The 288,358-nt window shown below is 43.5% G+C and overlaps 8 protein-coding genes across 12 annotated transcripts; 4 read left to right on the top strand and 4 right to left on the bottom strand.

Moving 5' to 3' along the window:
• Positions 1-64,606: 64,606 nt before the first annotated feature.
• TFAP2A (transcription factor AP-2 alpha) lies at positions 64,607-83,229 on the bottom strand (the record flags this gene model as incomplete). Of its 3 annotated transcripts, XM_082277654.1 has the most annotated exons (8): positions 64,607-64,895; positions 66,461-66,602; positions 68,910-69,028; positions 69,883-70,114; positions 71,769-71,820; positions 74,733-75,167; positions 76,452-76,478; positions 79,985-80,038. In XM_082277654.1, the coding sequence occupies 8 exons, from the start codon at positions 80,033-80,035 to the stop codon at positions 64,607-64,609; spliced, it is 1,347 nt and encodes a 448-aa protein (XP_082133780.1). The 3 variants fall into 3 exon arrangements, with proteins under 3 accessions (XP_082133780.1, XP_082133779.1, XP_082133778.1); XM_082277653.1 differs by lacking the exons at positions 76,452-76,478; positions 79,985-80,038 and adding an exon at positions 83,197-83,229; XM_082277652.1 differs by lacking the exon at positions 76,452-76,478 and having other exon boundaries at positions 79,985-80,035.
• Positions 83,230-101,827: 18,598 nt separating this feature from the next.
• GCNT2 (glucosaminyl (N-acetyl) transferase 2 (I blood group)) lies at positions 101,828-128,384 on the top strand (the record flags this gene model as incomplete). Its single annotated transcript, XM_082279884.1, is given in 12 exon segments — positions 101,828-101,921; positions 107,399-107,506; positions 107,509-107,578; positions 107,580-107,706; positions 107,710-107,761; positions 107,764-107,846; positions 107,850-107,897; positions 107,899-108,072; positions 108,075-108,293; positions 110,608-110,677; positions 119,363-119,461; positions 128,161-128,384. Coding segments are annotated over 12 exon segments (1,368 nt in total).
• Positions 128,385-129,091: 707 nt separating this feature from the next.
• On the top strand, positions 129,092-132,767 carry LOC309581000 (transmembrane protein 14C-like). 2 transcript variants are annotated; one of them, XM_082295363.1, is made up of 4 exons: positions 129,092-129,255; positions 129,647-129,748; positions 131,645-131,729; positions 131,958-132,767. In XM_082295363.1, exons 1-4 carry the CDS (start codon positions 129,180-129,182, stop codon positions 132,013-132,015), a joined length of 321 nt encoding a protein of 106 aa, XP_082151489.1. In that variant the 5' UTR covers positions 129,092-129,179; the 3' UTR covers positions 132,016-132,767. The 2 variants fall into 2 exon arrangements, with proteins under 2 accessions (XP_082151489.1, XP_082151488.1); XM_082295362.1 differs by having other exon boundaries at positions 131,939-132,767.
• Positions 132,768-132,906: 139 nt separating this feature from the next.
• Positions 132,907-164,636, bottom strand: MAK (male germ cell associated kinase). Of its 2 annotated transcripts, XM_082295338.1 has the most exons (14): positions 164,515-164,636; positions 159,026-159,363; positions 157,277-157,331; positions 156,224-156,345; positions 155,115-155,194; positions 153,176-153,308; positions 152,913-153,084; positions 148,507-148,674; positions 146,424-146,738; positions 145,201-145,391; positions 144,535-144,668; positions 142,463-142,594; positions 138,855-138,983; positions 132,907-136,647 (listed from the first exon to the last, which is right to left on the bottom strand). In XM_082295338.1, the coding sequence occupies exons 2-14, from the start codon at positions 159,124-159,126 to the stop codon at positions 136,493-136,495; spliced, it is 1,887 nt and encodes a 628-aa protein (XP_082151464.1). In that variant the 5' UTR covers positions 159,127-159,363; positions 164,515-164,636; the 3' UTR covers positions 132,907-136,492. The 2 variants fall into 2 exon arrangements, with proteins under 2 accessions (XP_082151464.1, XP_082151465.1); XM_082295339.1 differs by lacking the exon at positions 157,277-157,331.
• A 7,532-nt stretch (positions 164,637-172,168) lies between these two features.
• SYCP2L (synaptonemal complex protein 2 like) lies at positions 172,169-206,129 on the top strand. Its single transcript, XM_082298737.1, has 36 exons — positions 172,169-172,293; positions 178,922-178,987; positions 179,471-179,608; positions 179,696-179,819; positions 180,947-181,047; positions 182,322-182,346; positions 183,359-183,444; positions 183,576-183,664; positions 183,764-183,798; positions 184,518-184,660; positions 185,162-185,214; positions 185,575-185,620; positions 186,395-186,487; positions 186,577-186,637; positions 187,041-187,189; positions 188,027-188,087; positions 190,407-190,507; positions 190,910-190,982; positions 191,141-191,186; positions 191,803-191,848; positions 192,780-192,868; positions 194,381-194,429; positions 195,542-195,597; positions 196,212-196,266; positions 196,804-196,960; positions 198,045-198,094; positions 198,735-198,831; positions 199,265-199,356; positions 199,521-199,584; positions 201,126-201,257; positions 201,960-202,084; positions 202,573-202,667; positions 203,989-204,088; positions 204,169-204,227; positions 204,698-204,767; positions 205,936-206,129. Exons 2-36 carry the CDS (start codon positions 178,964-178,966, stop codon positions 205,993-205,995), a joined length of 2,844 nt encoding a protein of 947 aa, XP_082154863.1. The 5' UTR covers positions 172,169-172,293; positions 178,922-178,963; the 3' UTR covers positions 205,996-206,129.
• On the bottom strand, positions 172,516-177,287 carry GCM2 (glial cells missing transcription factor 2; the record flags this gene model as incomplete). Its single annotated transcript, XM_082290705.1, has 5 exons — positions 172,516-173,397; positions 173,638-173,763; positions 175,231-175,343; positions 175,733-175,985; positions 177,246-177,287. 5 exons carry the CDS (start codon positions 177,285-177,287, stop codon positions 172,516-172,518), a joined length of 1,416 nt encoding a protein of 471 aa, XP_082146831.1.
• Positions 206,130-213,236: 7,107 nt separating the features above from the next.
• On the bottom strand, positions 213,237-250,368 carry ELOVL2 (ELOVL fatty acid elongase 2; the record flags this gene model as incomplete). The annotated part of the gene is made up of 8 exons (XM_082279759.1): positions 213,237-213,365; positions 214,050-214,184; positions 215,697-215,821; positions 217,600-217,771; positions 218,945-219,022; positions 229,789-229,976; positions 235,204-235,267; positions 250,279-250,368. 8 exons carry the CDS (start codon positions 250,366-250,368, stop codon positions 213,237-213,239), a joined length of 981 nt encoding a protein of 326 aa, XP_082135885.1.
• A 17,916-nt stretch (positions 250,369-268,284) lies between these two features.
• On the top strand, positions 268,285-280,771 carry SMIM13 (small integral membrane protein 13). Its single transcript, XM_082297107.1, has 2 exons — positions 268,285-268,443; positions 277,344-280,771. Exons 1-2 carry the CDS (start codon positions 268,368-268,370, stop codon positions 277,535-277,537), a joined length of 270 nt encoding a protein of 89 aa, XP_082153233.1. The 5' UTR covers positions 268,285-268,367; the 3' UTR covers positions 277,538-280,771.
• Positions 280,772-288,358: the final 7,587 nt, after the last annotated feature.

The following is a 288,358-nucleotide window of genomic DNA, read 5'->3' as shown; positions in this document are numbered from 1 at the left end:
TCCCAAGTGAATCCTGCAACAAGCTGACACCTCATTTTCTGTTTTATTCAATCCACCAGCACAGTTAACATCCCAACACCGACCACATCTCACCTCTCTTTGCCCACCACATATTCGCAGCTTGAAAGTGTGCTTAGCACAGAATCTGAAGTGGGGTTGCATGTTGAAGTAAAAGGAAGCTGTATCAGCAATTCAAACTTTAGATCTAAGCGTCATGTCAGCTGTGCCTACCATCAGAAAAAGAAAAGAAACAACCTGTAGAACTGGCAAGAAGAGCAAAATGAAGTACTGAAATCAAGGATATGCACCTTAGCTTTGATATGAATATTTCTCCATCCCTCACACCCTTTTCATACTTTATAACTCAGATGATGACTTTGCAGCAGAGAAAGCTTTAAAGTTTTCATTACTGCATTTTTCTTTTCCCTCATTCCTCTGCCAGTCTGGATTGTGGTTAAAATCACTGAAAAATATTAGGATAAAAGCCTTTATCTGTTACATTTGGTATGGTTGCAGAAAGACACAGAGAAAGCCTTACAGGAAACATTCTTCTTATAGGAATTCTAGACCAGGAAATTAGGTCCTTTTTGGAGACCATGCCCAAATAAACCCTTTTTGCACAGTTAGTTCCCACAGGCAGTTATGCTGGAAGGGCCTCATTGTCAGCTGGTGTAAACTGGCTCATGCCCATGAATTTTTAAGGAGCTAATCCAGTTCTCCTCGGCTCAGGATCCGTCCCTTGGATGCTCACCCCACATACCTGAGCTGCTCTGTGTGAACAGTGAGGCTCTACACACCACTTTGCCCAGTGAAACCATACAGGAGGCAGAGGCTGGGAAGAGCATCCTTCCCCACCTACAGCAGAGTGGCAGATCCACAGGTATCTGTCACTGGGGTCTGCACATCAATTTGCCTCTTGCAAAAGGATGTGTGCTGCCGTGGCTGACGCGTGCCACGGTTTCTGGAGCGACACAGCAGATTTCGAGCAAGGCTTTGCCGAGTTCCCATTTCCACGTCCCAGTAACCACATGCTGGGGACTGTGGGAGAACCACAGGTGACTGACCCCAAAGAGTGCAGCAGAAACTCGCCCCCAAAGACTGGCAGCTGAGCGAGGCCCGAGCCCAGCTGGAGCAAGCAGACGAAGGAGGGAGGACGGGCTGCAGCAGCCTCGGGAAGCACGCCACAGCCAGCAGCCTGCCAGACATGTTGCTCCCAATAAAAGTGCTTCACCACTGGATTGAGGTGGCGGATGAATTAATTGTGCCATTTCCATGACATTCTACTGGAGCTTAAATGTATTAGTAACTGTTCATCCCCGAAACAGCTTTTTCCTCCCACACAAGGGGGAAAAATATCCATCTGAATTTTTTAGATGATGTGACAGGCTTGCAAACTGTTGTTAACTTTATCATTTGGGATATGGATTAGACTGCAGCACATTAATTTATCGGGAAGTAAGAGCTGCCTGTTCATCTTTTTTCTGTTATGACATCTGCAGTCAAAGTACGATAGGGGCCAGACAGACAGTGAGTAATAGACTAGAATATGAAGTTTGGAGGAGGGGAATGACAAGGTTTGCTGCAGATAGAATTGAACCCATCAAGTAAAAAATAAAAAAAACAGTCATTGGTCCTTCAGCAGATATTGCTCTTAATGAAATTGCAGATAATGAAACCTGCCAGTTAAAAGTGATATCAATTCACATCTTTTAAGTCTGGCACAGAAAAGTCAAGCAAAAACTAATCCTGCAGTTGAAGACATTTTGCTGGAGTCCCCAGGACTATACAGACATCATCCACTTGCTGCTCACCTCTTCAGCCCCCCACATGGAGGGGACACATGCACATTCATACACACTTTGTCACTGCAGAAACAGGGCCCCGGGACATGCAGGGTCCTCTCCCATGCTTTGCCTTCACTTCTGCATGACAGACCTGCTGCAGGGCCACGTGGCCAACATGATGGGAAAGGTGAAGGCCTGTGATTTGTGGGCCAAAAGATTGCATGAAACATTAAAGAGAGCCTTACCAGCATTCTAAATTGTTAATGTAAACTCTCCAGCTCTGCAGAAAAACGTATTCCTGTTGTCATTTTCACTCCCCCTTGGCCTCTTAGTCCTCTAATTATGTGAACAGCAACATGTGAACAATTACATGGCACAAAAAGTGTGAAGCTTAGGTACTTAAGTTTGGCCCCTTGATGACAGTGGGCAAATCTATTTACGTTTTCTATATTTAATATGTGAGGGTCAGTGTTCATGAACTTCTAGACTGAACTTACCTAGTCATGACAGTGCAGTGAGGATATCACCTCACAGCAATTTATATAAGTCCAATTTTTATTTTAACACTTAGTGCTAAAACCAAATCACTTACAGGCACAAAGCTATCTGCCTTATGTGGGTACCAAACCTCAGTCTTATTTCCCAGCTCCCCAGGGACCAGACCTGCTGACCCAAATCCTTCAGGATTTCACTTCTCACCAGTGTATGCTTGTGTGTGGCTGGACGCAGTAAAATTCAGCACATGCAGCTAAAATCGGTTCACAAATATTTAGTCAAAATAAATTCAGCTAATTCATGCTGAAGATGTTCCCAGGCACTTTTAATTCATATTATGTAAACAATACCAGCAGAGATTTTTTCCTTTGTTCCTATTAATTCACCAGGAGTGTGCATGTGCAAGAAGCAAGGATTTATGTCAGGAGTATTCGTGTCATCTCCTTGTAAGCTCTTTGGTTTCCCTCTTTCTATTTTAAGAGGTATCCCTGGCCTAGCCTGGATGCAGACCAATGCTGCATGGGAACAAAGGAATGGCCAGGTGCTGGATCAGGCCATTGTTCTGCCACTCTCTGTGCCCATCTCTGCCAGCAACCCAGACCAGCTGCCTCACAGGAGAGTGCAATAAACCCCCTGTGAGCCATCATGGGATGATCTGTCCACAGGAGAAGTATTTTCTTATTCCTCACCAGTTAGCTGTTTCCCAATGCCATGAAGCATGAGAGTTTGCATCCCTTATAGATTTTTAATCTTGTTTCATGTAATTCTTCTTATCCATACAAATGCCTACCTAGCCTGTTTTGGATCCAGTTAATCTTTTGGACTGGTGTTTTGTGGCAATGAGCTCCCAGGGTTAATTGTTATCTAAAAATATTTATTTAACAGTTTCAAATCTTCTTTTTTCCTCTTCTGTTTCCTTATTGAGTGGCTCTTAGTCATGAAATTTAAAAAGTTGGCTGAGATCACCTTTTCTAGCCTTTCCAATATTTCTCACTGTCCACCCAGTTTCTCTCCTTTTACTTATATCATCTGTGAACAGAAGCAGGAGGTGCCTCTTGGCCTCTTGTGAGGAGAACTTTTCAGGACTAGATCACATCCCTTTTATACGTATAATACTAACAAGCATCCAGTCCATTCATGCAGCCCGAACCCAAGAGCCTCAGAAAGTTTACATTGCCATGAAAAATAGACCAGACAGTCTCCAAAGGGAAACAGAGTTGAGCAACTCAAAAGCAATACACCAGTCTGGACAACATCCACCAAAAGATAGTTCGTCATTCATTTGGGCTCGATTAGCTCAAACCCATCAGAATCAACAAGTTTGCAGGGAACTTGCAAAACCAGCAGCCAGAAAGGTAAACCCGTTTATGCCCATCAACAAATCCAATGGGCTGGTTCACCCAGCCTGCCTTTGGTCACGCAGCCTCACTGGGCCGTGTAATTGCTGCCTTATTGGAGAGATGCGAGCCTGCCCGTTGAACAGATGCAAGTTTCCCCTGCTCTCATTCAGCTGGGAACCCGCTCAGCAAAGCAGAAATAAATCACGGGGAACTTGCTGTCATTTCTCCACCTTCCCGCACACCCTCCACCGCTGCCGCCTGACTGGCTCGAGCTGGCATAGTTTTTAAATGAAATCTGTGAGATTGGCACCAACAGCCTTGCCTAATTTTTAGCTAATACCTTGGTGGGTTCTGCACTCGCATCTGGCCGGCGCCGTCACGCTGAGCCTGATGATAACAGGCTGCTGCTCTTCCCGAGCAGGAACCCAGGGTACTGCCACCAACAGCCTAAATAGGGGCTCATTCCAAGCACAACAGCACATCACAGCCAGTGAAGGGTCTGCGGCACAGGACTTCTCCCAAGGCATAAAAAAAAGGGAGGGGAGAGGAAGAGAGAGAGGGAGAGAGAGAGAAATGTGTTAACTATGCTAACAGTGCCAAGTAATATGCTTCGTTAAAAATTTAATCACCTGCAAGTGCAAAACAAGTGCAAAGCAATCATGTTGTAATTAGCACAGCAATTAACACCTCCCTTTTCGATAGCACATGCATCCTAGGAAGTGCATGATTGCAAGTGTTTATGCTGCTGACAGACTAAGTTCCTATAGAGAGGAAAAATTTGCTCAAATAGATTTTTTTTCCCCTCTTGTCTTTTTGGCATTTGGGCTGTTATGTGTCCATGAAACCCCAGCACCAGCTGCCATGTTGGTTTTGTGTGAGTGCTGCTCCCTTGCATAGCGTAACTAACAACTCCAGCTTGAACTGGAGCCTCCTGAAAGATGGCTGCAAGCCACAAGAGCCCCACTCTGAAACAAAGATGTAAGTACGAAAATTACAAGATGATTTTTTGCAGACTAACACTTGCCAAAAGGGAAGAACCAGGCCTGAACTGAGATTGTAGGTTTTGGAATGCGACAGCAAAGGGGACAGGACAAACCAGAGCTGTGGCTTCGGGATGGGTCTGCAGCTAAAACACGTCAAGCTCCGTGGTACTGAGGTCTCTCTTTGACATGTTCCCCCATTCAAACAGCCAATTCTCCCCAAAGGCTGTGCTGGAAGCAATGTGATGCAGTTTGATAAACTGGCAGATGCAGACTTGGCCTGGGAAAACTCCCTGCTGCCAGCTGTGTTCACGCGACTGCTGCTCTTTTACCCACGCACTGGGCTGCCCATGCTTGTCCATGATCTCCTTTTCCTTGTCACCCCTAAAAACCCTGTGAGGTACACTGTCCCACTGACTGTCCCTCTCCTAGGTGTTGTTGCCAGCTCCTTGTGAGACCACATGAGGAAGGAAAGCCGGCTCTCAGCATTAGCCTAGAGAAGTTATATAGACTTAAATACACACGCCCCATGAAATACTCTTATTTAGAGGCCATTCAGCCTTAATAAATGGACTGTGTTTGTACTGGGACAACACAGTCTGGTTGTTGCTCAGTAACTGACAAAGAGCTGGTCTGGGAACTTGGTGTCCAAAAGATGAGCACCAAAAGGTAAAAGTCATCTTTGGAAATATAAATCATGAGGTCAGTCTTGGAGTTCCTTCCCTGCCAGACACTGAGATGTTGAAAGGTATTTTAATCCCATAATTCAGTATTGGGATTCCTACTTGCTAAGTTAAAAGCCACAAACAACATTACTATCAGGCCCAGGCCAAACAAACAACTCTGCAATAACAGCAGCTCATGAAAAAGTTACTTTCTTGCTGCATATCCTCAGAAATTCACATTTTACACACCATTAATTCCATGAATTAAGAAAAAAATGGAGCACAAATTCAGCAATTACTATAGAGACAAGTAGAAGGCAAGTGAAAACAAATCTGGGAAAGAGCCATGGTATCTCTGCTATCCCAATGTATTTTGCTATTTCTCAAACTGCTTCTGAACTGAGGCAGAGGCCAAATCTGACGTGATCGCGGTTTAACTACAATTTCAGCACAATTTCTGACAACACTGGGGCCCTACATTAATTCCGCTCCCTCCAGCCAATTGACCTGAGTTTCATTACAGACATATGGGTTTCCCATTTTTGTTTTATTTGAGGTTTTGTTCCCAGCTTCCACTGGCCTGCTTGCACCATTTTCTGCCTCCAGTGAACACTCCACTGGAGCCATAGGCCTTGGAGATGGTTTCATCCCCACCTCTGTTAGGAGGTGAACCATATTTGTGGTTTTTTGGCACAGTCCCCACATTGCCTTCCTGTTGTTCAGACTAAACACGAACCTGCCCAATCCTCCTAAAAACAGCTCAAGCATCCAGGTTTTGATGCTTTCTATTGGCAGTGATGAGCACTTACCTCAAGCACACAACACATTTTACACTATTTTTATAGGTGTTTGGTATGGTGTGGGTTGTAGAATCCTGAAGTGCATCCTCTAGTCCTGCCTGAGGCTGTGCTGGAGAGGAGTGAGAAGCTCTTGGGATCTGCTTTAAAAGGTCTGCTGCCAGGTTGGTGAGAGGTCTGGGGTGACTTCCCTGCCTCTGCTGGAGTTCACCTTCTCAAAGGCATACTGCTAAATCATCCCTGCCAGAGATGACTTACCCCCAAGGCTCATAAAAGTACTCCCAAAGAGCAGTCATGTTTGTACTTGAAACGCACTGAAATAAGCCATGTGTGAGGGTTGGGGGCAGGGGTCCTAAGGAGAAGTCCCCTTGGGACACTGACCCAGGGTCCTCATCTCCGATGACAGCACATTTTCAGTGACACAAACACAACACCATGTGTAATCATATTTACACACAGCATGTTTTGCAAGAGGAAGATCTCATACAACGAGCAGTCCACACCTACACTAATTAGGCCTGGTTGGATTCTGTGGTGTCAAGTCCCCTTGTGAACACTAAAATGGGGTCTATCACGTTGAGGGAAAAAAGTTTGTGCAAGTTGCTTGTTAAAGTGTTTGGAGCACATCAGAAAATTTAAATAATGGGGGCCCCTGTTCTCTTCAAACCACGAAAAGCTGATAGTTATCACCAATAAAAGTTAGGAAAACCGCTGGGAGTGAGGAGAACCTTGCATTCATAGGAAACCACAAGTTTGTGTAACTGTACAAAAGCTCATGGTTCAACATATATGCAAAATACATCAGAAATTTCTCATCCTGGGAACAAGAAAAACAGTCTGTGCCCATGGGAGGCAAACACAGGGGGAAATCCTCTCATGGACAAGGGCCACAGTAGAGAGTGACAGACTGGGACCTATGATCTGCCTAAGGACGTGGTTATCAGGAAATTGCCTGGTCCAGGTGTTGCTACAAGGAGAAAGGAGTGTGGAATCACTCAATGGCTTTGTTTAAGTCTAAAAAAAAAAAGAAAAAGAAAGAAGAAAAAAGAAAAGAAAAGAAAAGAAAAGAAAAGAAAAGAAAAGAAAAGAAAAGAAAAGAAAAGAAAAGAAAAGAAAAGAAAAGAAAAGAAAAGAAAAGAAAAGAAAAGAAAAGAAAAGAAAAGAAAAGAAAAGAAAAGAAAAGAAAAGAAAAGAAAAGAAAAGAAAAGAAAAGAAAAGAAAAGAAAAGAAAAGAAAAGAAAAGAAAAGAAAAGAAGAAAAGAAAAAAGAAAAGAAAAGAAAAGAAAAGAAAAGAAAAGAAAAGAAAAGAAAAGAAAAGAAAAGAAAAGAAAAGAAAAGAAAAGAAAAGAAAAGAAAAGAAAAGAAAAGAAAAAAGAAAAGGAGGCTTTATCAAGTAGGAACGGCACAGCCTACAGCCCTGGACCAACCTCTTGTGAGTGCATCCTCATAAGATTGGTTTTATACGGCTGAAAGAGTCCCCAAACAACTCTTTACAAATGGACAAGCACCATGGCCAAGCTTCACCAGCAGGATTCAGCTGTTTCCAGTGCCCTTGAAGTGTCCAGCCAAGACAAGAGCACCACTATGTCCCTCAAAGAACACTGGGTCATAGTTCTTGGTGTCACACTATAGATGTTGTGCTCATGGCTTTCAGAGAGGTGAATGTGAGCAGTGAAAACTCACAGGGAGTCGTACAGCTTTTTCAATTCGCAAGGTACACGCCTTAAAAATAACAGATGACATGGAGAGGAAAGTACCAAGGCAGTGAAAGGAGATAGGAAACCCAAGTGTACTTGAACTGCACGTACAAAAGGCTTGGGAGGTATTTAGGAAGGCTAAAAACCTGCTTCACTGACCTATAGAGAAAATTTTAGTGGGTTTTTTTTTTGCTATGACCATGAATAAGACTTCAAAGTCTGTGGCTTGTCTCCCTCTTAGTAGGAGTTTGGAGGGAGTAAGAATCCCACCCCTCACTAATAACCCACCTAAACTTGACAGGCAATTCTCTCCCACGACTGAGGAAGATAACCTTTCTCACTGATATTTCTGAGTCTGGAATAAAAGAGAGTGAAAAACATAGAGAAAGAAAAAAAAATCTGAATTCCCACTCATTTTGCATATCCAGGTTCCCAGGCACCCATCCCTTTTTTTACTAAAGCGGGGGGAGAAATATATTTAATAAAGATCTGGCAGGAGTATGATGAAATAATGAGTAGGATGAGACCATGTTACATAAATTGGCAAAGCTCCAGCTTGTAAATGATTAAAACAAAAGAAAAAGGGAGTTTCCATGAAGACTAACGTAAAAAGCATTTTATAATCAAAAGGCCTGAAACTATGGGGGCTGATGGGAATGTCTAGCAAAACAAGCCTGTTCTGAAGCTTCCAGATGATACATGGAAACTTAATCAGCTCATCTCAGTCAACCTTAAATCAAAGAAAAGACTGATTGGAGGTTCAAAGGGAAAAGTAGGTTTGTGGCTTAAGAACAAGAGCAGGACACTTTCCTGATTCTGCCACAGATTTCCTTTGAGATCTTGGGTAAGTCACTTAGTTGAGTGGCATTAAATTTCATAGTTATTGGCCACAGTAGTTTTCCTGACATGCATATTAAAATTTGTCTCTGGAAGTGGACTATTGCATTTATATGCCTGGCTCTTTACACCTGCCCGTACCATCCACACAGCACAGCTGCTAACAAGCAGACCTTCAAATTTCTTTCAATAATTTTTTCCTCTCTAAAATGTGGAGAAGCCCCATATACCTTTATAGCAGTGCTGTCATGTTGAATTAATGGATAATATTTCTAAGGATCTTTGAGTAGAAAACATTATGGAAGTGAACAAATTCTCTGTAATTTACTGCTATGAGATTAACAGTAAGTGCTTTTCTCTCAGGTAGACACCAAAAAACAAGAAAGAAAAAAAAAGGAAGCTTAAGTGGTTTCAATCTCTCTGCTGCTAAGAAAAGCATCCCTTTGCAACTCTTGCTACTTCTTTAACCAAAGCCAAAATTCAATGACATTAAAACTGAAGATTATAACATCAAGAGAGGCACAGATCTAATTTATGTTGGAAAAGAAAATTTATTACTCAAAATCAAATGCTAATTGGCTGCAGCCCTTTAAACTACACAAGCTAGGAGGCTGTGGAGAATATACAGGTCTTCAAGGGGAGTTTGCTAACCAGATGCAGTTAGAGCCCAGCCTTAATGTCTTTTTATCTTCCAGGTTCACAAGCGTATGTGTACGTGTGTGCACATTTCTGAAAGTCTGCTCTTCTGTACACTGAAAATTCAGATGAAAGCCAAGAAGAGGAAAGTTAGATCAGGGGATGAAGACTTCTTTATACTGCTTCCAAGCTCTGCCCTGATGCATTGTGTAACCTTGGGCAAGTCATTTAACTTGTCTTGCTCATCCATCAGATAGAAAGATGATGCTTATCTGTTGCATGAAAATGAGTTAATTGCTGTTTGCCAACTGCTTTCATCTCTTTGGATGAATCAGATTGAGACCATATATGTGAGTGTATATAATTTTGCATGTGTATTTTTATTTGGAGCTTGCTTATGTCTTGGAGCATAGCTTCTTCAGGTCAACACTGGTTATCTGCTTGGCAGGGAGCCCCTATTATATATTTCTGATGCAATGCAAATCATAGCAATGAGAAACACATAAGTGAAAGGTATTACACTTATCATCATCATTAGCTGTTGTTGTTGTTATTGCTATTGTTGTTATTATTATTATTATAGTCTCACATTTGGATGCAGAGATAGGACCACTTTAAAAAAATATGGCCCCGAGAAAGAAGTCTTCTGTTCTTGGGAATAAGTCTCTAAAAATAAAAGGAATGGGAGAGGCCTGGGCCTGGAGCTGCCTTTACACAAATGTGTTGATGTAAAGTTTCCCAGGGGCATCACCAAACCTCTAAATTCATTTATTTATAGGCTTTACCACTCAGGAACTGACCTATGCCTGTGCTTGGCCAGTGGGTGGTTCTCACCAAAACAATAAATCTCCTCCCTCGGGGCGGAGTCATAGCACTCACAAATTGTTTGATTTTGGGAAACAGAAGGAAATTGGTGTGAGAGACTCAGAGGGAAATAATGAGGAGAAATTCTCTAAACCGTAGATACAGTTCATGAAAGAAGTTCAAGGGCGGTACAACCCTTGGGAGCAAAGTCTGTTCCTCAACCATCATTGGAGGCATTGGTACTATGGACTGTACCTTGTCTGTGACACATGGAGCTGACTGCTGCTGAAGGATGTGGAGTTGCCTGTAGAGGCCGAAGGGGTCACCATTGCTTTGGGAAGCAGGGCTGGAGCAAGCAGCAAGACAACAGCAATCTGGTGTGCTTGAAAGGTATGATATTTAAATATATGTAAGTGTTAACTATAAAATCTTGACATTCTTTCATTCAAGGCACTCCATCATCAGAATTTCTTCAAACGAGGCCAGATTCCCCAGTCCCTCACTATCTGTGCTGCTACCTTTGTTGTGTGGTAGCAGACACCTTTGCCTCTCTGGAGTGGTAGCACCAAAACCATTACCTTTGCAGCTCTAGAAAAAGCTCTAGCCTTGTGGCAATTCTCATCAGAAAGAGACACAAGGAGTGAAAGGAACAAAATTAGGATTTGCTAGTGTCTCATTCTCTGCCCCAAGTACCAGGTTTTCCTTTCTCTGGGGTGCAATCTCCCAGTTTACATCTGAGTTTGAAAGCACCTTTCCCATGGGCAGGCTGCAAAGCTTTGGAACTTCTGCTCTTTCAGTCTCATGGTCTGCAACAACACCACAGCATCCGCCATGTCAAGGTGTTGGCACGTTGTGTCTGGACTCATTCCTAGGCCCCATGGCTGGAGAAACACACATTTTCTACCCAGTGGCTCTTCCAGTTCCTCCTTCCATAAGACTGAAAGGATGGGGAAGATTTTATCCAGGCTTTCCCTGCGTGGTTGAATTTTGCCCGTAAGGACTTGTTTTTACTCATCCACACTTTCGTCACTCCAAGTATGAAAGATCTAATAGACTGGGATGCAAATGTTGTTAAAGTGTTAACTTGTGTGATTTTTTGTTCTAGATTGCAGAGCTTGTCATTATTCAAGTTAGATTGGTTATCTCGTTTTGTTGTTTCACTCTGCTTGCTTTACTTGCTGTTTATTGGTTGACTTTTATAATGACTATGATTAAATTAATAGAGTTTAGAATGTAAATTAGTTTCCAGTCATGTTTATTAGATACATCTACAGATAGGGTTTAAATAAAAACACAGCCTGAAATCAGAGTTGCAGTGCATTCTAATCTTAATGGGTGGCATGGACCTAGCGTGCTCTTTGTTAGGTTTGGAATCAACTGGAACAACTCTCTTTAGTCCACCTCTGAAAACCACTAGGGCAGATGTTGGCACAAATTAATCTTTTTTCCTCTTTTTTACAGGAGCCCAACTTTGTTCAGATACAGACACCACAGTGAAGTGATCAGTTCTTGCAGGCTAAGGAGGACTTATTCACTGTTGTAAAGGCTCCATAGGAATGCTAATCAAAGACAAATTTTCAGCACAAGTCAGAAAGTCCAAAGGATAGCAGCAGAAATTTCCCATGCTTCCTATGCCTCCAAATGCCTTTGCACTTGCTAGTGCATTTTGCTCCTACTTCTTTTTTGTAAAAGGTCATTATTAACTGACTCTGTCACACACACATTTCAGTCTAAACTATTTTTGGCTGCAAACAAGTCAGTAATATTAAAACTGTAACAGGTAGAGGGCACCTGTATGTCTCCACATTTGCATGTAGTTACCCATGATTACGGGTGGTGATTCTTGACTCCATGGAGCTGTTGAGAGTCATCTGGCTCTTTGTGCTGGAAGGCATCAGGGAAATGCAGTCCTTCCAAAGCATCTTGCAATTATTCTCAGTTATTGGTATGATACCAGGTCTGCTGGGATTTCAAGAAGGTTCATCCTGGCTTGCCATACAGGACCCTGTCCTCCGCAGAATCAGCTCACCGTGCAACTACTGACATTGAAATCAGAACCATGAAGTCTCTCCTGTGCTGCCCTGCTCATGGGGAAGCAAGTCCTTGCTCTCGACTTTTCCTGCCCCTGCCACCCTTGCCTTTTGCTCAGCCACATGTGCCCAGATGGTTTTTGCTTCACAGCTCCTTCTGCTCCTTTAAAAGCAATTACACAGGGAATGTTAGTGATGCAAACTTGTTTAAACCTGAGCACACAGTTAAGTCAGCTTTGTAATTAATTGCCTCATCACTGCAGTCATCCTTCAGAAATGCTGTGCTGCTGGTTCAGGAGTAAGAAAGGGCCAGATCCCCAGCAGAGATCCCCCAAAATGAATGAAATCATGAAGCTGCACAGGAGGCCAGGTCTGACCCCCAGAAATGATGAAGAGGGAGTGCCATCATCATGGGCCCACCAACAACCCAGTATGCAGAGGTGGGCATGGGAGTGCCATGAGAGCCCCCAGTGCACCGCTGGTTTTGTCCTGGGGAAAGGATTTGTTTCCCCAAGGCATGGCCTTTGCAGTCATCCCCCCCGGGTGCTTCATCATGGCAAGACTGCTTTTCACCTGCCTCAGAGCCCTCTGGAGCTCACACCAGAAGGGGAGAGGGTAAGCAAGGAACCCATTACCAGCATGTGAGAGCTAATGGAAACAGCATGGGACTGAAAAACATATCACTGGGGGCCTGTCTAGAGACACGTATGGATGATATGGAGGTATGGCGGCAGCACCTTCTCCCTCATGTATCTGTGGTGAGAACTAACAAAGGCAAACCAGCTGAAGCCATAAAGCTCCAACTACTATTATCTTCTTTCTACTCACATCTAAATCTGCCAAGGGTGAGTATGTTCAGAAGGTGGTTTTACTGACACAACTTCTCATTGATGTGGGACTCTCTGTACATATAAGTGAGGAGAAGGAAGAAAAAGGAGAACCAACTTCTCAAAGAGTGACAAGTAAGTGAAGAGAGGGGAAAAAAAAGAAGAAAGCCAGTAAGTGAGAAAACAGGATGGAGGGAGCTGTGCCTAAAAGAAGAGAGCAGAGAGTGATGATGACAAGGGGTACCAAACTGAGAAGCAATCTGGACAACTTCTGGATCACCTCGTGGCCATCTCTTTAGTCCCTGGACCTCTTAGAAGGCCGCTGTCCATTATGGATGAAAAAAGGGCTGAAAGATAGATAGCTATTTCAGATAAGAACTATTCTTAATATTTGTGGCAACTTCTTAATTGCTACTTACATTACAATTAAATAACTACATAGAGGAAAAGACCAGGGTCTGAATTAGAGGCGAGGTGAATGATGTGGGTAGCAGAAACTTTAGCACAAGTCCAGCTCAGAGAGTAGCCCAGGACACACAACAGCCCTCATCCCTACGTCTGCCAGTGACCAGTGCAGCCCCAAGAATTGACACCTCTTGTGAAAAGAAGACAGCTTTACCTGGATTTCTGGCAGACTTTGCACTGCTGGGGGCAAAGGGTGTGTTTTGCCAGTTCTCCTACAAAGCTGTCAGCTAGTGCAGAGACACAGGTTCACAGTCTCTCTCCCACACCATCAAGCAGCTCTTTTGCAGGGTTCTGGGGGAATTCTAACACAAGGAAATGGAAAGGGCAATCAATGCCTATGATAAGATGCACTCCAGCAAACTCTTTATAATTTTTCTCACTGGGCTGCTGATGACCTAATAGGCTCTTTTCCCATCTCTAACTTCTATGAATCTGCAATCCTATTATTTATATTGACTATTGAGGGTTTCTTCCAGAGTAAATGATGTAATTATACCCTCCACCATAACATTTCAGGTTCTGGTGTAATAGAACTAAATATGCAATTATGTGGTTAGTAAATGTAACAGTACAAAACTCAAAATCTGTATCCATGTACTGCAGCTTCATAAGAAGAATTTTTTTCCTGTTCTGTACACAGCAGATGTAGTGTAATTATTGCTAACTCAGAAGTATCACCAGACATTCATATGATACCAGCAAAAAATGCCCCTCCAGCCAATTCTTCATTCAAACATATGAAAATGAGAGAAATCCCACAATTCTATCTTATCAGTGAAGTCTAGACACATTTGATACTCTGCAAAATCAATACTTTCCAGGGTTTTAGAGACATCAAACCCACAAAGAATATACATTCATACACAAAGGGAAGGATCAGATTCACTCCTGATGTTAGTCCAGCCACTTCAGCTGGATTACAAGACAGCAGACAACAGTCCATTATACAACCTGTGTGGATTATGGTTGGAAGAAATAAAACTGGTCTCCAACATTTGTGCAACATTGTGTGACAAAAAGAAAACAACATGAAAGGAACCACAGCCCTGTGGCTAAGGAACTAATCCTGGACTTGGGAGATATGGTTTCTACTCAGAGGTTTGCCACAAGTTTCACAAAAGAGAAAAAGAAAAAGAAAAAGAAAAAGAAAAAGAAAAAGAAAAAGAAAAAAGAAAAAAGAAGGAGAAGGATTAGGAGAAGAAGAGGGAGACCTTTATTGTGGGCCGTGCCTGCAGGAGGACACCTTACCAGTAAAAAGTGTAATTTTGCACAGGCTACAAATGCCCTTTAATTTCCACTTAAATCCAAGAGTGAAATGGGGATAGCTGTACCAGGGGAAAGTGCTGTTGGGGTCCCTTCCCCCTGCCGTGTAGCCCTGGCAGAGGGGCCCTGAGGGCACAGACACGGGGTTTCCCTGCCCCTGCTCAGCCCCGTTCCCATGGGTTGGTTTGTGTTCCCTGCGCGGGCAGAAGGACCCTCGGTCCTGTGACTGGAACAGTTCCTGGGCAGAGCCCCGGCCATGCGGCTGGAGAAATAAACATCTCTGAAACATCTACCAAGAATCCGTCCATAGATATTTCTTTCCAGGGGCCTCCTGGTTTGGTGCATTGTGTTACAGTATCCCTGCTGTAACAAATGGTGGGGAATTGCCGGCAAGACACCGATCCCTAAGGACAGAAAACTCATGAGTAAAAGCCACTCTAGATCTCTCTCTTCTTACCTTGGTTTGGATATTCTCTCTGGACTATGGAAGAATCGTGGGAAATGTGGCTCTCTGAGCCACAGAAAGAAATGTATCTGGAAGTTAAAGGAATCCTTGAACAGCAAAACAAGAAAGTATTTGTTCCGGGAGATCTAGAACATTTTTTTTAACTGGCTTTTCAAAAATTTCTTCTATATTTCTTGAGACTTACTTTTTGATATTGAACCTCCTGGAACTAGTCATGGGTGGTTTTGGCATGAGATCTGGGATAAGGTAAGGGATCAAACAGAACATGGACTAGAGACAGAAGCTCTCCGTGCATCCCTTGTAATCAGGGAAGCTCTTGAGGAGCATTTTTATGGTTCCATTACCCCTAAAGCAGAGGATCATACTAATCCCTTGGCCGAGGCCGCACGGCCACCATCCCGGGAGCACATGACTGCAGCCGTGCCGGCGGAGGTGCCTGCGCTGGATGCGCCCGGCCCCCTCGGGAGCGCGCTCCTTATCACAGACCCCATCCCTGTCTCGGGGTCCCCGGCCACGCGGCCGCGAGTGAGGGAGCGATGCCGCAGGCGCCGCGGGTGCCGTGGGCCACGAGCAGCCAGGAACCGGCATCGGCGTGGCAGCCCGCTCTGAGCACACGGCTCGGAGAGCCCTGCGGAGGGAGAAGCGGCGGTTTCCACAGCGACACGAGAAGCCGCGCAGCGCCGAGCCGGAACGGGGCCGCACCCAAAGCAGCGTGGAGTTTGCGGAGCGGAACCGCTCACAGGGCACGGAGCCGGCGGCGATGGCAACGCGGGGCCGCGCAGAGCCCAGACACGCCGGAGCAGCGCCGCTCGGAGAGCGCGGAGCAGCCGCAACGCGGGGGCCCGGCAGAGACGTCGGAGTCGGCGAGGCGGCGGCCACACGGGACCAGCAGCCACGACGAACACGCAAGCACGTGATAGGAGGAGTTGTAGCCATGAAAGTCACAGGAACTGTGAAATGGTACAATGTCAAAAACAACTATGGATTTATAACACGAGATGATACAGGGGAAGATTTATTCATCCATAGAACTGCCATTAAAAGGAATAACCCTAAAAATTACCTGCAAAGTGTAGGAGATGGGGAAGTTGTACAATTTGATATAGTACAAGGAAAGAAGGGTTTACAAGCAGCGAATGTTACTAGGCCTGGAGGTATTCCAGTCAAAGGCAGCCGTTATGCACAAAATTATAAACACTATCCATCCCAGCAATTTCCCTACTCACAGCCTACTTCCCCCTTTTACCCTATACCCAATATGAACCCTTTCCTAAGTTTACCCCATCCTCAGCTTATTCCTAATCCGTTTTTCACCCCAAGGCTTCCCTATACAATTCCCTTTCCCTACAATCCCTCTCCGATGCCGAGGGAGGGATGAAAAGGGGGAGGGAAGAAATTAAACCCTCTCCTGCCTCAGTTTCCCCACAAAGCATGCCCGGAGAGTTCTGTCTCCCTTCTGTCAGCCTTAAGATGTTCCACAGAATCTGTTTGGACATTTAAAGGCTCAGGAGGGTGGCTTGTATTATTTTAAAACTGTTCTTGTTATGTTTATCCAGTTGTTTTCATTATCCTTTTATTAAAATAAAACGGGTGAAATGTCGGGGTCCCTCCCCTGCCGTGTAGCCCTGGCAGAGGGGCCCTGAGGGCACAGACACGGGGTTTCCCTGCCCTGCTCAGCCTCGTTCCCATGGGTTGGTTTGTGTTCCCTGCGCGGGCAGAAGGACCCTCGGGTCCCGTGACTGGAACAGTTCCTTGGCACAGCCCCGGCCATGCGGCTGGAGAAATAAACATCTCTGAAACATGTACCACGAATCTGTCCATAGATATTTCCTTTCCACGGGCCTCCTGGTTTGGTGCATTGTGTTACAGTATCCCCGCTGTAACAAAGTGCCTTCACTAAATAATAATAATAATAATAATAATAGTTTTTAAAAATTATTTGAAGAGTTGGGACAGCTCTCGCTTTAGAAATCTTGGGATTCCCATATGCTTGAGTAAGACAACTACCTGCTGGTTGAATGGGTATGGTGGGAACCCTCTAGATAAGGCCTTCAGCTGCAAAATCAGGCAGTGAAGTGGGAGTCAGCACTGGGCCACGTGTCCCCTTGCAGCAACTCCATTGCCTCTTAGTCGAGGTGTGATATCTCACCAGGTTTGTCAGGCACAATATGACAGAACCTAAACAAGCGCAAATGTTGTTTTCCTGTACAAAATGCACTTCAATTATCCCAGTGTAAAAAACCCATGATGCTTGGAAAGAGTGTTTTACTGCTAGGCAAACACCCACCAGGTTTTCTGCGTTGCATGATACTTTGCTCCTCAGAAGAAATCTGCACCATCCACCAAAGGTGCTCAGCCACTATATTCCCTAAGCTTGAATGCCATAATGGAGCTCTTGAGCTCTGCTGTGTTCTACTTTCATCTACACTTCTTTGCCAACTTCCCATTTGCTACAGGAGAATAAATATCACACCATTCCCACTGCTGACAGCTCCGTGCCTGGATGCCTTACAGAACTGTACACTTATTTTTTGCCTTCTCTACAATCAATCATGGATTCTGCATCATATGACTGAACCACTAAGATAAAAATTAACACGATGCTCTGTAATGATGTGTAGTTGCTTTCCTTTGAGATGAAATAGTTGATCATATTCTCCCACCCCATATTTATGTCATGCTATTGGCACTGGAAGCATTAGCTTTGTAGTCACAATTATATGAGAACTAAGTAAACTGCAGAAATTTGTAAACTGTTGCATTACTAAATTAAATGCTGTTTTAACTAACAGTTAATAGTGTTTACTGCTGTGTAATAGTAATTTTCATTTTTTACTGTATCTAATGACTTTCTGATGACTCAAATTCTCTGTAGGGATACCAAATCATTACATTAAGGATGAGTGATTTTAGTATGCAATGACTGATCAGTACAATAATATGTAGACTCATGCTTCAGCTAGTAAATTAAATCATTTACACCAGAGTGTTTGTCAACCAGAAGAGTTCTATTACATTGCTGCATTATAATGTAGAGTCTGCTCAAAATAAAACACATGCTATATTAAATCTGTGCCACTTTACAAACAAAAGCCTTAAGGACCAACAATTTAGCATATAGTAGGGCCATGGAGAAGGACTGTTTTTCACATAGGGTGGATAAATCCAGAAATTTTGTCATTCATTTGGGAAAGTAGCATGGCAACATAGAGTTATGAGTCTACTAGTTGCATCAAGCATCCCAAATATCACTTGAATGCTTCACTTGGTACCAAAGGGACCTGTGGAAGGGAAAATGGCCACAGCCAGATTCTGAATCTTTCAGATAAATATACAGCTGAGCCAGCCTCTGGACTTGATGGGATCACCACATCATCCTGAGCCATGAAGAATAAAAGGGCAGTTTACTTTGGGATGCAAACTCTCAACAGATCTGCTGCTGAAATTGGGTGGTAGAATGTCACAGTGGTGAATAGTTCATCATGCTTGTATTTCAAGAAACTAGATCAATTCTTTGTTTGAATAGGACTTAAAATGCAACCTCTCACAGCATTTAGGGATTTCCTAGTGTAGGCTTTGGTTTGGGTCCAACAATTATTTTGATGTCAAAATGTTCAGAAGAACAGAAGATGCTATAGTGCTTCAATGTTTTAGGAACTTTTTGTTTCAGTGTTTTGTTTGAGATACCAAGGGGCCTCATTTCCAGTAACACAAAAGCATCAGAGTTTCCGTTTACCACAATTAGAACAGAAGGTTCTTTACTATTTGGAAAAAATCAGACCCCAGAGTCTCAAGGTTATGTCCCAAAGGCCATGCACCAATGTTAAACCATTGACTCCACTGACTTTGACCCAGTCATGCTCATGTAAATACATGTAATTATTCAGAACCCCAATTTCCACCATCACATAATTATGCCATCCAGAACATATTTGTAGGGATATAATGTTACCTTGGATGAATTTTCCCTGTTGTTTTGAGACACATCCTGAGACACATTCAGCATAAAGCCTTGAAGGACAGTAGGAGATGCTTCATCGTGTTTGCTAAGTTCATCGCCCAGAAGTGGCAGCTTTACTGTCAGAGAAGGACTCTGAACTTCTCATAATGGGAAAGAGTTGTGACAAGGGAAAGGCTTGTTTTGTGAACTACTTAAACCCACATGAATTTATTGCTTTTCAGGAACTTAATGACTCATTCAATTTTTTACCCTTGGGATATCGAGAGTCACAAAAACAGTGGTATTTTGACTTGTGAAATCTTCATCGTAAAAATGTTTTCTGTGCTACTGTGTGGGAATTAGGTTTCTCTGGCAAGAGCTAAAAAGTCAGGTTTACCGTGACTAGTTTATTTCTTGGCATGCTGCACTGAAAGGCACTTAATGGATGAGATTGGTAGCAAGTCAACAATGTTCAGTGGTGCCTTAACGCCTGATTCAAGGGGGCATCTCCTGTGAAGAGCAGGAGCCCACAACTGTAACTTCACATGACACATCTAAGTATAGCATCCACTTTTGCCTCAGCAAAACATCCCATACGAGCCAACTCAATCAAGATCAGCCCCTTGAATTTTTTGTTGCTGTTCACTTAAGCAGCCCTAAAAGAAAGAAAGAAAGAAAGAAAGAAAGAAAGAAAGAAAGAAAGAAAGAAAGAAAGAAAGAAAGAAAGAAAGAAAGAAAGAAAGAAAGAAAGAAAGAAGAAAAGGCACAGCAAAGGCTTTTGATCTTTTTAAGATATACGAGTGTTAAAATGTACTAATAATCTGGAGGCTTACCAGCTTGTAGGCAGACACTAAGTGAGGTTTAATTTTTGCACAGAAATCAAATATTAGCAAGGGGAACGTGAACACATACAAAAAGACTGCTCATCTGGCCAACATCTGGTTTGATGGGCCCATTATTTCAACAAGTACTTATAGGCAGGTTTTTTGTTGTTGTTGCTTCCTCCCAGAGCAGCAACAAACTAGTAGAAGAGATTAAAATTTCCATATCATTCCCACACACAGAGTCATGCTGTATAAGTTGCCCAGAATACCTAATTCTTCCCTTTCCCTTTTTTCATTTAGATTAAAAAAACACTATTATATTTAAATACATGGGAGGGAAAAGTGAGAGTAGCAGCTAAAATTGTTACTTTCCAGTACATTCTTGCATGGCAAGTTGTGACAGCGTTTACTACACATGTTTAATGGAAGAGCTAGAATGCAAACCTGAAAGCAGGTTTGGATTGGGAGGTGAAATCAGTCATCTTGAGACTCGGTGGCTCGCAGTTCCACAAATGCACATGTCTTTGTAAGCTCATGGTGTCTCACTGCTCATGCTGAGCCTATTGATCTCCATTCAGAAAGGTGTGTCCTTTTTCACTCCACCAGGCATTCTTCTTGAAATCATTAAAGATCATAGGCAGACTTAATTGCACATACAGCACTTATTGCTATACGTGCAGATGGACTTGGGCTTGTTTCCAGAGCCCCTCTTCTCTCTCAGGACAGTAGTGTGTACCTTTCAAGGTAAGCTGGGAGTCACCACCAGTCCTGTGGTTTAACGACAGCCCCACGTGCTCTGCTGGATGCTATCTACCAGGCCTCCCGGTGCTGCGAAATTCCAACAACTTCAAACAACAGCCATGCGCTTGAAGCCAGTCTGCTGTGGGGAAGCACTGCTCCACATAAAGAAAAAACATAGAACCCAAAAATAAATCTGCATTATAGATTGTAAACGAGTGACAGAAAGGCAGCCAATGCTGGAGCACATCCATATGCAAAAATGGAAATGAGAGATTCATCTCCACCGCTGCCTTACTTAATCTGCTTTTCACAGTAATGACATTTCTTCTGCTTGTACAACCACCTGTCTTTATGTCTCTTTTCCTCTCTGGCATGGCTGTGACCATTTCTGAGGTTTCCTGAAAGCACAAGCCAAAGTTATGGTTAGACTGCCCCAGAAGCAGTTGCATGGTATTTACTGCAATCAAGCCAGTCTACACATCTTATGGACATGAAGGGTGATGAAGGCTGGTCTGCCTTGCACGAAAGATCAGGAGTCTAGTTAAGACTTGAAATGAACCTCTCACTTTCTCTCTCGAACTCTCATGTCACCCAGAGCAAACCCCTCCGAATGTGTCTCACTCCCTGCACGTGGTGCAGTCTGGCCATCAGACCTCTGAGGGCCTTCACACCCCTGGGCATAATTCTGCTGGCTGCCTGCAAATGGCTTTCTCCAAAGCAGGAGTGATTAAGGTTCCAGCATGGTTTTTGGGTGGGGAGAAAGGAGACAGAATGAAACTGCACAGCTATCCTTGTCTGTTGGTCTGAGACCATACATAGGCTTTCCTTCTGAAGGTGTTGCTACATCTCCTAGAGGTAATAGTCTCAGGTTTGGCAGGTGCATGTTTATATGGAGAGGTTTGGGAAGGAGACAATATGCTGCTGCCAAAGAACATGAGCTAAGAGTGCCTTCTTCCCCCTCCAACCAGGGCCGTCATGGAGTCAGCCAGGGGCACAAAACCAAATCAGTACGTGGCAGGTCACTTCAGCAGCAGGAAGGGGATAGTGCTGAAGCACAGATGAAGTCTAGAAATTAACTTAGTGGTTGTCTGTGCAGGCCTGGGTAGGGATCTCTTCTGCAGGGAAGTCTTCTTTCAGCCTTTTCTTGCATAAACAAACTGCTGACACAAGTGGTCCAGAGCACACCTGGAGATCAAATTTTCTTCAACTGCCCTCACACAACTTACTACCCTTCACTCCCTCTCTGTGCTTTCAGCAGGCTGCCTCGGTGCTTACAGCAGATGTGGCGGCTCCGTCAATGGCCAGCTCTGTTCTCTGCACATGCCAGGCAATAATTAGTTGGTTATTTCTTGTCTCTGATTGACATAGCTCCTACTCCAGCACAACACAGAACTTGTTTTCATCACTTTGCAACTTTCTCAAGATGCCATTATAGTGGGCAAGGTGACACGATGTGAGGCAAATCACACAGCAACACCGTAAACACAAGGGCGGGGCCAGATTCACAGCTCTGTCCTTGCAGTTTCACTCTACAGGAGCTCTGTTGAAATGCATCTGTCACACATAAGACCAGAGTTGCATATTCAGCCTACAGTGTGGTCATGAGACAGTGCAAAGGAAGAGCACTCATCTCTATTTCTAGAGAGCACTTGTGCCATACGGTTGTTTTATGTTTTGTGAACAAGTAAAGATAAGGCAGAAATAAACAAACAAAGAGGAACAAAGATGGGGTTTCTATGGAAACACAGAATTTCCTGACTTGTATAATTAAAATTAACCATATCCCTCATTAATGGAGTTGTGGGGACAAAGAAATGTTGATTTTTTTTGTTTGTTTTGCCTTATTATATGTGAACACTTTCAGTTCTTTCTCTTTTCACTTCATCTCTCTGACACATACATGTTCATGCACAGCTTTTTACTTTTATATATGTTTATATACGATGTGCACTCTGTAGCTTTCCTAACTCCCAGTAATATTAACAGGAGTTACTCATGTAAATCTCCCATTCATTGTTGGGACAATAAACCTCAAAGAGTGTGAAAGCATTGCATTAAACTAATTTTTCTCAGTACTGATATGAATGTAGGATGCTAACATCCAGATGAAGTGGCACACATAAACCTGAGGATCCACTGTTGCTGGATATCATGCATCATGTACTTATCTCTCTGTCTTGTGCAATACTGAGGGAGAATGTTCTCAACAAAACACATCTGTATTTCCCACAGCAACACCTCTTGCCTGGACAATGGAAGGAGCACCAGTACTTTAAAATTTTCCACAGTGAAACACAGGATGTCTGCCTGTAGCTTACAACCTTTAGTTCAGATTGTGCCATATATCACATGTTAAGCAGGAGTGGGACTGATCAGAGCTTGGATAGAGGACCTCCAAGGAAAGGTTTAATCTAGCAGAACATGGGATCAGTGATTCTCTACATGGTGAATATCCCTAAGACTTAAAATTGAACCAGCACTCCAGCTGCAATCCACTGGTACTGATGGAGGTGCTAGTTTTTAAAAGGAAAATTTAGTCACAGCTCCAACTCTTTTTGAGGAGAAATAGTAATATACTGCCTTCATTTTTGCACAGTTTGGCCTCAATTTCCCTCTCATGTGAAAGTCACAGAATCAGTCCACAAAAAGTCTCTTCATTAGTAGCTGCAAAGTACTGTGAGATAAGAAGTGAACTTAGGGACACCATGGTTTCCACCCACAAATAACTGACAGGTATAATAATAAAAATTAAGAATTGGGAAGATTTTGATGCCTTGGAGATGGAATGGACAAAATTCTTCCCGGTAGAGTTACAGACATGATCCTATTATCATAATAAGGCAGGATGATAGCCTTATTTCAACCTCAAATGGTTTATTTCAGCAACGGGTATAAAGCAAGCCCTTGTCGTACCATCTGCCAAGTACCTTTGGGATCTGACAGCACGGAAAGATCATTAAAAATGTAAGAAGTTGCTGTTTGCATTAATAAAAACACAGGTTCAAGAATTAGGTTGAAAAAGCAACAACATTGTAAACATGCCTTTAAAATGAAAGCAATTTCCTCTTTGTAGTGAAAGCCATGCTTTATTTTCATTTGCTACTTAGGATGTGACTATGCCCAGTCTGGTTTCCGTGTCCTCACTGTTCCACTCTCTAATGCAGTTTGCACTCACAGAAATTAAATGTGCACTGTACGTGGGACTGCCCCTGCTCTTTCACCTGGACAGAAATAAGTGCATTTCAACCCTACACCATTACTTCCAGAATTCTTATAATGAGGGTTGCATAAAATTGAAGCCTATAATAATAGTATACAGTTTCTTTTTTAAAGGCTGACCTGCAGTTCTGGTTTTCAAACCAAATGACTGTAGTCAGGCATATTAGTGCTTTAACCTTTTTATTACGTTACATACATGAAAACAATTAAGGCTGGGATTCTTTCCAATGTATTATCATTTTCAGTTCCCTCTGGCCTTTTTCCATCCATTTCAAAGAATGTACATAGCATCAACTGAACATTCTCTCATGTTTTATTTTTTTGTTTCTTTTCTGCTTAACAACTGTCATGCTTTCAAGATCAGCCAACTACAGAGTATCATGCAACAGCAGCAGCCAACAGCAGCAGCAACAAAAACAACAACAAAAAGTTTGGGAGTTTAAAACTCCTCATAAAATTAAATCTGAGATTTAAATTCTCCCTCATATTTTATTGTCTTTTCTTTTCTTTTTCCTGTGGTAAATGGTAATTAGAGTCAATAATCTTTTGCTGAGAGAGCACCTTGTCCTCACAGTGTTTATATCATCATCATCAAAGATCTGCCTTAAGGCCCTGGCGTGTTAATAATTTAAGGTGTGCACAGCCTAGTTATAGCAGGAAGCCTAGTTATTGAGTTTGTAAACCAGCTGATGATTTATGGGAACACCTTGCATGAGTCATGCTCATTAAATAAAATACTTCAGTTTAATAAGGAACATGGGGTAAACAGTTCTTCCCGTTACAGGGTGACCGTGCAGTTGGAAATTGCTGAGTTTTGTCACCGGCTTTGCCACTGCTATTTTGTCTTAATTGTAATGTCAGGGTAAGCTTGTCTGTGTGTGTGTGCAGGCACGTGCATGTGCACACACACATCCCCTTGAAGTACGGATAGAAACTCTTTCACCTATGCTTCTTTCTTTCCCCCCATCCTCTCTGTCTCTCCCTCTCTCTCCATACAGATGTTTCATAAGTTACCCTCTGATAATGAAGATGTTAAATCTCTCCCTAAAAGGCTACTAATTAAGAAAACAGAAATGTTCACAGAAATAAAATTACGCAGAAAAAAAATCAATATATGGTTGTTAAATGTAGCTTGCATTTGAGAGCCATAACCATATTTTACTTTTAAACACTAGAGTTAACTCTGACTCATTAGAAATTCCTTGGGAAATTAAGGCAGTAAAAGCCCTATGCATTGGCCTCTTCTGTTTAACCAGAAGCAACCATGCTTTGCCCGCTGCTTTAGAAATCCACTGTATCTCCAAGAAATTTCAGTGGGATAAGGTAGTGACAGCATCTACCTTCAGATGGGAAACATGCCGACAATAACCTCCTCTGTATTAACTATATTGTTGGTATTTTTCAGCCTTTTAGGAACCAGGGCATGGCTCCTAAGGGTCACTGAAATCCCCCCTCATTCCCACCAAAACCAGTAGCACTTGAGCACCAGGAGTGGAAGGAGCCGATGGAGCTGTAGCTGGAGTCTTCACTAGGCTGGAGACTACTCCAGGGCAAAATTACCCTTGTCTTCCCTGGAAGGAAGATGAGACTCATGGAGTTACAACATTTCTATGGAATAAAAGGAGAAACAATTTGAGTAATAACAGAAAAATTGCCATATACTTTTCTTGATTGATTTCAGTCTTATCATCCCAAACCAAAGGCATCTCAACTGGGTTTAGTTACACTCTTAAACAAACAATAAGAAATTAGTTTTCAAAAGAGAAAAGCCAAGTTTTTTCTGCAACTGAATATTAGCAAACATGCCATTATCCCTGCAATATTGATTTTTGTGTTCTTTATGTTTCCTTTTAGATGTACTTTTCTGTGTTCTTTTCACAGGGGTGATACAGCTGTAAGTTTAATTTTCTGACTAATAACTGAACATCCCCAGACATAGACAGCCTGTCAGGCAGCATTAATAAATTTGTTCAAGAACATTGAGCCAGGCCCATTTGTGGGGTAACTTTTGGATTTAACAGCACCAAACAAATGAGTGATCTGTCTGCCAATTTGTAAACAATGGCCTGAGTCCTCCCTTTTTTTCCAGGAAAAATAAGGCATGACACAACAGGGTGTACATACTACGTGGGCCATCTCTTTGAGGCATCTCATATTTGTGTTTTGCAACCTTTTGATTGACACTTGTGCCAGTGTAAGTCCTAACGTGATCTTGTTTTGCAGAGAGAGAAGGCAACATGGACTGCTTCTGGTGAGACCCACAAATGACATAAGGCAACCTAATTGTCCCTTCTTTCTTTTTTTGTTTGTTTGTTTTTTGGGTTTGGAGGTTTTTTGTTCTTCTTATTGCACAGGCCCCTGGCTTACTCCAGGGGCTGCTCTGAGCCCTGTTCTCATGCAGAACACTACCTTGCATGCACTGAGGTGTCCAGCCTGCAGCAGCTGTACCCAAACACGTCCTTGGGTGCTTTCAGATTTCAGTTGCCTCCAGGCAGCTCAGTGAGGTATTTGAGAGTGCACATTTTACAAGAAAAGGGAGTTAGGTATGTCTTCCTCACCAAAAATGTCCAAGTCATTGAGTCAGAGGCACATGAGGATCCTGGGACAGAGCAGAGTGAAAAAAAATCAGTTTCTTCAAGGCCCAGAATTAGTGCCCTAATTCATAAATTTGTCTTCTAAATGGGAGAAATCTTTGCAATGTCTCAACTACGATACCCCTTACTCCTGGAGGCTATAGCAAAGGTGATGTGGGAAGGAAGGACACCAGGCTGGGCAAGTGGTATCCTTTTTACAATTCAGTCATTGTAGAGGACTGCTTTAGGCTTTTTTTGTTGTTGTTCTTCAGCTTCATATAGTTTGCAGTTCATACAGGTTTCATATAGGTTGTGGTTGCCTCTTCATAATCACACAGAAGGCAGAAAACAAAATACATTTCCTTCTTATCTGTTGCTCTGCTTAGTGAATGCAAGAATTGCATCAACTTCTCCTCTGCTGGAGTGAACACCTCCCTCCAGAAAGTTCTCAGTTGATTGCACTTAATTGCCTTTTGTGCTGTGAAGGTCCTGGCAAAACACATTCCTGATGCTACCTTCGAGTCCTATGGAAACTACCACCAAATTCAGAAAAGTAATTTTATGGAGCTATTCCTGCCAGTGCACTGATCCAAGGGCATAATAGGACATGGGAGTTCACTCAGACAAGGGACTAGGAAATGCTCCCAAAACCTGGTAACACTAACCTAGACAGAAATATGATGCTCTTGACTCCATAATGACTCCTAGAGCACCCCCAGTCTCCTCACTGGGGTGGTGTGAGGAGCAGAAGAGGCCTTGACACTGTGCAAGCCCTGCTCAGCAGTAATGAAAACATCCCTGAGTTACCAACCCTGTGTTCAGCACAAATCCAAAACACAGTCCCAACCTAGCTAACGTGAAGAAAGTTAACTCTATCCCAGGAAAAAACAGCATTTTCATTGCAAAGTTTGGGGTTGCACTTCCCTCTTTTTAGCTGTGGAGTCAATGGCAATAATTTTGGATGATCTAATTACCAATGTCAGCCAGAAAGAATGGTCATATATGAACTAGTTGTTTCCCTCTAAAACTCTGGTCCCTGCTGCTGTGGGTTCTTCACCCATGGCGTGGTCCTGCCCCATACCAGGAGAGTGGAGGCATGGTTAGTTCCTGGTCTCTCTACAGATTGACACCTATTCTGGTCTTGTACCCAAAATAAGCTAATTTTGGAGGAAAATGGGCCAAATTAAACCATTTGCATCCATCTATGTAGAACTGGTAAAGCAGCAGAGAGGATCCCATGCCCAGGCTGCACTAAAGAGGAAAGCTTCCACTTCTGGAGGCCAGCAGATGTCTTTAGCCAATCTGATGTGCCACAGGAAAAACACACCATTGCTTCTACCCTTTATGGTAGGTATGGTAGGTGGGCAAGTGACTTCCTTTTGGAGATGGGCAAAGTGGCAATTATGATTATTTGCATTGGAATAATACCCAGAGACTAGATCCTTATTGTTCTAAACTATATAGCAAACTATCTATTCGGACAAGGGAAAGGATTTTCAGACTAAGTATAGAAACATGAAGTTTCAGGTCTTGGAGGTTTCAGATGAGCTGACACAATTTTGGACAATCCTTTGAATTGAGGTCAAAAATAGTCACAAAGTGTAGAAAAAGGAACAAGCATGAATGTGGAATTGAAAACATAAGGAGAGGAAAAGCTAAATTAGGCCATTAACTTATAAAAGAGGTATTAAGTGTAAAAGGAATTTGGCTGGCAGGATTTTAGACTATATAATGGAAAGATACCAAAACAAGGCAGTCTCCTATACATTCTCAGGCAGGTTAACATACCTAAGCAAATTCATCCTGTAATTGGCTTCAGTTAAGTGCTCTATTCAGAGCGTCTTTGGGATAATTCAGAGTGCCACTAGGATGCCTGGCAAGTGAAAAGCTTCTAGGAATTAAGCAAAAGAGTCTCAGAAACACCACTAATGAAACAACTGGAGAGTAACAAAGAATGTGATGTTACCTCACCTGGTTTTTGTGAAGGTTGTTTGTCAACAAGGCACAATGGGACTCCAATCCAACTGAAAATTGAAAAAAGAAAAAGAATAAAAAGAGTTTGCTGATGAAACTCTTTCATTCATGGATATGGGTAGGAATAAATCATGGTGAAAATGAGTGAGTCCATATAGCTCTAGAAATCAGAAATCATATTAAGGATGCCATTTACCATATTCTGGCCAAACTGCACAAATCTGTCCAGAAAATTGCACAATGAGCTCATGCTCAATATAAAGGGAGCAAGGAATTTCAAAAGACTAATATGAAGCAAATGTTAGCCCTGCATTTCCTCATGTCCTATTTGAACCAAAGTCAACTTGCATCTGTGTTGAGGCAAACTCAGAACCTGACCCAGCCTGACTGGATTTTGAAAGCGTGGCTCTAGATGAGCAGCCAACACATGGGGTCTAGATACCTCCAGATAAGCATCTTTCCTTGGATAACAGAAGATAAAGACACTGAATAGCATATAATCCTAAAACAGTCAGAAATCTTAGTCATAGCCTTCAGTGTTCAGCTGAGGCACAAGAACAGAGCTGGAAACGTTCCTTTGTAGATAGAAGTTCGCCAACCGGAGATGAGATAAGATAACCAAGTGATTCTGCAATACATAGCAGGAGAAATGTCCAGCATAATTGGAGAAACGAGGTATTCCTGAAAGTTTTTGGTACCTGACAGACTGGTACCTATGTGATTTAAACCAGAAATGCCTCCAGGTAAGCTGCCTCTTATTTGCTATCTTCTTCTGGTTCAGTTTTGGGTCTTTTGATAAGGTGTTGCACAGCACATGCCATCGGATTAACCAATTATAAATCCTAGTTTTCTTTACATGCATTTTAATTTAAGTTAGAAACAGCCACCATAGCTTATAAGCAGTTCATCTGACCAAATTATCTTTGAAATTCAGTCAGGAACACCATGCCCAGCCTACACCATGAAATGTCAAACAGCCTGGCAGATGGCAAATGATAAAGGACTTGATAACAAAAAGTCTTGGTTGAGTGAAAAGGTTGATATTTGTCATTGTTACAATATCATAACACACCTCACAACATTTTATTAGGCTCACCAGTTTGGGGCAAGTAGGCAGAAGGCAAATCACAGTCCTGCCAACTTCTTGAGCAAATACAATTAATTCTGAGGTATAGTTATGGAAGAAGGTTATGCCAGGACAAGAGCAACATCCAAAGTTGCCAAATAGCTCCTATCTAAATAAAAGAGATTTCAGCAAGTAAGTATTTGGGAACCTGACATGGTTACGAATACTGCGTCCGTGCCAAAGTCAAATATGAGGAGCCTGCATTACAGGAAGGCCTGCAGGAGGACCTGGAGCTGCCGGCTGTACCTTGAGGACATCCAAACGCAGTTGGCAGGGTTCTTATGCTGGCACAAAGCAGCACATGCTCACCCCGCTACTGACTACAGAAAAACAAAATGTGAAAGTGACACAGATGCCAGGTGCTGCTGAACAGATGCTGGAGACGAGGAACAGAGAACACAACAGGAAAGTCCCAAGAGGATATGCTCAGGATATGGTTGCTGACCCAAGCCCTGTGCAGCTCAATAGCCTCTTGGCATCAAGGGGTTTCTGGTCTTCTCCTCCTCCCCATCCCCACGTGCACAATATGTACATTAATTTGAGTACATTTTTGAGGGGCAGTAGGAAGTAGGTTGCTGCTATTTTGTCATGTTTGCTTTCAATTCTTTTTTCGTCTTTTAGGGGTATGGTTAATAGCAGCCACTGAAATTAAGACACTGACCTCTGCCCTGTGGAAAGGACATAGTCGTCCCCTCCCTGGCCCAGTGCAGGAGCTCAGGGCACAAGCTTAGCAAAGCTCCTCTCTATCAAGGCTGTAAAGAGTGGCATCCTCCAAAGCCTGGTGAAAAATGTCAGCTCAGGTGGCAGAAGTGGCAGTGTAATATTTCAAAGCCTGAAAAAGTTCTTGCATCATTTCCTGATAAAAGGGACAGCAATAGTCATCAGCAACCAGAAAATGTAGCTTCCAACTACTATTATTTTAAAGGACACCCTTGTAAAGTGGCATATGATGTAATGAAAAGCAAAATATATCGGTTTTTTTAGAAAAAGGACTCTAAAAAGGAAACATAATGGCATGCAATTGGATCTGGCTCACTGCTGGGCAAGCACGTCCCAGGCAGTGACAGCGGACAGTGTCTTCATATCGGCCATGTCATGGACACGAGACACACAGATTGAAGTGAGTCTGCACAGCTGCACCCAGAGAAACACCAACTGTGTTGTAAATCATTTTGACTTATCTGCCTGGAGATTTCTGAAGAATTGAGTTGTTCCGGGAAGGATGAGCAGACAGGGACACAACTAGCCCAGAGTCCTACAGGAAGAGCAGTCACAGAGCATTGCAGGGGGGGAAGCTTTCAGAGGGATGCAGACAGGGTAGCACACCAAAAACGTGACACATAGACTGCGTGGGGGCTGCCCATGCTGTGATCAGAATACAAAAAGCAGAGAGAAGTGAGAACCCCAGTAGTGCAGAGCATGTGGCTGGGAGGTTGATACCCCCACTGCTACTGTGCCTTAGCAGTTAGGGACACTCCAGCTCACTAGATTAAAAACTAACACACAGTACTTTCGTTGAGGTCAGACTCCTCATTGCAATGCAGATAGACTCAGACTGGGGAAATAATTGACATGGGAACAATAATGAGAAAATCAATTGCTAAGTCAGATATCATTGACTGCAATGAAAATTTTGTGCATGGAGGATTTGCAGGATAAAGACCCAGTTTTTCTTTTAGGCTAGATGAGTTGGTAGAGCTGCAAGAAAAGGTAATGTGGTTAATAGTGCTGTCCTTGTTACCCTACTCTTCCAGACGGAATTCAAAAGGAGTCTGATGGCAGGGTGATTCTTCAGCCAAAGTTTCAGGCTATGCTTCTGTAAACGTTCAAACATGTGCATGATTAAGACCTTGAGAGGCTAGAGCATTTCACTAATGGTGTGGGACACTGCACAGTTTCATTAAATTTAACATTACAGCTAAAAATATAGCCCAGTGTCACCCCTCATATCTCTGCATGTGGGATACTCCACTAGGTAAGGCCCACAGTGCTTGTACTATTATTTGCAGCAGTTTGCAGCTGTACTCAAAGCTTTTAATCAGTGTTCCACTAATGCAGGCAGCATCCAAAGTGTAAAAAAATCCACAATACTATCTGAGAATACTTAATACCATCATGAGCTATTCGCCAGTTTGGTATGGTGTTATCTCCACCTTCTGTCAACAGTATCTGCTAAAAAATCGATAGCAATCGTAAAGTAATGTTTATTATCACTTTGTCCCTCACACCTGCCCCACCGAATCGTCTCTCTTTGTCTCAGAGGCTGTAAAAGTGCAGCAAACTAAAGCAGAGGCATGCCTTCACCTTACAGTGATGTCTATTTTTGTTGCAGGATTACAGTGCTAATTAAAGACCATCATCATCACTACCATTACTTCTTTAGTTGGAAGAGTGGAGCACTTTTCCTCCAGGAGCCCTCTCCAGAAATACATTCATAGGTACTTCCACACCATTCGTGCTTTTAGCCTGGAAGTATGAAATACTTGGATTAAAATCTTCCCTGTGAAACCAAACGTCCAAGAAATTCAGGTGTGAAGGTGGCAAACGGGGCGGTGTGCAGGTACTCTGGACCGCGTTAGCAACTTGCCCGTGTGGATGCTCCCTTCCTTCCCCCATTTCTCCCTTCAGAGAGGGGTCTGGACGCGTTTGGCAGGTCGCTCCCTGCGCGGAGGCCCCCCCGTGCCGGCGGGTGGCTGTGCCGAGGGCGGTGGTCCCCGGGCGGCTCCCGGCCCGGCGGCGGGGAGCCAGGAGCACGTCGCGACAGGGACCGCTCCCCCCGAGGGCGGGCGGCGGCGCTGGCGGCCCCCGTCGGCGGCACCGGAGAACAAAGCGGGGCCGGGCGGGGAGGGCGGTGGGCGCAGGCACCGGCCCCGGGAAGCACCGGGAATCGCCCCTCGGGGAACAAACCCCTGCCCGGGCTCGGGAGAGTGATGAGCTCCTCCCTTGGCGGCGGGGGTGGATGGGGGTAGGGAGGTGGAGGGAGGGGCGGGTTGCTGTTTAACCTGCTGTCGCGATTTCGTGATTGTCACTACGTGTGACGGGACGGCAACCTGCTCATCGATCTACAGGCAGGGAGGAATTTGTTCTCGCAGGGCCGAAGGGGAGCAGCGGGCAGGGCGCCCCAAATCAGAGGCAGCGCTGTCCCTCCTGTCAGCAGTGCGGGGCGAGCCGCGCCCCCGACATCGGCGGCAAATTCTGCCGCTGACGTCATCTGATCGCCGATATATTTTTTTAATTAGATGGCAGCTAAATGAAGAGTGATGTAGAGCATTGTGAATGTAATTATCCATTGTGCTTCAGAGAGACGCCTATAGATCTTTTTTCTTACCCCCCTCCCCTCTGAAAACTATCAAAAACCTGGGGAATTCAAATAATCTTCCGATCCCTGTGCATGGATGGAGCCTGTCAGACCCTGTGCGTGGGCTACTGACAAACACAAAGGAGCAACAATAAGTGCACACCACTTACAGCACTGCTAGACTTATTCATTCATTGTAACATAATAATTTTAGATGGTCATTGAAGAGAAGCATATGTTCCGGGCAGACATCAAAAGAACAACCAGACATTTAGATAAGACAACTAAAACTCAGTTTTAAAGTTTCAGATCTAATCCTGGGTAAAGACCGAACAAAGAGTCAGAGAGCAGAAATTACGTTATTTAAACTGACACCACCTAAATCGGAGCCTTTCTTCTGTGATCTCACATAAACACAGTGTGTTCATCACATCCAGCCGGCTTCATTACTATTTATATTACCGTACGCTGGCTGTGTGCAGTCAATTCATAATTGTCCAGTTTTTCTAATTAATCACAAAAGATTTTTGTTTTGCCTACAGCTAGTTCTGGGGTGACTCACAATGGCAAGCCAAAGCTCATACATCAAACGCAGCCCTCCTTTACTCCAGCCTTCTGCCGGAGGAGCTGCCGGGCTGCCCTCGCCTCGGCGCTGCTCAGGGGGCATGCGCGGCCCCGGGCGAGAGCGGAGCGCTGCGCTCTGTCCTCTGCCGTGTGACTTGTTATTTTTATCTGATGCTCGCGTTCTCAGCCCAAGCTCGACCCAGAGATTTTTTGGCGAGATTTCTCAAATCAGAGCGTTTGATTTCCCTGTCTCGCTCTCTCGTGCGTGCATGCGCATGCTCCCCTCTCCTGCTCCAGCAATCTGAGAGCTGTGCGGCTTCAAAGGAAGCGAGCTGCATCAAACGCTGCTCAAACTTCTGCCTGATCAATATTTTCTTAATGAGCTCAACGTAACCCAGCAGAGGCTGAGGCAGCTGCTGGATCTCTCCAACTCCAAAGCAACGAGGCTTGTTGGCGACATTTGCAGTAGGCCAGGTTGCTCATGCTTCCTCTGCCCACACCATGAAGAGGAGCTACTCACAGAAGTAAAATTTCTTGGCTGCAAGACAGCTGCTTGTGAAAGTCACAGCTTGCCAACCTGAGTCAGAGGACAATGATCTGACCTCTATTTCTTGTGCTGCCAGAGGTGTAAGCACACAGGAGCTATTCCATGAACAAAGAAATGGGGCAATTTGGCTGACAGCGGTGTGACAGTGTGTTCTTTCTCCACACGTTAAAAAAAAACCAAACAGAAAAGCCCAACCAAACACACCCCCACGCACACAATCCTTACTAAAAAAAAAAAAAAAAAAAAAGACACCGCTGTTTTTTTTAGTCACTGGTGGCATTGTACTACTGAAAGTCAGCCCAGTTAGGATCAGTTGAATTCACGTGAAGAGCAGAAAGCAATAGACACACGCTGCCTATAAAGTGCACTCCAACTTAAGGCTGCAAATGTTGTTAATTATGTGGAAGCTTTCTGGTAAGAAGCATATATCAATGCATCTTACTTGATCACATTCTGCCCACTGCTGGGTTTGCAAGGAGTCAGCACAGTGGTGGGAGAAGGACGTTTTGTTAATAAACCCTGCACAGAAGCCTGCACTCACCCTGGGCATTTTGGAGTGAAAATGGTAGAGAAGCCAAAGCTGGTTTCTGTATGAGGAAGCACAGGCAAGCAAATAGTTACCGAGAGCAAAATAGATAGGTTTTTAGCAGCATGGAAGAGAAAAATGTGTTTTTCTATCTGATTGCATAGAGGAAAGGGTATCTGATTTATTGCAGGAGATTTCAGGCAGAGTTGTTTGGGGGAAAAATTATGTTTAGAAAGGCTGAAAAAATATGAATTAGCAAAAAATAATGTTTTCATAAAGTTCTGTCATGTCGATTATTTAGCTGGCAGCTGACCCCTTTCTCTGTAGACCAAGGAATCCAGAAAAAAGGTGAGTGGGGTGAAGGCTGCTTTTCTCAGGTCATCTAGGGGACAAATTGCAATGTACCATTTCTGAACGTACAGCTGTACCTCCCAGTGTGTTCCCGTTGAAGACACGCTGGTGTCCTTGCTTGGGAACTTAGAACTTCCCCAGTGCTCTAAGGGGATGTCACTTTTTAAGTAATCTGTGAGAAACACACTCCACAGAAACTTCTGCAGGACCAGAGTAAAGTTTACATCTCTGCAGATAAGATAACGTGTAAAAGAGCAGATTCAAAGGATAGTCCATGAGAAATATTTTGTAGGATCAAGCCATACTTTCCCAGTGCCCAGCCCTAGTTTTCCACCTCAGTGTTTGCTGCTTCACGTGAACATACACAGGCCCTGCATGTGACAGGAGCACACACATCAGCTCATCATAGTAACTCTCAGATCCCCTGCTCTGGTGCCAGGGTTGGCCTTTCAGGAGCCACCACCAGCCTTGACAGCACATTTTGCCTTCCCTTTTCCTATCCTCCATTGCATAAATTAACAATCCCCTGTCCTTGCTGTCAGCTGCCTGCTGGGACTCACCTTTGCAGAGGCATGTTGGCCACAATCACAGGTGACACCAGCAACCTTGTCTGAGGCTGCTGAAACCTTGGTCATAGCAAGGCTGTAGATCCTGTGCTTCCTTCTGGCTCTTTTCACTTGCAGGGAGCCAGATTCAAAGCTCAGAGAGCCCAGGGGAGTATTTTTCAACTGGCTTTGTCAGGCAGGTGATGCTCCCCTGGTCTATTGCCACCTTGCCATAAAGACCATAATTTCGCTGGGACAAACTGCTTATTACCCAGTTGCAACCTTAATAATAACCGAGGGCTGTGATTCCTCCTAAGGAACTGAGGACCTGAATTAAGTGTTATTAATACCAACAATATTGTGCTAACACCGGAAAAATAGCAGAATTAATAATAATGTTATCTTAATGACAGTGTAAATATAAGGTAAATAGTGTACCTGGCTTCTGAGGAGTGTGAAGCCAAATGATGATTTCCTCTCAGGGCAGTGATAAACAACTCAGTCATACTGAGTTTACAGTTTTAGTAATAATTGGCTTGGAGGGGGAAAAATTATATAAAGCACAGTCACAGGTTAACTACATTATAATTACATGGTATAATTTCAGCCCCTGCTCCCAGAGTGGAAGGCACAGTTGTTATCTGATCAGCCTTTGTGTGTAATTCCCTACTAGGTTTGGGGCTAAGCATTGCTGTGCTGGTTTTTAAAATGACTAAGCGGATATGCAGAGACTGCAATGCGCCCCAGGTCACAGCAAGCCTGGCAATGGGCTCAGGAGTGCAACCTCCAGCCATGGGCATGTGGGGCTGGAGCAAGAAGTGGTGGCAGCAGCTGCGTGGCCGTCAGTGTGTGCAGCTCCCCATGCCACCGAGGCGGGGTTTTGGAGCTAAGCCTGGTGGTGCTGCCCAGGTTCACTCTGAGAGTGCCCAGGCTCTGTGGGTATGGTGGCCTCGAGCAGCAGAAATGACTGCTCCTGTCACCATGCTGGAGCTGGGACATGGTGTCTCCCAACAGCTTAGCAAATCCTGATGCCTGTCTGCCAGACTTCTCCCTAAACCAAATAATACCTGCTCATGGCACATGACTGGAAAAGGGACCTCCAAAAAAAGACTTTCTTATGAGTAGCTGCCACAGGCAAAATTGGAAGCCAAGAGCAGTATCAGGTACAAGTAGTGACTTGAGTGATATCTTCTGGAGAAAAGGTAGAAACCCATTATCTGTTGTTGTTGGTTCTTGAATTTTCACACCCTTTTCTCTTTTCACTGGAAGGCTGACTGTGAAGCCAAGCTCCAGAGGTGAGGGGAAGAAGGGATGCTATTTGTGTTTTTCATCTCCCCAGCCCCACCCCGACAGAAATCTGTTCAGTTTCCACAAGGGTAGGCCTAAAGCAGGGGGAGAGGTTGGCTCTTGTCTGTTCTTTTCTCAACTGTGTCAATCCACACACTTCACTTAGGACAGGTAGAACAAGTCAGGTCTCTTTTAATGTGTGATCAGGTGCAGGGACAACCAGAATCATCAGGTGGTTTTCTTACAGTCCTCTATACAAAGCCTCAGCTAATTTTCCCAGGCTCTCATGGCCTGCTGTAGGTGACAGTAGATTCTGAGCCCTAGACACTGGAACATCTGATTATGCTCTACTTTCATGAGGTTGTCCCATGAGCTAACTCAAGGCACTGAGCAAGAAAGCTGAACATTTTCTGCATGCACAAATAATGCTTCTTCTGGGGGAAAACAGAAATGTCACACACCTGTGAGGTACTGCTCCTCTCCCATCCAACCTGAGACCTTTGTGCAAGCAAAGCCCCCTTGTCCCTCACCACTGGTGCCTCACACAGACTGCAAGGCAAGCTGGAATGACTCTCAGCTTTGCTTTCAAAGAGGCTGAAAGGCACAACCCACTCCCTGATGAGTGAAAATGTGGGTCCCGTGTTGCTCACTATGCAATACAAGAAACATGAGAAAGGTTGAGGGGGAAAGGGGAGCCCAGAAAGGCAGAGCTGTCTGTTGGCCCTGTGGTGCAGGGTTATCATTATTAAAGTGAAAGCAACATCTCTATCCTTAAATTCACTTCACTGCAGATGGAAAGCTTACTTGGGAACCAGTGTAATTGCTTCCCAGTGGCATTGTAACAGCTGCAACGTTAACCTGTTCTCTTCCAGCCTCCATGACTTGGCTCAGCACCTTTCTCTGGGATGCCCTGGCTCCCTTCTTGCTTGGCCAAGGCATGTCCAGACACAGAGGAGCTATTCTGGCAGTGTCAAAAGGTCCTGCTTGCTGCATGCTTTGAGATTGCTGTATCGGGTTTGCATGGCAAGGTTTCAGGGAGGGACCCCACGCTGAAGCAGGGGAAGAGTCTGAGAAGTTCTGCCGCTGAGGAGGAAGGAGTGGCAGAGACCACAGTGTGATGAACTGACTGCAACCCCCATTTCAACTGTGCTGCTGTGGGGAGGAGGTAGAGAAAATCAGGAGTGAAGTTAAGGCTGGAAAAAGGGAGGGGTGGGGTGTAGGTGCTTTAAGATTTAAATTTTCTCATTATGCTATTCTGATTTGATTGGTAAAAAATTAAATTAAATTAATTTTCCCCAAGTCGAGTCTGTTTTGCTAGTGACAGTAATTGGTGAGTGATCTCTCCCCACCCTTATCTCAACCCAGAAGCCTTTCACTGTATTTTCTTTCCCCTGCACAGATGAGAAGGGGAGTGATAGAGAAGCTTGATGGGCTCCTGCAGCCAGCCAGGGTCAACCCACCACATATGCAATGAAGGAAAAAGTTCCTTCAGGAAAGCCATAAAAGCAACTCTTGACATGCAGGCTAGCTCTGGTGAGGACCAACCCACTGGGAGTGGGAGCAGGAACTGAAGTGGAGCACAAGCAGCAACAGGAGAGATCCCCACAGCTGAGCAGAGCTGTCCTCCAGCCAGGGAGGAAGAAAGACCAGAGCTTGCAGAAGGGCCTTTGTGTCATTTGGGAATTTCTACCACAGAGTCATGTGAAGTCCATTTCTATATTTTCTTGACTAAAGCATTCACCACTTGTGCCTTTTAATAGGGAGCAGCTCAAAATATTGTGCAAGCTGATAATAAGCATACTTGGTGTCTAACATCTGTGCCTGTAAAGTTTTTTACTCCGTCTTGTTCATGGGTATGTCTCCAAGCATTTCCTTACCTCCTCTTTTCTTTAAATCATTTCTCTCTCAATCTTTATTTCTGCTACAGAGAATCTCCATGAAAAGGATATCTTTGCCCTGTTTATCATTACCCCTGTTAGCCTGTTTAGTAAAAGGGCTTCAAAGAATGGCATAAGGACAGCATGATTTTGTACAAGCCAAGGCTGGCTGAGAACACGGAAGCCAACCCAAAATGTTGGTATCTACCCTCTTGCAAAAAGCACTCAGGCAGCAGTGGGGCTCAGCTCTGCGATAACACTGCCAGAACTGAGGGTTTCCTCATATTTCTGTGAAAATCTTTCACAGGAACCCAGGTAGCACAAGCAGCAGGGGAGGTCGCTGGAAGTGACTTTCTGTCATTGGTGTACTAATGGAGTAGTAAGAGAAATGTAACATCTTGACATGTCGAATGTTTTTGCCTGCTGGTGCTAAGCTGGCTGCTCCTCAATGGGGCTCGACTTGTGCAGGGATTCCTGCTGTGCTGTGTTTCTGCCCCCATGCCCTCCACCCTGCCCTAGATAGTCCTCCAGCCCCTCTAACTGATTCTTTAAAATCCAGCATTTTAGTAAGACCTTTGGTCACACCTGGAGCATATTTGCATTGCCAAACATAAATAATTTCAAATAGGTGGGCTGACTCAGGAAAAAGCCAGGAAGGACTTCAGATGGACTCCAGAATATCAGTTCGGAGCTGTGGGGCAGGAAAGCCCCTTTCCTCAGGATGTTCAGGACCATACCAAGACTGATGCAGTGCCCATAGAGAGCTGATTTCCGCCCTGGCTGCACCCCATCGGTGCTGGAGCATAATTCTCGCTGACACCACTTGCAGTGCACACGGGAGGCTCCTTGCTGCATTCAGTGTCCTTCCTTGGAGAGTAGGCCCTCTGCTGTGGATTTCTGTTGATTTTTTTTTTTTTATCAGGCTAAAGAGGATATATTTTATCATAATGGTTTCAAATCCAATGTGTACAGGCCAACGCAAATAGGGTATTACAAGTTGAAGAACTGTACCTCAGGCACCATTTTATTAGAACTAGTGTTTACATCAAACAATACATCCTAAGTACTTCATATTAAGCTTGGACAAATCATTTGCCTGAGGATTAGGGTGTTGTGCCACTGAAATGTAATCCTTCTGTTGATTTTTTTTTTTTTCAAGCTGCCAAACCAAACATGGTAAAATCAGTAACTGTTAAAAAATCAGAAGGGTGAAAACCTTAGCCTCAATTTGACATGTTAAATGAAACAAAGGAAAAATTATCAAGGTGGGTTTGCAGAAAAATATCTGAACAGCAGGTCAGATTTTCACCTGCACAGATCAGCAAAACTCTGCAGGGTTACAAAAAAATGTAATGGTGGGGTTCCCCACCCATGGGGACTGAGGAGGGAAGAGAGGGCAGGTCTGGCTGCCTCCCATAAGGTGTAGACAAGCCTGGCACATGGAACTGAGTGGAAAATTTGAGAAGCTGAGCAAGGAACAGTGGCCAGAGCAGGCTGTTTCCCACAAGGCAATGCCCTGTGCCCTGGTACAGCCCAGGCAGCATGCCCTGCCCCAGGAAAAGGGCAGGATGGCATGAGAGAGAGCCTCACTCTTCTGGCCTCTGCTCCCAAAAATGGAAGAGCAGGTGTTGAGATACAACATGCAGGTGTGTAACACCAGCTGTGGGGTGTGGTGGGTGGCAAGGGCCCAGCCAAAATTTGTAGTGTTGCATGCATTGGAACCAGGCCAATCCCCACTGGCTTCACAAAACGTGTGCTCCACAAAAACACCTCACGCCTTTCCAGTGCCCAGGAAAGCACATTTCTCCCCGTGTCTTACACAACCATGGCATTTGCTTTCCCGTGCATGTGCTGCTTGGGCCCCTTTTAACAAAAACACACACAAAGGATGAGTACTCAGGCACACAGGACACCCCGATGGGAGCTGCCATCGTGTACTGAAAGGACAAGGTTGGCATCAAGGTGAACAAGAAACACCTCCTGTCTCCTCAGAGGGATTTAAGTTCAAGTCAGAGACAATAGGAGTATTACAGAGATGCCATCGCTGAACCAAACACCACAGTAATGCCCTGGAGACTGTTTTCAATAGAAGCCCCATAGCAATGGCCGAGGGGTATACATTTCCACTCTAAGTAAGAAAATACCTAGATAAAGCTGTTTGGTTCTATTGAGAGAGAGGAGTGGGACTCCAGCTCCAAACAAGGAAAAGAGAAAACTTTCCTGGACTTTTGCAAGACTGGCATTTCACCTGTGTGCAATTTTGCTTCACTACTAAAGGCACCTGCACTGCAGAGCAGTCAAAAACAATGAAGTGGATAGCAATCCACGGAATATGCCTTGGAAGACACTGATACTTGGCATTTAAGCATATCTGGGTTTCTGTAAGACTTTACAGCCAGAATTCCCCAACAAAGTGTACTAGTATGCTTTGGTTTTATATGCGTGTATCTGTGCCTATTAATTTATCTACATCTGCATAACACTGCATCTTTGGGAATGACACACAACAGATCTGTGTCTTGAGAGAGATGTAGATACAGATATAGACATAAGAGACCTCTGTGAAGAGGTTGCCCAGCACAGTGACAAGTGATGGTATGCAAGCACATGCAGAATCCATGGGTCTGACCCCACAGGCAAACAGATAACTCCCAAGTTTAAAACTAAGGACAATATTAAGTGTTCCTGAATAAAGAATTAGGCCATCACTGAAGCAATAACCTCCATCCCTTTGGAAAGAAATGTCAATGAAATGACGTAAAAAAACCCACAAAGACTTGTACTCTTGCATAATTGGGAAGAAAAACAGGGATTGTATCTAAGAAACCAGATAGTAATTTGCTAATATGCTCCCATACTTGTGTGCATACACACTAAACTTACTGCTTGTTTTAACACAGTTTATTAAAAAAAAAAAATATCTAAAACTAATTGATATTCTTTTACCAGCCATGAGTTACTTGCTAAGTAAACTGAGCAGCAGCTCTTTGCCTTTTGTGGCTGCTGAGATGTATCGCAGACTTGTGAGGGAGCTCAGCAGCTCAAGTCAGGTGTGAGAGCCAGAGACTTGGATCTCACCCTGCAATCCATCAACCCTCTCACCAGCCTCATGGGCAGCTCCTGCCTTGCCAAAGGTGGGCAGAACACCCAAAGTTGTGTCTGTAACCGAGTGCCCATGATCAAGTACTGCACTCCCGTGCTTCTGTCTAAGACTTCTGGAATCATGAGATTTGTGCAGGAGCACAAAGCGGCAAGTTTCATTCAAAGTCCAAAAGGTTCTGCTCAGGCAACACTCTCCTAGGGCATCTACATGCCCAAGCATCTAAAAGTCTTGTGAAGATCATGGTTGCGGGGTCTTGATCAATGTGTCTGGTTTGAGGGGTATCCACAAGATGTGGCATAGATAATGCCTAGTCCCTGCCCATAAACAAAAATTCATTGATGAGTATCAGGGCATAAAAGAACTTCAGCAGTGCCAAGTACCTTGGTTTTATTGCAAACACCACAGTTAATACTTTTGAAAACAAATCTCAGGCTCAAAATTACAGTCTCAGACTCCAAGCATTCTTCTGTCGAGTTGGAACTGCTGTTCATTCTGTTAAACCGAGGACATACTGAGAGGTGTCTTGATATTTCCTCTCCTTATGGGCCCATTCTAGAAAGCCACGGCTCCCAAATCAGCAGAGGAGAACGGGAGTGCTGACTCGCTGAAGCAGTCATACTAATTGAATCTCCCCACAGGTCCCATCCTGTCTGCAGTCTCAGTGTAGCACCCCTGAACAAGGCACTGCTTTAAGAGTTCTGCTTTGCCAAGGCTCCGAGTAGCACTGGTGAATGCTGCTGCCTTGGCTTCAAGAAGAAATTTCACAGAGATCACACAGGTGTGAGCAGGTTAAAAAAAATACAAAACAAAACAAAAAGAAACCAACCCACAAGAGGTAGAACCTGAAAAATTAGGAAATTATAAGCAAAAGGGAACACAGGCAGGAGTATTGCACACAAAGGGCAATAAACACATGGAATAAATTAGGGGAGTAGGCAATGGAAGCAAAACATGTAAATGAGTTCCACAGACACCTAGGTTTGTTGCTACAAAAGCAGGGGATGGGGGAGAAGGATGGAAAAGCAGAAAAGTGGAATTAAAAGGGCCTTCTCCTGATCCCACGGTCTTTTCTTATGGTTCCTAAATTCTCTGTTTACCTAGGTATTGCTGAGACCCCAGATTAATAAGCACATGGTATTTGTAGGTACCACGTGTACAAGCACACCTGGACATAGTTCCTCTTGATTTACATCAAACACCCAGCCTGCCTTCAAAGTATAGTATGAGGGTCTCTATTGCAAATTGAAATACAAGTGTCTTGATTTCCCTGAAACTTTGAACTCTTATTTTTACTGTCCTTCTAAGAGGACAGGGGAGAGGATTGAGATACATATTTAAAAAAAAAAAAAAAAAAAAGAAGAGAAAGGAATTCACGAAAGCATGTTCTGACTTGAAAGAGCAAAATACAGTATGCCTATACATGGGAGAGGAGCAACAGATTTTATAATTTTAAAAGTAGCTTGGTCACAAGCTGGAGCTGCCAAACTTAATCTTATTGCACTGGTTTTACTGGCATTTTAATGTGTTACACAGGACTTAACACTGTATTATTCACTAAGAGGTTTGTTCCCACCACAGGATATAGAAACATCGCTGCTATTAGCACAAAAAGGGAGCCACATAGACACAGCAAATAGCCCCTTGTGCACATATACTTTTTATGATAATGCTGTGGGGTAACTCCCACGGGTTTTTTCCCCTTGTTTCCCCCTGTACTCACTTGTGGTGATGGGATTGTAGCTGCAGCCAGGTTTGGTGCCCAGCCCTGGGCTGTTGTGCTGGGACCAAGGGGATATCGCCCCATCAGCAGGGCAGAGCAGAGGCAAGACAGAGCTGCCTGCTGCAACAGAGGAGATGCTAAATACAGGCTTTCTCCTGGGTTGTGCAGGCTTTTTAATTTATCCTGGTGCTAATAAAGCATCTACTGTAGCTCAGGAGGAAAACAGGCCTGGGGAATGGCAGTGGTGGCTGCTGCAGGCGGGAAGAGTCGGCCTAGGCGGCATAAATTGAGGGTTTCACATGCTCTGCAAAGAGTCTGTTTGAGAGATGTAAAGAGGTAGGAGACCATCAGACAATCTGATCCACAGCTGGCACAGGGAAGCTGAGGTTGTCGAATGCCATGCCAGCCTTTCCCAAAGGGAGCAACACTTAGTCAGTGTGCAGGAGGCTCCTCACCTGCAGCCCTTGCAAGGGCAGTTCTGACACTGACCACGAGGGTGGACCCCTGCCTTCAGCAGCACCAACCACCAGTGTTTCAACACTTCAGTTAACAAAAGCCTCACAGGTGGTATCCCTTTCCATGCATATTCTTAGCTTCTTTTGCTACTCGATGAATTTTGGGATAAAACACAGGGTTTTTTACAGTCTCATTTGAAATGGACCTTTAAAAGGCAAACAGGAAAAAAGAAAAACCCACCACCACCGTTAAGGCACTTCAAATTCACACATCAAGCAGGAAATAAAAGTTGAATGGGAAACATCTATTCTCACCTTCTGCATTTGCAGTATCCTTATATTTAAGTTCTGCATGTCTTGAGCAGTGACTTTATGACTGTAGTCTACCTCCTGATATCAGTAATACAAGCACACAAGACTGGCATGTTAGTGGGATTTAGTTAAAGCAAATTTTATTCATGTTTCCATCCATGGATACAGGACAGATCCTTCTTTGCACCCAATAATCTAAAAAACCATTTACAAGGCACTTGTAGTTTGTTTCCTGAAAAGTCACACCCTAGTGCAAAATGTTTCATATCTCCCTTTTATTCTGTATGTCTATACCGTGCTTATTTCCTCCAGTACACTGGAAACCCTACACCACTCTATAGCAGGGAGTAGAGATAAATTATTTACACAAGAGTTTAAAGGAAAGAGGCTTGCATTTCTTTCCAGTACTGTGTGGGGTGGGATGTTTGGCCTTGAACAATGTTATTTAACAACTTGGTGCTTCTATTCCCCTCTCACTAAAGAACTAACATCACACTGTCCTTCAAGTCCTCAGTGGAGGTGTTGTGTACTGTAAATGCCCAGCACTCACATGGCTTTTGCTCCTACTGAAACTGCTCTACTTGACAAGTGAAACAGCAAAAGTTCCTGCTTCCTCCATTCAAGGCTGCTCTTTGTCCCACAACCCAGACAGCCTCATCCGACGGCCTTTTCCTGCTAACAAGAACTGCCCAAATAGAGGCTAGTTTAGGGTGCATCATCTGAGTGGGGCCTGTGGGCCATGCATTTCCCAGGAAAACTGCTTCTGTCTTTGTAAGCCCCAGCACAGGTGAAGTTTATCAGTTCTCCTGTCTAAGATGCATTATTCCAATGGCAGAAGGATGATGAGTGGCATGCTGAGCCATAGCTGGGGTTAATCAATTATCATGGTGGACATTTAACCACTTAAAACCTTTGCCCAATCACTATGCAAAATGCCTAGCTGGAGGATTTTTTTTTTTTATAGGAGAGAATAGGATACGTGTGTCTGCTGCTGAATCAAATGCAAATAATCATGGAAAACGTTATCCTGTTTTCCCTGACAGGTTATCATAAAATATCCTGGCCTGTGCTTAACAGACAATAAAATAAAACCCAGTATTAACAGGATTCCTGTTGAAATATTAATTGATTGACTGAAACACCAAAAAACAATGGAAAGGAAAATTCTTTTTTTTTAGAATGGCCACTTCATGGTAGCTGGCAGAGGAATTACTTCTGGATTTTGTCATCCTGTTACTAGCACATTGCTGTATCTCCAGATACCAGCACTGTTTTAGAAGGTACAGCTAGATACAACAGCAGTTCTACTTTTACAGTCAAGGGACCCATAAAACTCACTAAATTCAGAACCTGCCTATCTCCAAGCCCCAAGATGTCAAAAGTCCTAGGGCCAGGAACACTGGACTATAATACTAAACCAACGCAGAGAGATCTAGATAGCCGCATCTAAAAGAGAACTCATTCTTCAATCAGTTTTAGGTAAACCCAAAAAGTAGCAAAGTCTCCTGGTAGCAAGACCCCCCTGACATCAGTGGGGCCATCTAGCTAATTTCCTGGGGGACACGCTGGAAAGGAAACAGGGGTGATTACAGAGTTTGACCACCTTATGCTCCGCAAGCTATGATCTCAGACGCTGGGGTGGTGGTGATGCCTCCCTGCATCCCAGCAGCACAGAAGGTCCTTGGGTGCATGGCTCCAGAACCGATTTTCCCTCTCCAAGCACAGCTGTGAGGGGCACATGAACACTGCAAGCTATTGCTGTCCCCTGACTTGCAGAGCCTCTCCTTGCCTAGATGACTTATCTGACTCACTCAGAACAAAATTTGGAGAAGAAGGACTGATCATGCCCTCACTTGCCTGGGAGGCATTGCTGAACCATCATCAGAAATGGCCTGATTGCTATGAACAAGGGGAAGCACATTTTGAAGAGGCCTAGGCAGGGATGCCAAGACATATCACGCTGCTCAGCTGTGTTGCGAGTCCTTTTGTGGAAGTTCACAGGAGGCGCTTAGGGACAGGACGAAGGGCAGCAGTTGGGAAGCCACAGGTCTGTCTGTCATTCAGAGGACCCTACGGAAAAGGCCGCCAGGTTGCGTTCTGCCAGCAAGGTTCATGTCGAATAGCAGAGACTGGGTCTGGGGGAGGCCATCGAGTTTAGGGACAAACAACCCCTTTGAGGAGCAGCCAGAGAAATGTGACACAGCCACGGAAGAAACACAGCAGTGGATGCATGCAACTGTTCCCACCCTGGACACTGCCAGGGCAACAGCGAGGAGGGAATCCAAAGTGACAGTACTACTTTCTCGTTCAACAGGGTGAATCCAGGACACAGGCACAGATTAAAATGTGACTTTCCCATCACTTTGGGTTCAAACCTGGGTGTTATTTATAAGCAGGGTTGTGGGATTTGCTTCCTTTCCTTGAGAATTTTTCCTTCTCATTAATTTTATCCGTAAAAACAAAAGAGAAGGCTCTATCAGTAATGGTATGAGGGATGACATGATGCCATGGCATCTCAACCCCTTTGTCCAGATCTCCAAACACCAAGGCCTGGGAGCAGCTTTCCTAAAGTGACAAGGCTCCCTGAACTCAATGGGTGCAGACTGTCCCATGAAGATGTCCCAAATGCAGGATCCAGTTTTCCATATGGCTGTATTAGATGCTATCCTGACAAATGTAAACCTGAAAGTCATAGACCTAGAGTACCCTTTTTGTCTTTATTTTCTAACTTATTCTTAGAAACAGGCCAGAAAGTATTTTTAGTAAAATTTTCACCTGCTTCCAAGTCACTAAGGCTGATCTTAAGATGAGGACATAGACACAAAGCACACAGGGATCAGATTTTTAAAACACTGAAGTACCTGAAAGTGCAGAGAGACACCTAGCTGTTTCCCATTGCTCTCAGTGCAGAAGAACTGGCACGGGCTAGTGACTGTAATCCCAGTACCTCTATAGTGTAAAAAATGTGAAGAACAAAGAGTAGGTTATAGAAGGGAGACAGTGCCTTTCATTACTCTCCAGTGTCAGCATTTTGCAAGTCATATTTTGCAGCTTAATCCACAGCAGACAGCCATGTGTGTTGGGGATAAACCTAGTACAGGAGCCTGTGCTAATCAGTTACAATCAATTATATTGCTCAAACAGACAACAAAAGCACAGTCTTGTAGACTGTGTTACAATCCCACCTCCTCCTACCTATTCCCTATGACAGAAGTAATAGAAAAGAATGCAATTCCCCCCAGGCCCCAATCTGGTTCCCAGTCTCCCCATCACCATTGCCTACATCCCCATCCCAGCCCACCATCAAGAGATGAATGATCAGCCCCATTAAAAATGTGCCCATGCAGAACATGCTGTGCGTGCTCACACTAATAAAAGTGAAATGTTGACAAGTTTGGAAGTGTTTATTCTCATGGCTTAGCTAATTACTGTGTATAATCTTGGTTAAGAAACTTAGACTTCCCAGTGAGTAATGTACAAACCAAACCTCACATGAGGCCAAATTTTTGCAAAAAACAATAATATGCTTCAATATTATACTGGCAATGGAACTGCAACCAGCATGACAATTAGACACACTGTTAATCAGATATGAGCAATATGAACAAGATTATTTTATTAGCCTGGGAAAGATGGTCCAGCTTCTTCCAGCTTTAATTTACCATTTCCTTTAAGGTGATGATGATGATGATTTTATTGTTAGAATAAAATTTTTCCTGTTGTTTTCATCTCGAGAATCCAACTGACTTTACAACAGGGTAGTTACTTAAGTCCATCTCTCAAGGAATTGCTGCTCTCTCTTCTGCTGCTGTTGTACTGTATTGCTTTTATATTCAAACCCATCTCTTTGTTGCTATTTTTAATGTCCTTGTCCTGATGAGAACTACACTCACACCACCACATCGAGCCTCCCACAAAGGGCACTCACCTTTCCTTCCTCACTGTAAGGAAATACACCTCAGCTTCTCCAAAATCAATGGTTTAGGCTGTGAGCTTCACTTAAGTCCAGTCTTCAGAAGAGAGGCAGAGCACTGTGGGTATGCTCATAGCTTCCTACACAGCTCCTAAATCTCTTGGGCACCACACCACAAAGAAAACTACCACAGTATCACGGCTGCCTCCAGCACACTGATGCTGGAAGCCCTGTCTGAAGTAGGACTTCTTCCCTTGTCAGACCTAATAGGATATCTTCAATAAGCTCTGTGCAGGAATCGTCACATCCCAGAAGGGTGCAGAGCAGTGCCCATTCCAGGGAGTGTAAGGGGAGCACCCCAGCAATACCAAATGTGATTCAGCTCCCATGGGTGCACTAGCCAAAGACCACTATGGGATTAAGTAGCATAAACTTACACCTGCAGGTGTGAAAATGAGCTACGATATCCCTCCCTGTCCTGTCCTGTCCTGTCAGTATTCCTTGCAAGGGCAGTGGGATCGTTCTCCAGGTGTCCACTGAAAACAGCACATAAATGTTTCAAACACCACAGGTGTCGCTCCAAAGCCATAAAGAAAACAGAAGGTGGAAAGCCTCAGCATAAGCCCTTAAATAACAAATATTCTTCTCCCCTCTGTAGGATTTTACAGGCTGAGGAATGATGTTAACTGAAACCTTCATTCTACAGCTTCTTCTCAGCATACAACCAGCCTCAGAAGTGTTAGTGATGTTGCCTGGAGAAGACCTCTTGGATTTACAGGCAGTAGTTAATTTTCAGCTCCAGCAAGGCAGCTGTGCTGCAGGGTGAGTAGGAGTCATCATGTTGGTAAATGATGATGGCATCACACACACAGCCCTGAGTGATCACCCTGCAATTATGGGGAGAGGTTTCCTGGGCTGCTTGCAAAGGCCCTCAGGTTAGGAAGGTCTTGCCAGGCAAACTGGAAAACCCTTCTTCTCTGTGCAAGACAGGCTTTAAGGCAGGGTGGCCTGGGCAGATGAAGCCTCTGAGGACAAGGCATAGACAGGACCTGAGACAGAAGGATCCATAAGGTCACCCATGTCTGGCAGCAAGAGTCAGGGCTGCTCTCTGCTGTGTCTTTATACACTGAATTCAATACCTTGAGTCACTCTGAATTGGTCCATTTGACCAGCTGACAAGGGATAAATGGAACATATGAGCTCAGGGGTGTGTTTTGCCCCCTGTGGCTGCCATGCAATGAGAGCAGCACTGCTCTCCTCTCTGTTTTGATTTCCTCCACAATTATGTCCCTTCCCTGGAGTGAGAGTACCAGTGAGATCTCAACTGTTTTGGCTGAAGGAACCCCTGTCCATCACTTGCCATGCTGGTGGATGGGAATACCTTGAGTGCAGCCCAAGATGACTGCAGGCACCAAGGAAGTCTCAGACAGAGGGAGAGTGGCAACACTGTTGACTCTTCACTGAAGACCCATCTTCCTGACACCTAGCCAAACCTGACTCCTCTGGAAACAAAATGAGCAAGCACTGAAAGAGGTTAGCTTTCATAGAAGCCAGTGAAAAGACAGTTTGTCTACTGTTACGTGTTAGTAACACCAGCCAAACACCAATACCCAAAAATAGCACAGTGGATATTTGTAAGGGGCCAGATCTCAAAGTCTTGAAGTCATTTATTAGTCATAACTTCAAGGACTTCATTAGACCTCTCTTATACAGTAGCCTATGTCCTGTATTGAGCCCAGTCACTTGGATTAGACTCAGTCACATCACCTGTATGGACATTCACACCTCTGCCAAAATATAGGGGGGAATAGGACCAGTGCTGACCTCAGCAGCTTATTCAAGTGGTGAATCACCTGCCTATGCCTTATCTTGCATTTGAATTTGGCTCCGGTTTCTGGCCTTCTGTTTTGGAGAAGATCCCTTCTCTGCAAGGTATTTTCTCCCCAGGAAGGTATTGTCATGCAGGGCACTTGTTGCTCACCACAGGATTCCCCTCCCAGTTGGCGGCACTAGCCCCAAAGGCAGAAGCCAGTCATACAATCTGACACTAAGTAAACACCCCAGCTCCATTTGAATGGAAGGGCTGTCCAAGTGGCCTCAAAAAAAGAAAAAAATCCACAAAAACCCCTTGCGGGGCTCTGCTGTATTTGTTTTAGTCCCCCTTTGCTGTCTAGGGGAAGGGGAAAGGAGAGGATAAGTGTCCCTCAGCCCTCTTCTCCAAGCCCTTTCAGCCCTGGTCGGGTGCATATGTCCCCCTCACCCCTGTACTGGCTTTCGGCTCCCCTGGAGCTGAAGAGTGAATAAGACCCCTAGGACATTGTCTCTAAGCTGATAATTACAGCACAATTATCACTGGCACAAGGCGTCTCTCATGCCATTTTGACCCAAACTATGTCTTTTTTCTGTATATTTTTAATTAGACTCAAGAATGCAGAAAACCAGCGTGAGATCCTTTCATTCCCCTTTGTTTAATATCTGTTATTATGACATTAAGTGTAGGATTTTGTTGTGGTGGAGAGTTCAAAATCCCCCTCGGTTCTGCTGCTGTAGCCATGGGTTCGTGTACATTAAAGTGGTCATTTTCGGATTAGCTCTTGCCTTCTCTTTGATGCATGTGAAACGCTGAGCCAGTTAGTTGGAAAAGGCATTTTACCTCTTTTGTTGCCCTTCCTCACCACCAACGGCAGGGAGAGGACGAAAGCCCCCTGGCTCTCTTAAACCAGAAAGGAATTTCCAAAGCGTTTAAAGCTTTAGTTGCCACTTCTGTCTGGGGTTGCCTGACAAAAAATAGAGCGGTTTTTCTTCCAAATAGAGCAGGCGGCGAGGAGCCTCGTATTTGCTGCTGTTGTCATCATCGCCTGTTCACTGGGAATTTGGGAGTCCTGAGGGCAGTACCAAGACTGAACAACGGCATAACTCAAAACTTTTCTCTGGGATAAACCTTTTAGTGATGAGAATCAGAATTTTGCGGCAATCAAAGTTGGTTTTATTTCCTCTTCTCTCTTCCTTTTTTATTTTTCCTCCCCCCCCCCCGCCCTTCTTTTGATTTGGCAGTTAATGGGAAGCAGAACAAAGGTTTGATTGAACAAATGCTAGATTTCACATACACTTCACATTACACAGGCAGCCCTGTGGTTTCTATCCATTTACATAAGACCTACACTCTGCACGGCTATTTCTGTGGGATGTCTGATATTTTCTTCCGAGGAGGGAGCATTCTTGAGCCTTCAGCTCTTCCCACTTTAACCGTTCATATCACTATAACTAATCCTAAGGGCTCTTGATTAAAATAAAACTGAGTCAATTGGAAAAAAAATTTGAAAAAATTGTTAATTACAAAAAAAAAAAAAATACACACACAACTTTTCTGCTGCTTTAGACATCATCCCAAATATTCGTGTGAAAGTCCAGCAAACGGGGGGAGAGGGAGTAGAAGGTCGGGGTGGGGGGGAAGAAGTATTTATGTCAACACGGCTCAGTGATGGAATAATGCGTTCCAACGTGAAGTCAGAGCCTCGGGGCATGTGAAGTCACAACTTCTCCAGGTGACAGGTGCTGCAGCAGTTCAGATGCGAGGCAGCCGCTCCTGCTCCCCTCCCGCCCCGGGCATCGGGAACCGGGGTGCAGGGGCTGCCCCTCCAAACGCAGCTCCTCCGCTTGACATACGGATGGGAAAAAGGGCTCATGAAATATTCCTGATCCACCAGAATAATTTTTGCCTTGAGAAACCTGCTTCCTTGTTTTGGGGGGTTTTTTTAGACCCTAATACGTGCCTAATCAGCGAGATATGTTTTAATTTAAAAGCCAGTAGACTGCAGCTGAACTGCGCTACCGAAATCCGATGTAAGGATAATTTGGAGTATTCAAAACCGCTGAGTCAGCGGCGGAGCCCATCTCCATGGCTAGAATATTGTTTTTAACTCCCGCTGCTGTGTTTCACTTACTGTTATACCGATTGTATCGTGTAATTATTGTTTGTTTTCCAAAAATGTAATTACTTTTTTTCTTTGTTTCCTTTGCAACGTTAAATCTGCCGAATGCCTGACTGAGACAGCCCAGGAAATAAAAAAAAAAAAAAAAAATTAAAAGCTACTGAAGGACGAAGGGGTCTTTTTCTCTCTCTGTAGCCGAACATTTTGCCTCTCGGGGACCTTCTTCCATCGACTATTTAATAAAGATACCCGCACGTGTAGAACCCCAGCCCGGTTTGAGGAAAACATCGGCTCCGGGGCGGTCCCACGGGTTTCTCGGGTGGTTTTCCCTCCTGGCCGCGGGCGCGGGATGCGGCCGCTCTGCACGGAGCGATCTGCCAGGGGGCTAATAGCAATAATACCAATAATAACGATAATAACATAAAGCTGTGGAGCTGATTCCAGCCTGGTGCTGGGGCCAAGCTGCACGACGGGACCAGGAGGCCCGGAGCCAGGGGGTGGCCTGGGGGAGCCGGTGGAGTCCCTGTGTGCCCGCCTACCCTCTCCGCGGGCAGACGGAGGGGCTCGGAGGTCTGCCTGCCGGCGGCCTTCGTCCCCCGGCGGGAGGCAGCGGGGACGCTGCCCCGCAGCCGGGAAAGCGGGTCCCCGCCCCGGCACCGGCCGCTCGGTGGCAAGTTTGGCCCTGGGGCCGAAAAGAAGAGAGGATGGAGGATGCTGAAATCCCGCTGAAAACTCGCGTTGCTCTTCTTGGGGCAACTTTAAGGGCTCGACCCGGAGCGGGGGGGGAGCAGCCCGGGCGGAGTGGGCTGGCGTGCCAAAATGCGGGACGCGCTTCAGCTCTCACAGTGCCGGATGTGTCCAGGCCAGAGCCGGAGGAGTCAAACGCCCAGACCAGTGTTCAGCACCGCGCCAGGAGAGGTTGCTCGACCTTCCCTCCTCTTTAATGTAGGATTCGGGAAAGAGTGACACCATATAAGATCGGCTCCCCCGATATATTATACCTGCTTTAGTCAAAACGGTGCAGAAGGATCAGATTCCCCACACACCAGAAAACCTCCCCCCGGGTTCCTTGGCACGTGTCCCCGAGCAAAAGCTTGCGGGCAGCACCGGGGAGAGACCGGGCAGCTGAAGACACTTCTCACCGCACCAGCGTCAGACATTGCTGACGGGCTGATTCTGGAAAGAGGATGGATGGGAAGGGTGGGAAACCTCGCCCTCTCCTTGCATGTGTAGGAGGATCAGCCGCCTAACTCCTGTCCTCAGGAGCGGGGTGTCTGGGGTTTCTCAATACGGAGAAACAGATAGTCCCTGAAACCACAGATTTTTTATTTCTGGCAAAAAATGCTCCCCCAGCCAGCGTTTGTGTGCGAGACAAGTAATTGTGCTCCCTTGCTTAAATAAATCATTGATGGGTGAAATTACACATGCTCACTTAAAATGTAATGTGATTAAGAGATTATGGGATCGCAGTTAATATGTTGCCTCACAGCTTCTGGACCCAATTCCTGACACCAGAAATCCATCAGCCACAACTGTCCCTCCTTGCGGGGAGGCAGCTCCTCCTGCCACCGGCAGCCGTGAGGGTTGGCCGGGAGGGGGGACCGGGGGTCTCCCGCCTGTGCTCCCCGCAGGGGGTCGGAGAAGGTGAGAGGGAGCGTCAGGTTTGCGTTCAAATAAATAATAACTTCTTGCTGTTGTTGTCTGGGGGGAGGAGGAAAAAAAAGTTAAATGGAAAGGCAGGAGACGGGGTGGGGGGAGGAAGCGAAGGGCTGGGGCTGCGCCTGCAAGCTGATTACCTCTCATCTGAAAGCTGCTCCATTTCCTCACACATCGGGTAAGTCCTTTATCATGAGGTGGCACAAGCCCTGCCGGGGGCTATTGGTCGCCCCGAGGAAGGAGCCGGGATGGCAAGCGGGATCCTATCATCAGGCTGCATAATAACCCCGGGCTCGCCACAGCTGCGCTGTGACCCTTTGTGATGGAGCTGATAGCGCTCCCGTGAAATAATGTCCTCCTTTTGGGTGTGAAATCACCATGTTTATTAATTGAGCTAGACATGAGGGTTACCTTTTTCTTTCCAAGCCATGAAAATTTGTGATTCAGGGCAAATGGTTCCCCCTTCCCACTCAAGTTGTGTTGCCAAGGGGTTGAGAGAGAAGGACCAGCTGGGGAGAAGAGCTATTTCGGAAGGTCGAGAGGGACTGAGCTCTACGGCAAGTTCAGAGTAGATTCATGCGCAGACACCCCACACCTCGCTCAACCGCAAAAGCAGTCCCCAGGCAAGCACCGCGGGGAAATACCAAACTCATTCCCAAAGGATGGAAGCCGGGGTGGGGAGGGATGCGCCCCTCGTAGCCTGCCCTGGCCGTCCCGCGTGGGGATGCGCGGCGCCCCACGCCGCGGTTACCGCGCAGCCCCACGCACGCACTTTAGGAGGTGGGCCGTGCCGAAAGAGTACGGCGACTGTCTCCACACGCACTTTTCTTTCTTTTTTGGTTTGTTTTTTTTTGGTTTGTTTTTTTTTTTTTTTTTTTTGCTTTGCAATTAGGCTTGTAACGAGCTTATTGCAGTATGTTCTTCTGGGCCAATAATACTTGTATTTAACCTAATTAAAGCCGACCTTTTAAAATATCTGAAATATAAACACGCCTTTTTTTTTTTTTTTTTCTTTTTTTTTTTTTTTTCTTTTCCCTCTCCCCCCTCCTTTCCTACTCTGGTTTAACAATTTAACGTTTGACTCTCCGGGCTGGAACATGCAACCTTTCACCAGAGCACGGTGAGAGAGAGGGAGGCGGAAAGTAGCAAAAACCTGCGAATGAGGCGGAGGGACTGGCTTATCCCAAGCGTCCGCGACACGCTTCCAGGTAGGCAGCTACCCCCACCCTTCCCCGCCTCCCGGGGCCAGATTTCTTCTTCCCTCATTCCTCTACTTCCTCATCCTCCTCCGGTGGGCAGGGGGCGGCAGGCAGGGAGCGAGCTGGGTGCCGCCCAGGAGCCGGGGTGACAACGCTGGGCGTCGGGACCCACGCGGGGACAACCAGCTCCCGGGGAGGGGTGCGGAGGAAAGGGAAGCGCTTCTCCGTGCGCGCCGAGCAGCCGCGCGATTTTCGGCCGAGCGCTGCCTGCCGGGGGGCGGGCGCGCTGCGTGGGGCCGGACACGAGGCTCCCACGGGAGGCAGCGGCACTCCCGCCTGCCTGCCGCTTCCCGGCCGAGGTGGGCTGCGAGGCTGAGGCAAAGCCACCAGAATAACTTGGTAACGAGTGTGTGCATTAATGCCCTCTACGCCCGTCACGCAGGAACTGAACGAGTCTGTTTCCCGTGAAAGCCCACCCTCGCACAATCTCAGCGAGTTTTTTCCGATCAATGGGAAATTTAGACCTTTTTTTTTTCCCCCCCCAGGGCAAACCCGAATATGCTAATTTTAATATTTTTTATTTTACTTTTTTTTAAACTGTGTAATCAGAATTATCCTGGGATTATTTTTTTTCCGTTGAATGACATTACAAAGAATTTTGTTAAAGAAAGCCAGACTAATTGCTGCCAGAAGAGTCTTTTCATAGAAAAGTCTGGTTTTCATAAAGCAGTTTCTGTGGATGTTGCGGTTAAATCCAAATGCAGTGGAATAGTGGAAAGGGGATTTTTAATTTTTTTTTTCTTAAGATAGATAGATAGATAGATAGGTAGATAGATAGATAGATAAAGGCGATTTTTCTCAGCAGCAGGAAAGACCACGCTTTAGTAAAATAACTATTCAGAGATTCACGGGGCACACATTGAGAGGAGCAAACGCCGGCACACACCCGAGTGGCCGCATGTTTGCCGGGCGGCTCTGCCCCCGCGGCAGCCCTCCGGTGCTCTCGCCCCCGGCCCGGGCCGGCCCGTGTGTCCCGGCAAAGCCCCTCGCAGCTCCCGGGGCAGTTTCTCCCGGGTCGGGGCTCTGCGGGCTCCCTCGGAGCGCAGGGTGTGAAGTGCGGCCGTCCCATCGGTGGCCCGACACCCCGTTCTCTTGTGAAAGTCTCGGTCCTCACCTGCGGCGAACCCAACAGCGCTGATGGGGGAGGCAGGACCCCCACCCGGAGCCCCCCTGTCCCCGCCTCCCAGCAGCAGCAAGGCGGACAGGACACCAGGCAGCCTTAGGGAGCGCAGCGGCCTTCCCGGGAAAGGTGGGCCCGGGGTCGGCCGCAGTGCTAGCCCGGGGAGGTGGGGGGGGTGGGGGGGCCTGCCACCCATCAGCCGTCCCAGGCAGCTACGCAAAAACGAGAAGCAAGAAAGATCTGAACAGTCCCGCAAGGATTTAAAGATCGCTCACATTTTTCTCTTCTTTTTTTCCATTTTCTTTCCTCTTTAATTTTAAATCTCCCTCGGTTAACCATCCTGCTTTCCTCTCCTTTTACTCCCTCAGCTAGGGGGTCTTAGGTAGAATTTTTAACCCACTTCGCAACATCAGAAACAGAACAGGACCCCCTCGTCTGAAGGAAAAGAGAGTCAAAACAAATAAGTAAAAGACGGAGTCTTTCCGTGCCGCGGGGCAGAGCCTGCCCCACCGTGCCCCTTCGGGGTCCCGAGCCGGTCGGAGAGGGCAGGAGCATCCCTGCTCCTCTTCCGTGCCCAGCCGCTCTGTCCCGCCGGGTTGGGGCTGGCTGCGCCGTGTGAAAGGGGAAAATCGGGATGGAGGCAGATTTCTGAGAAAATCTCCCATTCCGTTGGCCACAGAGAGTCGCGGGACTTTTCCAGCCGCTAGTTTCCAGCCCTTCCCCTATCACCAGCAGCACAGCCACCGAGAGGTGGGGGTTCCACACACCTCTTCATAACCTAATGCCCGCTTGGACTCCTGGAGCTCTTCACCGTGGCAGGGAACAGAGAGCTCAACCACCCCGCGGGCTGGCTTTCTTCTTTTTTTTTTTTTTCCCCCAACAACAACAACAACAACAACATCATACTCTAACGCCTTTGCAGACAGAGCAACCCCAGCCCGGTGCTGCTCGGCGGCCCTTTTGTTCCCGGTGGGGAGACCCGGTCTGGCTCGGCTCGGCCCGCCGGGGCTGCGGGGAGCCCGGTCCTCCCCTCCCTCCTCTCGCCGGAGCGGGGACGTGATAAAAGGAGACAGGGCTCTGAAAGGATTTGATTGAAATGGCGTGTGCCAAGCTGATGGGAGCCAGCGAGGGACAAAGCGCCGAGGAGCCATGGACACTCGAGCAATTATTCCTCCACGCTGAAGGTGGATTAGTGCAATGGAAAGAAGCATATGTTCGGCCTGGGGCGACACTCCCCCTGGCTGGGTTTAGAGAATGAGAGCGGAGAAAGAGGCTGAACCTGGAATATCAACTATCCGGGAGACAGCCCACCCCACCCCCTCTTATCCCAGCCTCTCCAAAAGTCTCAGGGATGGAGACATAAATATACACGCCCATAAAGATGAATAGATAGATACAAACAAACACACAAACACCCAAAAATACAGATGCACACGCACCTCTAGGTACAGCCACACACGCGCACACGGCGCTGCACACCGGCTCTGCACAGATAGGTGGGAGCAAGAAGCGCCCTAGGTGGAAAACCTCCCCGGGTATGACAATGCGAACAAATAAACAGTTGGCCTCCAAGAAGGTCATAGCAGCAGCCAGTTCTGCTGGAGGCTCCAGTTTCCCCAGACCTTTCCCAGGAAACTTTCCAAAAGCAGCTGCAGCAAGGAATGGGGTGATCTCCATAACCCCCTACCGGGACCATGTCCAGGCCCTCCTGGAAACACAAAGCAAAACCTCAATTGCCCCTTTTCCACCTGATTTTCTTCTAAGCCACAGCCACCTCCTGTTCTCTTTCCCTAGCTCCCTGCAAAACCCCATCCTTTCCAGCAGGATACCTGCAAGTTCTCTCAAGGGCATTAGGATGGGAAGAAGCCCCAGCAGCCAGCCTGCCAGCCCCCATCCCAAACACCAGCATGCCAGGAACAGCCTGCATCAAGGCTCCGTGGCAATGGGACACACATCAACTGCTGTCCTGGATCGTCTACACCCATACACAGGCTCCAAAACTCAGGCAGGCACAGCAGGAGCACATTTTTAGCACTAATACAGTGTAGCTTGTTAGGCCTAATGAGGAAAAAGAGCACTGAGGCCAGGCACAGCCCCTGCTTTTCTCCCAGCACTGCCCCACTGGCCTCCCCCTGCCTGGGCGCACCAGCACGTGATGTAGTGTGGGGTGTCTCCCCAGCTGTTGTCCAAGCCATCCCACTTGCAGGGCAGAGAGATAAACTCCACCACAAGAGAGGAGGAGCCGGGACAAGCCCAGGGAGCAGCATCAGAGGGCAAGGAGGACAAGCTGGTGGGAAGGGCGCCTCCAGCAAACTTTAAAAGGAGGGAGGGAGATAGAAGGAAGAGAAGGTAATACAGCTCTTTCCTTCTCCTGGGAGCCCTGAAAAATGCTCTGCTCTACAACCAGAAACATGCCCCAAATATTTCACATCTCCACTTCTTTATCCTTAGCTTTGGGGATCAGGATGGACCATACACAGAGAAAAGGGGGCCAGCTCTGACCAAAGCAGTGCTGAGGCAGGAAGTTCTGCAGGATGAACAAGCAGGTAGGAACATAACCAAAAACGCTGTATAGAAGCAATATACATCCCTCAACCTGCGAGTGTAACTGCACAGCTCACACTCCCGCTAGAAAGCAACTCTCTATTCAGAGCCCCTGCATCTGCTTTCAATCAAGTATTACAAAGGGAATTAACTATACCACAGGCAGCAACAGCAGTGGGGCTTGAGAGCATCTCTGGACAGAAGAGGTCCTCATGTAGAGGCTGCAGATCTCCTACAGAAAATAGGATGTGTGTGTGTGTGCACAACATGCTCAAGGAACAACGTGGTGAAATGGCTTGCACTTCACACCCAACAGTCCTCCACCCTCCTGCTGAGCACAAGACAATTTCTTCCTCACCTAGGCTTTCCCAGTTTCCCCTCCTTGCCCTGGTTTGAAGATCCTCTGTGCAAATGAGCTCTGTGACTACAAACAGGACAATAACCATGGAGCTTAGAGTAACCTCAGGGCCCTAGTTTTGAGAGGGAGGGACTCATGGGGAAACCACAGGCTTTGGGTGCCAGCATGTGCCTTGCAAAATCAGAGCCTGAAAGAAAAGTGCCACAGGGAAACAGCGGGTCCCTCCTACACTACCAGAAAGCTCTCGATAGTCTTATCCTGATTTCCACACTACATTCACTCAGTGAAGATGCTCTAATCACTCTATTGGTATGATAAAAATTTTGGGCCACCAAAGTTGAACTCAGCATCAGAGAGACATGACTACAGTGGTTGTAAGGGGGAATAAAAGACAGATTTGTCACCTTCATATCTACATCACCAGAAAGGAGTAACAGTTCAAGAATACAAATATTCTACAAATAGCCACCATAAGCTATATGTCTGCTTACCCTGGCTGAAATATCAGCTGTTTCATCCACCCAAGAAAGCCTAGGAACATTAACTAGAAGAAGAAAAACAAGGCTATTTTTGCTATTCTGAAGCCAGTAAAGCTCTGCTAGTAATGGGTCATAAAAGACTTTCACTTTTCCTCTGTTTCCAAATGCTTGCTTTAAACTACTTCTTTTCGGGACTCTGGGGTTACTAAACTGAATACTGCAAGTGGAGAGGTTGCAGCCTATGCAGAATAAATGATTTAAGAACTGGGCTTGGCTGATTTATTTTTTCCTCCGTATTGGAGATAAAAAGAAGGAACACATTCTAGTAATCCCTACTCATTTTCACAGCCATTCTTGCACCTGTAACTCAAATAATGAAGCCATTTGTTATTTATATTGCACTTTCCCCTCCATTCTAGATTTCTAACGATCTGACCCTGTTTTATGGCCCTGACAAAGCCTGAAACCGGTGTGGACTTCCAATAATTGAACAATATAAGGAAAAATCTTTAACTGGAATGAAGCAGATGTTAGCTTCATGCAGTCCCCTAACTTGATTATTCTTTGGACAGGTTAGACAAGCATTAGTGATTGATAATGATGCTAATTAACCCCTTTCCTTTCCAAAACAGTAAACCAATGCCAGCAGGATTCTGCAAACAGCACACACGAAGTGTGTACCAGTATCTGTTCAAAGTGGATCAGGGACACAACTTCATTGCCCAGTGCTCAACAAAAACTTTATCCTACTGACACCAAGCTGGCTCCAAATCTTCTCTAGGAGTTAACAGTTCCAGCTGCTTGCAGGGCAGAGAACAGAGACATGGCTCTTTCATGCAGAAAAGGTGCACGGGACAAAATCGAAGGCACCGTAATTTTTTTTTTATACTCCCAACCTTTCACGTTTGATTATGGAGTCAGTTTAAATCCCTCTGCCCTCACTAGCTGGGATGGACTTCACACTGCTCCCCATCGGAAGGGTGCTAGTTATTTCAGCTACACTTTCCTAACATGAGAGCTGAGGCTCTGGGAATCTGGTCTGGGCTGAGACATGCACGGAACAAGGAGGGAAAAGGAAGTGCACATTCTGGAATTTAAATGGGAGGTAGAAGATGAGTAAACAAACAAGGAGCTGATCTGATTATGCAGTCGAATTTATCATGGACAATAAAGAAATTGCCTTTAAATGTAAGGGTTTGGATAAATGAATACTCCTAGCAAGTGAATAAAATGTATTCAATTAACTAAAAACCTTGTGCACTTCTGAACTGAAGTGGAATCGACTGTAATTGATTTATTTGAAACCAGAGGTTAAGGACTGAATTAGCTAAGTACAACTGGGTATTTCAAGCCACTGACTTCTCAAATGTCAAATCCCTTCTATTTTAAATATTATTTCAGCTGCGGGGCATTGCTGTCCTGATGGCTGTTCCACCAGTTAAATCTCAAATTATATTAATATTTGATTTTTGGAGGGTGGGATAAAATACGGTACAAAGAGGAGGGCTCTCCTTGTTCACGGTGAAAGAGCACCAAGCTGTATTTTGGTTTGCATGTAGGAATTAGCTTAGCGTGGCAGCAATGGTCTAACATTCAGCCACCATTCGCCCTCGTTTCAACTGATATGGGGGAAAAAAATAACAACAGATTTTTGTTTAGTGTATAAAAGCATGACCTCGAATTTCACTGCTGCACCTCGATCACAATGTTAAAAATGCATCCAAAGAATGCTGAAGTAATTAGCACGTTTTAGTAACTGCACATCGGTCACAGCAGAAGAGGCTGAACCGAACCTAGTCTGATTTCCATTATCGCCTGTAAAATCCTTCCTTAGAAATAATAGTAATAAAGAAATCTATGCAAGGTCATTTCATTTCTGGTTTTTGGTGGCTTGATAATGCAGCAGCAGGATACTTAAAATGCGCTCTCCTAGCATGAAGTAGCTAATTATATCTTTAAAACATTATTTATTATGACCTTATAACGTTCTAGCATAAGACTGCTTTATACATTGACCAGTGTAAAACGATTATATTGGGTACAGGCTTCAAAAAGTAACAAGCATCTGTAAATCCAGATATGAATGAATGGTATTTAATAAGATTGTTTTCGTTTAAAAATGAGTATTTATGTGTTGCTGTAGAAAGAGCAGCAATGTATTGCTGTTTATGAATGCTATTGTGCCTGAGGTTAGGATCCCCCACACAATCTGAGATGCAGCCAAGAAAAACAGCCCTGATAGACAATGCTTCACTTCACCTGCTACAATACTGTGCATTTCATTTATGTCAAGAATATGTACAGTTAGGGTTCATTCACCTCATTATTTTGTTACATCTACTTTACGGTTAACCAGTCTCTCTTGGAAATAATAAATAACTGTTTTTTAAACAATTGCAGCTTTGCATTCAAAGGATCCACTTTCAATTTATAGAAAAAAATATTCACCATTTTTATAAACTAGCTGGCTCTCGAAAATAGAATTTAGACTCCACCAACTCTCTTTCTGCTTGGCAAGATTGATTTTACACTGCCTTCCATAAGTAGATTACCAAAGCAAAATGAAACATCTTGGGCTTTATCTAATGCTTTGCTTCACCAGCTCTACCAAACGTCAAAATATATGAGTAAATGTTAATTCTTTGTGCAGCTTTATTGTAAACACCTTCCTCTTAACCTCCTCAATTTCTGCCTGAGCAAAAAGGGGAAAAAAGGGAGAGAGAGAGAAAGAGTCACGGAGGGAAGAAAAGAGAGAGAAAAATCAGCCTCCACTACCAAAATATCATCAGCACTTAAAGGAGACCCTCTCTTTAAAATGCCTTTACATTCTAAACTGCATTAAGTCTCCCTTCCTATGATATAACATAATCCAGCCTGATCCTGACTTCACCTACCCCCCAGGCCAAAGAAAATAGATTCAAAATCTGAATTCTCACATGTTTTTATAGCCCATCTTCAAGACGTACACTCAATTTTTTTAAAGCAAACTTCCCTGTTTCACAACTGGTTTCCACAAGAAGAAACTCAAGATAAAAATTTCAGTCCCTTACAAACTGACACAGCCATCTCAAAATGTCAGTCTGTGCATTCCACTAAAACACGAACCATCAATCAGAAATAATCTGTCTCCTGCAAGATTTCACTAAAGTTCACAACCGTGAGATGATTTTGCTGGCATAGACTACGGAGCTTTTCTTTTTCTTGAGGGGGAGGGAGCACCCAGCTCTGATTTATCAGTATATAATTTTTTTCATAGCATTCATTTTCAGCATTTTCTCAGTCATGATTCTTTTTTAAATGTCCTTCTTGAGATGTGTGTTTTAATCTCTGCTCTCCGTTAGGACAATTACATGTACAAAATTTTATAGGCTTATAATTCTGTATGCAGTATATAAACATAAATAAAAACCTAGAGGTCAACATAAATAAAATAAAACTTTTATTTTTTAAATAAAATTATGTTTTGGTTAAAGAAAAGATAGTGTGTCATTTTTGTTAGTAGTACAGACAATTTTTTATCCAAAAGAATACATTGTGCTTTATTGTGTCATTTGTCTGAATATAGACTCAGTGGAATATCTAAATGATACCCTGCTCTGAACTCCAAGTTGAAAGTAAGTTTTTATTATACTTGAGGGAAACAATGGGTTCAGCTGCTTATTGCAAGGAGCAATTGTCAAGGGAGAGTTAAACTCAATTACTGTAACCATACTGAATAAAAAATACTGCCAAGAACAAAAATACGCCTGGGTAAAGACAGCTACTGAATAAAAAAATCGACATAAAGCGTATCAAATATTTATTTATCTGGGCAACAAAGGACTATGATACATTGATAGGCATGGAAACTACTGCCGGCACAACTCAATACAATACAACTATAACTGCTTCCAATATGGCCAGTGGAAATACAGGATACCAGGTGGTCCCAAATGTTTGAAGTTCTTTGGGAAAAAAAAAAAAAAAAGGAGTAAAATAAAAACAAAAGAAAGGGAGAAAGAAAAAAAAAAGAGGGGGAAAAAGGGAAAGTAAAGCTAAATCTTGTTTTAAAAGACAATATTAATTTATTGCTCTGTTGGTGCTTTCGGGAGAAGGACAGTGGATGAAAATAACTTTTTTCATTTTCCACAACACATAAGGGTTGTAAAACCACTAACATGTTTAAAAACCTTGCCAGGGTCCAACATCACTTTATTTTATCTTCAATGAGAAACTAAATGTCATACTAATTATATATAAAAATTATGGTTTTTTATTTGTTCAGCTGCTTCATTGTCGCTTTTAACATGCTACAACAGGGCTAAAAAGGATGAATCCCAGAGAAAAACCCCCAAAAAACCTCTGATATCTAAATAAGTACCATGAACCACATGATGAACTAAGAGGGGAAGATTTAAAACCCACTAAACAAGAGGTAAACGAGATCACCAGATAAATAAAAAAAGGCTTAAAACAGACTCACCATATTTACAATTCCCATTAAATTACACATAAATAAATATATACATACATGAACACTGATTCCCTTATATAATAACCGTGAATCGTGTTGCAATAGAAAGTTCAAGTTGGTCGCTTTACCTTGGACAGGAAAAAGTTCTACAACTGAAGATATGACATGGAACCGCTTGTGTTTTGTGTTCAAGTTTATTCACAATACTGATAAAATGTCATCAGTCCTTTTTGCCTTTTGTATGTCTGCTGTTGCTGTTGTACTTTTTCACTTGTTTTATTTTCATTTTTAGTATGGCTACAATCTTAACTGAAGTTTATGTAAGGGAAGGTGGTGATTCAGTCCGGTGAAGCTCATAGAATTTTTAAGTATTATTTATTTCTTTTTGTTTGTTTTTTTTTTAAATTTTTAATATATTTTTAGAAAAAAAAGTCCTTTTCTTTTTTATTTTATTTTTTTGTTGGGTTTTTTTTCTCCTTTTGTTTTATTTAAAAAAAAGTTCACAAACTCAAGACAGAACTTTTTTTCTTTGCTGGCTCCGTCCCCCTGTTCTGTTCTCTTAGGCTCCAAACTGGGGTAAAACGATGGTGGCAGTGGGAAGAGGGGGGAAATTTAAGCAGGAGCAAATGGAAATGTGGATGCTGGGAAGGGGTGTGGAGAGAGGACAGAGCAGTCCTGCAGAGTCAGAGAACAGGACTGGCAGAAGGACGCTCATTCTGTTGCTGTAGCCTGGGGTGCTGGGTGCCGGGGAGAGGGAGGAGGGAGATGAATAGATCGATGCGCTATGAGGGGGAAGGGAGAGGAGTGTGTGGGAGGGGGGATCCTCACTTTCGGTGCTTCTCCTCTTTGTCGCCGCTTTTGGTGCTGTTGTCTGTGTGGCTGTTGGGGTTGTTGCTGAGGTACATTTTGTCCATGGCCTTGAGCGCCTCAGTGAGATAGTTCTGCAGGGCAGTGACGGCAGCACACACCGCCGGGCTCCCAAAGCCGTGCGAGATGAGGTTGAAGTGGGTCAGGCAGCTCTGGATGCCCGGCTCCAAAATGGGGTTGGGCCGCGAGTTCCCCAGGGGAGATCGGTCCTGAGCCAGCAGGTCGGTGAACTCTTTACAGATCTGTCTGTAGCACAAATGGAGCAGAGAGACAGAGGGAGGGAGGGAGGGAGGGAAGGAGGGAAGGGAAGAGAGAGGGAGAGAAATGAACCATCACTGGCAGCAGCAAAGCCCGTGCATTCTCCCTGCTAGACTGCACAAGACCCTGGATCAAGGGGGCTCCTGCTCCAGAGTGCACACACTCTCTTGCTTCTCCCCCTCCTCTCTATGCATCCTTCCCCCTAATTTTCACACTTCCCCAGCACGCACAAACCTCTTCCCTTCACCTTGCATGCACACACAACAGCACACCATAAATCACACCCTGGCCCCATCCAACACACAGGCAGACAACAGGAACAGGGAGACACATGCCTCTTGCCCCACCGCTCTCCATACCTCAGCCCTCAACACTCTCCACAAACACACATCCCTGCCCAGCCGGGATTTGGGGCACAAACACAGTTTAAAGTTCCTGAGCAGGCTTAACAGATGGGCTGTGATATCCAAAGGTAGGTTAAGGGATTTATTCACATCTTGGAAGATCCCTTTCTTTGGGGGGAACCAGAGAGAGATGTGGGCCTCTTCCTTCACAAGGCTAAAACACACACCTGTGTGTCAGGAAGAGTGAGTGAGGGCAGAGCAGGCAATTGAGGATTTAAATTAGGGTATTCTAAAACATTTATATATGTAAATCTCTATCTCCAAATCCAAAGGGACCTTTCCACAGAGGGGAAGGCTGACGCTAACCAGCGCCTGGAAATTTCCTTCCAGGGAGGTGAGAAGGGAGGATACGAGGGCATGGTGCAGAAGATAGGTTATATCACCCACTCACTGCACAAATGGTTGGAGAAATAACGCACCTTAGCGCAAGAGAGCTCAGGTTGAAACAGTTTGTATTCTAAAACCCTCATTAATGTCTTCCAGCCATAAAGCAGCTCCCATCTCCTGCTTGTGTCCTCTGGCACTGTGCCCTTTGATGACACCTCCATTGGTAATTAAGGGCTACCAAACAACCCTTTTAATTTCCAGCAAACATACCAAAACAATCATTTTCTTTTCACGCACCACCTGGAAGTCTAGGCAGCCCCATCAACGATAAACTCTGCTAGCATTTTAACTGCGTACAGATTGTCATTTAAAATATATTTTTAATATCCCTGTATTTGCTAAGTAACAGAGCTGCTTAGGCAGGAAGAACCATTGCCGATTTTAATGAACTGAAATCAGTTTAATGTGCCAGTTTTATTTTACTGTCAATGGGAAGCCTCCCCCTTCTACTTCAGTTGATAAGCTAAGTGAACAGGCGCAGAAAATGTTTTGCTTTGAAGAATTACTGCTTTTCTGTAACTAAACATCCACCCTCAATTTTCACAACTCACATTCAAGGTAATCTGTGCAAACTGATTTGATGGAAACCAAGCTGGGTTGCAGAGTTCTATACAGGAAGGCCAACACACACCCTCACAACTTGCAAAGCCATCAACCACTGGTTCTGCAGCAAACAAATATATTCACTAATAAAAGCCCCAAACCTGAGTTTGCCCCCCTCCCTCATTTCTAAGCAACATGCCAAAAAGTTAAATGTCTTACTTTGTAGCTAGAAGCATGTTTTTTCTTGTGACTTGCTCGTTTGGATCGGAATGTTGTCGGTTGAGAAATTCAGCTACTGCTTTGGCAGGAAATTCTGTCTCACAAACATACCCAAAATCTCTAGCTAGATGCACTGCTTCTCCTGAATAGGGAGGCACGGGTGGGGATGGAAAGAAACACATGGCTCATCAGTACACATCCCACAGAGGCAAAAATCCATTTGAAAAAAACTCCAAAAAACCACTACATTCTACTTGGGCTCTTCTCAAAGGCTTGGACATTTTCTCTTTGAAAAAGTTAGGGAAAGAAATGCTAATTACATCTTATCTTGCAGTTTTCTTTGCTTCAGTTGAAGGCAATGCAAATCTGTATTTTCATGACAATTGTTAGAAGTGAAATCTCGCATAAGAATTTTTAAAAGTTCACATTGATTAACAGATACTTTTAGACAGACAGGCTCCATCCACCTAGAATGTGCGCTTCGATTTACATCTCCATACCTATGGAGAGCCATTTATGTACATTTTATTCACAGCTATTTACCCTGAAAATGTGTTTGCCTCAGCCACATCTCTATATTCTTTTGCATTGCATCAATGATTAATATTGATCATAATTACTCCTAGAGCTCTTCTAAATAAAATGCATTAAACAGCTAAGTGTTTAAAATTTAACTTGATCGCATATAATTATATGTTCACCCCCAAACAATTAACCATGAGAATTTTAGGGTCATTCCACTGAGTCTGTCTGTTTTGTTGATTTTCAAATCTTTGGTTTTAATTTCCTGAACCAGTTGGTTTTTACTGCAGGGCTTCCTGCCATTAGCTCTAGCTCCGGAAGAACGCATGCGCCAATTAGAGCTTCAAAGCCTCAGTCCAGTGAGCTTGTTTCCATAAAATGGAGCGGATCATAAACAATAACAGTACTCTAGAAACTGCCTCATCGCTACAGGACTCAGAGCCCCAGCAATGTTTATACTATCATCTCCCCAAAATTAGCCACCATCACCAAGTTATCTGAAGATTGGGCCTCTGGTTTTGTTTTTTTTAAAAATCATTCTTTTCAAAGCCATTGTATGTGAAAGCCAAACAGAACAATAGATTACCATAAAACCTTCTCCATATTCATTAACATCACAAATAATGTTAAGCATCTACCAAATCTAGACTTTTTACAAGTTTTCCCCTCATGATTTTTTTACCACAGCGTGTCAATGCAATTGCAAAGCCTTTTCAGAAACATGAAGACGCGGTAATTTTCACGCAGTATAAATATAGTTTGTTCACTAATCCTGATGTTTAAAAAAATGATGTCTGGCATCATCGCACAGTGCTCTTTTCCCCATCTCTTTGCACATGAAACATTTTTCTCAGAATGCGAAGCAACAACAAAACAAATTCCCCCCTACACAACCAAACTTAAGCTGAACCTGGACAGCTCGGGCTGAGCTTAAAAGCACTTTACAAACTGAACCGGTCTAAAACGCAGTTGAACCCATACATAAGGGGAAAGGAGAAGGATCTATTTGCAGGCCTCAAACATACTTTGTGTCAGCCAGCGTGACAGAGCCACTGCTTCAAAACTAAATGACTGCAAACTCCTGAGCTCCCTACCTCCCAGTATGGACAGCATAGGACATCCCAAGGCATTAAAAGGAAGCTGCACCTTTTCTGGCCAAAGCAAAGCAGAGGAGAATGATAGCCAAGGGAACATGTGTTCTGAAAATGAGAACCAAAAGGGAGTGGGGGCTGGTGGTGGTGCAACTTTGAGGCTTTCAGGACACCATTAATTCATGGCTGAGGTCAAGGATTCCCAAATTAATTCAGGAAGTAATGGTCACGCATTTCTTAAACGCAGATGTCAGAAAAGTTAAATGATTTACTGTTATGTGGCTGCAGGCTGAGAGGGAGAACAAGCTTAAAGTAGCTGCAGTTTCTGACATTTAAAATCGCTTGGTTGTCCACCTGTGGCAGAAGAACAACACTGAAGTACGAGAGGCTCTGCTGCCCGTAACTTCCAACCTGATGCTCAGGGGTCTCTTATGGGGCTAAGCCCACAATCCCCCTTCACAGTGATCCTTCCCTTGCTGCTCCCAATGAGATCTGCTTACTCCGTAGAGGGATTACTCATTTGAATGAGTGAGCAAGATGGGGCCCTGAAAACAGCTAGCTCGGAAACTTAAAAGCAAAGAAATGGTAGAACGCTTTGCTGAGTCTGCAGGACCCGCACAAACCCGTTTCAGTTAAACAAAAAGCAAAGACACACAATTAACCAGATCTTTTTATAAGACACAGAAAATAACACCCTTCCAAATGGCAACAAGCAGCACTGACTCTGGGAAAGCAGAAAAAAACCCCAAACGACTCAACACCAAGTCTTCTCCCATTTGGCAAAAGCAACAGGCACATTTTCAAAACAAGCCCTCCCAGCTCTTTGAGTCACTTACCCTCCACGAGTGATGTGAGCAAGGTAACGTTAGCAGCTTTACGCCTCCCGGCTGGCAGGTTTAGTCCTATTTTGTCCAGTTTCTCCCTCAGAGATCTCCCTCCATTTTTAGACTTTGCCCTGCTCCACACAGAAAGGCATTGAGAAATGGGGCCTGGGGGAGCACCTGCTCCTACTTTGGCTCCCACCCACACATGCCCCAACACATCGCCTTCCCATGGAGGGAATAAAGGCACAAGGGACGGGATACATGGCTGTGGGTCGCCAAAGACCAACTGTTGCTGAAAGCTGAATCCCAGCTATAGGGATGGTGCTTTGGATGTTTCCACATCTAGAGAACAGGGGCCCTCACTAAGGTCTGGATCAGCCCCAGGGCTGATGGGGAGCTCTGAGGTGGCTGCCTGAGCTCCCAAGGTGCCATGGACACAGGGGCAGCTTCTCCCCAGGTGTGATGGGAGGAGGCCGATTTGTATGGCCGGCAGCCCCAGACCATCACCACCCTCACACCAAACTCTACATGGCCCATCTGTGGCTTCTCAGCAGAGCTGGGCTAAGCGGGGCTGCAGAGATGGGAGCTGCCTCAATTAATCCTGAATGTTATTCCCTGCCCAGGCAGTGCCTAATTGCCTGGGTGAGACCACAGGGTGCCCACCACTAAGCCGGTCATGGGGGTGCGTGCCCGTGGGGGTGTTCATGGCCACGACGGGGGCAGGGACACGCAGGGGCCCTCACGGCGGGGCTCGGGGACCGCACGAGACCGCGCGTTGCCATGGCGACAGCGCCCGGGGCCCCTCCCGCCGCCCGGCCGCGCTGCCCCGCCAGCCGCGCGCGCCCCGCCCCCTAGCGGCGGCCGCCGCACTCCCCCCGCGCCACCGCCCCGCGTGGGCGCTCGTCCTCCTCTTTCCCTGCCTCCATCCCTCCCTCCCGCACGGCACAGCCCGGCATCCCGCCTCCCGCGTCCCCCCGCCCCTCACCTCCGGAGCACTCCGCCCAGCAGGGAGGCGTTGAGGCACTCGGGCGGCGACAGGCGTCTCTGCACTTCCGCCACCGTGACCTTGTACTTGGAGGTGGAGCTGAGCAGCGAGAGGCGGCCCGGCACCGAGCAGAAGACCTCGTTGGGGTTCACCACCCCGCCGAAGAGCGCGTCCTTGTTGATGGGGATGGAGGAGACGGCGTTGTTGTTAGACTTGGAGAGGGACACGGGGCCTGCAGGGAGGGAGGAGCAGGGAGGTGAGGGTGAGGAGCGGGCGGGGAGCCGGGGAGGGAGGAGGAAGCACCCGAGCCGCTCACTGCGGCCAGCCCCGGCCCCGCACCGCCTGCGGGGCAGCGGGGACGCAGCGGGGGCACCCCTCCCCTCTCTCGTCGGGAGGCGCAAGGAGGGAGCCGGACAACCCTCGACCCGCAGCGGGGAAATTGAAAAGAGCCCGCAGCGGCCCCCCGCAGCCCCTGTCGGGCGCCGAAGCCGCCGGGTGCCGCACGTCCGTACCGCCCGTGTCGGACGGGCAGTGCCCGGGCAGCGGCGCAGCCGGCAGGATGTGGCAACCCCGGGGCCCCGCCAGCGCACAAATTTAGACGTGGAAAACCCGTAACGCGGAGGAGAACCGGCACCCCAAAATGTATCTTGGTCCCTGTCCGGCGGCGGCTGGCGGGGAGGTGCCCTGCCGCCGTTCGGTGCCTCGGGTCCCGGCCGCCTTCCCTTTCTGCTCTGCCTTAGCCCGCTCTGCTTGGCGGGCGCAGTCCAACCAAGCGGGGGGCTCTCTCCGTTTTGGATAGATCACTTGTGACATTAATAGCTCTGGGAAGGCTAATAGATACAACAGGAGTTAAACGAACTCTTGAGATTACTAATAAAAGAGCCAATTATCATGTCGACTTGGAAAGAGCATCTCTTAAGATTTATCCCTTGCACATCTAATTTGACGTGACAAAGGCTTTACAGGCGGGGGGTGGGGGGGTATGAAACTTCAGGTTCGCTGGCTGTACAGCGATTAGGGTTAGAGAGGAGAGTGCCTCTACTCAGCACCTCTTTCCAGTGGTGGCCTGGGGACCCAAATTCCAGGCGGCCACGCAGCCATGGCACCCCTCAGAGCAGGCAGGAGCTAGCTACACCTTCCAGCCTTCCAGTTTTACTCCAACAGCATCTCACTATACAGCATCCAAACACAAAACCCATCACTTTCCACCGTTCAAGAACCTGCTTTGCAAAATGCCTTGTGCCACCTTTCCCAATCCTTCAGTTGTGGAAGAACGACGGGAAATGAAAATGGAGTGAAAAATGAAATAAATATTTTACACGATTTGGGTACCAGCTTCCAAGTAATCTAATTCCAAGTGAAGCAAGCGCACAAAGCCAACGAAAACCAAACCACCCTAACAACCGACAGACACCAGTTTCCAGAAACTCGCCCCTTGTTCTCCACCAGTCCACCTCATCACCGGCGTGATTTAAATAAGAAAACCCGGAGGAGGGAGAACAACGATTTCACTTTCACAGCCCCGTTTACCAACAACGATTCAAATCCTCCTCTCAGCCAAATGCATGGGGCAAACCATGAAACCCAATTGTTCTCTAATGCACTAAAAGACCGGCTCGGATTTTCTAGATCATCTGCTAACATTTTCCCTCGTTAACGACAATAATAATTAAAATGCACGGCAAACGTGGCCATTTAAGAGGGCAGATTTTACCGCACATCGCCCGTTTTTCTTTGCTTCCAACCTTTTGGCCAACACTACATGCCAGAGGAAGGAGCGCGGGGCCTGGGGGCTGGAGGGGAGAGGGGGAGGCCGGGTAAGTCCTCCCTGCGAGCAGTCCCCAGCCTGTGACGACATGTTTGGTATGCGCAAGGAAGCGGCTTACCTTTCTTAATTACAGTTTGATCTGGGATGTTAATACCGGGGTCTTCTACGTGCTGCAACAAAAGGAACAGGCAGGGATGTCAATGTACAACCACAACAAAAGGCAGGGAGGGCCGAGGTGGGATGGGGTGCGGGAGAAGTTGTGTGTCGTCTCCCCCCCCCGCCCGCCCCCATTGCCGGGCACGGTGTAGGGAGGGAAACAACAGATCCTGCATGGAGGGAGGGGGGGAAGGGAAGAAGGAGATTTGGGGGGGGGGGATTTCCTTTATCGAGAGGAATCCTGCATCCCTCCCAGCTCTTTCCCCGATCCCCTAGAAAAATATAATAAATCACTCACACACCCCCGGGGCCCGAGTGGCCTTAAGCTTCTGAGGGCTCCCTCCTCCCGTCCCTTCTCCCCTCCCCGGGAAGCAGCCCCGGCCCGGCCCAGCCCTTCCCCGCCGCTGCGCCCGCTCCCGCGCCCGCGGGAGGGAAAGCACAAAGGAGCGCGGACGGGCGCGGGGCCGGGGGGGTCCATGCACCCCGCGCAGCCCCGGGCTCCCCCACTATTGTCCCCTCGCAGGTTCCGCGGTCGCGGCTACAGCTGGGGTTCGCGCGGCGGAGTCACGACGTGATTAGAAAGTCAAATGAAATCATGTTTTCTAATTCCAAAAACTGACAGGCAATATAATGTCTGGCTGTGTTTACAAATTAACACCAGTGCTGCTGAGATAGAAGATTTCGCAATCGTTACAAAACCCAGGCATTACCATTTAAAAAACTATTACTTCCTTCTCTAGTCTTTGTCCAACAATAATACTGATTCTAACATTTTCCATTCTGTCTTGGATTTATGCTCCTGTTAATTGTGCCTGATCTCAATGATTCCGGGTGGATGGTACTAAGTTGCTTTATTACAGGTTTTATTATACTCAATGCTCTCATTTGTAACTTGCCTAAAGTGCTTCTGGATTTAAGTATAATTAAATTGAGAAATGTTCAGAAATGACTACTGCTGCAGTTCTTGTGTTTTAACTATATGGGGAAATATGATCCCTTTATGCATGCACCCTAAACCCATAAAGTAAATGTAGTGTGGCATAATACTTTTATTTGTGTTATTTCTACACATATTCCATACAGGGAGGACTGTTAAGTTTAAAATCCCACAGAGATATTTATGATTAAATAATTTTCACCGTCTACTTGACTTTCTTAAATATTTAGCAGTTGTTTTTATTAAAGGTTAACTGTTGCAGCAACAGAAAAATTCAAAAATTAAGCTCCCGATTCAGATTTCTGTAAAAGATTTTTTTTTAACTAGATAAAATACTCCTAAAAGATACATCCTCTTATTTTGTACTCTCTTTCATGAAGCCTGCTGATTCAGTCTTACAGAGAAAAAAAAATGGTTAGGCTGGCTCAAGGATTTAAACCAGATGGCATTTGGTTTTCACGAAGTATAGCAATGCTATTAATTCATAGATCTGCAGAGGAGGCTTCCCGAATCAGCCCACTGCCATAGAGCACAACTGAGGAGAGGGAGAATTCAAGAGAACATTTTAGGTCATGTTCTTCCTACAGCAATCAGGGGCTTGCAGTCAACAAATTAGTTTATTCTTGCGATTGCCTCCATGTTATTTTATATCAAGTTTAAAGAATTGACCTGCTTTTAACGGATCCAAATTGCTTACTAAATCCTCCACTTTGGAAAACGTATGCGTTTATTGCAAAACTGCTAAACACAACCAGCAATTTTCTGTGGCTAATTTAGCCAGATGAGGGCTGTAATAAATTCACTATTTTCCCCGAGTATAATTTACAAAAGATTTCAAAATGACCCCCAAAAATAGGTAAGTTCATCTGAACATTATCCTTGCAACACGAAACTGTACTCATTAAACTGTCAGCAAATATATTGTTGCAATATTTGATCCTGTAATTTGGGATGGCATTTCGGCAAAAATCACATCCAGATACCGCAGTTCCCTCCTCCTCTTTCCTCCTGCAAGTCAAGCAGCTTCAGTCCCTCAGCATGAGCTCTGTGGGCTTTAATAAATTTATTGCCATGTTCTAATTCCATTTTTGGGGAGAAACCCAGAAAGATGAACTTTGATCATAACCTATCATGTTGCATAAGACCACTTTCCTAACTGAACAATAGCCCTGGCTTGCTTTGTAAGTAGCCTGTGCACTAATGTCATGCTTAATTAGAAATCATTTTTAAAGTGTGTACTCATCGATAACAGAATTAGGTCCCCCAAATAATACATCCTCCAATAGGCTCCCAACATTTAATTTAATATAGGGTGTAGCAGGTCTGACTCGAATTCGATAACCTATAGGTAATGATTTATGAGGTCATCCCTTTGCACCGCTACTAAAAGAAGGAGGCAGCATTTTACTATACCTCTTCCCTGATTTGTCAATTAATTCCTTTAGAGAAGAGGATCTGCCCATACCCTCTTATAACTTTGGATGTGGTTATCCCATATGCCAATCCTGTAATCATGGGAAACCAATTTTTCCTTCTTAGGCCACTTTACCCCACTTTCCCCCCATCCCCCCTTTACATTCGTGAGATCTTGTTAAATGTCCTCACAGGCATTTCAGACTCATGTCTTTCCCAAGGCAGTAAGAAATCCCCAAATCCACGGCCCTGTGGTGATATTATATATTCTTCCAATCGTAACAGCTTATTGTCATTGAGAAGGAAAGATATTGTTAACGATGACAGTAATTTGATTTATTTATATTTTAGTGGGCAAGTTAGCAGGGAGGCGTCGCACAGGGACGAGCTGTGAGAACCTTTTGTTCTAGGTGGGGGTTTCACTTTTCCCTGGGGGGGGGGGAGTTCTCTTCTTCCCTCCCTCTCTTTTTTTTTTTTTGGGGGGGGGGGGTTGGTTCCCCTCCCTCCCTCTACCCCCGACGTTGAGCTCCGGCGTTAAGAGGGAGGAGTGGGCCCTGGGGCGGCCCCTTGGCTTACCGGCACGTCCTCGATGGCGTGGGGGATGGAGTGGAGGGGCAGGTCGGCCAGCCCCGAGCCCAGCCCGTGCGGGGCGTGCAGCAGGTCGTCGTGCCGCCGGTAGTCCCTGCGTGGGTCGAGCCCCGAGAGCTGGTGGGGCAAACCCCGGTGCGTGTGGAGCAGCCCCGTCTCCTGGCTCTGCCTCTGTCCCGGCCATCCTGGATGCTGGGGCTGTGGCTGGGCATGGAGGGGGTTGAGGCTGTACGGGTCGTTCACGTGGGAGTAGGGGTCCTGAGACTGGGGGTAGATGGGCTGGTAAGGGGGGGGGAAGTAAGGGGGCTGGAAGTCGGCGTTGGGGGTGTGGGAGAGCGGTGGGGCGCTGGTGTAGGGAGACTGACCCACGGTCCCCAACTGGGGTAGCCGGGCTGTCCCGTTGCTGGTACTGTCGTGGCGCTCCTGAGGTGGGGAGCGGGAGCGGGGGGGCGTTGGAGGGTGGAGGGGGGTAGAGGAGGGGGAGGAGGGGGAGGGGAAAGGAGAAAAGAAAAACAAAGATAATATCAAACTGATTCTCCTCAAAATCGGCTTGAAAATTTCATCTATAGGGCAATGATGGGCAAATCATCGTCTCCGAGGCAGAGAAAAGCAGATCTGGAGATCTCTCTGCCTCTGATTTCCCTTCCCAAATAATTAAGGGGCAGTCTCGCTTTTTAAAAAACAATAATAACGGCAATAATGATAACAGCAATAATAGCAATAATTACAACAGGACTGCTTATAATAATTAATAAAACATTGCGGCGGTACAGGGTGGATTCACAACAGATCGCGCCCCTGCATTTCAGGAGCAGGTATTTCCCACAAATAAAAAGAATAATTCACAAGCGGGCGTTATTTAAATAATTATTCTGCCACAACCCAAAATCCTTCCTCTGGCCCTTAATAGAACCGAGATAAATACTGTCGCTGAGATTACCGATCGCGTCCCAAGAAAACCCTGCAAAATCCAAGCCCACTGCCATTTTGTTACCAGAAGACGCCGAAATATGCTCCAAACAAACCGGTCGTTCCCCCCAAGAGTTTTAGAAATGTTTCGGAGCGAAAGCACTGCCGTGGTCCCCCACCTACGGGGAGAGCCGTCCCGATGCCCGACCGAACCCCGGGCTCGCCAGCGTGCGATTTCGGAGCGCAGCGGGCAGCGGCGGCCCGGCCGCCGGGGAAGCGGAGGAATGCGGCAGGCAGCCGGGGGAAGCGCCGCCGCCCCGACGGGCGAGCGGCACCGGAATGAGCCCGGGCGTTTCGGCACGGCTCCTCCGGCTCTCGAGGCCGGGCAGATGAGCCCACATGAACGTCTGGGGAAAAAGGAATGGCCTCCACGGAGGAGGATTCGAAGGAAAGAACCACGATCCCGAAAAAGGGAAACGAGAAAGCGAAAATACTACGTTTTGCAGGTGGCAAGGTGAAGGAATCGAAGCGGTAGGGTCCAAGCAAAGCCTTTTGCCGTTCGCTCCAAGCAGACCAAAAAAAAAAAAAAAAAAAAGAAAAGGGGGGGAGGGGGAGGGAAGAAAAGAAAAATAAAGAGAGAAGGGGGGAAATGTAAACCACCGAATTTATAAAAATGAAGGAAAGGAAAAAAGCCCTCTCCAGAAAGCTGGGTGCGAAACCCCCACTGCCACCACCGACAACAATAGCAACACCCAGCGCGCACCGAACCCCCTCCGAGAGAAACGTGAAGCAACTCACCATAGCCGAAAAACTGTGCACTAACATCTGCGAAGAGTCGGGGGTTACAAGTCAAGGTAGAAAAAAATAACGAAAAGGCAGAGGAAAGGGACCGGCGAAGCGCGCAGCCCCCGGCGGAGCCCCGCGGGTGCGGGCGCGGCGCGGGCGCGGAGGGAGCGCGGCCGGAGCCCGGCGCTAGGCGCGGGCGGCAGGACCGGGGCGCCGGGGCTGCTCCTGCACCGCGGGCGCGCCACGATAATCCATCAGAACTTGCACCGATCTCTGCTGCCCTTCATCGAGTGTTCCCAAGGCGAGCTCTCTATCCTGGCGCGGTGTGAGGAGTCAAAGTTGGTTTCTTTTTTCTTTTTTTTTTTTTTGTTTTGGTTTTTTGTTTGTCTGTTTTGCGCTTTTTTTTTCCTTTTTTTTTTTTTTTTAGCGTGTGTGTGTTTGTTTCTTAATCCTTTTTTTTCCTCTGACTCTTTTCTTTCTTTTTCTCCTTTGACTTAGCTGCTGCTTCACTTGAGCTCCTAATAACAGATCTGCTGCCTTCCTGGAGACTCCTAATAGCAGATATTCATGACTATTAATATTACACGAACACTTAATAAGGGAAGAATGGCTGGAAATCGAGCGTGAAGCGAGAAGGCAACTCAAGGCAGAGCCTGTTCTAAATGACGTCCATTGAATGAAGAATCAGTGTATCTAATCAGAGATGGGGGAGAGGGAGAGGGAGAGAGAGACAAAAAGGGAGAGAGAGGGAGCGGGAGAGAGAGAGGGGGCACATGCTGCTGCGTCTGACGAATCACAGGAAAGGGGCAACATTTTAAAAGGTTGCAGGGCATGCAAAAGTGAAAGAGAAAGAGATCCGGAGAGAGGGAGAGGGTGGGAGCCAGGAGGGGGGTGCAGAAGGGGGGTGTGGGGGGGGAGTGGGAGAGACGGGCAGGAGAGAGGGGAGGGGGCGCGGGATCTCCCCCCTTCCTTCCTCACCTTCGCTTCGCTTCCCTTCCCCCCGGCTACCGCCTCCCCATGTCCCCAGCCCCGCAGTCCTTCGCGGGCGCACCTCGGGCTGCGGCTGCTGCGCGTAGCCGGCCTCAAAGCCCAGGGAGAAGAGCGGCTGCTCGCTTCCCGCTTGGTTCTTGCTGCCCTCGGCCGCACCGCCGCCGCCTTTGCGCGGGGTGGGCTCCGCGGGCCCGCCCGCCGCCGCCGCCCCGTCCATGCCTCGACGGCGCCCCGCCGAGGGGCTCCCCTCGCCGCTGCCCCCGCGGCGGCCGCCCCGTGCCGCCGAGCCGGCTCGCCTCCGTGCCCCGCGTCCCGGAAACCGGCTGGGAAAGTTTTTTTGGGTGTCTCCCCCTCTGGGTGTCAGCCCTCCTCCTCCTCCTCCTCCTCCGGTTCGAGCCCAACGCCGAGACCAGCGGGCGCCCGGGGCGGGGGGGCTGGGGAGCCCAAGGAGCATCCGCCGGGCTCCCCGCGGCCCCCCTCTAGGAGGATCCGGGAAGAGACGGGGGAAAAAGGCAGGAGGCAGCAAGGCGGGGAGGGAAGGAGGGCGGGAGGGACGCGGGGGGGAGCGGGAGCCGGGAAAAGAGGCAAGGCGAGCGCTTCTCCCGGCCCAGACAAGCCGGGGCTCCGGCGCAACCCGTCGGACTGGCTGTGCAACTCCCAAACAACTCCCTTAAAACAGGCACCGCTCCGCTCGCCGCCGCCGCTGCCCCGCCGCAGCCGCCGCGCCGCCGGCGCCCGGCCCCACGCTCCGCCCGCCCGCCCCGACCCCCCGGCGCTCCGGCCGCCCCGGGCGCTGAGCGCGGCTGGCCGAGCTTTCATGCCTTTTTTCTGGGTTTATTTCTGCTTATCTTTTTTTCTTTTTCATTCCTTTGTTTTTTTCTTTTTTTTTTTTTTTTTTTTTTTTTTAATTTTCAAGGCAGGTCCTACCCCCGGCACGGTACAGCCACCCTCTTTTCCATCCTCTCTAAAAGTGTCGTCGCACCCGCTCCCGAGGTAAACACGGAGAGCCAACCCTACACGTACGCACAAAATCCGGCGGGTTCGAGGAGCGGCTGCTGCTCCCTCCGTGTTTGGTAACACCTCGGTGCGAAGTCCCATTAACGCAAGGCAACAAAAACCATTTGCGATGAAATCGACACGCTCGCACGTGTGCAAACTGGAAGACCGGTCCTGAGGGGAGGGAGGGGAAAGAGGAACGCTTTCCACCCGAAATGTAGCTGAGGAATATGTGACTTTTTTTCCAGGTTGTAAAAAAAATTAAAAAAAAAACCAAAACAACAACCAAAACAGAAACAAAAAAAACCGACCCACCCAACCAAAAATAATAATTATAAAAACCCTAAACAACCCACAAACTCCAACACCCCTGACACCTCATTCATAGAAATCAAGCACCCGCCAACGAGCGGATCTAAAAGCTCAGCTCCCGCATCGGGAGACAGCTTCATCTCAAACTCCTCGATCCGGGACTAGATCACCAAGTCACTTAGTCGGCGCTGAGCCTGCCGAGTCCTCGGTCCCTTTCCTAAACTACAGCATCGCCCAAAACAGCGTCAGGTCGGACGGGAGAGTGCCCCCTTCGACCCAGAGATGCATGTCGGCAAGGCTCCGCCGAGGCTGAGGGGATCTTCCCGCGTGGGTCACGACCAAATAACAGCGTTCACTTGCAAAGTAGAGTCTTTTATTGCGCGGTTTGAACGCACTGCACAGGCAACTTTTTCGAAACGGGTGACAACAGTATTCGTTGGTTTGAGACTAGGCATGGGTCCTGGGCATCACTCTTCTTTTTCCTCTTCTTCTCCTTTTGTCAGATTAAAAGACACTCGCCTCTTTCTAAAAATATGGATGCACACACAGACACAGAGAGAGATGCGCGCACACAATCTGTGCTGAACGGCTCCAAAACCGAATGAGGTGGATTTAATTTTTTTTTTCCCAAGCGATTAAATTACTATATCTCAAACCCGTGGGAATGTGGCCCTGAAAATTTGGAGGCTGGGGGAACACTGCTCCCAAACCCGTGATTTCAGTTAGGCAGCTGACCCCTGTAAATTTGTGCAGCTCGGTATAATGAACCCACAGATACATCGAAAAGGCTGCATTTAAGCGTCGGTCCTGAGCCAATTTATTGGGATGCCTCGGGTACCTAGAGAGCAAGAATGATTCTCTTCCCTTTGTCTCTTTGCCTTTTCATTCATTCATCTGTCCATTCATTCAGCCAGCCGCCCATCCATCCATCCATCCATCCATCCATCCATCCATATGGATGAGTGTATCATCCTACAAGAGCCTTATCTATGGAGGATCTACCTATAGACCAGGCTGCTTCTGGATCCTGTTTGCCTTTCCTCATACACTTCCGACAAAGCCGTGTTTCCACAAGCCCCGAAGTTCCTGGGGAAGGACCCCAGCCCTCTCCGGCTGCAGGACCGCAAGGAAGCCTGACGACGGAGTAGAAGTTTTCCTAAACGAAATTGAGAGACGGAGGGATGCTGAGGGCTCCCGCTTGCAGCTGTGGGGCCGGGGCTCTGCCCGGGCCCGGGGGAAGCGCTTACCTCACATTCCTCATACTTGATATTATCCGTCAGTTTCCAAAGCATTTTCATGGATTGGCGTGAGAGAGAGGATTTGGTTCTCCCTGCCTTGCCTCTCCCTACGGTGGCGGTGCCGGGCGGCGTGGGGAGCGCGGCTGGCGGAGGCTCGGCAGCGCTCCCGTCCGCGCTCGGAGATCTCCCTCTAATGGTGGAAACTTTTCCCTTTTCCAGCTCTTTACCCACAGTCTAATCGCCTCATTAGCATATCAACAACAGCCCAATTGCTCGCCAGCACAACAACCTGCAGCGATGGACACAGGTAGAAGGGACCCACGAGCAAAAAAAAAAAAAAAAAAAAAAAAAAAAATTAATAACAACAAAAGCTTTTTTCGACCTGCCGAGCCCCGGCGCGGGGGAGTCAGTGGGCCCTGCCTGTCTGCCCCCGAGCCTCGGCCTGCCAGAGGGGAGGAAAGTGGCCAGCGAAATCAAAGAGGCTACCGTCCGATCTGCAGAGAGTTTAGGGCTAGCCATGAAGCCACCCCATGGCATTTATCTCTCCCCCACCCACTTTTTTTCCTTTTTTTTTTTTTTTCCGCGGGGATTAAAGAAAGCAAAGCAAGGAGAAACGACACTCGAGTCCTGCTCGAACGAGGTTATTGTCTGCGGAGGCTTCTGTTGCCCTCCGGATTTGGCTTTTTTTTTTGTGGATATTTTAAAAGCGTCTTTCCTTCGCTACCTTTTTTTTTTTTTTTCTCGGCTCGGTTGGCTATTGGTCTTCAAAAAAAACCACCACCCCAAACAAATCCAGCATTATCTCCCAAATAGAAGTGGGCGAGCGGTAAATTGAATGTAGCAGGAGCCAAAAAGTCTTTTGCAAGCACTTGAGCAAAAGGACAAAACAATGACCACAATAAAACTTTGATACTTTCTTAGGTGGAGCGCTTCATTTGCTTAACAATATGCTGCTAAGAGAGCGCTCAGGCCGCCCTCCTGGGGGGCTGCTTCTCCACCCTTCCCCTCTTTTATTTCCCCGAGTGCCCAGCCTTGCTCCATCCACAGAAGGCTTCGTTTTTCCCGTTTTTCTTCCCACCCCCCCCCCCCCGCCCCCCGGGTGATCCCTCGCTGCTCCGAAGGGCGAGGCATTCCCCTCTCCGTGGGGCTGGCGTGTCGGGCCTGGCGCAGCTCCCCACGCTAGCCGTGTCCCCAGGCGTCCCCAGGAGCCGGGCATCCCCATGGCTCCCTGTGCACCTGGCTGCCCTGCTGCTCACCGAAACTTCCTTTTGCCGACGGCAAAACCTGCCTTGTCGGCCTGGAAGACCCTCCCGGGGCCACCCTCCCCTCCCGCCCTCGACGTCGGAGGAAAATTTACTGCCTCTGGGAGCAAATGGCCCCTGCACTCCGATGGGGAGCCGCAGTGGGCCCTCAGGGGCCCGGCCCACATGTCGCCACGCCGGGAAGGGTGGCAAAGCCTCCGGGCTCCCGGGACTGCTCCTTCACACACGCAAACATCCATGTCCCCAAAACGGATTTTTTTTTTTTTTTTCCTTTCCCCTTCCCCCCTCCTCCACCATACTCCCACCTCCGATGCTCTTTTTCACCAGCGCTTTTGTCTGCCACTGGCAGGAGAGTAAATTGTTTTTTTTACTCCCATTGAGGTTCAAATAGAGCTGGCATATTAAGCCTAGTTAATGCCCCGGGGGGGTGGGGGGAGTGTTGGAGATGAGAAAAAGAGGAGGGAAGGGGGTTGACGAAGGGGCCCATCGCCCCTTAGCGCCGTCCTGTCTGAACCGGGGCGGTCGGGAAAGCCTCCCACCCGGGACAGCCTCCCACCTGCGGCTGCTCGGGACTCCCGTGGGCCAAAGGCCTGACCCTTTTGCCTTCTCTCGCCAGGCCCGGGCCGGTGAAGCGCAGCGTTGCGAGGGGAGGGGGCGGTTTTCCCCGAGAGATCCACACGGGGCAGCGGGAGGCGGGTCCGCGCGGCCCGGCCCCTCCGGCCAGGAGCGGCGAGGGGGGCCCCGCAGCGCCGGGGAGAAGGACCAAAAAAGGCTCGGGTGTAAGGAAAAGTCGGGAATAGATTTCAAGGCAGATAACCCATAAATACGATTGTGCAAGAATTGATTTCAGTGAAAGAAAAGAGAATCTTCTTTTGATCACTTCCTCGCACCGGTCTGATAAAAAGATGTTAGCAGATGCAAAAATAAATTAAATATTTTTGTTTACCTTTTTTTTCCCCCACCTTTTTTGTTTTTCTTGGTTTTTTTAGACGACTTGCTACTACCCTAAAGAAATAAAAAATAAGGTCGTCTGGGGAAAGACTTAGTCGAGAGATTTGAAAAGTTGGGAGCAGAAAAAGAAACTAGGCTCCCATCTGGAACTGGACTGTCCTGGGGAAGAAGTAAATTTTCAAAATGTCCATTTTTCCAAGAAAATCCCGTGCTTGAACAGGACGGCGCATCTTTCCTTTTATTAGTCGGCAAACCGCGGTCATCCGGCCCGAGCGGACGGGCATCACGGCGCTGCAGGGTTTTTCAAGTGTGTCCCGGTTTGGGAGCCTCCGTAACTCCACACGTGTAGTCTCGGCCCTGGTGCTTGTGGGTCCTCTCGGGTCCGTGGAGCCGGGCGAGGCCCCGGCGGGCCGCGTGTTCCCCGCCTGGCCTCTTTCTCTGGTGGGCTCTGCTTTTCCCTTCAGCTCATCCCCGCGGGTGTGCTTTCCACGGGCGCCCCCGGCGCATCTACTGCCGGGTGGGACCCGGCAGCGTTATTTTTCCATGGGATAGGCTGGGGTGGGAGCTCGTAGAGAGGTTTCAGCTCCCGCGACACGTCCCCGATGCGCGGCGGGTCACGCCGGAGGCTACGGGCCCTGCCCCGCGTGGGGTCCCGCCGCGTTCCGTGGGCAGCCCCCGGGCTCCGCGGCGGGCCGGCCGCCGCCAGCCCCGGGCACAGGGACGCCGGGCGGGCACACACCGCCCTCGGCCGGCCCACGCTGTCGGGGTCGTGTCACCCGTGGCGGCGGCGGAGCAGCCCTCGCCCCTCTCGACCCCAGTCCACCGCTCTCTACCTGTTGCACTCGGGCCTCACGAGTGGGCGCGGGCAGCCCCCAGCACCGAGAGCGGCAAAACACCCAACCCCAGCGTCAGGCTCGCTCCCACTCCCTCCGGGCCCGTCACCTTTCTCACTCCTGCCTCCCGTCCCAAAATAACAATAAACCCCCCCGGGGCAGAGGGTCACCTTACCTGCCAGTCCCCCATCTTGGCAAGGAGAGACATCCTGGCTGCGGGCTCCGAGTCCCCAGGTCCCTGCTGGTCATGGACTGCGAGGGCAAGCCACTCGCCTGGGACGCCTGTGGGTAAATCCTCCCCTTACCTGCGCCGGGACTCTCTCACCTGGCCATAAAGAGCTGGGTGCTCCCTGCCCGCGCCTGCGCGCTGCCTCCGCGCTGCCTGCGCGCTGCCCCCCGCCACCGCGCTCCCACCGCGCCCGCCCGGCCCCGCCGCTCCCGGGGAGACGGCGGCGGTGCCCCCCGGAAAGCTCCCGAGCGTGCCCTGGGCATCCTGCAGCCGCCGGACGCCTGCCCGCTTCGCCGTGGTGCCGTGTCCCGGCGCTCCCCCCACCCCGAGCAGAGGGCAACTCTGTCTCTGTCCGCCCGGGTGCCCGCCCGCGGCCAGGGGGGGGCGGACGAGGCCCCCGAGCTTCACCTTCCCCCGGGGTGCCAGTAGGTTACCTCGGGGACAAGTTGTCAAGGAGTACATGGACGTAGTAGTAATAATAATAATAATAATAATAATAATAATAATAATAATAATAATAATAATGACAACATTAAAGGCAAAGCACCGGGAGGGCTGAACTAGCCCAAATGGGTAACGGAGGCACTGCGAATGGCCAGGGGATTCCGGGGAGAAACAAAGACGCCCCATCCAGTGCAGACGGTCTTTCCAGCCCCTGGTACGGGGGCGGCAGCGGCCGGGGTGATGCGTCACCAGGCTGGCCGGGGTCTGTCCCACTGGGCTGAGCGGGAGCGGCGTAGGGTGAGGGATGCAGCGTTCCCCCGGGGAAAGCTGGCCTGCGACAGCCTGTGGCCCTTGGGCCTCCCCACGTCCGTACCCCTTGCCCCGCCCACGTTGTTTTTTTTTCCCTCGGGGATTCGAGTACCGAAGTGCCCTGGAAGCTCGCCAGTGTGTCGCGCAGCCCTGATTTCACACCCCGAAAAAGTGAGGAAGCCTGGACCCTGCCTCATTTCCAGGGGCTGGACACTGGGGGCGTGGGGAGAAGCAGTACTCCAGCTACAGGATTTTGGAGAGGGATGCAAACAATTTCCACTTCGCAGCTGCACAGCAAGCCCTTTCACATTTCAGAGACAGGTGAATGGGGCATCATGTCCCAGGTATGGGACAGTCTGAGGCTTCCTGGGTGTCGGGGTGCGTTGTCACCCACCAGTGAGGTTGTGTTGGGTTGGGTCCTGGGCTGACGCCAGTCTCCAGTAGAAGGAGGGAATCACACCCCCTCCCCCACCATAAGGGCTTGGATACAAGGACCTTATAGATGGAAGTTTCAGCCCTGCGTCCAGGCAGGTGGGAAAAGGGAAGCAAGAGCTGGCACCCGCAGCCACTGAATCCCGGGGGAACGCCGCGGCCGCCGGCAGTTGAATCGTCGACTCCTGTGGGGCTTCGCTTCTCATCCACCGCCCCAGCGAGCCGGGGTCGGCGGAGGCCGGGCCCCCTCGGCGGACACCGGCGGCTCCCGCGCGTCGGCGGGGCGGGGCGCGGGCAATGGGCCGTGCGAGGCGCGCTTCGCACCGCCGCTCCCAGCGCCGGCCCGCGGTGTACAGTTAGCGTCAAATTACAGCAATTAACCGGGCACCGGGATTTAATTACACAGCCCTGCCCCTTTCGCACCCCCCCTTCGGTCCTGGGGAGCCTCCTGCTCGAGGACGACGCGGAGCAAAGACGGCTCCGTGCAAAACGGGAAAGGGATGGGGAAGATGTACGGAGATTTCGTGGCTCCGGGACTCTGCTGCCTCTCCTTTCCCCGCTTACTGCTCTCCCTACCCCCTCGAGCCCTCTCCAGGGGGAGGCAATTTTGGCCCCGTAACGATTATTTTAAATGCCAGCTTTTATTATTACTATTTTCCGGAGAGGGGTGGGGAATAAATTCGATTTTAAGTTGGCCTTCTGCAAAACGTTCCCACTAAACTTGAGTGCCACATTCTTCCCGGTAGGATCTTTCCCTTCTCCCCAACTCCAGCGCTCCCCACACAGGGTTAAATCTCCGGGCTCAGGACCCGGCTCCCACAACCCGGCTCCCGCCCCGCGGCACTTGGCAGAGAGACGGCCCGAGCGCAGCCCGCCCGCGGGGCGGGAGCCGGGCTTTCGGGGCTGTGGGCAGCCCTGGCTCGCATCGGGCTCATCCGCGCTCTTTTTTTTAGCCTAGGGGAGGAGGGCATGGGCTGGGCGCGCTGCGGAGCCCGGGGTTGTGAGGCGCTCCTTTTCCCCTCCCTGGGGCATTTGGTGACCGCACTTCGGGGATGAATTCGACTTCCCTGGGCCGGGCGTTTAGAGGACGCCTTTCCCTCGTAGCCTTGAAGGCACACCCGGCCCGTGTAGGGGACTGAAATCGCCGCACCCTGAGCTACTGTCACCGCTGAAGTGCCAGCTCTGTCTCGCCCTGCCGCCTGCCTCCTCCCTGTGCCAAGGGAAGCTGAAGCTCAAGCACCTTCTCTCCTCAGACAAAACTGTCTTCTAGCGCGAAGACATGTGCGGCTTTTTTTCTTTTTGTCCTCGCCCCTCTGTGTCACACCGTGTGGTTCACAGCTTGTAGTGATTTTGGCAGGTGGCTCCGAGGGAGTCATCGCCGAGCTCTGTGCCCTCTGAGTTATTTCCGATGGACGCGGCGGTCCCTCCCCGTGTGTCACAGCGCGGGGAGCACACGGGGCAAAGCCCTACCCGCTTCCCTTTCCCTCTACCGGCAGCATCCTCATGGTTAAACCCCGCCACGGATCTCTTCCCAACGAGAAAGTACAGAAGAGACTTTCTTGGGAGGCATTCACCTTCCCGGCGTCGAGGTTCCCCAGCCGGTTTGAGTTACCGATCTCACCCCTGAGTATCCCCACCAGCCCGGCTCCCAGATACAGGACAGGTCTTTCTTACTCTTCCTCCTGCCTGCTCTGCCGGCCCCGGGGGCGAGCCGCAAGAACGTTTAGATAAACCCGGCTCCTGACTCCCTGCGGGAAGTTTAGGCTCGGTTACTCTTCTCGCTGTTGCTTTCCAGTTCTCCCTGCCCCAGTGCCGCCCGGCTGGGGAGAGACTCAACGCGGCTGATTTCCGCCGGCTCACTGACACATAAATAGCTTTTATTCGTCTTCTTTTTTTTTTTTTTTTTTTTTTTTTTTCTTTCTCTAAAGTAGTTTTTGGCAGTGCCCGGTCTGCGCCCATGGGGATACTTGCAGCTGAGGCGATCCCAGGGCCGGCAGAGGCGCCCACTCCGCGCCGCCCGGGACAGATGCTCCACGGTGGACGGGGGCTGCGGCCGGCAGCGGGGTGGGCTCGCTCCCAGGCGGGGCCGGGAGGAAGCACCCCCCGCCCGTCCTCTGCCCAGACCGAACTCCCGGCGTCGGTATTTTCGGAGGGAGAGAGGAGAAGTTCAGGTTGGTGTGGGTCTGTCTACCTCGGCTTTACGAGGCTGGGGGAAAGCGGGACAGCCTCTGCCCCCGGGATGAGGGTTGCCTTCACTCTGGGCACGGGGCGTCTTCCCGGGTTCACCTTAGAGCAGAGAGTGGAACAGAAAGAAAAAGGCAAAAACCGGCAGGACATACAAACAACCCAAACACATCAAACCCTACAAAACAAAGACCAAAAAAAAAAAAAAAAGGAAAAAAAATACAGACACTCCCCGCCCTTTTTCGCTCGCACTTTGCGATCCAACACGATTCAATTACTTTTGGGAGGCCGGTGCCGGAGAAGGGGAGGTGCTCTGTCTCGGGTGTTAGCGGAGAGGTTTTTCCTCGGTTGATTTGGGAGTCTGTGTTTTGTTTTTATGCCCTGCTGTGGGGGGACGGGCCTCCGAGCAGAGCAGTCTCAACCCTGCGGCCAGTGGAACAGGGAAGCCCTTCCGATGAGCGACTTGCGATGTTGCAAAGGAGAGAAAAGAAAGGATAAGAGAAGAAATCCGTACGCGTGCACCTGTGACCGCCTTGTCCACTGTGCTGTCTCCCGGCTGTTCAGTTTAGCAGAGTTTGGGTTTTTTTCAAGCCCGTTTCCCACAGGAGACAAGCTCACCGAGTGCAACAGGTCGCTTCAGCTGCTCCCGGGACCTCAGGAAACCAAATGCCCCTTCCCTGTCCTTCCTCCTCCGGCTCCCCCCAAGTCGCGACTTTGCTCCGGGATACGCTTTGAAGGGGGATGTGGGACGTCCCGCTTGGACAAGACGCGGAGCCGTCGCCCCTGCGCAGCCTCTGCGGAGGAGCGGGAGGAGAAGGATGAGGATGCTGTGACCCTGAGTTACGACACTGTGGTACCTTTCCGCGCGTCTCTGCCATTCCCCTCACACCCCACGCCCCCTTCCGAGACCCCTTTGCCCCCGGCCCGGAGTTTGAATCCTCAGAATGTTGTCAGGAGGCTGATCAGTTTGGAAATCAGCATATAAATAGTTATAAATGCATGTAAATAGCAACTTTTTTCAATGCCAAATGACGATCTCTGACTGCAATTTTTTGGAAGTGAGATGAAACCTTTTTTTTGGAAGGGGGAGAAAAAGCGAAGTTTTTTCCAAGGAGCACGTGGGTCTCACCTGCTCCTTTAATATTTATTTGCTAAACTAACTACACTAAACCAACTAAACAAGCAAAACCGGCAAGTAATCGGGAGTTAAAACTGAGCACACACACTGCGGTGCCAATGCAATCCAGCTACCGGCGACTGCCCGGTGTTTGCATGAGCAACCGCATGGTGCAAATTCCCATGCTGTAGATCTCGTAAGGAAAGGTAGCAGGTACATTCTGCTTCACCAGATACCTTTCTCAACCTAGGCCCTTACGGGCTAGCTACTGTCATTGCCATCTCCAGAAAACGAGCTCCTAAAAAGATTATCCCTATGAGTAAAGCGTCAGTGGGGTAAAACTCCGGGTTTCACCTTTTTTTGGACTCCTCAGAGAGTAGTTTCATGGTCTCAATACAAATGTGGTGAGGATTTTTTTTTCCCTTGCAAAGCACAATACATTCATGCTAGAGACACCAAGCACTTTTGTCTTTAGAAAAATAAATATATCCACTATATGCATGTCAAGATCTGATTATTTGTTCACTCAAACCTGGATGCTTTTTTCTGTTGTGCATTTCATTTTCTAAATGGACAAAACCCATCCAGTTTTAAGAAATAGATTGCATTTGCAGCTTGGATATAAAATTGGAGTATTTTCTGGGGAATTCTGACTGCTCATGTGTCCTTCAAAAGGCTTTTGCATTTGAAACACAGGCAATTATTTTGCCAACAATCTCATAGCTGCAGTAGATTGCAGTTTTACTGATCATGCCACCCCAAAATAATTACAAATAAGTTCTATTTTACATTTATTTTCAATTTTTCATCAACTACACTGTCAGATGAAATCCAGAAAAGAGTATGCTGCCTAAGGTCCTTCAGCATGTCCTGTTTGATCAAAGGGTTATTGCTACTTACAAATGTTCTAGGAAGGGCTGCTTTTCTCTAGGCAAAACTTCACTGCCTTTGCTACCCCCTTGCCCTAAAATCCACTGATGCAACTGCACGTATCCTGAGTACAAAACACAGTTACGCTCCAGCATTAAGTCTCCATATGGTGAGTTTTGCTTGGATTAAGATTTCGAAACTGAGCCCATAATAAGATATGCCATAAAACCTCAAACAACCCTCCTCCCCCAGGGATATTTATCTTACACATTTAATTGCCCAGTAAAATAAATTCTGTATGTGTACACTTATATGGGAAGGATTTTGATCTGGTAATTTCAGTGTATCTTCTGATCTGTAGCAGCTTAGAATGACATCCTTGAAAACTGTGGAGAAGCAGAAACTGTGCCCTGCTAAATAATGCCTATTCAGCTGCTAAATATTTACACATAGGCAGGAATAAGCTTTCCTTGTAATGCTATCTCTTAACTCTATATTAGCATTCAAGAAGAAAAACAAATGCAAGTCATTTAAGCATAGGCCAAATCCTTGCTTCTGCTAAAGCAAATAACAGAGCTCCACTAGCTTGCATGGAGCAGGATGGGGCTCCTTCGTGTTTCCCCCATGTCATATTAGCACTGTCATTTTTGTAATGACTTCCCTCTTAAAGCACTCACTGCTGTATAATAAGCTCCAACAAACCCTCAAGAAGTGTGGTGTTATTAGTTTATCTGCTTTACAGATAAGTAAACTGATGCAAGGAGAAGATAAGGAATTTCCCCAAGGTCTTGCAGCTGGTTTGCTTGAGATCAAGGGAAAGAAAGGAAACCAGGAACAGGGATGGAACTAACCACTAGAATGTGTCCCATATCCAGGAAAGCATTATTAAGAGGAGGAGCAGGCAGTTGGAATCTCCATAAAACAGGCCATTTCCAGTCAGATACATCACTGTATCTGTACCTCTTTGGTGGCTAAACTTGGGCACTCACGTTTGAAACTCTCAGCTTCTCCAATGATACTTTGGTGTTGCATCCATCCTGGCATGACATAATATAATGGAAGTGGAATTTCATTTTCAGTGCATTGAATAAAACACGCTAATAAGACACGTTTAGAAAACAAAGCCTGGTATTACCCACAGCAGAGTTTTAATAAAATCTACTTTGATATTTCTATGCTAACATCGGAACTGCTGTCTGCAAGGCATATATTTTAAAGTGTCAAATAATTACAATAAGACGCATTATTGGAAAATGACTGTTGGAGGTTCTGACGTCCAAACCAAAATTAATCTGGACAAAAAAATCTCTTAAGTGATTTTTTTTTAACAAGAAACTTCCAAAGCTCTGGTCTTTAATCTAGTCCAGCTTGTATGCAGCTGCAATACATTTAGCCTTTAACATTAGCTCTAGCCATTGTCCTAGGACATGTCTACACCCCACGACACTTTATGGTATTAAAAGAATTGCTGTGTGGCTACAGCAACTTGTCTCTATGATATATCACTCAGTGGAGAGCAAGACAAAACAAAACAGTGAACAACACGGCTTTTTTTTTTTTTTTTTTCCATGGCAGCTTATGCTATGGGTATAGTTTGCTCAGCTCAGTTGTGTTTATGTGGTGTTTCACACCAAAATGTCCTGCCTGCCTCCCTGACAACTATGGAGTAAAACTTCTGGAGGGGAGTGAAAGAGCAGGCTGTGCACTGGACAATCTGGTGCAATCGTTCCATATAACCACTGAAGGAATACCAACCCGCTACATGTATAGTCTAATTGCAGTCAGGGGCTGATGAAATCGCTCTTGCACCAGCCTCCTCCCTCTGTCAAAGGGAAACGAGGGTGTGGTTGGAGGTTATGGCAGACAAGCACTCACATTACAGCTGTCCTGGGGATTTTCAACTTGGTGTCCATTCCAGCAGCTGAAGGCACCACCACCCCAGGTTCATCTCACAGGGACAAACTGACCAGACGGAGGTTTAGACTGTCATCTTCACACCCAGGAACACAAACAGTTGGACACTGGACAAACAAACTTTTTATTCTCCAAAGCATGGTATTACCATACTGATACAATGGCACTTTTCCAAATTAACCTGGGAAGTTTGTCCAGAAGAAATTTGAGGCCATGCTTGCAAATGCTGTGCAAGAAGGACAAAGCGATGCATCAGCCTCCTTCAAGAATCAACCCCCCACACACACCTGGGTGCATCCCATCTGTCCTCAGGACTCCCCTTGGGAGAGGCACAGAGTCCTCAGCAGCCAGCAGCCACCCAGCCTGTTTACACCAGGCAAGTGTAAGCGATTGCGAAGCCCCAGTGCGTTTGCAAGTGAAATCAGTCTTGAGCTGATGAGCTGCTCCCTTAACGCTGCTCTCTCCGGAGCGGGAGTGAAGCCGTTCCACTGCACCGGCTAAGGAGCCTGCCAGAGAGAAGCGTTAAAGGAAAAGGGCTTAGGCTTGGGTTTCTTTTCCTAAGACTTTGGCGCCCCTGTGTGTCTCCTTTTTGAGAAATTCAGTCGAAGAACAACCCCAGGCTTTTCTCCCTTTAACCCAGCACCAGAAACACTGCACTCGAAACTGGGAGAGCTCTGCCAGGACAGCCTGGATAATGCTACCCAGTGGCCTGACTCTAATTTGAACTGTGCCATTTCCACTCCTTACCTCTCCTTCTTTAGGTGCTGGAATTGCCTTCTTTGGCAACTTTATCCAAAGTGACTAATGTCCTTAGAACACCACTTCCTGGAGTAGGGACATCTATCATTAGCTTTTCTATGTGCCTGTATCTTCTAGTATGTCTGAGGTCCAGACTGGAAAGAGCCCTAAAGACAATAGGTTAAAAAAAACCCCAAAGCATTTGATGTATCTTAAGCTATCAAAGTGTCAGATTTACAAATTAGACAGACAATACATGTGAAATACTTATCTATATGTCTACATCAGGGTTGCACTACAATCAGTTTTTCTTCAAAGGCGAAGGCAGGAGCAGAGGAAATTGAACACAAAAATTTAGCAAAATCCTGAGATGAACTGTAAATATTTTTTTCTGTGAGGTAGTTGAAATTATTTATTCCATATCTTCAAAATAACTGTGACACAGAGGAATGAAGTGAGTTGCCTAAGGGTACAGGGACATGGCAAGACAGCTGGACATAGAGGAAGGAAATCCAGTGAGCCCGAGTTCTGGCAAGATTTACTCTGTTTACCAGGAGGTCCTGGTACAAATGGGCTCTGCAGAAATGAGTCTCATAAGTCTTTGTCCTCTTTCCTGCCTTCCAGCTGCCGGTTCTTATTTCAAAACATGTAAGAGATGGGCATGTCTGAGGGGTGTGGTGTTTATTTGGGGCTATTTGGAAAACACACAAACACACACTCTGCAAAGTGTCACTGGAAAAAATATAACATGCAAACACAGGCAGGCTATCACTTGCCCCAGAGTCAGCATCACCTGCTTCACACTCAACCTCTCTAACCTGGAAAAGGCCCTCCTTTCATGACACCCTTGCCTGCCTTTAGACAGATGGCCCCAGCTGTAGGCAATGTGGATGCAGGCCTGCCCTGCCTGTATTTATGGGTGGGTGGTTACCGTGCCGTTGTTTCCCACCTGGAGTGCTTATTACTCCTTTCACCAACTCTTCTGTGATAGCCTTCCTTGTCAGAGGTAAATCTGGCCCTTAAGGCAACCACACCAGAGGAAGCTATCCCAAAAGGCTTCTCCCACCTGCTTCCCCCAGCATTTCTTTTTTTTTTTTTGTTTCTACCTTTCCTTCACGCAGTACCAAGTTGCCCCATCAAAGCTTTTGGTAAGGCATACTGCTGAATTCAGGTAGCCTGCCTAAAAATAAGCCCAAAGAAAAAATTAAGGAGTTGCTTAATTCAGGGGACTTGTCTTGTGTTAGGACTTAGGATATCTACCTTGATGCCTGTTCCCCTGCTGGATATTGGCATGTCTTAACCCTTGTCTGGTCTTGCATGCTGTGGGCTGCATTTCCTAACCTAAGAACATGCTGCTACTTAATCTTCTTTTAGACCCATTAAGGAACCCGAGTTTTGCTAAGTCTAGTGTTTATGTGGAACCTTCTTAAGGGTAAAAGCCTTTCCCCATGTTCCTGGGAATCCTGCTCCAGTGGGGCGATACTCTTTTGCTTGCCTCAATTTTCTGCTCTCCCCCTCACAGAGAAAAAGTGGTGCTTCTTTATTTTGGGCAGCTGGCATTGGTCACAAAAGCTACTGGGTGAGTGTGAGGTCAAACTCACCCTGGGATCGTGTGAAAATTATTTCCAGTGCAGGAAAAGAGTTTCCATGTTTTCCCCCTACGACAGGGCCCATTATCTAAATAGGGGATATATCCAACTTGTGAGGGAGCTCAGCACAAACACTGCTCCTAAGGGCTGTAAGCCCCAACTGCCTGCACTAATGGGTCATGTGTTGGTTTGACCAGGTTTACAGGCTGTTGATTGTGCATAAGAATTTAGAGCATGAACAAAAAATTGTCCCATAAATAGGCTGGCTGTATTTTAAACTAAATTAGCCCCACAGTGAATGGCCTCCTCTACTGTATTACAGCATGGCTGAGCCTGCATTGGGGATTGAAAGGGATTCATGTGGCTGGTTAAGAGCAACATTATTAAGATTATTATTGGGGGCTGGAGCAGTCCCAATAGGAATGCAATTATTCAGGACCTTTGAGCTACAATTATGCGTGACAGAAGAAACCTAATATGATGGCAGAGAGTATTTGGGCCTTTATGGCTAAGTAACTCACAAGCAGACAGGGCTTAGGGCTCTGACAGATGGGTTGTGGTGAAGCTTGCAGTACTGGTTGAAGATGTTTCCATCTCCAGCCACTCACTCCAATAAAAGAGCTGGCAGAAGGGAATTGGTTCCTCAGCCTCAGTTGCTTTTGGTAGAAGCTCAGCACCTCAGGCTGTGGTTTCACACCACGGAGAGTTCAGTGACAATAGCAGCCTAAAGGGATTCACACCCTCTTTCTCAGACTCCTGTCAACTTCTTGCAGACCTGCTGGACTGATTCAGTTTGTTACAGGAAAAAAAAAAAATAAAGAGGGGAAGGATTACCCTTCCCTCCAAATTTAAGCAGATCAATGCCTGAAAGTGTTTATAGTCTGGTCCAATATCTCCGGTCAGCTGAAGGCATAGGATGGGAACAGTCACCAATTTGGAAAACAGGCCCTTACCTTAAAATGCTGCCGAGGACGGTTTTTTCCCTGCCTCTCTTTCATTCCTGTGCCCGAAAAGTGGTTTTCCTGCTGCTGCTTGCAGCCTCTTGGAGGACGGGAGCGCTAGCCCGTGCAGGCAATCTCTTCTGGCTGGACTGTGCCCTGCAAGCAAGGACACAGAAAGCGTGTATGATATTGGAATGGAAGCAGTGTGGACAAGAGTGTTTGGAACAGCATGAAAATTTGCTAATGTTTTCATCTCTGAGTTCGTCCCAGCTGGTTTACATGCGGCAGAAAAAAACTACCTCGTTATAATGGGTGACTACCTATGGTTTATTGGAAAAGAGCTGTTGCTAAACACATGGAGTAGCGATGTATTAACACATTGTAAAAGGCTGTTTGATCACCATGGGATTCCAGATGAGCTAACAACAGAAAATAAGCCGTGATTCACAAATGACTCATTTCAGCATTTCTCTTTGATGCAGCAGTTCAAGCAAGCTCTGTCTATGCACATTCAAATGAGTTCACTGAATAGTCATTGAGCCCAGCCACGCCGTGCTTACAAAGTCATTTTTTTAACAAAGTGTAAGTACAGTTTTTAAGTATAAAAATTGGGCAATTTCTAGCTAGCCGCGCCAACGCATGACTCCAGTCACTCCTGCCGACAACGCCTTCCGACGCTTAAAACCTCGAAACCAGACTAGTTTTCCGTGATTCGAGCCCTCCAAGTGCGGGGGTCCTGAGAAATCACGCCCCTTGGTTCGGGCATCTCCTTCCAGGTTGAAAATTCCAGCAAAGGGTGCAATGTCCCAGCGGGACGCTTTTCTCACGGGCTCGCCACGACAGCGCCCGCTCCTGTCTTGAGTTGTCCATACCCTACGAGCCGTCCTCTTCCTCCTCCTCGCCCCGCCACGGGCTGCGATGCTTTATCCAGCATTGCCATCCAGTGGCACAGGCGACAAATGACAGCGCAGCTTGCGGATGGGAGCGGGGACCTTGTGCAGTTCAGCCACTCGACGCGGCGGGGATGCGGCTTGGACAAGGTCTGCCCGCGCCTGGGCAGCAACCCGACGGCCGGATGGAACAAGCCATTTAGCGACAGCCTGCAGCACCGCTGCTTTGTGCCAGCTGGCTGTAACCGGAATGATGCGGAAAAGGCGGCGAACATTTAATGTCGGCAGGGAATGGAGTGCTAACTGAAGGGTACCCGGCTCCTTTCAGAGAGTACCTGCTCGTGGATCCCACTTTTATTTGAAGTTTTGTGTCGTGTTCTCTTTGTTTTTTGTTTTTTTTTTTTTCCCCTGGTGTAAATTCACAGTGCTTTAGCGGCCAGAAGTCTGCTTTAGTATTCCTCTATGGATTGCAGAACTGAGATTATAAATGGTCACTCTAATGCACTCATCTAGCCATATTTTTTTTTTTCTCTGAGCTGTTGCTAGCCAGGTTGCTCCCCAAAACCTCAAGCATTAAGTAACAAACGCAGAAGCCTACTGGTAAAATTACCTGCGAAAATATGGGATCATCATTTTCCCAAGAAGACTTGCAATATTTACATGGATCTAGTATTTGGAACATATCTATCACCTACCCACTCTTCAGGGCATAGCCATGTGCCATTTCTTGCTGCCCAGAGAGAAATCCTTTTAATCAGCAGGGTTGCAAAGGACCAAAGCCCAACCCAAAGGAGCCATTGACGGCCATTTTTCACTACTATTTGGATGAAAAAAACCAAAATCCAACTGCTTGTGTATAAATTATAACATTTATCATCAGTCCTGCTGAACTGGGGAAGTCCAAGATGACTGGAGATTAGTCAATGCAACGCTCATTCCCAAGAAGGGTTGGAAGGAGGATCTGAAGAAATACAGGGCTGTCAGCCTGTCCTTGGTGCTGGGAAAGGTTATGGAATAGATCGTCTTGGGTGCAATCACATGGCACCTACAGGACAATCAGGGAATCAGGCCTAGCCAGCATGGGTTTATGAAAGGCAGGTCCTGCTTGACCAACCTGATCTCCTTTTATGACCAGGTGACCTGCCTGGTGGATGAGGAAAAGGTTGTGGCTGTTATCTACCTGGACTTCAGAAGAAGTCTAGCACTATCCTGGACAAGCTGGCAGCCCACGGCTTGCTTAGGGACACTTTTTGCTGGGTTAAAACCTGTCTGGATGGTCACCCACTGTGGTGGTGGATGGCACCACATCCCATTGATGGCTGGTCACTAGTGGGGTTTCCCACAGCTCAGTATTGGGGGCAGTCCTGTTTAATATCTTAATCCATGACCTGGATAAGGGGATTGAGTGTACCCTCAGTAAATTCATGGATGACACTAAGTTCAGCAGGAGTGTTGATCTGTTGAGAGGAAGGAGGACTTTGCAGAAGATCTGGACAGGCTGGATTGAAGGGTCAAGGCCAATGGAATGAAGCTCAACATGACCAGGTGCCACATCTTGCACTTTGGCCACAACAACCCAATGCAGTTCTACAGGATGGGGAACAGAGTGGCTGGAAGGATGCCCACTAGAAAAGGACCTGGGGCTGCTGGTTGACAGTGGCTGAACATGGGCCGGCATGTGTCCAGGTGGCCAAGAAGGCCAAGGGCATCCTGGCCTGTATCAGCAGTAGTGTGGCCAGCAGGACCAGGGCAGTGATTGTCCCTCTGTACTCAGCACTGGTGAGGCCACACCTCACGTTCTGTGTTCAGTTTTGGGCCCCTCACTACAAGATGGACATTGAGGGGCTGGAGTGAGTCCAGAGAAGGGCAACAGAGATTAGAGAGTGAGTCACATGAGGAGCAGCTGAGGGACCTGGGGATGTTCCGCCTGGATTAAAGGAGGCTCAGGGGTGACCCTATCACTCTTTACAACTACCTGAAAGGAGGCTGTAGTCAGGTGGGGGTTCACCTTTTCTCCCAGTTAACAAGTGACAGGACAAGAGGAAATTACCTCAAGCTGAGATAGGGTAGGTTCAGGTTGAACGTCAAAAAGAATTTTTCCCCTGAAGAGGTGGTAAAGCGTTGGAATGGGCTGACCAGGGAAGTGGTGGAGTCACCATCCCCAAAGTGTTCAAGAAATGATTGGATGTGGCAGTTAGTGCTATGGTTTAGTTGGTGTGGTGGTGTTTGGTCAAAGGTTGGACTCAGTGGTCTTGGAGGTCTTTTCCAACCTATTCTTTGAATATATAATTCTGTGGTAAGTAGTTGCATAAGAGGAGTCAAAAGGATTGTTTACTTTTTGCAACAGCCAGGTAAAAGGGAGAGCAGAGAGGTTACTCTGCAAGTCCCAATGCAACTGCTGGCCCCACATCATGAGGCAGGTCCTGCTGCCACAGCAGAGTTCATTACCACAGATCACAAGGTGCTGGTTGGTGAACACCAGGGACAGACTGCTTGGGGACAGTATGGTGGCCTGCAACAGATTAGCCACAAAGAGCTGATAAACAACCCCGGGTGCCTGTGCCACTGAAACCAGAGTGGAATGTGTGATACTTAAGGCCAGGCAGCCAACAGGAAGAGGACCATACTCCTGGTGTTCCCATGAAAGCAGCCAGGTCCCAGATGAAACTGAGAACACGCAGAAGCTTCAGCTAGCTCCCCAGATGGCTATGTAGTGCCACATGTTGGTGTGGCAACAGCAGGACTGGCTGGAGGAAAAGAGAGTAAGAACCCACCTTTGCAAGAGGAAGGTAAAGCAGGGGGGCATTGACAGACGTGATGTGCTGTTAGACCCAATCAAATAGGATGTAAAACACCACAGATTTCATTCTGTACACACAGCAGCATCACTAGAGCTTCGTCCCTGAGCAGGCTGGATATTAAATTGATCAAACTGGTAATGAAAGTGGGAATTGTTCCATCTCAGCTGACACAAGGCAGGTGACCTTATTAAAAAATATGCCAGTGTATTTAATGGGGTAGGGCAGTTTCTTGGGGAATTCATGATTAATGTGGCTATAACTCTGGAGATCCCCTAGCTAATGCCCCTGGAAAAAGTCTTACTTCCACTATGAGATGGCCCAGCTGAAATTTTTGACATGGTACTGTATGATACAGGCACATAAATCCAGCACTGTTTTCTGACAGAGAAGCCAAGTTACTGCAGAACTGCTGTATTGATTAGAGGACATGGTGGCCTCATGCTGGACGTAGCAAGCTGGGTGTGTAAGAAACCTCAGAGCCTGCTGAGGGGTGCACTGTATCTCTCTGTGGTCTGTTCAGGCTGACCACCAGGAGCAACTCAGACTCCTGTACTGTTTAGTCACAATGGAAGATGCTGTTCAAGACACTGAGCTCATGTAATATCCTGAGCAAGACGTGACTTGGGGAAATCTTGGAATCTACTGACAACCAATGGCCTGGAGCGTGGCAGTGTTTGCAGCTGAGCTCTGTGTGTGTGTGAAAAGGACCTGAGAGTGAGAAAAGCAATTGTCTGTGCACCCCTGAGAGGGAGCAGGAACTCAGGAGGGTCATAATACCCCAGACCAGTATTATGTCCCCAGCAGGCGCTGAGGCCTTTGAAAGAGCAAAGATGTGCAAGCAAATGTGGCGCTTTTCCTGGCACCCTTCCAGCCTACAGCCATGGGCAGAGCAGGATCTTGTGAGAGGGACATAACTGCTGTGTATCCAAAAATGGTTCTCTGTCATGAACTTGCCCAGTCATGTAACAGAGCCTCCACAGAGATGGAATAAACAGGGGCTTAGGGATAAAGTGGCCTGTTTTCTTCTGATTGTTGTAGGTACAGGGAAAAGTGTACATTCTTGGCAAATAAAAAGTAGTATAGCAAAAAACTAAGCCTAAATATAGGCTTGGGGCTCAGGCCAAGCAGAATTATCAGTGTGAGCAGTAACCAAGAAGCTGGAAGTAGTTTTCAAACAGAAGTTGAGCTAAACTGGAAGAAAAGAAACAATCGCCAAATTTTGACTGCAGAGTACAATTGTAGTTCAAAGCAGGATCCAGACATGCTGCAAAACAAAGGTTCCAGAAAGCACCGTGAAATAACCTGTCTCAGGACAGAAAACAGATGTTAGGATACCAGCGTGTGTATAGTAACTGGGAAATCCAGTAAGAAAACCTTGGCCTGGGAGAAGCTGTTTAGCAGGAAAGGACCAGACAAGACAAGGCTGTCTACAGGAGCTGAGGAATGCAATGTTGTGCAAGACAGGAGGTTTCCAGTAGTTTTCTAGCCTCTTTGCCCCTTTATAACCTTCTTAGCAACTTTCCAGTGACCCAATATGGGGAAACTAGATTGTCCCAGCTTCAATAATGCCATCAGGGTCTGTCTTCAACCCCATGGGGACTGGTGATTGCAGCCACTCCCCTTCCAGTAAGACAGCCATAAAAGGTTTTTGTGTAAGAAGTCGAACAAGGGACCAAAACATAAACATGAGCCTCCACCCTAAGCAAAAGCAAACAGAACGGTGCTTGGCAATTTGAAACACTCAGGAGAGGAGTTTGAAGCTTTTGCTGAGCAGTTTTGGGTGTGGGTGCATCAGCAGCTCCAGAAGATAACCAGGAAAAAGATGTGGAAATGATGTGAAAACCTGATAGAGCCTGAAGCAGGGCTCCTTCTAAAAAGGGTGATACAGGCTTCCATGTGTCTGCGGATGGCAAAGATGGGGGGAAAACATCCTTTGACTTCACATTAGAACTGTGGTAACTTTTAGTGCAGGTTTGGGGCTCAGGCAGTGTGAGGCGGAGGGCTCTGCAGCACAGGCTGCTTTGCCCAGACTGTTGGTTATACAGTGAGGAGACCCTGGCACACAGTAAAGCTTCCAAAGGCAAAACAAATCAACAGAAGCTGAAAATCTTAGGCTAAATCTTAAGAAAATATTTGGGCTACAAATGGTGACATTTCTGCTGGTGGGATGAAAACTGCAGCTGTGCAGCACTGGCCAACTTCCTTCCCTGACAACCAGTGTTTGTTACAAATTACTTCTGCCAGTGGTTTCTCATTACTCACAAAGAACCTGGCAGGCTCTAGCAGTCAAGGATGTCTAGCATTATCTCCCAAGCAGACGTGGGGTGCAGTGTGATGGGGATGCTTTCAATCCTAAGGCCCTTTGGGAGAGTCCAGAGGCCCAAAACCCAGGCAGCACCCCACAGATGCTGGAGGTGAGGAGAAAAAGACTTTTCCAAGGCAAGTCCTGGCTTTGTTCTACCTAAACCCAATGCAAAATCTCTCCTAGGTAGGAAGGCATTAAGGACAGCAGATACTTACTACAGCCCTCTGAAAGAGAATCCTGATAATTCATTGAAGGAAAAAGAGAAGGAACAGGTGTCAAACTAACTTGTATTATGATGAGAGATGAAATACCTGTCAACAGGTAAACTGTTACAGATTTAGCATTTATTAAATTATTTTTCTTTATGCTTAGGATGAATCACAAAAGTATCACAAATGTTTTTTCTTCCTGAATGGTTCATGACTATACTGATTTTAACCAAACTGCAATGTTAATAGCAATTAGCAGAGATCATGAGCATATTTTTAAAAGATGACAAACTCCTCTTGCTACCATTGCCGAGTGTAACAGGATCCCCAGCCCAACTAGAGCCAAGTTATGTCACTGTAATATAGACCGTCACAGGACAGAAAGCTAGAAAAGACCTAGAAAACTACCAGGTCTGAACCAGTATGACCTGTAAAACTGCTGAAAAAGCTACGCCTCACCTGCCAATGAAAACCACCATCAGGAAAATTCCAGCCTCTCCAGACAATCTAATCCACATTTAACTGTTTATTACTACAAAGCTCCCCTAATGTCTGATCTTCACGTCTTCTGATGCTATCTGATTACTTCTTTTTCTATGCACAGAGAACAGGGAGAATCAGCTACTCCCTTCCTATTTGAAACAGAATTTGTTTCTGGTTTACCTCTTTTACATATTTGAAGACTTCCTGCCGTCTTTTTTTTTTTTTTAATGCCATAATAAACATATATTTTTCAGTCATTCCTGACAGTAGATGTTTTCTAGATCCCTATGGGTTCTCTGCTCATGTTGTACCTGGCAACAAGTTATATTGTCAAAATAAAGAGCATGGTGGTGGCATTAAAAATAGTAACAGTGATCTGATCCATATATCTGTTCTGTCTGACACAGCCAGTCACCTGTACCAGCAGCCAGGGCTCTGGTCAGATTTGCTTGGCAGAGCAGGTGACTTCCACCCTGCAAATCGAGTTGCTTTACTCCTCCAGCTGCTAACACACCTGCAGCTGGGAGCAGACCCTTGGCCATGCAGAGACCAGGCTTCAGGGACAGTGCCCTGACCTGACACCTCCCTGAGGGTCTGACACCAGCTACTTCACACACCGAGGGGAATGCCTTGGGTTCGTGTTCATAAAGTTAGCAAGTGCCCAAATGTTTGCAAAACCCAGTGTAAGCTGCCTTTGGACACTCCTCCAGGGCAAACAATAGCTGCAGGTGTACATTTGTACTTTACTGTACACTAATGTGCATATTAATCTGCAGTAGGAAAGCAGATCTCTATCCATGCCTTGACTACACCAGTGTCAGCTATAAAATCTAGTCATATTTACAGAAGAAAACCAGCATCACCACCACAGCCTGCCTGTCCTCTATGAGGATGTGTTTAATTATGTCTTGCTTTCCCTGTGCAGGATAAGTGAGCAGGGAAGAGAATGCCGTGCTGTTGCTCCTGAGCAGCTGATGAGGAGTAGTTTGCACAGAGATGAGTACAAGTCCCTGTTGGAAATTAATTGGAGAAGGGAGATGTAGAGTGCTTTGCTTTGGAGCAGTAGTAAATCTGACTTGCAAAATGTGCTCTGCTAAGAGACTAGGCAGCTTACCTATTCCCAAAACCTTTGTACCTAAAAGTCTACTGCAAATGCAGACAAGCAGCGAAGTTCCTGCAGGGTAAGAGGCTCTGTGTCTGGAGCTCGAGAGCACAGCAAGACAGAGGCAGATGAGATGGTGCCTTGTCTGGCCCCTGCTGTTTGTGCAGACAGATGTGCTCACTGATTGTGTGCAATTAGATTACTCGATGGTTTTGCTGGACCATGTGAGCTGAGCTAGCATTTGCCTCAATGTGTCGTTTCATCTCTCCTCCCGTTTGCTGCCAGCACTGCTGCGTTTTGACCATCCGGTGCCAGTGCGTCTGCCTGGGAACTCCTGCTTCAGGTAGGTTTGAATTTTCTTCTCTTTCAGTAGCCAGGTTATGGCTGGCTGGGAAGTGCAGGAATGGCAGGGACTGCTCTGAACAAGAGAAAAAGGAGGGCAGAGGAGGGATAGGAATAAATTTTGATGGCTTTTGTGCTCAGTGCGCTTTCACTTCCCCTGTGTTACACAGTGCATATATTTGCCTTCCAGCTCAGACAGGGCATGTGAGTACGATGTGTTAGAGAAGACCACTGCCAGGCAGGGCTGCTCCAAGGAGAGAGTTTTAGAGACCACAAACATTGTACGACATTCCAAACCAACACAAGACCAAAGAAGCTTCATCTCAGTGCAAGAAGGTGTGAGGGACTAAGAGATCCCTTACTTGGGCACAAAACAGCAATCTGTGGCTACCTGCACTTCATAACCAGAAAAACCACACTGAGGAAACATTGTTTGCTCCCTACTGTGAATTTAACAGTGGTGCCAGTTCAAACTGACAGCTTTGCATGAGAGGGTCAAGAAAAGGAATATCATGATAGAGATGGTTTTGTCTTAACAACAGAATAGAAAATGCCAAATGACTCCAAATAAACATGAAATGCATAACATTCATCACTACTGACTGAGGCCAAACAGGAACTCAAAACCAGTGTGCAAAACCGGTGCATTTTGCTTTTTAATTAGCTAACAAATTAGCCGAAACAAATTACCTATATTTATTAAGGCCAGGAACAGTTTACTGAGTACTAACTCTATTCCTAAGATAATATCCTCATTGTCTGGAAAGATCTATTCCCATTCATCCACCAGGAAGACATTTCAATCCCCAATCCTACTGGGGAGTATGTTTCCACTACAGGAGCCACAACAAAAATTTCTCTCATGCTAAAATGAGAATTGCTTCAATGCAGGTCCAGGGAATGATAGAAAGGAGTGGCACTGCAAATCTCAGTCAGCAGCAGCTTTAGTTCTGCCAGCACAGAACCCTTTTACACAGCCTGTCTGTTAAATTGCATGGTAAATTCAACCTTCTATTATTTTTTGTCCAGTAACTCTGTTCTTGCACCCAGTATATGCAGAGGTCCAATACAATATATGATAAGACTGATCAATAGTTAACTCATGTAAGCACAGTTAACCATTGGGAGACAGCAAAAGTTGTTCACAAAACCTAAGAAGCAGGATTCACCTTAATCTTGTCAAGATAAGAGGAACAAGAATTTACTTGAAACCAACACAGAAACCACTGGGTCACCCCACAAAGGACTGCACATGCTCCAGAAAGAAAAGTGAAAAGTGCATTGTGATGAAGGCTACCGGCCTTCATCAGAAAGACCCCTGAGAAGAAGAGGAGCCTTCCTCAGTGCGACCACCAGGACACCACACGTGTGACACACATGCTAAAGATATTAATGACTTCCGAGGACAAATTTGTATAACCACTCCTATCCCAAGGAATGTGATGAATATTCATAAGTTTACACATAATACTGGACTGTATGGAGTACTCTGTGTGTCTTTGTTAGGAGGAGAGATCCCCCACACCCGGCGCGCCGAATAAAGCAAATACCCACTTCTCTGACTCTGTCTTTGAAGTGTCTGCTGGCCCGGTTTGGGGCGATTCAACAGAACAGAAGCAGCCAGGAGCATCATGATGTTTCCTCACACCTTGCCGGTAGTTGGTGCCACAATATGGTTCAGATGTACATCTAGATTTGGCTGCTCCTTGCATCTGAACTTTGGATGAGCCCGTAAATCAACAACTCACCAAAAGAGGACTGTCTGAAAAAGACTGACTGAAGAAGATTTTTTCCATTGAGGTGGTTCATGTGACTTATACACTAGTTTTTTGTTTGACTGGCTTTGGTTTGGTTTGGTTTTTTGGTTTGTGTGTTGGGGTTTTTTTCTGGGGTGCGGCTTGGTTTGGTGATTTTTGCTTATAATTCAAGCATGGGTCTTATTTCACACAGAGCAGCACAAGGTAGAACTTGTGCTAAAAAACAAACCCAAAAAAGTCCCTCAAAACCCCAAAGGTTTTGACAGCTTGATTTTCCACAGCAGTCATTTACATGTATGCTTTCAGTTTTGTAAATATTAACTGTGCCAAAGAATCAAGGCACTGGCATTAAGAAGCACCAAGAAGACAGCCTTCTTTCCCCCAAGGCTATTGGTACCAAAGGATCATGGTGGCTCCGGATTTCTGCAAAGGGGTTGCAGCAATGTCTGTGCAAGGAAAAAAACCCAAACCAACAACAAAACACACCAAGGAAAAGTTGAATCTTGCGTTGCACTCCTATGAAGAGCAGACTTGACACTGAACCGTGCCATAAATCAAATCCCTCCTGATGGGAGAGAATTTTCTGAAAGTCCTTGCAAGGAGTTTCAAAGAATAAACCCAGACTTTTCCTGGAGTTTCAGTTCTGCCAGATAGTTGTTTATTAAATCTTATCAGAGGAACAGAGCCACTAGCGTGACCCAGGTACGGCATAGAGCACAGAAAGCAGGAGTGAAGTCTCCAATTATCAAGATTTACACAGCCTTTTAAAGATAATTTAACCAATAGCTACTAAAAATGTATATTATTTTCACTTTCCTACCAATTATTCAGTAACACGGGCAGGAACTGCGGAATTCTATATCTAGTCATCCCAAAATACTTTTACTGCTTAGAGAACAACAATCCTCCATTTTGATATTTTTTACTCTTATCTATTTACTACAAAGAGAAGCCCAAAACCTCTAAATTTTTCACCCTGTGACAATCTTACATAGTAGTCTATCACCTAATTCACACCACTGTATTTTCTAGTTCTTGTCTGATTGTTGGTAATTTTTTCCAAGGTTGGCGGTCAAAACAGTGGTGTTCAGAGGGGTAAGAACCCTTAAAAACAGGCAGAGAAATATTCTCAGTACTCTGGGTTCCTACAAGGCTCATCTTGTTTTCTGCATGTAGCTTTACTTGTTCCATATGGACCATGCTAGCAATGCAGGCTTGCAGGCTTCAACACCTACGAGTCACCTTACATACACACATACGCACATATATATACATATGTATTTATTTATAATGGATATATTTTGAGATCCTAGCCAGTTTCCTAGCTGTGTAGCAGATTACACTGCACCTAATGCAGTTTTAAAGGCATCTGACAGTTTCAAAGACATCTAAATGCCTTGAAAGATCTCAGCTTTCGGTGCGTGGGAGAAGCTACCCACGCTCGCTGCTCCCAACCGAGACCCTCCCAAAGAAACCCTGACTCCTGCAGGAATGCTGGCATCTGCCCCCTGCTTTTCTCCTTCCACACCCTCCTAATGCCAGCAGGATGGAGGTCTCATGTTAAGACTATGGCAGAAGGGGAGAAATGGTCTTGCAGCCAGCTGATCCAGTGAGGAGATGGTAAGGCTATGAACTCCACAGTCTATGGAATGCATAGAGGATGAGAGGTGGCTGGCCCTATAGTCACCAGCAATTTGCCTTTCTGAGGTGTCAGACGGGGGAGTGGTGGTTGTTCCTGGGTATAATTCAGTGTAACAATCAAATTAGGAATGAGTTTGAAGCACTCTGTGCAGGTCTGTGCTCCCTAGGACAGCATTCACCAGTAGCTGAGCTGGGACATTTTCCCCTCATGGCATTTGCTGTGCGTTTCTTTGTTACACTTGGATAGTGGTCTCAGCTCAGGATCTGCTCGTCTCTCTGGGTCCTCTCTCTTTTAACAAGCTGTACTGTTGGGCTGCAGCAGCGTCAGGTGAGTCTCCGTTACTCCCTGGGACTTTGCACACCTCCATTCCAGCTCCTCAGTTCCATTGGAGCTGTTCTCCTGAAAGCACTGGTGTCCATGAAGAACGCTCCCCTGGAACTCCAGTGTGAGACAGCTATCCCTGCCTGTCCCTGCTGACTGCCCAGTGAGGAGTGGCTCAGCTCCTTGCTATCTCCAGGTAAGCTTGACTGCCACATCTGTCCTGCACCACTGCCCCTCTTGGGGGATATTCTGGCCATAAATCCTTACAAAGTTTCTCCAGTGCCCCTCTCCTTATTAGAGCATTTGACTGTATGTGATGGGCTGAAGCCACTGCCAGCAGCCTGCATTTGAACAGAGAACGCTGGAGACGGTTTGGAGCCAGGATGGAAGTGCAGCTTCTGGGAGGGAATGCCAGCACCTGAGGTGATTTTGTCTGCAAGAGCTGGAAGGTAGTTGATGGAATTTCTCCCTCTGTAGCACAATGCGCTGCTCACTCAGAACATTTACCGGCCTAATCTCAGATCAACTGACTTTGCCTCAGCATTGCCTCACTTTGGAGCAAAAGAACATGGTGTTGGGAAAAGTTTACATGCCCCAAACATGCTGTCTCATGGTAGGAGACCCACATGAACAGACTCACAGCTGGAACAAAGAGACTTACCAAGGATTTCTTTAGCTACAGCTATGTCAAGCTCTCGTTGCATAAGCATGTTATACCAGATGCATACACAGCTCTTAGAAATACAAATGTCTCATTAGAAAGCCTAGGGTTAGTTTAAGTCATTTAAGTAGTAGGTTTTGCTAACCCAGTTCCTTGTGATGGATGTAAGCCTGGAGCTCATCACAAGTCATCCGTGACTCTTAGCAGAAACTGTTTGTCAGATTGCAAATTTGCAAATGAAAATGTTGCTGAAAAAACCTGATGGCTGTGATATACAGAGGCAAAAAAGTTTCTATTGCTTCTTATATGTGAGTGTTGGTGGCTTTACATGAGAAATGAAGAATAGTGAAGACAGAAATATAGAGGTGGAAGATGGATGAGTGGTTCTTCTTCATCCTGTATTCTTTGGCTGGAAAATGGTATGTATTGAACTGAGTTTCTGATAATTGCCCTCTAGAAATTATATTTATCCAGGATATCAAAGAGCAGAAAGGCCACAATAGCTCATATATGCTTGATCTAGCAGTGTAATTGTCGCTGAGACATATTGAAGTAGTATTTATTTCATGTTACAAGTCTTTCACAATTCAGAAGCAGTGATGACTGATACACTGGGGAGGTTAAAAAATAAATCCTGCAAGTAAAAAAATAGAATTGTATGAGATAAATATGTGGTTTCCTGTCACAGGGTGCAGGCACATAAATTTTAACAGCTATATGATAATGTAGGGAGAGTGTGGAGGGAGCAGTTAAGAATGTACCCATAAATTGAATTTGGGGACACTGTGAAATATGTGCCAGCTGCTCATTTCCAAGACAGTAATTATGCAATGTCTGTTTAAACTTCAGGGTGCTGTGGAGCAGCTTCCACCTGCAAGTTGTTCTTTACTTATGCTGCTTCCACACCAATGATGACTGCAACTATAAGTATTGAAAGTAAGGGCAGCAGCTGCACACTCTGCATCAGATGGATCCATGCATCCTCCAGCAGGAAGCAAGCACAGCAAGCACATCAAAACAAGCTGTTGGTGGTGTCTGATACTGCATTGCAAGAGGGACTCTTCTTCTGAGGAGCAACGAACTGCTCCTCTGAGCAGCACTCAGATATTGCCTTTTTGCTGCTCTTATTCTCAGTGTTCTGCTTCCATTTGTTTTCTATGCTGTTAATTCGCAAGCACAAAAACCTCTTAAGGGGCTGAACGTCTCATGAGTTTTATTTTAGCAGAAGCCTGTAAAGCACTCATTGAAGACAAGGTGTCCTTTCTGAAGGAAAATACCATTCAGTGAACCTGACTGCACAGAGTACATCACACAGAACCACCACATCGCCTGCGCCCTCTCAGCCGAGGAGGCCGCCTGCACCCTCACTTATGTCGTGACATTGCACAAAGAGTTTGAGACCTTCTAGCTTTTCTTCAGGGAGTTGTTCATGCCCCAGAATGTCTACTGTGTTCATGTGAATGTCATTCAAAGAGCCATTCCCCTTCCAGCAGGCAGCGCTGCTTTCTCAGCACCTCCCTTGTTTCCTGGGCAAAGGGGGTGGTCTAGCGCAGCATCTCCTGCCTGTGGACTGACCTCCACTGCACGAGAGACCTGCTTGGCCTTGGCCATGCCCTGGTGCTACCTACTCAACACCTGTGGTCAGGATCTCTCTTTGAATAACAACAGGGAGGTCATGCAGCTGCTGAAGGGCCTTGGGGGCAAGAACATCACACCCAGGGTGCTGCCACCTCCCCACGTCACCACCTGCACCAAATATGTGCACAGGGAGTAACTTTACTCCTCCTTTTCTTTCATGCTGTGGAACATTTGTGTGCAAGATGCCCCTGGCTGCACAACTTGACCATCTATTTTGGCTCTGCATACATGGCCATCACCAGGCCCTTTGTGGGGTTCGTGCTTCAGGACCAGCGTGTTCTTGATCTGCTGGCACAGCCCGAGGACACCAACAGCTGTGAGGGACACTTCTGGGTGATGCTCAGCAGGATCCAGGTGAGCATGCTTTCACTTTTTGTTCTGTAGATACACACACTCGTGCTTGTTTCACACATGGAAAAAGCTGGAGAGGGACTTCTTACAAGAGCATGCAGTGATAGGACGGGGGGAGTGGCTTTAAATTTAAAATGGGTAGGTTTGGATTAGGTATAAGGAAGAAAGTCTTTACTGTGGTGGCGGTGTTGCAAAGGAAGAGGCTTCCCAGAGAAGTGGTGAATGGCCCATCCCTGGAAGTGTTCAAGGCCAGGTTGGATGGGGCTTTGAGCAACCTGGTCTAGTGGAAGGTGTCCCTGCCCGTGGAAAGGAGTTTAGAACTACAAGATCTTTAAGGTCTTTTCCTTAAACCCAAACCATTTTATGATTCTATTTCAGAGGTGCACATTCACATACACATGCAGAAGCATTATCTGAAGTTGATTTTGGCAAAACCTAGATGAAGATTTCAGTTGTTATATAGGGCTGATCTATCAAATAATCTTACTGCCCCTTTTTGAGCATTGAGGGAGAGGTGTCTGTGCTGTCCAGAATGTGCATTAGTGTTCCATGTCTGAGCAGGAAAATGCCCAGGGATCTAAGTTCAAACAGAAATCCTTGGACACTTCACCTGATTCACCTGCAAAATCTGAGATGATGAAAAGAGAAGTAATAACATTCAAAATATGTAATCTACATAAGCATTGTAGCGAAGAAATTTTGTACAACACGTTCATTTTGCTGTGGGAAATTTTATTTTTCAACACATTGAAGTCAATTTCTCCCAGAAAATCTGAATTCAGGCTAGAGTCGACTTCTAGTCTTCACACACTTTTCTATGGGACCACACACAGCATCTCTTCCATAACAATTGCAAAAAACCCATGTACTCATAGCTACTGCCTAAACTCCATTGGACAAAGTCAAAGATTTGTGCAGAGAAGCAGAATCAGGACCAGTATTTTCATCTTTACTGTGTGTATTTACCATTACTTTTACCTTGTTCGCATGACTGGGAAAGGGTTGGAAGATGAACAGGATTTCACCCCGCTGTGTGTTGCTTTTAGAAGCATCTGGTAGGACTCTACTGCTTCTGACTCCCTAGAGCTTCACAGCAGCCCAAAGCAAGGATATGAGGAATGGAAGCACAGGTAAATTTCCTCTCCTGTCTTTTTCTTTCCTTCCACCTTCTCCCTGCTGTAACTTGCAGGAAACAAACACAGGAGCAGTAAAGAGAGGCAGAGCATGTTTACTTTAACTTTCAAATTATCACATAACTTTATAGTGCTTGCTCTGCCAATAACTGTATTTTACAACTGGCCTGCACAAGAAGCACAAGTGATTATTGATCAAGATATTTATAGTGTAATCATCAGCATACATTATTTGTAGCTAGATCACTTTTCCAGGAAGCTGGTTGCTGTTATCTTACTACATTGCCTCAGAAGCTATAAACCTGGGACCAGATATGTTCTCCACAGTCGGAAAGCTTTAGGTGGTTGACATTTGTTGTACTGCACTGTGTAGCTCACATAGGCTGCATATTTCATTGTTATTTCCATGATTACCACTGTATGTTTTCCAGTATGGGCATAACATTTTTTTGGTGATTGTTCTTTTTGCATCTGAAAGATGCAACACTTCCGCGGCAGATATGGGTTTTTTCCTTTTCCATTTTTCCTTGCCATCACATTAGATTGCCTGTCCAAAAGTGATCATGTGGCTCTGACAGATGTGCTCAGAGGCTGTGGTTGCCCAGGATTCTGAATCCAAACTTACAAGAATGACACTCAGTCAGACACTCACCTGACTGTATCCAAGAGTGCTGAGCAGTTCTGGGGTGAGGAGTCATCCCTCTCAGTGCATAGGATGTTAGCCCAGGACTCAGTTCCAGGCTCTAACAAAAAACTCCTGTCCAAGTTTGACCAGGCCACTCCCTTTAAGTTTCCAGGCATATCAAAGGGAGGTAATGATGTCAGGCAGTGGTCCAGCTGGTGGAACAAAAAGTTGCAGGCTTCCAGGCAAGCAGAGAAGTCATTTAAGGACCAGTTTGGATGGATAGCATACCATGAAAGAACTAAACCAAACAGTTATTTGTAGTTTCAGTATCAGCCATGATAATCTCAGTTCAGATAAAAGATAAAAAAAGACTTTTCCCAAATCTTAAAATAGCATGCTTCTTGCCTAGAGTCATGTAATGAAGACCAAGACTTTTTCTTACCCCCTTAAAGGCTGAAGACTTTCAACTCCCATTTAGCTGGTTTTCAAGTAACAGCCTTAACTTATCTTTGGTATTTATCTCAGGCCACTTATCTTCCACATGACTCCTGCATGACAGAAAATTCTTGAAAGTCACCTTTCAGATAAGAAAGAGAAGCATGGGGAAATTAAAGGAAAGTATTTCCAAGGTATGTAGGTCTGAAGTATCTGGCCCTTAATGACTTTCCCCAGGTCTCTCAAGAAGCACGAACCATCACAGTGCAGATCAGTGGCCATGTCCCAGGCCAGCAGTGTTACCACTGGGCCACCCTTCCTCTCTCTGTTCATATAAAGCAGAAAGTAGGTTCTGATGGCCATGGAAGACGTGTGCATCCCCAGTCCATGCTGTTGAGCCCCCTTACTTCTTCCAAGCCAAATTCCTGCCCTCATTTTCATGCAGTATAGTCACAGCATATGAATGATTTGGGGCACAGGCAGTCTCGGGTGAAAACAATCCCTCAGGGTATGCAGGGGTGTGCCCATGGACATACACCTCTGCTGGTCACTAGCAATTTGCACCTTGTTAAAGTGGGGAAAAAAAGGTCAGAAGAAGTAATCGCAGCACCTCTCATTCAGAGACGCCAACTCGCTTTTACAAGGGAGATCAGTGCTTTTATTTTCCTTTCACAGAAGCAGGCAGAAGAGGGTGGAATGATACTCTCAGTGTCTTAAAGCAGACCGTGGGCAAAGCCAGCGCTGGTACAGACACCTGACTCCCGGTCTAATGCACTGGACTAAACTGCTTTTTCAGAACTGGTTCACCTGTGGAATAACCGAGTCTGGTTCCACTGTCACCTCTGCTCTCTTTGCTAAGGGTGTGCGTGCACAAGATGGGTGAGCACTAAAAGCCCTTTGTTGCCAAAATAAACCCTTTCTGGAGTCCCTCTTGACAGCCTCTTGGCAAGTTGTCCTCTGTCCTCTCTGCACTGTTACAAAGACACCAGAACCAGCAGCCTGGGAAACCTATCAGAGGCATTGTCTCTTACCTGCTTTAATAGGATATGTGCAACAGCTGCTGCTGCTGTGGGGACCAGTTTTCCAATGTTCTCCTTTCCTATTGCTTTCCTTTCCTGATGATAAGTGTAAGAGATAGCAGGGTCTGTTCCTGAATACCACAAAAAAGCCTCTGCATGAGAACATTCACACCCAGACATGTTGATTTTCCCATCTCACCCCAAGCCCAGCATCAGTAACCTCATCCCAGTACTCCTGCCTCCTCAGGTGCACATACTGCAGGGGAGTGTGGGAACACACTAAGCTACTGCAGGATCGCTTGTCTGAGGCAGTGAGCATTCAGTGAGTATTACCAATCGAAATACAAGAGCTCCTAAATGCTTAGCAATCCCCTCAGGCTATGAGCTGCAAGTTGGCGTGTAACAACCGGCTGCCACAGCAATCACCCATTCACTCCCTTCCCAGCGCGAGTGCCCGGGTATGTCCTGGCTACTGAATCAGGCTGCAGGCCCATCCTGCCATGCTGGAGCAGCCCTTCTGAGCTGCCATGCAAGAAAAGACACTAATGTGTGGTTTCTCTTCCCCAGAGCATGGGTCATCTGTCCCAGGGGAAGGGGGTGGGAAAGGAGCACCACGTCGCAGCTGCTCTTGTGGCAGCTCAAAAGGGACATGGGGTACACAGCATGGAGTCACTGCCTGCTGCAAACCTGACAAACTTCTGCATCAGTGTGACTATGAGGTAGTTGATTACTAGAGCAGGTAGCCCACAGTGTCCTGTGCAAGCCCACAAGCCCAGACCACTCTTGATCTGGATGGGTAGGTCACAGAATCACAGAGCTCCTTGCATCTGAGGACATAAGCAGCCTAAACCTGGAATGTTTCAGTGTGTGAAAAACGAGTGTGTTTTGTTGCTGCTAATCTGACACAGAAGTTGGGAATCAATGGAAGATGGTGTTGCATTCTAACTCGTGCTTACTTTTCCAAGGATTCACCCGGCTGTATGCCAAACACAACTCTAAGTGGCTTTGACACAGTTCCTTATTGTGTCTGTCTAAACTCAAAGAATCAGCCCCACCTCACTCTCCCCAGGCAGGAAGAAGGGAGCTAATATAGTCATTACTTTTGTCAATTATTGCAAAGGAGTGAAAATGGTAGATAGTTTTGTTTGTGGGTGGAGCGTTAAACCACTCCTAGACTTTGAAAGTATATCTGCATCATCCTGATGGCAACTCCTCAGTTGGGAGCTGAATGCTACACAGAAAAATAAGAAAAATGGCCACAGGTATGTCTCCAGTAGTGGCAGGTAATGCTGAAGTCAAACCAGTAGGATCTCAGGAGAGATGGGAGTTGTCCTTCACTGCAATTTATCTGATGCAGTAGCCTTACTTCCCAAGTAGAGCTGTTAGCTGTCAAGGAACACCTCATTCACATCCCTTGAATGTGAGTGTGAGGTGAAAGAGAAACACCAGAAAATTCTGAGTAGCACGCTAGTATATTAATCTACCCCATTAGCCATTTCCTTATTTTTAAGTTTTCACATGGCCATTTGCTTGAACAGACAGACCTGTGGTTTTTTCAGATGCTTTAGCTTGCACTGAGCTTTTCACCACAGCAACTTAATAACTAAAAACCATTTTGGTACCTCTCCATCCCACTGTCATTTGTAGACGGGATCTTGGAACAACCTTCCCTGCAACACACACGTCACACTAATACACACTAATGTGGGTCTGTTCTGCCTGGTATCATTGTTAATTTTCCTTAGCTTAGTCCCCACCCTTCAAAAGTCAGACAGACAGAGACACAGAAAGTTTTTAAATATGATTCCAGACAGTGATGCTGGTTGAATAAGCCGCATTCTAGAAAAATAAGTATTTTGTACCTATGTCTGCATCATTACTCATGTAACTAATCCTCATTCTTTTGTTCCTATTCTCTATTATTTTAATGAGACTTCCTGATTGAGCAAGAACTTCTCATAGGAATAAAGCATTAAAAAAATAGGGATTTTCCTGTGACTGATTTTGAGTCTATGCCCACAAAGTCATAATCTCACCATCAAAACTGTCTTCTTTTGAAAAACCTGCTCAAGGGAAAGTGTTGCAATACCATTGCATCAATCACAAAAACACCTTCTTAATTGCAGTATTTCTGAAAAATTACTTGTCCTCTATCCACCATTCAGATATTATAGTTCACCTGAGAAGATATAACTTAAAACAGGCTTTGGTCTATATGTAGTTCACAGTCTTTGGAGTTTAAGTACTGCAAAGGAATAATACTTTTCTTCACAACCAGTCATGTGCTTCTCACTGAAACAGCACTTAGTGATGATGGAATAAGGGTGGGTATGTCTTCAATAAGACTTCTTGAAAAAGCACAGCTACTAAATGGGCTAGTGCTCCCTCACTTGGCTCTCCTTTATATTTTCAGCTATCAGACATTGGTGTAAGAGGCTTCAAAGAGCACAACTCCTTGAAGAATAGAATTAGAGGAGAGTAATTTAAGGAAGATTTTTTTTTTCTAAATAACAGCATCAGGTAACATATGTGAAAATTCATGCATGTAACCAACTAAACATCAGTCCAGAAGTAACAGAGAATTTTTTTGACATTCCCAGATGCTGAATTGCCAAGAGCCCTTGGGTTTTTTTAGGGGGAAGATCCAGTCAGACCACCTGAGCCTCTCCCCTCCTTTCACCTATGAGCAAACTCATCTGACCACACTTAAAGCTGTGTTGCACATGTTGAGATACAAACCCTGATGCCAGCACACGGCCAGGGTGGAAGCTGGCAGAACCGTGCCTGAATGGGTGCTGGGGTGGGCACTGGAAGTTCCTGCAGAGCAGCTCTCCCATTGCCTGTCCTTGGCACCCAGCATGTCCCCACAAGTCCAGCTCACTCCCACTGGGAGAAGCAAATGTTTCCTCAACCGCCCTCTAGAATTCAGCTCCTCTAATATAGTATTGCAACCTTCCCATATACACTAGAATTAGTTTATGGGTCAGAAACAGCTCAGAAAAACTTCCTCCAAAAACATATCAAAGGAAGCTAGAACTGAGACCTTTTCTTTATTATCCATCAGATGTTTAAAGACAGGAGGTGCAGTTTAGCTCTCTTATGACTGTCAGCAGCCTAACAGCTCAAGAAAACGACATGTATTGCCTTAAATCAAAACACTTTGTTTTAAATCAGCTTCTTGTTTTTTTTCTGAGTTCTAGTTCCTTCTTTCCAGGTTCTGAGGTCTGCTTTGAAGCCCAACAATCTTGAGTTTATTTTAGTTAAACCTTCACCCCTGCACACACACATTTTTGCATTTGCATACCCCAATTAAATTAAAAGCTCTGGTGGCAAAATATGGAATTGAGCCTTTGTGCATTTTTAAGGAGGGGTGTTGTTTTTTTTTTTTTCTCCCTTGTTTCAATCTCATCTTGAAAGAAAATCTTTTCTTCTGAGGACTGCCCCGCATCTTACCAGCCACCTCCCTTCCCTAGTCAGGTGGGATTGTCTTGCCAGGCAAACAAGAAAACAAACCAGAATTTCAGAGCAAATAATTCTTGCATGCTGTCTTATGTGCCTGGTCAGACAAATTCCTGTTGCTGTACAGGGTTAAGAGGTGACCATTTCCATCCTACCACAACTGCTCATCAGCTTCTCTCCGTCTTCCTAAACACTGGTGGCTGGACTTTGGGTGGTGGGGAGACTGCCCTTCCCTGTTGTGGGAGGTGGTTTGTGGCATTGGTTTCAGGAAGGGGATCATCCAGGAGGTTCTGGTGGTCCAGAGGTGGGCCAAGGCTGGCAGTGTGGGCACTGTGATGGAGCTGGGTGAAGGGACTGGTGCTGCTGGGCACTGCTGCGCTGCTGAGGCACAACGGGCGTGAGTGGTGGGCAGAGGGGGCTCTCCGAAGGCCATGGTGCTGGAGTGGGCATGTGGCACACTGCTGGCAAGGCAGGCACCCTGCCTGAGGGGCAGGCAGCACTGGGGACATGTCCCTACTGATTGTAAGTGTCCTGCAGCCCACTTATATGTGACCCACCTCAAGCCCTGCATGTTTCCCAAACAAAAATATGTGGCCCTGGTGCCCAGCAAAAGTTACCGTTGATTTCAATCATGCCTTGCAGAATAATATTCCCAAGGATGGGAACAGTTCGGGCAGATTTCTAAAGAGCAAACTCTTGTGCATCAGCTTGTAAAGTGCAGGAGAAAATCTTAGCTCAGTTGGTGGCCTAGGAGGGTGAAGAAATTGTAAGGAAATGCTAAAGGGGAAGCACAGGCTGTTTCAGGGGGCTGGTAGAGATTAGCCTGCTGGCAGCTAGGTTTGACCCTGGAATCACAAGTAGGGCACTTGGAAGGTCAAGGCAAATCTGGCAGCCTTTTATGCTTGCAAGATTTCCAGCCTAATGTTGGTTTAAGCATGCATGTTACAGAAATGTGGATGCAGTGGCTCATGTTGTGTAAGCTGCGTGTGTTTGTCTTCATAATCTGTGGGGGTGAGGCAAGGAGGAAAGGGAATGGGCTGCCTCTTGGAGCCAACATATGCAGAACAGCTCACACTGGAACTGTAATGGCAAAAAAACTGAAGGGAAGGGCTTAGAGAGGATGTTGCCTTTGGGGTTGGTTGTGACCTCCCGTCATGGAGGTCCAGGCTCTGAAGCAGTGTTTTTCCTTCCTCCAAACCTCCACCGCTAAGAAATGGCACGAAATTAAAGGCATCAGAGGGTCTGACCCGTCCTTCCTGTGGCTGTCTCCACACCTGAGCAGTGCAGTGCTGCTGGTGGCTGTTCTTAAGGCCTGGCGCCAGCAAACTGGTTTCCAGAGCAGTGCTCTGTAGTGTTGCCCACGAGGGGGCTCTTTCCTGTTCCTGGTTTTCAGGGACGAAACTCTACTGACCTTGATGGAATGGGAGATAAGAACTGAACAAACGTAGAGTGAGCAACCCATGACAAAATTTGTTTTAGCTTTCATAAGCAGCATCACTGCTCAGACAAACTGTCTTTTTAAGAACAGCACCCCAGGAAATTTCTGAATCTGAAATCAGTCACTTAAGCACTTATTTAAAGAAAAATATGATAAATTATTTTTTTCCCCCTGTATTGAGCTACACTTTACCCTACTTATAATTAACTTGCAAAGATGCCTAGTTTGCTCATTTTGGGAGATGGTGAATAATATGAAGTCAGTAGTTTTGTATTCCTGGGAGGCACTGTCTTCCAGTATTTTTGTGGATGTCCTGGGGTCATTCCTGTTTTGTCAGATACCTTTCTGTTTTGACATTGTATCAGCATTTTTCAAAACTTGCCACATTCCACATTTACTGCCATCTGTTATGAAGAGGCTTTTAATTTGGGATGGCAGTGCACATACCAGGCTATTTAAAGCATTTATCCCCTGCCATCACTGCCCCTTTTTCTCTCTCATAAAGTGTTATCTTTACCTTAATCCTTTCTGTGAAAAAGAAATACTTTTCTGAACTTTCCCTGGGACAAAACCACACTTTTCAGCATGTTGCTTTATTTGATAAACCGAATAAACAGAAGGGGAGAAATAAAGTTGTTATAAACATATATTATAGTATTGGCTTCTCGCAAAGTATTAAAGTAGATATTATATCATGTTAGAAATGCTTTTTGCTGTGTGGATGTAGTTTTCTCTCTTTTTAGCAAGAATGTTAGCAAGTGTGAGCAAGTAAGACAACCTCCAAGCGAGCAGAGGATGAGGCCCGAGGAGCTGCTAATCAACACTTTGTCCGGGGAACAAAAGGGCCCAAAGGCTGCTCCGCCCGGAGAAAGGGCAGCCAGGAGGGTCCGAGAGCCGCTATCACCGCTCTGCCCGGGGGGCAAAGAGGCCAAAGCTGCAATCAGCCCTGACTGTCTGGAGAATTAAGAGATCCACCCCACCATCGACTCTTACCTAGCGGGCCCAACCCCAAGAATCAAAAGAAATAAAACCACAAGGCCGAAGACTACGCGTGCTTTAAAAAGGCGGACCCAAGGAGTGGCCATGCAGAACAGCCCCAGGAAAAGTTTTAATATGAATAGAGAACAGACAGTAAAAATGGTATAAAAAGGACTCACCTCTAGCATCAGGTGTGCTCTTGGCAGAGCGCCAAGGCACCCGGCCGTTATCCCTTTGCTTTATTTTATGTGTCTCTTATTGTCTTTATATTAAACTCTTTAAATTCTAACAGGAGAGTGAACCTCGTTTTTCACAAAGTCATGAAGTTCTGCTTATAGCTGACCCACTCTGTTTATGGCAAAGTGCTGTGCTGGTTCTGCAGTTGAATCATACAGTCTTTTTTGCATTTGATATCAAAGTCATGAGTTGGTTTTTGTGGCGTGGCACTTGGTGTGAGTTGGTGTGGCACTTGCTGTGAGTGGCATTCCTCAGGGGTTGGTATTGGCACTGGCACTGTTTAACACCTTAGTCAGTGACATGGACAGTGGGATTGAGGGCACTCTCAGCAAGTTTGCTGATCACACTGACCTGTGTGGTGCAGTCAATACATTGTGGGAATGAAGGGATGGAATCCAGAGGAACCGGGACAGGCTGGAGAGGGGGGCCTGTGTGAACCTCATGAAGTTCAACAAGGCCAAGTGCAAGGTTCTGCACCTGGGTCAGGGCAATTCCAAGGACAAATACAGGCTGGGGGAGAATGGATTGAGAGCAGCCCTGGGGAGAAGAACTTGGGGGTGTTGGTTGCTCAGCATGACCCAGCAGTGTGTGGCTGCAGCCCAGAAACCCAAATGTATCCTGGGTATGCATCCAAAGCAGCGTGGCCAGCAGCTTGGGAGGTGGTACTGCCCTCTACTTTACCCTCGTGAGAACCCACTGGGAATGTCCCAGCTCTGAGGCACCCAATGTAAGAAGGACATGGACCTGTTGGAGCAAAGCCAGAGGAGGACTACAAAGATGCTCAGAGGGCTGGAGCACCTCTCCTATGAAGACAGGCTGAGAGAGCTGGTATTGTTCAGCCTGGAGAAGAGAAGGCTCTGGGCTGACCTTAGAGCATCCTTCCAGTACCTAAACAGGACCTGCAAGAGAGCTGGAGAGGGACTTCTTACAGGGGTCTGTAGGGATAAGACATGGGGGCATGGCTTTACACTGAGACAGGGTGGGTTTAGATTGGATATATGGAAGAAATTCTTTACTGTGAGGGTGGTGAGGCACTGGACAGGTTGTCCAGAGGAGCTGTGGATACCCCATCCCTGGAGGTGTTCAAGACCAGGTTGGATGGGACTTTGAGAAACCTGGCCCAGTAGAAGATGTTTTTAGTGACAAGCAGAAGGCGATAATTAGTGACAAGCAGAGGATAAACTCTTACCCATTTATATCCTGGATAGGTCCTGTGATCTGCCTAAATCTATATATATATATTATTATATAACATCATAGGCTATAACTGTGTTTCAATAACTCCTTCCAATTATATCATTATTGAATTTGTTCTGTTAGTCTCTTTCCTTAAACCAACCCACCCACAAACAAACAAATGACAAAAAACAAAGCAGAAATCCAGTATTTACCATTCAATTACTGTGAAGGTATCATGTGTTAGTGGCCAGTGTTCAAATAGCACTTGGAGGCCAGTGTTGGTTGGGAAGGTTACATGAATGATCATGTGCAGTATTATACTGAGGCTGTAGCAGACGAGGGATTTTACTTTTCAGATGAAGTCTTTAGGTCTTCTGGGCTGACATCTTGTCTGTGTCATGAAAGCTGCTCTCAGTGGAGAAACTTGACAAGGTTATCAGCCAGGCATCTGTTAACGTGTATTCTGAAGTATTTTATCCCACTCCTGTGGAGAAAGGTCCTAGAGAGTGGACACAAACCTAAACAAAATGCTGTTAAAAAGACTAGCTACTTGATTTTCTCTTACCTAGTTTCAGGCATCCCAGGATCCATGACCAATACATCATGGGGTGGTGACCTGGAAGTGGTGAAATGGATTGATATGAAAGAGACCCATGGAGGTTGTCATGGTAATGTGGACATTTTTCTCCATTTCTTGTTCCTGTGCTAGCAATAAATATTTTATTTCAAGAAACCTTAATCCATAACATAGTTATTTGTGTTGATGAGGAAAAAAAACCTGAGAACTTCAGTCAGCATCAATGACAGCAATTTCACATTGACATAACTACACTGAAATCAGTGGACATTCACAAATATCACTCAGAATTCATTTGTGGAAAATCTAGTGAGTAAAAGTATTGATTTCTCTTCACAGACAGAGGAAATTCCACTGGTATTTTCAGGTAACAATAACCCAGCCCACAACATCACTAAAAGCAGCCAAGAGAATAGCAGCAGCAGTTTTAATGTCTGCTGTGTCAGAGCATAAACTCATGAGACAAGGTTTTTGGGGATGTTCTGTAGATGCAGCTTGGATTGGGCTGTCTCACACTGTCTGCAAATCTCACCTTCCACTTAACACTTGGAGGCCAAAGTACAGGAGATCCAAAAGGAGACACCACGGCAAAGCTCCTCTTGAAGCTGGAGGAGCTTTTAATTCTTGTCATTTCTAATGGGATGTTTTCCAGCCCCAACTTTTGTCTTGCTACCCTGTCATTGTGATCTCTTTTTAAAAAAATACAAACACAGCCATGCATTCCTGGCACTTCTGTGTCTAAAAGACAAGTGTAATGAATCACAATCAGCAAGATCTTAAACATAGGAATACAACTGTTGGCTATACCTACAGATATGGTTTTATCAAAGACACTGATATTTACTACAGAGAATAACAGAAAACTACTGGAATAAAGATGCTGCATTTCCCAGATCATGCCTGTTCTTTAAGTATCTCTTGGGACAAAGTTTGTAAGAGCAAACAGGATCTTTTACTAGATCAGTGTGCGTGGTTAGAAAAGTCAGATAGGATTTCAGGCACAGGAGTCCATGTCTGAAAAACAGGGGCTTGCATATTTGTCTTACTTGGCTGACTGACTGGACTGGGAAAAAAATTTTAAAAAATTATTTACATGCAGACTTTGGTTTGCCAGTGTCCTTAGATCATCCAGCGTAAGCACTCACGGGAGAGATGCAAAGTGGGGAAGGTAGTGTATTTTCAGGACTGGAAAAGCAGTAACTAAGCTTTAGCAATAACGCAGCGTCTCTGTGTCATATTTCGATGTGGCATAAGACTTCCCAAGTTTACTCACTTTAATTTCATACAGTGGTTGATGGAAACACTTAACCTTGGGTTTGCTCGATCACAGCCCTACTTTTATCCCACAGTGACAGCCACTAGAGGGAGACCATCCAACATCTGAGCAGATTTTCCCTTCAAACCCTTTGTGAAGGACACAAAATCTCAGTAGATAAGCATGCTGCAGAGAAAAATAAAAAACTAAAATGGGGGCTTCAGAATGTTTTAGCGTTGCAAACAGAAGACAAAAGTTACAGGTATCAGTCATCATGTCTTAAAAAACAAAGCAAGGAAGCAAAACTATGAATGCTTATTCCTGTAGCTATTGTGGTTGTATTCACGCAGCATGTTAACAGCACTGTGGAGTGACCCAGTCAGCTGCACAAAAGCAGTAAAAATCGGGATGCCTGAATCTAGGGAGGCTGTGTGCTGCCCTCCTGCCTTTCTTCTGAGCAAGCAGTGATGGCTCAAAGAATACCTCTTGAATAACAGCAATTTACTGCCAACTTTATGAAACCATTGCAAATTTCTTTTGGGTCTTTTAGCAAACTGGATTGCAAACTGCAGCAGTTCTGTACCAGCAACTCAATACATCTGGATGTCCTGAAGCGTGGCTGGTAACCTGCAGGGAAGGTTCTGAACAGACAGGATCTGCCTCAGTCAGCTCATTCTGCTTTTATAGCTGCCAACACCTAATGATGCAGATTCCTGCAGAAAGGCACCAAAAGTTTACCTCCAGAGAAGAAATTCTGTTTAGTATTTTGAAGAGGGGAGAAGAGGGCTTTGCTATCTTGCTGTCATGGTGGCAGCTGAAGACAGAAGTATTTCAGAGCCAGTAATTCTTCTAAAGAGGGAGTCTTAGGAAGGTCTAGCAACTTAAGAGAGGTCTGGGACCAGCGCATCGCTTCCTTGGTCTAAAAAGCTGCATATTTCCCAAACTGAAAAATCCCAAATAAAATAAAGGCATGCTCACCATTTTTTTGGAATATTTTAAGTAGCCCGGGGTGCCGACAACATTATATTTCACTGTTCAGGCTCTAGACGCAAATAGCAAAATATCACCCAACAGCAGAAACAATGAGCTTGGCAGTTTGAAGCTTATGGATATAACAGCATGTTGCACTCTGAACCTGAAGAAACACAGATATTTTATGGGTATACAGATATATTATGAGTTATATTACCTGTTTAAGTAAGAATCCAGAAAAACATCACAGATTTCTGTCCAGATGTCATTTAAGGGGTTTTTTTAAATTTTGTTTTGTTTTCACGAATGCTACTCCAGGTTGTGCTTTTCTGTGAGTAAATTAATCTGTTTTCACTGTGTGACTGACTTTTGGGCACAACACCTGCCTCATCAGTCTCCTTTTTTTTGGTAGAAATTGATTAACAATACAGTTAATCACTGCAGAAGAGATGAAACAATGATTTCTGGCAGCCAAACTGGAGAAGTGCATCAAAACCAGTGAGGGCTTACTGTATTGGTGTTACTTTGAAATAACAGTAAAAGACAGGGGAAGATGAAAAACTGGAGGGGGTGGCTGGTAGGAAGGATGTTAAGGAAGGTTAGACTTCCCTGCACAACAGTAACAGCAGTGGTTCAGTTCAGCAGCTGTGGTGCACCTCCACTGAGGGAGCTTGGGCTCCGGTATCTGTACCTCCTTGTCTTCCATAAATATGGCAAAGCAAAAAAAAAAAAAAAAAAAAAAAAAAAATTAAATTATTTCTGAATTGAGGATGCCTTTCTGAATCAGTATAAACAAGGAAGAAAAGTTTTCAGTTCTGTTCAGTCACTCACTGAAACCCTGACCAGGATGGGGCATGCAAAGGACATGCTGCTCTCTCTAATGGGATTTCCAAGCAAGTCAGACTTTCCACTGAAGTCAGTTTGACTTGCTTAGACAACTCACTGGATGCCTTTCTGCTTATTTGCTCCTAAAGACTTCTACACACCTTATCCAAAGAGCTGAAATCTCACTGTAGGATGTGGAACTGCAGCCTTTTGACTCCAAGGACATTAAACTGAGAACAGGAACAGGCTGTCCAGGGAGGCTGGGCAGCCTCCATCCTTGGAGGGGCTCAGGACCCCACTGGAAAAAGGTCTGAAGCTATGACAAGTACATCTGCACAAGCTGCCATCACTTTGGGATTAGGATTCATGCTTATGAATGAAAATCACCGGTTCCTTTTCCTCAGCCTTTGTGCACTCCTAGCATCAAGGATGTTTTTATGCACTGTGTGAGGCTGTAGCAGCAGCTCCATGACTGTGCAAACTTCTGTACCTGGTGTAGATACTGCAACACTTTTCCTTAATTCCCTAGCACCTGAGATATTCAATATATCAAAAATGAAAGACAGAAGCAGCATGTGTTCCTCTTCTGTCACTCCGTGTGTGAGGCAGGGAGGAGAAGGCATTTGGAGGAGCTAGCATTGCACCTCCTGTCAGTGGTGGGGAGGAGACATCACCATTGTTTCACTCCTTGCTTGTTTTGTCTTAGCCTAGAACAAACCCTGGACTCATCATCAGAGTTTGTTTAACTGTCTATTACTGCAAGACATGGAGTACTCTGCTGGGTGGCTCTGCAGCACAGTAGCTGCCATGGGATGCACAAGCTGAGAGGACCAACGCTTGCTAAACCTCAAATTAAGTGGAGCTTTCTCTTACAGGTGTTCCTATCTGTGAGATATGGGAGCTGAGGGCTTCCTCACAAGCTTTTACCTTCCTCAGACACACTATTTCTCCAGGTGCAGTAAGCACCACCGGGATCTTGTTTTCTACCCCACAGCACAGCACTGTGAAGTTAACAGGAGAGCTGAGACATGAGTCAGCTCCCAGGGCCTCACCCAAGCCAGCAGAATAACTTGCAGGTTTCATGAAATTTCCCTTTTAGCCAAACACAGCAAATACAACCAGAATTCCTCACCCCTGGGAAGATGTATGTTCTGTGTGTGACTTTGACATCAGAGGTGTGCACAGCAGCCAAAAATGTCTGGCAGCACGTGTCAGGCTGCAGGGTTTGTGAGAAAGTCCCAGGCAGCACAGCTGTGAGAAGGGGTCTAAGGGAAGCAGGATGCACCACTGTGCCTCCTCCTGTTCCCTGGAGGGCTTGAGCCTGCCACTGCAAACCAGGCATTGGCACAAATGCTGCTCCGGGGCTCTGGTCTGGGAGCCTGAACTAAATTCCCTGGCAGCAGATCCACAAGCAGGATTTTTTTAAGAGAAGGGAGGACAAGTCGTAGGCTGAGCTTGTGGCTTGATGTCTGGCAGCAATGCCAGCCTAAACCAGCAGGCTCACAGCCCTCCCATTCCCACTCCTGCTAGAACTGTCTGTGTCTGAGCTATATCTGTTCCTCTGCCAAGAGGCCAAGCAGTCTTGTGCCAGCTCAAAAGAAGATATAGCAGACATAATACCAGGACTAGGAGCCAGGCAGCTGCTCCAGTTGAGTCCAGTGACACATGAAAAAAAAAGGAAATGGAAAAAGAGAGGCCTACCAAGGTATCCTTTCAACTTCACTTTAGGAATGACTGGAGTGTTTATGTAGAATCATAGAATTATAGAATGGTTTAGGTTGGAAGGGACCTTAAGGATCATCTAGTTCCAAGACCCCTGCCATGGGCAGGAATGTCATTCACTAGATCAGGACCCCATCCAACCTCACCTTGAACACTTCCAGGGATGGAGCACCCACAGATGCAGAACAGAGGAAAATCCAAGCACACTTTAGTGAGCTCATAGTCTGGTTTGGTTTGGTCTCTTGCAATATCCCACTCCTTTTTTAGAGTACACTGCCTTGTCCTTCAAACCTCGTCTCACTTAATTTGTGAGCACACAGCTACCACAAACCCACCATTCTGAAACCCACAAATGCAAGGCTGAAGCTTTGGCGCCCATGAATAAATCATTGCATAGCCACAAGAGGCATAAAACTGAAGTAGCCAGTAGGATTGTCTGCTCACCAGCTTCTGAGTCAGTCTCTGGCTTCTAACTCAGTTAAAACATCAAAGATTCTGACTTACGTGACCTGTGAGGTCATCAGTGACATCAGCAACACCAAACAATGAATTAAGATGCTGCCACCATAATGCAGAATGGTCTCAAAATCAGCCCGTTAGGACACACTGATTCAGAGGTCCCGATACTGTGTTATGGTGTGATGTGCAGGAATAGATCAACGCCCTCAGCTTCCACCAGGAGCCAGCCTGTTATTAACGCCGTAAAACATCACCATGTCCCGCAGCCGTAGGCAGGAGGAGGAGAGAAGATCCGGCAGGAAGGAATCATGCAGCAAGACTGATTTATTTAATTATTTTACAAACTCTTTTATAGACTTTTTTCTTCATGGTCTAATTGGACAAAGGATCAGCCACCCCTTGGGGTGATTGGCTAAAATCCTAAAACATCCATTGTCAAAATATTTTTCTACTGTACTATGAACAAGACTTTTCAAGGCTGCAGGTGTTTGGTTGTTTACCTAACTCTGCTACCTCTTCTGTGAGAGAGAAAAGTCTCTCACGGACTTAGAAAATAGCAAGAAAATCCTTGCGAGCAGCATTTTTGTATCCACAGCCTGTGATTATGCAAATATCTAGTGAACAAAACAGCTTGACATAAAGCTTAGAAAAAGTTCTACTGGCATTACTCCGCAGCAGAGGGACACTTTTGATGACCCTCTGCAAACCATTCTTAATGGATTTAAACAAAGACAAATTTTCATTGCTCCAGATTCACAGTGCCACCCTATAGTTATGGCTTTGTTTTCCAACTCTGTCCTCTCCCCGTTCTAGGAATACAGGGAAGATTCAGACCTTTGGTAACAGAAGGTCATCCAAGAAAAGTCTTTGCCTAGCAAATCCTGCTGGCTCAGAGCTGGTGACTGCCAGAAGGGTGGTGGTTTGCTGTGTGGGCACTCATAGGAATGGTAACAACCGGCTGGTGTGTGAACGCCATTTTTGTGAGAGGCACCTGAAGAGGCTGGAAACAGGCACTAGAAATAGGCTTTAAAACGGGGCACTCAAGGCAAAACAGTGGCATAAACCTTTCTATCTGTTTTGATTAGGTACTTAAACCAAAAGCAAAGGTTCTGCTTCAAACAAAGGAGCCAGCCTGGTTTTGATCAGCAAGTCGCTGCTGACACTCACTAGCCCTGTGTTAGCTAGATGCTTCAGGCCACCTAATGGCACAAAAATGCAAATAGAGTTCTCTCCACAAAAGACTGCAAACTTCAGCAAATGTGATCCATGGTCTTAAGTCTTTTCCAGACAGGAAGGTCTGAGAACACGGGGAAGGACAACTGAAAAATAGAGAAAGCCTTAGGACAAAAAAGGGGAGGAGGCAGGAGGAAAACAAAGATGGGAAAGGGAAAACACAGCACATGAGAGAATGAAGAAAGTGAAAGGGTGATAAAGAGGGTAAAAATACTGTTTTGCTACGTGTCATTTGTTCCGTGCAAATCTGCTTTTCCAGATAACCTACAGCAAACTGCTGGTTTGACATGGAGCTTGTAAAACAGCAGATGGCCCTCTTTGGGTTTGTTTGGGGTTTTTTTGTTTCTTTTGGCTTGGGGGTTGTTTTTTGTTGGTTTTTTGCTGTTGTTGTTGTTTATTTCTTTGTTTCATGAAATCCCGACAACCATATTAACTTTCTTTAAGTCGAAATACATTTGTACTCTTAACCACTCATATAAAACAGAACAAAGTTCTAGCCTGCACACCTCTTCCTCAGAGTCTTTTATGGAAGCCAGCATGGAGGAAAGTTCATTGCCTTGTGAAAGAATTGGTCTGACCATAGTTCATTGTGGTCCAGCTTCAGATCTTCTAAATTTTTTTCCTTGCAAATCTATCTGGTCTCATGCACAGCTACCCTCAGTAGTGCAGTTGGGGAAAAAATATAACACAGAAAGCACAATTGATGGGTCATTTGTGCTGCTCTACAGGCAGGACTTGAAACTTGCCAAGTTCAGTAAATCTTTGTGTACACATTAATGCACAAGCCCTGCCAGAGGTCAGAAGATAATTTGCCTCTTGTGTCAAGGGCCTAATGACATATTCCTTTCTGTAAAATACATAAAAGATCTTGTCAGAAGCACAAACCTCAGTGCTCAGTTCTCAGTGCACATATGGGAAGGGAGGAGGCAGAGATCAGCTGAAAAATTTGCATCAGTTTCACCGCGCTTGTGTCACAGAGAGTCATGGACCAGCTGGGGTTGGAAGGGACCTCTGAAGCCCACCAAGGCCAACCCCCCTTTCTCAAAGCATGGTCAGGGCTGTGTCCTGTTTGGGGAAGAATATCTCCATGGATGGAGACTTCACAACCTGCCTGAGTGCCTCTTCTGTTGTTAGGCCACCTTCAAAATGAAAATTATTCTATTTATGTTTGAAAGAAATGTCCTGTGTTTGGACTTGTGCCCATTACCACTGAGAAGACCCTGGCTCTACCTGCTTTGCCCTTTCCCATCAGATATTTATATGGATCAATAAGGAGCCCCTGAGCTTCCTCACATGCAGACTGAACAGTTCCAGCTCTTTCCGACGCTTCTTGTATGAAGGATGCTCCAAGCCCTTAATCATCTTCACAGCCCTTTGCTGGATCTGCTTCAGTATGTCCGTGCCTGCCTTGCACCACTGAGCCTAGAACAGAATTCCCAAGATTCCAGCTGTATCTTACCACAGAGCTGAGGGGGAGGATCATCTGCCCCAACCTGCCTAATGCAGCCCAGGCTGCTGTCTCCCACCTTTGCTTCAAGAGCATGTTGCTGCCTCATGGGCAACTTCTTGTGACACTCTAGGATGTCCAAGACCTTTCCTGCAAAGCTGCTCTCCAGCCAGTCCGTCCCAGGCACCTCTGCAGGCTCAGACTTGGAGAGCTGCACTCTCCTGCAGGGACTGGGACTGCTACCAAGCCTCTCAAGATTTGAATAGGGGTTTGAGTCAAACTTTGCAATTTTTTTTTTGTTAATCAGTAGCTGTTGCTGGACAGTTATGATTAAGTAATTGTATCCTTGTCTGAACTTCTGTTTTAAGGAAAAGAGAAGACATTCCCAAGATGAATGGGCTGTCTGGACAAGAGCCACCAGGAGTGAAGTCAGCAGAACTGAGCAGTAACTGGCAGCAGTAAATGCTGGCAGCAGGCAATCACAACCACCAAATCATTGACCACCTATTCAAAACAGACCCCAGACTCAAATGGAGAGAACTACACCTGTAGACTAATTAGCATGAGAAGAGAGAGATATAACTAGCAAACAGACAGGGGGTTAAGTACTAATTACAGAACAGTTATGTACGTTGTAACCAATGAATGCTTCTGCCTTAGTTTGTTAAAATGTACACATAGTGTAAAGTTTTGATGATCAGTGAGCAGACCCAACTCCCTGCTCTGTGCAAACCAGAAAGAAAAATGGAAGTACCTGTCTCAGTGAGTGAATTGGCACTGGGCACCAGTTAGCAAGCCTGCTTTCAGGACAAAGGACTGCATCCAGTGCAGTGCTGGGCAGGCTGCTCTGTGTGGTGCTGGTGATTGTGCCCTGTAGCTCATCACCACCATCGCTCCACATGTGCATCACGTCCTCAGCAGAGCTGCCGAGGAATCCAGATGCCTTCTTCTGACATCTGTATTGGGCTTCCAGGGCAAGGCTGGCTTCTGAGAGAAGACACCAGGACCTACCCCCATCTTGGGCAGTCAGCTGGCTCCAAGACAGACCCGCTGCCGGCCAAAGCTGAACTCATGACAGCACTGGTGGCACCTCTGCGATAACGTATTTAAGAAGAGGAAAGAACTTACTGCACAACAGCAGCAGCAGCTGGAGAGAGGAATGAGAGCCTTTTGTGAGGAGCAGCCCTGCAGACACCAAGGTCAGTGAAGAAGGAGGATAGGACATGTTCCAAGTTCAAGACCAGAGATTCCCCTGCAGCCCGTGGTGCAGACCACGGTGAGGCAGGCTAACCCCCTTCAGCCCATGGAGCAGAGATTCACCTGCGGCCCACAGAGGACCCTACGCTGGAGTAGGTGATCGTGCCCCGGAGGAAGCTGCAGCCCATGGAGAGAGGAGCCCACCCTGGAGCAAGTGTGCTGGTAGGACTTGTGACCATGCAGAAGACCCACACTGGAGCAGCCTGCTCCTGGAGGACTGCGCCCCATGGAAGGGGCCCGCGCTGGGGCAGTTCGTGCAGGACTGTCTCGCGTGGGAGGGAGCAGCAGCGCAGAAGAGGCGCTATGGACCGACCGCAAACTCCACTTCCCACCCCCGGGCAGCGCGGGGTGATGTTGAGCCTGGGAAGAAAAGGGGAGGTGAGTGCTTTTTGCTTAATTTCTGACTTTCCAACTGTCTTACTGATGGGCAATCAATTAAGCAAATCCTCCCGGAGCCGGTCCATCACCGCCACTGCGCTGCCGCCAGTGCGGGCCCTCCCCGGGTGCTGTCACGGGCGGCGGGCGGGACCTCCGGGAGGCGGCACCGGGGCGGCCGGGGAGGGACGGAGGGAGGGCGGCCCAAGGTCGGCGCTGCGCTGCCCAGCCGTGCCCTGCGCGGGTGTCCGCGGCTGCTCGCAGATGGAGTACGACTGGCTGGGCTTCGGCTACGCGGCGCTGGTGGCGGCGGGCGGTGTCGTGGGCTACGCCAAGGCAGGTGGGTGCCGGTGGCCGTGGCTGTCCCGGCCGTGGCTGTCCCGGCCGTGGCTGTCCCGGCCGTGGCTGTCCCGGCCGTGGCCGCAGGCAGCCCCCGCTCCGCTCCGCCCCGCTGCGGGGCCGAGGCTGCGGGGCGCTCAGCCGCAGGGTCCCGGCCCGCTGCCGGCATGACCCGCAAGTCCCGCTGAGTCCTTGTTGCCACCAAACGGTGCTGGCGGAGGTCTGCAAAGTAGCTTTAAAACCCCCCAAGCCCCCTCAACCAAACCCCTAATGCTTTGCTTGGAGTGTTCTTGTGGATTTACTAGTACGGGAAACTCGCAAAGTGCTTTCGTTTGGTGGGCGGGCTGACTCTGTGTGTGTTCGTTCGCTGACTGCTTTATTTTTTATTCAAGGCAGCGTCCCTTCTCTAGCTGCCGGTCTTCTGTTCGGCGGCTTAGCGGGACTAGGCGCTTACCAGCAGTCCAAAGATCCAAAGAATGTGTGGCTTTCCCTCGGTAAGTTTGCTCGGCAGCCGCGTACTGTGTGTTACTGGTAGCGGTGGGAACAGTCACCTTTTTATTCGAGCATGTTTCAGCTGCCCTGTGCCCTTTTACCTATACAAATGTTCTAAGTGGTGGCAGGACCTCCTGCCCACAGCCAGGAGGTATTTGTGTAAGAGCACGGCGCCTGGGTCTAAAACCTGGATTGTCCTGTTTGAATCCAGAGTTGGTGAGAAATACCCGTCTCCTCTGCCAGATTAGATAAGGTGTGAAACCAACACATTAGGTGCAGGAAACGTTATGTGGAAAATTCTTGGTTATGAAGCAGCGATTTTAGCCTGTGGTGATGGAATAAGCACTATTTTTGCAGTAGTGACAGCACTGTGGCAGGTGGTATGTGGCCCTATGGAACCCCGGTTTGCACAAAGCATCTCAGAGGAGGAGTACACGTTTAATGCATCATACACTCTGGAAGAAACAGTATGTAAAAGAGAAGAGGCAATGATCTATTCTGCTTGCTTACAGTAGAATGTACAAGAAGTTGTGGGTGTAGCTTGCAGTTAACTCTTCAGGGGAAGGAGAAGGATGAAATCCCTGTGGAAAGTATGAAGCACTGAATAAGATCAGGTGAACCTCAGGGACTTCCATTGCTGCAGGGGTGTAGTATGTGGTTAAACCACTATCAGGAGCTGATCTTGCCTTTGGGCACTAAGGTATCCTAGATGACCTCTCGAGGATCGTGCTAGTTCTGTAACTATAGCGTTACTAGTGTCATGATAGTATAGATTTACAGTGATTTTAAGACTATTTGAAACCAATAGGACTAAGGTGCAGAAAGGCTCTAAGAAGCCACTGTAGAGGACCAAACTGCATCATCAGTAAGGAATGAAATGTAAAATGCAGCTCAGTGTGAAGCACAATTTCCATTTGTGAACTGTCCTTCCACTCTGGCATGCTACAGGAGTGGCTGTGTATCTCTGGCACGGGTTTTTAGGCAGTGTCATGGAGGAAGGATGAGCAGCTTTTGTATATTCTGATGTGGTGCATGGAGTGCTTTCAAATGGACCTCTTGAAAGCAGTGACAACTCTTTGATTCATTCATGCATTCCTCCTCAGCCCTCCTTGCAACATTCAGCTGTGGCTCCTGCAGAGCTTTAAGCTGGTCACAGTACCTCAGGGGTCAAAATAGAACCTTGACAGAGTATCTCTAGAACACCTTTGGCCCTGTCTGATGCAAACAAACTTGAGGCTTTGGAGAAAGGTATACAGCACTTTCACCTGCCTTTCTTCTTCAAAGAAACAATGGCCCTGTAAATTTCATGTGGATGTTGATGGGATTCCTTTTCCTCATTTAGAAATAAAATAATTTGGAGTAATGTCGAAGATGTCAATTGCTCTTTCAGTTTGATCCTTTGGATTGCTTTCTGTTTTCTGATAGTATTTTCAAGTGGGGTTGTTTTCTTTCCAGTTGTAGTATTTAGTGCCACTTTCCAGTTCAGAATGTTGCAGAGAAATGGGAAGTGTAAATAATATTTAACTCCCAGATAGTGAATGCTGTCACCATCCCAACTTTCTGGCAGTTTTGAGCCTGCCTGTATTTGAGAGAATAATAATTCTCTTGCAAATAAGGGTTGAGGGAGAGCTAGTGACCTGTTCAGAGAACTGGAGTTTGTGGGTGATCAGACAATGGTCTCAACCCTGGTGAGATCTACTCTCTTCTGCTGAGCAATGGAACATGCTCACCCAAGATGCTGAGAAGCTTGCAGTGACAGCTTTGATGTTGAAGAAAATCCAGTGAATCGTTTACTCAGAGAGGGAGGCATTCCTGTGTGTACGTGTAGCTCTGTTTGGTAGCAGTGCTGCACTGGCATTTCTGTGTCAAATGGTTCTGACTGGGCTTCTTTTCAACAGTGGCATCTGGCACCTTGTCTGCTGTTATGGGAATGAGATTCTACAACTCCAAAAAGGCAATGCCCGGGATAATTGCCGGTGCCAGGTAACCACCTGTCCTTTGTCCTTGTCTGTGTTATTGAATGAACATTTTATTTAACTTATCTGTGGATTATGTTGTTTTAAAAATGTTACATGGTAAATTCTGTGAAAAATGCAATCTTCTGGTGGTGTTCAGCTAAATGAAATTATGTCAGTGTTTTCTCCCTTCTTGTTCTTTATGAGATTTTTGCCTCCACCTCCCTCTTTTTATAGCAACTATTCTGTTCCACAGTTTACTGATGGTTGGACGGCTTGGATTGCAGATGATGGAAAAACCTCTTAAGCCATAAATCTACATTAAGTGACTTGAAGATACATGATTGAGAAGCCCAAAAATGCAACTGCCTAAATGTGCTGCACAGAAGTGGAAAAGGCACTGCTACCTGTGCATTGTATTTTTCATATCCTAATGTACGTGGGTTGTGTTTTTAAAGGACCCACATAGAGAGCCCTTGTCATGTCTTCCAAAATGGTATTTGTCTTAACATTTTCTGCACTGAAAGCAAGCAAGAAAATATGAGTATAGCATTAGTTTAGCTTCTGGTCCTGCAACTTAGTGGAGGCAAAGACCTCCTGGCCCTTGCATTCAGACAGTTGTAGGATTGAAGCTTAAACGCACATCCTGACTCATCCTTCTAAAATCATGTATACCTCTAAAACCAGGGGAGAGGAACAGCTGATTTGTCACTAGTAATTAATACAATAAACATGCTCATTCTGTTTCATCTCCCTTCCCATATCAGTTTATCTGTTCACAGTGTTCTTGTCAGTCAGGGAGTTTGTTTTCCCAGCACTGCGTGTTAGAGCCTGGTCCCACAAAACACAGCCACGGAGCGAGTCAAGGCTCTGCTGTAGTGCAATAAATGCATACCCATGCCTTGTGGTCACTTGTCAGCAACAGCACTCAGCTCTATGTCACTCACTGTGATTTTACACGTTACTACTCATAAATCAAAAATACACTTTATTAGGTAATGCTGAATTGTAGGTACAGCTTTATTAAAATGTTACTTTAAATAAACTAAAAAATTATTATTGAAAACTTTTGTGTTCTACACAACTTTTTTTGTCTCTGATTGTTCACCTGGATTGATACAGTTTGGTGCCTTTCCTGCAGCAAGCATGAATTGTATAAATAATCTATTCTATCCCTGAATCTAGTAGCTTGTAAATATAAAAATCTGAACTGGAAGGGAGGTGGAGAGAGCAAAAGCATGCAGACCACGTATTCAGACAAGTATTATATTAAAGATTTTTAGTTAGTTTTTTTTTCTTTTTTTCCTGAGGGAATAATCTATTTTAGATTCAGAAAATGCTGTATGAAAGTTTATTTAAAGACCAAAGGGCTTATTTGATCAGTCTTTGTCCTCAGTTGATTCCCTTAATGCCTGAAATCATTCTAAATATAAACCTTCTGTAGAGAAATATCCTGGAAGATACACATGGATGGTAATGTATCCCTTTTCTGGTATCATTTAACTTACATCCCTTTTTGCACAGATCCCCAGCTTCAATTTCTTCAACCTTTTTTCTTTGGTGCCTGGCACTGAGAGAGATGGAAGCAACAGGGCTGGTCCATTAGATTGGTGAGAGTCTGGAGTTGCTCAGAATTCTCTGAGTATCAGGGTAGTACCTTGGCAGGAGGGTCACATCCTGTCGTTTTCCTTCCCTCCTCCCTTGTCGCAGCAAAACAGGCACAAGTGACCTTGTGCTGCCTGAGCAGGAGGCACAAAGCTGGGCCAGTGGCCATAGCCAAGCTCTGCCAGCAGGGCAGTGGTTTGCCAGGCAAGTCACAGGGATGAGGCAGGGCTAAAGTCAAGCCAGGATGCCAGGTCAGTCAGACTGGGTTCCAGATCTGCAGGGATGTGGCCAGGAATGCGTGCAGCTCCAGCAAGTGTCCCAGCAGCCCGGTCCCAGGCCAGACAACTTGGGTCAGACCTGGAGGAAAAACTGCTCAGAGCACCTTCTTAGAGCCCTTATTAATCACCCTGCAGAGTTCAGCTTCAGGTGTTCACCTGTATTTACATTTCCCTCCTACCACCCTGCATAGAAATAAGGGGTGTGCAAGACGGAAGATGGTTTGTTACATGTCACCCTTTTAAGTGCCTAATCCCAGCTCAGGACGCAGCATTGGTGGGCAGGTGTCCCCATGTCTTGGTTCTAATGTGAGAAAGTTAGTAAGCCAGACATTAACATTTAAGACACTTTTATTTAAACTGCTTTATGGGGTTTTTTTTTGCCTCTTCATATTGCTCTTGAAGCAGTTTCGTTCTGTAGAAGTGGGATGCAAACATAAATGGCATCTCCTACAGTAAGCTGCGAACAGCCTCAACCCAGCAGTTCTCTAATTGTATAATCCTGGTCTCAAATCAGATAACTTGTGAATTTGAATTGCAGTTGTCTTTAACAGAATAAAGACAATAGAAGGCAGAAAACTGGACTGGTAAGCTTTTAAACTTTCAGACCAAAGTGTGAACCATGGCTGCTGTTCCACGAGCTTTGAAAAGCAATAGCTTGAACCGAGACTGCTGGTAGACGTAATTTAGAACTTGTGGTAGAACTCTCATGCTCAGGGGATACAGCAGTAACACAGGCAAAGGGACAAGAGAAAAATCTTAGCCTTACATAAAGTTTCAAAGGGGTAAAAAGTATCAGCATATAGTACATTTTTTAAGCATTTCTGTACTAGCAGTCCAATGTGTACCAGTGAATCAGACTTAAATGACTGTACAAAGGCTGTTAGCCTTTTCTTGCTGTTTGCAACAAGAATCACTGAACACTTGTTGTGCTTTGTTTGTGGACAAGTAAAGACTGATAGGGTTGTGTGAAAGCCCTTTCAAGGTTCATTAGCACACGACAAGGACAGCACGTTTCTTCTAACCACATTCAGTGCCATAAATAGTATCTGTTTGCTTTTCTGCTCTAAGGTGACTCGCAGGCACGTGAGCTATGAACATATTATTAGTTAATTCCTTGACCAGGCTGTGATTTTAACTGCCATTGGCATCTTGTACTAGAGATGAGTGATTAATTTATCTTGTTTTTTAATTACAAAATCATAGCATTTATGCCTGTTACAAATAGTCTGAAGGTGTCCTTCATTGCCATAGCAAGTTACAGATATGTTCTACAGTTAAATTAAGATGCATTTAAGTAGCATGGGGACATCTCTTAGAACTAAGGGAATGACAAATACTTAACCCTAGACCAATGGCAATTGAATTAAACTTTCTAGTGCATTACTAACCAGACAGCCCAATCCCTGCATAGTATTACATTATATATCCTGCAGTATTAAAAACAACTGGTGTTTTCTTTAGGTGCAATTTTCATTAAAAAATATTTGACTTTTTGGTACAACTGTTTTAGATTAAATTGCTTTCCAGGAAGTTAACATAACCCATATATTATGACACATTGGGTCAACAACAGGAATTTAAATTTTAATATCCATTTCTAAAAGCCATACAAATAAATTTCTTTTTTTACAATGCTTGAAGTCATCATTAACAACTTTACATCTTTGAAGAATATACTCAGTTTGTACTTTGAAATGGCAAGTTTGATGTCACTATTAAGTCTAAAGCATTTATTCTAAATGCAGTTGTTAATTGAAGTAGTCCAGTTCAACATCCTAATAAACAATGTACTGTACATTGCAAAGTCCTTTGGGCAATATTATTATAAAAGTTAGCATAAAAGCTGGGGAAAGTACTGAATGAGCACATAAACAGTGACCTACTGAATTATTAAAGTTTTGTGTGTGTTTTCAGGTACCTAAGTTGGCCTTTAAGATCTAAACCAGAAAGCAATGTCTTTGAAGAACAGACCAATATCCTTCCTCATGTAGCTTATTCAAACTTTGTAGTTTAGTTTATCACCCAATAAAGACAGGTAGGAACAAGAGTTTAGTGATAATTTAGGCATTTTTGGCTAATTCACCCTTAAAATGACTGACAGACTGCAGTGATTTAGGCTCCTTAAAAGATCACTGTGACACTCCCTTGACAACACAGAGATAAATCTCTACAGGTCTTTGGCCAAAAATGGCAATAAGGTAATGAAAACAGCAGAATTTAATTGTTAGGCCTCACGTCACAGCTTGGTAAGTCGTATTCAGTACTTGTTTAGCTATTTTTCAGTGTTGCTATATCATTCAACAGCCCTATATCAGCCAAATTCCTAGACCTTCCTTGTGTGGTATCTATCAGTGGATTGCCAATGTCCTGCTACAAGGGTTTCAGTTCTCATTGCTACACGAATATTTGCACCTTACAGACCCTGAGTAACTCTTTTACAAGTGAATTCTGAAATCCTTGCAGAGGATGTTCTTGAAGACTGAAGTTCTTCACAAAGCCAGATCTGTGCTTTCACTCTCATCTTCCATCTAAGGAACCAGCCTAACACCTGGAAGCCTGGTGCTGCTCTGCTTCAGCCCTTCTTCGTGCTGCTCGTGTGCTTCAAGCACATACCAGCAGCAGATGTTGCACTGGATGAACAACCCTAAGAGTTGTTCTAAAGAGTATGAGAACAGAAGATCTATCTATAGAAAAATGTCAGGTGAAATCTACTTCTCAGTTTTGGCAATATGTGTTGTACAATACTTCCCTGCATCCTACTTTACAGCCAGTATTTTACATGTACTATACAGGTAATAGAACTATATTGCATAGTCTTAGGAAAAGCTGGAGAAAATAGGCTTTTCAGGTTTCCAAGTGTGGGAGAACTGAACACAGAGCACGTAACACCCACATAGGATGACATTTTTTATCTGTTCCCTCCATATTTGGCCACCCAGTCTGTTCCCCCATGTACTCGCTGAATTGTTGGGGGCTGAGTTAAGATACTCATGTTTTTTGCTGCTGAATTGAAAGTAGGACCTGGTAGTGGAGGACGAGCAGCTTTGGTTTTCCAGGAATAATCTGAAAGGAATAAGAACTCAGAATTAGTTATGACTAAAAGGTATTTTACTCCTCTACAGAGAAAAGAATGAGAGCTCACAGATGCCTTATGGTCCTCAAGGATGCTAATGTAGGATCCTTGAGGATGCTTTGGCCTCCTGTATGTCATAAAACATCCTGAGTTGGAAGGGACCCACAAGGATCAAAGAGTCCAGTTCCTGGCTGCACACAGGACAACCCCAAGGATCACACCATGTGCCTGAGAGCATGCTGTCTATGCTTGTTTTGAGATTAGATTATTTTTTCCTATAGTTTGTGTGTATTATTCTCACCTACTGAATAGTTGTTTTGCAGCAATCCCTCAAGAAAACACTGAGAATGAAATTCAGTGGAAAAGCTGATGCAAATGCCAACAACTCTGTATCTCTTATTACAAAACTGCTACAGAATGAAAGTGTTCTTTCCTATATCTTAAATATTTTTAAAAGCATGTCATTATAACATTGATAAATTTATTAAGATTCAGACAGCTTAGCCTGAAGGACAGCTTCTGGGAACCCTCTTGTTCCTTTTGAGATTTTATGCCTTTTATTCCCTTCTTGCTTAGCTCAGAACTCCTGGTGTACTTGGTGGCAAGTCTTCTTTGCTCCATTTCCCATTTCTCCATTGATTTAATAGGATTTATTCCAAGTCTGAAGGCTTTCTTTCTCTCTTAATGTTGTCACCCACCTGATCTCAGGCATTAGCAGTAGTGCACTACTGTATTCCTGGTCTTCCTATTCAGATTTCCCCTTTTGACATTTCACGTAGTTGCTACTTCCTCAAGTTTCATGTGGTTAAAGTAATTGCTCTGCTGCGAGGGCTGACATTTCATCATGTTCATGACCAATTCAGCCATTTTCCCAAGCCTTTAAAATCAGCCAGCTGGGACCTCTTTTATCCAGACTCCTGCTATACTCCTTGTTTCCTTAGCATTCCTAAGGCAGATCCTGTCCCTTCTATTCCTACTTTTGTAGTTTAGTCCTATGTACTGATACTCTTTAAAAGAAAATTTAACATTTAAATTGAATGGTTTTTTTGGTGCCTAGGTATCATTCTGATCCTTAGAGAAAACCACCTATTTTTTGGTACTGTTTTTCAACAGTGGATTGAACCTGTTAGGGAACAGGTGAGGATCAAGACATTTAAAAAGGGGGAACACCAATGAGCTGAAATTTGGGGTCAGGTCTCCACCTCTTTATTTTATGCTGGCATTCCCTATCTTTCATCAGCAAGTATGATTCTAGCCTACACTATCTTGGCAATAAATGTCACTTTTCCTGGCATTTTCCTCAGAAAAATTGATCTTTATACTACATTAAATTATTTAAATTATGGCATTAAAAAACTTAACAGAAAAAATAAAGAGAGCAAAAACAATTGAGAGCATAACTTATTACATTTTCGATAATATAAAGGAAAGGGTCACCAAAAATGTTAATGTTCAAATACTGACATCTAGGAGATAAAACCTGCCATTTGCTTTGTCCTTATCTCTCTTCCCATACAAGTCTGAAGACTTTAAGCTAAACATGAGTGGTTTGAGCAATAAGATTCTTGTTCTTCTCCAGAACATGGAAGAGTGTCTTAATTGACCTCCATCCGCCAGCCTTCTGACTTCTACTACACATATTCAATTTGTAATTACAGATTAACAGTAAATTTATTTCCCTTTGGAATGCCACATGTGATTCCTTTTTTTTTTTTTTTTTTTGCACTATTCACAGCAGTCTAGAGTTGCAGATTTTGTCCTCCTATGAACTTCTTGATCCATGCATTGTGACAAACCAACTCTTGCAGTTGTGTTTCAGCAGTGAATCAGATGAATGGAGTCCCAATTACATGACCATTTACTACACAGTTGTGGAGTTACATGATTTTACAGTTCTGCTTAGCCCATCACCACTAATGAACAGTAGTTCAACGAATGGTCCAAATCTTCTTTACACCTTTTGTAATTATTTTCTCGTTTATCTAACAAATGTTAGTAGCAGTAGTTTCTCTAACTATCAGGACAGCGTCTAGACACCTACATGCAGCTTGTTTATATTAAGAATTTATGCCCTAAAATTTTATTTACAAAACTTGAGGAAAACCTTACCAAGGGCTAATACATCTCCTCTTAGGAAGCATGGAAAATGAGTATTTCTCTTTGTCTTGGATATGAGTAGTAAAAGAATATTTCTTACCTGATACAGGTGCACCAAGAGGTGCTAGCTGTATCCTTTGTCCAGCTGATCCAACTTCTTTTTTATGGAAGGAAGAGGTGTACAGTCCCAATGGGTTGTAAGCACCACTACTTACGAAGCCAGGATTTCCTGTTGACATTACAGAATTTTAGAATTTTCAGCTGCATTCAGAAAACTTTGCCTACTTTTTATAGTCACTTCAAATTATATTTGCCGTACCACAAGTACAAGAGTACCAAGTATGAGCGTTCTTTAAAAACTCCCTAGTGCTCGTCTCTTTAAAAACATTCTTTCATTGAATTCATTCTTTGCTTTGTATATTAGTTGGACCCTTTCCAGCACTTAGGAGACAAAAATTCATCAGGAATAAAGACAAAGAGCAGGGTGAACATTTTATTAGTACTTCCTTTAAACTTAAGACCACATAGAAAGGTTTACACTGAGTTGCAGAGAAATGTAGGATCTTACCTTTTGTTTACATCTACTTGCTTTACTGGAAGCTAGTTTAACTAGTGCTCAGTACTACTCTTATGCTCAACATGTTTGGCCTAAATATATCTAAAAGAATGGAACCCAACTTCTCTTGTGGAAAGTGGTGCACCACTTGAAGTTGGCTTTGACAGTTCCCACAGTTGAAGGCCTGTTATAAAAGTCACACCCAATTATCCTCTCTCTTTAACCCTGGTTATAATTCTGTTTGTGCCTAGTTTTGGTCCAGATCTTTCTTTAAAGCAGCACGAGCCTGAGAAGGTTGACATAACCATCCTAATTTGGAAGTACATTGTGCATGTACACAAAAACTTAGTACTGAAATTAGGGTCCAGTGGAAGAGTGATCTGTTACAATACTTACACTCCCTAGTCCAAGAAAATTTCTTACCTTCTTAAAGTCTGTCATCATTTGGGACAGTGTTATGACTATGCTGGCACAATGTCCAGAGAGAAATGCTTTTCTGTAGTGGTATGGTTCTGTGCTCAGTAGTATTAAATTTGTGAAATAGAAGGTTATACACAGTAGTTTATTTTGACCTTTATCAAGTGTGAGCATATTCATCACACCTTCAAGTGGTAGTTGCAGAAAAACAGAGTATCTGCTTTGCCAGTTTTTCTGTCTCCTAAATCTTTATGCAATACCATAATATTCCTCTTCACACCAACATTCCCAGACCTATGTGATAATGTCAGAGCTCAGAGCAGTGGAACTATAAGGCACAAACTAGACTGCCTGGAATCCTGAGTTTCCTCTCTTTTACTGTAAGGTAACTCCACCAAAACCTGTGCAACCACAGCACTGTAAGATCAGTGTAACAAGTAGGGAATCCAAATGTAGGAAATGGTGCAAGTCCTGGGTGCTGTCATGAACAACTCATCCCTGAGGGGAGATGCACGTGCTGCATTAGGATCACTTCTTCACCATTATCCAGTGACCTGCTGTGGATTATAATTAGGCTTCTAAAGTATTATCTGCCTTTTAAAGCACAGTAAGTTCCAAGAATCCCGAAGAAGCCATAATGAAGAGAGCAAGGTTTGACAAAAAAGATTGCAACTGAAAATGGAAATATACGATCATCAGGAACTTGCATTATAAGTGTAATTTTTTTACAAGAAACTGTAAAAGTTAAGTAGGAAATGTACAAAGAACCAGGCTGTAATTGCTATAAATTACCTTTTGGATCCTCTAATTTTTCGTTCAACCTTTCTTTGCATGATAGTTTTTCAATAGGTATAATTAAGTTCTCATCTGTAGACAAGGAAAATTAAAGGAAGAAAAAGATGGAAGGACAGACCTTTAGAAAAAGGGTATGAAGAACCAATCTAGGTGATGCAAAAGAGATGAGGAGGGAAAAAAAGCAAGCAAGAATGAATATCTGACACATTAGTAACTACGATGTCTTATTCTTGTTTTCTTAAGCAGGAAATGTTACTCCAACAAGTTACTCTACAAAGTCCCTTCTAATTATGGACTACCAATATGACTTACCAACAATGCAATCACATTCCATTTACAATTTCAAGGACTTGGTCATATCTGCAAAGTTGACTGATCATAAACTTAAAATCCTTCATAAATAAAGCACTTGTAACTATTTGCTCGTATCTTATTTTGCCTGAGAGCAATATTGTGGCTGATGGAAAAAAACCAAAACCCACTTAAATAAACTATACATAGTTATTTAAACACAGCAGTGTCAACTTTCAGATTTTCAATATGAAAAGAGAAAAGTTAAAATTTACATGTATTGTATTTCCATGATCCATCTATCCTGCTTTCATGTGTGTCTGTCTTAAATGTTGCTGTCTCCCCAGTATATAAAACATCACATGCAATTTAAGATACTGATAGAAATAATACCAAGTATTTTCAAATACAAAAATTAATCAGTTTTAGTGCTTTGTTTCTTTAAATTCTTGGTAGTAAGACAAATGCAGGATTTCTACCATTAGTATTCATCTTAATTTTATCTTTAGTGCAGTTCAGTAAGTAGATGTCTAGACTATCAATGAAAACATTTGGAAGCAGATGTTTGCCTTTCTGTGCCTGATTCCCTTGCAAGCTTATTTATCAATAAATTACTTCTGAGGCAGATGGATGCTCTGTTTCAGAAAACAAAAACGATACACATGATGACAGCTTTAAAAAACCTCTTCTATTCCACAAAAAGTTCTGGTAGGTGCTGTTATTTTTCCACTTTCTAAAATCTTGCACGTTAATTCAGATGAACAACTTCAGCTCACCTGACCTTCAGAGGGGAAAATCAGGTTTGTTGACACTGCAGAATGGCTACTAAAGTTCTGTTAAAAAGGGGTGCAGCATCTGCATGTAAGCAAACCTTCTGAAGTTCTTGCTGTACAAGCATGTAAAGCTGGGAGGTTTATTGGCAAGTAAGTGTTGGAGAGTGACTCGTGCTAGCTGGACAATGGCTGCAGAGTTGTTAACAAGGTAACCTCCTGTAACAGGGACAGTGTACCTGAAGTACAGGGCTTGGTGGTGAAAAAACAGATTTCAGTCCAGAGTCTGATGCTTTCCTCAGTGAAATCTTAGATGAAGTGTTTAACTAGTGTGGGCACTCACTCTATAAGATGCTGATAATAGTGTTCTTCACAAAATATAGTCTCACTGAAAGTTCTTTCCTGGAAATAAGGAGACTTCTTGCAGCAAAGGCTTTAGGACAAGGCCAAAATTGATAAAAGACATGTCTAAAATATTAGGCAGCACTTCTATTACATGAGTACATCACCCACCACTTTGTTTTCATGGGTGACACTGCTGTTTGATAGTGTTCCATGGCACAGGGAGCAGGTAGTAATGAGGTGAAACTACTTGCTTAAATATAGTAAAATAATGGTCTCAGTGGATTATATACAAAATTTATCTTGACAGAACTTTATAGGTAGGGGTTGGTCTGCACCTTCCTAATGTTTTGAAAGCAAAATACATAATTTCACATATGAAGAAGTTGTTATTTTAAGAGTCTTTCACTAAAACAAGAAAAAAAAAGAGCCTAGAATCTAAGCTAAACTGCTTAAGTTAAACCAGATGGCCTTAACTAAATTAATTAAATAAAGTACAAGAAGATATAATGTGACCATTTACAATTACACTTTTACCTGTAGTATTTCTGCTGTAAGTCAATCCTCCCCCAGCATTTGCCAGTGATTTAGAAAACATCTGGTTGTTCCAGGTTCTGTGTGATCCTTCTTTATTGACTGCTGCTAAAGAGACAGTCTTCGGGTTTACACCTTAGAAAACAAATAAAGGAAAATGTTATAAATACCAAATTTCAAACATAATTCAACCAATAAATGACATTTCTAGAACAGAAAACCAACACTGAATTTTTTGTCTTATGATGTAAAACACCATAACTGTAAATTAACCATGTCCATTGATTAGATTTTTAAGCTGAACCATGAAAACCAGTGACACTGATTTAAGAACAATTCTCTTCATGCTTTGAAAAGGAATTTTAAAAGATGTTTCAGTAGAGTTACTTGGTTTCTATAAAACTATAATCTCATAATTGATATTTTTGTCCATAAAAAAAGGAACACACAAATTAAAAATACCTATCAAAACCTGGGGTTCCCAAGGCTGAAAATAAACTATTTCTTCAAGGGTTCAGTTAAAAAGTAGGACAAAGATGTTCTTGTTACTTCAGCATGTTACAAGCATTACAAGAGTTAATGGGATTACAACACATGAAAGCAGCTCCCAGATCTATTGGTTGCAGAACTAAATAATATGGATAAATAACAACTATGTTCTTTGGACCTATTATTCCCTTACATGTTGAAATTAATTATTTTTTACATCTACGCCTTTCTCATTGAAAACCATAGAGACATTTGAATTGTGCTTAAAAAAAAGTAAGAAATACACATGACCCTTCCATTTGTGTTACCTTTAGATAGGGAAGTTCCTTGCCCTTTGTAATTTTCTTTTCTTTTGGACTTGAACTGTAGAGTCTCTGGGCATCCTATTTAACATTCAAGAAGTGATTTCATATTCAGAAGTCACCACTACCCTAATGAATTCCTGACAAATTAATCATATGTTGTAACAAAACAACTTCCCCGACAATGGGGAATTCCTTTGTGAGCCACCTAAATTCTCACATGTAGATTACAGAAGTCATGATATGATTACTGTAATTGTACAAACCACCATGGTAACAAATAGAAGATACTAAATGAGACACCAAGAAAATAATTCGATTATAGAATATATTCAGAATACTAACTAAAGGAAACATTCTTTTTGCTTTCTTCTTCTTTCCATTCTCATTCCCAGTAATTACATAATATCATGTTATTTTCCTGATAAAAATCACCCAGATCTGGACTAAGATATCTATTTCTAAAGAAAGATGACTACCTTAGGAAAGGAAGTGAGTGTGGGAATTCCTACTAATGCCAGTGGCTGGATATTTCTAAACACTTTGTACAAGGAAGGGGACTGTGTTTATCAGAACTTATGTTCAGAAAACCCCAAACATGCTGACACTGCAAAATTGGTAAATATGCATGATATAAAATCATAGAATCACAGAATGGTTTGGGTTGAAAGAGACCTTAAAGATCATCTTATTCCAACTCCCCTGCCATGGGCAGGGACACCTTCCACTAGACTGGGTTGCTCAGGCCCCACCCAACCTGGCCTTGAACACTGCCAGGGATGGGGCATCCACAGTTTCTCTGGACAACCTGTCCAGTGCCTCACCACTCTCATAGTAAAGGATTTCTTCTGTACATATTTTCTAAATTTTCCCTCTTGCAATTTGAATCCATTACTCTTAATCCTACCACTACGGTTCCTGATGAAAAAAATATATGTAATTTCTTTAGTCCTCACATACACCTCCTTATGGGTTAATCAGGATATATTCCTAGTAACCCAAGAGATGTTGGCTTTATATTACTGAGGATTTTTTATGTTACTGGTCATAAGAGGGCCTGTGAACTTTTATGGTGTACAAGCAATGTTGGTTGGGGTCCTGCCACGTTTACATAGCCAGGAACTGCTGCATCAATTGTGATGAGGTTTGTTCTGGGAAAGGCATTTAGTCCAAAATTTGAAAATTTAGCCATGTTATGAACAATAAAATTATCCAGAGAGAAATCCACTGTATGTGGATTGTGCACAGCTTGTATTTTCTACATGTATTGACTTTTAACCTTACCAGGCAGATATCTTGATTGGTTTATATAGTAATCTTTTGCTGATGTATTTGATCTTTCGGAATCATTTCTCATCAGAACTGTTTTGTTTTCCCCTCCTGGCTGGATACAGCATGAAGCTTTTGGTTCTGGCACACTGAAAAATCAAAATTTTCAAACCATGTGACCAACAAGTCCAGCCCAGAATATCACAAGCTGACCTTAGCCTGAAGAATACAGTGCTCTTCACTTATCCTACTTCTATCAGTAGAGTCTGTTTCCACAAAGTAACAGTCAAACACTACACCTCACGAGAGCCTGACCTGGGATTTGAAGAAAGAAATGTATCCAACACTATGGAATTAAAGCAAATGTGGCAAAATGGTAGAACACAGTACCACTTAACCCACAAAGGAAATAATGTCAGTATGCCAAATTTTAGTGAAACAGCTTCTTAAATACACAACAAACACCTGAACTGTACAGTACCTGAAAATAAACTTGATTCTGTATGGAGATTACCGCCACTATAGCAACACACCCAAAGCTGATCTGCTCATACAACTCTTGGCATTCTTGCAGAATTTTGGTGACTTGAATTTTTATAGACTTGTCTTAATCAACCTATAAATCTACTTATGGATACTGTTTACTAAAAGAAACTGTGATTTTATAATTGTAGGACCTACCTAAAAAGAAATTCCTTGTTTTTCTTTTCTTTTAACAGTGCAATGCTAGGCTTCTTTGAACATGACATTCCAAATTCAGGGTCATCCAAGTCATCCCAGCTATCCATAGCCTTTACCAAAGTCTGACCCCACCGTCTTCTGCAGGTTTTAGGACCTAGTACACCATTCAGAGGGCCACTAGCTGCTTGTTTCTATTTTAAATTAAAAAAAAAAAAAAAGTTAAAATAATAATAATAAAAAGAAGCACTTAAATTCTAAAATTTTATACTTTGTATCTAGTATAACTCCTGACTACTGCTTACAGATTTTGAGAGAATTTTTCCCAGTGTGTTGTATCTATCTGTTTTGGTCATAGTCTCATTATGACATTAAGCACAAAACATAATAATAATGCCAGCATGTATTTGGAGTGTAGTTCTTTTGGACTGTTATCCTTAAATTGCTCAAGTCTACCTGAAGCAGTGAGGTTAACATTCTGTTTGCAAACCTAGTTCAGTGCTCAACCCCTATTACTGGCATCTTGCTGAACTCATGCTCTAAACAGTGGTAGATGAACTGTCAAGAAATAGAGCACAGTGGTGCAGAATACTGCTGTGCCCCCGAAGTAAATATAGCAGATGAAAGAAACCGGTCAGGCCTTTTCTTTAACATTCTGTTCCAATGAAATTACTAAATTTCAAAACTGTCCTTCCATCTGACTATCATTTGCTTTCCAGTATTCTCTGAATACCTATTATTTTTAACACACTTTGTATTGCAGTTCAGTGAGTACAAGTCAAAAGCAAAACAGAAGTTACAAACCAAAGTTTACTAGTCATCTTCCTAAAAATCTTAATTGCTAAATTCTTACAAGGTTAGAAACGGGATTTTTTGGATATTCTCCTGCATGAGGCAAGTGAAGTTCTCCCTTTCCACTTCTCTATTGTGTACTGACAGTATTGTTGTGAATTGTTTCTCAAAGGTCAGTAAGTGACAGCTGTTTCAACTCCATTACTGCATAAGCATGTCAGTGAGGGCTATTATAAATGAATGTTATTACAAGCAATCTATTCTTCTAACTTGCTATAAAATTTTAATAAGCAGGCAGTTATATCCTCAATTAGTCCCTAGTTATCTATCTGTATCTCCTCTAATAAAACATAACAATTTTCAAGGCATCACCTGGCTGAATAAACAAAGAACTTGTAATAAAACCATCTATGTAGTTATTGAAGACAACTTACAGGCGATGAGTTTTTATTGATAATTGGAAAAAGTGGTTGTGCCTGTGGCTGCTGCTGCTTTGGTACTTGCTGGTTAGCTGTGTTCTGAGGCAACTGAATTTGCTGGAGGGGCTGGTGGTTAACCTTTGGCAGGGGCTGTGGCTGTGTTTTGTCAGATAAATCAGGTGAAGACAGAGGTTCTGGCTTAGCTTCCAGTTTAGGTAAAGATGGCTTTGGCTCTGTTGGCTGAACCGGTTTAACAGGAGTCTGCTTCTCCAGATACTGTGGAGGAGGTCCTAAAATTTGGCCAACTTGAAAGTAAGGGTACTTCAAAGCCTGCAGAAGAAGATATAACACACTAACTTTACTTCAAAAATTTGACTTCGGTAACCTCATCAAGGATCAAAGTAGGTTTCTGAAACATTTGAGCAAGCTTTTCAGCACAAATGAAAGATGGATGCAGAACGAGATCATACATAAAGTCTATATTGAGAACTAGCAGTTCTGTATTTCAAACTCTTCCCATCACAGAACTTAGTAATATTGATCCATTTGTACACATGACAGCAGTCATACCCTTTTGTTCCCTTCTTTACTGCTAGGTGGAGTCTGTGTTTTGAGGTGCATTATACATCCAACACCATTCTATATTTATGCAGTAAAAAATTTCAATTTTAAAAGAAGTAGTCCCCACTATCTTGACCACATGCCTTATTATATGTTTCCCCTGCTGACCGTGTTTTGGCAACTCAATGAGTAGGCTGAGGTTTTTAATTAAAACCAGAACAAAACCAACAACATCAAAAACACCAGAAGTGAGATGATTGCCATGTCTGGGTTCTACAATTAGAGGATGTTAATGAGCAAGGTTTCTCCCCCATTTTTCTTATCACCAGCTTTTGCTTTTCTTTAAAATACATTGTGCTTGCTGTGCCTTCATAGTGTTTATTAAGAAAATACAGTGTCTGTCTTAAGGCAGATGTTTATTTGATCCTTTTCCTCTGACCTTTCCATATCCTCTGCTAGATGTAGAGCATGGACACACCTTAGTAACACATCTCCTCCTATATCAAAACAACACACTCTGCTAATCCTTCTGGGTAGGATCCCAATCTTTGTTAGTTCTCAAAGACATGTTTTGCCTCAGCTGCACTCAAGAATCGCTGCCTTTGAACACATTGCCATGTATATGCATTAAACTCTTCCTTCTGTCTGGATTACACAACTGCTGCAGCTGCTTCCTCAAGTACTCACTTGGTTAAAAGCTAGTTATTTGTTTTGTAAAGCACCATACAGTATTTTGTGTAGAGGTACATAGTACTGGACTACAGACAGATGTCCATCACTGTACAATAGACATGCTTTATAAAGAGGAGAGAAATGGTTGCTCTGTTTGGTACCATCTGCTAAATGTTTCTGAATCACTTCCATTACATCCACCTAGAATAACTTGCAATATGTCCTTTCTTTCCCAACTGTATTCCTCTTTTATACCTTCTAAATAGGATTACGTTAGGTATGAATAATAAAAAAAAAACCCCCACAGAATGTAACCATCTTCAGTCCTTGAAATATGTTTTTTGAAAATTAACTCGGAGAAAAATTGTGACCTTTGTGGCCTATTGGTATGTTCTTTATAGAGTTCTTTCCATATAACTTCGTACAATTCACATTCCAAGTAAAAATAGTCCTTAGCTCTTCCATACTGCATTCTATCTGTGGCTTTACAAAAAGCAAGGCTTTCGAAGTTTTCAGTACCTCCCTTTGTTCAGATGGGGAGGAAAACAGAAGTGGCAGAAGTGTCTGATAGACACAATTGAAACACTTGCACCTCAGCTATTTCTCTGTCCTGTACAGAGAGAGTTTTAAGATATGCCAATATAGAAGACAGCACTGCAGAAATAACTGAAGAGTTTCTGATGTCTGCTGAGCCAGGTTTAGAACTTTCTCTTCTCACCACTTAGTCTCATTCCCACCAAAGTGTTCAAAATGAGGAGACATTTGTGGCCATCACTATTATGGAAATCAATTGGTTTCTGTATCTACAATTTTTTAACAATGCAATAAAATTCAGTCTTATACTTAATCATTCATGTACTCAGACCTGACTTGCTGTAGGTCTCTTCTTTGGATTCCAGTTCAACATGTCACTCATAAGATGTATTGCTTCATTGCTTGCATTTGGGATGAGAGTTTTTAGGCTTATAGGGACACATTGTGGGAAACGGAAATTCATGGCAGAAGCAAGGTGGTATCCTTCTGTCCAGTCACTCTGTTTCAAAGGAAAGAAAAATGAGCACCAAAAAAGAACAAAGAGGTATTTAGATAAAATTTAATGCAGTTGTAGTCATGCTTGGTGTGCACAGCTCCTTCCTATATAGTTGAAAACAAGCATTCCTGTTTTCTATGACAATTATTACAACACCAGTGAATGCAGCATCAGTCTCCAATGGCAGTCCTCCTGAGGTCTCCTGTAGCTAAAGGTGGAATCATCACCATGAATAACACACTTGGACACATCTACTTGAAGGAGACAAGAGTGCAGCAGTACCAGGAATGGTACTGAACATCCCATCTGCCACAGAAATGAGCCCAACAGCTAACTTCAACACACCCTCTTTATGGAAATAGCAGAGGTGAGGCCCTTCCATCCACCATGCCATGGTTGTATAACCATGATGCAGCCTATACAATATAGCACTGATCCCGCCATGAGGACAGTCAATGTTTAAGTTACATCTAGACAGTATTGCAACATTAAAAAACCATGACCGCCAGATAAGAACTTTTTTTTTAAGTGTTTAACTTTCCAAAAGTAAACCCTGAAGTCCTTTGTTGCTTGATAACTGCATTCTTGGAATATAGAACTAAAGGACTATCAAAGACCTCAAGAGATCATTTAGTCCATGCCATTGTCCCTTCCTGACAGGTGTTAGTCTCCAAAAGCTATACAGACTATTCCAGAGAGTAATCTCCTCAAGATTAGAAAAATGGAGGTTTCTCATATGAAAATAAAAGACCACTGTTGAGTGTCCTATCATCCATAGACACCAAGAAGGAGTATTTGATTCTTCCCTCTAGAGTGGCCTTTTTATACATTGGAAGGTGTATTTGTTTTCCTTTCTTCCAGTCTTATTTTGCACAGGCTAAAGAAACCCAAACAGTTCCTAGGGTCTAGGCTTTTAAAGTTTTATTTCTTCCCTAGACTCTGATTTTTCTCTCTTAAAAAGGAAAACTCTAAACTGGATATAATATAGCAAGTGAAACAGAAAGATTAGTTCATATGTTAATGAGCAATACTCCTTTCTCTACACACTGGTATGGTATTTGTCTTTAGACATACAACACACTAAATAGCTCCTAAGGCCTTTCCTACAGATGTGTTAGCTGGATGGTTACCCACAGCTATTTAGGTAGCTGATTATTCCTGCCTAAGTACAGCACTCTGTGCACTACTGAAAACATTTCTTTAAAGCTGCATCTCTACTTCTATACATAAAAAAAAACCCCTCTAAATTCTAATCTTGTTTTCTAACATAATCCTTCTCAGCCTGCCATCTACTAGCTTAAGTAGCAAAATCTACTCCACCAGACGGCCTTCAATACAACTTTAAAAACTGCATCAGATGCAGAACCACTCAAGTTCTATTCAATTCATCTTTTGAATAACAGCCAGTGAAGCTTCCTCTCTGTGTAAGTCTTTCCAAACAGGTATGCTCTTATCATGCAGTTTGTATATAACTATGCTGATGAGGGACAGCATCAGAAACCTTACTGAAGGCAAGGTATGATATCAGTGCTCTTCCTCTATCCACCAAGCTTATTACACTGCTACAGGACAAACTGGACTGATTTGATACAATTTGGTCTTAAGGTACCACGATAGCTATTACTCATATTTTTATGCAGAACAGTTTTAGCACAGTCCATGGTAACAATAAAACCTCAAATACAATTGTAAATCACATCTGGTTAAAAAAAGTCTCAAGATTTCAAGCAGCTTCCTATTCCACCTCAGAGAATAGTTTGTTCATTTAAATTAATGGAGAAAGACTTCCCTCCTTCACTGCACTGTCCTTCTTTATTGAGTTTGGTGGCATTCTGTCTGCTAGAAATAGTGATAAAGGAACAGTTTACAACAAAGTACCAAGGACTGCGTGTTGAACTGGTGAAGAACAGGGATAAAGTAAAAACAATACAAGAGCAAAAATGAAAAATACATTTATATTTATAAAAAGAAAATTAATTTGGAATAACTTAAAAGTGTCATTGCCAACCTTCATCTAAAGAAAATGCATTTCATTAATCTCTCCTATTGAGATTGTCATCAATTTTTTCATTAAATTCCCATACTCCAAGTGCACCACCACTGCCAATATCTGAATAGTGCAATTTAATTTATTTATTAAAATAAAGAAAGAAACTTAATTTATAAAATAAAACAAAATAGTTGCCTGCTACTATTTAAAACACCCAGATTCACAAAAGTCATTGGTGTGTTGTTATGGACATAAGCACAGGAAGGTAAACTGGAATGAAGATAGCTTCTGGGCATAATTCCTGTAATTCATTATTGCAGGATAACAGAATAAATGAAAATGTGTGACTGAAAAAATAGTATTTTTAAATCTATCTGCAAAATCAGACTATTAAAATAACTGCTTACATTTTTCAGAATGTAAGTACTTGTAACAAATGATTTATTTGTTGTGATAATTCCTATAATCGTATTTAAGTACTCCTCTTACACAGCAATCTCCCTGAAGAATGCCTTAGCATTGTCGCAAGGAGAGAAAATTCCCAAGTCTGTCCAGCAGATGATGGGTACAGAGTAATTAATTACAGGTTCCTGATCCTAGAGGGCTGACTTACAGTGCCCTTAACTCTTAAGTTCTTTAGTGGAGGTTACAGTTGTCTCTGGAATACTCAGCTGGTAATGCTCCCTGCTTTCCCAAGCAATAAGCTTTCTAGTCAGGGAATGACAGACTCTAAACAGTCAGCATTTGCTTCTGTTAGTTCCTTGTAAGGTTAGAAGAAAAAACACAGCAGTCAGCTCAGTTCTGCTTTGCTACTGCACACAGTGAAAACCTCTCTCTGATCTGCTTGCTCTTCAGAGCTTGTTTATGCTGTACAGTGAAAATGTTCCAGAAGCCAGCACGGTGCTGTCTTTCAGATATTCTTCATATACATCAAAATGTTCCTCTTACTGTCCTAGATGTGCAATCTGCTTAAAAAAGCTCACATCTGCGTCTGAAAACTCAAGTCTTAAAATACTGCTCCTCTTGCACATTATTCCTGAGGCACAACGGTGTCATGGCAAGCACTGTTTTACACATCATACCAATTTTCACTGAGTCCTCTAGACTCAATTTTCACTTCCACAACATATCTATAACTCTCCACCTGACCTTTTCCTCTCTGCTCTGCCATGAGTTTGCACCTGTTTCTCAGTATGTTCTCTTGGATATTTTCCCACCACTTTGAGCTCTGCGTGTTCCTAGCTAAGCTTAATCTATTTCTGTTTTAAGTTTTCTGTTCCTTACTTCTCTATTGGTAACAGCTCCTTTACTGGACAAGAACTATACTAAATTTTGTATCAGTAAGAACACTAATAAAACTGATGTTTCTCTCTCCACCCTTAGGTTTTTCAGATCTACATGGACTGTGTTTGGTCAGTTATTCCACCAATCTCTATTTGCATCCATAAAATACTGACAAACATCTGCCATTTCTTACATTAGTCTCCAAAAATATTTAACTGCATATGGTCTTTTTTTTTCAGTTCATTCAAAATTTCAAAGGTAACCTTACTCATTTCTTGCATGTTCTTCCCTCCACTTGCTAAAACAACTTTTAAACTGAAGTAAATATAATTGCATCCATTTTTATATGCACCACCCAAACCTTCCTTGAAATTTTAAACAGTATTTAGCTCATCCACAAAATAACTGCAAATAATTGTTTTCTCTCTAAAATACTGCACATTTTCCCTCCATTACTTCTTATTGCTAATAATATTTATGAGACATCTGTGTTTGAGATGAAATGTTTCTTTTATGCTTTAAAAATAAGAAAAGCATAATTTGTCTTATTTATGGTAACTTTTACAAGTTCCAAATTCTGGGTGCCAACACAGAAGAATTACACTTCCGGGAAGGGAAAGCAAATTGGCTCTGGCAAATTAAATCTTAGGAGACTTCTGATTTGCCTTCCATTATGAATAGCTTTAAAAAACTAAATTAAACAATTTTATCTGGCTTTCATCAGAGGAGAGCAAGGCAACACAAAACGGTATGATATTCAACAGATACCAATATGCAAGAGAAGACTAGCATTACATGCCTTAATGGAAGGTGAAAAGAAATACAGTTGAGAAAACGGTAAGTCTGCAGGAAACCTATTGAAACAATAAGTTAGTATCTATGTTCTGAAAGATAACATTGAATATTTTGTAATAATTTGATTTAATTTTCTTTGTAATACAATTGTGTGAGGTTTTTTAAGTCTGACCTTCTTTGGAGTCCCTAGTACTTGGCAAATTTTGAAGATTTCATCTACTTCACTTGTGCCTGGGAAAAGAGGTCTGAGTGTGTACAACTCAGCCATTATGCTGCCAACTGCCCATATATCAATAGGTGAGCTGTAGACAGATGATCTCAGCAAAACTTCAGGAGCACGGTACCTGTGAGGATGGAAGGAAATAACAGATAAGTTAAAATGGTCACAGGAAGGTTATTAGTTAAGCTAATGTATTAAATTCTTGATATACTTACCACCTGGTAGAAACATAATCTGTGTAAGGTGGCTGAGATCTTAGTTCTCTAGCCAACCCAAAATCTGCTATTTTCACAAGTTCTGGTCCACTACAGAGAAGGTTTTCAGGCTTCATATCCCTATGAAAAAATCCTGTAGAAGACCAAACAGAAAAGAATGGCAAATTATCACAGAATCACTTCTTAAGCAGCACTTCTAATAGGAGTAATCCAGTATTTACTTTGGGATGTTTTGGAATAATATAGTGGTTTTCAGTCTTTTTTCTTTCTTTCCTAATTGTTTTTTTTAATAAATTCAACATAAAATAATTGTAACCTTCCTCCAACAACTGCACACATTTTCCCTCCAGTGATTATTACACCAAGTGTTCTTAAATTAACAAAGGTAAACCGTCATTAGCACACTAAGGAAAATTAATTGGCTAGTGCAGCAACATCAAGTGAAAAACCAGTCTCACAATGAGATCTTCTGCAAAAACTACAACTGCTTTTTCAGTTTTGGATAGTGGAAAATTGAGCATCTGACACATTTACTTGATTCATAGAATTCCTTGAATGATTTTTAACTAGTTATTTATCATTGTGACAACAAAGGATATCCAAATCCTGCTCAGAAATGCTAATATTAGTAATGCAGGCACATAAAGCTTCTTCAAGGCTTGCTGTTGGCTTGAGGACCTCTATACGTAAGCAGTGGTTAAGTCACTAAGCAAATTAATTCTACTGTTTAATTGGAACACACAATTTGTTATGTTATACATTAATTTGATTGAATTCCACTTGCTAGAATAAAGCACTGAATTTCTGCATGCATAAATTGAAAATAATTGTAAGAAATTGGCTGAAATTATTACAATGAAATAAAAATGTTCTAATTTATTATACCTGTTATTCCCTTATACACTTATGATCAAATCAAAATATTAATATTGTAACTTAAAATTGGAAGTTTTTCTTAAAATCTAATATTCTCATTTATCTCACAGAGAAATGAGGTAGGAAAAGAGGATGCTAACAATCAGAGAACAGTATATGATCCTGATCAGAAGGACAAGAAAATGTCAATTTCTGGGTATTTGATAATACTGAACAGAATTAATTATTCATTTAATTCATTGACAGGCCTCTTCAGGGTACACTGAAAGCAAATCAAACCTCACTAGGAACACTGTTTCTTATTTTATTTTCAGCTAATATTTTATTGTCTCTGGAAAGTTTTAAGTATACCAATGTGACGTGAAGAACAACTACGAAATAAAAATTGCAGTTGAGCATGAGAGTAAATTGCTACCTTTTTAAAGGCAAAAGAGTTTGCTACCAGTATTTTAGAATCCAGTTCACAGACAGATATTAAACATGAGGATTAGGAGTTTTGCAAACACTGAAACTTTTTGTTCTTGTGAGCACACCTCACCTCTTGTCGAGACTCTGCCTGTAATTCCTAGCAACATCCCATTTATTAAGCTATTTAAATCCAGGTTATATTCGATAAGGATATTGTTTGAATTTCTTAGTGAACAAGTTATGTTCACTAAGAGTAGAGTATCATATTAGTCACAGTATCTCAACACAAGAGTATTGATGTATCAATGCTTCTCGATTAGATCTTTTTGAGGAAGCAGAAGTGTTTAGTATAGCACAGCATACAAGTTTCTTTAGTTTGTCTATACATCTTCTAACTAAAGTAGAAAGAACTACTGAACAGTGTATGAATGAACAACATCCAATGCTTTCCAAATGAAAGAGGAAAATCCAGTTATAGGAAAACAAAGAGTAACTTCAGGCACAGTTTAAAATTGCACCACACTTGAAACAGGTAACCACGATTTATTAGAGATGATTAATAGCCCTTGCTGGGTTATTTTATTCAAGTTATTTCTGTGCACAATCTTATTTTCTAAAAAAGTGGTATACAGTTAAACTCTAGTAGGAAACCTACCATGTTTGTGGATGAAAGCCAGCCCTTGCAATATCTGATACATCATGTTTCTGATGACTGACTCAGGGAAAAACTTGTTTCTGTGAAGAAACAGGGTAACAACTTTACATAATTAAGAAAAATAATGTATCTTCAGAACACACATTTCTTTATTTTGCATAACACATCGTGAACACATGAGAACAGACCCATCAAGTCAAAGCAAGAAAAATGCAACTCTCATTTCAAAACTCTACTGGGGCCTTAATCCCACCCATTTTAAGTGCAGCAGCAGAACTTCTCTGCTAGGAGGTTCATGGTGCTATCTCTCTGTAGAAGCTGGTTGGCCAGCAGTGCGCTTGACCAGGTGAACGTGGAATGTACAGTAGTGTAACAAGGCAGAGATGGCACAGTGCAGCACTAGTAGGTGCATTACCCAGTGGTGCCCTTAAGAGAACCCTGATAAGAGCAATGCTGCTCAGCTGCAGATTAACACTGTGCTAATGTCACCAGCAGCTATCTCAGGATGTCAACCCAAGAGCTTGGCACATTAGGAGATACAAGTGTATGACAAAGTCTGAAGTAAAATACGCATTGAAGGCAAAACAATTCAGCAAAGGAAAATGTTATTGAAAAGGCAGGTCCTATTTCAAAGTCCCCCTTCTAAGCCTTGCTATGTACTGTTTGTCCAAGATTGCAACATCAGGGTTAGCCTGTATGTAGGCTGTTCTTGCAAGCATGCATGCATGCACCATCCCCACCTTAAGCCAAACCTGTGAGCAAAAATAGCACAAACAGTGTTCACCCAATCCTTCATACGTTAAAGTGAAGGCTATTGAAGAAAAGAAAAAAAAACAAAACACAACTCTTCGGAATTTCTCTCATGGCATGCAAACTCTCCTGTTAACAATTGATTGAACTTATTTCCAAAAGCATTGCAATATGCAGTGTTGTAACAGAGCAATGCAGAATTCTACTCTCACATAAGCAGATGCAGCAACTCCTGTTCACATCAATAGGGCTGCAAGAAGAGCCAAAACCAGAAATTGCAATGTCTTCTTCAAGGTAGTATGAGAATCATTAAATAAAGCATTATAGCACACTACTTTTTCTGTGAAAAAAAGACATACCTATCCTTCATTAGCTGATAAAGATTTTCCTTCATGTATTCAAATACAAAGTAAAGGTGGTCATTTTCTCGTATGACTTCCTTCAATTTTATTACATTGGCATGGTTTAGCTTCTTCAGAGACTGCAACAGAGCAAAATACAGCTTCAGATAACCCCACAGTGACCTTCATTTCTTACCAGCACTAAATTTTTAACATGTAAGTTTCTAGCACAGAATCCACACAACATATTCATGTGATACCCCATAATTTATCTTGCAATCTGTTTTAAAGAATAACAACACAGCAGTTTGAATAAATTTCAAAGTAAAAATTAACTATATTAATAGTAGTTCAAGGCTATTTCTAGAGATTACCTCAGAGCTGGAGTAAGGATTAGCACCAAAACCTAATTCCCTACAATGAGAGGCAAATCTGAAGCTGTAAGAGCTCTTGATCACTGAACTGCATAAGAAAACCCTGCATTCTTTTTTTTTTTTTTTCTTTTTGGCATGAAACTTTCACGAAGAAGGATTCTCTTACAGGTGTTCTTTTTGGACATACTGATTTGTGTGAATCTCCAATCAGTTAAATCTAAAGTCCTTTAGTAGAGAGTTTTGTATATACAGAAAATCAGATGCCCAAAACATGGAACGATTTGGAATTTAAGCCCAGGATTTCAAGTGTTACTCTATCACTTGGCTAGCCAAAACTCCCAGTGCTTTCTACAGATGCCCCAAATACAAGGAATGGATACACAGCTAGAAATCTGGAACTAAAATGGAAGAGGAGGATGGTAAAGCACAGAAATACACACATACAAAATCAATTTCTTTCTCTTTCTCAAAGACAAGAGGCTTGGCTATGAGACATGGCCACTGCTTCAGAATAGTGGGATATTCCACAAATCAGTAGGACCTCTAGGAGTGCCAGCAGCCCATGGTTTTGCGAAATCTGTCACCACTTAAAGAGTTCACAGAGTTTGGCCTTATGCTTGGACATGGCAGCTGCCCTTTTCCTTCATCAAGCCCAACCAGACACTTATTTTTAAACGTGGTATGTTCACCACTTTACCTTCACTTCTCTCAAATTCATACACTCATCCCATGAATAGAACTTTCTTTTCATTCTGAAATAAAGTCCAAGATAAAGTATTTTCAGTTAACAGTGCAGAATGCTTTTAGAAAAAGAAAACCTAAATGATATTTTCTAAGGCTAGCATTATCTATATTTTGAACTCAATTTAAAACATTCTAGCATAGCCATCAGCAATATAAATAAAAACAAACTCAACGCCTAGAATTGCTAGAAATTTACAGTGATTAACCATCAAACTCTGAAACAAATTTTTAGAGTACAACCAGAGACCATGTTATTCCAAAGGAAAAGGGACATAAAACCCCTTTGCATCATTTGAATTACGCTTTTAATAATAAAGTAAGCAACAATGACACTGCACATATAATATGGAAAATCACATCCTTATGCGTAAGTTGCATATTCTAGGGAAATAAAAAATTATATTTTTGAAATCTGCAAAATATCTGGATTGCTTACTATTTTAATTAAACAGCTGACTTGATCATTTTAAAAATCTGTTCCAAGATACTAATTTCAAAAAAAAAAAAAGGTTCATTTTTTTTGAAGCAACATCATAGCCTCTAAACTAATTGTTATACATAACAGTGTAATATATTTATTTGTAAGTCCTGCATAAATCCAAATGTGGGTATTTGGTGTTGCCCAGATCTTGGAATGAAGTTGTGAATGTCACTGCTGTGTTTCTGTAAAGTTCTAGCACCTAAAGTGAAGAAATTTAAACCCAAGACTTCCATTTAAAATAAAACTATCTTTAAGCAAAACTGTTCCCTCTCAAGTCCCAAACTTAAAAATCACACAATAGAATTCCAAATCCTGAAATCACGAGAATGAAAACCACTTTCCACAAAATGTTGCTCCTTTTGCTAAAGATAATTAAAATAACCCACTGGAGATTCTTTCTTTAGTTTAGATTCATTTTAACTTCAGTAACAGTACCAGCAAGATATGGAGAAACCTGAAATACTCAGAAATTCTTAAAGAAAAAGTCAATCAATTATATTATAATTATCTTACTGCCATAAATCCATAAATGAGAGAAAAAAGTCTCAGCAAGATACAATTTCTGATATTTCAACTTACACTTTATATCCTGCTTGCAGTTCTCTAGGAATACAAGGGGAACTTCCCCACTCCTTGAGTAGAATTTTCTTGTTTCGTAATCATCTTTTAAAGCAAGTATGACAATGCTCCTGATTTCACAGAACACAACTTCACTAGATCCAAGGAGACAGCCTTTATTTACCTGACCAGATTGTTACTGTTACTTATCACTGTAGCAACACGTGAAACTTAATGCAGTACTTAAAACCATTTGGGGGGCTGGGATGGAATTTCAAATCTACCTGTTAAGATTGCTATTCCTACAATTCATATAAATAGACTCCCTAATTAATTACATTCACTTTTGCTTCTCTTTTGGTGCTGACCTAACATTTTTAGTAGGAAGCATGTTCAAACTGAACAAAAGCAGCATGCAATTTTACAAGCCTATGTAAATCAGTAACTTAAACTGATGTGTCTCTCTACTGATTAATTACCTGAAATCTGACTCACAATCACTTTGTTAAACATCTCAACTAAAAAAAATTATTTTGTTATGTTAATTTCTTTTTTAAAAGGGACTTTTTTTCTTTTCTACTCAAATGGAAGACAACAGTAAAGTCAGAAGTGAAAATCTTTAAGATTTTGCAAGCACCTTTACTGAAGTGAGACGCTACATACCTTTTGATAGCCACAAGTTCTCCTGACTCATTGCTCTTCCCCATCAACACGCTGCCATAGGTGCCATCACCCAGTTGTTTCATAATTGTGTAACGGTTCATTTTTTTTAAGACTCAGACAGCCAAAAGCTTATGAAACTCTAAATGTCTTCTGTTTTATCAAAGGGTTCTGTGCTCTTTGATTTTCTTAAGAGAAATCTTCTTCCAGACTGTTTTACGTTGGTGAATGTTTCTCATAACTGAGCAGGATATTTACTGCTCTCTTCCAAACTATAGCTACGTTGAGATCCAGTTAGGAAGCATGGGAGACAGAAGAACATGGTCATTCTCACACAGACCCTTAAAAAAAAAAAGAAAAGAAAAGAAAAAGACTTACTTATACAGTATTTTAGGAAAGAGACACTCTACTATTTGTATCAAACCCTCCAGATCTCTATGTGCTCTTTAAATAGAAGACTTAAATGTAATTAGTTCCTTTCAATCTTTCAAACCACAAAAGGTGCCTACTGTACAATTAGGGTTAGAGTAAGCAGAGATTGGAGAATCAAGCTTACTGTCGTAATTCCCTAGAACCAGAGAAGTGTTTTTAAAGCTGGTGTATTCTGATGGAACTCCTTACTCTGAATTTGCCAACAGCAGCAGCTTCCTGAACTATAACAAAGGCACAGTTGAAGTTCTGGAAAACATAAGAACACAAATTTTGCACAGGGTGCCATGGCAAACTTGGGGTCGAAACACTGTGGTTTGGGTTGGTAATGCAAGCAGGCTTTCTATGCTTAAAAGTTAGTGAGGAAGGGAGGTGAAGCAGCAAGTTAACCACTGCATTCTTCACCCACATAAACTGATTTGTTATAAATGTACATGGACGTCTTGCTCTGAAGTTCACATAATTCTTAGGCACAGTAATGGCTGAAGAGTTACGTCTATTCTTCAGTTTTACAAGGCCTGCAGAGAGAAGCACAGAGCTTACATGTACTGGTATGGAAGATTAAATTGTCATTTGGAGAAGAATCCATACTGAACAATGTTGAATCATCATATTTGAATCCATGTAAATGTTAATTTGAATTCTCATCCAAATTTGAATCTGAACCCCAGCTTCTATTATACAGAACACTGTCTTTCATCAGTGCTTCAGATGAAGGCCAGTTGCCTGATGTTAAATACTTATATTAACTCACAAGAGTCACCAACTTATTTATCTGGAAAAACTAACAACAAGGGAAAACTAACAACTGTTTTACTCACTGTAACCCAAATGCTACTACACAAACAAACCACTGAATGTTAACTGAGTAACAACATTTACCTCTACCTTCTGTCTCTGCTGTCTGAAAATACAAAATACAACTTGACTCAATGGGAAGACACTGTCAGTCTACCTTTATAGGAGATGGAGAATTCAGCATGCAACTCTGTAGTCTTTATCCTTATGCCAGAATTAGCTACAGTCTGGTCTGTCCAAACAGATTAGGAAACTCAAATTCAGCTCATAACAAGACTCCGGCCTGAGATTTAAAGGCCTGGCAAAATTCAGCAATAAAGCTGGCCTCTCAAAGAGTGTAAGCAATGCATTCTCAAGTAGACTAGCCTGCTGTGTAAAGGAAACATCTGCCTGGACAACAGACCAATGTTTCTAAGATGTTTTTAGTCAAAAGGCTGCTTCCTCAAAAAAGTCGTAACACAGAGTGTTACTCCCTGTTGCTTCTGTTGCCAGAAAAGAGTCTCACATCACGTGTCAATATGCCAGTAACAAGTGGCCTAGTGGACATATCAATTTATAATCTCTGCACCAGACAAACATCAGTTTGTCAGGGAAAATTATAAAGAAGTTTTTATCCACAACCATCTGTACCTCCCCTCCCCTAAAGCCACAGCTATAGTAAAATAAGATTTCTGGTTAATAGTGTATTCTGAAACAAAACTAAAAACCAGATTTAACAAAAAGTGACATAGACATCTCAAATTATGACTAGATTTTAAATTGGACTTTCATATATTTAAGCCAATTGTTTTCCTCAGAGTTCAGCTTTTTATCTTATTCCCCAAAATGCCTGCATGCACTCTAGTTTTTAATACCATCAATAATGCCTTTTTACAACAAGGCTATTTGTTAACTCCTGTAATAAGCAGATGATCAAGAGTGTTTATTCCAAGTTAAGACACATTCTGCATACATATTTTGTCAATTGTTAGCTTTATGTATATATTAAAATAACCAAAACAACACGAAAACTTTCTGAGGGCGTTCTTATACCCATTTTAAAACACGACATCACATCTAAAGTGTCAGTAATGATAAACTGTGTATGTGTTTTGTGTATAGGTGTACATAGGCATGTCATATGTAACACGTGTTTCTCTGTTTCAATAAATATCATTGTACATTGTTTAAGATATGGGGTTTTTTTGAGGGAATTCAGCAATACCTGCCACAGATGGTCCCAGCTTGAATTCCTAGAGTTACATAAAAATTTGGAGAATTTGCATGCATTTCATGCTCAACCTTTTGCTCTCTAACAAAGTGGACCAAAAACAACATGAGGAAAACTAGTATTTGCAATAAACAGAACAAGAACTAGACACAAACCTCGAGTTTTGACCTTTAAATCCTCTAATATTGGTGCCTAAATCCTATCAGCTTTCAAAGTAATTTTCTTTGGAGTATATATTAATCACATGCTTTCACAATTATTCCTTTTGTCCAATTCTAATATTTTGGCATGTGCAGTCAAAACAACCTCACATAAAGTGTTCCTTCCCTCCAGAAGTTCTGTGTAATTCAACACTTCACAGACCCAATTATGCATTTTGTCTATTATGTAATATATTGTATTGCCTTATTTCTTTTGTGCTGTATACTTTAATTTTTAGGGTACGAAAACATCTGATCAAGTAAAGTACAGAAAAGTCAGCACATTCCTTCAGTAATCAAATGGAAGTGTCAAATCCACTCAATGGAAATGCACAAAACAAGGTGTGAAAACCACACACCCTGGTAACAATGTCTGTGTACCATCACACCTACCCCACACTGACGTGTACTGGAATTACAGAGCATGATGATTTAGAACAGAAATACTCTGGAGATTCATGTTTCTCTACAACAGACTTCTCCATACTTTGTACTTTACACCACCCGTACCCAGCTCAAAAAGGTGTGCAATTTTTTCTCAGTGGTCTCTCTGCATTTTCTTTCTCAAATCTGCAGTTTAGTTCTCTCTTTTGTACTGACCTGAGGAAAAGCAAGAACGCAGTCTAGCTTTTCTGGTTAAAACAAGCCTCTGAGGTGGCCTTTTCCATACTAATGCTTATATGATATTATTTCCTCAGTGATGCGAAGCTCTAAAATGTAAAATTGTCGTAATAGTCAGCTACCAAACAGATAAGAGAAATCCCAGTCTAAACAGCTTGTTTGATACTCTTAACGACATACTGTGCATAATCTCTTTACACAGGATTAAGGAAAGATTAAAGCCAGGGACAAATAGAGGACAAAATACAATAGCTTGACAGAATCTATAATTTGCGTAAATTTAGCAAATCTGAACAAGTACTAGATAACTGAAGAAGCAAATCTTCACTTTCAATATATTACTGGTGTTTTAAGCATTACCAGCAATTTTATGTTATTTTAGATGTCTGAATTACATTTCAAAATGTAATGAATAGCAGCAAGCCACCTACATTTCTTGTGTACAAATACTATGCCTTACCAAGAGTTCTACATTTGCATCCTAAACAAACTACTCTCAAATAAATAGAACTAGGATGTATGAGCCAATAAAGACCTCGCACACAGAGAAGCGGAACACCCACAACCAAACATTACCAACCTGTTTACAGTAACTGATGAAATCACCAAAACTGTTTGCGTAGCACAGTACTGTTCTCAATGATCAGAACTGGCAGTGTTGCACAGCACAGAATGTATGCTGACACAAATTTTAAAAGTAAAAAAAAAAAACCAAACCCCAAACTAAATCCAACCACAAAACAACAAACAAATCTTGCAACAAGAACCTTCTTGGTAGTGACTGTATATTACTAAAGCTGCCAGAAAACAGGTCCCATGACAGGTGGACCCAGTTCTTGAGATTAACCTCAAATCCATTACTCTAATCAAAGGCCAGCAGTTATTTAAAAGCATGACTCTCAGTTGCAAGAAAGAAGTCAACAACATTGACAGTAAGTACTTGTACTTTGAAATAGACCACCTTAAGTTAATTTTTTTAAACTCCCTTTAAAAATCTAATATATTTTTTCACTTGTTTGTATTACGCATTCAGGATGGGGCATATCAAATTGAGAACTCCAGTTTGCTCTAAGTATTTTCCCCTGTTTTGTTGTAAACTAGCTTTGGTTTCAAACCAAAATGATTCACAGCAACCTTTTCAGGACATTTCCACCATGCCAGCAAGGCTACCTCTTCCTACCCCCATGAAACCCCTTCCCACAACGCAGTACAGCAAGTTTCAGGACAACAATGGTTCCAGTGCTGCTGGCCCTTCAAGTCTCCAGCCTCGGGCAGTGTCCCAAAGGAACATGGACCACTCATCTTTCAGCATCTGCACCACCGTAAATTTCAATAAAACACAGAATCATTACGGTTGGAAGGGACTTCTGGAGATTGTCTAATCCAAACCCCCTGCCAAGGCAGGGTCACCTAGAGCACATGCAGGTGGGTTTGGAATGTCTCCAGAGAGGGAGACTCCGTGACCTCCCTGGGCAGCCTGTTCCAGTGCTCTGCCACCCTCAGTGTAAAGAAGTTCTTCCTTGTGTTGAGGTGGAACTCCCTGTGTTTCAGTTTATGGCCACTGCTCCTCAACCTGTCACTGGGCACCACTCAGAAGAGTCCAGCACCATCCTCTTGGCACCTGCCTCTGAGATAATTATGTGTATTAATGAGATCCTCTCTCAGTCTTGAGAACGGAAACAAATGTTTGTTTCCATTTTAGTTCCACCTGATGACATTCAGTCACCTCCCAAGAGTGTGCAGGTACCTTCCCCAACACAGGCTCACAGCGCCAAGGGGAGCACGGCGCTCCTGCCGCTCACTCAAGCTATGAAACTCGGCACCGCCCGGCCTGCGAGTTTCACCTCGGCTCTCCTAAATAAAACTTCACCTCCTCTTATTAACCGCGGACCTCTCCGGCCGCCAAGGCCCGGCTCTACCCTACCGAAGCCACAGCAGGCAGGGTCCCTGTCCCCGCAGGCTCGCACCCACGCGGCGCTGCCGCTCCCCAAGCCCAGCACCGCAGCGGGGCAGCTCCCCACACACGCGAGTCAACCCCACAGCAACCCCAACCCCCGAACCACGCTGGGGGCCGGCAGCAGCCGCCCTCTCCGGGGACGGACCGCAGGCTGCCCCCGCTCCAGCCCAACCCAGCACCTCCTCCATGCTGGGAGGACCCCAAGGAGGCCCAGCCCCCGGGGCACGGACGCTCACCAGCCCCGCTGAGGGGGACCCGCCGCCGTCCCCCGACTCACCGCGGCGCTGCGGGAGGAGCCAGCCGGGCGGTGCCGCCGAGCCCCGGGCTCGCCCGCCGCCTCCCTCGGCCGGGCCGCTCTGCCCCGTCACCGGGGCGACGGGCGCGGGGCCGGGCCCCGGGCTGGGGCGGGCCCCGCCGCCAGCACCGCCCTCCCGGCCGCGGTCGCGGCTGCCAGGGAGTCGCAGATGGAGCGGAGGAGCTGGGAGGCGGTGGATAGGGAGCGCTGTGGGGAGCGGGCACACCACGCTGTTGGAAAGGGGGTGGTGCGCTACGGGAGCGGAGCCTGACGATGAGAGCCACGTCACAGGTTCCCTGGCAGGTGGCCCCATGATACACGAGATCGTCTTTAGACTGTCTTTAGTATAATTACTGGTGATAGTAATTATATATAGAATATATATTTGGTGGTCTGGTGAGAGCCCACCGGGAGCGCTGCATCCGGCTCTGGGTCCTCAGCACAGGAAGGACATGGACCTGTTGGAGCGAGTCCAGAGCAGGGCCACGGTGATGTTCAGAGGGCTGGAGCAGCTCTCCTATGCAGGCAGGCTGAGAGAGTTGGAGCTGTTCAGCCTGGAGAGCAGAAGGCTCTGGGCTGACCTTACAGTAGCCTTCCAGTACCTAAAGGGAAATTTCAGGAAAGATGGATAGAGTCTATTTGCAAAAGCATGGACAAAGGGAAACGGGTTCAAATTGAAAGGGAGTAGGCTTAGATTAGGTATTAGGAAAAAAATATTTACTGTGATGGTGGTGAGGCACAGGAACAGGTTACCCAGGGAAGTTGTGGATGCCCCTTCCCTGGAGGTGTTCAAAGCCAGCTTGGATGGGACTCTGAGCATCCTGGTCTAATGGAAGGTGTCCCTGCCCATGGCAAGGGGGTTGGAACTAGATGATCTTCAAGGTCTCCTTCCAATCCAATCCAAACCATTTTGTGATCATATGAAACAAAGCTACCAGCTAAGCCACAGTGTACTTAGGATTTGTACAGAAATTCCCACCTGTAACATTCACAGCTGTAGTGAAACCTGAGGGATTTTTTCCCCCTAGCATTTTTAAAAATTATTATTATTGTTTATTGTAAGAAATTTATTAAAATGCATGTTGCTAATACTGATGCAGGGGAGAAACTTTGAGTACTCTATGTATTCTAAAATATATGTATTTCTATTGCAAAAATAATAATGAACTTTCTGCTTGGTCCTTTGTAATCTTGCATTTCTCCTGTGTCTACAGAAGGCAGGGTTAACAAAAATGGCATATATAGTGTCTGATCCAGATGTGCTTTTGGCAGGGAAGTCTCAGTTTAAGCTTCAACTCTCAACATTAGCTTGAGCTTCCTAATTTTTAATGGTTTTGAGAGTGAGGGGCAAGAAAAGGAGGAGATCATTTCAACACAATAACTGCTAGAAGCACCACGGAGGGAAAGGCAGAAAATTGTGTTAGAAATTCCGATTCCTATCCGCTTTGCCAAGCTGGCAGCTCAGGCTTGCTGAGCAGAAATGGGAAGCTGTCTTCATTATACCTTTTTTTTTTTCCTCCCCTTCCTGTTCCTCATTAATTGGCATGGTAACTTTGTGATGACTTTGTTGACAGATTAATTGATTCTACCTCAAGTCAATTGGCTGGAACGTGAGGCTATGGGAATCGGTTTTCTGGAATCCAAAGGATTTGACCACTTGCACATAGCTTGTTGAAATGAAAGTACAAGAAAACAACATTGTATTTTCTGAAACAAAATATGCCTGTTTCCTTTAGTGAAATAAAACATCAGAGGTGACTGCCAGGTAAAATAAAGTTCAAAGGTGAGACTTGAACATGAGAAGACAAAAAGTCTACCCACACAGTAGAATTCAGGCAGAGATTCAGCAGGAGCTGACTGTATATAGCAAAGAATTTCACCATGCATTAACCTCTAAGAATGTGTTTGATCACTGCTACGTGGATGCATCCCTACATTGCCTATGTGAAAACACCTCTCCACTGTGTGTGGAAATGATGCAGCGGTTGCCCTGTGATGTCCCCTCCCTGCCCTTCTTTCCTTTCCTCTCTCTGCAGTTTAGCCATGTCCCATGGCTGTGCTTTCCTAGTGATGGGCTCCCTCCTCTTCCCCTGGTGCTGCCATTCAGTTTCATAAGATCATAGAATGGTTTGGGCTGGATGGAACCTTAAAACCATGTAGTTCCAACCTCCCTGCCATGATCAGGGACACCTTCCACTAGATCAGGTGTCCAATCCAAACTGGTCTTGAACACTTATAGGGCATCCACAGCTTTTCTGGGCACCCAGTTCCTGTGCCTCACCACCCTCAGTAAAGAATTTCTTCCATATATCCAATCTAAACCCACCCTGTCTCAGTGTAAAGCCATGCCCCCTTGTCCTATTCCCACATGTAAAAAGTCCTTCTCCAGCTCTCTTGCAGGCCCCCATTAGGTACTGGAAGGATGCTACAAGGTCAGCCCAGAACTCTTTTTTTTCTCCAGGCTGAACAGCTCCAACTTCCCTCATCCTGTCTTCATAGGAGGGGTGCTCCTGCCCTGTGAGCATCTTCGTGGCCTCCTCTGGCTTTGCTCCAACAGGTCCATGTCCTTCTTATTTTGGGGACCCCAGAGCTGGATAGGGTCTCACCAGAGCAGTGCAGAGTGGCAGAGTCACCTCCCCCAGCCTGCTGGCCATGCTGCTTTGGATGCATACCCAGGATACATTTGGCTTTCTGGGCTGCAGCCACACACTGCTGGGTCATGCTGAGCAACCAACACCCCCAAGTTCTTCTCCCCAGGGCTGCTCTCAATCCATTCTCTCTCAGCCTGTAATTTGTCCTTGAGGTTGCCCTGACCCACATGCAAGACCTTGCACTTGGCCTTGTTGAACTCCATGAGGTTTGCACAGGCCCCCCTCTCCAGCCTGTCCAGTCCATCTGGATGCCATCTCTTCCCTCCAGCGTGCTGACTGCACCACACAGCTTGGTGTCACCAGCAAACCTGCTGAGGGTGCATTCAGTCCCACTGTCCATGTTGCTGAACAAGATGAAAATGCTCTTGGTTGCCTGTGGGGCATTTCCAGTCTAATTACAGTCACTTAAAGGAGATCTGGCACAAGCAAGGGGTTGATGTTTAAATAATTTCTGTATTAGTTTTGCACAAGAGAAATATTTGTCTAAATTCTGTTACCAGGACCTTGTGTCTGTCAATTGTTGGCACTTTGTGTAATGGTTCCCAACATTTCACACACATGAAGACAGAAGGGCTGTAGACAGGACTTGCCAGTGTCTGAGCCAGACTGCAACACGGTGTGGAATTGCAGTACCAGCACTGCAAGCCAGTCACTTAACACTTCATTTTGTCATAAAGACAGGAGAGAGATGCTGTCCTGTGCTCTTGCTATGAACCAGGAAACTGAAGGAAAGGAAACAGGATGGAACAAAGAGACCCAGGATGTTTGTGAGCCCTGCTAAAGCACCTCTGAGAACATCCTCATGCACCTGCTTCCCTGCTTATTTTGCAAAACAACACAAGCAGAGCCACTGGTAATTTTCTGTTGAAAGAACCTGCTTTGAGTTGTGGTCCTTAAAGGTGTTGATGCTATGCTCAAGTGCCAGCCAAAATACCTGAAACTGCCTTCTCCCAAACACCATCACAAGTGCCAGCATGCATATTGAAGCTTATAGGGATTGTGTAAACTTCATTTTTCTGTTTGTTTGAATGAAGTTGAGCCAAACTAGCGAGGTTTCTCTGAGATACTTGCTCACACCTGTATCATCCCACTGATCTTCGTGTCTCATGTGGACTCTTGCAAGCCTAGAGAGGTGCTGTGTTGAAAAGCACTCTTCATTTTGCACAATCCCAGGTGTAGCACTACATAAACAGTACCTGGTTTTTACTCCCTTTGTGAGTGACAGGCAGATACTTAACTTTAGGCAGCTAGAACACCAAAGGCAGTAATCCGGGCATGGATAACCACTGTACACCAGTCTCATTATTTCTCAGGCAGAGGGATTTTAACAGGCCTGGAATAACTTTTCATTCAGTGTGCTGTGAGGAACCACTCCAACACTAAAAGCCTCAGTTCTTCCCTTTTTATATCTGCATGTGACTTCTACTAATAAAGGTGGGAATGACATGAGCTTTCCTAAATGCATCCCTAGAACTGCACTGTGCACCCTACTAAATGGTGTCTCTAAGGAAACATGATCTACTTTGGTGAAAGCTGTCTCAGTTGTATTAGATAAGTTCCCCCCAAAAAAGACACTAAGAAAAACCCCAGAGATCCAGAAGAAATCACAGAAAATCCCCAGGAACAAAAGTCTCAAATCATATTCTACTCTGTTACGGTGGTGGCTTCCACACATAGAACTCAGAGGAAAGCTTGCCTCTGTCTTTAAAAGTGATGGTTTGTACCCCCAAATGAAGAGATCAACTACTTCAGGCTCAAGAAGCCCAGAACAGCCAAATTCCTTCGTGCCTTGCTTGTAGCATTTAGCATATTTGAAACGCCCTGAGATAACCTGCTTCCAGAAGAGGAGCAAGCGCTCAGCAAATCGCTCGGACTCTCATAGGAGGTCTTTAGCAGGACCGGGGGGATACATATGGTCATGGAGCAGCACAGTGTGACTGGCTCTGTCCTCCCTCCAGGAGGAGACGTGACCATGAAGTGATACCCACATGTATATGCATCCATCAGGTGTGTGACACATGGCTGCATTTGGTGGGTACACAGTTGAAAAGCATTGTCACGGGGCCTTTTGTCTCTGGGAGGCATCCATTCAACACTTGGGCTTTTAACCTCTGCTATTACGAGGCTGTTGTTTTGGTACCAAGGGCAGCCTCAGCATGGGGACAGATGGTGCTTTACCTCAGTAGGGCCCTTGTAACCCATATGAGGCCAGAGCCACAGGAGACTGAGATTCAAAAGCACCTTCTCCTCCACTTCCTCTGTGATTTTGCCATAACAACTGGAGTTTGTTAGATGAGGATGTCTGTTAGAGTACAGGGTACAGGCCGCTGAAGGGCTCCTCTCAGGTCCTCAATGCAGGACCAGAAACCACACTTGAAAGGGACAATTAATGGAAGAGGAGGTGCTTACTCAGGGACCACCTTGCTTCAGGATGCTGCTTTTCCTGAGGAACATGCTTTTAAAGTCAATCCTACAGCTGAATAAACTTACACTGAGGCTTTCAATTTCAGCTCTTTTTTTGTTACAGAAGCTCCCATTGCCTTTACATTTATGTATTTTGAAGAGAAAAACTGTCTACATCTCTAGACTATCCATCTGATCTTTTATCTGAAAAGGGTAATATACAGCTAATCTCATCCCGGACAATTGTACATGAAAGGAAGCAAAGTGAGGAAAGACTGCAATAACCTTTAGAGTGGTTTTATTTGTTGTACTGCTACAGATGATGCAGCAAGGTAATCGCCACCCTAGCTTTTCACTGTGCTTAAGCAGTTGTCATGTTTATTATAAATAAATCCACACACTAAAAGTAGCATCTTAACACAATTGGCTGCATTTTCTTTAGTGGTGTGCAAAGTTCTGCTTAAAAGGCTGTGTTTAATTGGATAACATAATGATTTAAGCATACAACTACAATGACAAGTTTCATACCAGTAATGTAAACAGCATGCAACCCCCACAGCTTGTCTGTTTTAATAGCATGTAGTATTTTAATAACTTGTGCTTGAGTTGTGGTTGGCTAACTCCTCTAAAATCAATATAAAATAGAGCAATGTACAGCTTTGATATTTTCCTTGATTTTCCCATCTGCAGTGAATCTTTCCAGCTTTTTTAGCCATTTTGTTTGGCCTTATTCCCCTCTTATACTTTTTTTCCCTTTAAACTTATAAGGCTGTAAGCCTTGATTTTTATTCTCATGTCAAATGCCTCAGTATGATTTGGCATACAGATGAGAAATCCCAGTTCTGGAAACAGACAGTGTTATGTATTCCTAAACTCTAACATTTTGCATTAGTCTTCCTGGGTAATAAATCACAAACCACCTTTTTTTTTTTCTTTTTTAAAGGTTAGTATATGGGCTAATTCTCAAGCTGATGTTTTTCACTGGAATCTGTTCTTACCAGTAATTTAAAACACTTGGTAGAAGAATTGCCATAAGAGTTTAACAAAAGCCAAGGGAGATATACAGCAAGTATGCTAAAGCTAAAAGACAGGGTAAGCTTGCTGCAGATGAATTAATTTAGTCCTTTTGTGAATTCCTTCTTTTCCTGGCTTGAATTTTTAAAATGCTGAACAACCCACTGCTGAAAACAGGATGCTATTAACTAAATTCCCGTGGGGCTCAGTTTCACATCTCAGACTGAACACAGTGTTTTTCATAAAAATATAAAAAGAAAGAAAATATACTACATCACAAATAGCTGTTTTTAAACCTCGGATATGTGTATGGTCTTTTGAAAATAAAATTTGTTTACCAGTTTCATGATGGCTTCAATGCACAGAACCTTATCATTCTAACTAGCCAGCTGCTCACATTACTTTACATGGTGCCTTGCTTTTAAGTGTGATTTTACATTTACTGAAAGACTACAGTAGTATGGTGCTACTCAAAACAGCAAAAATATACGACAGATGTTAAAAAAAAAAAAAAAAAAAAGTGTTCAAAAAGTTGAAGATACTTGGTAACTTAATAAAAGTGATACCAAAAGAAATTTTTTAACCCTGGCCAATCCCCTGTGTCTACTTAGCTCCCTTGCTTGGCACGCATTTTGGGTGAACATTCTATTCCCCAGTACTAGGCAGCTTTCAAAATATCTTTAGTTTTAAACCAGCATGGCTCTGGTTTTAGTTCTTTCCAGAATAATGAGTTAGTCTAGGGATGAATTTGGGAATGCATTTCCCTACATTTTCCTTGTTTAGTTCAGTTTGGAGATTTTTGTTTTGTAACCTCTCTGTTGGCTGGTTGTTTAATTTCCAAAGTAGGGTTGTCATGGGGAGCTATGATTGCAGAGGGAAAAATGACTAGAAGTCCCTCAGGAGAGGGAGAAAGACCTGATAGAGATGGAGTGCAGCGAGGCAGCCAGGAAAGATGCATTCAACACTGACCTGTACTGCTAAGTAGCTGGGATGTTGCATTCTTAGACAGGACGAGTTGTATTCATAGGTAAAGAGAATTTTGCACTAATACCCATGCAGTATTGGTCTGACCAGCTTGCCAGGCCCCTTTAAGCAAAAACCAGTTTCTCTGCAAATGGTTTTCAGGACCATGTATATTAACCCTGGTATCCATGTGATGCTGAGCAGGCTTAGTGGGGGTAACCTGAGCCTTCCTGCCTCCCGGCTGAGTGTTACAGGGCATCAGTTCCTGGTGTGGCTGTGCTGGGCTGTCCTTCTTACATAGAAAGTCTGGGTAGTCTCTACTCTTGATACAGGGGATCAAAAAGCAACCTGCATTTAGCATGTTTCATTTCTTAGGTTTCAGGTTTTTCATTTCTCATTTCAGAGAAACTTAGCTGATCTTTCCATTCATCCAAAGGATCATGGCAGGTGAATGGACCATTCAGGTGTATTATTCTGCAAATTGTCTTGCTTTCACATTTCTTTTATTTCTTTCTTTCCCTGCCATTTCCTTCAGTTGACTATAATTTACAGCTACCTTCCTTCATCTTTTTTTCCATTGCCTGATTAACCTTTTCTTTCTTACAGATGGAGTGTTCTCTCACAGCTTGAGGCATCTGGCAGGAGTTGTAGCTATAAGTGGGTTGCACTTGCTGTCAGAGGAGGCTGTTGACTTCCAGAGGAGCTGTGCCTCCATATTGTCTTCTCTCAGGTGTGTTTTGGGCTCAGCTGCTTGTGCCATTTTAGAGATTGTGTGGGGCTTCTTTGAAATTAGATACAAAATATAATTCACTCAGCACACAGCACCAGAAAGGTGCTTTTAGAAAAAAGCTGTCTTGATGTACTGCTTCCTTACCTCTCCTCAAATCCCAAACCACCTGGCTTAGCATCCATGTGGTCATCTTCGTGTATTTGCCATTTAGGCACTGTTTAGTCAGTATTCAGCACTCTCAAACCTTAGGGCCTGGCCTTCATGCTCCCCAAAGCTGTTCCCCAGAGGGAGCCCATACCGATAGCTCTCCACGCTCTCGGTTGGTTTGGACTTTGTGGGGATGGAGTCATGCTGGTAGAGCAACGCTGACTTTATCATCCCAAAGTCTTCCTGAATCTTCATCCCTGAATAGATGGCACCTGAGACATTTTCTGCCATGTGAGTATAGCTCTGAAGGTTTTTCATATCACAGAGGTTGTCGCTGTATTTCAGCGCGGGTGGCTTGTAGGCCTGGTAGGACACCTTGGTGGTGGTGGTGATGACCGTCTGCAGTGGCGGGGCCATGGGAGCAGGGCTGGGGCTGTACCTGCAGGGATAGTCCCCACTGTAGTAAGCGTGGGGAGCACTTGTTGGCACCTGCCCGTAGTCACTCCGGTCTCCGCTGCTGGTTTTCCCCCACGCTGGTTTCAGTCCGTAATGTCTGCCAGCGTTATCAAAGCTCTTATCATGGGTACTCACAGCACTGTAGTGAGACCCGCTCAGACTGAGGGGGTCTGCATCAATGGCAGGACTGGCCAGCTCTTTGTAAAATGTTGGGTAAGGACTCGAGCTTATAAAGGTAGGAACTCCAAACTCGTAACTGCATGGCCTGGGCATGTAGATCCTCGGATTTGGGCATTTAGGGTATGGAGATAGCTGGTCCTCTTGGAAGCTGGCTGAGTCATAAGGTGCCTTGTAGAGGTCTGTGTTCTGCAGTGAAGGGTAAGACTGGGCTGGAATCGAAAAATTGGTGTCTGTGAAGATACCGACTCTTTCTGGGCCATCCATGCAGTGAAAATTCTGTAGGTTATTGGTGTAACCACTGCTGTCATGATACCTTCCTGCCTGGCAAGGAGAAGTAGACCTTTAAGATTCAGGAATCAATACTGCCCACACACGTGTCTCAATACTTGTGCTATTGCTCCTTTCAGCCCCAAATTAACAGATGTAGCATGGTGTAAATCTTTGTTTTGCCCTGAGATTCCCAGTATGTGCTTATCACACCTTTTTAATTGACAAAAAAACCCCAAACAAAAACAAGTTCATTTATGTCACCTTTTTATTTGACTAATGACTTTGACTTACCTCTGAGTTTAGAGGTCTCTTTTTCTGGGAGTGGTGATAAGAGGACATTTGCTTCTTAATTGCACTTCTTCTTGCCTCTGCCTCCAGTTTACTCTCTGGCCTGGGATGGTCATGGACTCCTTTAGCCTAAATTAGGATTAACAAAGAATTAGATGTGAACCTGGAAGGGGGTAATATAAGAGAAAATGCTACAAGTAGTACAAGAGGTAGTCACAGCATGGTCTGTGGTTTGGCACAAGAAGAAAGGAAGGAGAAACTAAACAACAAGGACCAATTCATTGTAAAAATAAGTAAATAGAATAAATCATGATTTGGATGTAGATAGAAGGAAAAAGTGAGGGAGAAGTCAGTGAGGGCTGCAGAGCTGATGAAGGATCAAAAGTGTTACCTAAGTTTGTGACATTCAGGAGTAGATAATTTGAACTAAGGAGAAAACAATATATGTAAATTTAGTTTGGTTGGTTTTCTGCAGTCCAGTATTTCAGTTTTGCTTTGTAAGGACATATAGAAATAGAATAAATAGGCATTAAAGAGGTTTCATGCCACAAGATGACAAATATTCTCTTAAAGCAATACACCTTCTTGAATAGGACTGAAAATTAGACCCTGGAAAACCATCCAAAGATGCTCTGCTATTGAAACATCTATAGGTATACAAATCTATGTAATGAAATGATGAAGCCATGTATGCTACATGTCCTTACTCATTTGTCTGAACAGATCTGCATTTAGTCCCAAATATAAAGTAGGAAGCTAAAAATTGCTTTTAAAACACTGTCCTTTCTCAAGCAGAAATTAACTTCTGAGCAAGGATTTATCAACTTTTTTGATAGGAAAAGTCTTCGAGTTTTGCACGTCTATAAGAGAACATTTGAATAAGAATAACATAGGTGGGAATCTGGGAATATGGCCAGTTTTCTTCCATTTACTGACTGGAGAACAGAATTCATTGCTGTGTGAGTCAGGGAAAAAAATTATCCAGGATAGAATGTAATCTCATAGAACAGAAACTTTTTGTTTACTTTTTGTTCTAATACTGCAAAAAAAAAAAAAAATCAACATTAAATTTCAAATTTTAGCTAAGATTCTTCTTTTTTTCTGGCAAGATTTTAATTCCTTCAAAATTCAAAGGCTAGTTTCATATTAAGTAGAATTTTCATGTTTCAGCTTACGTAAATTAAGTAAGGCTTTTTTTCCCATTTATTTTAGTAGAAAATAAATATTTGGGAATAAATATTGGAGATATTCAGTTGTCATAGGCACCAGGGTGCAAGACAACCTTTTTGTTCATATTTTTGTTCCGTAAACAGGAGAATTTTAGCCATCAATGATATCGTAGTTAAAACTGAATACTGTCAACCCAAGTACAGCTTTTAAAGAGACAGCCAAGTATTTTTGTTTTATTTGTTCTTGTCATATTCCTACTAAAGAGAAATTCAGTCACGGACCAGACCTCCACCCTGCTCATCATGCTCTGTGTTACACACAAAAAGAAAAGGGAGGAGGAAGAAGAAATCTCTCTCTTTACAGGTACTATTTTATATACAGATATAAATTATATAGTGTGCACAAATAAATACGGCTGCTTTTTACCTGGAAAAATATTGCTTTGCCATCAAGCCTCCAGAAGTTCGTGACCGGATAGCCGCTGTGTCCTCGGCAAGGAATCAGCTCGAGGGCAGAGTTACAGTTGGGGCAGGCTTTCTCTGTGAACAGACAGAAACTACTGAAGAGACTGGTTAAGGACAAGGGTGCTGCCTGAGAGTAAACAGAGCTCAAGAGCAACATGATCAGACTTCTCTAAAATTCAGATTAAAATGTATTGTCCAAGGAAATGCATCATAGACTAGCAAGCATAACTGAACGGTATGAACTAGAACTGCCCACGAGATACAAATGCTAATAATTTAAAGGATATTAATTCGGATCCCCTTAAGAATTTGCAAACAGACATTGACGAAATTTGGAATTAATCAGTCATTGCAATTATGCCTTAGTCTGCACGCAAGTAAGAGTGACTCCGGTTTAGAAATCAAGCCCAGATGAAAGAAATGGGGTCCCGTGGGCATGGCAGCTCTCTCTGGGTGCCTCTCACTTTGTTGCTTCTGCCGAGCCTTGTCGCATATGGCGGGGCGGAGCTGCAGCCTGGCCCCGCCGGGCAGGGCGCAGCTCCGGGCACACACCACCACCCCCAGGCAGGACTTCTTGAGGATCTGGCAGTTGTGGTTGTTGGTGTTGCGCATGGCCCAGCCGCTGAGGTGCCGCTGCGCGTTCTTCTCCTCGCTCGAGTAGATGAGCCGCACGTAGCCATCGGGCCATTCCTGGAAGGCATCGAACTGCTTGGGCTCCTGCAGCAGGGCAAGGCAGCAAGGTGAAGAGCAAGAGAACATTATTAGTATATTACAACCTGATATTTTTGCCTTGTTATAAAACACGTAACGGGGGAAAAATGCTTCTTCTATGACCACCCAAGCAGCAAAAGAAGAAGTATTGAAAGAATAGCTTATTCAGAAGTGCTCTCTAAAAGGGCTAGGGCAGTCTGTGATTCCAGATCTCAAAAGAAAGTCAGGATCCTTTCCTCTTTTGCATTGTGATCCATTATATCACAGTCCTTTGACACATATGCCTTTTACAGTGAAGTCACCCAGCTATAAGACATCAGCCTTACTACCAGAATTTACTGACTAGTCTACCACCAGTGTGCCCAGACAGGACACAAGCCACCCTGATAATGACTGCTATTAAGTTCTCCTTTTTGTGGGACCATGCACCTGCAGGCAGGAAACTAGAAGTCTTAGCTATGGAACAGCTTCTTAAAGTGCATCTAATATGATTTGAATAAGGCTTTCCCCAAAAAATAGAGATAAAAAGATTTGTCATTGCAAATGTATTTCCATGTATGTATAGTGGTTCAAACAAAGAACATTTCAATTTCGGGTTTCACTGGCTTTCTGGAGTTCCTTACTAAAACGTAATTGCCAGAACTATGAAAGAAGAACTAAGATTTTAAACTGCAAGTATTTACAATACAATACATATTTAACACATTCATGTACCACATGTGAGCAATCCCAGCAAACAGAAGTAAACTACTAACATTTACAGCATGAAGACATTCTATAACAGCATGGGCTCTATAAACTTAAATAAACTCTAAGATGAAAAAAGTTGCAGATAATAAAACACTTGAAACTCACAACAAGACAAAAAGTGGAGTGCTCATTGGCATTAAAGTGTCACCTCAATAAACCAAAGATATAATTAGGTAACTTGGATCATAGTAGTAAACAGTCAATTCAATCTTCTATTCAACATTTCTTGAACAAGGAAGAGGGGGATGAGGGAGAAGAAAACTGGCCTAATGGAGCCACAGGTTGTTTTAGGAGTTCATACCCAGCTAGCCAAAGCTGTGTATCAAATCCATGCTTTTATTGCAAGTGACTTTATAAAGACTACAAAACAATAACAAAAACAATGAAAAGGTGCAAGAGAAATAAAGCAGATAAAAAAAAGAGCCTTGCTTAGAGTGAAGTTTGTTCTGCTGCTCCCCAACTCCGCGTTAGAGTTGGAGGGAAACTCTCCGCAGTACCTCCCCGGCCACCCGTTACCTGCGGCAGCTTGGGGTCATTGATATCCCAGGTGAGCTTCATGGCAGAGAGTGGCCGTGGGTGACAGCTCCCGGTTTTTTATGCCGTCGGGGCGTCGCCGAGGTGGGGGAGTAGCTCTCAGCCGGCCCCGCAGGCGGAACAGCAGCACCATCCCCGAACCCGCCGCGGCACCTGGGTGGGCAGGAGCTGCGCTCCCCCTCCACGCCACAGGCGGGTTCCGCCACCGTCACCTGAAGGTGTGTGACGGGGGATAGACGCAGGGGTTGTGCACTGGGGCCGCCACCTCGGCAAACTTGAGCAGGGTTTGGAAGTCTAACCCGGCAGCCGCGGTGCTCTGCCGCTCTCTCCCGCGGGTGCCGGGATGTGAGGGGTGATGGAACCGTGGGGGACCCGTCCGGGACGCTCCTGCTACTGGATTTTGAGCGTTGCCCGGAGCTGCCTGCAGCTTGTAAAGCCCCCGGAGGGAGGCAAAGATTCTGAATAACCTGCTGTTTGGATGTAAACGAAATCGGCGTTACTGGGCAGGTTTCCCCTTCGCGCTGTGCTCTATAGCACCTGGTGTAAAATGCAAAGCTGGTGTTGGTGGCACATTTTAACTTGTTAAAAAGTTATAGGTTTTTTCTTACCTTTTCTCTTCCAAAGAAATAACCGATGGGGTCTGATGTTCGAAGTTTTTTGGTTTGTTGGTTTGGTTTTCGCGAGGTTGTTTGGTTTTTTTTTTTTTTGGGGGGGGGGGGAGGGGTTGTGGCGAGGAAGGAGGGAGATTGATTTTTGCGGTGAAAAACTGAAAAAAAAAAAAAAATTATCCACAACAGCATAGAGACCGAGCCCTTGAACGCCAAGCGCTGCTGTCACCTTTTAAACGATTCCACCTGGTCGGAATGATTTTCTCATTCGCTTCCATCCTCTCTGGTCCTAAATTTACTGAACTTTACACTCAGCTGAGCACAATAAAGCGCATCCGGCAGCAGTACACGCCGGCTGTGGCGCCCCTCGGCCGAGAGCAGTCCCCAGGGAGGCTCCGGACTCCTCTTTTGCACCCGTGGGCTCGCCCGGGGCTCTGTCAGTGCTGCAGCGCCGGTGCTCTGGTGTGGAGGGTCCGTCCCAGGCGCCCCACAGCTGCGGCTTTTTGGGGCGGGTGCGAAACCGGCTGCTTACTCTTCTTTTTTTCTCCGGCGCTGGGGTATACCAGAGGGCTCGCTGAGGAAAGGAGAGCGCTCAGAGCTGTGAGAAAGGTTGGCGAGGGTCTCCCTTCGCCCTAAACTCGGGTGTGTCCAGCAGTGGCGGGTCATGGCCGTGGGGAGGGTGTGAAGCAGCCCCCGGACCTTCTCCCCCGCGCCATGGCTCAGGTAAGCGGCGCTCCCCGCGGCGGAGACCCGGCAGCGGCCATGGAGAGGGGGACACATCGGGCTCCCTCCGGGGACACCCACCGGACTCCCTGAGGCTGCCAGAAACCTCGGGTTGGGAGGCATGGGGTGGTTTTGTAACATAGGAAATACGGAAGGAAAACCAGCGTTTTGGGAGAGAGGGGATGAGTAAGTGCTCTTCACCTTTGGGGCTGAAAAAGTGTTCGGGTTTGTTTTGGTTGGCTGGGTTTTCTCTTTTTTTTTTTGGAGGAAATGGAGAAAGAGGATTTTTTTCTTCCCTATATTTTTCCCTTCCTTTTGTTTTTAAAGGAAGAAAAAAGTGAAGAACAAAATAGAGATGTGAGTAGCAGTATGGCACACAGAGCAGAAGACTATGTAAGGATCTTTTAAATGCATGCTTACCTTAATCTTATGAATTGTTATTTATATATATTTTTTTTTTTTTCAGAGGCCCATTTCTTAATGGGATATGGCATGACCTAGAACTTTCAGTAATTTAGTTTAATGTGGGAAGTGCAGCAGTCCCCTTAATCTTTTCCTTCGTAAATGGGAAGAAATTATTGCAATAGTTGTGGGACTTACAAGTGAGGCATACTAAATTGCCTATTTCCTTATTCAGGATCTTTTAAGATTAATCAGTTTCAAGGGTTCTCTTTCTTTTGGAGATTAAGACTGATATTTCACTTTAGTTACAGGATTAAAATGAAAGTAGAGAAACAAATGAACTCAAACAAAATTGAAGAAAAAGCTTGCAACTTTTGAAACAGCATTGCAAGCATTTTATCATAACTAGTTCTGCAACAATTTTAATGATTGCTTATTTTACTCGCTAGTTGTTTCCTTCCCCTCCCTCTGCAGCTTGAATCACTGCTCATTGATGCCTTTAAAGGGAAGGGATTTCAAAAAATACATGAGCTGCTTCAAGAGGGAGAAGTAGAGCCTCCCCAGAGATACAATGACTCTCTCTTAAACCAGCTGGACAAAGCACTGAGAAAGGCAAGTACCATAAATAGTCTCAACTATCCTAACAACTAGCTCAGAGGGTATCAGACTAATGATGCACAGCGCTCTGTGTTTCTGTAGGAGCTGGACAAGAATGAATTTCAGAATGTTTCACTGATGCTGAAGTGTATTCAGCTCTACCTTAAAAGTGATCTTCAAGAAAAGAAGAGCTTGTTTATTGAGCAAGGACTGCTAGCAAAGATGAGTATAATATTGAATACAAATTACTAATGTGATTTAAGGTTGTTTGCATGAGAAAAAGAACTCCAGGGAAGTCAAAACTAGGGGATTGCTTGCTGGCCACACAGAAAAGAATTTTTTTTAATATATTGCATGAACTGAGTAGGGAAAAAAATGCTTACTCTCTTTTATTGCTTTTGGTGTAGCAACCAACATTATGGCTCCACTAATTCCCTAATTTAAAGGTTTGGGGTTGTTTGGCTTTTTTTAAAGCTGATAGTGGAAGGATAGGATGAGTTTTTATGAGTCCCATTGATGAAATGATATAGACTTCTAAATGCATTTTAAATGCTCCAGCAAAATACAGTTCTAGTAATAGATAATCTGAGATATTCTTTTGAAGGTGTCTCGCTAGATATGTAAGGAACCAGGTGCATTTAATCCAAAATTGCATTTTCTCTTCTGGCACAATGGCACTATATTGATTTCAGCTGGTAATACTTGTAGTAGCAGAAATGCAATTGTGCTGAAGATGAGTAACACCTGGATCTAGCACAGCTATCAGGGAACAGTTAACACATTCTCTCTTTTAGCAGAGTTGTACTGAGGAGTTCTCGGTCCAAAATGTTGTGTTCCTGCCTTGTAGTTATGCTTTTCAGGGATACAGTTTCTCAAAATTCCTGTATGGAGATAAATTAAAAAAGCTTTTCCAGTCTGAGCTCTGTACTTCCAGTGGAGCATGGATTTCTAGTTCACTGTTTGCGTGTGATGCTATGCTATGTTTAAAACCATGAAGTATTAAAACACTTAGCTTGAAAAAGTTTTACAATATTTGCTGTGAGTTGATGTCCTCTAGAAATGTCTGTAGGAGTTTTGATGCCACTAGCAGCATGTATTGTGTCTGAGCACGAAGAGTGGGTGCCTTGGTCAAGAAAGGAGGGGGGATAAAAGGAGGGCTGGGGAGGAGGGGGGACAGAAATGGCATTTTTCATGTCCTCCTAGCAAAATTTGAATTCCTTAATGCTATGTAGCTTTTGACACAGTACGTGTCTCCGAAGTTTAAAGAGTGAAAAACTCTGTAAGGTTTCCTGCAGACCTACATTATTAACTCCTCTTTCTTGTTTTTAACTCATTCTTTTAACTTTTACCTGGTATCTTGGTTTGAAAGAGCAAGAGCATTTGTGACCGTCATCGACCCAAATGAGAATAAATATTTGATGTTATTGCTTGAAGACTTCTTTGATTCTGCATTGGTATGTTTGTGCATTCAGGGGACAGAAGGTTTACCTTTATTGGATAAGATAGCTATTGTTCACAAGCAATTTCCTGTTAGAAAATAAATAATTGCCAACTGACCTGGCGCTCTAGGACTGAGCGTGGGATGCAGCCCAGGTGGTGTGGGTGGGCAGTGTCCAGGAGTGTGCTCTAGGCTGGCTGAGATTTGACACACTTGTGAGAAGCTGTCATGGGGCTGCAGTATTTGTTTTTGCAGAAAAATTTGCAAGACATTCTGATGCATTTTGTAAATAAAATCTTGTGTGCTGAAGCTCTCTTTAAAACCCACAAGTTACTGACACCGAGCTGCACTTTGAGTGCAAACGTGTTTGCCAAGGTGGTCCTGGCAATTTGTTCCTACTGTGTTTGAAACAGATGATGATTTAATACTAAAGGATGGTCTAACTTGCTTACAACTCATTTAGGTTTCAACTTTAAATATTCATAACTTTAAGGGTATTGGAGGCCTAGTGATGTAGCATTTGTAGTAGGAAGAATGCTTTTTAGCTTTTTTCCCCTAGCCATTGCTCCCAGTCTTGCTGTCTGCAGCTTATGGGAACTGTGTCACTTTGTGCATCAGAATTCATATCAATACCTATGACTCTTTTTAGGAAGTCTGATAAAAGATATTTGAGCAAAATCAAACTTCCTTCTTTCTCTACTAACCACTTTTAAATTATGTCATACCCATTTCTTTTCCCCAAAAACTTAATTTTTTTTTTCTTCCTGGTACATTTCTTCTGCTTGCTTTCAGTGTGGAGGAAGAAGTTGTTTGTGCTGTGGAGTTGGTTTTAAATTTTTTAAAAGTTTTGGTTTTAGTTTTCCTTTAAGGACTTTAACACCTTTCAGATATACATTGTGATATCTAGTACCGTAGTGTGTAAACATCAAATGTGCTTTTACATAGGCCCTCATGTGTAATAAAAATCAGAGAATGATGTCATGATGTGGGTTTTCCTGGGAACATGTAGGCACTGTGTTCTCCAGTGCTGCTGAAATCCATTCCTGGGGGAAGTGGGTGCTTGGCTACCTTTACCCTCCCTGCATAGTTCCAACCTGTATGATCAGGGTGACCATAGGTGACATACCTGTATCAGGTGGCTTTTGCTGATGTGGGTACACTACTGTTTTATGTTATTTAGCCCCTGAAAGTTGGGGGTGTGGGGGTACACATAAACACCTCAACACTTTGAGTACTGCTGTTCTTGGGTGATGGTGCATTAATGCAGGCTTCTTTTACTCTTTCCATCAGGTGATTTGCAAATGCAGTAATGAAGGTCAGTATTTTTTTTCCTTCCATTCCTCAATATCCTGAATCTTAATCTTGGAAGCACATTTCTTAATTCTGCTTGAACTCTGTTCCCTTTCTGTTTTCCCTTCTGCTTACTACTTCTTCCTCTCTGAAAATTTTTTTTTTCCCTATCTTCCTGTTGATTTCTCTCCAGTTGATTTTCATTAACATTTGCATTGGAGCATAAAACCTTTTTCTGATTCTCTTTGTTTGCTTGTTTTGTACATAGTGAAAAAATCTATCTCTGGTATCTTGTTTAAATGGTCAGTATCAGGTATTTCACTTGATCAGAGTAAGTGGCCCTTCTGAAAGGGGGTTCAGGCTAGGCAGTCTGTTCTTCACACTTATTTGCTCTGGCATCAGATGTTATTCCCTTGCTGAAGCCAACCAACTCCACAGAATAACGTGGTAACTCCTTCAGCCTTCTGAACTCGACAGAGAGGTGTCTGTCCATCTCTCATTCATTTCAGCACCAAAATTTTGTTCTGTGGCTGCAGCTGGTTTTCCATTAGGGCAGGGAGAGCAGGTGCTTTCAGAAAATATCTATGTGACCAGACATCCAGGCTCACAATCCATGTAAAAGTGAAACATTGCAATGTGGGTCAGGTAATGTGTGCTTATTTGTCCTTGCACCTTATTCTAGTGGTAGCAGAGTGGCACAAGCATCTTCTGGTTAATACTTTATTGGTTTGCTCTGTTGACTTTGACAAAACCTGTATATTCAGGTTTCCTCTTGTAGCTAGTAATTAGCTTCCCCTTTCTGTGCCTCTTTAAATAGCTACCCAGGTCAGAAGTTAGTGTATCTGGAGCAAATTTTTTTAGATGGAAGTTACTAGTTCCCCTTTTTGTCTAGGATTAGATGGTTGGAAGCTTTGTTTAAAATAAACTTACAGCTGGGATGTTTTTATTCCTTCAACACAACAAGCTGTAGTCGCTTCAGCTATTTTTATATGGACACCAGCCCATTTCTAGCTGTACCTTTCAAATTGTTTTTCTAGGGAAGAAAGAGCTAGTGAATTTATTTTTGCCTGAACTAGGGCGCCTAGTGACAGAAGCAAATCTTTGCTACGCTCTGCATCTGGAGGTAAGATTCCTACTAGGAGGAGAAAATCAGATATATTTATGTGAAAGTTTGTGTAATTAGATAAAAAATGTGAAAAATTGTTACTGGTTTATTTCCCTTCATTTTCTACCCCTTCTTTTGTGGGGGAAAAGGCCTTGAGAACCCTCAACTCTATACTTGACAGTCTCCCACGGGAGGAGAGAAAGAAGTTCCCTCTCTCTGAGGATATGTGCTCGCTCACGTAAGTAGTTTTCCCTCCAATTGCTGTAGCCACATACCCTCTTCTCTGCAGTTGGAGTTAGTTATTTCTACTTTAACTTGTGGCATTATGTTGTTTCAGGAAAGACCTTGCAAAAACTATACTGGAGGTTGGTGGTAAGAATCTCTCCAGCTTTACCTCATCTGCTTATTTATTATAGATGAATTGTAATTTAAATCATATTTCCTTTTCAAGAGTTGATTTTTAGGGAGGAAAGTCAGATGTGCTCTTACAAAATATAAATAAAAAAACTTAAATGCAGCAAGGCATTAGTTCTTTCTGGTTGGTTTTAGTAATGCATATTGACTAATCAGAGAAGCTAAACTGATTTATGTAGAAAAGTAATTAGATCAGCCTTACATATGTGTTTACAGAATATGCTGGCTGTTAGTCTTAAAAAAATCAAATTTTAATTGCTTTGCCATGATGTGGACAAAGTTTAGTTAACAAGGTTTGTGTTCTCCTGAGTGAAGTCTTTGTTTTGTCCTAATAATAACTTTCTAGAGTACTGGCATGCTATATGGAATGTAGCCCAATCCTAGTGAGTTAGTGATGAGCGTTTGCTCTCATCCCCTTCCCGAACCCCAAGCACATCTCCCAATGCACTCGTGTGTGTTGTGGTTTGCAGTGCTCTGTACCTCGATCTCACTCAGCTGGGGGAGCTGAGGATGCCTGAGCCAACACTTGGCTGTTACCCTCCCCTGTTCTCCTAGGGGAAACTGAGGCTAGAGGATGAATATGACTGTACAGTATAAAATTGCAAGAGTAGCAATGCTATAACCCTCTCCTGTGCTGGAGAGGTGATATTTATCCTGTGCTTGTGTTTACCTGGCAGATTATGACCTTCAGGTTGCCCTTTCAGAAGCACTTTGTAGGTTAATGATAAAAAAATGGAGGGACGACCTTGTTCACCACTGGTTTGAAGATAACTATCTTGCTGAAGCTTTCAAAGAGATCAAGGATCGGGAATTTGAGACGGTGAGGGTCCTTATTTTGAAAACAACATACTTGACAAGTCTGTATAGGGGCTAGTTTTGGCTGAGTTAAGCCAGGGTGTCCTTGCAAGAAGCTCCTACAAAACTGATTTGATAAATACAAAAGGTTATATGTGGATGGCACATTTTATTTTTTTTCCATATTGATATGGTAAATATTACATTACACATTGTTAAAATAGCTCATACTCCTAAGCTATTTTACCTATAGAAAAGTAAAATGAAAAATATAATAAATAATGCATAAATAAGTTAATTCATGGGGTTTATATTTGAAGACTTAGCAATATTAAGTTGGGTCCAACCTTTTGTTGTAACCTAAGGTGTCTCTTCCCAATGGTCTTTGGCTTCCCACTGACCAGTTTAAAGGTTTTAACTGGAGAGTAGAGGTTACACAGCAAATAGTGATTCTACACAATAGAATAACTATTTGCAAAGGAAAAATAGCCTTGTTTTTAAAAATAATGTGTTGTTTGTCTTGAAGGACTGCAGAAAATTTCTTAACCTACTAAATGAAAGGCTTGGAGATAAAAGAAGGTAAGCCGGGAACCAACAGAATAAACTGGTTCCATCATTACTGCAGAGGGGAATAAACAGAATTTTAAACTGGATTGGGTTATATTAAAAAAAATTACATCACATGTGAAGAAAGAAGTTGTTTTAAAGAAGATGATTTTATTTATTTTTATGGTGGCTCTTTTGAAAGTAAAATCCATGAAGATAATGCATCACTACTACAATACTGTAGTCTCTAGCTTATCCAAGCTTAATTTACTTTTAGAACATTTGTAATTATTTTTTGAATAATAAGATTGATTAATAATCGTATTAAAAATAAAATCATTGAAGTCAGACTCTGATGTTGAATGTATCATATGAAGTCTGCTTCTCTTCCAGAGTCTACTCATTTCCTTGCATATCTGCTTTTGCTGACATGAATGAGGTAATAGCCCTCAAAGCTCTGACACCTTCCCTACAGTGTTATGGCTGCTCAGATGTTGCTTTCTGTGGTAAATGCTTGGGGTTTTTCTCCCCCTGCCTCTTTTTCATTGAAAAGCTCGATTTCTTGGAGCATAGAGTGTAACCTTCTGTTCTAGCTGGAAAGTTTGCTTGTTTGTCACTTAGCTCCCAGCTTAGTGCTGCTGACTTTGCTTTTGTATCAGCCAGGTGATGGAGGCAGCACTTCTCTTCACGGTGATGACAGAAGAGAGTTCTAAAAACTAACAGGAGGACAGGATAATGCTGATTCCTCTGGCAGAGCTGTTTCCAAGCTGCCAGAAAACAAGATTAGCCTGCTGCCCATGTAGGAGAGGTCACAGCTGAAGCTCCTGTAGTTTGCTTCACTGGTCTTCAATTAAATGAAGCGTGGTGCTGTTCCTGGTGGTCATACTGAACCAAACCCATGTAGATGGGCTGTGCTGCTTCTACTTATTTCAAGTGCTCAGAAACAGAGAGAGCTTCCATGGGTTTTTTTCCTGGCACAAATACGTGAGCATTTGTGCATTGCCTCTCCCTTGGCTGAAGTAGAGCCATGTCTGACATGGGTGTGGTTGGTGAGCTGGCACCTCACAGGGTGATCTGAACTCTTATTTCTGCAAGGTGTACGGATGTTTATGTAGGGTAACACTTTCCAGTTTTGTCTCATTAAAGAAAATTGGGACTGATACTGCAGTTGTGGGGCTTTTTGAGGAACAGCAGTACTGCTCTTCTTCCCCAGGTGAAGAAGCCATCGGATGAGAAGCTGGAGGAGTTCTGGATTGACTTCAATGTTGGCAGCCAGAGTGTGACTTTCTATGTGGATTGTGATGAGGTAACAGCACAGCCCAGGTGGCCTTGGCTTAGCCTAAGTCAGTGGGCACTCCCTCAGCCCTTCTGACACGATGGCTTTGGTTTTCAAAGGCAGCTCTTTGGGACTCTGTGAAGCTGTCAAAAGAAAATGTCAACAGTTACAGCATGAAAGGTAAGATTTTCCAACAACACTATCCTGTTTGGCTGGAGGTTCACGAGGCAAATGGAGTAAACCTAAAATCTCACCATCACCAAAGTGTTCCTGTGTCTTCTCCTTTCCTGCCTTGTCCTTTGGACAGTGTGTGGCCTCATTCTGCACAATAACCCACCCTCCCTACCCAAGAAGGACAGCTTGAGGTATCAGTTTATAGGTGTCCTGGGGAACAGCATAATCAAGACTCAACAGGAAAGAAATGAGCGAACAGAGTAACTGGAAATGCAAGGGCAGGTTGTAAAAGAGACTCTTTTAAAAATCCCAAACACTTACTCATACATTTTTGGGTTGACAGAAGAATGTCTTGATCTAAAACAAATCTAATTATTTGTTTGGTTTGTTGGTTTGTTTTTTTACACAGAGAAGGATGGACAAAAGATTATTAAAATTTTTATGAAGATACCCTCTGCTCTTAACAAAACAGAAGTAACAAAAATCAAACTGGTTTTCAGTGCTGAGTTTGAAATCTTAAGTGTACTTAGAAAAGTCCTGGGAGATGAAAAACTGATGGTAAGCTCTAATATGTGCTCTTTTTCTTTTCTAAACTATATTTTGCACTGGGAAAAACCATTCAGGTTTGTGGGATTTATGTTTTGTGGTTTCTTTATTTTCTCCATGCCTCTTTACTATATATTTGTTTTCCCATTATGGATACTCTATATAGATGCTCATAGCTTTGGCCTGGAAGAGGAAATAGGTGTTTTAGGAAAGAAGTTTCAAGGTACTCAAATTTATGGTTTAAAAGTGGGAAGGTTAAACTGATTTGTTAATTAATTCCTTATGTTATAACTTTCCCTGAGTTTCTGAAGTGGAAAATAAAGCCTGTGGCATTTAATTGCATAACTTTAAGTATGAACATGCTCTTGCATATAGCTCCAAGTGGTACACCGCACAGGATGAGCAAACTGTTACACAAAAACCTGGAGGTGTGCTGAAAGATGCAAATCTTAGACTGACTTTGTAGATAGTAGTTCAAGACAAAGAGTAGAATGTTCCTAAAACCTCAAGGTTTTTTATTAGCTAATCTAAAAATATAGGTTGTGTGTGATTTCCTTCCCCCCTCCCACCCCCCACAAATGTTAACATAGTCAATTTTTGATTTGTAATTCATCCACACTCTTTGGGATTTTCAGAAAAGTTTACATGACAGTAAATAACCATAATATAGTGGCTGTCATTTGCTCCTAAAGGAGCCAAGAGCTTTCCAAATGATCAACTTAATCACCATCCACTGATTTGTTGCTGGCAAGTAGCAATTGTTAGTTTTGTTATTAAGAAGCTGACTTTACTAGAAAAAGACTACTCTTTTTAAGAACACTTTCATGTGACATTAATTCCTACCAACAGATAGTTGATTCTGAAGAGGAGATTGTCCTTTCTGGGAAGCCAGCCATTCAGAATGAAGCAGGTGATTTTTTTTTTAATTTTTTTTTTTATTGTGCTATTTCATTAAATTCAAATATCAGTTTTCAAATTATCATTTTCACTTGCAGTCCACAGCTTACAGTTAACCTCACTTAAAACAGAAAAATAAAAAGGAAAAAGACCAAACAATGCCCAAGCTTAATCTCCCACTGTCCCTGCCTTGTGAGCTTGGTAACTGGTGCTTGTGGCAGGTGCTGAGTCCCTCTAGCCTGGGGAGTGAGGGCTGGGCACCATGGCTGTGTGCTGCTGGGGTTCCACAGGCAGGGGAAGGCTCATGGAGACAGGCTCTGTGTGCTGGCAGGTGGCCTGGCCAGGCACGTTTCAGCTGCTGGCTGACCTCTGGTGTGCGGAGTGTGCAGAACTTTCTCCATCTGCAGGTGCAGTGGGATGCACCCTCCTGTCCTCCCCTCCCAGTGCCTGGTTTCTGGTTTGGCCATGCCCTGTGGGTGCCTGCAGAAGGGGATGGTGGCATCTGGCCTCCAGAAAGCACAGGTTCTCTGATGGGCCAGTATTTGCACCTTGGCACTTAACAAGCTCTCCTCCGTGCAGTGACGTGCATATGGTGGGGCAACCTCTACTAAAGCTTCCTGCAGGGAGGTGTCTTCTGTTTCTTCTGAACAAGGTGATATGCTAGAAAGTGGTGTGCTCCAGTCTCCTGTCCCCAGGTGGAGTGGATGATGCCTTGGGAGATGCCTGGAGCTGTTGTGGAAGAACAGCTGGGGGAGCAGAGGTGCTCATCTGCAACCCCTATTTGTGGGTAAAGGTGAGCAGCAGTCCAGCTCCTGTGCAGGAAGTGACCTGCTGCTGTAAATACCTTGTGCTGCAGGGCTGTGTCTGTGTGCACCCCAGCTACAAATGTAGCTGTCTGCCTTAAGGCACAAAAGGCTCTTAGCTAGACCTGGAATAGCCTTTATTTCCTTACGCCTACCAGCATACAGCCAATGCTTTGTATTTCTTTGAACTGGGGACGTTAAGTTTTCCACCATCAAATGGTGGTGTTTCCTGTGCTGCCAGTGAACATCTCCTGCAAGGCATCTTCTTCCAGGGTCATTTGGCAGAGTTTTGTTGTGTTCCAAATTCGGTAGTTGTTGAGGTAACTTGGAGCCTGATGTAAAGATGTGTCATTTCTATGTCTGACCCAAAGGAAAGTCTAAGCCCAGCACCTGCCAAGAAAAGGGAAAGTAACCCCTTTCTTCCATTCTCATGCTCTGAAATTCCTCTGTAAATCCCCACAAGGCTGTGACCCACAGTTTAAGGAAAACTGCTTACAGCAAAAATGCAGGAGGTGTGTGAGATCAAAGTTGGTCCTAAACAGGAAACTCTTCCTCAGATCAACTTCAGCATCAAATTTTTTGGAAGATGACTTTTTTTTTAATGTATGGTGACCTTTTAGCTTTGAAGGCTGGGATTTGTCCTTGCTCCAAAACTGGCCTTATTTCAGGTTTTAGAGTGATTACTTTTTGTGTGGATCCTTTCTTGGTGTAACTTGCTTGACAGATATTTCCACATCCTCTAAGGCTGTGAAATCACAGCTTTCTGCTGCTACCACCCACTGTCTTGAAAACAAATCAAGTTTGAAGAGCTCTTAGGATAGGTAATATTCTTTCTGTGAAGATATTAAAAAGACATTTTTATTTTCCCCTAAGTTCCTGTGCATTTCAGATTTCTCCAGGTGAATACTTAAAAGAGCTACTACCAGCTCTAAATATCTGAGGCAGTAACTTTTGTAGTCCTTCCCATTTTCCTCCACTTGCAACCTAAAATAAGCTAGAATGGAACTCCTCCAGATTCTGGAGATGCAGATGAGCTAGGAGTTCCTTTATCAGGGCCCACTGGAGCACAGAGAGGTGCAAGGTGGGCACTGCTGCTTGAAGCAATCAAGGGGTACAAAGGGCAGAAGGTAGTTAATCTGTAGTGAAATAAATTTTGCAGTGCCTGATAGAGATTGAGTGGAGGGAAACATAGATGGTCGAAGATCCCCTCTGCTTTAGTCAGACACAAAGGGTTGCTCCATGTCCTCCAGAGCTGAGGAGTCAATGTAGCAATATAAGTGGTAAGATTATAAACATGCATGTGTTCATCCAGTATTGATGAGCTTATATGTTGTTTATTTAGCATTGCCATTTTTCACTGGGCAATTTGAAGATATTTGGGACGTTCTGTTGAACGTGATCTTGAGATGTTTGTGCCTAGAAGGTTGTACTGCTGCAGTTTATGCATGCATGTGTGGGAATGGAAAGAAGGCGTAGTGAGTGTGTTCAATTACTGTGATGACATTCTCACCCCAGTTGCTCTTCTGCAGAGATACCTGTGTCCTCTAATGCACAGAGGAGGACAGATCCTTCAAACTCTGAAAACGTGGAGACTCAAAAAGACCACTTAACCTCTCAGCACAGACAGCAGGTAACAGGTGCTGTAGCACTGTTTGCTGTATGTTGGAACAGTCCTTATGCCCCTTTCCCCCTCCTCCAGTCTGCTTTTTTTAATGGGTGTGACTAAAACATACTTTCAAAGAAAACTGATTTGTATCTATTCAGCTCAAATACTTGTCTCCAGAGCTGCAATTTTGGCAAAACTGCTTTAAAAAGGAAACAAAAATTTACTTCCCCTTATAAGGAGACAGTGGGATGTTCTTAGTGGGAAACCCATGGTGTCACACACAGCCTAAGAGATTTTTATGTGTGGACAATGATGAACCTGTCATGAAGCTGTTGGCACAGACCTAGTACAAAAAACCTGTTTCTAAAAACACCCACTTTTTTATTGGTCATGTACATGTTTTGTTCATGATTTCGTGTCTCCGAGCAGAAAATGGTTAACTCTGGTGTTGCCGTGGTTACAGTGAGCCAGCAGACTGACCTGGAAGATGCTAACCAAGGTCAGGCATGGGTCCCTTCAGTTCCTTAAGTCTGACCCAGTTAAATGTCACCCAGGTGACATGTTGACGGCTCTGCTTTTGTGGGTCTTACAGCAAAAGCAGGTAAAGTTTCATAGTAGTTCCAGAGGGTAAAACTATAGTTTCCTTGCCTTCTTCAGAAAAAAAGTCCAAAACTTCCTCTCCAAGGATGAAAGCTAAGCCTAGGTGAGTGTCTCACAGACAGAAAATTGCAAAGTGGGGTTTTTGCAGTTATTTTGTCTGTGTTTGGGGTTTTATTTCTTTTTCCTGGGGTTTTAATGCATGTAATTTTGAGATTATTCCATCAATTATTAAATTGAAGATTCTGTTTTGCCACCTGGACATCAAGGCTGCTTGCCTGGAGTTACAGCACTTTGGAGTTGCTGAACAGTCTTGTTTGGTTACTAGATTGGTGGCTGCTTTGGTGTGACTTTTTACTCATCATGGATTTAGTCCAAATGTGAGGTGAGCCCACAGCTGCTTTAGAGTTAAACTTCAGCCGTGTAACCTGAGCTTGCCAGATGTGAGATTGTTCATAATGGGGACCATGACTTTGTGAAAGATGATGTGAATTTGAATTCACCTTGGCTTGAATTCACCTTTTTTCCCAGACCTTTGCAGGACATAATTTCTTGTAATTAAGGAGCTGGACTTCTGTAGAGTTATTGATTACCTTTCTTCCCTACACACTAAACCATTGCTATGGTGCCAATTGGTGCAAGTTGGGTTTTTTTCCCTTAGTAGTTCACAAACATTTTGGTCTTTAAATGAACAGCTCTCCCACGTGTTCTCTTGTCTCTAGTGAGAAGCTCCTAGAAGAAGAACCTATGGATGAGTCAACACCAACGGTATGTGTGCCCTGGGGTCCCCCTGGGTGAAGAGATACAGGGTGGGGAAGAGACATTCTGGTGGAGTTGCAGAAGAAAGCTGGGGTGGGTTGCCCCACTCGTGCCATTGAGCGGTGTCCTGAGCCCACGGGGTGTCACACCTGATGTGCTGGGCCACTCAGCACCACGAGTGAGCTGCAGAGGCAGCAGCCACCAGCCTCATTCTAGAGGGGCCCAGCCAAGTAATTCAAGCTCATTAGAGTTTATTCAGCACATTTACCCCCAGAAGCAGTGTGTTGTGCTTGTGTCCAGGTGTGCAGTGGTGTGTGGGACATACTTGAATGTCACAAGACTTGCACACTGTCCTCAAAGAGGGAATGTTTGCTTCCTGAATGGAAGCAAGCCTTGGAAGTCTACAGATGTATTTATTTGGTTTTGTGTCTGGGTTCTAGTAAGTCTCCCATGCTAGATCTGTTTCTATAATCCTTGTATAGGAACTTGCAACCTGGGTAAATTGCCAAGTAACTGAGAGTCATCTGCAGTTGCACTACATGAGAAAAACTAAATTCCCAAACCAATATTTCTGAGCTTAGGTACTTACCTTACATAAGAAATCACATTTTAGGCTTCTTCTTGGGTTTACATTTCCAGGTGCTAGTTTTAGATTTTTACAAATAAAAAATTTTTTTTTACTTCCAGTTCAATTCTTTTGTAGCACTTGTCCACTCTACAGTGAATTCAAAACTTTTGAAATACTCTTTCCACCCCCACCTTCTTGGACCCCTCAATTTCAGCTCTGGGAGTCCCATACTTTCTGGTAGGAAAGAATTGCAGGCAGCAGTTGCACCTGGATAATTGTTGTAGTGGGAGGAAGGAATTTTTCTGGCACACCTTTTCTCTGCTTTTGGCAGGCTCTAGCATCAGAACATGACTTTGGATTTTGTCATTTTAGATCCTACAGCTCTCTCCTTTTCCAAAGGATGTTAGCAGCAAAAAGAGAAACACGAGAACAAGCTTGGCCAGGAAGAAATCTGAAGGCAGGTATGACATGCAAGCCCTGCACTCATGCAGGAACTGGTGTACCAAGTGATTTTAGACCTTTCCTAGCACTCAGGGAGAGAGGGTGTCCTCATGGGGTGACCTGTCTGTACCTAGAACAGGCAATAAAACAAGTATGAGGCTACAGAGAGTCATAACTTGTCTCTGTAAGACTCTTTGGGTCCTCAAAGTGATAAAGACTTCAGAAGCTAACCCTAAATGCCAAAAATGCCTTCTACCCCTGTGATACTGTGTCATGGGTTGTTGGCTTTTCTTTTTTCCTTGCCCAACCATAATCCTCCAGTGAGCTGAGTTCTGAGCGCCAGCTTCTTTCACAAATGCCTAAGCTTTCCCAAATACTGTCCCAGTTCCTTGGCATCATGCATCCTAGGGTTTCAGGATGGCTTCTTTCTCAATTTGTCCCCTTCCTTTGCACCCACACATCTGTCTGTTTACATTTAAAGCTGGGGGCACTGCAGGAAGAAGCACTTGAGGGTTTGGGGGCCGTATGAAGTCTGCCTTGTTGCACCCTCCTCCTGTGCTCTAAGTGTTGTGTTCAAGTTAATGCCTGCTGCTGGGCAGGAGGGCAAATGAACTGTGTGTAAGGATCTCTGCTGCTGTTCTGGGGCATTCTGCTTCAGCCTACTGTCTCTTAACTCAAAAAAACCTCCCCAAAACCCGAGTGCTTAGATGAGTTTTTTGGCTGATAGTAGATAAAAATAGGGAAAATTGATGCAGGGTTACATCAGGACTAGAAATTGTGTGCTTTAAGACAAAATGAACTGATGCAGCAAATGCCGGTTTTAAAACAGGAGCAGCAGCGTAGAAGTTAGAGGTGAAGTATTTCTTAGTTTGGTCATCATGCTCCCTCTAGTGTTCCGTCTGGAAATGAGCGTTTCCTTCCCTCGGAGGCTTTGTCGAGGACCTCAGTTCTTTAGTCCTCCCGTTCATTTAGTAATGAAGAGGAGGTGTACTGTATGTTGAGTGATTGTTGTAGGATTTTTTTTAAAAAAAGAGTTACGATTTGGAAAAACCCATACAGGTACAGTTAAGTTTAACTGTTGGAGGACATGACGACAAAATCTAGGTGTACACAGAGAAGTGATTAGACAACAAACATTAAATACTGGAATTTTCAAAAGGAAATGAAATGGAATTTTTAAAATGCTTCTGACATTTTATTTTCACTCATTGCTTCTTCCTACCGTGTACTATTATGGGCAATGTGAGACAAAATGTCCTCCACATAAACAGGGATAGGTTAATTTTTACGTTTTGAATATTTCTTTAAACAGTTACTATTAATAGAGTGAGAATCAAGATATGCAGCAATAAGACTAAGTAGAAGAGGAGAAATTATTTCTTTAGAAGCCCAGAAAACATTATTTTTAAGCATAATGTATCTGAGGAGAGGGGTGTCAGAAGGAAACATTATCACCACCATCGTCCTAATGAACTCCTATAGGGTGATTCTTCACTGTTGTACGTCACTGCGAAGTATATGTTGTCTTGCAGGAAGGAACCCTATGACTTTGAAAACTCAGACTCCTCAAGTCATGAAAAGGTAAAGTTGAGACAGAAGCTCAGCACCTAACGGAGTAGTAACTTGAAGCAGGGGACGTAATTTGCTGCAGAAATGCTGTAAGGATGGACACTGTTACAGCAGGACAGACAACTGGGAGTCTGAGATTTTTGTTTGTTTGTTTTCTCTGTATAGTGGAAATAGAATTTTTTTTTTGAGTGGTAAGAATGCTTGTCACCACTTGAATTTTGTGGTGGGTAACGCATGATAACAGCAACAGACATTTGAGCTTTTGCTTCAGCGAGGCCATGGGAGATCTCTGTGGTTGAAGGCCGACCTCTGTGTTTTACTTAATATCAAAAGCAGATTGCTGAGCATCCACTTTGTCCTCCTAGGCTAAACAGAGGAGACCGAAATCCACTTCGAGCTGTGCTTTGCAAGCTGGGACTCCCTGGTTAAAACCCAGTCCTCACGAAACTTTTGCTGGAAATTCTGCTTGACTTAAAAAAAAAAAAAAAAAGAATAAAAATTAATTACTTTGCCTGCTTTGAAACTTTGCCCAGTGTGGGCTTTCCCAGGAAGCTGTGAACTTGCTTCTGAGGGCCTCCATCAAGGTGGCTGTGCTGTGCAAACCATCTTGCTTTCAACCTCTTCCCTGATGTGGGGGCTGTCACTGCCGCCTGCTAATTGAGAGGTAACAGGTGCTGAATGGAACACCCCAAATTTCTCTTATGAACTGGACATGGCCCGATCCTTGCAACTGCCACTGGGTGTCAGCATAAATCCCTGCTCCGTGGCACCCTGCCCCGGTCCCAGCAGCCTGTCCCAGGGCTGTCCAGGGGCCCTGCACCGTGCTACCAGTGCTGCTGCCAGCACCGCTATTGAGTCAAATGACGTGTCTTGTGACGTTGGTGCTTAAAATGAGCATTATCCATAAACCAAGGAATAGAGAAAGGAACTCTTTTTAAGACTCAAATGTTTGTCTATCATAATGCATGACACTGTTTCAATCAACAAATCCCATTCCATTAAAAAGTGAAATTTCTGAGCAGGACTTGTAATCCTTTTCCCTTCTGAGTTGTGACACGTTTCAATTTTGTAGTGTATTTTATGCAGTAACTGGACCCTAGGACAACTCTCTGCTTCGCTTTCAGGTTGCTGCAGCCAAAGGAAAGATTCTTGCCCAGAAAATTTCCTCACAAAGTCAGAGGTACAGGATTATACATGCAGTGTTTATGAACCTTTTGCTATGTGAATAAGAGTTCATAGCTTTGGTTAAGCTCTCTTAAGTTAGGATCCAAAAGCCTGTGTGATTTTTCTAATGCAATAGTTTCTTGCTTAGCTACCACACTATCTGTGGATTTTATTGATAACAATATTTAAATAGTACCTGAGAATATAAAGGTTACTGGAGAGAATAGTGGCTCCTGTCAACTTTGCCAATAAGAAGACTAACTCTTAAACATCATCCTTTCCTGACCATGTGTCAAAATTACTGATTTAGTTTTTGTAAAATGCTTAAACTCCCTGCCCTGATTTGGCTGCCTTCCAGACATAGCAAGCTTCCAGGGACTTGCCACCTTTAAGTATGCAGGTTAATTTTCATTTTAAAAAGTGCTGATTTCTAAACATCCCATAATTGCTACTTTCAAAATCCAAGCAAAGAAAAATTTGTCTAATGATTGCACTTTAACAGTTTGGTTCTTCTGCTGATCTCTTAAGGAGCTTCCTGCCACTTCTCTTTGGCTGTGCCCATTCCACAGTTCTGTGGTGTGTTATTGCTGTGTTTGCTGCTCTAATTTGGGTCTTTGTGTTACTTGGCAGGACTTATGAAACAAGAAGCAAGAAAAAGGAATCAAACACTCTTGAGAGAAGGCAGGTAGGTTATCTATGCTTTTTCATCCCTAGACCCTTTGACTGCTGTGTATTTCACCTGTACAAATCTGTTGCACATATAAAGAAGCTGAAGTTTAAGGCCTACCCAGTGCAGAGGTGGAGAAATGTGAGCCTGGTAGCCTCTAAATACTTCGTCATTTTGAAAGCAGTGCTCAGGATGCACCATCACTGCCAGACCAACTAGTGAATTGTCTGTGTTAGCTTTTTCCCCCACAGTGTACTGTTGGAAGCAGCTCAGACATACTGAGGCTTTCCACCTTCCAAGAATGCTCTCATTTTAGGCACAGGAGAGAGGGAGAGACTAGGAAGGGGGATACTGTAAAAACCTCATGCTGGCAAAAGGCAATCATCTGCCTGTCAGTGTTTTTATTTGGCTGTTTCAGCAGCTGGCTGTGGCTTTTTGGCAGATTGCACAGCTTTGCATGTTGCACCATAAGGAGGTAGAAATGGGATAACTTGGTAGTAGCTGAAGTGAATGGCTTGAGTGAGCTGATTGAGCAGGACTTAATTGTGTCTTTAGTCCAGTTACAGGAAACATCTTTTCTCTGAAAGCAACAATGAGAATACAAGCACTGGTCAGAGTGAGAAAAGCTGGATCCTTGACTCTCAGATACAGATGGTGCCAAAATCTGTTGACTATACCCGAAAAAGACCCAGGGTGAGAAGTAAATTAAAAGGTAAGCTTAGTCCCCTATTGACACTTGGCTATGCATGATGTACTGCACTGCAGAAAAGCTAATGCTGATGATGGTTTGGGAAAGGAGAGTTTGGCCAAATCCTAGCTCTCCTGAGTGGGAGAGAGCAGGCTTAAGGCCAGCAGCAAGAGGGTGCCCCATGACACATTGCACACTCTTGTGCTTGTACTGGCTCCTGTCCCCTTCCCAAAATGGGTTTCAAAAGTCCAGGCAGAAATTTGACACCTAAACATCTGTGTGGGCATAGCCCTCTGTGTGATGATGCTGAAGAGCCTCTGGGTCCTGAGCTGATGGCTGTGTTGGTCCACTTGACTGCGTTTAGGAGGAAGATCTCTCTGAAGATACTACACCTCCCCCCTGCAACTTCCCCCCCCCCCCCCCATCTCCCTAGAAACATCATTGACTTGGCAAGTAAACCTTGAAAAACCTCATAATTTGCAGACTAGGGCATTCTGCTCCCCTTTTTATACAGTAGTAAGCCAGCTGTGTTCTGAGTGTTAGGTGTGTTTATCTCTGATAGTGTTCTCTGCTCAGGCCTGACCAACACCAAACCTCCCCTGCAGCCATGCTCCAGGGCTGTCTGCTTCTGTGACCACCAAATGGAAACCAAATTGTCCTTAATGAGATGGAATGTTTCTGTCCCATTCATGGAGAGATTATGCTTGCTCAGGCTGCTGTTAGACTCTGTAGGGATGAAAAAGCAAAAGAAAGTTGAGCTTGAAATTATGCTTTATACCAGATTTCCAGGGGAGCTGTTCTCACTCCAGGGTCAGCCTACAAGTCTTGCCTGGGGCTTGGGGACTGTCAGAGAAGATGCTGAGCCTGTCTTCTGTTTTTTACTTTTTTGGCTGCTCTGGATGCAGTGAGTTGTGTATGTTTGCACCATTGCATCTGGCTTTGTTAGAGAAACATTAAGTTTCAAAAAAACACCTAAGTGTTGTGAAGTTTTGTCTTGTAAATGCCTAGAAAACCAAACTGAAATGGTTTTTGTTGTGGCTAACTCAGTTAACTGGGTGAAGTACACACTTTACATTGCCAGTAACCAGGGAATATCTTCTCTTTGCAGTGCTTCCAGTGTCTTCTGCAAGTAGTGGCAGTGACTATGAGTCAAAGAAGGTAAGAAGGTGTCATGTGTTGGTGCCTCAGATTTAAAAACATTATGGATGTAAAATGTGTCCTAATGAGTGAGAATTAAATAAACTGGTGTTATTTTAATTCTCAAATGTTCTGATGGACAGATTTATCTGCTAAGTACTGTTTAAACTCTATCGGTCTAATAGAAGAGATCTTAGGAAAACATGGTAAACTTCATAGAAACAATTGTTAAATGCTGCATATCAAATATGTATGTGTGTATATATACATATGTATATGTTTGTGTATATACATATATTTGAAATACAGAAAGTCGGGGGGAAAAAAAGGTTTCCAGAACTAGTAGTTACATTAAAAGCTTTTCTTTTCCCCTGGAAAACTTTTCTTGACTGTAATGCTTCTATTTTGCTTATGTAAAACATCATCAAATGTACATCTCTAATGCCTAAAGGGAGACTTGGTGCATGCATTGAATTTCAGGGCACAGGTGTCCTTCAGTGTTGGGTAGAGCTATCAGAATGTTAAGCATATTTTAAGTCTATATCTACTCTTGGTGTATTTAAAAAACAAACCAATCATCAAAACCCTCCCTCCAAAACAACACCCAAACTCTACTTCTGTAGTAATGCTTAAATAATACTCATACTTTGATCTGTTTTAGGAAGGGGCATCAAAGCAAAGAGCTCAAAAGGAGATGCTAATGAAAAAAAGCACATTTAGCTCCAAGGGACAGGATTTACCCACAATGGATCTTGCTGGTATTTTTATTTTAATCTTCTTCAATGCATTAGGAGAGTTTTGATGTGTGGGTCTGTAGTTTTTGGATGAGTTTTTGGTGGTGGGTTTATCTTTTTGATTTTGCCACTTCCCTTCACCTTTTTATCCATAAACATTCACTTTGTGATATTTCTGTGTAACAGCTATGAGGGGTAGATATTGTCTGTGTAAAAAATCTCTTGTACAAGGAGAAGATATGCCAGTGCTATTGACAGGTGAAGAAATGAACTTAACTGATAACCACCAAGAAAACAGCCTTTGGACTGAGTCTGAGCCACCACCTCTTCCTGCATGATGAGATAAACAAGAGGGTAGAGGGCTTGGGTTTTATTTTCTGTGTAATTAAATTGAGATTTTCAGTCAATACAGGATTCAAACTCGAATGCCTGTGTCACTCACTAATCTCTCACACAGATGAAACGCTCTCAGAGGAGCCTGGAGGGAGTCCAATACTACTTGGTCTGTCTGCCAGGAGCCCTTCTAGTGATGTGGAGAAGGCCACACAGGTGTAGTATGCAGTGCTTAGCCTCCTTCCAGTCTGCTGTTAGGCTACCTCTGCCTGCAACCAATGTATCATGTCACTTTGCTTCCTGTAACTAGACAAATTCCTAGCAGCTTATTTGCACTGCAGGGTGGGTACCTTCTAATTCTGTTTCCTTCCTCTCCTTAGAAGTTTCATGGTACACAGGGCAAATTATCAAGAGAAGAAGAAAGTATCAAGCGGAAGGACTCAGGTTTGTTACTCTTGATAACATGGAAGAGTTGGTTAAAAGCAGAAGGAGGTGGTGCCAAAGCTGTTATTTTATTTCAAAGATAAATTATCACTGACTTTTTGGAGATACTTCTTTTTTGCTAAATTTGGTTTCTCTGTTTTGTATATCATGACAGACTGTGATAAGATGCTTCTATGTACATTCCTGAATTCGTTGCTAACTCTTAAAACCTGTCTTTGGTTACAGGGGGACTTGTAGCGTAGGTGGGGATTTACACACTAATGACCCAATTGACACAGAAAAGATAATTTTTAATGATTGAAAGGGGATAGCAACTTCAGTTTAAACAAAACAAGCACCTCTTCAAGCTGTTGGTTTTCTTTATACCTAAGAACATAGATGTAAACCATTGCTATAAGCATTTGTTGAATGGTGACTTGGTTAATGGTTAATACTACTGTAGCTTTTTTTGGGGGGTAAGTCGCACTTCAGGATCTGGTTTTTTTCCATGAAAATGAACTTTGATAAACTAATTCAAAAGTGCACTACAGTCTCTTTGTGGTTGGAAACAACTGAACTTCAAGAAAGTAGAACAGCAGTGGGTTGTTTTCATCCTACTAATTATCAGTGCTGATGTAGTTCTGAGAGACTGAGTGATTGTTGTGACCATGAAGTGAGTCACTGAAGCTTTGGCCTTGGTCAAAATCATCCCTTTTCTTGTGAGCTGGCTCTGTTTGTGTTCCCAGTATATCTCTTACCTGTCCAGCATTTTCAGAGTATACTTTCACTGCACCAACACATTTGCCTAATTTTGGGGGAAGATAAGTTCTGAGGACTTCATTTTATCACTGTTTGATGTACAGCCTTACAACTGGAGGGGAGTTGTTGCCATGCGAAGGCACAAGCAGGGTTATGATTAGAAGTTTCAAGTGTGGTCTCTGACTGCATTTGAACTCTCTCTGTGAACCCTAAATCTACTCCAGGGTGCTTCTTTGTCTGACTGGACCCCACCACCTTCCGTTTTGCCCTATGGAGAATCCAGGGAGATGGTTTGTCAAACAGTCAACTTGCTGAGTTCAAAAAAACCGCACAAGACAAAAGGATGGGTGTCTTGTTTGTTTCTTTGGTTTTTAGGAATTTTTCCTTGAAATGGAGGCTGCAGCTTTGATTTGAATTATTTGCATTGATTCAATTTTCTTTTTAAAAATTTTATTCATAAACAGATTGAGAGCTTGGGTTGGAAGAGTGAATGGGAAGAAGCCAGACATCAGAGGTTTTTGATGGTTAGAGTAGCAGCCAAGAAAGGGAGTCATCTTTAAGATGGAGACATGGAAGCTTTCCAAATACCTGTATAACACTAGGCAGGCCAGTTCCCTGCTTTTGAGAGGGAAGATGCTTGCAAGGGAAGTCTTATTACTGTATGATGCCAGATTGTAAAATGAGCTCCCTCCTTTTCTGAAGCATTGGTAATTACAGTGGTGGTTTCTGCTTGAGCAGGCATTGTCATGTACCTCATGTAAAAGAACAGATTTCTTCTGAAACATCTTCTATTCTCTTTCTAGATATATTAAGTAGCACTGTCATAAAAAAGCCTAAATTTTCCAGTTTGGAGGAAAATCACTTGCCCTCTGAGACTAACCATACGCCAAAGAAAATTTCTGATTCAGTAGAAGAGGAAGCAGAGATCCAAAAAGGTAAAGTCTGGTTGGCAACTAAGATGAAGTGCTTTCAGCTTTTCTTCTGGTAGAAATCACGGTCACGTGGAAGCTTGAAGAGATGTATCTGTAGAGAGTCCAACTTTTCCAAAATCCTAAAGTCAAAATTAACAGAAGGTCTGTATTGCAACACTGCCAAAGACAGTGGATACTGAGTGTGAACAAGGAAATTTGGGTTCCACTTAGTCAGCTGCTCCATGACGTCCACACTTTCTAGTCTATCTGAATAGGGATTTGCCAGAGCTATTGCAAAACCATCAAACACGGGAGCTGAAAAAAAAGCATGCAGATAATGGACAAAGTAACTGCAAAATAGTGCTAACTCTGAGCACAAGGGCATCAGGCTTTCACTGCAATGGATAAGTGGAAGACAGAAAAGAGTGGTGGCCTGACTATTTTTCGCCTTTATTCTGTGGATTTGCCTCACTATCTGTAAATATGTTGCTCTCTGTGTTGCTCTATTGTGCCTATTCTTCCCTGCTGCTCTCTAACAAGTATCTCTCAGGGGATTTTTGAGCCAGTTTTCCCTCCTGCTTGTGAGCTCTAGAAGAGCAAGACCCAAATTCCAGCTCTATAACAGAAATTACTGCTGACACAAATGACAAGTCCTTCAGTAGCAGAAAGGTTTATATTCCAATAAGTCCTCAGTATGATGCTCACTGGGCATGTGCTTCCTCCTAGGTCAGGAAATGGATGATAGCCTAGATGGTGTGTTTTTTTCCAAGATGCTACATGAAGACTTGAGTGATTCCAGTGTGGTTTCTGCCTTTGAAAGCTTTATTGGCCAACTGAAGAAATTGTTCTGGGTAACGTGAGCTCTTTTAACGTGTGTGGCAATTTATCAGGTTATGTGAAATTAACTTTTTATCTCAGGGAGAGTTGGTGCAAATATCCTGTCTTTATTTTGTGTTCAGGAGTAGGGCTTTGGTGGCAGTGTCTGTTAGTCTGGAGCTCTTAGAAGTATTCTGCAAAAACTGTATATTCTGAGAAGTGTGACAGGGAAGGCATAAAGGAAGTTTTAACTGGGTTTTTCCTAACACTATGCTGCCGTGAAGTCTCGTGGGTTATGTAGAGTCTTGTTGGTGCAACTACTGTGACTGAATTCAATCAGTTTGTATTTGGAGCACCTATGTGTGCCATCTTACTGCAGTTTAAATTGAATTTAAGATGGTTTCTGCTAAGATGAATGGCAACCTGCAGAGGGATTTGCTTTCCAGGGAAAGGTTTTGCAAGCTAGACTTCTAGGTTTTGGCTTGGGCCATTGCCTATCCCTAACTGTGCATCCCGTGGCTAGTCCCGGTACAAAAGGATGGAGATCAACACACAGGATGCCCTGAGATCGTCTGAGAAGAACTTGTCTGCCCTGCTGAACCAGATACACAAGTGCAGGTAAGCTGTCTGGTACTGGCTGAAAACAGCTTCAGTTTTGTGTCAATTTTGATTTATAGGATAAGCCAACCTGCCAGTCAACTATTGCACTTATGGTTTGTAAGGCAAAATAGTTTGTCTTTTTCTTTTTTCTTTCTTTTATGCAAGACGAGTTTCAGAAGTATAACTCCAGTGATTGATCCTGATTTTCCTGTAGGGGGAGAGGATGGGTTAATTCATGCAAAGCGAGCTTGAGTTACAAGCAGTTGATGAAGCTCTCCTTGAATGTCTTCTGGTTGTCATCAATGTTCATGAATCTGTGTAAAAACTCTCTTGCTACACTTAGTAGCTTCTATTTCTAAATCTTTTAAGAAAGAAGCCAGGCTATAATTTGCTTAATGAAGTGGAGGAGAAGAAAAGGGATCTCTCAGATCCTGAGTTTCTCAGATAGGGGCTAGATAAAAAAAATCAATTCTAATATTTATGGATTTTTTAAAAGTGAAGATACTTAAATCTTATACTGTACTTGTAAGTCTATTAGGCCTCTATTATACATTCACTTTTTAGGATTTAGATCAAATGTAGTATGAAATAATAGCCTTTAAAGTGAAAAATCCCTGCTATCAATAGGACGTCTATGAGCAGAATTTGCTGTCATTAAGGTACAAGGAGACGTTTGAATTCTAAAAGTAAAAAATGGGATGTTTTGTGGTGGAAGATAAGAGTAGATGGTAGTGAGATGCTGCAATGCTTGGTTGCTAAGTAACCTGGATCTAGCTAGGGTCACAGGATAGTGGAGGCAGGGCTGTGCCAAACTTTTTCTACCTCACTGCTGCTGGGAATGGTGGCAAACCCAAGTCAATAAGGGTGTTGCTGGTTAAGGTTTAGAAATTGCTGGCATCCTGTGGCAGCACTGTTTGTATATATCAAACCCGTGGCAGGAAAATCCATAGAGGTTATTTGCGTCAAGATAGTCATAGAATTATTTGGCTTGGAAGGGACCTAAAGAGGTCTCCAGCTTGGGAAATCTCTGCTGAGCTTCCTGGAGGCTGGGAGAGAATGCACTGCAAGTGTTGCACTGGGAATTAATTTGTATGCTCTGTCCTGGTCCTCTGTTACTGGCTGCTATTTGGGACAGGCTATTGAGCCATATTTATCTGCAGTGTGACTTTGGTACAGCTATTCACATGCTCTGTGACATATCTGAGAACAAATCTGCCCTGTGTAGTTCAGCAGGGACATTTGATCCTGTCTAAAGGTAGGTTTGGTCCTGAAGGGTTGTTGTCTACTTTGTGTGACTGCACGTTAACGTGGCAAAATTGTTTCTGCTCTCCATCACTAGGCTGAATAAATTTGCGATCTTCCAGAAAATTGTTGTTGAAGAGCTTGCCAGCCTTGAGAAGGAAACTCAAATTCTGGCAAACATGGAGAAGGATGCACTGGTGCGTACCACTTCTTGTGTGCCAGTCCAAAAAGTTGTCCCTTCCCAAGTAACGGGGGTTTTCTTTGGGGGTCTTTTTAGGATTTCTGGAATGCACAGCTGCTCAAACTGAATACTTTCTGCAACCAGCAAAAGCAAAGGTATGTCTCTGCCAGCTGTCCTGCATGCTCACTAGTCCTCTGATGGTCATAGAGGGCACTGGTTAGGCTGGTGGTACTCCTGCTAATACATGAGAAAGGATTCTAAACCCAGTATGACATCTCTACTTGTCCATTGATTGAGCTTTTGCAGCCTCGTGAGGCTTTTCAATTGGAATGAGAATGTAATGAGGGAACTCTGTATGGGAAATTGTGCAGGAGAGGAACGTAGCTCAGGAGAGCTGTGCCAGGATCTGGTGCAAGATGCAACACACCTTCTCGGCATGACTGCATCTAGGGGTCAGAGGAGGTGGAAGGAGGTGATCATTTAATGTGTGAAAGACACTGTGTAAATGCTGGGCAAAAACCTGCCTTTCTCAGGTTTATTTTTGATGGCAAACATGTCTGTTCAAGCTTCACCAGTAAGTATTAATGCTTCAGGGAAAAACCAGCTAAGCTTACTTTCCTTTCAGAATTGAATCTGTTGACTCAGCCCTGGGTGAAACAGCAAAGAGCTTTGCCGACTCTGTCCATAATACAATGGTATGTGTGATATAAAAGCAGCTCCCTATGGGTGGAGGACTGATCTCTAGCCTGACTGATTGGTGTTGGAAGTGAGAAAATGAAACTGAAGTCCTGGGAGGGGAAGCCTTTAGTTAGCTGATTTGTGGGGCTGGTTCTTTGCTGGACCTCTGGTCCTGATGCATAGAAAACATCGAGAAAGGAAAGTTTGACAAGGAGAAGAGGTCAAAGAGTACCTGCCTAAGGGAGAAGATAAGGCCAAGGACGATCAGGTAGTGATGTTTCTCCTGGGCTCACAGTCTGGGGCAGTTTCTGTGGAGTTGGTGACCTTCAATGCATTTGCCCTTGGAGTTGTGCATCCATGACAATCTGTGCCTAAGAGCTTTGCAGTCTAATGACACCTTGCATGCTTTCTCTCATCTGCTCTTTAGGTCTGGTAACTACTAACCTTGATGTATTCAAGTTTGACTTTTAAAAAACCAATCTTTTTTATTTAACTTTCATCCTGGTTAAATATTCTGTCAAAGTTCTTAAACTCTCCAGAGCATAATCAGTTTTATGGTCTTGTTTTAATTTGTAAATTAAGATGAATACTTTGCTAACTTTGATACAATGCTTAGTTTCTATCTGGTTCACCCCATCACATGGACACGTAATTTTGCTACTGCTGCTGTTCCAGGTTTATGTGCAGATCTGATGGCTTTGAGAATTTAGTATTTCTGCAGTAAGATGGATTACTGTCATGTCTGGGATGCCATGTGTCTGCACTTCACAGGGCTGAGAAAGCTCCCTGTGTTGAAGGAACAACTGTGCCTGTGGTCACCACAGTGGACTGGGCCTGGGATTTTAGAAGAGATGCTGAAAACCATGGGCTTGTATATTTTAGCAGTTAAAGCTGGAATCCTGAGCCTTTCCAAAGGGAAGAGTTTCCATTATGGGCATTGCATTGCTGAGGGACACAGGTGCTCCTGAATAAGGACACTTAAAGAGAAGCAGGGCTGAGAAAGGAGCACTTGTGTCATGGGAACTGCTCATCCTGCAGCACTTGTTCCAGGGCAGGTGCTTGAGAATTAAGAGCTGAGTCTAAAAGTGCTTCCAGGATCTTTGCAGTTTCTTATCTTGTTGAGTTTCAATGTTTGTACAAGTTTTTGCGATGTTTTCTCTTACCTTTTTTTGTTCTTCCCTGCAGTATGAACTCCCAGTGAAGAAGGCAGAAGAAAACAATGTGTTCATAGTTCCTTCTGACTAGCAAACCCCTGAATTCATCATTGCTCATGACATTTGAGTGCTTTGTGTGCAGCATAAAGAAGATGGTTCTGTGAAGGATGTTAGTCTATTTCAAATGAAAAGAAAAAAGAGGAGGAAAAAGCATCATGTTAAGCATTTTTTTTGCCTAGAAAGAATACATAGCACTAAGTGATCTAACTGTGAACCCCTGTGTTGATAACAAGCTTTTCCTGAAAAAATTGCAAGATGGGTCCATTATATATCAAAGAAATCTTAAAAAAAAAAAAACACTAAAGAGAGTGATTTAGCCATCAAATTGATGGATGTATTGGCTTACTTTGACTGTTCTAACGCCTTTATCAAGTGTAAAAGCACTTAATGGCTGATTCAAAGTAAAAAGTTGTTTGCATAGGATAACAATCTCATTCCTTCCTTCAAATTCATGCACTGAGAGTGTCTGGAAAGGTACTCTAGAGTCCTGTGTACCTTGCATTAGGCATAGCCTCTCCTGTGTGCGCATAAGTGTGGGAACTGCTGGCTCAACACCATTGGCACTCAATTCTGCATTGCAGAGCTGAAATCAGAGAGGGATCTATTGGCCAGATGCCTGACGGCAAGCTGGAGATTGCAGAGGGCAAGAAATTTGGAGAACTGAACAGAAAATGTCAAGTGAAGCAGGAGAATTTATTTTTGCAGCCAGTGACTTTTGGCTCCAAGGAGTGTTCAGAGTACAGTGAACAACTGCTGGGATTAGACAAAATAGGGTTGCAGGTCTCTGGAAAGTAAGCAGCAGATAACCCATGCTATTTAATATTGTCCTCTGCTTTGACAGAGTGTGACAGAGTTCCCCAGAACATCGTTGCTCTTCACAAGAGAGCGTGCTCTTGCAAAAACAGCATCAGTGCTAATCAACTTAGTGAATTTGTGGGAACATAGCAGATTTCCAGGCTTTGGGTTTCTGTCTCCTTAACTTACAGAACCAACCTCAGATTACTGTATGGGTTAGAGTCAACAGAATCCTCCCCTGCACAAAATGTACCTTCAGAACAAAAGCCCAAACCCTGACAGGGTTTGTTTCATTACTGAAGCAGGGCTAATGCTCTTGCTGCTTGAGAAGGTCACACATGGGTAGCACCATCACAGAGAAGAGCAAGAAGCTGCCCTTGCCATTGCTTGACCATTTTATTCCTTTATCTTAAGTAGTCCTGACTAGGGTTGGCATGAGATGAACTTCGTTCATCCACATCAAGATGTACTTGGTGTTTTCCTTGTGGGGTGGTTTAAAAGAAAACACCTCTTCAGCCCTTCCTGTTCCAAAGGTTCAGATACTGATCTACCCCCTCCTATTCCTAATGTGAAGGACTGAAATTCTGATTTCACATCCATGGTCTTGTGCTTATTTCTTTGAGGGCTGGCCCTGGTGACCTGGCTATGCTACATCCTCCTGCTGCTCTTCAGTGTCCTTACAGCTGCTGCTTGATTCTAGGCTCTCAAAGCACTCAGCTAAAGCAGCTGTGACTTTTGGGCCATGAAGCTGTAACCTCTGTGAGCAGCTGTGCTTGAGTCTGCTAAAACTAATTTTGCATCTTGGCAACAGTTTTTGGCACGTATTGGTCCCACTAGTGTGGTGGTACAATGTGATGGCACCAGCAGTGCCATTGACCAAAAACAGGCTTTAACTGTGCAGTAGATGCGTAGCAACTCTTGTTTTGCTACATTTCCTCACCCTTCATTTGTTGGCACAAGGCTCTCTTGGTGTCTGCTGTAACTGTAAAAAGTTAGGAGTGCTTTTCATCCAAGTATCTTTGCTAGATAACTTGGAGTGCATTGGTCTTATTTCTGTATCTCTAATTGTTGAATCTCTGCATAACCTGTAACTGTAAAGCTTGGAAGGTGAGTGTTGAGCACTTGAGAGGGCGTGGATAAAGGAAAAATCAGACTTCCTTACTTAGTAAAAATTACCATAATGTTATATCCACCTACACTAGCTTTTAACTGTTTTATTGGAAAAGTCTGAACCCTAAAAGGCTGTTTTAATGATGGGTATGGGAGAGCAGAAAGGAATGTCACACTGCTTAGGTTCCTTCTAGCTCTGCACTTACCTATCCCTTCATAAGAAATACTTTAGCTTTTGAGAAGCTCAGTGTGTTCCAGCTTGATAACCTGTGAATGGCCTAAGGTGAAAATTTTGGATTTTACTAATGGTCTTCTCATCTGTAGGCAGAAGTGTTTGGAGATGGCATCTGGGACAGAAATTACGTTTTCTGACCTTGGACAGTCCATCTCATACCACTTCCTGCGCTATTTGGTCATTTAAACCTCCTGAAGGTCTGAAGTCCATTTGGTTGCTGCAGCAGATCTGTAACTGGGTTATCCTTGCGTTACCTTTTGGAAGGTGGGTAGCTGACCTTGGAAGGTTTTCTTTGCCCTTCTCACTTCATGCTTTTTAAAGTGTTATTAATCCAGATATTTCTTTTCTCCCTTTGAATGCAAATAGATGTAGGTCAATTTTCAACCTGTTCAGTTGCCTTGACATTTCTGAGCCAGAACAACAGATGATGTGGATGCTGAAGTGCAAAAACTATGTGTCAATACTCAGAAAAAGAAATGGGAAATACGAAGTTCAGGTTAAGGATAACTGCTTTATGCATTTTAAGCTCTAAACAGGGTTTAATCGTAAACCGACTATAACCCCTGGTATCCTTATGCTGCATCTTTTTCAGGCGGTGATGCTGTGCCAAGTGCTTGTTTACCTACACATTCTGTGTCAGTGCAGTGGCCCATCTAAGGTCTACAGGGCTTACATCTACCTCATGTCAAGGCTGCAGAAAGCCAGAGGAAAGGATGTCCTGTGTGGCTGGAAATAGGCTGGGGAGCTGTGCGTGTTCACCCTGGCCTGGGGACAGCCCACCCTGCTCTTGGTAAGGCATGCTGAGGTAGGCTGGAGCACACAGGGACAGGTCCTGCAGGCAGTAGAGCTGTGTCTAAGAGAGTAATGCACTGGAAAATGGCATGTATCTAGGAGGAGCTGAGAGCTATTATGTATTGGAATCAAACACAGCCACAGAGCCTTTCCTGGTTTTTTGTTTCTCGTGAGCAAGAGTTGAGAAAGCTTTACTTATAGACAGACTGTGAGAAAAGCCTTGTAAAGCTGAGCCTTGGCACAACACATCAGCAGCTTTATTTATCTCCTTTAATTCCATTGTTCCTGGAAGGGTCTTTAGTAAAACTCATTCCTCCTCCTTTCCTCGGGAAGCTACTAACATCCCAAAACAGTGAATCAATCTCAATAGCTTTTCCTTCTGCCTGTCACCCCACACATGCCCTTTGGTGAGCAAAAACAGTCAAGTGTTTGCATGCCTCCCCACTCTGTTTGTATCTTCAATCTGAAAGAAATATTATTTCTGAGATTTGATTTCTCAAATGTCTTTCCCCTGTTTTCTACCATCACGTTCCAACTGAAAGCAACCTGATTACCAAACAAGGACTTGATGGGCAAGCACAAGCTTTGAACAAACAGTTATTGCAATATTACCTTTGTTCAAAAGCCCAAATTTTTATGGGTAGTGGGGCAAAAAGACTACATGGAAGCTTTACACCAACACCAGTGAAGGTATTGTGTAAAGTTTACGGAGGTTGTTTCCTAGTCTGATGTCAGGGTTCTTAAACGCATCTGAAAAAGCTGGAGAACAAAAGCAGCCTCAAGTAACCAGTTACCAGCCCAATTTGATGCCTTAAAGAGGAGTGGAGACAGCCTGATAGTAAAATTTGTTTATTTACAGTGTTATGTATTACAGGAAAATCAGTTTAAAAAGTCAATGCTTCTCTTTCTTCAAAGTTGCGGCATTTTGAAGATGTTAAGACACATCTGAAGAATTTTAAACATACCTGATTCCAGCATTCCTGGCTGATCTGGATCTACAAGGTCTGTGACCATCTCTGTTTTTACCTTTTTTTTTTTTTTCTTTTTCTTTTTTTTTTTTTCCCCAGCCCTTTGAATTTCAAGTAAGGCATTTATTTCCTTTTCTTTTGAATGAGATTTCAACAGAACAAAAGACAATATCTGTGGGTTTGATTGCTGCAGTAAACTTTAACACTTAGCACAGCTGACGCTTTCCACCTTGACAGTCAAATGCATGCTTTGCCATCAAAAGATTATGGACTCCACTCGGCCTAAAATCCATGCTGGGGCACTCAGCCCTTTTTGTGCTTGCCTTAGATGAATGGTCCAGCTCGTTGCCTTGTACACTGTCTTGACAGCTCTTTCAAATCTCTGCCTCTACCCTGGCTTCTAGTATCAGGCTGATTTCTGCAGAGCTCTGAAGTGCTCCCTTTACTTAGGGCTGTGTAAAACACCCTCAGTCAAACCCACTAACTTCTTACATCTTTGGATTTTTACAGTATCAATCAGAAACACCTGTAAAGGTACTGGAAGGGCCAGTGAGAAATAGTATATGCATACAGTGTCCAGGCTTTGTGAATGCAGGGTTCTTGGGTTTTTTTGTTTGGGTGTTTTTTGGGGTTGCTGCTTTTCCCCTTATTGAGTGCTAAATAAAACAAAACACTGACTTTCAGTAAGTGAGGTTTTGTGACCAACTTCATGAAGAGGGGAGCAAATGTGAATATGCACCAGCTAGATCTAGGTTGGTGTGGTGGGGTAAAAGTGTTTGAATATTGCAGCTATTTTGGTCACCCAGTTCACGATAATGTCGTTCAGCAGTCAGGCTGCTCAGAGTTATTGCTTCTGCTGCAGCATTTTGGGAATTTCAGTTTCCTGCTGGAGCAGAAAGGTTTTGTCTACATTGCAATGGAGCTGGAACTGGCTGGTTATTACAGCTGGTGGTGGGGTCCGAGGCTGTGACCCAGGAAGAGATGACCGGTTCGGGGAGATGGTCCCGAAAGGAATCGCCTTCCTGAGGTCCGGTGTCTTCCTCTCAGCTGCTGGCAGAGGAGCCCTTGCAGAAGCTATCAGCTCTTTAGTGATTATCAGCTCATGGTTTCAGCTCAGCTCTGCAGGGCTGCCTCCAGGCCAAACCAGACCGGAGAGAGAGACGAGAAGCCCATGTGGCTGGTTCCGCACGAAGGGAGCTTTATTGGGGGTTCCCTCCGGCGAAGGGTGGGCCAGGGACGAGTTCTCCTCTCTACAGAGGCGAACTGGTCTTTTATAGGGATACAGGGGATCAGTAAGGGGCCAATGGATTACAGAGGGTCTGGGACAGACCAATGGGTTACAGAATGATTTGCACAGTGTCTCCCAAAGGATTGTGGGTCTACCTTTCCTCGCCATGACCCAGAGTAGTTGCCTTTCCAGGGAGTCCTGCTGGGCGATTGTAAAATCTTTTATCTCAGCAGACATCCCTCCAGGGCAGTGGCTGGGCATATCCCACAGCTGGTGACAGGTGGCAGACAATAGGACTTTCAAGCACATATTCAAGCAGAACTCTGATACAAGACACCCTTCTTCATGCTACTTTCTCCTCTTGCTTTTTCTGGACAATTCCATCTGTTCTTCTTCCCCTACTGTACCACTTCCTTATCCCCTTTTCCTCCTATCCATGAGCCCTCATGGCTGCAGTCTCTTGGGCTGCTCCTAGTGAGGCTGGCTGCCATGTGTCCATACAGCTCCCTGGGACAAACCTTCCTCCTGCCTTTGCACCTGCAGTCTCCACAAGCCCCTGATGGCAGATCATCTAAATGGGGATATCTGGAGGGGATTACTGATCCTCTAGAGATGGAGAAGAATTGGACAGCAGGATTTGGGACAGCCTCCTCTACATGTGGGCTCTCTGTGCTGGCTGGATGTGTGTTTGTCCTCCTCCTGCCATGGGACTCTGCAAGGTGACAGGAGTGAGAGGACGTGTCCTTTACAGAACTGCTTCAGTCCAAGGGACTTGCTGGGCTGAAGTGACTCCAAAAGCTGTTTCTGTCGAGAGAATTTTATACATGAGAATGGGAGAGACCAGAACTACTTCACTGTGAGGAAAGAAGTCTGTCTATTTTTAGTGAAGAAACTAAGTGGGCTAAATGAGAAAAGGGTGAGGGCAGATCTATAAAGTTAACCCTGGGTATTTTTCGTTTCTAACCATTTGAGTCGGGGGTAAATGCAGCAAACTGAAGCAACAAAGATGGTGATGGGCTATTGGGAGAGAGACACTTTTACAGCTGTAGACAGCAGATATCTCCTTGCTTCTCCTACAGAGGATTGTGCCTCTGTTTCCCCAGCCAGAGACTAGTCTGAGTAAGGTCCACCTGGCACAGAAATTTGTGTATAACCTGCTTCGCTTATTGCTGAACTCACTTTTCAAATTTTCTGCATCTTCCAGTCTGTTAATATGTGGCATGACAGTTTGCTTTGAATTAGCAGTGTTTGTGTAGGATTAACTTTATACACATTTACACTCAATGGATTTATCTTCCTTAAGATGCTAAGATCCTATTTCTTTCAAAATCCATTTACCTAGAAGTCCTAATGACTTAGCATATCCAAAGTAACTTGTTTTGCTCTGTGTTCAGAATACCAGACCGGGCAGTGCCAGGGGCTACCAGTCCAGCCCCCTGAAACAGAAAGCTCCTGCCAGCCTTCCTGGCATTTGAATCAGGTTGCACTTGTGTAAAGCAAGTGAGCGTGGTGCACAACCGCCTGCAAACTATGGGATGGTGCACCTGGGCTCTGCCCTCTGTCATGTCCTTCCCCAGGGCTCACACAGGATCAAAGGGCACCTTGCTGGTGTCCATGGGGAGGGGGTGTGTTTTGGGGAATTGCTGAGAAGAAGAAAAGAGGGGTATGGTGATGGAAAAGGTATGATTCTCACCTTTTCCCCCCCCCCACCACCCCCATATTTTCCTGACTTTGGCTGCAGTTCAGCTGGATGCACTGGGTGCAGTGTGAAGCCTTGCCTCAAGACCTCTCACATGCCCAGAAAGTGCTCACCCTGTTAGTCTGAACAGAGTCCTAACCTTTTGAAGGCATTGATGGATTTATCCATCAAGTGTTTCATAAGGCGTTTTTGTGTCAGCATTAGAGATCAGAAAGGTTTTCTTTTTCATATGAGAAATATCTTGGCTTTCTTTGTTCTGATGGTGATCTTTGACAAGACAAGTAATTCTACTCATTTTGTTAAAACCTAGATAGCAGTACATTAATAAGTGTCTGGTACAAAGAACTGATAAATGTAATCAAATAGGTTTTAAGCTAAAGCTTGTAATTCAGTCTTTTTTTCTTCTTTTTCTCCTTAGAAGAAAAGATCATAGGAAACACTATACTTATTGTGCCTTCTTATTATTCTGCAATCCATTGGCAGCAGCAAAGTAGTCCTTATGGAAGCCATTCTTGATTTCTGTTGTGACAGGGGTTTCCTTTACAGCTGTTCTTGAAGGTGCTTTCCGGTATGTCTGTAAAAGCAAAATCCAAAGTAAACACTTGGGTTCCTTTAGTGCCTCCAAAACACTACTTATGGTTAACTGTAAATGGAGCTCTCTGGTGTTTGTCAATGCAGATGTATATATTTTCTTCAGATGGCATTAATGGTGCTGCAGTCTTTTTGCTGCTGTGGGTGATGTTACTTTATTAGTCTTACTGTAATACTTCTCAATGTCAAAAGAGATTTCAAGCCTTGTACACTAAAAGCTTTATGTATACAGGCAGGCTAGAGCACTCCCTGCTAAAAGATGTTGAACTAAACAAGGCAGAGACAGAGCTGTTCGTTTCTTTTTTTTTTTTTTTTTTTTTTCCTCCTAAGGAGGAGAAAGACTCAAAAATTTGCCCACCAAAGCAAATTTGACCTCCTGTGTACTGAATGCAGTACCTGACTTGTTATACAAGTGCAGAAGAGCTGAGCTGCAATGAGGAGGTCATCACTGCTGAATAACTCTCTCAGACATGACTGTATCTGTTATTCTTAAGTGACGTATATATTTTATATATATTTATAATATATATGTTTTATATTTATATATATAATACTAATATATTTTAAGCACTGATGATCATTTTACATCTGAGTCCACCCAGAATGGTATCCAAAAAGTTCTATTTTCCCCACCCTTGTCAGAGAGCTCTCAGAGAAGACTGCTTACCTTAATGTAGAAGTTGATGAAGAGAATGACCAGTGTGGCCATGTAGGAGGACTGGAACATGAGGCAGCCAAATGGGAATCCACATGGCTTCACAGCTGCACTGAGTGTGTGCACAATAGTGAGCAGAAACTGGATCTGTGGAGTGAAGGTAATGCAAGAGTATTTGCTGAGAAAGGGTCAGTGCTAGCTGAATCAGATACAGCAATGTCCCCTAGTCCTGCTCTTTGAAAGTTTCAGTACTCTTGAAAACTATCCCTTTCTAACCTCTGAATGTATTGTGAGTTAAGTTAAAATGGTGCTCTTGTGAAATTAAATAAAGCCCTAAGAGGTCAGAGGTTTCTAAAAGTAGGCCTAGTTGACAAAAGGGAAGCTTTTTTTTTTTTTTCCCCCCCTCTCAGATTTAGTAGGTGTTGTTCTATCTTCCAGACCTTGTTGTGACAGGTACAACTGGTGTCTCTGTTACTGGGTAGAAACAGGAGGAAACTCTCAAGACTCCTGGCAATAGCTTTAGAAGTCTGAAGGGCAGGGAGGATAATTTATAAAACTTAACCATTATTGTTATAAACAAAATAGACTTGACTTGAAGATTAAGGTCAATAATTGACAATTAATAACACAGAAGGATAGCAAGAAATAAAATTAAAAATCTCTTTCTCTAAGCCCCTCAGGTTCTGCTTCACTTTTGACTCCTGTACTTCCTTCCACATGGTGCAGGGGGATGGGGTTTGTAGTCAGCCTGTATTGCTTCGGCTTTGCTGCTACTTTCTCCTCACAGTCTTTGCCTGCTTCAGTGTGGGATCCTTCCCAAGGGAGAGAGTCCTAATGCGTGTGTTTCCCACGGGCTCCAGTTCTTCACAAACTGCCCTAGTGTGGGTCCCTTCCCCAGGGTCCAGTCCTTCAGGAACAGGCTGCTCAATCTGTGACTCCCCATGGGGTCACAGATTCTGCCAGCAAACCTGCTCCAGGGTGGGCTCCTCTCTCCATGGGTCCACAGGAGCCTGTTTCTCCATTGGCTGTATCTTCCTTCAGGGCAGATGTGTCCATTGCTGCAGCAAGAGGTCCTCCATGGGCTGCAGGTGGATCTCTGCTCCCCTGTGGACCTCCGTGGGCTTCACCAGAGTCCTCACCACAGGCTGTAGGGGACTTTTTGGCACTAATTCCCTCCTTTTGCTTTGACCTGGGTGTTTGCAGGGCTGTTTCTCTCATATTTCTTAGCTACTATGCAATATTTTTTACCCTTTAGTAAACATAATACCACAGAGGTGCCCCCAGCTTTGCTGATGGGCTCAGCTTTGGCCAGTGGGGAGGGTCTGCCTTGGAGCTGGCTCTGTCAGACATTTTTTGTGACTTTTAAATCAGTTTCTTCCACAATTAAGGAGCAGTCATCTTCTATGCAATAGTTCAAAAATAATAGAATTTTGTGGATTGAAGAGTTTCTACTGTTTGTTTTGTACAGAAAACACTTCTGAACATTATTTTCTTTATTAAGTTATATCAGGCTGCACTAGTGACTTCTGCCCTAGGATAGTTTCATTATACTTCAATTCTAACTGGCAAATAACAATATCTACCTATCGTTCATTTAGTCCTCTCTCGTGTTTTGAAGGATTTCTGGTAGTTAGAAATGAGAGTAAAACAGATACATACCAGTTGTGCCTGAGTGAGGTATTTCTTCCACCAGAGATACTTGCGCATGGAAGGGATGACTGACAGTCCGTAGTAAGAATACATGAGCACGTGGATAAAGCTATTCAAAGTGGGTCCAAAGAAACCTATAAAAATCCATTAGGGAAAATGAAAAAAACAACTTAAATATTAACTGCTAAAAAGTGAGAGAGGATATTATTTCTTGTGATGTCTCTTGCATATGGTAAATATTCCTTTCGTGCTTACTTCTTGCTAAAGACTTTCCTGATTTGTAGAGGTGCTTTCCTAGGGATAACTGAAAAACCAAATGATACTTCCTAGAGGGTTTTTTCTCATTATGAATATTCTGTTATTATCTTGTATTTTTTTTCTCCTCCACTTTTTTCTATTCTGTAGTTTACAGGCTATTTTTTTCCCTCTCCTAAAATTCTTCTTGCTATGAATCTTTCTATTATTCCTGCAAGCTTTGAACACTGCTGTGGATAACTTTGCTGCTAGTATGCAGCTTAGGGCCCTGGGAGACACCTGTACTCCTGCTGTCTGATGCAGTAGCAAGAGCTTTACTCTGAATTAAACCAGCCTCTTGTGCCCGTGTTTGATCATCGCTCTTGTTTTGTTCTTTGGGTCTTCTGCTAGATGCACATTTACAGAATTTCCTCCCAGATAATACCTTGCTACTCGTACTAGTGAATACTAGTGTTCACTAGTATTCATTTAGTGAATACTAATTCTAGAGGAAGTTAATTATTCTCTACTTCACAGGCTATGGAGGAGTAGCAGTACTACTCTGTGCAGTGTGCTCATGTGTTTGATGGCAGTGCTTCAGTTACAAGATGGACTCACCAGTTGTCCTGATTTTGCCACTGATTAATGACTTAGCTACTTATTTAATTACAGTAGTGCAGTACTAGTGCAAATTGCGGGGACCAGGTTCACATACATGAGAAAGCACAAACCCCCACTGATTTGCTTATACCTCTAGAAATAGCTCCTAATTGCTATGAAATCTCTGATCCCTGTTTCTGCCTGTAACAGTGATTTACTTTGATTTTGTGCTGTCCACAGCAAGTGCCAACAAATGTGAATTCTGCTTTTGGTTCTGAAAAAGACCTGCAAACAAGTTTCTTTACAAAATGTTACAATGGACTGAGGTGACTCCCTTTAATAGGTTTCAAGAAAACTGTTGTTTTGGGTTTTTTTTCCTCAACTGAAAGCAGCACCACAGGAGGCCTCTGGCTGTGTGAAGCCCTGGAAAAGTGCACATGTTATGAGACAGCTGAAGTAGTTCTCTGCTGTTTGGACTTCTTATACAAATGCAAGTGACCAGCCTGTGGCATCATTGATCCCTTCCTCAACAGGGAAGATGATGATAGTTTTACAGTAACTTCCTAAGGATGTATTCTGATATGAAACAGAACGGACTCAAACTGGTATTTTAATTAGCGACTATGTAAGTAAAGTATCTTCCTAAAGCACAGATTGATGCACACGGAAGTTGAGCTTGTAAAAGGGCCATTGATTTAATTTGTTGTGATGGATAACGGCTTTAGCAGGGTCATGAATTCTCCCTGCATCTGCTTTTGGAGTAGGTCTTGTATGTGATGGCTCTTGTGTGCTACTCAGTGCTGTTATGCTTAAAAGAGGTTTGAAGAGAAGTAAATACGTGAGCTTGTGGCAGCTAACTGGAAAATCTAGGGCCTAACACTCTGGTATTTTTGGTCTGAACTTTTAACCATGCTTTTAATTTTCCTGTGTTCTGCAGGTGGTTAGCAGTTCTGAAAGGCTGTGAACCCTAAAGGTGACCTCATATTGCACAGTGACACAATTCCTTTGTGTGGTGATGTGATTCCTCCCCGGCTGCTGCTGACTTAGACCCCAGCTGATGAAGCTAACAAAGACTTACTTTGCCCACAAGGTATCCAGTTCAGAACACACCACCAAATGTTAAACATAGTGGCGTGGTGATACACATGAAGGAAGGTGATCTGGCTGCTTTTCTTTCTCAGTACAAAGAAGATAGTGTCCGTGAATTCAATTACTTTGGAAAAATAATACCACCACAGCACCTTGGCTACCTGTACAAGCAAGAACAAAGGAGCAGGAGATCAATCTCTGTCCATACAAGTGCTTAAATATTGCTGTACTACTTCACTCCCTAGGCATGCAACTTTCCAGAAGACACTAATATACTACTGAAGGAAAAGCATGAGCTCTGGCTTCAATTTTATTTTGCTTCTTAATGAAGCAGTTTTTTTAAAAAACACACATCATCTTTTATGCAATTGTATAAATATATAATTGTCAAAATGCAATTTAAGAAATATAAACTTTGAGGAAGGGTTTTCTAATTGTTCCGTTTTTTTTTTTCCAAAGATATAGTTTTGTGGGTTTTTGTTTTATTTTGGTGGGGGGGGGGGGTTTGTTGGTTTTTTTTTGTCTTTTTTAAGGGTGCTACCATTTTCTTGACACTGAACAGATTTTGCTGCCAGATTATTTTTTTTGAAAAATCTAGATTTGATACCAAATGTAATTAAATATATTCTCCTCTAGAGAAGAGGTGTTTTATCAGAGCTCAGGATGTGCCCTAGGACAGTTAAAGACAGTTAAAACATAAAGGAGAAAAACATTTCTTTGAGGGGAAAAAGGTATTTAACTGACTTTTTCCTTGTCATAGCACAGACAAATTTTGAGAGTTGGGGAAAATTATATACATTAACCAGTCTTTCTGTCCTTGAGGTCTAATGTCATCTGGAAAGTAAACCTGATGTGGGGAATAACAAAGGGTTTAATACATGGAATTGCTGTGATGCAGAAGTAAGGGCTGAAACTACAGATGAGTCAAGCCAGCAAAATGTCTCTGCAGTTTTCTAGGGTTTATAGTTGGGCTTAAATCCTGCTCTTGCCCAACAAGAGTTACATTTTAGATGACTGATTTTTGTTCAAAGTTTTTAAATTATGTAATTCTCAGTTTTAATAGGCAACACTGTTTTGACTAGAGGTCTTGATATGTGGCTTTTCAAAATGCTTCCTGTCCTGCTTTCCTCTGCAAGGATGCACCTATATTGAATCAAAAAATGTAACACTTCTTGTTTTCTACCAGTTGTTAGGCAACCTGACTAAAACCCTGATGTTAGAGATGTTACTGAGAGCATCCTTCTAACTGCCACAAATGCAGAGGTGTTGCATCAGGGATGTGGAGGGGAATGACTGCTGTGGATGCTGAGGGCTGAGCTGCTTTTGTCTCTCACCCGGATATCAGCCTCCCCTGCACTGTGGAGGTTCTGGCACTGCAAGTTGTAGCCGCCTTCCCATGTGGCAAGGATGAGCTGGAACAGAAAACAGAGGAATTACATTCATGAACAGATGGAATGGTTCTTCCCCCTGCAGTTGTTCTGTCCTCAGTGGTAGGTACTGACTCCTTCCATGAACTGATGCTCTTAAACTAGACAACTTGCTAATATTCCCCCTTTTGAAAGGGGGAAAGGCATCAGTTAAGCTGGAGATATGAAATTATGCATTTCTTCTCTTTCTCTGGCTTTTGAGCCTTCAAGGCATCCATTAAAACCTCTCATTACTTAATATATCTCCAAATCCTTGCTCCAAAGCAAACTCTGGAATATTATATCTTTATCCTCAAGCAGTATGGACAGAGCTTAACACAGCTACTTGTGCAAAGCTGTCCTTGAGAAAAATTCCCTGATGCCAGGCAACTAGAAGGCAAATGCCAAGTAGCTCAATGGGAGAAATATCTCCTACTGCCATACATGTCTCCTTAGTGTACACTGTTAAATGCTGGAGGAAGTGAAGGAGAGCAGGCACAGAGCTGAATGGAGGCGTGAATAGGCACACAAGCAACTTCTTAGATTCCGCACATGGGAAGCAGACAGAGCAATGAAATATCAGAGTGCCACATTGGGATGGAGCAAGTTTCTAGAAAACCATATGGTGGTTTTTCATATGGAATATTTTTATAGTAACAGCCACCCTAAAGCACTCAGCAGCCCTTTTAGAAGAGGGAGCATCATCTCTTGCCTATAAATGCCATGCAGAATCCGTTCATTTTGAAAAGGCCTTGCTTGTTCTCAAATGAGCGCAAAGTGGGTTTGGGGGCAAACTGAGAAACTCATGTTCTGGGGTCCTTCTACAGATGCTGCAGTGAGCAACGGTGGGAGAAATGCATTGAAGTGTTATGCTGTAAGCAGAATTGCAAGATGCTGAGAGAAGTGGGTTGCTTTCAGTTCTGGAGCTATATTCACAGGGGTGGTGTGTGTCAGCACAGAAGGGATGACTTTTCCCTCTAGTTCATGCTGAAAAGAAGTGTCCTGTGTTGAATGTGTGGCAGTCCATACAAAAGTGAAGCAGAGATATTCTCAGTGCTCAAACTGAATTAATTCCTGGAGTAAATACATTAAAAATTATTATTGATAATATTTGGAGGATTAGAAAGTAGCCTAGAATGCTTATTATAAATTCACATTAAAATGCATTGACACCTGGAGAACCAGGGTCTTCTACAATTTTTTTCTGAATTAAAATTCAGATTGTCCCTGTAATATGAACTTAGCAGGTTTAGGTGGCCAAAATAACCCATAGAAATTACAGAGAGATGACAACAGTAAATGAGTGTTTTATAGATAACTGATGTGTAACAATTGAAACAAACACATTCCTTTACAACCAACTTGTATGTTGCAGGATTCTGCACCTGGGATAGAGCAACCCTGATGCTGTGTACAGACCAGGGAATGAGAGGCTGGAGAGCAGCACCATGGAAAGGGACCTGGGGGTCCTGGTTGATGGCAAGTTGAACATGAGCCAGCAGTGCCCTGGCAGCCAGGAGGGGCAGCCGTGTCCTCGGGGGCATCAGGCACAGCATCACCAGCCAGGCAAGGGAGGGGATTGTCCCACTCTGCTCTGCAGCAGAGAGACAGCAGAGGGGCAGCCTCACCTCAAGTGCTGGGGCAGTTTTGGGTGCCACAATATTAAAAAAGACATTGAGCTATTAGAGACTGTCCAGGCCATGATGATGGTGAAAGTTCTGGAGGGGAAGCCATGTGAGGAGCTGCTGAGGTCACTTGGTCTGTTCAGCCTGGAGAAAAGGAGACTGAGGGGAGACCTCATTGCAGGCTACAACTCCTTTGTGAGGGGAAGAGGAGGGGCAGACACTGACCTCTTCTCTCTGGTGACCAGTGACAGAACCCAAGGGAACAGCATGAAGCTGAGTCAGGGGAGGTTTAGGTTGGATATCAGTAAAAAGTTTTTCACCCAGAGGGTGCTTGGACACTGGAACAGGCTCCCCAGGGAAGTGGTCACAGGACCAGGCCAAATGGAGTTCAAGAAGTGTTTGGACAACACTCTCAGGCACATGGTGTGACTGTTGGGGTGTCATGTGCAGGGCAAGGAGTTGGAGTCAATCATCCTGATGGGTTTCTTCCAACTTGACATGTTTTATGAAACTTTTTTGCTGGTTAAATCAGTTAAATCAGCAGTTAAATCAGCTCAGTAGTATCTCAAGGTTTTGGGGTGGTTTTTTTTTTCAAGTATTTAATTGATAGGTTCCATGTTGGAAAATGAGATGAAAAAACCCTTAGAGGCTCATAAAGAAAATATTCCTTTTCAACATCACAGTTTTTTAATTTGGTAATCAGGAAATCTGCAACTCCTTACAAATAGTCAGCATGCAAATGGAGAGCAAACTTTGGGGTGAGAATACCACTCTGACTGCAGGGTTTTATTTAATTTTTTTTGTTCATTCTTCCATGATTTTAAAAATGCCAGGTTTTTCAGATCATTCTGTTGCTTTGTTCCCCAGTCATTTTACTTGGCAGAAGAGTTTCTTCTGGTTTGTGTCTGCATTTCAAGAGCCAGCAGCTTAGACTGAAGATCTTGACTTTTTTTAACCTCAGTCTTTTACGTCAGCTTTTCTGTAGCTCAGCATTTCTATTCTCTGTTGTAGGTGCCTTATACACTACTGTGTCCCCTTTAGGGAAAAGAATTTACTTTGAGTTTTGACTTCTCTGATTTGCAAGATAATTTCCAAGACTTCTGTCTAACTTCCTAATAAAATTAGTGTGGAAATTTGGAAAGCAGAGAGTAATTTTTATGGGATCCTGGTGATCCTAGGCCATGACTTTTCTGTTGGCTATCAGTGATGTGGAAAGTAGGCAGCTCACCCAATGGTGCCAAATGAGACACCTGCATCTCTGGAACAGAAGCCAGCACCTTGACACAAGACATTTTGGTACCAGGTCTCTTTTTCTCTGAAACACACCCCATACATCACTTTTACTGTTTCAGTCACGTTTCCTTTCCTACACTGAGCACTCACAATGCTGCAGAGCTGATGGTGTTACTAATCACTCAGAGACGGTGCAAGGGCAGGATCTATCGAAGAGATGAGAAATCCTCTCTCTCCTTCAAAACACAAATTCTCTCCCTCTAGAAAACAATTCTTTGAATTCTTTGCATTTTTGGCAGCCTATCCTGAAAATAATATTAAAACAAGCATTGTTTGAAGCTATTTGGAAGAACAGATATGTAAAGAGTAAAGTGCTGCCTTGTGAAAAATTTCTGCTAAGTAGCAACATACTGTTAATTAATAGTTTTCATATTTTGCTGTTGCCCATATGTTGTTCTTAACAGATTCCTGTTTTTACACAAATAAATGACTTCTATTCATCTATTCAAGTCTCAACAGCACAAGGATTCATACGAGTTGTTTTGCCACGTCAGTCTAACTCCTGCCTTAATTCTGTAAATGGGGAATCGGCGTGTTCAGAATTGAAAGTTGGTTCCTCTGTCAGAAGTTTCAGGGGTGGGGGGTGGGCAGCAGGTACCAAAAGATTATATAATCCTCTCACCTCACTGAGTAGCAGGCTAAGCATTAAGAGCCTGACCCAGGGGCCTGTGCCCTGCTCATTTCAAGCTTTCAACTTCAAAAATATCACAGCTGTAACTTGTTTTTCATCTATTCCCCATAGATAGGCTAGAAAGGAAAGTGAGATGATTTTCTGAATAGATATTGCCATTTCTACTGACTGCAGGTTCTCTGTGCATGGTTGGACTTTCTCAGAGAGCAAATGCCTGGCATAAGCAATAAAGCATTTCCCCTTGTTCCAGAGCAGGAGGAAGGCAGAGGGTGAGGCATCAGCATTTGGCTGGTGACCGGTCACCAGCAGTGTTCCTCAGGATCAGTTCCAGGGCCAGCACTGTTCAGTGTATCTGTCAGTGATCTGGGGGCACGAATTGAATGCCCCATTAGCAGGTTTGCTGATGGTATGAGACAGGGAGGTGCTGTTGACTCACTTGAGGGACAAGAGTTCTTGCAGAGGGATAGAGTGGAGCATTGGGAAGTCATCAATAAGATGAAATTTAACAAGTCCAAATGGCTGGATCTGGCTCCTGGGATGGAGTATCATGGGCACAAGTATGAGCTGGAGGAGCAATGGCTGGAGATCAGCCCTGTGGAAGGGGATCTGGGAGTGCTGGTCAGCAGCAGCTCCGTGTGAGCCATCGTGTGCCCTGGCAGCCCCAAGGGCAAACCTCGTCCTGGGGTGCATTGAGCACAGCACAACCAGCCAGTCAGGAGAGGGGATTATCCTACTGCATCAGCCTCACCTTGAGCACTGGGTGCAGGTCTGGACCCACCATTTAAGAAGATCCTTGAACGTACCAGAGGAGAGCAACAAAGGTGGTGACAGGGCTGGAAGCAAGTCCTATGAGGAGCGGCTGAGGACTTTGGTTTTGTCTGACTTGGAGCGAAGGAGGCTGAGGGGGGTGACCTCATTGTCCACAGCTTTCTGAGGAGGGGAAGGGGGGAAGGAGGTGCTGAGCTCTACTCCCTGGGAGATAGGAATGGTGGGACATGTAGGAATGATTCCAAGCTGCACCAGAGGAGATTTTGACTGGACAATAGGAAGCAATTCTTTACCACAAGGGTGGTCAATGCCCCCAGCCTGTCAGTGTTTAAGGGGCATTTGGTCAGTGCCCTTAACAGCATGCTTCAGCTTTTGGTCAGCCCTGAAATGGTCAGGCAGTCCAACTAGGCGGTTGCTGTGGGTCCCTTCCAACTGAAATGGTCTATCCAGTACATGGTCTGTCTATACAGAACCAGTTAAGAAGGAAAGCTAAAAACTAATAAGGAAGTTAGTATTACAGTAATTACAATTCCTCTTAAAAGTCCGGAGTAGTATGAGCACCAGTGTCCTTCTTGTGGAAAAAACCAGAGCAAGATGTTCTTATGGGTATGGTTTTACTGGGTTTTCTAAGGCACTCCAGCCCTCAGACCAATTAAAATGACTTGATATGACCACTATTCTCAAGCAATTGTGGTCTCACTAAACCAAGTAAAGGAGACTAATCTATCTATGTAGCACAAAAAAGGGCTTAACTTGCAGTGCTGTGAATCGTTTATTTCCCTTGGCCACCGGAGATCTTTGTTAGTCCTTGTGAATGGTAGCTCCTCCCTGGATCTATAGGCTTGGATAAAATAGTCCTACAAGCAGTTACCTGATGGCCACATCCCAAGGAAAGAGTGACTCAGGGCAGTGTCTCAGGAAGGAGAGAGAAATGACATTTTCTTTTTTATCTTAAATGAATTTTAGAATGGAATGCCTGAGAAGATTATCAGTGTCTAAAAACTGAGACCAGATATTAATAATCACACATGTTTTCCCTTTTTTTGGTTTTTAAAGGGAGAAACCACCTCCTTGCCTGTAACATGACTCACTTCCACAAGCATGCAACATCTGAACTGCCTTGCTATACCCAAGAGGCTGGGGTGAAGCACACCACAAGGTTACTGAGGCCATCATACTTCTCATGCTAACTCAATGAAAAGAGGAAGGTACCATTAATCATCTTCGATTTGTCATTAAATTAGAAGATTTGCTCATGTGTAAAACCTTATCATATCAAGTTTTACTTTTGATTTCCCATAAGGTTCTACTGAATTCTATTTGAATGTGCATGTGAGATCCAGAGCACTTCCCTTTTCGATGATCAGGTTAAATGTTCTACTGAAATGCAGAGCTCAGAAAGGTCAGAATGAAAGACAAGGAGAACACAGAGGATGAAAACTGAGATGTGAGGACAACATGTCCAGCTGAAATAACTGCAGGCAAGGAGAGCAAAGTCAGCTCCTCAGCTCTCCAAAAAAATTATTCAATTAAGATAGAGGAACACCTGGTAATTTAACTCTATTCACACAAAGTTCTTAATCAAAAGAGCTGTTTGCTCTTGTCCTTACATTTCACTGCTTTACAATGCACTCTCAGTGACCTTTTGCTCTCTAGGTTTTTCTTTTTCACACTTCTCCTTTCTTCAAATGATAGGAAATGCACCTGACCTCTTCTGGTTTCTCACTTTCTTTGTTTTTTCTTGCCGCCCTAAGGTACAAATAGTCTTTTAGTACTAAACAATTGCTTCAAAGAAAGGCTTCACCTCAAGCACCAATACTGATGGATCTAGAATCCTTCTGCACTTCTGTACTTAATTTACATTTGCTAACTTCTGAGCAATTAATGAAGGAGTAAACAATAATTTATCACAATCTTACAAAAAAACCCCAAACCCAATCAAAACAAAACAAACACCAAAAGCAAGATTATGTTGAAGTTGGATTTCTACAGTAAAATTCCAGGACAGTTCGAATTGGTTAGGATCTTTCCTCATCATCTGCTCTGTTAAAGTTTTGCTTAAAACTTGTGCTGCACAAATTATCTTTTTAACACTTGCATAGATAGGAAGCAAGTATTTCTGATGTGAGCCCTTATAATGATGGAAAAAAACAGAGCTTAAGTGCTCCTTCTGGTTTTGATTTGCTCCTTTTGTTTTTTCCCATTATGTCTAATTCAGGCATTACTTTCTAGTAATATTTGAGACACAATCTCAACTGCAGTGTGAAGGGCTAAAAGTGGTGGCTCGTGGCCTTGATCTTTCTGGCACTCCTGGGAATGCTCACACCATCTTGGTATCTACGGATATGGAAGTTATGGTTATAATTCAGAAATTGGACTTAATGTGGGATGAATTTTCATCTCCTAGAAACAGCTGAAGTACAGTTGATTTACTGCTTTTTATTTTATTTAGTCCTGCAAGGTAGAAGACTTTTTTTCTGGCTTCTCTAGAAAGGTTAATGCAGTGGGCTGGCAATACTTGTGAGTTCTGCTCTTCTCCCTTTGCTCTGAAATGAGGGGTCCTCACATGCAAGTCCTGCTTCCCCACATGGATGTGGTTGCTTGCTTACAAATCCCATGGATTTGTAATAAGTCTGAGAAGCTACCTGGGGATACAGGCAGCCTGAGACATCACGCCACCCCTCTGCTAATGACACATATCTCTAGATCTCCTTTTTAATCTGACCCAAATGGTGCTAGTGTCCTGGTTTTCTCAGTGCCTGATCAACAGAAGGACTTGAGTGAGACCTTGATGACCAGCAGAGATTTGATTTAAATAGGGCAGAGGTGATACTGCTGGGGAAAGCAGCCTAAGACTGTGGCAGAGATTATGTCTATTCCAATTAGTGAGAGTATCCTCACCTGAGTAATTTCAGAATTCAGACATCAGCACTGGTCTCCTGTGTTTCCAGTCTTAATTTATCACTAGACTTGTGACAACGTGGCCTCTAGTGCCTCAGGCTGCATCCCTGAAGTGTGGTTTGTAGGGACATGAAATAATTTTAAAATATGCACAGATGTGATGGTTTTTCCCAGTAAGATGGTTTACTGCTCATAGTTGGTACTTTTAGCATCTTAAGAAAAGATTTGTGTAGAGAAGATGCATATATTTCTAAGGGAAATTGTTTAAAGTTTTGATTTTTCTTAAAATAAAAAGGTGGTGGCTGTATTTACTTATTCAGGACTTGACAATGTGCTAGAAATTGTTGGATCAGTAGAGTTGATCTGGGTCTATGAGAACCTACTGGTACAGAAAAGTACACAATAACAAACTTCTGATGTGGGTTTCTTTGGTAGCAGCAAAGGTGGAAGGAATTGTCTTCTGCCTCCTTGGCAGCTCACCTGCAGCTTGCCCAATTTAAGCACAGGACCTGTGTCTAAGCTTCAAGTACTTGAAAGAAACGTGCTCCAAACCCAGGTGTCAACTTCTCCATCATATTCAGCTGGGAAAGGAAAGCACCTTTGACAACTTCAAGAAAATCTATGTGCCTAACTCAGAAGTATAAATTAAAGTCTTACGAGCTGCCCTTCTGGGAGGCCTTCAGAGGCACCTAACTCTTTGTTGACTCAAAAATTTTGAGACATCTCAGTAGGATGAGGGCAGCTGGGCAGAGCTGTTTATCTTTAGACCTTGTCTTTTGGGGATGGTAGGGGTATCTGACCTTATGCTAATGGCACATCTTAGATTTGTCCTGCAGCTGTTCCTCCAAGTACTTTGCGGATTGGTTGACCTCAAAGCTCAGAGATAAAATTGGCTCCCAGAGAGTTCATGCCCACGGTGCAATGCATGGAGCTCTGGCTCAAAAGAGGAATCTGCCCTTGGAGATTTAAAAACAGCCCTTTTGTTATGACTCTTTGCTATAACCTTCATCTTCTTGCCTTGAGGTGGAAATCAACTGTCATGAAGTGCCAGCTATAACTAGTCAGGAGGTGAGGGTGAGGAGATGAAGAAGTGAAATCACAGGTACCTCCATCAGCAGGTTTACCATGTTTCTCATTTAATCCATCATGTGGGACAGGCTGTATTTGGAGATACACCCTTTCTTGTGAGCGAGATTTTTTTTCTTTTGAATGCCTAAGAAGAAACTCCTACATTCTGGAGCTATTGTAAGAAATGCTGTGTGACACCTTATAAACAAAACAAAGAATGATGATTGGTTATGGGGGTTTTTTTGGTGGGTTGTGTGTGTATAGGGGAGGAATGTGTTTTATTTCTATTGTAGAGCTTATTATTTTGTGATTTATCTCTGATACAGAGACCAGAGGGGTTTAGACACAGTGAGAGGATGGAGGAATAAAACAACTGTTATAGATGTGTCTAACAAGGAATTGATCCTGAATCACAGTCACTAGAAGGATCAGCTGTGTTTACAAAAGGAACCACCATGCAGAATGTGCTAAATACAGGTAACTCTTGCCTTAAAGAGCTTACTTTCCACAAAAGACAGGGAGCTTAGGGGGTATAGAAGCTTTGGAAATTAGACATTTTGAAATATTGAATCACCATGACTTTATTTGGTGCTGAAGATGATTTCTGCTCTCCCATTTGCCTGTTTTTTCTTCAGCAGGGATATGCAGGCTGCCTCAGGCAGGACTGCAAGTCTTAACTTCCATTCTGCTCCTTCACAGGAGAAGCTGTGATAGGAGCCAGGCAAGCAGACTAAGAGAAAATACAGAGCCAGTATTATGGAAGTGTGTTTTGTACAGCGTAAAACCAGCCTGGCTGACAGTCCAGAGCGAAGAGTGAAATCTGCAGTAGAACAGCTGGCAGTGCAGATGAGCCATCATGTTCCCTGGGTTCCCAAATTTGCAGAATGTGGGGTTGTGAGCTGGCACTGCCAGCCATGACCAGCTGCAATCTGGGAGGTGTAAATCAGCAGCCTCCAGCCTCAGAATCAGGGTCTCAAGGGACTAATCCGAGGACTAATGCAACTCAGTGACTGTCTGCAGCAAAGTTAGCCTCAGGAAGGATGGAGCAGGAAGGCAGCTGAACAGGAGGTGGCTAAATACAGTTCCTACCAGGATGTGAAGGTGGTTAAAACCAAATTTGCTTCATTCATGCAAATGAGACCTGCTAAAATTTTCTTTGTTCTTCCATTTATTTACTTGTGGCAGGCCAAATCAGACTGGTAGGGAAAGGGGGCATCGGTATTGTTTTCTATTCAGTTAATCCTTTTTGCTGAGTCCTGCTACTGCAGCCAGTTATCTGTATACCTTCAAGCAAAATGGGGGTTTAAACATCAAAGTGCTAATTTAAATTCTGGAGGACAATCATTGTGGAGTCATCAAACCTTCCAGCAATTGTTCTGGTTTCTCCTTTGCTCTAAACCTTATCCTGCACTCCCAGACACCCACAGCAGCCTCTGAAGCCAGCTAGAGCATTGACCAGGACAAAGCTCTGAATAACACAATCAGTCCTTTGCACAAAGGCACAAACCTAAACTGCTCCTCAGCCATTTGACCAGGACAGTCACTTGGTATTCAGCTCAAATTAATTTAAAACTTGAAATCTTTGGGGGTCCTGTTCAGCTTCTGAAAAGTTTCTTGTCCAGCCAACAAAAACTTTTGTGGGTTTTGTCTTCTAGTGTTTATTTTTAAGTGCTTCAAGTCATGAGTGTTAACACCATAATATTAAAAGTACCTCAACTATCAAAAGACTGAAAATGGGCAGCTCACAAATAATATCCAAATAGTGACTTGTGGCTTCTGTTTCCCTCTGCAGAGGCAAAACCACACATGTCTGCTGAGGGGCACTGTTTGAATCCTCTGCTGTTGCAAAATCATCAGATGCATTCAAACCTCTCTTCTGGTTCTAAATGGATCCTGAATTATATGAGCATGTTCCTTCCTGATAAGTACTTGGGAAATAATCTGTGTGACCATATTCAGCCTCCAAGCCCCACAGCCCTTGCTTTTGGATGAAGTGGTAAGTTTTTAACATCGGTCTTTTACTGTCTGACTATATGAGGAAAGCTTCTTAGTCACAAGAGCAGAAAAATAACACTGAATTGCCAATACCATAAATAAATCAGTACTTACTCTCATCTAAAAATCTGTTCATATTTAAGCATGGGCATGGAAAAATCATTCCACGGACAGTCATGTGAATAAAACCCAATCTTTGGCACTTTCATGCGTGCTGAAGAGCAAGATACAGGCATGTTGCAGACTCAAATTTATGCCTGTGGACGTGGTCCTGGCAGAAAAGACCTGTCCCCAGGTGTGGACTGTAGCTCAGGAAGGACAGCCAAAACATGCCAAGATCTAAGATGAGAAGGGACTCTTTTTTAATACATTAAATTTATTTTTCTGTTGATTTTAACTTTTCTAGCAAAACCACCTGTCACTAAGGTATTTCTGCTAGAAACTGTATCTTGGTCACCTTTCTCAGCTGTGCTGCATGGAAGAGCACTTACCTCTATGAGCATGTAGAAGGAGAGCAGTGTGATGCCCAGGTTATACACGATGAGGTGAGCCCTGAGAGAGAAAGGAGGCCTGTTCTTCATGAACTTGTTGCCCAGCCATATGCAGAGTAGATATGCTCCAGTAAGGAAAAATGTGGGAAGGTAAGAGTCCAAAAGGAACCATCCTCTAACCCTGGGATCTAAAAAAGAAACACACAGAGCAGGAAATTAAGATATGGTAAAAGTATTGCTAAAATAAGGCAGAACACATCATGAAAAAAATTGCTAAAAGTGTGAGATGGAATCAGCCATTCTCTCCTCACAAGAGCTATCCATTGCTTTCAACTCACCAAAACTGCATGATAAGCCTCAGAGAATGTGGGCTGAAAACTGCATGGAATTCTCTAATAATGTAAGGTCACCTAAATCACCCCATTTTAACAGTAAAGAGAACATGAAGGGGGAAAACCCATTCTTATATGCTTTTAAAAATTTAATTTAATGTTTTAATTCAATATTTCTCTAAATCCTATCTTAATCTGCTCAACGGACAGTTTGCAGATAGTATTGAACACAAAGTATGCAGGTAATGTTGCCACAGCTCATGTGTTATTTTAATTCTGCACTTGCCATACAGGTAGGAAGGTATACAACATTGGCTAGAAAATGTTCATACGAGGGGAGGACTTTTCCAAAACATTAAATATGAAAATCAAGCAGCAAATGTTTACTTTGATGGTTATCAAAGATCTTTGGCTGGGTGAGGCCTTGCTTTCTCACAGTTTCTGTCGCACTTGCCTGGTCCTGAAATGAAATATTGAGGTCAAATCCTGCTTGCCCTGTTCACACAAGTAATCCCATTGGCAGTAATCAGATAGTTCAGTGTATATGAGCAAAGCCTCATCCCAGATGCCAAGCGGGAGGCACGGCTTTGTTGTCATATGAGCAACTGGATGTCATGAACGAAAGGGGTGGGCTTTCTTTTCTTTTTCCTTTTTCCAAGATGGAGCAAAACCTAGAGTTAATTTTCCATAGCAACATTCTTCAGCCACTTACCTATGGAAAGAACAAGGGGGCATCACGGCTAGATTTTAGAATTACTTATGAAGTAAGTGAATAAAGAAGTCAGTGAGGAGTTGTTGTGAAGGTCACACAGAAAACAGTTCTTTCTGTTCTTGGAAAGATGCTTTGGCTCTTGGAAAATGTTTTAAATTACTTAGTTTATTCTTTTACAAAGGCCAAGATTACGTTAAAAATCATAAAAGAAAAGCTATTCATAGTGTATGAAAAAACCATTCTACTATTTTTCTGCCTGTGTTGAATTTGGAAAAGACTGGGCAATGGATGATGCACAAAGCAAATGTGCCCAAGTGTTTAGTAATTAATTGCAATTTTGCTGTACTGTATTCTTTCCAACAGTTCCTTCCTCAGAAACACATGCATACAGGTATATGTAAAGTGAAATTTTAAGTATGTTAGAGTAACTTGTGTATGAGCCAGGCTTTGATCATCAGCTTTCTTTCTAATTACATTTTTCTTCAGCTTATCCATCGCAGTGGCTGTAACAGTGATCTGTTGAATTTGGACCCCACAAGGGATGTTAGCTTTTTGTCTTGTGGGAAAGACTTTCAACCAGACCCCCACTAACATAGAAGTGCAATGCTCTCCTGCTTTTGACTCTCCCTTTTGGGCTCCCAAAAACCTCTAAGAGCAGAGAGGTGTAGGATTAAAGCAATTACAACAGCACAATCCTTCCTTTTAGAGCAGCCTTGCTTTGTTGTGCATTACCAAGCTAGAACGCCTGTTGTCTGTCTTCAGATCTCAATGCTTATTAGGATCACCTCAGTGTGAGAAGGAAACACTTCCAACAATCTCTTAAAGCTCACAAGCCATGTCTGAAGCACTGGAATGAATGTTTTAGAGGTGATTCTGCTCCCTTATGGGCTCTCAACACAACACAGGAGTCATAGGACAGGTAAAGGTTGCATGTGTAAGTGTTGATGTCTTAGGAGTGTGTGTTTTAGGATAATAAGGATTTAATTTATTTAATTGGTATCCTGAACGAAGATGTAGAAAGCAGTCATGTCAGCAAGACTGCTATCTAAGGAAAGGTCTCCCATCCGAGGATTGCAACACTTGGTGCATAAAGGTTACATGCACAAAGGCAAACTGGCATCAGTAGATAACAAAACTGCATGTTTGCTCAAAGAGGAAAAGTATCCAGAAGAGTTCAGAATACAAATTAAACTACACAGAGTAAATTCTGCCCCAGTATGCCCTCAGAAAGTTTTCATTCTGCTGTGAGTGGCCACAAGCATGTGGGCTGAACCACACAAAAGCAGAACTCATGTGCTTGTTCAGGTCAGCATGTCAAGTATTTTTAAGTTCTACACTATTCCGGTTTCAAGAGAAATAGTTAAAATGTGTACCCTTCCTGAATATTTTCCACCACGACCTCAATGCCTTGAAGAGTAAGACAGTTTCTGGCAGAAAGTGGGTTTATAAAGGGCAGCCAAGGAACGTGACTGCTTTGTTTTCACTTCCACTTATCCCTGGATGACAAGCAGAGGGAGGTTTTTATGTGTCAAGAAGGGGGAGGAAAGGGAACGTATTTCAAAAGAAGTTATCAGAAGAATGAGAGATGAAATGTATTTCTGTTGACCGACAGTTAAATCTCCGTGTTCAAGTTCTATAAAGGTACACTGTCAGTAAAAAAGGATTATTTTTACAGTATTAAAGTAGCATAGCATCTGAAATTGAGACCAAAGCAGTGAATAAAGTCACAGTGGGAAAGCACTGGACTACAGCAGGGGAAGGAACAGGGACCCACAAGCTCTGATTGCTCCGTGAATGAGCTCATTCACGGTCTCTGGCCATGATGTGCCAAACCCTTGGGGTGAAATCTTGGCTCGTTTGAAATGAGTGGCAAGCCTCCCAGGCTCTTTAAAGGTATCAGGCTTTTATCAATGAGGTTTAGAAACATTTTGATTCAAGTTTCTGTATAGCTTTGGCCAGTTAGTGTCTGGGTAGATTCAGGCCTTTTTAGGTGCAGAGGGTAGATGGGTTTGCACCAGTGCCTTGCTACTCATCATAGTCTACTAAGGAAAAGTGCTTATTACTTTATCAAAGTTTAAATAAAATACATCTCTTCTTGACCACCTCTGTTTCTTTCACAGGTAAAACAAACAGCCAGTTAACTAGATTTAGCTCCTGCAATTCAATATTACTTATTTTTGCATAACACCAAACAATACTCTGCAGATGAAGGGTGGAAAAATGATCTCTTACAGGAGAAAATTGCTATTTCACGTGTTCTCAATTTGCCTTGAGCCTAAGAACCATATGGACCAACACCAAATTGAAAGACCAGCCCTTATTAAGAGATGCAACCAATGGGTAGGTATATGGCTACTGTTCCCTGGTCCAAAGGACTTGTTCTGCTAGTTCAAAAGCAAACATGGAGGTAAATGGTAAATTTATCTACAAAGCCCAGCTGATACCAGTGAATGAAGGTACAAAATACGCTGATCTATAAAAATCAAATTCAGGTCTCTGATAGTCTGTCCCTCATTCTAGTCGGGCAGTACTGCAGCTTGTGTTAACCTAGTACTCCCAATGTGGCAGAGATTGCCTCTGGGAAACAGAGCATGGCTTTCTGTCTCTTCTAGTGCCCTCAGACACATCTGGTAATGATGACAAAGACCTGCATAGTGACACAATTATTTCAGGAGTTACTATCTAAAATATAAACAATAAATAGGGGATTGGTTTTTAAAATAATAGAGTGCTGTTACCTATCCTTTTAATCCATCTTACTGCTGAATGAAATGTGTACTGTGGATGGAAATCAGTAGAGAGAAAGAAGAGGAATAATTTGTGGGTTCAGATGTTTGGGGAAAGCCTCAAATTCATTAGATATTCATCTGTGGAGTCATTTGATTTAAAACCGATTGCGGTTTATTGTGAATTATTTATGTGAATTATTTATGTGGATAAACACACTGGAGGGAGCTATGCTATTCAGGAAATGCATGGTACTGTGTCATTATACCACCAGTTAAATTAAAGATCAGAGTGAAGAGGCATGGACAAACTTCAGCATTGATGTCTGGAGGAGGAGGGTGATGTACTTGGCAAGCAATACAAATAATACTTGTTTAATGGAAGCGCTTTCTAAAAGCCCAAAGGGATCTCTGTGCTATTCAGAATTGGATGAGCTATAGTTTATTCCTTCAGACAATTTGTCTGGACCAACAAGGAAAGAGGAATGAAAGAGAACATCATGTCCATTTGGGAAAAAAAAAACAAAAACAAAAACAAAACACCAAAACCCCAAAAAGTAGTGCTTTTATTCTTCTGATCACATTTCTTTGTTAACATTAAAATGTACTATTGTAGAAGCCATTAATAAAACCTATTCTACGTTAACCACTTCTGCTGCAATTCCCAAGCTGTTCAGTGTTTCTTCGCTGGAAATCATTCTTTCAAACTTCACATCTACTGTATAGATGATGGAAAAAAATTTGTAGCCATCCAGCCAGATAAGAAAAGTAAGAATTTCTTGGGTTTAAGAACACTACATTTTCCCTTTTCCTTCCAATTAAGCAAGAACTTCTGTGACGTAGAGAACATTACTGCAACAAACTGAGAATCCATAAGCATATGTCCACCCACATGAGCAGCAGTTCTGGATTTAACCATGGTAAAAGTTTGCAAGGCAATTCCTGAAGTTAAGCCCAGCCCTATGAACAGCAAGGTGGCCTTGCAGGGACCTACTCTGAAGACTGTGTCCTGTCTAAGCTCCTGTCTCATCCCTTTCTTGTATTTGCTTGGCTCTCTTAGCCCTAACTTTGATGTGTCATCCTTGCCTGCAGTTCTATTTTAGGCTTGGGATTTTTTTTACTTACTTTTTTCAATCCTAACAAAGCATGAGGCACCTCCAAGCTACAATTATTTAAGATACTCTTGTCCAAACTGTTCCAGAAAGCAATAATAGGAAGTCAAAAGATGTATCTGTTCTCCCACCCAGTCTATTGGTTTACTGGAATTTTGGATGTGATCCTGTAGGTTGCTTTTGCTCCAAGCATCCTTCTGAATTAGGCAATAAGTAGCTGGACCAAACAAACTAGATTATGAATGGCAATCAGTCCCAAACCAGATCTTCCACTTTCATAAAGATCCAAACTTTCAGGCTTTTTATTCCACGTTAGGATGTAACATTGAATTTGATATTCTCAGAAACAAAGGAATCACAAATAATTGCACTGATAGATTTCCTGAAATAATGGTGTGTTCCTGATAATACTGTGATTCTGCCTAGTTTACATTTTTCAATAAGAATTTACTCAGAAAATTTATTAGAAGTTTTTTGGGTGGTAACCTGTAGAAGTATTATTTCTTTAAAGGGCTGTAAGTGGAGCAGCTTACCTCGAGGTCCAAACATATAGTCCACAAACTCATTTACATCCCGGTCAAAAGCTTTCAGGGTCTCCTAAAAAGTATGGAAAAGGACATGTGACAAAGATATTATCTCAGGGTCACAGGGAGAGTATGATTAAAAAAAACTTCAATAAACTTGTAAAAAGTGTGTCATGCTCAAGTATTTCCAAAGTATGCAACATCATGTACACTGAAAACCCCCAAACCTCTTTAAAAATTAATTTAGGGCAGACTGTGGTCTAGACAACAATGCAGGCCTCATTGCTGGAAACTGCCCAAACCAGAACTCTTTAGGAAGGGAAATTAAGGTTGCACAATTGAAAATCAGCAAGTGCCACAGTAAATCCACCTGTGATGGATGTAGTTTTCACTCTAATAACGATGCTTCTTTGATATGTTTCCTCAACTGAATATCTCAGTGCTTTACACTTAAAGAAGGAAACCTTTAAGTGATTTAAGTGAAGGTGAGCCAGCTGAGATTTCTCTAAATCAGGCCCCAAGTTCCTATAAAACAAGCCTACAGAAGAACCTAGAGGTCCAGTAATGAAGTTCAGGCCATGGAGGGTGGCAGGAAGAGGAGGGTTACATTATAGAGACATTGTGTTTTGAGGTCTAAGTCAATGAGGCTGCTAAGCTGGCAGGTTTAGCAAATTTGTGTCTGTTTTTGACTGAGTTGGGAGCTAAGCCATGACCTACACAGTCCTTCCCCCAGCTGGATGTGGTGATCTCTCCAAAACATTTCTTCCCAGACTCCAGTTCTGGGCAGTGGCTTCCTGCATGCCAATGCCTGAACAATTCCTTGCCACAGCCTAAGGTCAGCCAGGTTCTTCCTCTCTTCTTCCCAACAGTACTCTACTGTGCTTGAATTAATTTCAGCACTGAGAAAATGCTGCCAGGCTGAGGAGAGAGACACCGAGTGATGCTGAGCATCTCTGAAGAGCGAGAGCTGCTGTGGGAGGCATTTGAATGTCAGATATCTCCACACCAGCCTGGGCTGCAGACACCATTAACAGATTTGCCTTATGAAGAACCATATTTGCACCCTAGAAGGTCCAGCCCTGGCCTCTCCATTCTTCTGCTGGGACTGGGTTGTGATCTGGGCAGGGACAAGCTCCTGGCACTCCCAACCCCCTTCCTTCTGTTTCTTCAGCTCTTGATTTTGGTCCTCAGATTGTTCAAAGTGGAAAGGACAGATTTTGTGTGAACATGTGGTAATGAGAGGTTCTTTCAGCACCTTAGGCTGTAAACCTCTGTCTCTGCAAGATGCTGCTGCATTCATGTTTTCTTGGAGAAAAGCTGAACAAAACCCCCAAAACTAAAAGTGAATGTTTTTCTAAACCAAAAACAAAACAAAACAAAACAAAACAAAAACAAAACAAAACAAAACAAAAAAAAACCAAAAAAACAAAACAAAACAAAAAAAAAAACAAAAACAAAAACCAAACCAAAACAAAACAAAAAGACTTGCTCAAAAGAAACTGGTGATTCACGATACAAAATATTTCTCAATATAAAAAGGCTTCTCATACTTCACCTTCACAGCATTGAGGAAACTAAACTAGCTTTTAGGGAAGTGTCCTGGCTACAGCCCACGAAGAAAGGTATTTTCTGAATTTCAGACAATTACCTTAGCAGCCTAATGATGGCTTCTGTCACAGCAGGTGACTCAATTTCCAGGTGTGGGACTTGTGCAAATATCTGCTTCCATTTTTACCTCCTTGAGCTATGCAGTAGTTCTGTTATTATTTCATGACAACGATACTCCCCTTTGGGAAATGCCACACTGCTGTTTGTGATGTGCCCACCTGCTGCACTAATTTGAAACAGACCTACTGCTGTGCTTAATGGTTTTGTGGTTAGACTTAACAGACTGTTTTGGAAAAACTATTGTAATGGATTTGAGTGACTTGTAGGAATGAGCATGCAAAGTTATTTGCTTTCATGCTTACATTATATAAACAAATCTTACATGTCCAGAACAAAGTAAAACACCATGTATATTCCTTTTACATTAAAATACTGTAGACAAACCTATTCTTGGCTGCATTGAAATGGAAATTAGGTACTGAATGCTTCTAGCAGTTAGATGGAGAAACAGGAATTGTAGAATATTAAGAAGAAAGAGGAGAATAAAAGAAAAGAATAATAGAATTGTTTAGGTTGGAAAAGACCTTTTAGGCTATTGAGTCCATCCGTAAACCCAGCACTGCCAACTCCACCACTGGATCATGTCCCTGAGTGCCACATCTACACGTCTTTTAAATAGCTCCAGGGACAGTGATAAAATCACTTCTCTGGTCAGACTGTTCCAGAGCTTAACAACCCCTTCAGTGAAGAAATGTTTCCTAACACCTAATCTAAACCTCCCCTGACACAATTTGAGGCCACTTCCTCCTGTCCTGTCACTTGTTACCTGGGAGAAGAGACTGACCCCCACCTGCTTTCACCCTCCTTTCAGGTAGCTGTAGAGAGTGATAAGGTGTCTCCTGAGCCTCCTTTTCTCCAGGCTAAACACCCCCAGCTCCCACAGCTGCTCCTTACAGGACTTGTGCTCCAGACCCTTCCTCAGCTCCACTGCCCTTCTCTGGACACGCTCCAGCACCTCAATGTTGTTCTTGTGGTGAGGGGCCCAGAACTGAACACAAGATTCAAGGTGTGGCCTCACCAGTGCTGAGTACAGGACAACCACAGCCCTGGTCCTGCTGGCCACACTACTGCTGATACAGGCCAGGATGCCCTTGGACTCCTTGGCCACCTGGGCACACTGTTAGCTTGCTTTCCACCGACTGTCTACTGGTCTAGGCCCTTTTCCACAGGGCAGCTTTCCTGCCACTCTGCCGCAAGCCTGTAACACTTCATGGGCCTTGCTGGACCTCACACCATTGGCCTCAAACCATCAATTCAGCCTGTCCAGATCCTTCTGCAGAGCTTTCCCACCCTCAAGCAGATCAACACTCCCGCCCAACACAGGTTACTGTCTTCACTGATCCAACTTGCAACCTCTTACACCCGGTTAGGATGAGGAGGCAGCTTGCTGAGTAGACAAGCCAGTCTGAAGTTAAATCTACCTCCTTATAAGTGTGCTTAAATGACACAGAGGGAGCTTGTACCAGCTGACGATGCTGTTCCCATCTATCTTAATTAGCACTACAAAAATTCAGTGCCTGAATTTTTGCCTGAAAAGTGGGTTGCTTTCATTGGTAATTTGAGAGTAGAACATTTTCAAGGAGGTGCAGCAGAGAAACAAATATTGTTCTTGAGCATGTTGTCCCAGCCTTTGCCTCTCTTTCAACATTTTACGGCTTATTTTAGTTACAGGAAGAAACATATAGATTTACAAGGTACAGATTTTTAAGATTGTTACAGAAAATATATTTGTTTATTTACGTAAAACTAGTAGTAATTGTTTGGGAAAAAAAATTCTTACTTAAAAAAAGGTAGGTAATTTTGTGTGACTAGTCTTGTCACCTTCCTGTCAACACTGCTACAAGAGACTATATTGTATTTTTGGGTTTTAGAATATGTCCTTAATAGTACCTCTGGGCAGATTAGATGCAAATGTCTTGCTCAACATGATCTGTCACATTTCTAAAGAAAAGCAAATAAAACCAGTCTGAACAAATCCATGTGCTCAGACAACTCACTTCTCTCTGGCAAATCACTGTAATAGCCTTTATCAAGGAAGGTATTTGAGTTACAAGGCTAAAGATTAACATGTCTTTCATGTTGTTTCTTCTTTTGTACAGGACATTGCTCTGGGTACTAGCAATGTATATTCCTTGGCAGGATTTTGGACAGATCTGTGTAAGATCTATTTACCTAAACCTATAAAAAAGACCGTAGGTTATCTGAGCTAATCAAATCACCCAAATGGAAAGATGGGGAGGGAGAACAAAGTCAATGATGATAAAGCAACAGAGATCTCTCTAATGAGATATTTCAGTAATTTTGCACAGAAATGTAAGTAAGTGAATAGGTAGCATAGTGCACATAAAGTGAATTAGTTGTCATGCCATTGCACCTAAAACACAATTTCAAAGTCACCGGGTATGTAAAAAATATGTCACTTCTTGTTCTAAGTTCATACATCTTTGTCAATGTTGGTCTTCATTGAGAGACCAATGTGTACTGGTTTTCTAGTAGTTTTAGCAAAAGTAGTATAAGCTATGTAAAAATTAGGCAAATGCTATCTAAACAGTGCAGATATCAAAATAACTTTGATTTGTGCAAAATACCTTTGATTTCTCAAAGTACCAATGATCTGTCATTAGGCATTATTTATTGCCCAGTGAAAACACTGCCTCAAGTGATTTAGGTTTTCTCTTAATATAGCTTTATAACCAAACTATCTGGATCCAATAGAAACATGAAAAATCTTTCTGAAATAAACTTCTTACAGATGAGTAAACTGCATTCAATCTTACTTATGCTATCTGGAAACCCTTTGTATTACTGTTGGTTTGGATTTTTTTTTCATTCAAAAGCTTTGAATGTCATTCAGTGCCTCAAAAATCCGAGAAAATTTGTTGCTTGTTCTTACACAGCTACATAGAAATTAGGATACTCTGTACAAAACGAGATCTCATTTCAGACTTCAAAGAAAAAGTGGAAGTGGATGCCAGCCTCTGCTCTCTGATACAGCTCCTAGAAGTAACTGTGATATTTTAAACTACCCTGATAGAAAATGCATGTATTAGCTATATGATTATTTTTATTATTTAAATGGCAATTTTTCCTTAATTCCCTGAAGAGTTCTGCTATGTACATAGTGACTGAGAAGTACTGGAATTAATCCAAATTTATCAGCATGTTTAAAGAAACTGATCTTAGATGCTACCGTGCATATATTTAAATATACAAATATTAAAGAAGATTTTGTAAATGGTAGTGTTGGCTCTAGAATGGCTGAAATAGTGGATGAAACAAAGCAAAGTTGAGTCCCGGTCAGAGCTGCTTATAGATTAAATTGTTTAGCTTTTTATTACTTGAAGCATTTAAATTTACTCTGATCAAAGATGTACAATGGGGGACAATTCTCCATCATAGATTGCTTCAGAAAACCTCCTAGGGTTTTGTCATCTTTACCTCCTATGATTTGTGTGTTGTGTCTGTAGGGGAAACACATGTAAAAAAAATCCCAAAAGCAAGCACTTATTTAAGGATTTATATGTGAACTGCAGAGAAAGTTGAAGCTGAAGGCAGAAAGGCGAGCCAGATTTTGCTATGAATTGTGCCTTATAAGAAGGGAGATTTTCAATTAAATTGGGAGGCAGGACATCCAGGAGCTGGCAACAAACTGTTACTTTGTGTAATTTTTGCTTAATATATGGGTCTCACTGCTAGACAATTTCACTGAGAGTAGGAACAAGCTGGAGTGAGCTCATGAGGGAAACACAGCTAGCTGGGGGTTGAGACTGCTGCTATGTCCCATGGATGTAATGGGAAGGAGGGAGGGAAGGAAGGAAAAAAATATCTAGAAGAGACATAATCTTAGATCTTCTTCATTAGCATTTTAGATTAATCATTTGAAGAGACAGAAACTGGAGTCCTTACTAGACATGGTAATTTCTGTGTCCCACATTCCAGGACATTCTCTCCACTCTGGTGGCTGACCAAGATTAGGGACAGCGCCACAAAAGCCTTACCCAGCAGAGTGGTGTTGCCAGAACTCCCAGAAGAATCACAGCCCTCTGTGGTAACCTGGGCTGGCTAACAGGCTCTTTTGCCAACATGAGATGGATCCATGGGAGATGTCTTTGCTGCAGTAGCAATCTCACTGCCTGAGTCCTTCCATCTGTCCTTCGAAGGCATGGAATTTGGCGTGACAGAAGGGACTGAAGCTAAGGGAAGTGAGAGAAGCTCTGCCGGTGGTCTGGGTCCAGAGAGGTGCCCATATAATATGTGGACAACGTTTGGTAATGCTCCTACTTTGCAAAAGATAGGCAAGAATAGCTAGGAAAAGAACTATGTGTGAACTTCTCCATCTAAATATTTAGTCATTCTTTTAGAATTCCAAGAAAAGAGAGAGCTGTATCTTTGTTTTGGAAATGCAAGCTTTGTAATACATCATAATATAATGCAAAAATCTCTGACAAATATGGTATGGTGGAAAAAATAAACAAAAGAAGGCTGTTCCAGCTTTAGCACAGAAAATAAAAAATGAATGGTCTTTGTATGTTTCTTTTCTCTTCCAATTTCTTCTAAAGGCTTTCATATTAGACAGTAAGTACTCCATGAAAAAAAGATGTTCTTACTGTGGCCATTAAATTATTTTAAAAACTTCAAGAGCAGTTTTGAAGGTAGCATAGAACAGCACTGTCTATGTTTGAGAAACACACAGTATTTCTAAAAGGTTTCAGTGAGAGCCATGTCTGATCTGAAAAACTTTATTTGATTTTCAATGTTTTTTAACCAGATCATATCTTACTTCTATTAATTTTTCATGCTATGCAATACATGATTCATTCTAAATGCATGCTAAAGCTTGCATGCATATGTGCAAATATCTGGATATTTTCCCAGTTGATATTAACAAATTCAGCACCTTTTGTGACAGTTTTGTTTTGCAGTTGAGGGTTATTTTTTGCATGTATTTGGAAATGACCAACTGCAGGTTGGCAGCCTATGTGAGGCTGATAGCCTGTTATCTGACAAAGCAAGTTGGTGGGGGAACCGGTTCATCAAATAGGTTGGTTTTCTCTGGAGGGAATTGGGAACAGCTGTTTCAACAGGGATTACAGCCAGAAGTGCTGAGCACCTTCTCTTGTGTTGATTTAGTCACTGAAGAGGGAACTGAGTTGGTGGTGTTACTGAGGGTGCAAAGATAAGGGGAAGGTAGCTGCAAAGGGAAGGCAGGCTTGCAGGTTTTCCCTCAGCAGCTGCTCAGGTTACACTACCTGGAAGAAAATGTAATTTCAGTGAATTCCTCAACATGAAGACTGGCTGGCCATTTCTGGCATAAAAAATGAATGGATGTAAAGTTTGGTAAGCATGGAAAGACACAGCTAAATGTAGTCATAGCTTTTATCATTTAAGCTGCCTGGGTGGCCTGACTTCAGATTCTCTTAATTTATTGCTGGTCAGAGAAATTTTACTGCAGGGCTTAGCAGTGCCTGAAGGGAAGCAGGAGGCTGTCAGTAGTATTTGTATCAAACCTGAAGCAGAATATTTGACTGCCTAAATTACCAGGAGCATGCTAAAAGATGCTCCTTACACCGGCAAACTGAATTTAATTTAATCTTCAATTTCAGTTCTGTGTTCTCTCTACTCAGATCTTTCAAGGAAGAGCTGACTCTTCCAAGAGGTCTGCGGTGTAGTGCTGTGCTGTGTGATGCTGAGGTGTCTTGATGAGCTCTGTGGTCCCAAGGGACCTGTGGTAGCCAGGCTCCCTGCACAGACAGATGGACTTGGAACAGGAGCTCCCTTTCTGGAGGGTGGTAACTGAGCAGCTGTGGCTGCTTCCCTCTGACTGCCAGAGGCTATTCCTGGAGCTGGGCACCTACACAAGTACTTCCCCTTGCAAACACAGCCAAGATAAGGGAGCAGTACCTGGATAAAAGCAGCAGCAGCCAGCCTGCCAGGGGTGCCTGTGATACCAGTGTTCACACCTGCTCTCTGTTTAGTATTTCAGTGGACTTTCAGCTTGCATTCTAAATCTGCCCTGAGCCTCAGACTAGCAGCTAACTCTGGAATTTACTTTTCTTCAACTACAGCTCTTGTCTCCCTATGGAAAACTTAAGTATGTGTCTGAGCAGGGACTAGAATCCAGATGTTGAGATGAATTAGTCCCAATTTTTCCTTTCTCTTTGATGCTGGTGATGGCTGACTACCCTCAAAAATTCAGGGGGATGTGCTTAGCCCAAGCAGTTAAGAAAGTCATAAAAAGATGTCAGATTTGAGTTCAAGTTAGGTAGAATAGCAGTTTGACCTTAAAGATCACTTAGTTCCAACCCTCTTACCACAGGCAGGGACCTTCCACTAGACCAGGTTCCTCAAAGAAGAAATCTTTCCTCTTGATAGTATGCCTCTTCTCTTTGGGGAGTTAGGAGCTGATTTTTTGACAAATGTGCACCTAAACCGAGTTTCAGTTCAGATTTCACATGTCTCTGGTGAATAACGTCACCTTTATGCAGTTCCATTTGTGACAATGGTACTTTTTGTGGGTGTTTCCAAACCAGACCAGAATGTTAAAGCAATAGGAGCTGTGGATCCAGCAAACACCCCCTGACACTGCCCACAGTGGAGAAAGAGCAGAGTCAAACCAACAGCTCCCACAGGCAGATAGAAGCTACCATGGAAAAGAGCAAGGCCAGAAGGGACTTGGCACAGACCTCCCCTGACTTAATTCACATTTTCTGCTAAAGCAGCTGGTGGCAGAAAGCCAACCCCATCCTTCAGTTTCTTTTCCTGTGTTATCTTTCCCTCTGGTGAAAGGGAAGCAGATGACTTTGTGGCTTGAAGGTTGAGAAACCTCCACACATTCCTCTGTGGAGTGTGAGTTTGGGTGGCCTCCACGAGTCAGAGCACACGGCTCTCTTAACAACCCCTCCTTAGGCATCTCATGGCTCTCTGAGTATTATTCACAGAGAGCTTTAAGAGAAACAGTGGCCTACTAAAGGCAGAGCCTTTGCCTTGCTGCCCACGCGGCACTTGTGGCTACAAATTGTAAGTACAAGTGTTCCTCACCCCGAGGAAGCAGATCCCTTTGGTGAGCTTGCTCACTGCCCCCAAAACAGCATGTACACTCTGCTTCGGGTCTCTGAGCTCCAGGCCAGGCTTTAGCTGGTCACCTCGGAACAGCAGAGTGACCCAAGAAGACCTGCTATGCTTGGTCTTTCCTAAAACACGCCTGCACCCCATCCTGCTCATGGCTGTAACTACAGTGCAGGCACATGGCCCACACCAGCTGTAATCCCTCTCATCTAGAGTTGCAATATCCACCCTCACTGCTGACTTTCTTCTTGTTTTTTACAGGTGTGAATCTGCAGGCAACCCTTGCTGCTGAAATGCTTCTCTGAAACAACAGCTTAAGGAATGATAACATTATCTCACACATAAGGGAGTTTTGGAAAATGCAATGGATGATAACCCAATGCAATGAAAGGGAAAAAAATTAAATTTACTTTTGGATCTTCTAACATTCACCTTTCTAAAGCATTGTGATATAAAATGAAGATCAAACTGTAAAAGCTTTGCATTTGTGTTTTCATTCTCTCTTCCTAGCTAACAAAAATCACCCTGCTTTCTATTTTTTCCTTCTCCCTCCAAAAGACTGGGTTTCAACTTGTGATACTGTGAGGTTTTACAGAGAGGTTTCTTATGGCTCCCTGAAAATGCCAGATTTTAGCTCTAGTGAAGTAGAAGGGAAAGTTCTGCCTTGTACTGCCAAATTTATAATAATGCATGACAAAAGCCCAAACCCCAGCATGTATTGCTTTAGTGCAGTTACACTTGTGGAGTGAGTTGTGCAACACTTTACGTGGTGTCAAACTCCTGAAAATGGATTCCCTGGCTCTGGGGGTTGCTGCCAAAAGCGAGCACTTTGCAAGCACCTCAGTTCTGTGTGAGAGGCCTTTACAAGCAGGAGATGCTGAAGGAACACTTTTCTCTCAGGCCTGATCAGTTGTGGGCTGATGGTTGGTGACTCACATTGGAAATGAGAGTTTGAGCTGTTTTCAGCTGAGGAGCCAACATACTCCAGGCTTTTCACTTCTGAAAAAAGGTAATATTTATGCTAATATTTAGCTTCCTTCTGCTTTGGGATTTTAAATTTTGTTTAACAAGAGGTCTATTTTCACTTGGTTTTGTAGTCCTGCTCACCACTGCACCTGCTCATCCCACATATGGGAATAAGAATGGAAGAATAGCTGCTTTATGGTTTCTGTCAGGATTCAAATCAGGTTGAAACACCATCAATACCACAGGTGAGAAACCACTAAGAGGCAGAAGAATTTTAGTGAAAACATTTTAAGTGTGTGAGCTATTTCAGACATCAGTCTTGTTTCTGGACTGTGCAACCTGCTAGGAGTCATAGAAAATACCAACTGCTCACATAAAATGAGGCAAGAATTATTTTACCAGTCACACTACTGTCAGATCAGTTATTGTGAGACAAATTGCTTTTGCAAAATTAATTAGCTGTTCAAGCTTTTTTTTTTTTTTTTTTTTAAGTACAAGGAAAAGGGATTTGGGAGGTTTCTGCACTACAGTTCCACGGGTTAGAAGAAAAGTGATTTAAGAATCCATTAATATTTATTCAGTTTTACAAAACCCTTTCATAATTGAAGTGCTTGAAAGCATTCTGCCTTTTACACATATTTCATTGCTCAGTCTTATCAAAGGCTGAGGGTCACAGTGTCTCCAAGACAAAAAATTCCCTTTCTTGAATCACTGCTTGCATGATTTCCCTTCTACAATTTCCAAACTCTTTTTGCTATGTTCTTTGCGATCATACTAAGTAGTCACTAAAATAGTGCAGGCCAATTGCAGCACTTAAAATAGATTTTATATGGCCTTAAAAGAAGAGTAAAAAGGAAGAGTTGCTGTCATGGCCCAATTTGCAATGTGTCAGTCATGTACACTCCCAAGAACCGTATCTTTATAATCCATCCTCTGCTTGTTATCAGAATTTCAAAATGAAACTGTCACCAAAGCAGATCAGTGCAATCCTTTTAAAAGTAATCCTGCTCAATTCTACCTGCTACACAGGGGAACATCAGCTTAACTTGTAATTAAAGAAGATTTCTCTAGGGAGATCTCAGATGTGGCCTGTCAGTTCCCAAGAAAATGGTAGCAATTATTGACCTCATTTTTCCTTTGCTCTAACAATCAGATTTAAAATGACAGAATGACCTGAGCTGGAGCATAATTCCTGTCAGTGACAATGTGACAAGAATGTATGACTGTGAAGGAAAAAACAAAAAGGATATCAGTTAAAAATGAAAGAATAGATAAAAATTCTGCCTCCTTCTAACAGCCTAAGTGAATGCATCACTTTTTCAAGCAAAGCAACCATCCTCAGGAACTGGTTCTGGCTCGAAAAACAGAAAATTTCCTTTGGAGCAGGAAGGTCTTAAAGTTACAGGCAAAGAACCCCACAGAGTTCTTTTAGGGAGAGGTTAATTCTGTTACAGTTTGCTTTCTTAATGGTCTGTTCAGCTCTTGTTGACTTTACAAGGCGTTGGGAAGACAGATCAGTGTCAGAATTAATTTTACATCAGTGATACGAAAGCCTGCACAGCTTAACTTACCTGCTTCCAAACAACTAGGCTTGGTAAAGGACACTTAACCAAACTGTGTATCAAGAACCAGTATATAATTTCTCCTTATATAAGAGCAAGACAGCCAGCTGCACTTTAAGAAGCACAGGAAAATAATTCTACCAAAACAAAGGAGGCAATCACCCCTTTAAGGCTATGGATTTACCAGATTATTTGGTTTTGGAACAGAATATTCCCCAAAAATATACAGGGTATAGAGTGTTTGCACAAAATTTGCCACATGTGCAACTAAGATCTCCCATCCTACATTTAGACCCATACAATAAACAAGAAGGGCACAGGGGGCAAATGAAATGGTAGGGGAGAATTACAACAAGTTTACATGGCAGCTCAGTTTTCTCAGTACGCCATATCTTGATAAGTTTGTTTTCGTCGCTATTTGCAGACAGATTTTGTCGCTGCTGAGAACCTGATTTCATAAGTTAGTATAATGCATGCAGGGCTTTATTTTGTACTTGGCATACACAATTGATCGTTTTTCTGGAGAAAGAAACAGGGACAAGCTGACAACATATCCTTTCTGGTACTGTGAAAATCTCTTCATTTTCTACTGTAACAAACTTCACGATCTGAGATGAGTAGGAGATCCTAAGCCTCTGCACACAATCTCATGGCTTGTTGGACAAAGAACCTTAAAAAAAACCCAAACTAAAACAAAACACCCAAAAAACCCCAAAAGCAAGAGCTCTGGTTTTCCCACAATCCTGGCAGTGCAGGAAGACAAAGGACACTCTATGCCAAAGAAGTAGGTTTCTTGGTTGCCGTCCCAGATGTCTGCAACTGTGTCCAACAGGGATTAATGTGCAAGGGACTGCCTGCCCCTTCTGCTACAGGCAGGGGGGGATCAAAAAGGATTTTATAAAATGTGTTCCCTGACCAGGGCTTTCCCCCACTGAACAGTTTTGCCTGAGTTTCTTAAACATCTCATACGAGTTGCTGGGGGGTGCTTGGCTGCTGGCAGGGGAGACAAGGAAGGATTATTTGAAAATCTGTGTGGGTAGCATTTCTAGCTCCTCTGGGCAGACTTAAAAGTAGGGCTGTGTGTTTTTCTCTTTAAAAGACAAGAAACTAAATTAAAATAAAGTATTAAAATGTAAACATATAAAAATGAAATAAAGCATTAGGGTGCTTTTTATATCTTGCACTCTTTGACAGGCAATTTTCAGCAGCCCTTCAGAAAACTGTAGGTCAAAAACTCAACTTGTAAAATATTAACTAAATAATTGCTTCATTCAGACTTTTTTCCTGCAGTGTTAATGCCCTTTACAGACACTTTTGCTAAGGACAAGAGCAGTAGAAGATTGAATACAGCCTGTGAAGCACAGAACAAAGAAGGAAAACTGTGAGACATGCTGGAAAAACTGACTTCCTACATACATGTAATTAACACTTGTTTCAAAACAATAACAAAGTCACCTAGTCAGGATGTATAAAGTAGAATGCACTTCTAATTTATAAAATGCTCCAGGCAGCAGACTTTGTTTGCATCATTTAACAGTACATGTAAGTCAATATATTAATGAATTTGTGAAGTTCACTACTATTAATTTCATACTCCTGAAGTACTTTAAAGTTGCAATAGCTATAGAATGTGTGCAGAAGCATGTTTTAAATACAAAAGGTTCCATGAGCAAATAGAAAACTGTAATATAGGACACCTTATTTTTTCAGAAACAAATAATGGTCCTGAAAATACTTTCATCCTCGTGAGCGAAACAGTGTTCAGTTGCTGCAATTATTTAACTGCCCTGAACTCCTCATAAACATACAGAAAAACTAAATCAGAGCTAAACATATGTGGCATTTAAAGTACCATGAAAGCCACTGCGCTGGCTGGAGAGTTGGACTCCCATGCAACTGGCTTCTCATCTGTGCTTCCCCTGGGCTGGGAATGCCACTGCAGAGTTGTTGGCAGTGCTGGTTGTATAGCTGTTACCTATTTCAGATAAGGGACTGGTTAATTGAAACTATCCAAACAGGAGCTCTTAAAATACACCGTGGCAAGTTCATGTGGGGAGCTGTGGAGGACAGTGACCTGCAGCAAAGGAATGGTGGTGTCTGCCTCGGAGCTGGCACAGCTGGCACAGCTGCAACAGGAGCAGACAGGTGTTCATATTCTTGGCTAGATTTTGTAGTGACTTCTTTAGTATAGATCCCCCAAATCAAATCCCCTCTGCCCTGCATTTTTACTGTGCTAAATCACCAAGTTCTTGTTTCCATGAATTTACACAATCTAGAAGTTAAAGTCATACTTCCAAGCTTTTCACTGTAACAGTAAATCCAGAATTACATTTAAAAGGAACGCCTGCAAATTAAGATTTTTTCTGACATCTGTAAATTCAGAAAGCCCAGAAAGGAACAAAGTGGGATTAAAACCCACAAAAGCACATCTATAATAATGCTTATGTGTTTGCTGTTTTTTCCAAACTCTCTACTGAGTGTCTTATTTATACCTTAAATCTACTAAGATGAATTCTGCCCAGCTGTATTTCCTTTGTGGAAAATTGCACCCATAAACACTTAGTCAAACTGGGCTAAGTACTTGCCCAAAGGCAAAATCTACCCTGATACATACCCTGTCTAACCTGCTCAAGTTGTTGAGTTATACAAGGACATTAAACAGGACAAATTCCTATCCTCTTGCCCCTGGAAGAAGTAGGAGATTGATGAGGGGGCACGTTCATAGCACAATTATGACCCAACACATTATGAGTAAACGCCATGCTGGCTGCTGGAGATACCAGCAGAGTTCCACACAGATGTAACAGTCCCCTTGGCCAGACTCACTGGGCCCCTAGTATCTTAATTTCTCTTTAAAAACAAGGAATGAAGGACTCTGGCAAGGTAACTCAGTGCTGAAGTTTGAGGTATGTGTGTGCATGTTTTCTACCTGTTGCTCTCCATGCAAGGATTGGTAAGATAGGTCATGTTGTATCCTGCTTTAGCCACATCCTTAAAAGTAACAGCACTCAGCTCAGAGATTTGTTCTTGTTCTTCCAGTTTGGGTGAAGGAGATCTTGGTGTGTTCTTTTGCCCAGTAGAGAAACAGTTTTTCTTGGTTTGCAGTCATTTGCTGTGCCATTTCTTGTAGTTTCTGCCCAAATGGATAGACCCTTTCCTGAGCTATTTATAGGGATGTAAGTGGAAAAAGGGGAAGGAAAAGAATGGAGGAGGGGGAGGTGTTTGTAGCATGCTGCTGAGGATTAGAGAGTTCACATCCCAGCTTCTAAGGTTTCAGCCTTAATCTTCCAACACATGCAAAGCCTTTCAATTTCACTTCGAGGTCACTACCCATGTACAAAACAGCCTAACTTCTGTGTGACAAATGTGGGTACCAAACTCAGTAAAGGAAGCTTTTCAATTAGTATAAATTGTTCCAGGAAAGAAGCATGAAATTTTAACTAAAAAATATCTATTTCTAAAATCTGTACATTAAATTTTAAAAGAAGTGTATTTCAAGCTTGTGAGTTTTAATAGACATTTATCTTCTAATTTATCATTCGATGCTAGATACCATTTACCAGTAACTGTTGACTGAAAGAAGAAAAGTAAAACCCGAAAAACTCAAAAGGGTAAGCATGTCACAATATCTAATAATGTGTAAAGAAAATGTGACTAGAAGACATCCAGTACTCCAGTGGGTATTGCTGGTCCTGCAATACATCTTGTGCCTTTGTGATTATGTCCAGTATTAGAAGATCAGCTTTCTTGGTGGAGGCTTTTCACACAGCTAGCTTTCCTCAGCATTCAGGAAGATCATCTGATAGGATCAGCCTAAGCTGACCTGTAAAGTCAAGCACCACCGAAGCTGGGAATTTCCATGTGACATAACAGCTCCATGGGAGCGCTGCACCACGGTGGCTGTCGCACCCATCCCGACTGACTGAACTGGCTCTCAGAAGAGACAGTCATTCATTTGGAAAAATTTTGCTTCCCTTGATAGTGAAGCATCAGTGAGGTTCAGTGCTGCTCTATAGTGGACAGATAGCAGGTGGGAGGAAAGCAGACTTGCTGGCAAGGTCAGCTTGAAGTATCTGAGACGTGATACACATCACAGGCACTGATCAAGTACTGCTTTCCAGAAGATGAGTATCCTCACAAGCTCAGGTTTCCAAGAAGGATAAGCATCACTTCTTACTTTGCATTAAATGTGTGTTGTTAGGAATAACTATTTGAAGACAATGGCTTACAAGTAAATGTAATAAACACATTTTTTCACAGGAGAAGTTAGAAGCAGCACGGATGGCACTTGCAGCTGATTTAAGTTTCAATACAGAAAACCTTAAAAACAGATAAAATGAGAACCTTCTGTACTCAAACCCCCACCCAAAAAAGCATCAACTAAGAGAGAAAAAACAGCTAGCAGACACAGAATAATTGTTTGCCAGTGAAATGCATTGTCTGAAAGAGTGGCAAAGGTAATAATGGTAAATCTAGTTATTTAGTATCATAGAATACTAAGATGTTTCAGGCAAAAAAGAAGCACTAAGAAGCTTTCCCCAGGAAAACTAACTATCGTAAGAAATATATGCTTCTGTTTAAGTCTGTGTGATCTATAAATGTGGTGAGGGGATAAATGTGTGATAGCTGTGAGAGTTAGGTAAGCAAGTAAAATAAAAGAATTGCAAGCATCACTGATTTTAATGAAAATCCATCTATTTCAAATTATTTCTTTTATGAAGGTTATAAGAAAGAAACCAGGAGGCGATGTCTGAAGATGTCCTCTGGTACTTTCCCAGCTAGGTATAAACACTGTGTCATTTGAGGGCTCTAATTGAAATTGAAAGCTTCCTTCATTCTGACTGTGCATATGTCTCTTTCCTAATTTAAACTCAGTTACCTGCAGTATTAACCTGAGGAGCTGATCAACTGTATATTGATCAAAGTATATCCTAAACTGGTTTATGGAATCAAATGCATCATCATTTCAGGTAACAAATTCTCAAACCCCATCTGATGCAGGGTTGATGAATGACGTGTCACAGGTGTTTAATGATCTCGCTTTGCTTTCTACTTTGTTATTCAGTTCAGAGTTCTTCATTTACATTGAATCATTATTTGAATAATATTGTATCCTGTTTGCTTAAACAACCACCTTATTGCATCCAATGAAAACGCCTGAGAATTACACTTACACCAGTGTCTTATCAATGCTGTTCATGTTTGGAGGTGGAACAGTGTGGGGACACCTTTGTAAAGGAAGCAAGAACACACGAAATCCCAAATTTGCCAAAGACCAGGGGACTAGTATGGGTGTCTGGTTTTCAGCTGATCAGGATGTTCCTTATCCTATTGAGTGCTCAGGAGTTGTTAGGTTTATTAAGTGCTTGCAGAATGTGTGTCAAACTTCAGCAAGACCTGAGGTTTGACAAGCCAGAATATTGAAATACTCACACGCCTTTAAACTCAGGAAAACACATCTGGGGAAAAATGGGATAGTGCTGTCTTGTTTTCCTTCTACACCTGTCCTAGTGACATTGCTCTCTGTCTTTGCTTTCAACTTTGTACCTTTCCATCAAAACACTTTCTGATCTGAATTCTGACATCTCCCAAAGGTGTCTAGCAAACAAAAGAAAATGACTTCCTGATTGATGAAAAAGAAATTATTTTGTGAAAAAAAAATATTCAATTTAGTCCTGAGGGGACATTTTAGTTACACCAGATTTGAAATAAAATTATGCTGTTAATTTAGTAAATGTAAAAGGGGAAAAAAGTGGTTCTTTTTCCTCCAGGATAGGTTATAAGGGACATTTTTTAGGTTTTCTTGAAGTTATTGCAACCAAAATAACTCTCATCTAGCCTTCTATCTTCAAAGGGTTTTTGCAGATACTATTGAAATGCAGGGTACAAAGTCGACAGCAGTAAGGAAATAACTAAATTAAACCTAAAAGGTTTCAATTTCAGTTTTCACTGAAATGGAGAGCTATTTGTATTTTGCAGAACAATAAAGCTAAATGCTACCTTTTCTGTTGCCTTGTACAAATTGCCAGTTTTAAAGACAAGTTTCAAATGTGTTTCTGCACCAAGAAATCACAAGCTGTATCTCAGCTTTCAAAGGAGAGTATGAAGATCCTGTGATGCTTTTGACACACATCAGAAAAATAAAAAAATCTTAGAGAGAATATATAACTAAATTTCTGCCAGAAAACAGAGCCGTGGAAATTGAAAAGAATGCTGTGAAACTAGAGATATGATGACTTTATTTTTCTGGGGAAGGACTGATTGAGCACTACCTTCTCATGTTTCTTAATCATCAAGCTGCCAGATAAAGCCAATAACTCCAGTATTTGAACAGGAAAAATTTCCAAGGCTGTTTCTGAGGGTGAATCCAGATTCTTCTAACACATTTTTTCAGTGGAAGTACCTAATTTGTGGGAGAAGATTTGGATTTCTTAGGTAACTCACATAAATAAGCTGTCTACTCTTTGGAGAGTGATGATCACTGCTGGCTGGAAGACATCTCTCATTTCTGCTTTCAGTAGCAGTAGGAAGTGGGAAGAAGAAAGGAACCGATAAAGACTTCACTAACCTGAACTGATTTTGGATATATTTGTGTTCTAGGTCTTTGACTTTTCATTTTTCTTCCATTAACTTGAAAATACGGAGTTTTGGTCTGGCTTCATGCATAGCCTTCTGTCAGTATTAATAGATAAGTCTTGGAAAGAAGTCAAGTCAAGGTAAGAGGGTACTCCTAGGTAAGAAGGGCTGATTTTAAGATTTAAATCCATAGTACAGTCTCTGGTGTAACAGCAAAGTAACACTGCAATACTACTCCAGGAAGGCACATAATACTAACAGCTGAGAGGACAGATGCAGCTGTTCCTAAAAAATATCCCATTGCATGGGATGATTTCATATCACACAAGCATCTGAATTTGGGGAAGACGATAATATTGAGTAGCCAGTCATAATGCAAATAGTTTAAACTACTTAATACATAAAGATATTTTTAAAATAAATTGACGAACACTTAAATATAAAACCAGACTTCATGTTTTTTCCCCCTGGAATTGCATGGACTATTGACAAACTCTGAAAAAAAATAAACCATGTGCACAGTAAAACATGGTTCTGACACAAATACCAACTCCTACCAGATCAGAACTTGCACAACCTCACAACTAATCTTTTAAACTGCAGCAGAAGCAAGTTGGCTGGCTGCAGGCAGCAATTGGAGAGAAAGCGAGTGTGGATAGTAATATTCAGAACTGCCTTACCAAGAGATGTGCCAATTCCCTGACAAGGAAATCACTCTCAAAACGTTTGCCAACCATTTATTCCTTGCCAATTTGAAGGCACTTTGCCTTTTGGAACAGTTTTATCCATGCTTACAGCAAAATGCAAGAAACAAAGCATAGTTTTACTTCTAGTTGGATGTGAAGATGCAAGTGTAATATAGGGAAATAGTGAAACAGAATCTGATGCCTGTTTTCTAAAGTGTCAGTTGAGAACACAAAACAACAATTAAAGAGGGAAATACCTTCTTTGATAACTGGTCCTTAACTTTTTTTCTTCCTTCCATTTCTCCCTTAAATCCTTGAGGGCAAAACCCTGTATTTCAAATGCTAATTCATGTTTTAGATTTCAGTAATGTTTAAAGAAGACTGGGCAAGGAGAGGAAAGGAAATGACAGTTGATTTTCAAGCTTAATACAGAAAACAGAGAGTATCGAAGTTCTTTTATGTCTCCTCCAAAGCAATTCTAAATTTACCTCTTTTAAAACCCTAAATGAACCCTAATGAACTCCAAGGACACATCTTCTTAAAAGTGTGTGGAACCCAAATAACAGAGCGCTGTCTGCTGGCACAGGATAAGAGGGTGCACAAGCTAATTAGCTCCCTTTCACCATCAGCCCCAACAGTGGGTATCCTAGAGTTTAATCCACACATAACTGGAATTTTAGAGCCCAGACTCTTAAACCCATCACACCATGGAAACACCCAGACCGACACTTTCCCCAGAATAAAAATGCTAATGACTGTGCTGCAGGGTAATGCCCTAATGATACAAAATGTCTGTAAGCTGCGTCAGTTATTGTCACATAGAGGAAATAACAACAGCTGTAGACTTTTTATCATGTGTGTAAGTCATCCCCCCCGTTAGGTTGCTGTACCACGTTGTCTTCACTGGCTGCAAAGCATCAAGGATGGTGACTACTGACCAGCATTCTGTAGGAGGTTCTTTAAGAGCTAGGGGAAGAACAGTTTGGTTGTGGCTCCTTATGCTTGGGTTTAGGATATTTATTTAAAACTTGGTCATCCTACTTCTAATTTCCATTTCTTGCTGTGTTTGGTTTTCAAATGATGACACAGAATATGAACTACTTCTTGCTTCATTTCCATATCCATCCTCCTTAGGGGGAAAAAAAATCAAAATCTCTCCAAACTATGATGAAAATGATCTTAATTCTTTATTCTCTAATTACACATCTTTGTATACAAATTTCTACCAGAGAAGGTTTGATTTCCTTCACTATGGGAGAGCTGACCTTTATCATTTTATCACAGTCAGTTTTGACTGAGGAAAAGGAAATGCAGTGCAGTTTAAAAGTTGTTAGCTAGATGAACTCAATATTTAAAATTATCACTCTGTTGTTGTCAGACTGACGTCAAGTCAGAGTGCTTTCAGTATTAATGACAATATAATGTTAATTGTCATTTCTTGTCGATGTAAAGGGTTCTACTTACCCTCCTAGATCTGAATTTAACTAGTCCTCAAAAAGCAAAAGTGGCTTTTGCTGTTAGGTAGATAAGAAGCCCCACAGAAGTCATAAATATTCACTTCATTTCATATTCTACTCTACTTGTCAGCTGTGCACCAGTCCCGTGGGTAAAGATGCAGTCACTCAGATATTGTGGCTCGTGTATTTAGCATGTGATAAGGCAAGCCATGGAGAGTGTATGCAGATAATGGATTTACAAGCTCCACTGTTGCCAGGCGCTCACAAATTGGTTGATAAATTTGATGTGCTCAAAGTCTGAAGTGTGGCATGTATAATGTGACAGAGCTGCACGATCCAGGGTGTTTCTTCTCTGTTACAGCTGGGCAATCCTCTTTGTACCTTTCTACCACTGCATCACAAGGCAGGCTCATCCCAGCAGCTCTCTGGCTGGAACAACCAATGGTACACTTAATTCCATCCTCATAATTTTCCCCCCTTCTCCGTTACCTTCTTTAATTACAAATCAGGCTGCACTTGTGACATATTACTTTATCATTGAATACAAACTTCAGACTCTGTATGAGGCTTATCAAAGCCTCAGCTTCTAAAGTTTTACAGGCACTGATTAACAAAACTCTCATATAGCATGGCATGAAAGCATCAGGAAGAACTATGCTGTTATTCTATTTATTTACACTTGAATTTTGCTTAGATCAGGGAATAACCAGCCCTTTATATTTGCCTTACTTTGGAGTTTACTAATACCTAAAGAAAATGCTATTGTGGGGTTTTTTTCCCAAATTTGATTGAGTCAGAGACTGAAATTTAAAGTGTTTTCATATGATTAACCCTTTTATTCAGTAAAACCAAGAGATGCTACAAAGTTAAAGGAATGCAAAATCAAGTGCCTGATGAACAACAGGAGTGTGTTTTTTTCACAAGTCAGACTGCTTGTAATGAAGATACACTGATCAGTCTTGAAGAACCAAAGGATCTTCCTAGAGATGAAAGGCATCAACACCAAGGGCAGCAAGCAGGTTTTGGTGAGCAGGTATCTGTAACTATGCAAATGAATTGGTGGACTCTTACTTCAGTTCCTGGAAGGTTTTTTTCCTAATCAATTCCACCATGTGCAAAAGGCTTCAGTGTCTCTTCTTGAGTTTCTGTGCAAGTAGGGTCTATTTTTTCTGTTCTTTACGCAGTTTCTCAGCACGTTTTCTCATAGCTTATTAATTCTGTGTCAGCTGGCAAACCCCTGTCTTCCTGCTCTTGTCCTGAATGGCAGGGCTGCTGAAGCCTGTTCCTTCTTCACTCTGATGGAGTTGGAGAGATCTTGTGGGTGCTGTAGCACTGGATGTTGTGTCATCAGGTATTTGTGCTGAGTTGATCTCTGTCTGCTGAAAAATGTTCTCTTCCAGTTTCCGTGTCACTGTTCAGGGGCTAGAACATCGTCTTTGCAATACTCTTTCTCATGCAGTATTCAGAGAAACTAACACCAATGGACAATGAGACAGGGGTTTATTTTGGCTACTGTCAACAAAGAAGAGGCATTTGTTGCTCTGTCTAGGGCCCTTTGTATCCATTCTGCAGTCAGTGTAGGCACATATCAAGGTCCATATCCTGATATGGTGGCCATGAGGCTTATGAATGCTTAGAAGAGTTAGGTGTCTTTCTGTGTTGACTTCAGATTACAGGGGTATCAAAGCCCCTGAGGGAAATGAAAAACATATTCGAGCTTCTGCCTATCCCTCTACCTCTGGATTCTTGTAGAGATATAAATCATGGAAACTACTAAATACAGTCCTCATGTTTATGCTTACCTTAGTGCTACCTAGCCTTTTGTAAGCATAAGTTGCCATGACTGTGCAATGTTATACACCCTCTTACTTCATAAAAGTGGGATTTGACCCCATGGAAAATACACTGACAAATCAAAATGTGTAATCGGTTTAAAGTTCAAGGGTGCAGCCAAATCCTGAGCCAGTGTAATTTGACCTAGATTCACTGAAGCAAGGAGAGCTGCAGTGAACTACATAAACAGAAGAACCAACCCACTGTGGTTGCCCTCATACAGTGAGGATGCTGAGGAAATACTTAATGCTTTATGATGGCAGTGGTTTGCTGCTTCAGCAAAATGTGGTTTTAAAACAACAACAAAAAAGGTTTTCTTACACTACTTTCTACATATAATAGTGATTGTTGTTGTTGAACACCCAGGATGCTGAAAAAACTCTCAATTGAGTTTAAAGAACACTAGCAACATACACCTGCTTATTTCTATGCCACTAGAGAAGGGAATGCTTGGTCAATGTTCCCACCACTTGGGCCAAAAATCTGGTTGTCCTACATTTGCTCCTGATAACTTTGGTAGTATACTCCCATGTCCCTATGACCCCTTGCCCTCAAGCTCCAGGTCCATCTAGAAATCGATGTGCTGTAACTTTTAACCCTGCTTTAGCATCATTGCAACAGCTTTCATCAATAGCTCAGGTTTTCATTTCAGTAACTATTATTCCAAGGACGCTCTTTTAAACTTTCAGAGCCAAAGCAACCTTCAACCTTTATACCACTTCAAGGATTTTCTCAGATTGGCAATTCTTTCTTCAGAATGCCTTTATGTATAAGTAACAAAGCTTGGACAATGTCAGCAGCTTTTGAACACTGAGGTTATTGGACTTACAGAAGAGCAAAACTTCCTAATGCAAACCCATGTGTAGCTCTGAATGGCAACTTGCGGTTATTGCTTCCGGCCATTTCAAGAAAAATGTCAAGGTTAACTGAACAGCTCTAAGAACCAGAAAGAACAGTTAAGGGTGGGTCTCAGCTATAATTTCCATTGGTATGAGGTTGCCAATGCCTATATCACCAACTAATGCTTCCTTGACTTGCACTAGTATAACTGACTTCATCTCAGCCCTGGAAGGAATCAAAATGAAACATTTTAACTAGTTCAGGGTATTTTAACTTTCTTTCCAGTACTCCTGAGCACCTGAGTATTATCTGTACCAATTACTGATAAATAATGCACATCGCCTTCTGCAACACCAGGTATCTTTGTAACTTTCTTCCTCTGTCACAAGGAAGACATTAGCAGTGGCTGGTATTAACTTAGGCTTTGTGCAGCTATGGTAATTTAGTCATAGCTTTTGTGTTTCTATTCCAAATTGATAGGAAATAGGAATTCAATTATGTAGTAGGGGGGTCACTCTAGGGAGGCTTAGGGAGCATAAACAACGGCACCCTTTCAGGTCTTTTCAATAGGGTCTTCTCATATCTGTCATCCCAAGGCTGAGTTGGTGGCAAATAGAATACACAGGAGAGAAGCAGATTCAGACTGACAGCAGGTGGATACACGACTTTTAGAAAGAGGACTCAAGTTAATTCCAATTCAGGGAGTGACTATTTGAATATTATTCATGTCTGGATTTATGGGGGGAGGGAGGATCCAAACTGATTTTTATTCAAGGAAGGCAGAATTTACTATATATGATGCAAAGACATTTTGGGAAAAGTATTTTTGTTGTTAAGTCATATAAAAGAAAAACTAGGCTCTGTTGTGAATCATGTCTCAGGCTTCTGATATAACAAACTTCACCAAATTATTCATCCCAATGTGCCTCAAAATTTAAGGCTGCAAAATACTTCTTTGATACTGTCGTACTTTGTAAGGTCAGCATTACACTTAATGCACTGCTGTTTATAAACAGGATGAGCCCCCTTGGGAAAGTTACTATGACTGCAAAGACATAATGTGCTATGGGGAATCGGTCTTGCTCACTAAATAGGTGACTTCATTGTTCTACTTTAACTCTTTTAAATGCTGAACTGGAATCTAAAACTCCATTGTTCATTCCTTACATGGGGGGAAAAAAAAGCGTTCCACTACAGATTGGATGGCAAACGCAAGAGTTTCTATTAAGATAACAAATTAACGGGAATAATCGGTTTATGTAACACGCTCAAACGCGTCTCGGAGTAGAGCAGAATGCACCTGCTCGGAGCGGGGCAGGGCGGAGGGGGCTCGGGGAGATGAATGCCCAGGGGCTGCGCATCTCTTGCTCCTTCTCTTCATCCCTGCCTCCACCCACCACCCCGTTCCTCCACGTGCCTGTCCCCGCACGCCGCCCGGCTCCCCGCGCTGCGCGGGTGCCCCCGGTACTCCCTCTCCTCCCTCCTTCCCCGCTCCCTAAGGTCTCTGTCCCTCCCTCCTTCCCTATAATGTCCAAGCTCCGCCGCTCGATCCGACCCGCGCGGGCGGCTCAGGTGCCTCGCATGGGGGCTGGGGAGCATCTGAGGCCATGCCCTCCCTTTCCCCCCGAAAAATCACGCCCCGAATGCGGCCCGTAGCAGCGGGGGTAGCGGCGCGGGAGGAGGGAGGGCGGGCAGCGGGGGCTCTCGGCCGGCCCCGGAGGAGCGGAGGGCAGGGAGGCAAGAGGGGCAGCGGCGGCTCCGAGGCAGGCGGCCCAGGAGGATGTGTGCGTCTGTGTGTGTCTGTGTGTGTGCGGGAAGGGGTGCAGGGGGGACACTCACCATGGCGGCGGAGCGGCGGCGAGGCGCTGTCCAGGGTATCGCCGGGCTCGGCGCGGCTCTGCAGGCGCGGCCCCCGCGCCCGCCCTATAAGGCACCGCCTCCTCCCGGCCCCGGCGCGCCCGCCCCCGCCGGCTGAGGGCGGGCACGGGCGGGAGGGACGGCTGGGGCTCCGCCGAGGGAGGGCAGAGCAAAGCGGAGGGATGGGGAGGTGGTGGGGAGCGGCAGCTGAGGAGCGGGAGAGGCTGAGTGGTGCTGTTCCATCACCGACTCAGCTGCCACGGCAGATGGTGGCCGTTTGCCTTTGTTGGAATCTACCCTGCCGGGAAGATTCAATTCACTGTCGGGCCACTTCGGGAGCAGAGTCACTGAATCCGTTGCATTCAACGTGGTCTATGGCCCAGCACTTGTACTTGCAAGCTGAACTTCTCTAACCTGAAGCCTTGAATCCTCCACACACTGTGCCAAAGTGAGGTCCATCACCTAATGGTTACTGGTTGGACTCGATGATCTCAGAGGTCTTTCCCAGTCTAAATGATTCTATGATTCTAACTGTGGCATCTCCTAGGAGATCTGTCTGTCAGGGAGGGATTGATAAGCAAATGTTTAGGTTGGCTAGGAAGGAAACAAAAATCACACAGAATCCCATCACAACTCAGCCATTGATACACAACAGAAAAAGAGTCAGGGAAAGAAGTGGCTTTGTGCTCAGTGTAACAAGCACAAAATCTCATACCTTCAAAACTCATTTTTGTTCTGAGCACTAACAAAGTCTTGCAGCTACTATAAAACATTTATTTAAACTACCAAAGCCTGTTGAAAATTTTCTGCTTCTTTACCCCTGCTTTTAATAAAGAGGTCTTTGGCACATGAAATCCAAATAACATTTCTTAAAATCTATTCATACTTTTCAGTTTTTTATTTTATTTTCTAAAGGAAAAATTGTCACGAAGTTACATATCCATACATAAACTTCTCTCAATCCTGTGTGTTCATAGTTTTGTTGACCAGAGCTCAGGGATGTGTTTCCTGGTTTCAATGGGACAAACAGCAGAAATAAGTTAAGGGGACCATGTGTGGTGCAGGAGTGGTGTCATCTTCACGAACTGAAGTGTACTTGATGTACAGACATGCTGTATTTGTCCAAGATGTAGCACTGATGTTCTGGACCTCGAGACTTCCTTCCTGACAGGCTCTTTGTCTGTGTACTACTTCAGCCTTTGCTTTCTCTTGGATCTACACACAGATATCCACCAAGGGCAGTGACAATGGCTATCCTCCCAGGGCTGCCTGTCTGCCCAGAAATGATACTGCCAGAAGATTCACAGGAAAAAATGTCCTTATGTAATTTCTAACTCACTTTTACAGACACAAACTTGTTTGCTCAAGCTTCCAAATTCCAGCGCGTTAGTCTGCACTAACTGCTGCAATTCCTGAGGCTGACCTGCCAGCCTTTCCCCTGTTTCATCTTTTCCACAGGTTATTCATTTAATTCTTTGTGTCATTACAAACCATCTTGAAATACTGAGGAGAAATACTTTTTGATATCTATTTTGTCCCGAGAAATATTGTTCCCTAAGCAGAAAATTGTCCTCTTTGTCCAAGAGACTCAGTACTCTTTATGTGCTGTAGAGCAAGGAGCAGTTTGGAAGCTGACTGGCAGAGGAACATGGTAGTGACCCAGTGCATTGCAATGCTTTGGCTTCACAATTATTATTCCAACTTCTTTATAGTCCAAAACAATCTGGGTTAGTGTGTCAAGCCAAATCTAGATCTAAGAATATGGTAATACAAGGTATTTTTGTCTTTATTCTTGTTTGTCTAAAACAAAAAGGAAACATATATTCAAGTTTGGTAAAGATGTCACATTTCTAGTTCCTTTAGTTCCTTGCTCCTGACACATTATATTCATAATAATTGATAGTTTCCTTCTTTAACTAGTTTTCTTTTAGAGTAGCAACTTTTTCTTTATAAAAACAATAGCGTCTCCAGTGACTCTGGTGGCATTTAAGAGAAGCCGCAATAGCATTATGGATATTTTTAACACCTATCTAATTACCTGAATTTGGAGACTTAAGGGCTGTGGCAGGATTTGGATTCATTTGTTTTGTAGGGAGAGTGATGCCATACATTTAGTTGGATCCCAGGCACCAAGCACAGCAGACCTCTGCCAGTCATCTTTCAATGATTGTTGAACAGCATATTGTCCTGAGAAAAAAGGCAGAAAAATAAGCTGACATATGGACAAATATACTTGCTTAGTTCCAGCTGAAATTGCCTGAAAACAAGAGCAAGAGAAGGCAATTTAAACGGCACTTGATTCTGGGGCAATGCTGTTACACAACCACCACTGTTCGAAGTGCAATACCACAGGGAGCTAGCTTGAGCACTGCTGGTCTACGGGTTGTTCTAGGTTGCACCTTATCACAAAGTTCCTAATTTACAGAATCACAGACTGGCTGAGGTGGGAAGGGACCTCTGCAGATCATCTGGTTCAATCCACCTGCTCAGGCAGGGCCTCCTACAGCCCGCTGCCCAAGGCTATATCCAGTCAGATTTTGGACATCTCTGCATCTTATGAAAAGCACCTTTGAGTTGCACTGACTTCAGAGCTGACAGGTCCCACTGGGCTTGCAGGTCAGTAGGAAACAGGGTGGACACAGTACCACTGATCAACTACCAGCAACACTCAGCTCCCACTAAGTTTCAATCAGCACGGTAAAGTTTTAGTTCAGGAAAGAAAAGTCTTTCTGTCTCCCATTACCATGTCACCTATTAGCAGTCACTGCCCTTGACCATGACCTCTTCCAAAGTTTGGAATTTAAACTCAGGACATGCCTGTTTCACAAAATTGTTCTGTCAGCAGCATCTATCTAACTCACTGGCAAAATGTCTCTTCTGTCCCTGAGCATCTAGCTCAGATGGAAGAGGATATCTTCCATCTGTTATCCATTCTTTTTCTAGTTTTTTTGGCACAGGACAATGGTTATGTACCTGCAGATTACAATTTTGCTAGTGACACCATAGGGAGTTACAAGGTCAGTGTGACAGAATTTTATAGAATCATAGAATGGTTTGGGTTGGAAGGGACCTTAAAGATCATCTAGTTCCAAGCTCTCTGTCATAAGCAGGGGCACCTTTCTCTAGATCAGCTTGCTCAAGGCCCCATCCAACCTGGCCTTGGCCGTTGCCAGGGGTGGGGCATTCACAGCTTCCCTGGGCAACCAGTTTCACTGCCTCACCACCCTCACAGTAAAGAATTTCCCCTCCTTCCGTTAACTTTTGTTAATTTTTGTTATTTTTGTTAACTGAGAACTGTCAGTAATAAAACTGCATGGAATCAAATCTGAGTAATCAGGATAAAGTGAAAATTTGGAAGTTTGTTCCCTTGTTTTTCTCTGGTATGGTTAGTTCTTTCTAAATGTCATTTTCAGCTTTGAAGCTACAGCTAGTGTAATATGTCCATAAAGCTAAAGCTTGTATTAAATTGCCAGCTGCGAGCAAGTAAAATAAAAAGTAAGTCAAAATAAATTTATGCTGGAGGAAGCATTGAATTGAGCAATCGCGGAGCTCTGAAGTTTTTGGAGTAAATATTTTGTTTTAGCACCCTCTCTCGGACACAAACCAGCACTGCTGGTGTTTACTCTTAAAAGGCTTGGCTGCAGCTGGAAAGCATTTGCAACAGGGAAAGTCCTTGGCAGCAGTCACAGATACAGTTTAGTTATACAGCTTGGCATTCTATAAACTAACATAAGTAGAATTTTCTCATCCCTCCTATGCTTATCATCTTTATACAAATAGTCTGTGTTGTTCATTTAAGTCAGGCAAGAACTGGGAAAAGATTGATGGCTCCAAAGCAAAGACTGAAGGTGACTTGTTACAAAAGACTGTAGTTCCTTGCTGTTCCTCGCTGTCTGCACGTCTCCTGTGAGGAGCCTGCTGGCATTAACTGCTGTGAATTGTGGAGGAACCTGAATGTTCTCTCTTACAGCCACTAGTATTTGGTGTTAGGGTAGCAGGTGGAGGTCCCAGTTTGGGACCATGGTCTTGCTGTGTTGACACCTACACCAGAGAGCTCACAGTGAATATGAATATCGTGAATAACAATGTAAGTCAGAGGGAAAGGGGTGGGAAGGAGGTCTTTCTCTGTACTCCTGAACCAGGAAAGAGAAGTGCATCAATGCCAAAAGAAAGTCAGCAGTGGGAAGGTCGATAAGTATATTCTAAATAGCAGAAGGGGCTACAATTTGCACTTTCTGCATGAACTATCACTACCTGTCCAGCTTCTGGGGTACAACTGATAGGCAGTCAAGCTCCTGTACATTATTTTGGCTTCAGTAGTTAATATGGTTGCCAGTTACCCTCAGAGATACTATATATGCCAAGAGAAGGATTAAAAAATTAGGACACTGTAGAACAGAAACTGCCTGGATTACTTTAACTTGCTCTTCCTGCCTATATTCATTTTACTAAGCCTTATTTAGAATAATAGCCTTCGGCAAGACTCACTTCATCAATGTGGGATGCGGATGATAATAAAAACCAGGAGGCCATGAATGATGCAAGGATCTGGAAAAGGAGAAAGAAAAATCTTAAGTGGCCAAAATTCCTTTTCAGGACCAGAATACGTGCCTTATACAATATAATTTCTATGATATTTACATGTCATTTTTTTACAGCTAGTCAAGTATTTCATTCTTCTTTCTGCTGCCTCCCTCTAGGGAACTGAGTGTGGGTTTGTCGAAGTGCTGAGCACTTACAGCAGTACCTGACATCAGCAAAAGCTGTGCTACAAATAAAGGGAGGCATGGGATTTTCCCCACATGCCAGCTCAAAAGCAGGCTAGAAGGGACAATGGAAAATCAGTTGATACTTCAAATGTGTCTGTCTGCCTCAGCCCTCTCCCTGGTGAAGGAGGGATAATAAGATCCCTCCCCTTGTCTTGCTATGCAAACACAAACAGTGGTTAACTGGCTGCTGTAAAACAACTGGTTGGTCTAGATTCATCAGATCTACACCCTGAAAATAAGGCTTGTGCCCTCAGCATCTGCACCCCTCTTCCCTGAGCTAAAGAGTCTTTAGCTCTCTTATTCACAGCATTGTGGGGCCTTGCTGCTTTGAGGAAACATGTCAAACGCTGCTGCTGTGAGCCAGCCCATGGTCTGGTGCACTGCTGGCCAGAGGCCCCCTGAGTGCCCCCTCACTGGTCTGGTGCTGCAGTCCTTTTGCTGCCTGATGGCCTGAGCATCCTCTTTTCCCCAACCCTAAAATGTATCTCAGCGTGTCCATGGTTGTACACGCTGAGAGAAGATGTGGGAATATTGATCAGGGTTGAACATCATAGGAAAAAGTGTTAAATGTACAATATTGATTGTATGCAGCGAGCATGTAACGAGAGGACAGATAAAAGGTCATAGAGTCATGAGTGGGTTTTTCCATCCTCCTTGGGGAATGGACGAGCTATATCCAATTCTGTGACTCCACTTTACACATATACACTTAAGGAACTGGATATACCAAGAATTGATTTGTATAAGCAACCTTATATCTGAAACTCAGTGAACAGAAAACTTCTTGTGTCCATCAGTAATTCCGTTTTCTTTTGTGTGATTTTATGGGATTTTGAAAAATAACAATGCCCACATTGCAGCTCACTTATCCCAAATGCATCATCATTGACAAGGCATAGATTTTTGGCATATTAGCACATGAAATGATATGTAGTGGGACAGATGAGTATTTATTTGTGTCAATTAACTTTCGTCTGAAGAAAAGGCTTAGGTAAAATACATGTAATATGTTTGGTCTTTTTCATTCAGATGGAGATCTACATATAAGTCTCAACTGACATAGTCTCAACAGTCCCAAGTGGCTCAAAAGAAAGGGTTTATTTCATGTATTGGGAAAAATAGAGTAACAAAGATTGTGTTGACCAAATGGTTGGAGGAGGAAGAGTTTATTCTTGTATCTCATGGCTTGGTTATAGTGTAACAGCCCCAGTTATCCTCACCTATACATCTATCTCCTATTTAAGTGCTTTAGCCACTATGCCAGAAAGTCCTTTTTATGTCTGTCCTGAGGACCGTTTCAGTAGTTCATCCATACTGGCATTCAGCAGTCTCAGGCAAGAGATTAGAGGGAAAGTCTGGAGCAAGGGAGACATCCTCAGTGGAGGAGGACCAGGTTAGGGAACACTTACACAAAATGGAAGTACTGTAAGTTCACAGGGCCTGAGAGGTTGTGTCCTCGACTGCTGAGAGAGCTGGCTGATGTCACTGCGAGGCCACTCCCAATTAGCTTTGAAATCCAGTGTTGACTGGGAGAGGTTCCTGGAGACTGGATGAGACCAAGCATCTCCTCTATCTTCAAGAGGAGCAAGAAGGAAGGTCTGGAAAACTACAGGCCTGTGAGCCTCATCTCAGTCCCTGGAAAGGTCATAGAGAAAATCCTCCTGGAATTCATGTGGTCTCCAAGAACATGAAGGTCAAGGTAGTTGTGACTAGTCAACATAGATTTATGGGCAGGAAATCATGCCTAACTCACCTGATGGTCTTCTACAACGAAGTGACTAGCCTGGTGAATGAACTAGAGAAAGGGACACTTAAATAAGTAAAATCAAGGTTTTCCAAACTGAGCATACATTGATTAGAAGGCTTTTACCTGTACAGAACAGATGAGAACTCTATTTGTTACTTGTTTTCACTTTTTACTTCCTAGTCTATTGGAATTACAGACTATGCTGAGTTGGAACGGACCCATCAGAATCACCGAGTCCAACTCCTGGCCCTACACAGGACACCCCAAGAATCACACTGTGTGCCTGAAATGCCATATTGCCTTGAAGAGTACTATGTATGTTTGATCATATATGTATGATCCATGTATATATATATGTATATATCCATGTATATCCAAGGCCTATATATATGGATCACATATATTTATCGCTCCAGAATTACTTGATTCCAAGATTAAATCTTTCTTCAGTTCTGAATGCTGTGTGGTTCTGCAATGCCTGGGGATGTGATGTGAATTAATCAAATACTATTATTAATATTACAGTTTGGAACCATAGGATGATGTATTTGGAATATTTTAATAGCCCTAAAATGTGACAGCTATTTTACAGAAAAGAGAAGGTAGCAGTGCCATATCCAGAGAACTTACTCTAACTGCAGATGATAAGCAGTATCAGAGATATCAGAGAAACAGAACAGTGCAGCTAGGAGGAAGATTATTTTTCAAAAGTTATTATGGTAGCAACTGTTCCTACTTTGCTTTGTTTGCAATACAAAAGAAACCTTCCTTAAGTATATGTAACAAGTGCTGAGGGGAGAATTTTAGTAACATTTAAAGATTGGCAGATGTGTCAAAGTTAAAACTTAAAAACTAATAGAAAACATGTTTCAAATTAAATGATACTTGCAAAAGACATGCTAAGTGGTTTAATACTCCAGGCAGAGTATTAAACAGGGCTTGAAATGCTGGGAAAAGAAGGCTAGGGTTGGAAAGAGAGCACTCTAGTTTGATTTGGTGAAGTGACAGCAAATTTAAGGATGTGGATGGGGGAATGCACATGCAGGTGATTTTGGTTTACAGATATCTTGAAAGGAGGAGGCATGTGGCATGCTCAGAGTTCAGGAAAGCAAAAGAATTTTTAGCTTCACTTAAACGAGGAGATTCTTAAATACTGCATAAAAGAAGCAAAGAACTGGACTAGCTTTCTCTGATGTGTCACTGCAAAGGTGGCATGCCCATGGGAAATTAAGCTTCTGTAGTACTGAATTTACACACATTCCAGTAGTTTTAGAAACATTAACCAGCCTCTTTTACACTACAAAGGAAAATTATAACTTCATTGCAGTGCTAACAGCAAAGTCCGTATCACAATCAAGATTATCTCGCAGTTCAGGGAGACATTATTTCCTCAGATTTCTTTCAAGTGGGAAGGGCCAACTTTGATGCGCCACCATCACATCAACACAGGGCAAGAGCCAAGGTCAGGTGGAATTCGAACCACGTCGGGGTGGCCCAGGTGTAGAATCACTTCCTTGGCTAAGGCCTGGATATTCCTGCTGTCCCTGTACCGATCCTATTGGGGGGGGGTGCAAGGGCAGGAACGGGAAGAGGGAGAAAGAGGATTAAGACATCAGGTTACCCCATCCCTAAATCTAAGTCAAAAAGCGATGAAATCATAGAACGGTTGTGAGGGATCATCCAGTTCCAACCCTGCTGCTCCGGGCAGGGACACCTTACACCAGGCCAGGCCGCTCAGAGCCCCCTCCAGCCTGGCCTTGAATCACCTCTCCGTGTGTCCTACGGGCCTTCTGCCCTGCCCAAGGCTCCAGCCACCGCCGCCCCCGCCACCCCCGGGCTTTACCACACTAGCCGCGCCCCGGCCCTCACACAGCCCTCACCGCCCCCCGCCATTACCACCGTGCCGCAGTGCACACCGGGACTTGTAGTCCTCGCTGGCGGGGATCGCCCTCCCGCTCCGGCTGGCTGGGGAGGAAGACGAACTACAACTCCCAGCACTTCCCGCGCACCACGCCGCGCCAGCGCGGTGCTGCGGGAGCCCCGCCCCGCCCCGCCGCCGGTCGATCGGCGGCGGGAGGAGGAGCAGGAGCGGGGTGCCTGTGGCCGCCGGCCTGGCCCGGGTCCTCTCGGCTCCCCCCGGCCGCGCGATGTGGCAGAGCATCGGGCTGACACTGCTGGTGATCGTGGCCACGCTGGCCTGCGTGCTGCTCTTCATGCTGTGCGGTGAGTGCCGGGGCGCGAGGGGACGGCTGCTGGCCCCGCTGCGGCGGGCGGTGCTGGTGCTCCCCGCACGCCCTCGCACCGCCGCGGCGGGCTCGCAATCCGTGGTGGTTCCTCTTGGCTCGGATTGATGAGGGAAGTGAAAGGGCACCGTGCCCCGGCGTGTGGGGGAGTGTGTGTGGTGTGCAGCGCCCTCTTCGCTTTGTTCCCGAGTCGTTTCCAGCCTTGATACGCTCCCAGAGCCTTACTTCGGTGTCTAATTCGGTGTTTCCTCTGAAACGGAGGGCTTTTTTTAGTGATGAGACTCCTCAGCAGTCACCTTGTGCTTCTTACATGCACGGGTCTGAAATGCCACTGAGTGCAAGAAGTACAGTCGGGACTGGCATCCCTCAGCGTCTGACATCTGTTTGCTAGAATTGATTGAAGACAGCTCTTAGGTTTTTTTCTTATGCAGATCGAGAGGAGGAGGCTCAGGGGAGGCCTCATCGCCCTCTACAACCACCTGACATGAGGCTGTAGTGAGGTGCATCTACTGTGCTTGCAGTGAGAGGCCTAGGGGAAATGGCCTTAAGCTGAGAGGGGGGAGATTCAGATTAGATTTGAGAAAATGTTTTTTCACTGTTAGGGTGGTCGGGCATTGGAATATGTTGCACAGGGAAGTGGTGGAGTCACCATCTCTGGAGGTGTTCAAGAGGTGTCTGGATGTGGCACTGGGTAATGGTTTAGTGATTTAGGGGTTACAGTGGCAGTGCTGGGTGAATGGTTGGACTGCATGATCTTAAAGGTCTCTTCCAACCTTGATGATTCATCCAAGGCTTGCCTTTTTTTTTTTTTTTATATGCAGAAAGAAGGGTTTTTTCAATGGGAGGCATGACTTGCAGGTCTGTTGGGGTTCTTGGAAGGAATCAGCCGTGCAGTGTGTGAATGTTGCAGCTAGAGCTTGGAGCTCCCTAAACAAACAGAATAACACCAGCAAATTCAAACTATGCCATAATATGTGATGAGAGGCTTGTGAGATTTACAACCCCACCTGGCTCCTTGGTGCCAGGTGGGTTTACAGGTGGTTTCTGAAAAACTGAGGGAACAAAGTGAAGACTGATGTTTAATAGTTTAGAAACTGCTAATTGTTGTCAAAATGACAAAGCATTGGGAAAAGATTTTGCCTTATCAAGGGACTGGATAGTGAAATGGGAAGTGAAGTCCAGTATTAACATGTGTGAAGTAATGGACATAGTGTGAAATGTATACACATGTAATTTAAATGGAGAAATATATTGAAATCAAACTGAGTTGTTATTATCCCAAAGAAAGGATTAACTGAAGTAATTGCAAGGATATCTCCAAAATATCTGTGTAATGCTTTATAGCAAGCAAATCAAACATTAGAAGCCTAAAATAGAAGAGAAAATGTCATTATGCTGCTATAGGAATCGTCCATATGTGTGTGTCTCACACAGTGTATCTTCTTGTTAAAGTGTATTACCTCATTAAAAAAAATGAAATCCTAGTTTCTTTTTAAAAAGATAGGGTTTGCTTAGCAATTCTGTGTTGAGAGCTGAGAAATTATTTCAGCATGAAGAAACTCTAAACAGGTTAGGCCTCTCAAGCCTGGAAAATAGATGACTGGAGACTGGGTGATGGCTATACCACCGAGTAGCATGTCAAAGGTGAAGTGGGAAGCATTGTGAAATGTCATCATTGCAGAGGAGTTGGAGTACATGAAGTTAAATGGTCAAGCAACAGGCTGAAAACAAAAAGTTTTCTTTTACACAATGGGGAAATCATTTACAAGCTCATTAACAAGGATTCTTTTGGATGCTGAAACTTCTGTCCTTTAAAGTTCATGGAAGAAAGGTCAACATCTTGGTCATTATCTTGGGTGAGGAAATCTGTGAAATACTGATAACTGGAACTGCAAGGCTATACTTTCCTTGGTCGTGTGCTCTTTTCCTGCATGTCCTGTGCTGTCTGTTGTTACAGACTAAACAGTGACCTAAGTCGATATTTATTCAAGTTTCTCTACCCTCATTAGGCATTGACTGGCCACTTTTCAACTTCTAGAAGACGCAGTGCAGTACTTGCTAGGGTTTTTATATTTTTAAAGTATGCATACAAGATCTTTGCTTATTGTCTTGCTGAAAGAGTTTTGCAAGGTGCAGTTCAAACTCAAAAACAAGGATCATTTTCTCCAGGTCTTTCTGCTTTTGTCTGTATATGACAAATGGAATTGAAATGCTAAGCATGAGCTTTGGCTGCTTAACATCACCATTTGCCTAGTGCTTTCTTGCTTAAAGAGAGCAGAAGTAATTAATAACTTTATTTTTAAGTGGCTTGTAAATACTTAACAGTTTGGAGTTACATGTTGGACATTCATCTTGAATTCCATGAGTACTTTGCTTTGAATCCTTCATTGTATTTTACTTTAATCAGTGTCAGAGCTTATAAAATGATTGCTAAAAGTCACCTATATTTTAGATGTACTGAACACAGGAAGCTGACACATTCATTGGGTTTTTCGGGGAGGAATTTGAACTGTTACCCTGTTAGAAGTGACTCAATAGGATTTGATAGTGATTTATAGTATTTGTAATTATTTTTCCATCACACAGCATTTATTAATTAATTAATATTGGTTATGCCACTTATACTTCTCTTGCCATGGAAAATATTCAAGGAAAACAGTGTCAAGACCACTACTGGAAAAAAAGCTGAGTACAAGCTACTTTGAATTTAATTGTTTATCTGTGCTGGTGATAGGCAGTTTCCCAATCCCTAGGAAGCCTGTAAAGAACAGAGACCTGTAGGTGAGAAGGTGGAGAAGAAGCTGCCCAAGTGCTGTGTGTGACAGGATATGAGTAAATGCTAGCCAGTGAGACATACAAATTAATGGACAAATCTGACAGGAAGGGCTGGATATAATCTGGAGTAAGCTTGATCTGATGATGAGAATATTTTCCAGCCATCTGACAAGACGTATTGAAACAGCCTAATGAGAGGAACTTACAGGGCTGAGAACGTAAGGACCTGGGACTTGGATTTTCAGTGGCTCATAAAAGGATTCATGGTGTGATTGCCTGCTGAGAGTAATAGATTTAAATATCTAGGAGACATTCTAGGATCATGTGGATTTCTGCTGCCCATCCACATATGGTGTGATAAGTGCTATCAAAACTTAAATAATGAGAAAAACATTCACTTTACTATTTTTTCAAAGTGAAAAGATAAAATTCAGAGCACAAATTATCAGAAGTTACTTTGACTTGTTCTTCAGCAATGTGAATTAGGCATTTATGACTATAAATGTACTTTGAATAAATGACCTCATTTCTTTTAAACATGTCTGGATGCTGGCAACTGCTACTTTCAGTGTTAATTTGAATTAGTTGGGAAGTACGGGAGGCTTGCAGCTAGCATTTGTAAACTGATCACATCTGACATAGAAACCATTGAGGTACTGTAAACACAGCAAATTTTCAGTTGCTCTTTTAAAACTGGGACTAAGGTAACTTCCTTCCACTTCTTTTATTCCCACCTTTGTCTGATTTTCTTTTCTGGTGGTCTTACTGCTGCTTTTGTGGATCCCACGTACCTCTGAGATGGGAGGAACTTGTGCATAGTCAAAGATATAGGATAAAATAAAATACCAGCCAAGGTGAGCTCTAGTACTGATTACCTCTGTGTATTTGTTTTATTTTCCCAGAGTAGATGCATGGAGCCAAGTAAAATTGCCAAAGTGCTTTCACTGGAACAGATGGAAATGTTCATCTCATTTGGCAAAAGAGGCTAATGAAATGCGGTTTGAGAGGTACAACCTTAAAATAAAAATCATGTAACTCTAAGTGCTGAAATGAATGTGTGGTTCACTTCACAAGTCTGAATTCAGTTGCAGATGGGAAAACATTTCAGCCTGCAATTCTGCCTGAATAACTTTTCTTTAATGCTTTGTTTAGTAGCTATCTTCAATGAACGATTCTTGTAAGTACCTCAACAGATGAGTAAAGTCATGCTTGATTAGACAGCTTATAAAGAGAAAATATCCTTTAATTTGAAGTTGCGTTTTGAAACTGTTATAAATGGGAGATGAGAAAAGAGCAAGTTTCCTTTTGCTCAGTCAGCAAGTGGTAGTGATGCATTAAATCAGAGCTGGTTTAAGGAGCTGTGCAGAGCCAAGCACCATGTCACCTAATGTCCTCTGTTATTCCAGTGTCAGAGCAGTGCTTCCTTCAGTCTGGTCCTCTCCATAGCAAAGCTGTCCACTAGGGCAGTATACTTGTGCTGCACTGTTTCAGAGATGTGGTTGAAGTGTGTTGTGTTGTTGTTGTGTGTGGTGTTTCAGAAGTTGTTTGACACAGAGCTTGGAGTAGGACCCTGTTCTCCCAAATCTCAGATTAGCATCTGAAGCTCCATGCTCATTTTTTTGCAGCTGTAGCTACTTAGGATTTTCTGTGATGGACACTTAAGCATTTGAATATAGGCAACGTTCACCATGGCGATACCCCAGTTCTAAATTAGTTTCCATGTTCTGGCATGATAGCATCCTATTTTCAAATCAGTAGGGACACAAAAGTAAAATGATCTTGCAAGACTGCACAGGAATTCCACAGCAGGTTCAGAACTGGAAGTCAGATCTTCTCTGTGTTGTGCAGTTACTGCATCACCATCCTTCGTTTCTTGGTTTCATTTGTATTTCACATAAGAAAAATCAAGCTGCTTTTCCCCAGCACTCCATATTAACCCTGGGGTTTTTCTTCTGTTTGCTTTTACTGATTCAAACGGAAGAGGAAAATGTGCTCCAATAAAGAAAACTGTTAGCTGTTGCATACAAGCCAGTGAAAGGTGAATGAAATAGATGGGCCTGAGACTTGTTATCCCTCACTTTTGGAGTGGGAGTAACATTGTAGTTGGATCACTGTTTCTTTCCCCTGTACAAAGAACGAAGAGCTGGTGTGGGAAGTAGCGGAAAAAGTAGTTTTAATGAAATCTACTCAAATCATAAAATCTGTTTAACATCTGAATTGCATGGATGTTACATAGATCTGCTGTGAGTTAGTCAATAGCTTTGACTCACAGTCCCATCTTCATAAACACGTTGCATTGTGATTTATAAGAGGGGGGTTGACACACTGATGGCACAGTACCAAATGTGGCTTAAATGTCTTTGCATGGCATCTGGCTGTGTAATTTTTAAGTGAGATGGTGGCTCCCAGCTTTTAGTGAGTACTAAACTCTGCAAGGCTGGGAGCTGCTGTTTTGCCTCTCTGCAAAACACTGGTACATTAGATTTTGCAACATTGGTTTCAAGTGTCTGGTACATCAAGAGCTGGATCCCTTGCTTTGCGCTGCGCTAATGTATGTTTGGTCTGGCTTACTGCTTTGAGAGGCAACTTCTTTCACCAGTTAGTGTAGAAATATTATGTATTATAGTCTGCATGTCATCACTGCTTGTTTGCTGAAGGCGTGTTATGGGTGTGCTGTTTGGCTTCCACAGGCTCAATCAAGCTAAGGATGATTTTAAAAGGTAAATCAAATAGCTGAAGAAAATAAAGCAAGTAGTGAAAGACTGATTCTAATCAAATGTTTTGTGTGTGGTGAAGCTAAACCAGTAGGACATCTTTGACAGCAGCTTACCTGAACAAAGTGGAAGTGTTAGAGGTGCAAACCAATGGTGTCAGTTACCTGTCCAGGAAGAGTTCTACAGCTAAAACCTGCGAAACTAAACTGAGCTACATACAGACAAGAATGCATAGAAATGCCCATTTTCCTTGGATTTTTGTGTGTATTTTAAATTAGTTTACAATTATTTTCTTTTTTTAAAAACACTGCAATGTAACATACAGTTCTTCAGTATGGCACAGTGCCAGGTGTTACCATTTTGCAGTGTTCTTAAAAGAATGTGAAATTAATAGAAAATGCGTTGTCTTCTGATTCAGAGGTAACTGAGTAGTGTGAATCTGCCTCCAGGCTTTGTGTCTGTGTGTGTGGTTTTATTTAATGATGTATTTAGTTGATATTGTTGCTGGAGAGATTTTTTCTTACCTGGAATGACTTGTTCTTTTGTAGTCTGGTTATTTCCAAGGAAATTCTTATTTATTTAGTAACGGTGAGGTGACAGGGAGGCTCAGCTGAAGAGGCAATCTTAACCTGATTCGGACAAGTGTGTTTGTTTTAGGGATTTTTTTTTTTTTTTCCCAACCTTCCATCCAAGCTGGCACGGTAACTAGAGCAAGTGAAAGAAAGAAATCTTTCTACTTTGATTATTTTATACCTAAAGGTCTCTGGTACAGACTAGGAGACCTTGTGCAGTTCTTGAAATTCTTGTTTTCAAGCCTGGTCGCCCTCCCACTATTATCTTTGGTTAAGCCTGTTGTAATTTTCTTTTCAACCCGCTGCACCGTGGTTTGTTTCACCTGCCTGTTACCACTGGTCTGTTTGTTTGGCTGCTAGAACCAGTCTTGTTGGCTGATTATTTACACTGTCTTGTTTGTAGTCTGGAGCTAGAGCTCCGAAGTCTGTTTATGGTACTCGGGGTTTTGGGTACTTAGACCATTCTGCTCTGCTCTCTAACTCAGACCAAACACTGAAAAGAAATTAGTGTTGTTTTTCTTGAGAGTGTGATTGAACTTTGTACGGTCTTTAGTATTTCCCCAACACACACCCTGTAGTTATTCTGGGTGTTAAGTAGCCTGTTTGTAGTGATAGAGGAAGCATGTGGTTCACTTTATTTAGCTTAAGTTAAAATACCTACCTTAATGGAATATTTATTTACACCAAATATACTGAAGTCATTCTGTAAAGTCCCCTAAAACACTTCTGAGAATGCCCTGAATATTTTTGGCTCATCCTCCTCCCTTCCTTCCTCCCTCCCTCCTCTGGAAGTAATGCCCCTCAATAATTCACTTCGCAGGTGAGGATTTTAAACAGCCAAATAAAATGCAACCCCAAGAAAAAATTTGTGCCTGAGAGTTCCCCCACCATGTGTTTAAGTGAATTTAATAAAATGTATTTCTCACGTACTTCTAACTCTAGCGTCTCAAACTTTGTCAACAAATTGGGGAGTTGAAGACATTTTTAAACACCTTGTAATATTTTGCACTTTCTTGCAAGTGTCTTGTATTTACTTGAAATATTTCATGCATCTTTTTCCTTGTGAACTAGAAATGAGCATAGCTCTTGGAAATCTAATTATTTCTAATGATGTTTATAACTACAAGAAAAATGAATTGGTTAAAGGTCTCCAGAATGCACAAAGCATTGAAGGTCTCAGAGACTTTGAAATACCTTTCAGTAGAAGCAACTTTCAAAGAGCTGCTACCTTAATTTTTACTTTTAGTTCTGAAAGAAAAGAGAAGCCAAACCCAGCTGTCTACCATCCATTTTTTTTTTCCTAGGTGCAAGGGAATGTAATACGTTTGTGGGACATCAGATTCAGTTTAGTCACAAGTCATTTAAGGGTTTAGGTGTTCATGGGAAAGGAAATACTTGTGTAGACTCAAGGAATTAATTTAGATCATAAAAGGTTGCCATATAAAAGCTTTCCTTCAGCTTTCCTCCTGCTCCTAGCAGAGAAGTTACTGAAATTAAAAAACTGCAGGGTATGAAAAGTATTCCAGGAAGGAGGAGAAGGGTAGGCTCTTGTTTTTATCATAATCAATAGATTTCCCATATTGACTCATATTACAAGAGGAAGAAATATAGAGTTGCTGTGGTTATATAAGTGTTACCTGTTTATTAGTTATTTATTAGTCTTTCTCCCCCCTTTCTAATATGTCCGTTATCCCTTCTCAGAAGTCTGCTTCTGCTGGCAGCTGTGTAATTGGGAGGACAGTTTTCCCTAGCTCTGTAAAATAGGGCTCCTAATATCTGAATAGGTCAGCAGTATAGCCTCGAACAGCTGGCAAAACCTTCTGAACAGAGAATGGGACTATTAATATGTAGCTCTGTGCAGGCCAGATGGGTATTGGTGATTGCAAATGATGGTTGTATAGCATTTGTTTTCAAAAAGCTGTTTAAATTTTGCTCCACTTAACTGTATTTCACAGAGAAGTTGTATTCCTGTTTGGTGGGTTCTTTCAAAATAAAAAGCAGATATAAATATATCTAAACCTAAGCCAGAATTTTCAAAGTTTTTTTGGCTACCTGTTACAGAAACACTTAGGCAAGAGAGAGGAGGAGGAGGAGGTGGCTCTTAACTATTTTTTAAGAGACTTTCTAAAAATGTGGTCATTGCATCTCTCTACTTGCATAATTTTGGAACCTAGAGTATTTTAGCAGTAGATCTGAACATAATTTACCACAGAATGTGAATTTTAATTTAGTGGGATTTGGGCATGGTGAGGGATCTCCTTGAATTTGGGGGATGTGGTCTTTTAGTGAACATAAGGAAGACCCTGTCCATTTCAGAATAGGATTTATTATGAAATATGGTATTAATTTGAAGATCTGAGCAAGTGTGCTTCATAGTAATTATGTAATGCAACTTTTAAAATGTGATTTCTAGAATGGAGTGTTTGCTGAGTGAGGGTAAAAATTCTAGTGCTATCTTTTCACAGTACCTGTGTAATGAATCCTGAGTCCTTATTTGAGATATAACCATAGGACTTCTTTCCTCCTGATAACTAAGACCTTCATCTGTGTGATGGTGATCACCCAACTACTTGCTGTGGCAGTTCAATTTGGAAAGTGTAGGGTTTTTCCTGGAGCTTCAATGTTGCTTCTGGATGAGGATGGACTTCATGAAGTTGAATTGGTATTTATAGGACTGTAAAATGTGTTGTGGAGGGCTGTTGGGGTTGGCAAATAGAGGATGGGAGCTGATTTTTCCCTTTTGTGATGTACTTTGCCCGAGAGCTGACGATCGATTTCTATGAAGTAACTAAGCAGTACCTCTTTTCTCTCTCCTGCAGGATGGTATGTGGTCTGGCAATTGTTTTTGTCTAAATTCAAATTCCTGAGAGAATTGATAGGTGATACGGGGTCCCAGCAGGGAGACAACGAGCCTTCAGAAACTGAAGCTGAACAGGAAACTCCACCCTCGCCTCAGAGAGGGAGACAGAAATCGGCTCGGCAGCGAAGGGCACCTACAGAAGACACGACTTAAAGTACTCCACTGAATGTCTGAGTAACTGTGAATGGTTAATACCTCTGCACTGTGTCCTTCAGTGGTGTGATCTTACTGACAAACTGACCTAAGAGGTAACATTGATCCCTGTGGACCTTTACTTCTGAGCTACCAATGGATGATGCTGCTGCAGTAGAGGTTCAGGGAGGGCTTCAGCAGCAAGTCATAGAATACTGGAAGAATGGAGAGGTGGAGAGAAATCTCCATTACAAAAATGCTGAGTTCCTGTATCTCCTATCTCAGCATGCAGCTGAAGAACAGGTCCTGGACCATAGGCTTAGCCTTTGCATTAGTCTGAACATAGTACACACTTCAGACTTAAAATAGATTATAAATTATTTTTTCTTTACAGCACTGTAACTACATATAGTGAAATTGAGTTTTATTTCCTTAGGTGTATATGAATATATATATTTTTTCAACCTTGAGAAAGCATGTGAACTCAAAAATCAGTTAAAAGAATATCCTGCTTTAGAATATATTCTAAAGTGAGATTTTAGTTAAGTTCTTGTATATATAAAAAGTATAAAGGAAATATGAAAAATCATATTAGATGCACGTGATTTGGAGGTTTTTATTATCTCCTCTTTTGTTAAAAAAGAAGGAGGTGTAAAGAAAGCAATCAGGTGGCAAGACCTGTTTTCTTGGGTTTTGTATATAAGAAGGGTTACAGGTTAAACAGTCCTGCTAGGCTTCTGAATGTTTTTCCTGAACCTTTTACTCCAAGTCCAACCTGTGTTGGAGATGGGAAGGTGCCTGGGTTATGCACTACTCACTGTTTGGTATTCTGAAGTGTCATTTTTGGTATTTGGATACTAAGCACTTCTCTAGCTCTCCTTGTACACCTTTGCATCAGGTATTTGGTATCTGACATAACTTTTTTCCTGGAAGCAGTTAAGGCTCTCTTACCAGTTTGTCAGCCATCACTGGGACGCTCCGACAGTGTTCCAGCAGGGAATTTGGTACCTCACGTTTGATGGAGGACTTACGGATTTTTACCGGTAATCAGCAGTTGCTCTGGTTTTCTCTGAGAATGAGTTATACAGCTATTTTGACATTGCACTTCAGAATGAAGAGCTCCACTTCTGTTTATCTAGCAGCTCTGAAGATTGATGCATGAGATTTTGGAAAGAGGAGAAACAAGCATGTACCACCTCTGATGTGTGTATGAGAAAGAACTACCAGCAGGTCTCATCCTGAACAGCTTCAGTTTTCTCTCAAAGTTTGGATATGTGGTAGTGTTTGGATCATTGTTCTGTGTATGAAAACTTAATCAGGACTATAAAATTGGTCTTGTATTTTCAGTTGTTAAGAAGTTCAAACCTATGGCTTCCAAATTGTGGTTTGGTTCAATTATATGGCAAAAAGCAGCAGCATTTAGGTTTTTCATCAAGTACGCCTACATCTGGGAAAAGAGCACTCATTTAGTGCCTTTATGTTTTAATTTGTCAGCTGTGAATAGTGTTCAAAATCCAGTGAGGGGCATTCACTTGTTAAAATCGTTTGAATGTTTCAGTATTAAAATATATAAGATAAGATCAGCCCTGACTTTCCTTTGTAGTCTAAAAGACTTTGTTTTATTTGCTAGCATAGATGTATTAAGCATAAGGTTACATTTTGAAGCATGGTCAGGCAGTGCTATGCACATACTGTGTAAACACATATTGAAATACTGATAGTCTCCTCCTCTGTCCTGTGTGCTGGCAAGGGAATGTCTAATGATGGTTGATTGGGTTTTTTTGTTGGGTTTTTTTTTTTAATTAGTAAGATTCCCATTTATTCAAACAGAGCAAAAGCAATCAGATTCTGTTCCCTGCTGCTTTCAGTTTGCCTCACACAACTTAATGTCACAGTTTTCTTGTGTAGTTCTGTCTTGTCACATGGTGAGACTTCCAGTCTAGCAGTGCTAATCAAGTACTGGTACATTTTTCTTAAGAAATTAGCATCTTTGTCTTAAGCTTTGCTGATATAGATTTACAAATAAAGATACTTATTCTGTACTGACATAGGGTATTGACACTCCATTGCACTTCACTTTACCTAGACTTTAGTGCACAGAAGACAGCAAAAGGCTGATGCCTATGCTGTCCCTGGTTAAGAAACAGTAACATAGTCCCTGCTTCTAGGAGCTGTGAAAAAGTGTGAAGTTATGACAATATACATAGTTAGTTCAGGGTAGCTCTGAAGGTTGCTGAAGACTCTGGAGCAAGATAATGAAGGAGAAATCTGTGTGGGTTTGAATGCAGACACTGATAAAATATGCAATAAGATGGATGTGGAATGTCTGGGTATCTCATCTGCTCTAGCCAAATGACTTCCTTCTCCCTTCCTTGCTGTCGGTAGGTGTACGTTTCACTCCCCAAAGTTATTTTCAGTCTCTTTCTTTTTTAAAACAGTAGCTGATGCTGATTTTTTAATGTTGTGACATAGCTGCCAATAATGCTGTCTGCCTAGTGTATAGCTTTAATGATCTTATTAGTAGCAGGCCAAAGGTATATTATATAATGTGGTTTGGAAGAATTTTGGAATGCTAATGTCTTCTGTCGATGTATAATTTTTCTTGAAGGAAACTGTAGTGAAATCTTTGTACAGGGCACTTCATGCAAACGTGTAAGAGCGAAGCTGTGTGTGTGGGATGCGTACTTGTGATAAGACCTGGGTTGTGATTGCTGGCAGTCCAATATACTCATGTCTTCAGGTGTTCTTACCAATATTCTTCTGAAACTTTAGTGGTGGGTAAGCACTTAACTTTGAATTGACCCATCCAAGTCTGAAACCTTATGAAGGCAACAGGTTACAGAGTTGGTCTTGTTTTGTTTAGCGGGATCTGTTTTTAAAACTATTGCCTTATTGTTGCAGCCGTTATTATCTTGAATGTATTTTGGGTTCTTATTTTAAATATAGTCATATCATCTTTGTTGCAGGGGCTGTGTAACTTTGAATTAGCAGTAATTTCCTGTGTTGTATATGACAGTGCTGCAATTTGTGATCAACTTGCTGCTTAATATCAGGTTTTACACTGAACTAGACCTGTGTATGTCCTTCTGTTTCGTTTGGAAATGACCAGCATAAAGAATCTGTTCAGTGTAGTCATTTGCTTCTTCAGTGTTATGAAACTGTACCTAAAGCTTCTGTGGTTGTCTGTTTTCATCATTAACTGTTCTTTTAACTGACTGCACAGATGAAAAATAAAGTAACCAGACTTGATATGAATACTTGACCTGAGTGATTTTCTGGCTGTTTTTTTGAATGGGATTTTGTCTGTAGAATTAGACTGCTTGTTTGAGCAGTGAAACACTACAAAAGACTTGTAAAAAATCACATTCTAGCTGGTGTAGTACCTGCAGATGACTTCATTGTAAAGGGCAGGTTAGTGTATATCTTCTAGAGCAGTTGTTAGTAAAGGTCTTTTTTCTGCCTTATACCTTGAAAGTTGTAATTTCATTTTAGCAACTAAAAAACCCAAAACAAACAACAAACCCCAAAAAATCAAACCACCTCCCCACTCTGCTTTTCTTGATGCTTCTAAGATTGGTTGTGGACTAGTTTTTTAAAATAAGTGTCTTGGTGAAGTAGGAAGTTCTTACTTTGGAAATGAAGATGTACAGGAGAAGGAAGTGAGAACGTGCTTCATCTCATACTGCTGCTGTTAAGTAAAATGCATACGTTGTATCCTGGGTTATTTTATTTAATAATCAGACATTAAAAGAAGATTTTGAAGAAAAATCTGAAACACTTTGAGAGAACAAACTGTTTTGCTGTTGTCCTACTCTTCTCACTTGTAAAAACAGGGTACTAATGGAGTGCAGCAAAATGTCCTGGTGTTACGTGATTTGAGCACCTGGGTCTTTTCACCTCAGAAAGTTGGATTTGTATGTGGTGGTGTGTGTTGGGGGCTAATATAAGTGAGAACAATCAGTGATGGGCAACTGGTGTCAGGTGCTTGTGAAACACATGCTTGCTTTGGTGCTGATCCCAAGGAACCACTTTGTGGTCTGTTCTGGTGGGATGAATAAAGGTGCTGTTGTGCAAGTTTGCCACAAGTTCTACCAAGAGCTGTTTTAACTGGTACCATGCCAGTTTTTTTGTATCTTTGTAATCTTTGTAATCTTTGTAAAAGATTGTGTTACATCTTGCTTGGGTCATACAAACATCTTTTATCTGTGATCACGCTGGAAGTTGGCAGTGTGAATATGCTGGGATTTATGTTAAACATTTAAGACATGAGTATTGCTGTGTTCTTCATGTCAACCAGCAGCTCTTATGTTTTGATCATAAAACATAAGGAAGGGAAACTTTTTGGCACTGGTTCATAGAGCCTGGGCAAAGGCTGTCATCTGATCTAGGACTGTGTTGACGTGTAGCAGTGTTGGACGCTTCTTCAGGCAAAGGAATGTCAAGGTGGACCTGTGAGTGGACAACACAGCATTATGGAGTCAACAGAAGAACCAACCAGTGCTGATGTCTGAGGGTGTAGTCACCTTTGGAGGAGGCAGGGCTGTGTAAATGTAGGGGAGAAGTCTCTTAGAGGCAGGAGATCTCTTATCAGCAGAAATCAAACCAAGACTAATGCCCTTATTTTCACAAAAGGGGACACTACGATCAAGTACATCTTGGGCTTTATATTCCATATGTTTCTATTCATGGGGCTTTTCAGTTTCCACAGTGGGAAATGAATAGCACAAATGTTCCTTTAACTTTGGTAGCTGAGAGACTCTAATATGTAGGGAAAGATGGGATGGGGCCATAATGTGGCCACTCTGGGGTCATTGTCCAAGTATTGCACACATACTATTTGTGGTGTACCTGCCTCTGCTGGCTTGTTTTGTGTGTGCTGCCACCATGATTCATCCCAAATGCTGGCAGTGTACTTGAACTGAGAAGGGTAAAAAGAAGATGTGGGATGTGTGGCCTGAGGGGTACTTGCCTGTGATTCCTTCTCCTTGGGTCTGGGTGTGCTGAACAATTCTGGCAGCTGACTTCTGTCCACACTCTATTTAAACATCTAGCCTTCTATGCAGGTAACAGTGAAGTTTCAAAATGAGAAGTTACGTGTGAACTGTGTTTTCCTCAGAACACTGCAAAGGAGAGTACCTTGTTCTATGTCATACCAATTTCCTCTCCTCTGCACTAGAGTATTTTAACATCTTTTATGGGGAATTGAAAGCCTTCTACCAGCAAATTTGTTTGTTCACAAGTAACACAGGCTGTGGCTCAAAGCAAGTTTTGCTACTACTGTGTGTGAAATTGAACCACTGGGGCTGTGTCAACCCTGAATTTTTGTTAAAGTCAGTCTTGAACTTCCTAGCACAGTGCCCTGCTCCTTTTTTAAGGACTTAATCAGTAGCCTTCTGTCTTTGTGAGATATTCTTGCTTATTTTGAGTTAATTGCAGTTCCTGTGGCAAATGAGTCTTTTGATGCCAGATGATCAGCTGTTAGCTTTTACGTGTTTAAAAATGTTAGGCAATTTCCTTGCCATGGTGGAATGCATCAAAATCTGTCTCTTGAACACCACTTGTATCCAACATGAGTTGTCTCAGTTTTTAGAAGTATCAAGAGTTGCTACCCTCAAGTTCTGGGTAGACCCTGCTTTGAGAACATCCTCAGAAGAAGGAGGAGATGCTGCCTGGTGACCTGGATGGTTGTAAGGGGGCTGAGCTTGGGTGTCTGCAAGGTGTAGGCAGAGGATGTGCTTGGCTCCGACATGCCAGGTCTGTAGCATCTCTGCAGTGCTGATAATCCCCATAAGCCCTCTTGGGTTGGTGGCTGGGTGACACCGCATCTGCTGTGAGTTCTAATCCTGGCACTACTTGATTTTTGGTTTTCCAAGAACAGAACCAGTCTGATCAACCTCTGGTGTCAGTGGGTTGGGGGCACATTGGCAAACACGAACCAGCATGGTTCTCCAGGCCAGCAGAGGAGCTGTTCCAAGGCTGGAAGCTGTGAATTTCACTGTGGCTCTGATTTGCAGGTCTTTTACTGAATTTCTGTGTTAGCCTCTTTATTTTCCAAAATCATAGAATCACAGAATGGTTTAGGTTGGAAGGGACCCTAAAGATCATCTAGTTCCAACCCTCCCTGAATGGGCAGGAACACCTTCCACTAGACAGGTTTGCTCAAAGCACCATCCAACCCAACATTTTCAAGGATGGGGCATCCACAGCGTCTCTGGGCAAAATCACGAGGTTCATTTAACAATTGTGGCACCGAAGTACTGGCAGTGACATTTACTGCAGCCTTAGTTTTTATGTTTTGCAAAAGATTCACATACTGAGGGTAGACTTGATTTTGCTTTTCCTTGTCTCTTCTTCCACGATTTCTTCTCGTTTCTCCCGAACCCTGGGGTGACGGTGTGGATAGTGGAAAACGTTTATCCGTGAACCGGCCGCTGTGCAGGTCCAGTCTGAAATACTAAAGAAAGAAAGAGATAGTAAAATCCTGGAGGGTTTTAGTATCCAGTTTGGGTGGGAAGGGCGCGTTGGGACTGGCAGTCACCACTAGATGGCAGGGGCCTCCAGGCTTTGGGAACGGGCCCTCCTGGCAGGGCGGATGCTGCTGAGCTGCTTTGCCGGTGCTGTCGCTTTATTTATTTGTTTGTTTGTTTGTTTGTTTATTTAATAGTAATTCTGCTGTTATTTAGTGGGTTTGAGAAGGACAAGGGCAGCTCCTTGTAGGATTTGAGCGGGCTTCCTGTTTGTTTGGCTGTATGCTGCGTGCCAAAAATGCTGTGGGAATGCATGGAGCCTAGTGTCTAGGGGCACTTGTGCATTGCTTTACTTTGTAAAGAAAAGTGACCTCAAAACTATCTGCTTCAAGAAGGGAGGTCTCAGAAATGCCAAGAGAGGTCTGCTTGTCTTAACTCATCGTCATGCTTCTCACAGTTTCACTGCAGAGATGTGAGGTGAAATTCCATCCCATCAAAGCTGGTCTAAATCCTGCTAGTTACTGAGCAGGTAAAACAAGAGCTCATGATCAGCTTACTTTAAAACCTTCTCCCAAAGTCTAATATTAGTATTAGTCCATTAGGAGTCTAATATTAATATAAAATATAATATTAATAGCACAATATTAATATTAGACGTGGGGACAGGAGCCTGTGTAACATTTTCCTCCATTAAAGACCAAAATCCTTGAGAAAAACTAGGGGATAGAGATATAGTGGGAGCCTTGTTGAGTTACACTGCTGATGACTGTATTCAGGCTAAGGGAGGAGGAAGCACTTTGTTGCACATGACTTTGGAGAAACCTGTTTTCCCCTTATTGAGGGAAAACATTTATTACTCAAGACTTACAGTGAGTCTCCATTAGCAAATCTAGCATTTAAACTTAGAGGGTTGCTGGCATTAAAAACAAGCAACTTTTTTTTTTTCCAGTCTGTGTGGCTTGCCAGGGAAATTCAGTCTTATTCCAGCTGTGCAGATGTGTGCCTGAGGAGTCTTCATCTGCTGTTTGGGTCTGGAAGGCTGCTGCTCTGGTGTTAGTGATCTCTAGTGCTTGTGAGACTGTTGAAGTCAAAACTGAGATGAAATGCTGTGATTAAAAATTGGGCTGTCTGTAACACCCTAGCAGGGCTGAGGGTGGCACTGGCTCTTACACCACTCCTCTGCCTGGCAGCAGGCAGCTCCATGGGGAGCACAAATGCCACTGGAAAGGAGGTGCTTGCCAATGCTCTGGACCACTGCAGCTGTGGCCACCCACCTGTCCTGCAGGAGCTTGGACAGGAGGAAGAAGCCTCTGCCCTGTGGCCAGCAGGAGGAACAGCTGAAGCCAACCTTTGGTATGTGTGGTGTTCAAGTGCTAAAAAACACAGGGCTTCTATTTTTCACTTGTCCAGACTCCAACCCAAGGCTGACTAGCCAGGATCCATATACAAAACCAGGAAATACTTTAGTCACACTGTATTTTCTCCCTTCTCCAAGACCCTTGCACTCAGTTCATGTTAGGTGAGATATGCTCCTCATCAACACTTTAACCAGGACTGGAGGATGCTTCAAAAGTAATTGTGATGGACAGCAGGGTGAGCCTCTTCTAGAGAAAGGAAGAAAGTGTGCAAGGATGAGGGGAGTGTGGGGCCAGTGGTTTCAGTGCATGCTTCCCTCTCTGGGAAGGACACACAACAGACTAAGGACACTGAAGGTACAGGTACATGACAGGAGCAGCGTCTTTTCTAGGATTGCCAAGCACTTCAGTGGTGGCTGCAGCAACAGATTTCTTGGATGTCCCATATGTAGATAAGCACTTCACACAGTAGGTAATGAAAACCTGCAATCTGCCACAGGATGTCACAAAGATAAGGTTATGAACCTGCAGATACCAACTAATGGATACTTCCATGGGCAAATCCCAAGTTCATAGGCTAATGAGAGGTTTAGTCAGTGCGGTGTTTCCTAACTTCCAATATCCAATGATTGTGAGCACTAGAGAGAGTTGGCTTGTGAATGTACCCTAAGCAGACCCACATGCCCCTTCAGAAATAGAATATGGGGCTGTGTTCTCCATGGCCTGACCCACCTGGAAGTTCTTACTTTTTTAGATGTTGTCAGGCTGATAGCTAGAAATGCTCAGAGGACAAAACCAACGGAATACACGCACATCCCCTCACCTAAAAAAGTCTCCAAAGTTGAGAATAAAGAAAACCCTTCCTTTGTTTCATGAACAGCTGTCATGTTTACTGCTATGAACAGTCAGTAAGAAGCCAGCACTCAGTGCAGCACATGGGAGGAGATAGCAGCCTTTCCTACCCAGGCTGCCCTGCACACTGAGCAGGACCAGCAGAGCTCAGAGCTGGGCTCTGCCTCTGGGCTTTGAGCTGCAGCCAGCAGGTGTGAGACTGACCCACCCTCCTGTACCTGATTTCACCTGTGTAAGGAAGCTGTGAAGAGGTAATTAGTTCCTACTTGTGCAAAAGGTATTATTGGTTCTCTACCTAAAGTGCAAGGGCTAGAGACAAATCAGGCCTGGTGGACTCCCTGCTGTGCATGTGGAGTGAGCTCTAAAAATAGATATCAGCTGGTGATGGAGCCACAGCTGTGGCTTTTGTGTGCCTGTGGAAAAGCAGCATGGCTGAGGAACAGAGCCTGCTTAAATGGCCTCCTAGCTGCTAGTCATACAATGTCCTCCTGGGAAGCCATGGATGCATTCATGTAGGAAGCATTGAATTTCTCTTTTCTACTTGATTGGTTTTTTTATAGGATGAGAAACTGAGCAATGATCAGAGGGCATGGAGATTTTATGCTCTGTTGCCTTGCCTGGAAGTAGAGGTTGGCATTTTCTGCTGAAGTTATTACTTGTGAATAACTTATATGGATTAGATGGGTTGCTCCAAAGATTTTGATTTGCTGTAGAAGAGATGCCACAGGCTCCTGTGTCTGTCTATTATGGGAATTTTAGCAGAAAAAGTTAACTGTAGCAGAGCCCCTCTGGTAAGTAGCTGATGAGCTGTAATGGCTCCATATGAAATATATGAATTATGGGATTTCCCCCTGTGCTAGAACAGCCTGAGGCAGAATCACTTACTGCAAAACTGCTCAGCGGCAGGGGTCTGGATTATATGGTAATACTGGTATCCTGTGCTGGCCTCCAAGTGGGTGCTTTTGTTTTATCCAATAATGTGTTGTTGATTGGTGGGACAGAAGTAGTTTGGGAGTATCTTGACACTTCTCTATCTGGTTAACAGCTAATGAGCACAGTGCCTAAATATCTGACTCTTTATTCCTGTGCTGCCAGCTGCCACTGCAGGTCGCTGCCTAGGCAGTGCCTGGTGTGTACAAGGCTTTGCTTGTGTCATTAGATACAGCATCGACAATAAGCTCTTTAGAAGGTGTTCTTTTTCTAAAATATCATGAAGAGGAAAACAAAAATGTGAAAACTCTTTCATCTGGATGTACATACTCACTATGTAAGGTACTTACTGTTTGGAGTTGTGTCCTCTTCAATCCCATATGAGGAAAAAAACAGACAAAAATGAGGGAAAAACCAGATGAGGCATATGTGCTGGTAGTGGAGAAGCAGTCAGAGCAAATGAGAAAAGACTTTCACAAAACATTTTGAACTAGAAGAAGAAAGGAAATTTGCTTTGTTAGAAAATAGTTTTGAAACCAACACTTCAAAACTAAGAGTTGTTCTGTCATTTGACTCGTTTAGCCTCTCTTGGTGATTCAGCCCTTGCTATGCCCAAGGCCACTTAACCTGGCATCTGGTGCATGCTCTCCCTGGAAACGAGTGTCTGAAACTGCATGTTACACTTTTCCAGCAAGGCAGAGATATATGCAGGATTACTTATGGAGGGCAGCTAAACCTCACCTATCAACCACCTCTGTGACCTTAAGGAAATCTGCCTTATTTTCCTCTTCTTCTGTGTTTCTCTGCTCTGGTACAAGGACGAACAACCTAACCCAGGAATCCTTCAGGCTGGGAGCTCCTAAACAAGGAGCTCTGTAACCACCTGGACTTTGCACTGCTACAAATGCAGAGCTGGCAAGAAAACTGCTGGGAGAGTGGAGGCACAGAGGTGTGAGCTACCTGTGTGTCCAGCTTTTCCCCCATCTGGCACAGAGCATGTTTTATTTGATGGGGCTTCAGAGCCAGGGCTGATTGCAAAGCCTGGAGGCTGTCTGAGGGCAGGGGGAGGTGGCAGGACTGGGGGTACTCAGGTTGGATGTGGGTTGTGACATTTGCTGCCTCAGGCTCCAGGAGTGCCCTGACTTGCTGAATCCTCGGGTGCTTTGATGGTACCAATACCAGCTTCAGGCTTGGTGGGCCAGAGGAAGTCCATGAGTTTCTAGGGTGTTCTAGTGTTC

Source organism: Coloeus monedula (genome assembly GCF_965178545.1).
Source record: "Coloeus monedula genome assembly, chromosome: 1".
Taxonomy (NCBI): domain Eukaryota; kingdom Metazoa; phylum Chordata; class Aves; order Passeriformes; family Corvidae; genus Coloeus; species Coloeus monedula.
The sequence above is the reverse complement of the archived record's forward strand: the minus strand, read 5'-3'. Positions and strand labels throughout refer to the sequence as shown.

Bases quoted from the DNA above. Each gene is read 5' to 3' on its own strand.
- LOC309581000 (XM_082295362.1), top strand. From the start codon at position 129,180: ATGGAGTACGACTGGCTGGGCTTCGGCTACGCGGCGCTGGTGGCGGCG. The intron at 129,749-131,644 runs GTAAGTTTGCTC...TCTTTTCAACAG, and splicing joins GAATGTGTGGCTTTCCCTCG to TGGCATCTGGCACCTTGTCT. The intron at 131,730-131,938 runs GTAACCACCTGT...CTCTTTTTATAG, and splicing joins GGGATAATTGCCGGTGCCAG to CAACTATTCTGTTCCACAGT.
- MAK (XM_082295338.1), bottom strand. From the start codon at position 159,126: ATGAACCGTTACACAATTATGAAACAACTGGGTGATGGCACCTATGGC. The intron at 142,595-144,534 runs GTAAGGTTAAAA...TTGTTTTCTAAG, and splicing joins CCAATCAAGATATCTGCCTG to GTGTAAACCCGAAGACTGTC. The intron at 138,984-142,462 runs GTAAAAGTGTAA...TAATGTCAACAG, and splicing joins TTACAGCAGAAATACTACAG to GAAATCCTGGCTTCGTAAGT.
- SYCP2L (XM_082298737.1), top strand. From the start codon at position 178,964: ATGGCACACAGAGCAGAAGACTAT. The intron at 183,665-183,763 runs GTAAGTAGTTTT...ATGTTGTTTCAG, and splicing joins GAGGATATGTGCTCGCTCAC to GAAAGACCTTGCAAAAACTA. The intron at 198,095-198,734 runs GTAAGAAGGTGT...GATCTGTTTTAG, and splicing joins GTGACTATGAGTCAAAGAAG to GAAGGGGCATCAAAGCAAAG.
- SMIM13 (XM_082297107.1), top strand. From the start codon at position 268,368: ATGTGGCAGAGCATCGGGCTGACACTGCTGGTGATCGTGGCCACGCTG. The intron at 268,444-277,343 runs GTGAGTGCCGGG...TCTCTCCTGCAG, and splicing joins GCTGCTCTTCATGCTGTGCG to GATGGTATGTGGTCTGGCAA.